Below are 288,358 nucleotides of genomic sequence, written 5' to 3'. Positions count from 1 at the left end.
GTAGGTTTTCTTCCTTTTGTAAACCCTCTCTCCACCATACTTTGCAGCATTTATTTTCTGTTCCCAGGGCTGGGTTTTATTTCCCCAGTGGTTGGGTTTTACTGCCAGAAATGTCAGGAGTTCATTGGAGATTTGAATTCTGCTGAAAACCATGCAACTTTCCACCAAAGTGTGAGTATCTTTGTGCTGCATGTTCTGTTGCTGTCATGTAAATGTGAACGTTATTTGGTGATAAAGCTCCCTCCCCATGATAGAGAGTGCCTATTTTATTAGGTAATAAATGAATTTTGTCCATCCAGTCAACTTGTCAGTCAGCTGACTACTGTATAAAGGTCTGAAATCATAGAAAAATGTTGGACCTGTATATAAACAATAAAAGGACCAAAATGTGGACAGTTTGACCTGCCTAGGGAATGTTGATCTAACAAAATATTGACAGAACCTTTCAGTAAAGTTCATCTGGAAAGTGTTTACTGCACTTCACATTTTATGTTACAGTATTATTCCACATTCTATTAAACTGTCTTTCCTAAAAATTCGACATACATACATACATCCCATTATGACAATACTGAAAAAAAAAAAATTGAAATATTTGCAAATAAATAAAAAATAGGAAACCAAGAAATCACATTTACATAAGTATTCACAGCCTATTCTTAATACTTTGATGACCCTCTTTTGGCAGCAATTTCAGCCTCCAGTCTTTCGAACATGATGCTACCAGCTTAACTCACCTGTGGTTTAGACAGTCTGGCCCATTCTCCTCTCTGCAGTTCTTCTCCTGCTCCACCAGGTTGGATGGAAATGTCTGTCAGCCATTTTCAGATCTCTCCAGAGATCAATCAAATTCCAGTCTTGATCTTTCTGCCACTGTGCTGTGGTGCAACGTCTGCCTGCATTTTACAAAGAATATTTAGTTGCTACAATAAAGAGTCGTCCTGTTGGAGGGTGCTTTACGCTTTTAATGTGTTCCGAATGTCATCAAGTTGGTATCTTGACACTCCTGTTTTATTAAATTCGGGCTGACCTTTTTATTTATTTATTTATTTTACATTTTATAGCGGCTGGACAAGCATACTAGAGACAGCAAAGGTCACAGCAGCAGCACCAGCAGCCAACCCTCCCATTCAGCCTCCTGGAGTGACAGAGACCTTCAGAGGAATTGGAAGGATGAGAAGGAGCACCGGAGCAGCCAACGAGACAGCAGGTCTGAGCAGGCAAACATCTGCTTTAAGGAAGAGATGAAGAAGGAGAGGATGCTCATAACCGTCAGCAGAGGGCTAACGCCTCCACCTCAAAGTGTCGCTGTGAAACAGGAGAACAAGGAGCACGGGAAAGGCAAAGAAAAACCAGACAGCAGTGATAAATCGTCCAAAACCAGCAGAGAGAAACACAAGTCGGAAAATTCTGAGAGCTGTGACAGCAGCGAAGAAGAGAAATCACCTAAAGTCAAACATTCTAAAAAGAAAAAGAAGAAGGAGAAAAAGAAGAAGAAGAAGAGTAAGAATTAATGTTTGTAGAGTACGGGTTTCTAGGAATGCTGGCGCATCGCTGCAGCTCAACGTTAAAACTTTCAGGTCTTAAATTTCGTCAAGAAACCTCTTTATGTATTGTTGTTTCTTTTGTTCTGATCTGAGAAGAGAGTTCACCTTAAAAATCCCAAATTTATTTTGATGCATTGGTAAGTTCTCCTGCACAAAGAAAAAACATATAGAAGTATCTGTGTGTGTTACAGAGAGGGATGTTGGTGGGAGTCACAACCTGGATTGGAGTTTTGAGGCAGATGCATTTAATTCCCTTCTTTTCAGATGTTTGTCTTTTTATCTTTATTCCTCAGTCTGCAGTTTTAACATGGAACTTGGTGTTGGCTGACGGTAGGAAGGTCTCCAAAATGTCGTACTGTCCTTGCTTTCTGACTCCACCGCGTAAACACATTGATCTTTACTGGCTCCGTTTATGTACTTAAACATTACAACTGGCTAATTGTCGTCACATTTATTATGAGTATTTTCCAATTCTTCTTTATTTTCCTATTTTTATCAGAACTCCCAACATGACACGTGTCTGTATCTTGTGAGATTGTAAATAAAGAAACCAAACCTTTTTAATAAAATGTGTTAAAAGTTGGATGTAATTGTTGAAGTGGTGTCATTGTTGTCAGAATAATGGAACTGCCCAAAAGACACTATTGCTATCCTGTCTGAAACCTGGAGAGTCGTGACGTGTTGGTGTAACAGGCACAGTTGCAGATTTGTCATCGTTGGTATTACGGGGCGGTTCTGTGCACCGCTGGCCCAGAAGAGTGCAGAACACACACTGAATCTGAAAGGTGATGATTAAATCTTGTTTTTCATGTTTGTATAATGGACATAAACATTCCTCAGTGTAACTCCCACTGTCATGTACGGAGAATGTTGGGTGTTTTGACATAAAACCAGACAAGATCAGTCATTTGAAAACCTAACTCTAAAGAGAGCATAAAGTATGAATACATCAGCAAGGGCGATAAATACTTCTGTCTTCCTCACAATAAGAAAGGTTTTGTAAGAAGTCGGGGCATAAATGTAAAATGTATAGTGCAGTCGCCTACATTTGTACACCTTTACACTGATAATTTATAGAAACAAAACCCACTTTCTCCCCAATTGTTATGACAGCGTGTGAAGCCTGAGGAATTGTTTCATTTACTGAATTTGGGGATGAATAGAAAGACTATTGAAACCAAGTTAGACTGCACAGTGCCACAGTTGGTTGTGGAACCAACTGCGTTGCAGCAAGAAGGTCCTGCATTTGAATCCCGGCCCAGGAGTTTGTATGTTCTCCCCGTGCATGTGAGGGTTCTCTCCAGGAATGCCTGCTTCCTCCTACAGTCCAAAAACATGACTGTTACATGAATTGGTCTCTCTTGGTAGGTATGTTACCAGAGAAGGATGTGTGCGTGCATGGCTGCTTGTCCTGTTTGTCTCTGTGTTGCCCTATGATGGAATGGGAGTTGTGAAATTTTCTCTTGTATATTCAACTGTGTCAATTATTAGTTTTATTACAGAAATTAAATTAATTTCCCTTTGTCCTACTCCATAGAAATAGTTGGGACACCTGATTCCTTAGAAATGTAGGATTAAAGAAGATAGAAGGGCAAGTGGTGAAACGGGAGTCAGCCTACCTGTTATCTAACAGATTATTATCTGACACATTATTGTAAATGACCAGAATACAGTTGGTTTTCCTAAATGTGTGAAGACAGGCGGCAAATGGAACAAGAATGGAACCAGAGATGGTCATGTTGAGGACCGTTACCCCTGAGCCACATAGTGATCATTTAACCCTTCATTTTTTTGCATTCATATGTTGTATTTTCGTTAATATGCAAATGTATTTTGTTAAGATACATTATTTTTTAGTATCTTAAAAAAAAAATACACTTACATTTGCATTTTTGAGCTGAAAATTACAGCTTACTAATATTTTCTACATTTGTAGGTAGAAGTCGGATACTGACACAGTTTTCAGCATGGTGAGCTGGAGAAAGTAGTTTTCCCTGTCAAGGTGAGTGTTCCTGCAGTGAGTTGATGTTTTGCTCTCATCCTGAAGCTAAGTGTAACGCAGGTTGAAGAGGATGCAGAATAAAGATGTATTTTTTTTCCTACTTTTAATAAATTTTTTTTCTAACCCATTTCTTCATCCAAAAGGACAAACACACACACAAAACATTTGCAACACAAATGTCTTGTTTTGTTTTTTTCATGATTTCTGAGCTGGTCAGTTTTTGGGGAACACAGTTGGTGTTCAAGATTGAATCCCATTCAGTAACGGGGACCAAAACTATAAACATCTCCCATAACACAAGTAGGCGAAACTCCGACATTCACATCAACAACACATTTAACACCCAACTTTGGTAAAGGATGAAGATTCTTTGGTTCCTCTGGTTTACTGTCTCCCTTTGGAGAGTCCATTTTTTTCAGGCCTTCTGTATCCTGAATGTTCTCATGAAAAAGCTGAGTACATTTTCCAAACTACAAGTCAAGAAAATCTAACGTTGTTTGAAAACTTTCAAAATAAACTAAATTTTAAAAAAATGAAAGTTTTGTCTTTTGGTCTGTCCTGTTGCTTTAAGCATTACAATGTATTATGTAAACTAATAACTTCTGACACAACTTAACGGAATGTCTCAGAACTTCTAATCACTAATCAATGACTTTCTGTTTCCCTGGGTTATAAATATGACAGAGAGACAAATTTCATTTAAGCCACCAGGCTGACATGCAGTGAGAGGTGAGCACTGCTGAAGAACTGCAGCAAAACACATCATCTTGGTGTCAGCAAGTCTCCACAACATCCAGCAGACTCCAACTAATAGATGTCATAAAAGCCTATTCCATCCTACCAACATAAACATAAACATGTGGAGTTGTCTGAACTACATAAGGATTTTACCTGAACGTTTGGGCATCTATTGATTGAAAATTAATTGATTCATACAATGCTTCATAATAACCAACTAGGGTGACCAAAGCACTTCACAGTAAACAATACCAAGGGAACAATAGAATCAACACTAGAAATAAGGAAAGTGGCTCTATTCTGCTTAGTATTTAAGGCCTTAAACTTGGACTTAAAGATGCCCGGGTCAGAGGTGGAGGGAAGGTCTAACATGGGTCAGAAAAGTCCAGTCCTCAAGGGCTACCATCCTGCAACTTTTAGATGCATCTCTGCTCAAACACACCTGGATCAAATCAACTGTTCGTTACCAGCCTGTTACAGAGCCGAATGAATGCTGGTGAGGGAATTCAGACATGTTGGAGCAGAGCTGCATGTAAAAGTTTCAGGATGGCCCCCGTGGACTTGGGGACCCCTGGTCTAAAGGGTGTCCGTCTGGGTGCTGCTGTAGAAAAGACCCGGTCACCCCAATGCTTTGGCTTCATCCTTGGGACATCTTAATAAAACTTGATTTGATGACCTCAGAGATCTCCCATGTACAGAAAGACTTAATAGTTTAGATAAATAAGGCGGGGCAAGACCATTAAGAACTTTTAAAAAGCAATGAATAAGCTGGTTTTACTGATTTTGTTGCTACAAATGTCCAGTCACACATGGTGACACAAAGTTAGCCAGTAAGTCAGGTGACTCAGGCTCTGCTATTTTCCTGAAAATGTGTCTCTGCGAGTCCCGACCTGCCTGTGGGTTTATCCTGGTTCTGCTTTGTTGCTTTGAGTTAAATCCAAAGCTAAGTCTCCCGTAGCAACGCTGAGTCCAGTTCTTTGAGCAGGACTCAAAGAACCTACAAGACCAATTCCTAAACTGACTTTTGCACAAAAACCAACAACACTCAGTGTTTGACTAAGATCCTGGAGTAAAGCACATGATGTGTTTATGGTTAGTTTTTGCTGCAAGCAGACGAATTTTTGTCATACTAAGCATGCTCCATCATGATGACTGAGATTGACCGTTTATTCTCTGCAGAGCTAAACGACGCTGATGAGCCATTAGACTCGGGTGCTGGAGAACGGAGAACTTCTGAAAGCTGCAGAATAGTAGATCCTGAGGACTGGACTTGGGCCAACCTGCTTTAAATCAAGGCTAAAATCCCATTTGTTTGTTCTACAATAACTGGAACATGGTCCGTTTTAAACTGTGATCTTTTCTGTACTTTCTTTACAGTGTAACGTTTCTGATTGTTTGATCAAGTAAAACTCTTTAAACTGCCTTGTTGCTGAAAAGTGCGTCGTCGCCCTTCTCCTTTCTGCAGAGTAGAGCTGCTCTGGAACAAGTACCAGGTTCTTCATGGCCTGAAATACTGAAACTGGACACGAGAAAAAAAAACACATTTTAATGAGTCATCATGTGAAAGACAAATGTTATCGCAGTCACACCCAAAGATTTCTACTGGCTTGTAACATTATCTGTGTTATATTCTGTCTTAAGTTGATAAAGTTGTCCAGAATAACATCATTATCCATTTTTTATTCCCTTCAGACATTGGCTCTTTACTACGGAGCCCCCTAGGGGACATGGGGAATTTTTTTTCTTTTGCGTTCCCTCGCAATACTTTTGCGTTACCTCGCAAAACTTTTGCGTTACCTCGCAATACTTTTGCGTTACCTCGCAAAACTTTTGCGTTCCCTCGCAATACTGTACTGGTCAGTTATGCAGCATAATTGAACACTGTAAGCCTTTCTTACGGTGGGCGCCGTACTTTATGCTTTAATATAAGGTTATGTGAGGTTTTTCCATGAATGTTAGTATCTTTTTGTGAAATATCTGAAGTTTTATATCTTTCTTTAGGATAGAAAGGCACCACAAACCTACGATATAAACAGAAACTTTCCGTAAGTAGGAAAGAAATAAAAATACATCCTAATTTGGACTATTTCTGAGTTATTATCGCGGGTAATAAATCATCTGACAGTTTTGATTGTGTCTCTGTTGTGTTCGTAGTCTGAATGGTTTAAAGAGCTGCTTTCAGTGCCGCTCCATCTTAGCCTTAACAGACATAAACATACAGTAAAAAATCGATTTTCAATTTGTTTTTTGCACCAAACAGTTAATAATAATAAACAAGTTTTCACTGAGGCTCTGTAAGAGCCATATGAATGAAATAAGTAATTATTGATATGACAGGAGCAGGCGGCTTTGACACTTAGTGTGTCGACGTGGGAGTGACGTCACCAGGTATGAATGGGAAGGATACTGGCTTTGTGTGTATTAGGAAGCAGGTGAGCGGGGCGGTCAGTCCTTGCAAAGTTTGGAGCATGATCATCAAAATGGAATAAATCGATAATTGTGACAGAACAAAGAAAAGGTTTGGAGTTGATTGATACACGGACAGATGAGATTCCCCGAGTTAACCCAGTGCGGCCCTTTACCATCATTACTTTGTTGTGTTTTTAATAATAAAAACTTGTTAATAATAAAAACTGTTTGGTGCAAAAAACAAATTGAAAATCGATTTTTTCCTGCATGTTTATGTCTGTTAAGGCGAAGATGGAGCGGCACTGAAAGCAGCTCTTTAAACCATTCAGACTACGAACACAACAGAGACACAATCAAAACTGTCAGATGATTTATTACCCGCGATAATAACTCAGAAATAGTCCAAATTAGGATGTATTTTTATTTCTTTCCTACTTACGGAAAGTTTCTGTTTATATCGTAGGTTTGTGGTGCCTTTCTATCCTAAAGAAAGATATAAAACTTCAGATATTTCACAAAAAGATACTAACATTCACAGAAAAACCTCACATAACCTTATATTAAAGCATAAAGTACGGCACCCTCCGTAAGAAAGGCTTACAGTGTTCAATTATGCTGCATAACTGACCAGTACAGTATTGTGAGGGAACGCAAAAGTTTTGCGAGGGAACGCAAAAGTTTTGCGAGGGAACGCAAAAGTTTTGCGTGGTAACGCAAAAGAAAAAAAAATCCCCATGTCCCCTAGAGGGCTCCGTAGCTCTTCATGTTTTTGCAACCATTAATATTCTTGAAATTAAGAGCAGATTTCCTGCACAGCTGTTTATTTTGCAATTTGACTGCATTATGTCAATTTGAATTGTATTTAATTAGATATAAATCTGTCTGTCTGATTAAACTGTATGTGTATGAAATGAACATTTTCATTTTACTGAATATGAATTGGACAACAAGGTTCTTTGAGATTATTTTTCTTAATTAGTTGACTAAACTAACTTGAATTAAAATCCTTATCTACTTTGTGACAATTGTGACTAATCTATTCCTTTTTTCCCCTAAGAGTGAAACTCCCACTAGTCGCCTTCATCCGATCAGATGTTATTTGTATGACTGGATTCTGGTAACTTTGGATTAAACAAAGAGTAAAAACAAAGAAAGCTGGTGGGAAACTATGCCAGAGGCTTTTAGGATAACAGGAAAACTTTATCACATGTAGATTAGGCATAGAAAGAAGGAGTGGCTGAAACAGTTACGAGAAGCAGCTCTTATTTCTCTTCCTCTGTACGATGTTCACCACAAGTTTAATGCAGCCGGCAGCACAAAGCAGCACATTCCACTCGGACTTTGACTGGGCCTGTCTGGTGCAGAAACACGACCCAGCCTGACATCGGCTCACGTCAGACATATCGAGGTTTTAACTGTCTCAGCTTGCAGCTCTTCTTCAGAACGCTGTTCGTCTCTGTGCGCTCATGACCTCAGGTCATGTGACTGTGTTTAGGTGAAACCACTGATAATGCAAACTACTCCACTGCCTTGAATCTTTGATGGAAACTAAAAGCTTGTGAGGAGCCTAATGATGAGCTTTTAACAGGAAGTGCTGTGTTACTGGATGATCAAAATGCTTTTATCCTCCTGTCAGCTGGAGATGTATAGATAAGTCCCTCTATGTGGACGAATGGACTTCCCCACTGAGCTTTTCCTGCAATGTCCCCTCAGTCAAACATCACTAGGCACCAACAGGTTACTTTACCTTCACAGTCACTTCTCACAAAAGTGCAAATATATCACTTCTTTTTACAAAAGTATACATTCAGAATGTTTGGCTTTTTGGTTTTGCTTTTATTTACAAATTCTCCAGTGCTTCTCTGAATTAGTTAAGAAATAAAATACACACTATAGTAATAACAGGATTACTGCAATTATTACAGAGAAAACAACTCTAAGTGAAAATTTACTAAAAGTGAGTATGCTGCCCTCACTATGTGAAAATAAGCATCAATCTAAAACCATCACATCAAGACACATGTCAAAAGGATTCACATATACCCTATGGGTCTCTGTGTTGTCCTGTAAACAGACTGGCCGCCTGTCCAGGGTGCATGACTGCTGGAGAAAGACACCAGCTTCCTCATCACCCTGCAGGAATAAGTAGGTGTAGAAGGCAAATGAACGATGAATCATTTCAACATGTTCACCGCTAATAATGTGACATATATGCAGTAAAATTCATCTGAAATACAGACAAATTTGTAAAAGGCAAAATCTAAACATAAGCAATAAATATAACTGCAACTGTACGACATCATTAACACACCCTAAATACAATTGTAATTGTTTTTTTCAATTAGCATTACTGCTGCTGTACTGATACTTTGGTAATCATAGAAATCAGGGATCGTTTCATCACAGCTACATGAATTGTTTTTTTAAGTTGGAAATAAAAGTAGAAGAAAATGAAGCTTTGTATCTAAGAGCGTTGAACTACGAAGCATAGAATATGCTTAATAGACAATTTCTCAATCTTTCTGCTTTGGCTCCTAGTCAGCCTTTTCTAAATCTTCAGAGCCTAATGTTGTCATATCTTCTTCTCAGGAAGGAGACGGTGTGTGTTCCAGTGTGACGTGGGCTGAAAGTTTAATCAGAGAGGAAGAAAACAATTATTCAAATTCCATTCATCCAAAACATAAAAAGACAGATTATAGTTTGCAAATTCCCTGAGAGATAACTACTTTAATTTTTGGTAATATGTCCATGAAACAAATATGCAACTGTTTGACTTCAACAATAAATGTTACATTTGGAGGAAAAAAAGTGAAATCTGAAAACCTAAAGCAACATCAACTCAACTGTGAAGTTAAGGAGTGGCAGTTTGGTGTGTGTGTGTGTAATACTACAAAATAATCAAGATGTGTAACTATTAAAGATGAAAAGTATTAAACCAAGCTCATACAGTTTAAAATTGAACTAATTCAAAACGCAAGAAAAGGTCATGCAAAAATTAACCTTAGAAATTTAAGAAAGAAACAATTAAACAATTATTCTGACATTTAGTCAAGTGAAATGATTTTTGTATCATATCTGATTTTACCATCTCTCAGCGTACACCAGAACATGGGAATGTTCAAGAAAAGAATAAAAAACATTTTTAAAATTTTGCTATTGAATATTCATCTATTTTGGACAAATCTCTTATCTTTCCATTGATCAGAGTAAATATTATTGATCCCCTTAGAATAGGCCTGCATGGGTTTAGACATAAACATTCAATTTCAACATTTTTTTGGCTATCATGATGAAAATGTTGATCCCATTAAGCCAACATTTTTCTCCCTCTTCTTTATTTTTTTTCCATCATCAGAATGTAATAATTACTCCACTGCAGCTTAGAAATGGATTGTATGTGGAACTTAAGACAGCAGCAGCAGTAAATGCTCACTTTTACAGCGTTGCCAATTATACTTACTAATATTTATTCTGCCACTTACACTTACATTCAAAAGAGTGAGATCCCTTCACATGTAACGATTGTTAATTGAATTGGAATCAAATAGATTTTTTTGACTGCTTATTAATGCTGTTGGTTTTTAGTAATATCCAATCTAAAATCTTATTTTAAAGTTGTTTCAGTTGGCATAAATCTGAAATTGGTGCAAATTGTTAAACAGATACATTTCTTTAGGTTTAGGGATTTTGTTTTAAGAACGGAATATTCATAGGAGGGTAAAAGAAATTGCTGCCTAGACATTTTTGGATGTGTTTTTACATGCTTAGACTAAAAGGAAGTGAATCATTCAACCTTTAAACTCAAGAAGCTCTAAACTGGAATTTGACACTGCTGTCTTCCTCCCACTCTTCCCACTCATTCCTCCTCCTGTCTTGTCCCTTTCCCATCACATCTTCCTTAATCTGTCTAATGACTTTAGATTGATCGTTTGTTTCTTCCCTCTTTTGTTTGCGTGTGGAAAAGAGGAATGACTGGTGAGAGATTGTGTAACTTGACTGCTCTCCAAAAACTCCCCTTTTTTCACTCAAAGGTTTTCAGTATACAACAGGTTAATAATGGCAGCAACATTCCATCAGCGTTTTACAAATGGACTCTCCAAACTGACTATTTTGACGTAGTAAAACTCAGAAATCTTAATTCTAATTGAAAGCTTCTATCACCTCATAATTTTACCCTCCTGAAATGACAAGTTTGAGACCCAACCAGTCAGCCCACATGAGGTGTGCTCCACTAAATGGAAATGTTAAACATTAGCATTTTTTCTCAGTCCATGCATTAAATGTACTTGTAAGTAAAATGATCACTTTTTCATATTTTCTTTTTCTAGATTTTAATAGACAAATATAATGACATTTTGGTGTAAAACAAACTCTCTGGTGTATTTCACTTAGAGCTGAGCTGTTTTGCCAACAAACAACTTTGCCTCTTTATCTGGTGAGTTTTCAGACATGTCAAGTTATTTGTTTTATCTTTCCAAAAAAAAAGAGAGAAGAGAGATTTAACTTACTTTTGTTGGTGTTTCTGGAGACTTTAAAATGAATATGAACTTGTTCTATGGATCATGTTTAATGGAGAAAAAACTGAACTGGACTTTCTGGGGCTCCATTCAGTCGCCTCACTTTCTGATTGGCTACACGTCACATTTGACTTTGATATCAGATCAGGACAATCCAACATGTTGAATATTCCAGATTTTAGATCCCAGTGTCCTTCTGAACATTATTATGAGAAGAACCATCCTGATAATCTGTGTGTCCTTCAGATTGTCAGAAGAGGAAAATCAGGTGAAAAATCTGCATTAAAAATCTTGCAGTGTGAACTAAGCACAAACTTCCTGTAGCAACTCCTTTAACCTGAAGGAGGTAAGATTAACCTGAGAGTCAACACCTAAAAATCTCTGCAAGGACAAGAAACACAACTCAGACCAGGGACAACAACAAAGCAAGTGTGGCAACGGTCACTGAACTGGCAACCCCATCGCAGTAGCCATGCCACACAGACCACCAATAATACTCCACAATAACAACCAACCACTCCTCTCACCTTACAGATGACTGCCACCCCAGAGCAGTCCCAATGGACAACATTGTTCCACAAAAAAATGTTCATCCATTTTTTCTGACTTATGGATGAGTGTTTTCTATGTGAATATACGTTCAGTCAATGTAGAGCCCTGGAAATATGTTGAGAACGTGATAATGTTAAATTAGACTACTTTATTATTTTTTTATTTCATAGATTTCTGTTATGATAATATCCCTTTAAGAAAGACACAATGCATGATGGGAAAAAAAGTTCATGACCTGTGAAGATACGAGAAGACAGAAAACTACACACGCTGTATGCTGAACCGTGGATTTTGTTTTAATAAAGTTGCACAAAAGCGAAGACCTTTGAGTTTTTTTAGTTCTTTTTAAGGGTGCAACATCAACTAAAATGTGGGTGTGTGTGTGAGTGGGAGACAGAGAGAAAGAGAAAGAGGAGGCGGATCTTTGTTGGACAAATTGTCAGTTAAAGGAAATGAGACTAAATGGAGAGCAGCTCACTGAAGTTAGACAGGCTCACTGTCTACAGTGAATCACATGGATGCCACAGACCGTTATCTTCTGTAAATCTGCGAGCTTGTCTGAAGGGAAAAGTGAGCGAAACTTCTGGTCTCTCCTTCCTCAGGTGTGGCGCTTCATGACCATATGAGGAAGTCGGATCGGGACTCACCTGTGAGCTGACGTCACACTGAGCGTACCTGGATCAGCTCGCGGAACTGATCGCATTCAGACGCTGAAACTACTTACAGAGTACAGAAGGGGAGACGCTTCGCACCGGAATACAAAGAAAGTTGGTTTTTTCTTCGAGAAGGATTTTCTAAGAGGCTTCAAACACAAATGGGGACCGCCTGGTTTGCGGTTTTGGGAGTTTTATTCGTCATTTTCCAGGTAGGAGTTTCTTCCCGCTGTTTTGACTTTTATTTAAAATATTGTTTCGACATGTTTTGCTATTGGTTATATCTGTTACTTTGAGATATCTGAAATATTTGTGGACGTAGTTTAGCCATATCTGAACACTTTCCCAGGATATATAACCTACCTGTTGAAAAAACTTTGTGTGAAAATGCAACTCATCCTTTATTCAAGTCATTTTGAACTTTTCGGAATAGTGTGTAAATAGAATAGAGTGTAATGATAAGGTGTTGGATTGCAGGCATGGGTAAGTGTTACTAAAATTACAATGCTAAGTAGTTTTTAAAAGAAAGATGAAAAAAAAGAAAAACAATCTTTCTTGTGAGGCTGCTTGTCACAAGCTCAATGAAACGATAGATTTAAGATCATCTTCCTGAAGTCCTATTTTTCAAACCCTCTTCTGACATTAAGCTGTGCTGAAGTTACTGTGATCTTTCTACTCCAGGTAAACGGACAAGTTGTCCTTCATGAGGGTCACCAAAAGCTTGAGATGGACTCTGCCACTAAACAGGTAGGGAAGGACGTGGTATGATATGGGTCAGAAAAGATTTTTTATTTTTTTTGTTAAGATTGCAGATTGACATCCTTTTTCAGATTGTCATCTAAATGGCTTTTGGATTTTATCTAAGAAAAAACTTGATTATGATTGATTTATAGAGGCAATAAAATTTAAAGCCACATACAGCTCAGTGGCAACCGCAGGAGCTTTGGCACTGCCATCCCGTTATAATCAACGTTTTTGCGCCGTTCTTGCACCGTCCACTAGACGGCACATTTAGCAGCTCTTCCTAATTCCAAATCTTCAGTCTAGTTCAGTGCGAGCCCATCAGCATGTTTTGATAGTTTGGCTGAAAACTGACCTGGTGAATGTGATGAGTGGAGGTCTGTACAGAGATGTAGAAAGTCTGCTGAAGCTGTGACCTTGTAAGTGGAAGCTGTTGCATTCATGAAGTGCATTGATTTTAGTCTTTGGGTTCCACCAGGTCCATTTGCCAGTTTCAGGACCTGACCAGAACCCCTTAGTGTAAATTACTTTGAAATAATGAGATTTGGTTATATATAAAAACAGGCTTTAATGCTGAAAAATGATCAAATGTTACAAGCCGTACATGTCATACAAATGGAACAGATGCAGAGTTACATTCACCGTCCAGCGCTGGGGCCACACTGAGTTCACCTTATGGATGAAACCAAGTGAGGCAAAGACTGTAGCGTGAATTTATCTTTTTATTCTTTTCTGCAATCTGTACCCTCCCTTAAGGGTAGTCTAATCAGTTTCAGTCTTTTTACACATGACTGGTGGCAGTCACACATGAACATGGTTATGTAAGCTGCAGTGTGTGTGTGTAAGCAGATAGAGGATAAAAGAGAGCAAAACACTGAATCCATAACAGCACCTTGATGTTTCATGGTGAATAGTCAGGTCTTGAGGGTTGCCCACATGGTTTGACGTTCAAAAGAGATTTTGATAACTTGTGATCTTCAATGCCTCAAGACTCTGTTGAGTGACTCTGGAGTCTATATTTCAAGAGGAATTAGGAATACATGTCTATAAAAGACAAAATGGTGGCTTTGATCCGAAATGGAAGACTTCCTGTTGGGTTTTGACCACGACTCCAAGAGATGTTTTTTTCACCTTAACTTTTATTTGGCCATTCATTATGAACAAACTGGCCACGTTTAAAACTGATTGATTGAAATTTCTAGGAGGAGTTTGATCAAATGTGGAGTCTGTTAACGGTGAAAATGGGATCAAAGTCACAATCCAAAATGGATTGAAGTGGACCAAATTTTCTACCTCCACAATAAAGGTTAATGAGCAGGGTGTTTTGAAAGTTGCAGAGTGGTGGTGTTGAGCCGTTTGTTATGATTTTTGTGACAATGTTAAAATGCATAAATTTTATGCAGGCCTAATGCATCCACCAAGTTTGGCAAGTTTTTAGATATGTTTAGGCCTCCAAAGAGCCAATTTGTTTAAACCAGGGGTGGGTAATCCTGGTCCTAGAGGACCAGTGTCCTGCAACTCTTGGATGTCTCCCTGGTCCAACACACTTGAATCCAATATCTGAATCACCTCCCAAGTGCAGTGAAGTTCTCCAGAGTCCTGCTAATAACCTCATTATTTGAAAATATTTGTTTCCTTAGGATGCTCCACAGGTTCCCATTCTGTATTTCCCAAAATCTAATCCAGGACTGAAGAGGAGGAAGAGAGGCTGTTTGCTTGTCCCTCCTCTTAGTGTTGCTGAGAATCACAGAGGACCTTATCCTCTGTTTCTTGCTCCGGTAAGAGAAATTAAAATGAATGGATAATTCAGTGTAATTTTATTTGCTCTTTCAATTATACCTTGTATTTTAAGATGTATTCCTCCTCTATTTTTTGTGCTTTGTTTAATTGTATCTGAATATAACCTTGGTCTGTGTTGTCCAGTTTCGCTCTGATATCGATAAAGTGAAGAAGATCCAGTACAAAATCACTGGTCCTGGAGCTGATGAGTTTCCTATTGGTCTTTTCACCATGGATAGAAACAATGGTCATCTGTATGTCACACAGGAACTGGACAGAGAGAAGCAGGACAAGTACATGGTCAGTGTTTTCTCTTGGACCTTTAGCTTGATGCTTTTCTATTCACTGTTAAAGATGAAACATTGAAGAAAGCTGAGATAAAAAAATTCTGAAACAATTATCAAGTTTACAAAAAATACTCGAGTAAAACTGGTCATCTCTGATTAAATATACTGAGTATAATTTATGAAATGAGAAAATAAAAAATACCTTTTCTTGCAACATAAAATCAGAGATCATATTATTCTAATATGTTGAAATTGTCATTTTTACAGCTTTATGCCCATGCTGAGGCAGCTGGAGGTGATACAGATGCAGAGCAACCTATGGAAATTATAATCAATGTAATTGACCAGAATGACAACAAACCTGTTTTCAATCAGTCTACCTATAAGGGAGAAGTTCCAGAGGCTTCGACAAAAGGTAAATTCCCAGGATTCAGACAATGAACATGCAAAAGAAAATGTTTTACTTTTTACAAGTTGTAAGTATGCTTGAAACTTTTGGCAGGACCCTTTGAACAATTTTAACAAAAAATTGGTGCATATAAAGGGGCCTATTAAGCAAAAATTAGTTTTTGTATTTCCATTTGGTACTGTTTCTAAAAACAGTCCAAACCATCACAGAGCTGTTCAGTAAGGAGGAACAATTCTGAATCATGAACAGAACCAGGAACACATTAAGTTTTGAAGTGGAATGGCAAACTAAGCTAATGGCAGCGCGTCACTTTGAAGAACAAACGGCAATAAAGAGGAAACGGTTCAGTTGTGGTCAGCTTTCTGGTGGACCTGCAGTTTTGTGCCGACTGTGTGAAACATCGGAAATACATCATTTTAGCTTGTGATGTAAATTTTACTTTTCCGTTTGGATTTAAAAAATTATAATAAAGTTCAGGCATAGCTTTTTGTTTAAATCTTTTGACTGCATTACCTCAATCCAAAGGTTGCACATAAAAAAAAAACGGATCAGAATGTAACTATATACTTACATACTTCCTCCCACTGATCTCAAGTCGACGTGGTGGCTCTGTGGAAGGTTAACATCAAGGCCAGGTTGAGATTGGAGTTTTGTTTCCACAGAGCCACCGGGGATTTGAAGGGTTTTTTAGAACTGTGGGCTTTTAACAATGTGTTGTGCACCATTTCTAATCAGGGAGAACTAAAATATAACCAGTTGTTATTGTAACTATTTATTGTGTTTTTTTTAGTATCCTTGACCTGATTATGTAATGTATTGTTAAAAATAATAAATAAATAAAAAATCCTCCCACAGTGCAAAAACTGTGGGACCTGAATGATGAGAAAGTACATCCTCCTCTTCTGGCCTGTTGACAGCTAGGGATAGGTACCAGCACCCTCCCAGCCCCAATGGGATAAGGGTGTAAGAAAATGGATGGATGGATGGATGGATATGTATACAACATAAGCTTTTAGATCAAATCAGACAGATGTAAATGCGTAAAACTTAACTCTGCCATGAATCATTTCTGAGTGTAGCTCTAGTTTTCCTGTTCAGACAAATATCAGCATAAACTGTATTATAATCAGAAATTGTACAGGGAACTACTTCACATCTTTTCAGCTTAAATCATTCTTGAACATAAGGATGTAATCTAACCTAAAATATGTTGTGTGGGAACGAGAAGTAGGAATATTCTCTCCAAACATCAACTAATCCTAAATCACCCATAAGGTGTACCATCTCCTTTTCCATTAGAAGAATCCAGTCTAGTGGTTAATAGGACATTGACGTCACTACCACATAGAAAAGTTTCCTGACTCCTTGTTGTTATTTGTATATAAGTTTATACAGGTTTATGCAATTGCTGTCAGGTGAAATACACATATTCAGGAGGGCAGTCATGGTATCATCAATCTTATCATTATATATCAACCTTCCTTTTCTTTGTATTCTGATATGTGTTCATAGTTGAGTTCTAAATAGCTAAATCCTCCCCCTTTTCCCCTCCTTCGCCTCCCAGATCTACGGGAAGCATAAAAAACATGTTGAAAACCCATCCTGTTCAATTTTACATGCTCAATATCAGCTGGTTGTGTTTCCTGCAATAAAGCAATTTGGGCTTTGTCTCTTTTAAATTTAGATAATACTTTTTACTGGACTATGTAAGCCATTTATGTTGTTTGACATCTATTTTTTTTTATCAACCTGCTACTCATATAAATTATATTCCTTAGTTATAACATACAGTTTAATGGGTTTCCTGCTCACCATTGTAAACAGAACATATAAAAAAGTCAACATCAAGAACAAATTGTTTTAAAGTGGTGAGTTTCTTAGTTCAGCTTACCTTCACTGTTAAATCTAAATAGCTGCTGCTCTCACTGTTGTTTGTTGTTTCCTCTTGATTAGGTTTTGAGGTGATTCAGGTTGTGGCCACAGATGCTGATGAGCCAAATACTGACAACTCTGATATCAGGTACCGTATAATGAGTCAGAAGCCAGAGGAGCCCAGTCCCAACATGTTTACCATCAATCCAGCAACTGGAGTCATCAGAGTCAACGAAGCTGGACTGGACCGAGAGGTGAGAATTCTGACAGTTTTGGCTCATCTGACTAAAATCAGAATTAGGATTATGCATTTTTCTTATGAAACACACAGATTTGGGAAGATGATGTAGAGTTTCAAAAGCAGAAGTTATTGTTAAATTTCTTATGTGCCGTTTCAGTCAAGTCTCTTTGACTGATGTTTGAAACTTAAAATTAAGATTAATTTCTCATCGTTCTAATTATACAGTTTTGATTAATTGATTAAAATAAAGCTGCAGTGAGAGCTGCTGTGCTCTCCTCCTACCTCAGAAACATTTGCAGGCTGTTGATCTAACAGCAGTAGAGCAGAGAGGAAACCCGCTCTGTTCCTTTTGCACCTTGCAATGGAATCACTCAAACGCAAAGCTGCCAGTAATCCTGCTCTGAATTACAGTAACAAATAAAAATAAATACATATGCCATTGACCTTTAAACATATGCATGCTTGAGTAATACAGAGAAAAAATAGTAAGTAAATTGGCAAAATGCTTGAGTAAAATAGTGATTTCTATTGGTTTAACTAAATCCTGCTCTATCTGGACCATTTCACAATTCAATCTGGTCTGGCATTTAAGAACAGATCATTCAATAATTCCCAAGAATAAAACCTCCAAGAAACAAAGAGTTTCAGTATTATTCTTAAATATTATAACTTATAATTAACTGAAGTTGACATGAAAAGAACACAAGGCAATTGTACTGTCCATCATTTCCCCTCCTCTCCTGCAGTGTCCTGTATCAGATTCTATGTTCTCTGCTTGAAGCTACAAACACACATACCTAATTATGAATTAGCATGATTTCATTAAATCTTTTTTTTATATGTTTCTCAGAATGAGCTGTTTGTTGGAACCTAAATACTTAGTAAACTAAGTTTTTCTTAGAGGCATCTAAGCTCTGCCTTGATAACTGAGGACTGAAATAGTGTTGAATATTTTAGAAAGATGATTTTCTACAGTTCAGTGACGATGAACTAAAAGTGTCTTTGTTTAATTAAAGTCAACATTTCATTCTATAGAAAGTCCCAAAGTATGAACTGGAAGTAATGGTAGCTGACAACAAAGGAGAAAGTTTGACTGGATTTACCAAAGTGATTATCAGAGTGACGGACAGCAACGATCACGCTCCAGTCTTTACAGAGTCCAGAGTAAGTACAACACATGACTTTTTAAAATTTTTAATCCTGTTGTATAAAACTTGTTTAAACAGGTTTTGTTTGAACGTCTCCATTTATAAATTAGTTGCACTTAAAACTTTATTTTTTTTAAATAAAGAAAACCACCTTACAGATATAATGTTTTCCATATTTTAAAGATATTCTCTATGTTTTGTCTAAAAACGTCTTGTGTTTGACTGAGAAAAACCCCAAATTTTCAATATTGAAAAAAACCCCCAGCAAAATTGAATCTTTTTGATGTGGATATTCCAGCCTTGACCGCGTCAAAAATTAATAACAGTATTGATGTTTACGCATTATTTTTGGAGTAATGAGAGTTAAAACTGACACTCTGTACATTCATGACCTAAAACAGTACATCTTACAAAGGTGCAATAAAAACTCAGTATTTATTTTTTTCCACTTTTCATGCATTAAATCTGTTCAATAACTAAAGATCTATCCAGTGATAGAGATATGAGGATTTTCTCATTTTTAAAATATTTTCTATGGTTTGACTTAGGGCCCTTGTAAAAGAATATTTAATTAATCGAGTTCTCTTTAGAATATTTTTACAATTATCCAAGGAATCAGATCTCTTTCTCTCTGCACCATTCCTACTGTTCGGTTCAAAATCCTGATGCCAGAAAAACTGTCATAGTCCAACCATCACACCACAAAGTTCAACCGTCCTTATTTGTCCCCCAAACCCTGACAAAACGCCACACAATTCGACACCATGCTGCTGTCACTTCACAACGACTGTAAGATAGAAGTAAGATCGCTGCCCACGACCAATAGTCATCTGGGTGGAACAAGGTGCGCTACATAATAAAACATAATTTGACGTAGCTTTGAGACAGATAAGTTTTTCTCGAGGAATCTTAATAATCAATATACTCTAATCATTAGAGGAATAGTTTCAGCCCTAGTTTTATACCTGTTTTGTTATATAAAGCACTTTTATCTGCCTCGTTGCTACTATACAGATAAACTTAACTTTTTGTCCAGAAAAAAATAAAATTATTTTGAAGGGGCAAAAAACAAAATATGCAGTATTTTTAACATGTAGACACCAAACCTGCTCCTTCTCACCCAAATCATTCCATATATTTACTGATGACCTCCCCTGTAGGTCTGAGAAGTGCAGGATTAGCTGCAGGAAGTCTGTAAAGAGAGATGAATGTAGTCAAAGGCCTGCAGATTCTGGCAAGAGAGAAATCCTGGAGTTAAAATATGAGGAGAAAAGTATGACAGAGACTTTTCATATGTGGAAGATCCTGATTTTCCTCTCTTTTTTCTCCATGGAGATTTCCCATCATCCATTGCTTCTTCCTCCTCTCAGCTGCAGAGTCCTCCTTTGCCAGGCTGCAATTCCAGCCCCTCATATGAATTTTGACTTCTGCTTATATTTACATCAGACATCCTCATCATCCTCAGACTTGTAATCTGGTAAAATCATCTCCATGGAGTTCTCTAGTCCTGGTTGTCTCTTAGAGAAATTACCAGCAAACTAACCTAACTGAAGATGCACCTGCATAAACAGGCTGTTCCTCTCATCTAATAGTAAATAATTAACTCAATTAATTAAAAGGGTGGCGCCTGTGGTGATATCAGGGAGGTCATCACACCCAAACAAGTTTTTCTTGTGTTTTGAAGACAGAATCTTGGATTAGTTTGGTTTTCATTGAAAAGTTATTTTAAAATGCTGTGATAACTGTTCACTGAAAATATGTGGTTATAATAGCAGTCAGTGGGACCAAAATGGGACAGAAGGTTTTAAGTGTACACAAAGTGCTTATCTTTTGTTCTGCATACCTTATAATCAAAGGGACAATAAATTTTTAAAAGAAAATTTAAAAAAAGTCTTGGCCAAGTTTCATAGAATTAACTTTTAGTCCAACTGAGATGTTGAGTATCAAACAAAGCAGTAAAGCAGGATTTCCCATTTTGGTCAGCCAAGAATCCCCAAGGGTTAAAGGACAAGTTGTGTAGATAAATGTGTATATATGTATGCAAATGTGTGAAGATAATTTGGAATTTGTTGTGGTGAGCAACCTTAAAAATGTCTTCTGTCTCCTCTCAGTATGAAGCCACAGTTGAAGAGAATAAAGTAGACGCTCTAGTTGTTAAGATGTTGGTGACGGACGGTGATGAGCCTCATACCATGGCCTGGAATGCAAAGTTCAGCATCATTGATGGAGATCCAGGAAATCTGTTTACTGTGGAAACAGGAACAAACAAACAAGAAGGAATCATCACTACTGCTAAGGTAGGAGGAACAGCAGGTTCTGACTGTTGGACCAAATGTAACTATTTCAAAGTATTTTGTTTTTAAGCAAAATTCAGTTACATTTATCAGCTGAAGTTCAGCCTAAACTGTTCATGTTTGAGTTACCATTAAACATTTCTTCCACTAAACCAGGGTCTGGACTTTGAGACAACCAGTAAGCACACTCTACTGGTCACAGTGGAGAATGAGGCTCCTTTTGCTGTCCCCTTGGTCACTTCCACTGCTACAGTGGTGGTGACTGTGGAGGATGTCAATGAACCTCCCATCTTTGATCCTAAAGAGAAGCATGTTTCCAAACGTGAGGATCTTGCTGAGAACAGCACTGTGGTGCGATACATAGCTACTGATCCAGACGTTGGACGCAAACAGAAAGTCATGTAAGGAACCTGAAAATCCTCCATCTTGAAGAGTCACAGCCTGCATATTTTAAATTTATGTTGTAGATAAGTAATCTCTTTTCTTGATCATACTGCTTACAAAGTCCTGCTTTGTGTTATTTATATAAATTTTTGTCCTTGATGTTCAGGTATAAAATACTCGATGACCCAGCTGGCTGGCTTGTCATTGATAAGGGTACTGGTGAGATAAAAGTGAGAAACAAAATGGACAGAGAAGATAATGCTGTCAAAGAGAATAAATACACAGCATTGATTGGTGCATATGATGATGATGGTAGGTGTGAGGATGAACTGTCTTAATGGTTTTGGAGGAAATCTATATGAATCACTGCAAGTTAAAAGGAATTTAATGGTTTGAGCTAAAAGTGTAAAGCTTGCCTTGAAAAGAGTTCTTTAGAATATTATCATCTGGAGCAGTTCTGAATTTCTCAAACTTTTCTTGTAGAGATTTTTGACTCCTTCCTCAGTAGATCATTGAAGGTGTCAACAGGACTATTCATGCTTCTACTTTTTATCTTCCATGTCTCCAGATCAGATCCCAGCTACAGGAACTGGAACTCTGATCATTACACTTGAGGACGTCAACGACAACCCCCCCTCCGTTGACGATCGTTTAGTTAAAGTACGTACCCTCCACCTGAACCAGGACCAGATCATTTACGTTTTGCACCTACCTATTCAGGAGCTTCAGAGTTATAGTTTGACTTAATTTTCAATTGTTAAATAGAAAATTACAAATATACTGTAGCATAATCCCATCAGTGTTTTAAATTCATTTTGTTTCCACAGATGTGTAACAAGAAGCCAGTTTCTCAGCTGCTAAGTGTAACAGATAAAGATGGACCAGGCTTTACTTTTCCATACAGCGTCGTCTTACTGGACTCTGCTAAGACTAACTGGACCGCTAGGATGAACGACAACAGTATGTAAACTAGGAATGACTGATATGAACTAACAATTATATCACCGTATTTTGTTGCTGTTTCTGTAATCATGGTGATGTAAATGATTCCAAAGGCCTGTTGACTTTTCTGTTTATCTGGGAGACAGCTGACCAACCCAAAGTTACTGCTGCAAATAAAACCTGCCTATAATAAAATAGAAATATTGCTTAATATCAACTGAATAAAACAAATCTAAATGTTTGTGGTGGGAATGGAATAAGACTTGATGAAAAGAAACTTGTATTGACAAAACAATTGGCAATGTAGGAATTAGTTTTTTAAGTGTGTTTATTGTATATTTTTCTTTTTCAGAAACTGGTATTGTTCTGACTTTGACACGTGAGCTGGAGAGTGGAACTTACAAAGTGGGCATGAAGGTTTCAGACAACCAGGGCCTGTTTCAGATCAACACAATCGAAGCTGAAGTGTGTGACTGCACTGGAGAAGAAGTGAGGTGCATAGAGAAAGTTATTGCTGGCTCCAGCATGCCAGTCATCCTGGGAATACTCGGTGGCGTCCTCCTGCTACTTAGTGAGTTTAAGAATTTACCACATTTCTAGATCAATATGGGTTCTCTCTAAGAAAGTTGGTCTGAAGAAAAATTGCTAATGGTTTTGATCTGTCCAGTCTTTGCTCTTGAAATGAGAAATCATGTCAACTTTATGCTCTTTCAGTGCTGGTCCTGCTGCTGCTACTGTTGGCAAATAAAAACAAGCCAAAGAAGGGACAACCTTTGCTACAACATCAGAGACGACATCTTTTGTTATGATGAGGAGGGAGGCGGAGAGGAGAACCAGGTAAATGCTGCTTATATAATCAAGATTTATACTCTGGAACATTGTTTACATGTAATATTTTTTACATGGGGCAGATGGCTATAACTGTTCATGAGAACGTATTTAAATCTGTCAGGTTTGACAATCCAGTGACTGTTTTCATGCCTTGTAATCTAAAAGGAAGTTTTATTTTGCATTATTCTCCATTAGGACTACTTTGATCTGGGTGTTCTCCACCGTGGTTTGGACAACCGTCCCCATGTGTTCAGGGATGAAGTGGCTCCAGTTTTTCAGACACGGCCTGTTGTGTATAAACCTCGACCCGCCAACCCAGAAGATATCGGCGGCTTCATTGATGATGCGAGTTCAGAACATCGCTAAAGAACTTACTTCTGTTGGAAAATAAGCCTTTGAGCATTATAACATATTTCACTCTACGACACAGAACCTAAAGGCGGCAGATAACGACCCGACTGCTCCCGCCTACGACTCCCTGCTGGTGTTTGATTTGGAAGGAGGCGGTTCTGAGGCAGAAAAACTCTCGTCTCTGTGCTCCTCGAGCGACGGAGACCAGGACTACGATTCCCTCAGAGAATTTGGCCCTCGCTTCAAGAAACTGGCCGACATGTACGGAGGAGGAGATGATGACATGATGTAAATGTACCAGTACTGAGAAAAATGGCTGCATGCATGCAGTCTGACTGTGACGATGTGTGAAATCGATATCTGTGTGACAATGTGTAATCAGTCCTATTTTTTCCTCTTTCAGCTGTTCTTCATTAGGATCTTCAGGTTAAAGCCTTACATTAGTTTTAGTTCTTCATTTATGATTCTATTCTTTATTAGACATACAAACTTGAAAGCTCAGTTTTACTGGTGTGATTTGTGGAGAATGTAACCAATATAGTAAGCACTTTTCCTCTTGTTTGTTTATTTTTTTTATTAATCTTTCCATCAGTGTTTATTTTTCAGTACATTAGATCCATGCAAAGTTCTACAGCCATTGTGCCATTAGCAAGAGTTGATGAGGTTGTTTTTGTTTTGTTTTTGTACAAAAAAAGATGTCTGCAATATTTGAAGATAACATATGACAAATGCTTTTTAATAAATTCTTAAACTAAATATGTCTTTATTCACTGGTCCTGTGATGGTTTATTTGGTTAGGAGAGTGATTTTGCTCTTTTTAATGCATAATGACTATAATAAATGTAGTACATAATATCTATAGTTGTGCATGCAGTCATTTTCAATAAGTTCTATTTTTGTAAGTCCATTTATTTTAGTAACAAATAAGTGAAACAGATCAATTCCAAAGAGACTGCTTTCAAACCTTTATTTTATTAATGATTTTCTGCTTACAACTGATGCAAAGACGACATTTTAGATTAGAAAATGATACATCAATGAAAAAGTAATGCCAAAATGTTCGCTTAATGAAAACTAATACCTGCTTAAAGTTCCTGATAAAAACTTTATTTATATGGTGCCTTGAAAAATTAACACAAGGTGTTTCAACAAACAGAAAAAAAACTAAACAAGGCAAAATTAAACAGAAAGCAAATAAAACAAATATCTGGTCTATACAGGAAGCCACTGGATCAGCTGATCTCTGAGTCAAAGGAAGGAAATCTTGGATCTGGAGAAGAATGTAAATGGTTTATAGCCTTTTAAATATAGAACTGAAAAATCTTTACTGGCATTAAAGCAATGAACCTTTTGTTATAGAGGCTTAGCATGTTTTTGAATGTTTTGCTGATTCATCATAATGAGCTCCAAGTCTTCATGGTCGAATTGCCTCCTTACCATCACCCTAATCTTTTGCTCACTCCACAGAAACTCTTAAGAGATTCCCTTATAGATTTCCAGATGAGCCTCTCCAAAAATGTTAATATTATGTCCAGGCAGTAGAAACATGATGGTGAATTTTGAAGTTTACCTTAAAACTCCCAAACACCAAAGATGCACATGTTGCACAACATTTTTGTTGTTCAGTGTTTGCTCAGTAGCACCAGCAATGTAGAAAACAAAGTCTATGTATTGGAAAAAATAAAATAAACAAATATAACAAACGTTAAAAGTTTCACCTTTGAAAGGCTTGCAGAAAGCTAACTCCCCAAATAGTGAACAATGGAAAACATCTTCTCTGACCTCTCAAGAGGTCATTACAATGAATGAAATTAAACTAAAACGGTTCATTACAAAATATCCCAACAACCACGAAATGTTCAGCATGTTACTACAGACACATTTAAAACCCATGCAGCAGTTTTCTTTAAATGTACCAAACATGTACAATTTGTTTTCATCCTGTTCTCCATTATTATCAGACAGTTTCTGAAAGTGGTTCCCCTTCAGCCAGATATTCATATTCCGGGTCTTGCGAGTCAGAACCGCCTCCCTTACAGTCAAACACCAGCAGGATGTTTCAGGCCGGAGCAGTCAGGAAGAAAAGAAGGAAAAGTTAGTATAACATGGAACAGCTTATCTATAATAGAATTGATGCACGTTATTTTTGTTTAGGTTTCATAAAGAAAATAATACAGCAATGTGAAAGTAAAATTATATTTTGAAAAACAAAAATATAGATTTCATCTTTAATATATGGCTGTAATAGGTGGCTCACTGCCCAAAAGGCAAAATATATATATAAAAAATAAATAAATAAATTAAAAACAACTTATCTTACCTCTGAGCAACAGCTCATTGCAACTAAGGTAATTAAAGTAAAAAAGATTCATTTTCAAAATCCCAAACATTAAGAGGTGTTTTAATGTGTTACTCCAGACACTTAAAGCCATTTTCTTCAAATGCACAGAGGATGTACAACATGTCTTCATCCTGTTCTCCTTTATTATCAGGCAGTGTCTTAAAGCGGGGCCCCTTTTTTCAGCTATTCGTCAGAACCGCCTCCCTTACAGTCAAACACCAGCAGGATGTTCCAGGCGAAGCAAAAGAAGGAAAAAATTAGTACAAGACAAACTTGGACAAGAGATATTTATCAAAGCATTTAAAGCATTTATGCACTTTATTTAGTTGGCTTTATTAATACAAACAAACAAAAAAACAGCATGGAGAAGGTCTTAAAGTCTAATGCCTTGATGTGGAGTAAATATTATTATATTATAATAATATATTATGTAAATATTAAGTTTTTATAAGGAGGTATATTTGGTGCAAAGTATTTGTGGACTGTAACTGTGAAATTGAATTTATAGAATAAATTCTGCAGGACTTGTACAATTATGCTTTCACAAGTCCAGAACAACTCTTACAGCTCTTCGAATTCCTAAGTACAAGTAGACAAATTATATTCCTTGAGCACAAAATTCCCACTTTGATATTCTTCTGAGAATCCTCGATGGAGCCTCTTCTAATACTCAGAGAAATTTCAGCACGCAAAAGCATTAGGATAATACATTCTTTAAATATATTCAGGATTCAGGCACAACATCAAAAACATTCAGACACACAAACTGTCTGACTGACTCAAGGAAACAAGAGGCATCAAACAGCAACTGTTATTTGAAGCTCTGTCGTTCTCTCTTTCATTTCTGACTGGTTTCCCTATATGCCAGAAGAATCCTTATGCATCTGGTAGTTTAGTGTTTTCAGATGCACATGCTCCTCAGTTTGCTCTCATTATTCTCACGTGAGGTGAGGAAGAGCTGCACACTTCAGACAGGATGCCGATGGGTTTGTTAGGGCATCTGTTGAGCTAAACAAAGCCGAAGGCACAACACTGTCCCAGCTACTGAAATGTCAGATAGTTGAAGACACAAATCCATTATCTGGGATCATGAGAATACCATTATTAACTTTCCCCAAGGCAAGTTTATCCCATTTCAGAAACAAGACAATTCAAAGTGCTATCTGATGAAAACACTAAAGGGCCTATACACTGCAGTGGCATAATAAAGGAAAAGTTGGTTTGTGTTTCAGTTCCGTTTGACTGACAGAACAATCAAAGGCAACGCGAAGCAAGTGGGTTTTTAGCCTTGATTTAAAGGAACTTGGTTTTTCAGCAGTTTTCTGAAAGTTTGCTGCAGATTAGAGGAGCATAAAAACTGAATGCTGCTTCTCCATGTCTGGTTCTGGAGTAAACCTGAGTGGTCTGGTAGGTTGATACAGGACCAGGGGCCTAAATTTTGCGGCGGCTTATTTTACGCACAAGTCAGCATGCATAAAACCCCAAAGCACTTTACATACAGTATTGATGCACAGAGTCGCATGCTGATGTCGAAGCCACAGCTGCAATGCAGTTTTCCGGTCATTTCATTGGGAATCTTCCACAGTTCTCAACTTGCCATCATTAAAGTCATGGGGCTTTGACTTCAGTCAAAGCTGTTAGAGAAAAGTCGTTCTACTGGGATTTTAATGAACATTGTTCAAATAAAACCTGTTCCAACCGTTCAATTGTTGCAATAAATAAAGTAATTACTATTCTGGAAAAGACAAAACGCCAGACAAATCTAAAATGTATAACTTTATATATATATATAAAAAAGTGAAACATTACATTTAACCTTTTACCATACATCAGAAATTATTGCATCAAGATTTAGTAAAGCAGTACAAGAAGCATTTATTATCAACTCAAATGTCGTCCAGAGGTCGACTCTGCTTTCCCTGGCTAAAAGGATTTCATATGATTTCTGAAATGTTTCTAATCTATCCTTGAAACAAAAATATAAAAACAGAATACAAAAAAGATCAAAAGTACCTTATTTTACCAGCTTCACACTAGCTTTTTTTAAAACCAGTGATGATGCAAATCGTTCAGTGTATGAGACCACTATACAAGTAAGCTACAAATAAAACATTTTTGGCCAGCCTAAAAAAACACAAAAACAAAAGGCTCAAAAACTTCTCTAATGGGGAAAATTCATAAAACCAAACTCTGCAGTGGCTCAACTGCCAATGGGCATGAACTAAAATTCACAAACTAACATCTCACGGATGTCGTTACTCCAGCACACTTAAACTCATGCAGCTACTTTTCCTCAGTACTGGTACATTCACATCATGTCATCATCTCCTCCTCCGTACATGTCGGCCAGTTTCTTGAAGCGAGGCCCCCAGTCGCTGAGGCAGTCATAGTCCTGATCTCCATCGCTTGACAAGTTCAGAGACGAAATGCTTCCAGCTTCAGAACCGCCTCCTTCATAATCAAACACCAGCAGGGAGTCGTAGGGGGGAGCAGTCGGGTCGTTATCTGCCGCCTTTAGGTTCTGTGTCGTAGAGTGAAATATGTTATAATGCTCACAGGCTTATTTTCCAACAGAAGTAAGTTCTTTAGTGGTGTTATGAACTCACATCATCAATGAAGCCGCCGATATCTTCTGGGTTGGCGGGTCGAGGTTTATACACAACAGGCCGTGTCTGAAAAACTGGAGCCACTTCATCCCTGAACACATGGGGACGGTTGTCCAAACCACGGTGGAGAACACCCAGATCAAAGTAGTCCTAATGGAGAATAATGCAAAATAAAACTTCCCTTTAGATTACAAGGCATGAAAACAGTCACTGGATTAAACCACCAGAAGAGCTTGTTGAGAGTAAAGTAAGATTTAAATACGTTCTGATGAACAGTTATAGCCATCTGCCCCATGTAAAAAATATTACATGTAAACAATGTTCCAGAGTATAAATCTTGATTATATAAGCAGCATTTACCTGGTCCTCCTCTCCGCCTCCCTCCTCATCATAACAAAAGATGTCGTCTCTGATGTCGTTATCTAGGAGCAAAGGTTGTCCCTTCTTTGGCTTGTTTTTATTTGCCAACAGTAGCAGCAGCAGGACCAGCACTGAAAGAGCATAAAGCTGACATGATTTCTCATTTCAAGAGCAAAATAATCCCATGGAGCTGGAAGGTGACCACTATGGAGAGACTGTGTCTTTAGATAAACACTGGAAAAGGAGATGAATGATACTGCCAGAATATGTCCTGGTTGATCTCATCAAGTCTGCACAGATGACAAAATACAATCTACTCCAGTCAAGACTGAGGGTGGCAGCATTCAGACAGAAACTAATCCAGACAAAAGCAGCTCATGTCACCTTCAGAGTGAAAATATCTGACACGACTCTCTTCAAGTAGCAAATTCAGTAAATTATTCTTTTAGTTAATCCATAGTTGAACTTTGTAGAATTAGCAATTTTTCTTCAGACCAACTTTCTTAGAGAGAACCCATATTGATCTAGAAATGTGGTAAATTCTTAAACTCACTAAGTAGCAGGAGGACGCCACCGAGTATTCCCAGGATGACTGGCATGCTGGAGCCAGCAATAACTTTCTCTATGCACCTCACTTCTTCTCCAGTGCAGTCACACACTTCAGCTTCGATTGTGTTGATCTGAAACAGGCCCTGGTTGTCTGAAACCTTCATGCCCACTTTGTAAGTTCCACTCTCCAGCTCACGTGTCAAAGTCAGAACAATACCAGTTTCTGAAAAAGAAAAATATACAATAAACACACTTAAAAAACTAATTCCTACGTTGCCAGTTGTTTTGTCAATACAAGTTTCTTTTCATCAAGTCTTATTCCATTCCCACCACAAACATTTAGATTTGTTTTATTCAGTTGATATTAAGCAATATTTCTATTTTACTATAGGCAGGTTTTATTTGCAGCGGTAACTTTGGGTCGGTCAGCTGTCTCCCAGATAAACAGAAAAGTCAACAGGCCTTTGGAATCATTTACATCACCATGATTACAGAAACAGCAACAAAATACTGTGATATAATTGTTAGTTCATATCAGTCATTCCTAGTTTACATACTGTTGTCGTTCATCCTAGCGGTCCAGTTAGTCTTAGCAGAGTCCAGTAAGACGACGCTGTATGGAAAAGTAAAGCCTGGTCCATCTTTATCTGTTACACTTAGCAGCTGAGAAACTGGCCTCTTGTTACACATCTGTGGAAACAAAATGAATTTAAAACACTGATGGGATTATGCTACAGTATATTTGTAATTTTCTATTTAACAATTGAAAATTAAGTCAAACTATAACTCTAAAGCTCCTGAATAGGTAGGTGCAAAACGTAAATGATCTGGTCCTGGTTCAGGTGGAGGGTACGTACTTTAACTAAACGATCGTCAACGGAGGGGGGGTTGTCGTTGACGTCCTCAAGTGTAATGATCAGAGTTCCAGTTCCTGTAGCTGGGATCTGATCTGGAGACGTGGAAGATAAAAAGTAGAAGCATGAATAGTCCTGTTGACACCTTCAATGATCTACTGAGGAAGGAGTCAAAAATCTCTACAAGAAAAGTTTGAGAAATTCAGAACTGCTCCAGATGATAATATTCTAAAGAACTCTTTTCAAGGCAAGCTTTACACTTTTAGCTCAAACCATTAAATTTTTTTAACTTGCAGTGATTCATATAGATTTCCTCCAAAACCATTAAGACAGTTAATCCTCACACCTACCATCATCATCATATGCACCAATCAATGCTGTGTATTTATTCTCTTTGACAGCATTATCTTCTCTGTCCATTTTGTTTCTCACTTTTATCTCACCAGTACCCTTATCAATGACAAGCCAGCCAGCTGGGTCATCGAGTATTTTATACCTGAACATCAAGGACAAAGATTTATATAAATAACACAAAGCAGGACTTTGTAAGCAGTATGATCAAGAAAAGAGATTACTTATCTACAACATAAATTTAAAATATGCAGGCTGTGACTCTTCAAGATGGAGGATTTTCAGGTTCCTTACATGACTTTCTGTTTGCGTCCAACGTCTGGATCAGTAGCTATGTATCGCACCACAGTGCTGTTCTCAGCAAGATCCTCACGTTTGGAAACATGCTTCTCTTTAGGATCAAAGATGGGAGGTTCATTGACATCCTCCACAGTCACCACCACTGTAGCAGTGGAAGTGACCAAGGGGACAGCAAAAGGAGCCTCATTCTCCACTGTGACCAGTAGAGTGTGCTTACTGGTTCTCTCAAAGTCCAGACCCTGGTTTAGTGGAAGAAAGGTTTAATGGTAACTCAGACATGAACAGTTCAGGCTGAACTTCAGCTGATAAATGTAACTAAATTTTGCTTAAAAACAAAATACTTTGAAATAGTTACATTTGGTCCAACAGTCAGAACCTGCTGTTCCTCCTACCTTAGCAGTACTGATGATTCCTTCTTGTTTGTTTGTTCCTGTTTCCACAGTAAACAGATTTCCTGGATCTCCATCAATGATGCTGAACTTTGCATTCCAGGCCATGCTATGAGGCTCATCACCGTCCTTCACCAACATCTTAACAACTAGAGCGTCTACTTTATTCTCTTCAACTGTGGCCTCATACTGAGAGGAGACAGAAGACATTTTTAAGGTTGCTCAACACAACAAATTCCAAATTATCTTCACACATTTGCATACATATATACATATTTATCTACACAACTTGTCCTTTAACCCTTGGGGATTCTTGGCTGACCAAAATGGGAAATCCTGCTTTACTGCTTTTTTTGATTCTCAACATCTCAGTTGGACTAAAAGTTAATTCTATGAAACTTGGCCAAGACTTTTTAAAATTTTCGTGTAAAAAATTATTGTCCCTTTGATTATTCACAAGAAAAACTAGTTTGGGTGTGATGACCTCCCTTATATTACCACAGGCGCCACCCTTTAATTAATCGAGTTAATTATTTACTATTAGATGAGAGGAACAGCCTGTTTATGCAGGTGCATCTTCAGTTGGGTTAGTTTGCTGGTAATTTCTCTAAGAGACAACCAGGACTAGAGAACTCCATGGAGATGATTTTACCAGATTACAAGTCTGAGGATGATGAGGATGTCTGATGTAAATATAAGCAGAAGTCAAAATTCATATGAGGGGCAGGAATTGCAGCCTGGCAAAGGAGGACTCTGCAGCTGAGAGGAGGAAGAAGCAATGGATGATGGGAAATCTCCATGGAGAAAAAAGAGAGGAAAATCAGGATCTTCCACATATGAAAAGGCTCTGTCATACTTTTCTCCTCATATTTTAACTCCAGGATTTCTCTCTTGCCAGAATCTGCAGGCCTTTGACTACATTCATCTCTCTTTACAGACTTCCTGCAGCTAATCCTGCACTTCTCAGACCTACAGGGGAGGTCATCAGTGAATATATGGAATGATTTGGGTGAGAAGGAGCAGGTTTGGTGTCTGCATGTTAAAAATACTGCATATTTTGTTTTTTGCCCCTTCAAAATAATATATAATAATTTTTTTCTGGACAAAAAGTTAAGTTTATCTGTATAGTGGCAACGAGGCAGATAAAAGCGCTTTATATAACAAAACAGGTATAAAACTAGGGCTGAAACTATTCCTCTAATGATTAGAGTATATTGATTATTAAAATTCCTCGAGAAAAATTTATCTGATCAAAGCTTCGATAAATTATGTTTTATTATGTAGCGCACCTTGTTCCACCCAGATGACTATTGGTGGTGGGCAGCGATCTTACTTCTATCTTACAGTCGTTGTGAAGTGTCAGCAGCATGGTGTCGAATTGTGTGACGTTTTGTCAGGGTTTGGGGGACAAATAAGGACGGTTGAACTTTGTGGTGTGATGGTTGGACTATGACAGTTTTTCTGGCATCAGGATTTTGGACCGAACAGTAGGAATGATGCAGAGAGAAATAGATCAGATTCCTTGGATAATCGTAAAAATATTCTAAAGAGAACTCGATTAATAAAATATTCTTTTACAAGAGCCCTAAGTCAAACCATAGAAAATATTTTAAAAATGAGAAAATCCTCATATCTCTATCACTGGATAGATCTTTAGTTATTGAACAGATTTAATGCATGGAAAGTGGAAAAAAATACTGAGTTGCACCTTTGTAAGATGTACTGTTTTAGGTCATGAATGTACAGAGTGTCAGTTTTAACTCTCATTGCTCCAAAAATGCGTAAACATCAATACTGTTATTAATTTTTGACGCGGTCAAGGCTGGAACATCCACATCAAAAAGATTCAATTTTGCTGTGTTTTTTTTCAATATTGAATATTTGGGGTTTTTCTCCGTCAAACACAAGACATTTTTAGACAAAACATAGAAAATATTTTTAAAATATGGAAAACATTATATCTGTAAGGTGGTTCTCTTTATTTAAAAAAAATGAAGTTTTAAGTGCAACTAATTTATAAATGGAAACGTTCAAACAAAACCTGTTTAAACCAGTTTTAAACAACAGGTTTAAAAATGTTAAAAAGTCATGTGTTGTACTTACTCTGGACTCTGTAAAGACTGGAGCGTGATCGTTGCTGTCCATCACTTTGATAATCACTTTGGTAAATCCAGTCAAACCTTCTCCTTTGTTGTCAGCTACCATTACTTCCAGTTCATACTTTGGGACTTTCTGTAGGATGAAATGTTGACTTTAATTAAACAAGACACTTTTAGTTCCTCGTCACTGAACTGTAGAAAATCAGTTTTCTAAAATATTCAACACTATTTCAGTCCTCAGTTATCAAGGCAGAGCTTAGATGCCTCTAAGAAAAACTTAGTTTACAAATTATTTAGGTTCCAACAAACAGCACAAAGCTCATTCTGAGAAACAACAAATCATAAAAAAAGATTTAATGAAATCATGCTAATTCATAATTAGGTATGTGTGTTTGTAGCTTCAAGCAGAGAACATAGAATCTGATACAGGACACTGCAGGAGAGGAGGGGAAATGATGGACACCAGGAAGAACAAGAACAGAAAGAAAAACATTATACAGAATCATGTGGAGCAACTCAACCAGCAGAAACAACACAAACCCAAAGGACACCAGGTCTAGGTGCAAAGATAGGCTAGTTTCAATTTTAAACCTTGCTGACTTGCTGGAGGGATTTTGCAAGGCTATAAACTGAAGCAATGACTTGTGTTAATCATATTAGAGGAGTAGTTATCTGTTACTAGTAGCTCTGTTTGCTGAGCTGCATGAAGCTGATCTCAGTGAAGAGCCAAAGACCAAGTCTTTATAAGACAGAAACACCAGTCTTGATAAATAATATTTATCTTCAGACTTTCTGGCAGCTTGATATGCTTCAGCTGTCAAGAGATGCTACATTAAGTTATGGGAACTTCAGCTTAAATACAGAAAAAGAAAGAATTCATTCTGTACATTTAAGAAAATTAGTTAGAGTTTTGTCTGGATGTCTAAGAAAATCAGTGATGGCAGAAAAAAGAAGTATATTAACATACAGAGAACCCTCGCTATATCGGTTCATGGTCTCGCTGCTTCACGGATTTGCATCGTGCATTGTGTTCTGCATTCTGATTGGCTAAACAGTCTCTCCGCTTCTTCTCTACCTGTGTGTCAATAACGTTGCGGTTTAATATGTACACGCACGTAAAACAGCTTGCCAATTTCTAAAATCTGCTACTTTTTCTCTGTATTACTCAAGCATGCATATGTTTAAAGGTCAATGGCATATGTATTTATTTTTATTTGTTACTGTAATTCAGAGCAGGATTACTGGCAGCTTTGCATTTGAGTGATTCCATTGCAAGGTGCAAATGAAACAGAGCAGGTTTCCTCTCTGCTCTACTGCTGTTAGATCAACAGCCTGCAAATGTTTCTGAGGTAGGAGGAGAGCACAGCAGCTCTCACTGCAGCTTTATTTTAATCAATTAATCAAAACTGTATAATTAGAACTATGAGAAATTAATCTTAATTTCAAGTTTCAAACATCAAAGAGGCTTGACTGAAACGGCACATAAGAAATTTAACAATAACTTCTGCTTTTGAGACTCTACATCATCTTCCCAAATCTGTGCGTTTCATAATTGTCAAGAAAATCCGAGCTCATCCCACTTCCCCATGCTGGAGATTTAAGTTTAACAGTAATAATAAATAAAGTTATCTTTAAAATGAATCACTCAAGTGACATTAAGGCCCAACAGTAGACTTAGGTGTCAATAAAATAAATCTGGTTGTGTGTGTTGTTTTTGTGTCCAGCAAACTTTGCTTTAATTCTACTTTTCTCTATCTAATCATAAGAAATCATAGTCAGTCAGAGAGAGTCATGAAACAGGAAAAGCAGGTTTCCTGGAAAAAGAGGAAGTTTCCAGCCTGCAGATTTATAAAAATAGTTGAGACTATTTCTTATTTTAAAGCATGAAAGTTTTAAAGAATGAAATCTAAACATTTTGAGTAATTTGATAAGATTCAAAGTAAAATACTTATATTAATATTGGTTTACTTGTAATAATACTTATACTTACATTTGTGAGAACACTTACAAGAAAAACAAGTAACTGTAACTTTAGTATCAAATAATTAGAATCATGGATTATTCTTGGTTTCTTTTCAGAAAAACATTTGTAATAACTCACATTAGGATTATAATAAGTATAATTAATAAGTTATGGTTATAAAATCATAAATGAATGATAAATCAGAGAAGCTGAAGAAAATAAATGTGATATAAGTTATGGTTATAAAATTATAAATGAATGCTAAATCAGAGAAGCTAAAGAAAATAAATGTGATATAAATGTGATTTTGACATTGAACTTGAAATGGTGTAAAAGGTGTAACTGCAATTAAACATCACTGATATGTTGGAGGTAGAGGAGAGTAGGTGAAAGGTGAAAGGCAAGGAACTAACAGGAGAGCAGAGATGATCAACGCCTTATTTAGGTAAAAGGTTGTGCAGGCAATGGACATAGGAGGTTGAGCAACCCTGAGACATTAGCACAGACATCAGGAAATGTCTGTAAGACAGTGATGGATATGAGATCATCTGTCTGAGCAGTCAGAAACCCTATAAAAGGTGGGTGCAAAAGAGGAACCGTTCGTTGGATCCTCCGGGCAGCTTCGAGCCAAGAGATGGACAAAGAACTCTGCAGCTGAAGAAGAGCCGGGGCCACAGAGCCGGAGACTGTCCTGCTCATGGAGACCAACCGGTCAGGCCCACAACCTGTGGCTTCAAATCGCACTTCTCTCATCGGCTGGGTTCAGACCCCAAAGACAAAGATGAAGACAAAGGCAAAGACAAAGAAGAAGAACTGGTGCCTTTTTTCCTGCCAGCACCAAGTCCTGTGTGACCTCACCATCCATGCGGAGAAGAAGCTCATCAGACCTACAGAGATTCCTGCCTTCGCTGATCAACATCTTCCTCCTGCTGCAACATCTTCTTCATCATCAGGCCAGGTCTGGGGATCGAAACGTCAAACTCCGTCCGTCTCTCTCAAAGGTTCCTTTTTTTAGTTCTCAGTGTCAGCAGTAGGGAAAGATAGACTAGATGATTGATTTTACTTATTTGATTATTTCTGCTACTGAATTAAGCTGTACTGACCCTTGCAAAAATGCTTTACTAATAAAATATTTAGCATAAAGAAAATCTAAAAGATGTTGTGGACATTCAGTTAATGAGTCACCTTAAAGTTCTTTGATGGTTGTAAAATAGCTGTGATGTTTGATTCTGGAGAGGAAGAGGTGGAAAATGTTTTATAGGTTGCTGGTAGCCCAAATTTAAAACGTCATCCTTGGGACTCGCCCGAGTCACTAAAACCTACCTGGTTCAATAACAAATGCAAGTTGTAAAATAGAGAACGAGCGACCGTTAACAGGTGTGCTCTGTGAAACTAGTTGGCTGTAGGCTGCTCAGTCTGGCTAATTCACAGGGGGAAGAAGGGTGGGACACCTGGATGTTGGCCGTCAGAAACCAGGCGAATCGTTTCTCGAAACCAGCTTAAACAGAGTTTACTTCAGTTCTGGACAGGGTAAATCCCGGCAGATTTAGGAAACTCAATTAACCCGTTAGAAGGAGAGCTGGTAGCACATCTCCCCTCTCAGAAGAGGAAGCAGAGAGTGAGACAGTAGAGACAGAAAGGAGGGGGGGGGTGTTGCGCAACAACATAATAAAAATACACATTAGCCTAATTCTGATTTTAGTCAGATGGGCCAAAACTGTCAGAATTCTCACCTCTCGGTCCAGTCCAGCTTCGTTGACTCTGATGACTCCAGTTGCTGGATTGATGGTAAACATGTTGGGACTGGGCTCCTCTGGCTTCTGACTCATTATACGGTACCTGATATCAGAGTTGTCAGTATTTGGCTCATCAGCATCTGTGGCCACAACCTGAATCACCTCAAAACCTAATCAAGAGGAAACAACGAACAACAGTGAGAGCAGCAGCTATTAAGATTTAACAGTGAAGGTAAGCTGAACTAAGAAACTCACCACTTTAAAACAATTTGATCTTGATGTTGACTTTTTTATATGTTCTATTTACAAGGGTGAGCAGGAAACCCATTAAACTGTATGTTATAACTAAGGAATATAATTTATATGAGTAGCAGGTTGATAAAAAAATAGATGTCAAACAATATCAAAATGTCAAAATTATTTCACATCACTTTGTTTGAAAACAGATTTGACAGACAAATAAAGAAAGGCATCAAACCAACGCTGACAAAATAAAACTGTTTGGTTTAAAAATCTATTTTAAAGCAGACATGGAAACCAGAGCTACAAGCAGAAGCTGAGCTACTTTAGCTTAATGCATTTAACCACATAATGTTTTACCTCTTCCTCTTTATGAGGTGCTTTAAAAAGGTGTGTGTGTGGGTGTGCGTGCGTTTGTTTGTAATACCTTGTGGGGACCATTTTCCTGACACATACTACGTTGGGACCCACTGCTCCTTGTGGGGACCAGGCTTCGGTCCCCACAAGGGGAAACAGTTTTTGGTCAGGGGTCAGATTTAGGACTAAGGTGTGAATTGAGTTTTGGTTAGGATTAGGGTTAGGATAGGGGTAAGGCTTAGGCTGTAGAAATTAATGGAAGTCAATGGAAAGTCCCCACAAAGATAGACACGCAAACATGTGCATGTGTGTGCGGGGGTGGGCCGGCGTGTGTGTGTGTGTGTGGTGGTGGGGGCTGTTAGACAGATAGGACACCACAGACTTGAAATAAGTTGCAATAACTCACAGCTGAAGATTATCTTGTCATACAAGAGACACAGAAACTCATAGGACTTGATGAATTGTCTGATAAAGAACACATTTTAGTGTGAAGCACGGCTCTATTCATTTCAAGACTGCGAATGAGAATTGAAGGCTGATGGAAACCTTCAATCTTCAGCAAAGGGAAATAATAACAAAGTCTGATATCTTCAATATCTTCATGTAGTCAGGCTGGACTTTGGGAAGCTAACACTGCTGGACCGGTGACCCACTCAGCAATTCACTCTTCACCCACTTATAGATGTCAAACCTCCTGGTGCAGAGAAGCTGACTGATGCACATACAGCTGAGCCTCTCATGCAAACCTTTGTTTATCAATGTTAACCTGCGTTACGGAGCATGAGATCAGGTCGTGTTAGTGTCAGCTCACTGACGTGACTATGCAAATGTAGCAGTGGTGAATGTCTGCAGAACATATGATGTTTGGTTGTTTATGTGTTATATGAGCTACCATACTGACTACAGGTAACAAGTAACACAAACAAAAGACAATTTAACTTCAAGCAAAGAGCTATAAATATATCCCACTGATAAAAACTCGACTAAACAGCTGACTTATGAATTTGTCACCAGGAATATTATGGGACACATTGAAGGCGATGATTAGAGGGAAAATAATTAGTATTTCCTCCCACTTAAGAAAAAAAACAACAATTGGCAAAAACCTAAACACATTGAAAATAAATTGTTAGAGCAGAAATACCAACACTCCATGACTCTGAATGACATTACATCTATTATAAAATAAAATTAAAAAAAGAACTAGACGACCTATATAAGACTGACAGGAAAAAATTACAACAAGCGGGGAGGACTATACACAAAATAAGGAATCCTTTAAATGGTCAAACAGAAACTGAACAGGAGAAAATTCAACAATGTTTTCAGAATTATTACAGAAGACTTTATTCTCAGTCCCATGTAGACATCAATCAAGATGTCAAAACTTCTTTGGTTTGAACTAGAGTTACAAACAGTGACAGAGGAACAAAATAAGATTTTACTATTTACAACAACCATAGAAGAAATTCACTGAGAAACTAAAAAAAGACTAAAGGGGGAAGAATGGCAGGTGCAGATTAAGGCTGGGCGGTATATCAAGTATACTCGATGTATCGCGATTTTTTCAATTTACGATAGTTAAAATGCCTATATCGCAACTATCGAGTATAATGTGCCGTTCAAATAATAAACTTTCACGGTCAAATTCACTGCAAGTATGGTGTATCTGACACCCTATGAATGTATCACTAGATGTAGGTAGGATTCATTTGTGTTATTCAATGGGAAAAATAACATAATATGTCAGATTTGTTTTTAAACTTTGCCGTCATTCAGATTGATGCTTTGATTTGAAATGTGATGTCAAGGATTGGATTATATTCCAGCTACCAACCATTCAAGTTCTGGTTTGTTTTGGTTTTTCTTTGAAAAAAGTGTAAAAATAAAAGAAAGCAAAAGCTATTTAATTTTATTATTGTAATGTACTTTCTCAGTAAGAGGTTTCATATAAAAAAATAAAAGCAGATACTTTATATTTCCCAAAGAGTGGAATGTGCATATTGAGCGGCCCAACAGACCAACAGCCAGACCTGTCCACTGGCAAGTCGTGCTTTAACCAGTTAATGTGTGGTTGGGATCTACCCCAGGTAGCGAGCTTTTCCACTAAATGGTCTGTTCCTCACTATCATGGGTGGAACGTGAGCGCACAGGAGTTGTGGTCAACTCTCCTCTGATGTTTGCAGCAACACTCAGCAATGAAGAACCTCGAGGTTCTGATGGTCTCTAATAAACCCAGATATTTACTTTAGTCTTATAGGAATTCATTGCTGTTCCTAACATAACAATAAAGACACAGATCAGCTGATTATTACCCTATGCATATAAATATAATTACATTCTGGTACTTTTTTTTTTATGTGCAACCTTTGGATTTAGGTAATGCAGTCAAAAGATTTAAACAAAAAGCTATGCCTGAACTTTATTATAATTTTTTTAATCCAAAAGGAAAAGTAAAATTTACATCACAAGTTAAAATTATGTATTTCGGATGTTTCACACAGTCGGCACAAAACTGCAGGTCCACCAGAAAGCTGACCACAACTGAACCGTTTCCTCTTTATTGCCGTTTGTTCTTCAAAGTGACGCGCTGCCATTAGCTTAGTTTGCCATTCCACTTCAAAACTTAACGTGTTCCTGGTTCTGTTCATGATTCAGAATTGTTCCTCCTTACTGAGCAGCTCTATGATGGTTTGGACTGTTTTTAGAAACAGTACCAAATGGAAATACAAAAACTAATTTTTGCTTAATAGGCCCCTTTATATGCACCAATTTTTTGTTAAAATTGTTCAAAGGGTCCTGCCAAAGGTTTCAAGCATACTTACAACTTGTAAAAAGTAAAACATTTTCTTTTTGCATGTTCACTATCTGAATCCTGGGACTTTACCTTTTGTCGAAGCCTCTGGAACTTCTCCCTTATAGGTAGACTGATTGAAAACAGGTTTGTTGTCATTCTGGTCAATAACATTGATTATAATTTCCATAGGTTGCTCTGCATCTGTACCACCTCCAGCTTCCTTAGCATGGGCATAAAGCTGTAAAAATGACAATTTCAACATATTAGAATAATATGGTCTCTGATTTTATGTTGCAAGAAAAGGTATATTTTATTTTTCTCATTTCATAAATTATACTCAGTATATTTAATCAGAGATGACCAGTTTTATTTGAATATTTTTTGTAAACTTGATAATTGTTTCAGAAATTTTTTATCTCGACTTTCTTCAATGTTTCATCTTTAACAGTGAATAGAAAAGCAACACGCTAAAGGTACAAGAGAAAACACTGACCATGTACTTGTCCTGTTTCTCTCTGTCCAGTTCCTGTGTGACATACAGATGACCACTGTCTCTATCCATGGTGAAAAGACCAACAGGAAACTCATTAGCTCCAGGACCAGTGATTTTGTACTGGATCTTCTTCACTTTATCGAAATCAGAGCGAATCTGGACAACACAGACCAAGGTTATATTCAGATACAATTAAACAAAGCACAAAAAAATAGAGGAGGAATACATCTTACAATACAAGCTATAATTGAAAGAGCAAACTGAATTATCCATTCCTTTTAATTTCTCTTACCTGAGCAAGAAACAGGGGATAAGGTCCTCTCTGATTCTCAGAAACACTAAGAGGAGGGATAATCCAGCCTCTCTTCGTAATCTTCAGTCCTGGATCATCCTAAGGAAACAAATATTTTCTAATCAGTAAACAAACAATCAGAAAGACAAATGCATCAATTTTCACCGTTAACGGACTCCATATTTGATCAAACTCGTCCTAGAAATTTCAATCAATCAGTTTTAAACGTGGCCAGTTTGTTCATAATGCATGGCCAAATAAAAGTTAAGGGGCAAAAAACATCTCTTGGAGCTGTGGTCAAAACAAAACATGAAGTCTTCCATTTCGGATCAAAGCCAACATTTTGTCTTTTATAGACATGTATCTGAGCAAATTCCTCTTGAAATATAGACTCCAGAGTCACTCAGCAGAGTCTTGAGGCATTGAAGATCAGAAGTTATCAAAATCTCTTTTGAACGTCAAACCATGTAGGCAACCCTCAAGACCTGACTATTCACCATGAAACAACAAGGTGCTGTTATGGATTCAGTGTTTTGCTCTCTTTTATCCTCTATCTGCTTACACGCACACACTGCAGCTTACATAACCATGTTCATGAGTGACTGCCACCAGTCATGTGTAAAAAGACTGAAACTGATTAGACTACCCTTAAGGGAGGGTACCGATTGCAGAAAAGAATAAAAAGATAAATTCACGCTACAGTCTTTGCCTCACTTGGTTTCATCCATAAGGTGAGCTCAGTGTGGCCCCATTGCTGGACGGTGAATGTAACTCTGCATCTGTTCCATTTGTATGACATGTATGGCTTGTAACATTTGATCATTTTTCAGCATTAAAGCCTGTTTTTATATATAACCAAATCTCATTATTTCAAAGTAATTTACATTAAGGGGTTCTGGTCGGGTCCTGAAACTGGTAAACGGACCTGGTGGAGCACAAAGACTAAAATCAATGCACTTCATGAATGCAATAGCTTCCACTTACAAGGTCACAGCTTCAGCAGACTTTCTACATCTCTGTACAGACCTCCACTCATCACATTCACCAGGTCAGTTTTCAGCCAAACTATCAAGACATGCTGATGGGCTCGCACTGAACTAGACTGAAGATTTGGAATTAGGAAGAGCTGCTAAATGTGCCGTCTAGTGGACGGTGCAAGAATGGCGCAAAAACGCTGATTATAACGGGATGGCAGTGCCAAAGCTCCTGCGGTTGCCACTGAGCTGTATGTGGCTTTAAATTTTAGTGCCTCTATAAATCAATCATAATCAACAAGTTTTTTCTTAGATAAAATCCAAAAGCCATTTAGATGACAATCTGAAAAAGGATGTCAATCTACATTCTTAACAAAAAAAATAAAAAACTTTTCTGACCCATATCATACCACGTCCTTCCCTACCTGTTTAGTGGCAGAGTCCATCTCAAGCTTTCGGTGACCCTCATGAAGGACAACTTGTCCGTTTACCTGGAGTAGAAAGATCACAGTAACTTCAGCACAGCTTAATGTCAGAAGAGGGTTTGAAAAATAGGACTTCAGGAAGATGATCTTAAATCTATTGTTTCATTGAGCTTGTGACAAGCAGCCTCACAAGAAAGATTGTTTTTCTTTTTTTATCTTTCTTTTAAAAATTTACTTAGCATTGTAATTTTAACAACACTTACCCATGCCTGCAATCCAACAGCTTATTTCCAGGAGTTCAAAATAACTTGAATAAAGGCTGAGTTGCATTTTCACACAAAGTGTTTTCAACAGGTAGGTTATACATCCTGGAAAAGTGTTCAGATATGGCTAAACTAAATCCACAAATATTTCAGATATCTGTCAGCAACTTGTAGTTGTCCAATATTATTATTTATTTTATTTTTTTTTAAAGATTTTTCTGGCTGTAGTGGCATTTTTGGAGAGTGTTCACACAGATGTTTTATTAAGGCCAACTTCTGCACCCTTTAGAGAACTACTGTACATTTTAATAATGATTGTTAGGTGTTGTAACCCCAGGGGGCAGCACTGAGCTTCTAAATTCAGAGGAAATACTGACACAGCAAAGTTGGCAATGGAGAAAATCTTAATGTCTGTCATGATTCATGTTCTGTCTTGTCCATGCTGTGCTTAAACACTCATTCAGCTCACCTGCCACGCCTGATTGCTTACCTGTTCCACCTGGTCCCCGCCCTACTTAAACACCTCTCAGCCTCTGCCTCCTTGCCAGATTATCAACAGCCACGAGCCAGTAGGGATCCAGTGTTTCCTTCCAAGTCTTCAGTATTTTTACGACCCTTTTCTGTCCACGGATCGACCCCCGCCAAGCCCTCCACGGATCCAATCTGTTCTGGATTTCTGGACCTTGACCCAAGCTTTGCCTCCCGACCACAGAGTATTGCCTGCCCCTCAAGCTAAGTTTGCTCTCTCTGTCCTCCTGTGTATGACCTCTGCCTGATTTTCGTCAAAGTCCCTGGGTGTTGCCTCTTGGATCTCCTTGTGGAGAGTTTCATTGCTTCCACAAAAGCCTGTTCTACCTGGTTTCTCAGCTCCACCCGTCCACTGCTCTACAGATCAGTTAAGCTGAACATTTCTAAGATACCCCTCCTTTATCAGTGCATCACCCGTCTTCTCCCCTCTCTTCTCAGTGCTGTTTGACGACTGCATCCTGAGCAGTAACCAGAGTCTGAAAATTTATTGAACTTGTTTTTTCCTTTGCAAACTCCTGTGTGTGGTTGAATTTCCAAGTCCCCACTGAGTGTCCTTACAAATGTCCATAAAGTGCTGAAGATGAAGGTGGTCTGTGCCATCATTGAATGCACTGTGTAAGAGGCAGGGTTATTGTACCGTTAGAGCGTGTGGGCGGTATTGAAAGCACGTCTACAAATGTAATTTTGAAATCCACGAGCAGAATACTTCATTCTTCAGTTTTATTGTATTTTCCGGTCCACAATTTCAACACTCGCTTTGCATTTACATAGAAGTTTGGTGGGTAAATATATTTAGCATAGAAGTTACAGAAAGGTGACAAACTAGCCACAGCAATTAAAAGCTGCCAACCCAGTTCCTGATGATTTCAGCCATTAAAAAATCCAACAGTTCATATTCATGGCACACAGCAGATTAATCAATTTTAACCCTTTACATTTTCACAAGAGACCATTGTTAGGTTTGTCTTTTTTTTCTCTTTTTTCCTTTCAGCTAAACAACTTTATTATGTCACGATGTGGCTTGATGTGACTGAGGCATCATGCAACAAACACTGCATCAGATGTGATCCAAGTCTGTTATACATCCACAAAGAGCAGAAAAAAAATCAACTCAGTCTGCTAGTTGAACAAAAGCATAGATGACACTATACATTACAGGAATGTTCCAGCTACTATACAACTGTATAGTAACAAATATTCGACAGAAGAAACAGCAACAAGCTTAATAGTCTTGCTAGGCTGTAGATGTATGATATCTGCTAATGTCACAGCACATAACAAAGGTTCAAATTATTATTTTATTCTCAGAATGCAAGAGCTTCTGTTTTGTCTTCAGCAATCACTGCCTAGAAAATAAAATACTGATAATTTGGGAATCTATATTACAAGCAAATTACATACATAAAAATCCAGCCTTGCTTTGAACAGCAACCCACTTATTAGGAAAATCTACAGGATTCTAAACTGCTTACAGAGATCTATGAAAGATTCAAAAAAGAAAAAAAGAAATAATAACCTAAAATGTCAATAGATAAAATGACTGAATGACAGTCAGTTTCCTAGGTTGGGCAACATGGACTAATATTTTTAAATTACATTTTTAACCATATTTATTGCAATAATAAGTTTGCTAATAGAATTTTTAATTTACTATTTTTGATTAGATCTCATATCTATCATTGCTTAAGGTGCAGAGCATCAAAAACTGAATACTGCTTCAAAATCAACTCGAACTGGTATCAATAATGTGACGTCATTTCAATTTCCTCCAGTTGTGAGACTAAACAGAAGCAATTCTTACATTCAATCTTATTCCCAAATGTAGATGCTACATTTACAAGTTATATTTTTAACCATACCATTGGTTTGGGATTAGTAAACAGACTCAGGTAAATTTCACTACCAACACCTGGTGACTGACTTATCACAATTATTGTATTTTTCACAACAGTGATAGAAACAACTGCAAACCACCTCTTGTTCTAATGTGTTTTAGGTTTATAAAACGAAACAGTACATTTATATCCAGCCAGCCTCTCAGAATGCCTTGCACTAGTTCTATACAATGATGGTTATTTTAAAAACATTTTTTAAAAATAGTTCAAACAACAAATTTCTACTGTTTGAAAGTTTATAGTGACGTCACCTGCCGTGTGGAAGTAGACCCTGATGGGACCTCAGTTTTAATTTAAAAAAAAATCCAACATGGCGACTCGGCCTGCAGTCAACGTCACCGACGGAAACAGGGCGAGGCACTACTTTACTGTTATACACCGCAACGATAATTATTCATTAAGCAATTAGTTTAGAGCAACCGTGTGCTTGTGAAGTCAGGATAGTTTTCATCTACCTTCACCTTTAACTTCACAGTCACCCCAAGAACCTCCTTATAGCTACACACAACATCGACAAGAAGCCGTAACTAAAACCAAATTAAGCTAAAAGCCTTTTTAAACGCTCTTTGAAAAACTGCATAGCAACACAAGTAAATAAACAATAAACATTCAAAGTAACAGATAAAACCAATAGCAAAACATGTCGAAACAATATTTTAAATAAAAGTCAAAACAGCGGGAAAAAACTCCTACCTGGAAAATGACGAATAAAACTCCCAAAACCGCAAACCAGGCGGTCCCCATTTGTGTTTGAAGCCTCTTAGAAAATCCTTCTCGTAGAAAAAAAACAACTTTCTTTGTATTCCGGTGCGAAGCGTCTCCCCTTCTGTACTCTGTAAGTAGTTTCAGCGTCTGAATGCGATCAGTTCCGCGAGCTGATCCAGGTACGCTCAGTGTGACGTCAGCTCACAGGTGAGTCCAGGTGCGAAATTCTGTTCCCCTGTGTCGGGAGCGCGCGCATTGTTCCATCTGTTCACTTTTATGCTAATTTTGACCTTCTGGTTTTAAACCTGGGTTCTCCTCCTCACAACCACCACCAGATCTTTGGTCTTTGTCACATTGAACTGCAGGTGGTTCAGCCCACACCATGTGACAAAGTTGTTTGCAGCATCTCTGTACTCAGCCTCATTACACTCACTGATACACAATGATACAAAATGAAAATGACCATCATCGCTACATTTGTAGGAAAGAAGGAAAAGTTGTGAAACATCCCAGCCAGGCAGCAGTGTGAGAGCATCATGCTGCGTTTGTGTTTGGCTGTGGGAGGAACTGGAATACTTCCCATAATAGATGACATCGTGAGGTTAGATCAATTGGTAGAAATAATGGCGCAATGTCCCTTGACCTCAAACAGAAATATAAAGATTGGGCTTCAGTGCTCAGAAAAAGCACATTAACACTAATCTGGAGCTTTTACAAAGTCTTTGAAGTTAACAGTTTAACATTTATTAACACCAATTTGTTTGTTTTTAAATATTAACTCTGTTAGGAATGAATTTAATTCCTCTTAATGTCAAGAAGTGTATTAAAATGACCGTCCTGTCAAAACGTGCTCATGCTTCGCTCTGGTCAGTTCTGGTCCAGAGAAGGACATTCACACTTTACTCACATCCCAGAAATGTTTGGTTAAAATGTAATGATGAGATAAAACATCAACCCAGGTCCATCAGCCTGAGTGAGGATCCTGACCCAGAAGACGATTCTCAACAGAAACTGCGTTACCTGGCCTATTTTAAGGACATCAGCTTACTTGGAAAAGGTCAGGAGACATTATGGGAAGCTGTGAAATCTATATTTCAGCAGATCTACACTGTGAAAAACCTGGACACTGGATATAAAGCATGTGGTCTGATCCTGTTATTGTCTTTGTTGTCACTTATGTTGGTACATTCGTTGTACGTTGGTGAAATAAACACTAAATAAATAATCAGCACAGGAGAAAAAGCTAAATCATGTAAAATTTATACATTCTTTACAGTAGCAAACAACTGAAACATCAAAATAAAACATTCATAATTATCCTTTTAATATTACAGTTACTTATATTTGTAATATCATATAAAGTTAGAATATACATGATATAGTCGGTGATCCCAGATTTCATTCTGATTCAGTCTATTTCAATAAAAGTCCAGTCAGGTCAGCTCTAAGATGTCTACAAAAAAGATCCAGAGACATTTTGCTTTTATACTCGCAAATACAAGAATTCTATTTTCAGTTTCCTCCTCAACAGAACTGGATGGTACTTGGGGCTTCATAGGGACGTTTGGTGCCTGTGTCTCTTCGGCCTGACGGCGCCTCTTTGTCTGGGGTATGGCTGCTCTGTGGGGGTCCATGGTGTCTGTCTGCCTGGGGCCACTGTTGCCTCCAGGAGCCAAAGCTAACTGCTCCCTGCTGCTTCCTGGTTTCTACGTTTCGTCTCACAGTTGTAGCAACTTTGCATCTCCAAGTGACAAATGATCCACACATCCAAAACAGTTACATCTGCACATCTGCTCAGCACACAAATACACATTCAGTCACCCAAACTGTTTAAATAGTTAAAACGTCTCAAGGTCGTACAAACACAGAAATGTGGCCAGTCTTCATTTCATGAAGTAAATTAGGCCATTATGATGTCATGATCACTGGTTCAAATTTACTCTGCATCCCCAGAACTAGAACCAAACATGGAAGCAGCATTTAGTTTTTTGTGCCACATTAATTTGGAGGAAACTTCCAGAAAACTGCAAAACATCCGAAACACCTAGTTCCTTTAAATCAGAGGTGCTCAAGTCCAGTTCTTGAGATCTACTACAACATTAAGATGTGTAAAAAGATTTCTACTGGCTTGTAACATTATCTGTGTTATATTCTGTCTTAAGTTGATAAAGTTGTCCAGAATAACATCATTCTCCATTTTTTATTCCTTCAGACATTGGCTCTACATGTTTTTGCAATCATTAATATTCTTGAAATTAAGAGCAGATTTCCTGCACAGCTGTTTATTTTGCAATTTGACTGCATTATGTCAATTTGAATTGTATTTAATTAGATATAAATCTGTCTGTCTGATTAAACTGTATGTGTATGAACTGAACATTTTCATTTTACTGAATATGAATTGGACAACAAGGTTCTTTGAGATCATTTTTCTTAATTAATTGACTCAATTTACTTGAATTAAAATCCTTATCTACTTTGTGACAATTGTGACTAATCTATTCCTTTTTCCCCCTAAGAGTGAAACTCCCACTAGTCGCCTTCATCTGATCAGATGTTATTTGTATGACTGGATTCCGGTAACTTTGGATTAAACAAAGAGTAAAAAAAAGAAAGCTGGTGGGAAACTATGCCAGAGGCTTTTAGGATAACAGGAAAACTTTATCACATGTAGATTAGGCATAGAAAGAAGGAATGGCTGAAACAGTTACTAGAAGCAGCTCTTATTTCTCTTCCTCTGTACGATTTTCACCACAAGTTTAATGCAGCCGGCAGCACAAAGCAGCACATTCCACTCGGACTTTGACTGGGCCTGTCTGGTGCAGAAACATGACCCAGCCTGACATCAGCTCACGTCAGACATATCGAGGTTTTAACTGTCTCAGCTTGCAGCTCTTCTTCAGAACGCTGTTCGTCTCTGTGCGCTCATGACCTCAGGTCATGTGACTGTGTTTAGGTGAAACCACTGATAATGCAAACTGCTTCACTGCCTTGAATCTTTGATGGAAACTAAAAGCTTGTGAGGAGCCTAATGATGAGCTTTTAACAGGAAGTGCTGTGTTACTGGATGATCAAAATGCTTTTATCCTCCTGTCAGCTGGAGATGTATAGATAAGTCCCTCTATGTGGACGAACGGACTTCCCCACTGAGCTTTTCCTGCAACGTCCCCTCATTCAAACATCACTAGGCACCAACAGGTTACTTTACCTTCACAGTCACTTCTCACAAAAGTGCAAATATATCACTTCTTTTTACAAAAGTATACATTCAAAATGTTTGGCTTTTTTGGTTTTGCTTTTATTTACAAGTTCTGCAGTGCTTCTCTGAATTAGTTAAGAAATAAAATACACACTATAGTAATAACAGGATTACTGTAATTATTACAGAGAAAACAACTCTAAGTGAAGATTTACTAAAAGTGAGTATGCTGCCCTCACTATGTGAAAATAAGCATCAATCTAAAATCATCACGTCAAGACACATGTCAAAAGGATTCACATATACCCTATGGGTCTCTGTGTTGTCCTGTAAACAGACTGGCCGCCTGTCCAGGGTGCATGACTGCTGGGGAAAGACACCAGCTTCCTCATCACCCTGCAGGAATAAGTAGGTGTAGAAGGCAAATGAACGATGAATCATTTCAACATGTTCACCGCTAACAATGTGACATATATGCAGTAAAATTCATCTGAAATACAGACAAATTTGTAAAAGGAAAAATCTAAACAAAAGCAATAAATATAACTGCAACTGTACAACATCATTAACAGACCCTAAATACAATTGTAATTGTTTTTTTCAATTAGCATTACTGCTGCTGTACTGATACTGTGGTAATCATAGAAATCAGGAATCGTTTCATCACAGCTACATGAATTGTTTTTTTAAGTTGGAAATAAAAGAAGAAGAAAATTAAACTTTGACTTTAAGAGCGTAGAACTATAAAGCATAGAATATGCTTAATAGACAATTTCTCAATCTTTCTGCTTTGGCTCCTAGTCAGCCTTTTCTAAATCTTCAGAGCCTAATGTTGTCATATCTTCTTCTCAGGAAGGAGACGGTGTGTGTTCCAGTGTGACGTGGGCTGAAAGGTTAATCAGAGAGGAAGAAAACAATTATTCAAAAGCCATTCCTCCAAAACATAAAAAGACAGATTATAGTTTGCAAATTCCCTGAGAGATAACTACTTTAATTTTTGGTAATATGTCCATGAAACAAATATGGAACTGTTTGACTTCAACAATAAATGTTACATTTGGAGGAAAAAGAGTGAAATCTGAAAACCTAAAGCAACATCAACTCAACTGTGAAGTTATGGAGTGGCAGTTTGGTGTGTGTGTGTGTAATACTACAAAATAATCAAGGTGTGTAACTATTAAAGATGAAAAGTATTAAACCAAGACCATCCAGTTTAAAATTGAACTAATTCGAAACGCAAGAAAAGGTCATGCAAAAATTAACCTTAGAAATTTAAGAAAGAAACAATTAAACAATTATTCTGACATTTAGTCAAGTGAAATGATTTTTGTATCATATCTGATTTTACCATCTCTCAGCGTACACCAGAACATGGGAATGTTCAAGAAAAGAATAGAAAACATTTTTAAAATTTTGCTATTGAATATTCATCTATTTTGGACAAATCTCTTATCTTTCTATAGATCAGAGTAAATATTATTGATCCCCTTAGAATAGGCCTGCATGGGTTTAGACATAAACATTCAATTTCAACATTTTTTTGGCTATCATGATGAAAATGTTGATCCCATTAAGCCAACATTTTTCTCCCTCTTCTTTATTTTTTTTCCATCATCAGAATGTAATAATTACTCCACTGCAGCTTAGAAATGGATTGTATGTGGAACTTAAGACAGCAGCAGCAGTAAATGCTCACTTTTACAGCGTTGCCAATTATACTTACTAATATTTATTCTGCCACTTACACTTACATTCAAAAGAGTGAGATCCCTTTACATGTAACGATTGTTAATTGAATTGGAATCAAATAGATTTTTTTGACTGCATATTAATGCTGTTGGTTTTTAGTAATATCCAATCTAAAATCTTATTTTAAAGTTGTTTCAGTTGGCATGAATCTGAAATTGGTGCAAATTGTTAAACAGATACATTTCTTTAGGTTTAGGGATTTTGTTTTAAGAACGGGATATTCATAGGAGGGTAAAAGAAATTGCTGCCTAGACATTTTTGGATGTGTTTTTACATGCTTAGACTAAAAGGAAGTGAATCATTCAACCTTTAAACTCAAGAAGCTCTAAACTGGAATTTGACACTGCTGTCTTCCTCCCACTCTTCCCACTCATTCCTCCTCCTGTCTTGTCCCTTTCCCATCACATCTTCCTTAATCTGTCTAATGACTTTAGATTGATCGTTTGTTTCTTTGCTCCTCTTCCCTCTTTCGTTTGCGTGTGGAAAAGAGGAATGACTGGTGAGAGATTGTGTAACTTGACTGCTCTCCAAAAACTCCCCTTTTTTCACTCAAAGGTTTTCAGTATACAACAGGTTAATAATGGCAGCAACATTCCATCAGCGTTTTACAAATGGACTCTCCAAACTGACTATTTTGACGTAGTAAAACTCAGAAATCTTAATTCTAATTGAAAGTTTCTATCACCTCATAATTTTACCCTCCTGAAATGACAAGTTTGAGACCCAACCAGTCAGCCCACATGAGGTGTGCTCCACTAAATGGAAATGTTAAACATTAGCATTTTTTCTCAGTCCATGCATTAAATGTACTTGTAAGTAAAATGATCACTTTTTTATATTTTCTTTTTCTAGATTTTAATAGACAAATATAATGACATTTTGGTGTAAAACAAACTCTCTGGTGTATTTCACTTAGAGCTGAGCTGTTTTGCCAACAAACAACTTTGCTTCTTTATCTGGTGAGTTTTCAGACATGTCAAGTTATTTGTTTTTTCTTTCAAAAAAAGAGAGAAGAGAGATTTAACTTACTTTTGTTGGTGTTTCTGGAGACTTTAAAATGAATATGAACTTGTTCTATGGATCATGTTTAATGGAGAAAAAACTGAACTGGACTTTCTGGGGCTCCATTCAGTCGCCTCACTTTCTGACTGGCTACACGTCACATTTGACTTTGATATCAGATCAGGACAATCCAACATGTTGAATATTCCAGATTTTAGATCCCAGTGTCCTTCTGAGTGAACCAGATCACTTATATGTGAAATGGCCAGAATATCTCTGAAAATTATTATGAGAAGAACCATCCTGATAATCTGTGTCCTTCAGATTGTCAGAAGAGAAAAATCAGGTGAAAAATCTGCATTAAAAATCTTGCAGTGTGAACTAAGCACAAACTTCCTGTAGCAACTCCTTTAACCTGAAGGAGGTAAGATTAACCTGAGAGTCAACACCTAAAAATCTCTGCAAGGACAAGAAACACAACTCAGACCAGGGACAACAACAAAGCAAGTGTGGCAACGGTCACTGAACTGGCAACCCCATCGCACTAGTCATGCCACACAGACCACCAATAATACTCCACAATAACAACCAACCACTTTTCTTTTGACTTATGGATGAGTGTTTTCTATGTAAATATACGTTCAGTCAACTGAAATGTGGGTGTGTGTGTGAGTGGGAGACAGAGAGAAAGAGAAAGAGGAGGCGGATCTTTGTTGGACAAATTGTCAGTTAAAGGAAATGAGACTAAATGGAGAGCAGCTCACTGAAGTTAGACAGGCTCACTGTCTACAGTGAATCACATGGATGCCACAGACCGTTATCTTCTGTAAATCTGCGAGTTTGTCTGAAGGGAAAAGTGAGCGAAACTTCTGGTCTCTCCTTCCTCAGGTGTGGCGCTTCATGACCATAAGAGGAAGTCGGATCGGGACTCACCTGTGAGCTGACGTCACACTGAGCGTACCTGGATCAGCTCGCGGAACTGATCGCATTCAGACGCTGAAACTACTTACAGAGTACAGAAGGGGAGACGCTTCGCACCGGAATACAAAGAAAGTTGTTTTTTTCTACGAGAAGGATTTTCTAAGAGGCTTCAAACACAAATGGGGACCGCCTGGTTTGCGGTTTTGGGAGTTTTATTCGTCATTTTCCAGGTAGGAGTTTTTTCCCGCTGTTTTGACTTTTATTTTAAATATTGTTTCGACATGTTTTGCTATTGGTTATATCTGTTACTTTGAGATATCTGAAATATTTGTGGACGTAGTTTAGCCATATCTGAACACTTTCCCAGGATATATAACCTACCTGTTGAAAAGACTTTGTGTGAAAATGCAACTCATCCTTTATTCAAGTCATTTTGAACTTTTCGGAATAGTGTGTAAATAGAATAGAGTGTAATGATAAGGTGTTGGTTTGCAGGCATGGGTAAGTGTTACTAAAATTACAATGCTAAGTAAATTTTTAAAAGAAAGATAAAAAAAGAAAAACAATCTTTCCTGTGAGGCTGCTTGTCACAAGCTCAATGAAACAATAGATTTAAGATCATCTTCCTGAAGTCCTATTTTTCAAACCCTCTTCTGACATTAAGCTGTGCTGAAGTTACTGTGATCTTTCTACTCCAGGTAAACGCACAAGTTGTCCTTCATGAGGGTCACCAAAAGCTTGAGATGGACTCTGCCACTAAACAGGTAGGGAAGGACGTGGTATGATATGGGTCAGAAAAGATTTTTTATTTTTTTTGTTAAGAATGCAGATTGACATCCTTTTTCAGATTGTCATCTAAATGGTTTTTGGATTTTATCTAAGAAAAAACTTGTTGATTATGATTGATTTATAGAGGCACTAAAATTTAAAGCCACATACAGCTCAGTGGCAACCGCAGGAGCTTTGGCACTGCCATCCCGTTATAATCAACGTTTTTGCGCCGTTCTTGCACCGTCCACTAGACGGCACATTTAGCAGCTCTTCCTAATTCCAAATCTTCAGTCTAGTTCAGTGCGAGCCCATCAGCATGTCTTGATAGTTTGGCTGAAAACTGACCTGGTGAATGTGATGAGTGGAGGTCTGTACAGAGATGTAGAAAGTCTGCTGAAGCTGTGACCTTGTAAGTGGAAGCTATTGCATTCATGAAGTGCATTGATTTTAGTCTTTGGGTTCCACCAGGTCCGTTTACCAGTTTCAGGACCCGACCAGAACCCCTTACTGTAAATTACCTTGAAATAATGAGATATGGTTATATATAAAAACAGGCTTTAATGCTGAAAAATGATCAAATGTTACAAGCCATACATGTCATACAAATGGAACAGATGCAGAGTTACATTCACCGTCCAGCAATGGGGCCACACTGAGCTCATCTTATGGATGAAACCAAGTGAGGCAAAGACTGTAGCGTGAATTTATCTTTTTATTCTTTTCTGCAATCTGTACCCTCCCTTAAGGGTAGTCTAATCAGTTTCAGTCTTTTTACACGACTGGTGGCAGTCACACATGAACATGGTTATGTAAGCTGCAGTGTGTGTGTGTAAGCAGATAGAGGATAAAAGAGAGCAAAACACTGAATCCATAACAGCACCTTGATGTTTCATGGTGAATAGTCAGGTCTTGAGGGTTGCCCACATGGTTTGACGTTCAAAAAAGATTTTGATAACTTGTGATCTTCAATGCCTCAAGACTCTGTTGAGTGACTCTGGAGTCTATATTTCAAGATTAATTTGCTTAGATACATGTCTATAAAAGACAAAATGGTGGCTTTGATCCGAAATGGAAGACTTCATGTTGGGTTTTGACCACGACTCCAAGAGATGTTTTTTCACCTTAACTTTTATTTGGCCATGCATTATGAACAAACTGGCCACGTTTAAAACTGATTGATTGAAATTTCTAGGAGGAGTTTGATCAAATGTGGAGTCTGTTAACGGTGAAAATGGCATCAAAGTCACAATCCAAAATGGATTGAAGTGGACCAAATTTTCTACCTCCACAATAAAGGTTAATGAGCAGGGTGTTTTGAAAGTTGCAGAGTAGTGGTGTTGAGCCGTTTGTTATGATTTTTGTGACAATGTTAAAATGCATAAGTTTTTTTCAGGCCTAATGCGTCCACCTAGTTTGGCAAGTTTTCAGATATGTTTAGGCCTCCAAAGAGCCAATTTGTTTAAACCAGGGGTGGGCAAACCTGGTCCTAGAGGACCAGTGTCCTGCAACTCTTGAATGTCTCCCTGGTCCAACACACTTGAATCCAATATCTGAATCACCTCCCAAGTGCAGTGAAGTTCTCCAGAGTCCTGCTAATAACCTCATTATTTGACTAAGGTGTGTTGAAGTAGAGATACATCTAAAAGTTGCAGGAGACCGGCCCTCAAGGCCTGGAGTTGCCCACCCCGGTTTAAACTGAACCATAATAAAAACATTACAATAAGCCGACTCAGCGCTTCACTGCTTGGGCTTAAATATAAAACATCCAAGGAAGTGAATGCTCTTTGTGGGCTCTGTACTTATGTAACCCTCACACTACCAAGGAGCTGTGTTGTGTTGAACAAATGCTTTTTAAAGCAGAGATGTTTTTCTGTGAAACACTGCCACTTTGTGGCTGTATTTAACATTTTCTGCTTCTATGCTTTTTTTTGTACTGTCTTCATGTCCCAGATGTCTTTTTATGACTGGTTCATTTGAACTTCTGGCCCAGAGAAAATTTATATTAAGAGCTTCATGTCAGACGGGAACTTTATTGTGTTAAATTTGAAGTCGGGATGCATTTGTCTTTCTGATTGTTTGTTTACTGATTAGAAAATATTTGTTTCCTTAGGACGCTCCACAGGTTCCCATTCTGTATTTCCCAAAATCTAATCCAGGACTGAAGAGGAGGAAGAGAGGCTGTTGGCTTGTCCCTCCTCTTAATGTTGCTGAGAATCACAGAGGACCTTATCCCCTTGTTCTTGTTCGGGTAAGAGAAATTAAAATGAACGGATAATTCAGTGTAATTTTATTTGCTCTTTCAATTATACCTTGTATTTTAAGATGTATTCCTCCTCTATTTTTTGTGCTTTGTTTAATTGTATCTGAATATAACCTTGGTCTGTGTTGTCCAGTTTCGCTCTAATATCGATAAAGTGAAGAAGATCCAGTACAAAATCACTGGTCCTGGAGCTGATGAGTTTCCTGTTGGTCTTTTCACCATGGATAGAAACAATGGTGATCTGTATGTCACACAGGAACTGGACAGAGAGAAACAGGACAAGTACATGGTCAGTGTTTTCTCTCATACCTTTAGCTTGATGCTTTTCTATTCACTGTTAAAGATGAAATATTGAAGAAAGTCGAGATAAAAAAATTCTGAAACAATTGTCAAGTTTACAAAAAATACTCAAATAAAACTGGTCATCTCTGATTAAATATACTGAGTATAATTTATGAAATGAGAAAATAAAATATACCTTTTCTTGCAACATAAAATCAGAGATCATATTATTCTAATATGTTGAAATTGTCATTTTTACAGCTTCATGTCCATTTTGAGGAAGTTGGACGTGGTACAAATGCAGAGCAACCTATGGAAATTATAATCAATGTAATTGACCAGAATGACAACAAACCTGTTTTCAATCAGTCTACCTATAAGGGAGAAGTTCCAGAGGCTTCGACAAAAGGTAAAGTCCCAGGATTCAGATAGTGAACATGCAAAAAGAAAATGTTTTACTTTTTACAAGTTGTAAGTATGCTTGAAACCTTTGGCAGGACCCTTTGAACAATTTTAACAAAAAATTGGTGCATATAAAGGGGCCTGTTAAGCAAAAATTAGTTTTTGTATTTCCATTTGGTGCTGTTTCTAAAAACAGTCCAAACCATCATAGAGCTGTTCAGTAAGGAGAAACAATTCTGAATCATGAACAGAACCAGGAACACGTTAAGTTTTGAAGTGGAATGGCAAACTAAGCTAATGGCAGCGCGTCACCTTGAAGAACAAACGGCAATAAAGAGGAAATGGTTCAGTTGTGGTCAGCTTTCTGGTGGACCTGCAGTTTTGTGTGAAACATCGGAAATACATAATTTTAGCTTGTGATGTAAACTTTTTCTTTTGGATTAAAAATATAATAATAAAGTTCAGGCATAGCTTTTTAAATCTTTTGACTGCATTACCTAAATCCAAAGGTTGCACATAAAAAAAAAGTACTAGAATGTAATTATATTTATATGCATAGGGTAATAATCAGCTGATCTGTGTCTTTATTGTTATGTTAGGAACAGCAATGAATTCCTATAAGACAAAATTAAATATCTGGGTTTATTTGAGACCATCAGAACCTCGAGGTTCTTCATTGCTGAGTGTTGCTGCAAACATCAGAGGAGAGTTGACCACAACTCCTGTGCGCTCATGTTCCACCCATGATAGTGAGGAACAGACCATTTAGTGGAAAAGCTCGCTACCTGGAGTAGATCCCAACCACACATTAACTGGTTAAAGCACGACTTGCCAGTGGACAGGTCTGGCTCTTGGTCTGTTGGGCCGCTCGATATGCACATTCCACTCTTTGGGAAATATAAAGTATCTGCTTTTATTTTTTTATATGAAACCTTTTACTGAGAAAGTACATTACAGTAATAAAATTAAATAGCTTTTGCTTTCTTTTATTTTTACTTTTTTTTTCCCCCAAGAAAAACCAAAACAAACCAAAACTTGAACGGTTGGTAGCTGGAATATAATCCAATCCTTGACATCACATTTCAAATCAAAGCATCAATCTGAATGACGGCAAAGTTTTAAGAATAATCTGACATAACAGGCTTGACAAAATCCATCCACTTTGACCATATCTTGTAGAAAGTGTCCCTCTGCACTTTGACAGAAAAAGACAATCTCTCCAATACATGGATCTCTTTCACTACGTTAACCCAGTCTTCAGCTGTTGGAGGTTCCTGTTTAAGCCATCTTCTTTGAGGGCCTTTTTACTCCCAGCCAGTGAAATGTACAGAAGTTTTTGATCATTAGTGTGAATGCTGTAGGCATTCATTAGTGTGAATGCTGTATGCATTCATACTAAGGACTTTTAGTGACTTTTATACTACTCAGCTTGCTCTCCTAATGCCGGCTATATCTCTTGGTATTCATAACCTTCATACTTTTTCATAATATTCAGCTTTTTGTCAGTGCCCAGAGGCACATCAACATGTGGCAGAAGGAAGCTGGAATTGAACCTATAACTTTCCTTATCACAAGAATCTACCACAGAGCCTCAGTCACATATCCATCACATGGACCCGAGTGATGGGAAAGCACATCCTCTTCTTTTTTTGACCGTCTTAAGACGGGGGGGGGGGCAGCCAACTTAAAGGGACTTTACTGCCAACTACTGGTGAAAGACATTGTGTTCCATTATACATTTCACTTCTCAGAACTACAATGAAAACTATTCATGTGAAATTTAAATACCAGAATTTAAAGAATTTACAACTTTACTTATTTAGACTTTGTTAACTACATTAAATACAATCTAGAATGGATTAGATTATGGAGATACCAATTAATTTAAAGGCATATGTATACAATACAATGGGCTGCACAGTGTCGTAGTTGGTAGCATTACATGGCAGCAAGAACGTTCTGTGTTCGATCCCGTGTGGAGTTTGCATGTTCTCCCTGTGCCTGCGTGGGTTCTCTCTGGGTTCTCTGGCTTCCTCCCACAGTGCAAAAACTGTGGAACCCGAGTGATGGAAAAGTACATCCTCTTCTTCTGGCCTGTTGACAGCTAGAGATAGGCACCAGCACCCCTCCCAGCCCCAATGGGATAAGGGTGTAAGATGATGGATGGATGGATGCATGGATGCTCTATTCTTCCTGTTCAGACAAATATCAGCATAAACTGGGATATGATCAGAAATTGTACAGGGAACTACTTCACATCTTTTCAGCTTAAATCATTCTTGAACATAAGGCTGTAATCTAACCTAAAATATGTTGTGTGGGAATGAGAAGTAGGAATATTCTCTCCAAACATCAACTAATCCTAAATCACCCATAAGGTGTACCATCTCCTTTTCCATTATCAATCAATCAATCAATCAAATTTTATTTGTATAGCACATTTCAGCAGCAAGGCATTTCAAAGTGCTTAGAAGAATTAGAAGAATCCAGTCTAGTGGTTAATAGGACATTGAAGTCACTACCACATAGAAAAGTTTTCCGACTCCTTGTTATTTGTATATAAGTTTATACAGGTTTATACAATTGCTGTCAGGTGAAATACACATATTCAGGAGGGTAGTCATGGTATCATCAATCTTATCATTATATATCAACCTTCCTTTTCTTTGTATTCTGATATGTGTTCATAGTTGAGTTCTAAATAGCTAAATCCTCCCCCTTTTCCCCTCCTTTGCCTCCCAGATCTACGGGAAGCATAAAAAACATGTTGAAAACCCATCCTGTTCAATTTTACATGCTCAATATCAGCTGGTTGTGTTTCCTGCAATAAAGCAATTTGGGCTTTGTCTCTTTTAAATTTAGATAAGACTTTTTACTGGACTATGTAAACCATTTATGTTGTTTGACATCTTTTTTTTATATCAACCTGCTACTCATATAAATTATATTCCTTAGTTATAACATACAGTTTAATGGGTTTCCTGCTCACCCTTGTAAATAGAACATATAAAAAAGTCAACATCAACAACAAATTGTTTTAAAGTGGTGAGTTTCTTAGTTCAGCTTACCTTCACTGTTAAATCTTAATAGCTGCTGCTCTCACTGTTGTTCGTTGTTTCCTCTTGATTAGGTTTTGACGTGATTCAGGTTGTGGCCACAGATGCTGATGAGCCAAATACTGACAACTCTGATATCAGGTACCGTATAATGAGTCAGAAGCCAGAGGAGCCCAGTCCCAACATGTTTACCATCAATCCAGCAACTGGAGTCATCAGAGTCAACGAAGCTGGACTGGACCGAGAGGTGAGAATTCTGACAGTTTTGGCTCATCTGACTAAAATCAGAATTAGGTTAATGTGTATTTTTCTTATGAAACGCACAGATTTGGGAAGATGATGTAGAGTTTCAAAAGCAGAAGTTATTGTCAAATTTCTTATGTGCCGTTTCAGTCAAATCTCTTTGACTGATGTTTGAAACTTAAAATTAAGATTAATTTCTCATAGTTCTAATAATATAGTTTTGATTAATTGATTAAAATAAAGCTGCAATGAGAGCTGCTGTGCTCTCCTCCTACCTCAGAAACATTTGCAGGCTGTTGATCTAACAGCAGTAGAGCAGAGAGGAAACCTGCTCTGTTTCATTTGCACCTTGCAATGGAATCACTCAAATGCAAAGCTGCCAGTAATCCTGCTCTGAAATAAAAAATACATATGCCATTGACCTTTAAACATATGCATGCTTGAGTAATATAGAGAAAAAATAGTAAGTAAATTGGCAAAATGCTTGAGTAAAATAGTGATTTCTATTGGTTTAACTAAATCATGCTCTATCTGGACCATTTCACAATTCAATCTGGTCAGGCATTAAGAACAGATCATTCAATAATTCCCAAGAATAAAACCTCCAAGAAACAAAGAGTTTCAATATTATTCTTAAATATTATGACTTATCATGCTGATATTTATACCTTATAATTAACTGAAGTTGACATGAAAAGACAAGTAATTTTTTTATAGCACGAAAACAGCAATATTTAGTTAATGAGTTAGTTCTTCATTTGAATTATTAGTTTTTCAGGAATTGCACTTTAGCAGAACACAATGCAATTGTACTTATCAAGAAAATATGCTGGATTATATCAAAAGTGTATTTTAGGTCTTTGTTAAAGTTCATCACCTACCTCATTTCCATCAGTGTCAGAGAGCAAAAGCTTTTCAAAGTTGATGGTGATAAATTTTAAGCTACAAATAAAGATTTGTGATTGCTGCAGAGACACGATGCTCTCATCACTCTCAATGTGTGTGCAGGATGCTTGAAAAAAATAGACTGCCACAGATTTTCAGCAAAATTGCAGGAAAAGTGAAGGTGTTGTACATTTTCATAAGGAAAAGTGTGGTTACTAAAACACTTAAATCTGCCACTTTTACAACGTCCAGCAAAATATATAGGGTGCACCGATTGTAGCATCTCTTGACAGCTGAAGCATATCAAGCTGCCAGAAAGTCTGAAGATAAATGTTAATTATCAGGACTGGTCACAACATAAGACTGGTGTTTCTGTCTTATAAAGACTTGGTCTTTGGCTCTTCACTGAGATCAGCTTCATGCAGCTCAGCAAACAGAGCTACTAGTAACAGATAACTACTCCTCTAATATGATTAACACAAGTCATTGCTTCAGTTTATAGCCTTGCAAAATCCCTCCAGCAAGTCAGCAAGGTTTAAAATTGAAACTAGCCTATCTTTGCACCTAGACCTGGTGTCCTTTGGGTTTGTGTTGTTTCTGCTGGTTGAGTTGCTCTACATGATTCTGTATAATGTTTTTCTTTCTGTTCTTGTTCTTCCTGGTGTCCATCATTTCCCCTCCTCTCCTGCAGTGTCCTGTATCAGATTCTATGTTCTCTGCTGGAAGCTACAAACACACATACCTAATTATGAATTAGCATGATTTCATTAAATCTTTTTTTCTATGTTTCTCAGAATGAGCTCTGTGCTGTTTGTTGGAACCTAAATAATTTCTAAACTAAGTTTTTCTTAGAGGCATCTAAGCTCTGCCTTGATAACTGAGGACTGAAATAGTGTTGAATATTTTAGAAAGCTGATTTTCTACAGTTCAGTGACGATGAACTAAAAGTGTCTTTGTTTAATTAAAGTCAACATTTCATCCTACAGAAAGTCCCAAAGTATGAACTGGAAGTACAGGCAGCTGACATGAAGGGAGAACGTTTGATTGGATTTACCAAAGTGATTATCAGAGTGACGGACAGCAACGATCACGCTCCAGTCTTTACAGAGTCCAGAGTAAGTACAACACATGACTTTTTAACATTTTTAAACCTGTTGTTTAAAACTGGTTTAAACAGGTTTTGTTTGAACGTCTCCATTTATAAATTAGTTGCACTTAAAACTTGACATTTTTTTAATAGAGAGAACCACCTTACAGATATAATGTTTTTCATATTTAAAAAATATTTTCTATGTTTTGTCTAAAAATGTCTTGTGTTTGACGGAGAAAAACCCCAAATATTCAATATTTAAAAACAAAAAAACCAGCAAAATTGAATCTTTTTGATGTGGATGTTCCAGCCTTTACCCATCAAAAATTAATAACAGTATTGATGTTTACGCATTAATTTTGGAGCAATGAGAGTAAAAAATGACACTCTGTACATTCATGACCTAAAACTGTGCATCTTACAAAAGTGCAATAAAAACTCAGTATTTATTTTTTTTCCACTTTCCATGCATTAAATCTTTTCAATAACTAAAGATCTATCCAGCAATAAAGATATGAGGGTTTTCTCATTTTTAAAGTATTTTCTATGGTTTGACTTAGGGCTCTTGTAAAAGAATATTTTATTAATCGAGTTCTCTTTAGAATATTTTTACGATTATCCAAGGAATCTGATCTCTTTCTCTCTGCACCATTCCTACTGTTCGGTTCAAAATCCTGATGCCAGAAAAACTGTCATAGTCCAACCATCACACCACAAAGTTCAACCGTCCTTATTTGTCCCCCAAACCCTGACAAAACGTCACACAATTCGACACCATGCTGCTGGCACTTCACAACGACTGTAAGATAGAAGTAAGATCGCTGCCCACGACCAATAGTCATCTGGGTGGAACAAGGTGCACTACATAATAAAACATAATTTATCGAAGCTTTGATCAGATAAATTTTTCTCGAGGAATTTTAATAATCAATATACTCTAATCATTAGAGGAATAGTTTCAGCCCTAGTTTTATACCTGTTTTGTTATATAAAGCACTTTTATCTGCCTCGTTGCCACTATACAGATAAACTTAACTTTTTGTCCAGAAAAAAAATAAATATTTTGAAGGGGCAAAAAACAAAATATGCAGTATTTTTAACATGTAGACACCAAACCTGCTCCTTCTCACCCAAATCATTCCATATATTTACTGATGACCTCCCCTGTAGGTCTGAGAAGTGCAGGATTAGCTGCAGGAAGTCTGTAAAGAGAGATGAATGTAGTCAAAGGCCTGCAGATTCTGGCAAGATAGAAATCCTGGAGTTAAAATATGAGGAGAAAAGTATGACAGAGACTTTTCATATGTGGAAGATCCTGATTTCCCTGTCTTTTTTCTCCATGGAGATTTCCCATCATCCATTGCTTCTTCCTCCTCTCAGCTGCAGAGTCCTCCTTTGCCAGGCTGCAATTCCTGCCCCTCATATGAATTTTGACTTCTGCTTATATTTACATCAGACATCCTCATCATCCTCAGACTTGTAATCTGGTAAAATCATCTCCATGGAGTTCTCTAGTCCTGGTTGTCTCTTAGAGAAATTACCAGCAAACTAACCTAACTGAAGATGCACCTGCATAAACAGACTGTTCCTCTCATCTAATAGTAAATAATTAACTCGATTAATTAAAGGGTGGCGCCTGTGGTAATATCAGGGAGGTCATCACACCCAAACTAGTTTTTCTTGTGAATAATCAAAGGGACAATAATTTTTTAAACGAAAATTTTAAAAAGTCTTGGCCAAGTTTCACAAAATTAACCTATGATATGTTGAGAATGAAAAAAAGCAGTAAAGCAGGATTTCCCATTTTGGTCAGCCAAGAATCCCCAAGGGTTAAAGGACAAGTTGTGTAGATAAATGTGTATATATGTATGCAAATGTGTGAAGATAATTTGGAATTTGTTGTGGTGAGCAACCTTAAAAATGTCTTCTGTCTCCTCTCAGTATGAGGCCACAGTTGAAGAGAATAAAGTAGACGCTCTAGTTGTTAAGATGTTGGTGACGGACGGTGATGAGCCTCATAGCATGGCCTGGAATGCAAAGTTCAACATCATTGATGGAGATCCAGGAAATCTGTTTACTGTGGAAACAGGAACAAACAAACAAGAAGGAATCATCAGTACTGCTAAGGTAGGAGGAACAGCAGGTTCTGACTGTTGGACCAAATGTAACTATTTCAAAGTATTTTGTTTTTAAGCAAAATTCAGTTACATTTATCAGCTGAAGTTCAGCCTGAACTGTTCATGTCTGAGTTACCATTAAACCTTTCTTCCACTAAACCAGGGTCTGGACTTTGAGAGAACCAGTAAGCACACTCTACTGGTCACAGTGGAGAATGAGGCTCCTTTTGCTGTCCCCTTGGTCACTTCCACTGCTACAGTGGTGGTGACTGTGGAGGATGTCAATGAACCTCCCATCTTTGATCCTAAAGAGAAGCATGTTTCCAAACGTGAGGATCTTGCTGAGAACAGCACTGTGGTGCGATACACAGCTACTGATCCAGACGTTGGACGCAAACAGAAAGTCATGTAAGGAACCTGAAAATCCTCCATCTTGAAGAGTCACAGCCTGTATATTTTAAATTTATGTTGTAGATAAGTAATCTCTTTTCTTGATCATACTGCTTACAAAGTCCTGCTTTGTGTTATTTATATAAATTTTTGTCCTTGATGTTCAGGTATAAAATACTCGATGACCCAGCTGGCTGGCTTGTCATTGATAAGGGTACTGGTGAGATAAAAGTGAGAAACAAAATGGACAGAGAAGATAATGCTGTCAAAGAGAATAAATACACAGCATTGATTGGTGCATATGATGATGATGGTAGGTGTGAGGATGAACTGTCTTAATGGTTTTGGAGGAAATCTATATGAATCACTGCAAGTTAAAAGGAATTTAATGGTTTGAGCTAAAAGTGTAAAGCTTGCCTTGAAAAGAGTTCTTTAGAATATTATCATCTGGAGCAGTTCTGAATTTCTCAAACTTTTCTTGTAGAGATTTTTGACTCCTTCCTCAGTAGATCATTGAAGGTGTCAACAGGACTATTCATGCTTCTACTTTTTATCTTCCATGTCTCCAGATCAGATCCCAGCTACAGGAACTGGAACTCTGATCATTACACTTGAGGACGTCAACGACAACCCCCCCTCCATTGACGATCGTTTAGTTAAAGTACGTACCCTCCACCTGAACCAGGACCAGATCATTTACGTTTTGCACTTACCTATTCAGGAGCTTCAGAGTTATAGTTTGACTTAATTTTCAATTGTTAAATAGAAAATTACAAATATACTGTAGCATAATCCCATCAGTGTTTTAAATTCATTTTGTTTCCACAGATGTGTAACAAGAGGCCAGTTTCTCAGCTGCTAAGTGTAACAGATAAAGATGGACCAGGCTTTACTTTTCCATACAGCGTCGTCTTACAGGACTCTGCTAAGACTAACTGGACCGCTAGGATGAACGACAACAGTATGTAAACTAGGAATGACTGATATGAACTAACAATTATATCACAGTATTTTGTTGCTGTTTCTGTAATCATGGTGATGTAAATGATTCCAAAGGCCTGTTGACTTTTCTGTTTATCTGGGAGACAGCTGACCGACCCAAAGTTACCGCTGCAAATAAAACCTGCCTATAGTAAAATAGAAATATTGCTTAAAATCAACTGAATAAAACAAATCTAAATGTTTGTGGTGGGAATGGAATAAGACTTGATGAAAAGAAACTTGTATTGACAAAACAATTGGCAATGTAGGAATTAGTTATTTAAGTGTGTTTATTGTATATTTTTCTTTTTCAGAAACTGGTATTGTTCTGACTTTGACACGTGAGCTGGAGAGTGGAACTTACAAAGTGGGCATGAAGGTTTCAGACAACCAGGGCCTGTTTCAGCTCAACACAATCGAAGCTGAAGTGTGTGACTGCACTGGAGAAGAAGTGAGGTGCATAGAGAAAGTTATTGCTGGCTCCAGCATGCCAGTCATCCTGGGAATACTCAGTGGCGTCCTCCTGCTACTTAGTGAGTTTAAGAATTTACCACATTTCTAGATCAATATGGGTTCTCTCTAAGAAAGTTGGTCTGAAGAAAAATTGCTAATGGTTTTGATCTGTCCAGTCTTTGCTCTTGAAATGAGAAATCATGTCAACTTTATGCTCTTTCAGTGCTGGTCCTGCTGCTGCTACTGTTGGCAAATAAAAACAAGCCAAAGAAGGGACAACCTTTGCTACAACATCAGAGACGACATCTTTTGTTATGATGAGGAGGGAGGCGGAGAGGAGGACCAGGTAAATGCTGCTTATATAATCAAGATTTATACTCTGGAATATTGTTTACATGTAATATTTTTTACATGGGGCAGATGGCTATAACTGTTCATGAGAACGTATTTAAATCTGTCAGGTTTGACAATCCAGTGACTGTTTTCATGCCTTGTAATCTAAAAGGAAGTTTTATTTTGCATTATTCTCCATTAGGACTACTTTGATCTGGGTGTTCTCCACCGTGGTTTGGACAACCGTCCCCATGTGTTCAGGGATGAAGTGGCTCCAGTTTTTCAGACACGGCCTGTTGTGTATAAACCTCGACCCGCCAACCCAGAAGATATCGGCGGCTTCATTGATGATGCGAGTTCAGAACACCACTAAAGAACTTACTTCTGTTGGAAAATAAGCCTTTGAGCATTATAACATATTTCACTCTACGACACAGAACCTAAAGGCGGCAGATAACGACCCGACTGCTCCCCCCTACGACTCCCTGCTGGTGTTTGATTTGGAAGGAGGCGGTTCTGAGGCAGAAAAACTCTCGTCTCTGTGCTCCTCGAGCGACGGAGACCAGGACTACGATTCCCTCAGAGAATTTGGCCCTCGCTTCAAGAAACTGGCCGACATGTACAGAGGAGGAGATGATGACATGATGTAAATGTACCCACACTGAGAAAAATGGCTGCATGCATGCAGTCTGACTGTGACGATGTGTGAAATCGATATCTGTGTGACAATGTGTAATCAGTCCTATTTTTTCCTCTTTCAGCTGTTCTTCATTAGGATCTTCAGGTTAAAGCCTTACATTAGTTTTAGTTCTTCATTTATGATTCTATTCTTTATTAGACATACAAACTTGAAAGCTCAGTTTTACTGGTGTGATTTGTGGAGAATGTAACCAATATAGTAAGCACTTTTCCTCTTGTTTGTTTATTTTTTTTATTAATCTTTCCATCAGTGTTTATTTTTCAGTACATTAGATCCATGCAAAGTTCTACAGCCATTGTGCCATTAGCAAGAGTTGATGAGGTTGTTTTTGTTTTGTTTTTGTACAAAAAAAGAGGTCTGCAATATTTGAAGATAACATATGACAAATGCTTTTTAATAAATTCTTAAACTAAATATGTCTTTATTCACTGGTCCTGTGATGGTTTATTGCTTAGGAGAGCGATTTTGCTCTTTTTAATGCATAATGACTATAATAAATGTAGTACATAATATCTATAGTTGTGCATGCAGTCATTTTCAATAAGTTCTATTTTTGTAAGTCCATTTATTTTAGTAACAAATAAGTGAAACAGATCAATTCCAAAGAGACTGCTTTCAAACCTTTATTTTATTAATGATTTTCTGCTTACAACTGATGCAAAGACGACATTTTAGATTAGAAAATGATACATCAGCGAAAAAGTAATGCCAAAATGTTCGCTTAATGAAAACTAATACCTGCTTAAAGTTCCTGATAAAAACTTTATTTATATGGTGCCTTGAAAAATTAACACAAGGTGTTTCAACAAACAGAAAAAAAACTAAACAAGGCAAAATTAAACAGAAAGCAAATAAAACAAATATCTGGTCTATACAGGAAGCCACTGGATCAGCTGATCTGAGTCAAAGGAAGGAAATCTTGGATCTGGAGAAGAATGTAAATGGTTTATAGCCTTTTAAATATAGAACTGAAAAATCTTTACTGGCATTAAAGCGATGAACCTTTTGTTATAGAGGCTTAGCATGTTTTTGAATGTTTTGCTGATTCATCATAATGAGCTCCAAGTCTTCATGGTCGAATTGCCTCCTTACCATCACCCTAATCTTTTGCTCACTCCACAGAAACTCTTAAGAGATTCCCTTATAGATTTCCAGATGAGCCTCTCCAAAAATGTTAATATTATGTCCAGGCAGTAGAAACATGATGGTGAATTTTGAAGTTTATCTTAAAACTCCCAAACACCAAAGATGCACATGTTGCACAACATTTTTGTTGTTCAGTGTTTGCTCAGTAGCACCAGCAATGTAGAAAACAAAGTCTATGTATTGGAAAAAAATAAAATAAACAAATATAACAAAGGTTAAAAGTCCCACCTTTGAAAGGCTCGCAGAAAGCTAACTCCCCAAATAGTGAACAATGGAAAACATCTTCTCTGACCTCTCAACAAGAGGTCATTACAATGAATGAAATTAAACTAAAACGGTTCATTACAAAATATCCCAACAACCACGAAATGTTCAGCATGTTACTACAGACACATTTAAAACCCACGCAGCAGTTTTCTTTAAATGTACCAAACATGTACAATTCGTTTTCATCCTGTTCTCCATTATTATCAGACAGTTTCTGAAAGTGGTTCCCCTTCAGCCAGATATTCATATTCCGGGTCTTGCGAGTCAGAACCGCCTCCCTTACAGTCAAACACCAGCAGGATGTTTCAGGCCGGAGGAGTCAGGAAGAAAAGAAGGAAAAAGTTAGTATAACGTGGAACAGCTTATCTATAATAGAATTGATGCACGTTATTTTTGTTTAGGTTTCATAAAGAAAATAATACAGCAATGTGAAAGTAAAATTATATTTTGAAAAACAAAAATATAGATTTCATCTTTATTATATGGCTGTAATATATGGCTCACTGCCCAAAAGGCAAAAAATATATATAAAAAATAAATCAATTAAAAACAACTTATCTTACCTCTGAGCAACTAAGGTAATTAAAGTAAAAAAGATTCATTTTCAAAATCCCAAACATTAAGAGGTGTTCTAATGTGTTACTCCAGACACTTAAAGCCATTTTCTTCAAATGCACAGAGGATGTACAACATGTCTTCATCCTGTTCTCCTTTATTATCAGGCAGTTTCTTAAAGCGGGGCCCCTTTTTTCAGCTATTCGTCAGAACCGCCTCCCTTACAGTCAAACACCAGCAGGATGTTCCAGGCGAAGCAAAAGAAGGAAAAAATTAGTACAAGACAAACTTGGACAAGAGATATTTATCAAAGCTTTTAAAGCATTTATGCACTTTATTTAGTTGGCTTTATTAATACAAACAAAAAAACTGCATGGAGAAGGTCTTAAAGTCTAATGCCTTGATGTGGAGTAAATATTATTATAATATATTATGTAAATATTAAGTTTTTATAAGGAGGTATATTTGGTGCAAAGTATTTGTGGACTGTAACTATGAAATTGAATTTATAGAATAAATTCTGCAGGACTTGTATAATTATGCTTTCACAAGTCCAGAACAACTCTTACAGCTCTTCGAATTCCTAAGTACAAGTAGACAAATTATATTCCTTGAGCACAAAATTCCCACTTTGATATTCTTCTGAGAATCCTCGATGGAGCCTCTTCTAATACTCAGAGAAATTTCAGCACGCAAAAGCATTAGGATAATAGATTCTTTAAATATATTCAGGATTCAGGCACAACATCAAAAACATTCAGAGACACAAACTGTCTGACTGACTCAAGGAAACAAGAGGCATCGAACAGCAACTGTTATTTGAAGCTCTGTCGTTCTCTTTCATTTCTGACTAGTTTCCCTATATGCCAGAAGAATCCTTATGCATCTGGTAGTTTAGTGTTTTCAGATGCACATGCTCCTCAGTTTGCTCTCATTATTCTCATGTGAGGTGAGGAAGAGCTGCACACTTCAGACAGGATGCCGATGGGTTTGTTAGGGCATCTGTTGAGCTAAAAGCCAAAGGCACAACACTGTCCCAGCTACTGAAATGTCAGATAGTTGAAGACACAAATCCATTATCTGGGATCATGAGAATACCATTATTAACTTTCCCCAAGGCAAGTTCATCCCATTTCAGAAACAAGGCAATTCAAAGTGCTATCTGATGAAAACACTAAAGGGAGTATACACTGCAGTGGTATAATAAAGGAAAAGTTGGTTTGTGTTTCAGTTCCATTTGACTGACAGAACAATCAAAGCAAGTGTGTAAGCAAGTGGGTTTTTAGCCTTGATTTAAAGGAACTTGGTTTTTCAGCAGTTTTGCTGTTTTCTGCAAGTTTGCTGCAGATTAGAGGAGCATAAAAACTGAATGCTGCTTCTCCACGTCTGGTTCTGGTTCTGGAGTAAACCTGAGTGGTCTGGTAGGTTGATACAGGACCAGGGGCCTAAATTTTGCGGCGGCTTATTTTACGCACAAGTCGGCATGTATAAAAACCCCAAAGCACTTTACATACAGTATTGATGCACAGAATCACATGCTGATGTCGAAGCCACAGCTGCAATGCAGTTCTCCGGTCATTTCTTTGGGAATCTTCCACAGTTCTCAACTTGTCATCAATAAAGTCATGGGGCTTTGACTTCAGTTAAAGCTGTTCAAAAAAAGTCGTTCTACTGGGATTTTAATGAACATTGTGAAAATAAAACCTGTTCCAACCGTTCAATTGTTGCAATAAATAAAGTAATTACTATTCTGGAAAAGACAAAACGCCAGACAAATCTAAAATGTATAACTTTATATATATATATAAAAAAAGTGAAACATTACATTTAACCTTTTACCATACATCAGAAATTATTGCATCAAGATTTAGTAAAGCAGTACAAGAAGCATTTATTATCAACTCAAATGTCGTCCAGAGGTCGACTCTGCTTTCCCTGGCTAAAAGGATTTCATATGATTTCTGAAATGTTTCTAATCTATCCTTGAAACAAAAATATAAAAACAGAATACAAAAAAGATCAAAAGTACCTTATTTTACCAGCTTCACACTAGCTTTTTTTAAAACCAGTGATGATGCAAATCGTTCAGTGTATGAGACCACTATACCAGTAAGCTACAAATAAAACATTTCTGGCCAGCCTAAAAAAACAAAAAACAAAAACAAAAGGCTCAAAAACTTCTCTAATGGGGAAAATTCATAAAACCAAACTCTCCAGTGGCTCAACTGCCAATGGGCATGAACTAAAATTCACAAACTAACATCTCACGGATGTCGTTACTCCAGCACACTTAAACTCATGCAGCTACTTTTCCTCAGTACTGGTACATTCACATCATGTCATCATCTCCTCCTCCGTACATGTCGGCCAGTTTCTTGAAGCGAGGCCCCCAGTCGCTGAGGCAGTCATAGTCCTGATCTCCATCGCTTGACGAGTTCAGAGACGAAATGCTTCCAGCTTCAGAACCGCCTCCTTCATAATCAAACACCAGCAGGGAGTCGTAGGGGGGAGCAGTCGGGTCGTTATCTGCCGCCTTTAGGTTCTGTGTCGTAGAGTGAAATATGTTATAATGCTCACAGGCTTATTTTCCAACAGAAGTAAGTTCTTTAGTGGTGTTATGAACTCACATCATCAATGAAGCCGCCGATATCTTCTGGGTTGGCGGGTCGAGGTTTATACACAACAGGCCGTGTCTGAAAAACTGGAGCCACTTCATCCCTGAACACATGGGGACGGTTGTCCAAACCACGGTGGAGAACACCCAGATCAAAGTAGTCCTAATGGAGAATAATGCAAAATAAAACTTCCTTTTAGATTACAAGGCATGAAAACAGTCACTGGATTAAACCACCAGAAGAGCTTGTTGAGAGTAAAGTAAGATTTAAATACGTTCTGATGAACAGTTATAGCCATCTGCCCCATGTAAAAAATATTACATGTAAACAATGTTCCAGAGTATAAATCTTGATTATATAAGCAGCATTTACCTGGTCCTCCTCTCCGCCTCCCTCCTCATCATAACAAAAGATGTCGTCTCTGATGTCGTTATCTAGGAGCAAAGGTTGTCCCTTCTTTGGCTTGTTTTTATTTGCCAACAGTAGCAGCAGCAGGACCAGCACTGAAAGAGCATAAAGTTGACATGATTTCTCATTTCAAGAGCAAAATAATCCCATGGAGCTGGAAGGTGATCACTATGGAGAGACTGTGTCTTTAGATAAACACTGGAAAAGGAGATGAATGATACTGCCAGAATATGTCCTGGTTGATCTCATCAAGTCTGCACAGATGACAAAATACAATCTACTCCAGTCAAGACTGAGGGTGGCAGCATTCAGACAGAAACTAATCCAGACAAAAGCAGCTCATGTCACCTTCAGAGTGAAAATATCTGACACGACTCTCTTCAAGTAGCAAATTCAGTAAATTATTCTTTTAGTTAATCCATAGTTGAACTTTGTCATTTAGAGACTGGACAGATCAAAACCATTAGCAATTTTTCTTCAGACCAACTTTCTTAGAGAGAACCCATATTGATCTAGAAATGTGGTAAATTCTTAAACTCACTAAGTAGCAGGAGGACACCACCGAGTATTCCCAGGATGACTGGCATGCTGGAGCCAGCAATAACTTTCTCTATGCACCTCACTTCTTCTCCAGTGCAGTCACACACTTCAGCTTCGATTGTGTTGAGCTGAAACAGGCCCTGGTTGTCTGAAACCTTCATGCCCACTTTGTAAGTTCCACTCTCCAGCTCACGTGTCAAAGTCAGAACAATACCAGTTTCTGAAAAAGAAAAATATACAATAAACACACATAAAAAACTAATTCCTACGTTGCCAATTGTTTTGTCAATACAAGTTTCTTTTCATCAAGTCTTATTCCATTCCCACCACAAACATTTAGATTTGTTTTATTCAGTTGATATTAAGCAATATTTCTATTTTACTATAGGCAGGTTTTATTTGCAGCGGTAACTTTGGGTCGGTCAGCTGTCTCCCAGATAAACAGAAAAGTCAACAGGCCTTTGGAATCATTTACATCACCATGATTACAGAAACAGCAACAAAATACTGTGATATAATTGTTAGTTCATATCAGTCATTCCTAGTTTACATACTGTTGTCGTTCATCCTAGCGGTCCAGTTAGTCTTAGCAGAGTCCTGTAAGACGACGCTGTATGGAAAAGTAAAGCCTGGTCCATCTTTATCTGTTACACTTAGCAGCTGAGTAACTGGCTTCTTGTTACACATCTGTGGAAACAAAATGAATTTAAAACACTGATGGGATTATGCTACAGTATATTTGTAATTTTCTATTTAACAATTGAAAATTAAGTCAAACTATAACTCTGAAGCTCCTGAATAGGTAAGTGCAAAAAGTAAATGATCTGGTCCTGGTTCAGGTGGAGGGTACGTACTTTAACTAAACGATCGTCAACGGAGGGGGGGTTGTCGTTGACGTCCTCAAGTGTAATGATCAGAGTTCCAGTTCCTGTAGCTGGGATCTGATCTGGAGACATGGAAGATAAAAAGTAGAAGCATGAATAGTCCTGTTGACACCTTCAATGATCTACTGAGGAAGGAGTCAAAAATCTCTACAAGAAAAGTTTGAGAAATTCAGAACTGCTACAGATGATAATATTCTAAAGAACTCTTTTCAAGGCAAGCTTTACACTTTTAGCTCAAACCATTAAATTAAATTCCTTTTAACTTGCAGTGATTCATATAGATTTCCTCCAAAACCATTAAGACAGTTAATCCTCACACTTACCATCATCATCATATGCACCAATCAATGCTGTGTATTTATTCTCTTTGACAGCATTATCTTCTCTGTCCATTTTGTTTCTCACTTTTATCTCACCAGTACCCTTATCAATGACAAGCCAGCCAGCTGGGTCATCGAGTATTTTATACCTGAACATCAAGGACAAAAATTTATATAAATAACACAAAGCAGGACTTTGTAAGCAGTATGATCAAGAAAAGAGATTACTTATCTACAACATGAATTTAAAATATGCAGGCTGTGACTCTTCAAGATGGAGGATTTTCAGGTTCCTTACATGACTTTCTGTTTGCGTCCAACGTCTGGATCAGTAGCTATGTATCGCACCACAGTGCTGTTCTCAGCAAGATCCTCACGTTTAGAAACATGCTTCTCTTTAGGATCAAAGATGGGAGGTTCATTGACATCCTCCACAGTCACCACCACTGTAGCAGTGGAAGTGACCAAGGGGACAGCAAAAGGAGCCTCATTCTCCACTGTGACCAGTAGAGTGTGCTTACTGGTTCTCTCAAAGTCCAGACCCTGGTTTAGTGGAAGAAATGTTTAATGGTAACTCAGACATGAACAGTTCAGGCTGAACTTCAGCTGATAAATGTAACTGAATTTTGCTTAAAAACAAAATACTTTGAAATAGTTACATTTGGTCCAACAGTCAGAACCTGCTGTTCCTCCTACCTTAGCAGTAGTGATGATTCCTTCTTGTTTGTTTGTTCCTGTTTCCACAGTAAACAGATTTCCTGGATCTCCATCAATGATGCTGAACTTTGCATTCCAGGCCATGCTATGAGGCTCATCACCGTCCGTCACCAACATCTTAACAACTAGAGCGTCTACTTTATTCTCTTCAACTGTGGCCTCATACTGAGAGGAGACAGAAGACATTTTTAAGGTTGCTCACCACAACAAATTCCAAATTATCTTCACACATTTGCATACATATATACACATTTATCTACACAACTTGTCCTTTAACCCTTGGGGATTCTTGGCTGACCAAAATGGGAAATCCTGCTTTACTGCTTTTTTGATTCTCAACATCTCAGTTGGACTAAAGGTTAATTCTATGAAACTTGGCCAAGACTTTTTAAAATTTTCTTTTAAAAAATTATTGTCCCTTTGATTATAAGGTATGCAGAACAAAAGATAAGCACTTTGTGTACACTTAAAACCTTCTGTCCCATTTTGGTCCCACTGACTGCTATTATAACCACATATTTTCAGTGAACAGTTATCACAGCATTTTAAAATAACTTTTCAATGAAAACCAAACTAATTCAAGATTCTGCCTTCAAAACACAAGAAAAACTTGTTTGGGTGTGATGACCTCCCTGATATCACCACAGGCTCCACCCTTTTAATTAATTGAGTTAATTATTTACTATTAGATGAGAGGAACAGTCTGTTTATGCAGGTGCATCTTCAGTTAGGTTAGTTTGCTGGTAATTTCTCTAAGAGACAACCAGGACTAGAGAACTCCATGGAGATGATTTTACCAGATTACAAGTCTGAGGATGATGAGGATGTCTGATGTAAATATAAGCAGAAGTCAAAATTCATATGAGGGGCATATGAATTTTGCCAGACTCCTTTGCAGCCTGGCAAAGGAGGACTCTGCAGCTGAGAGGAGGAAGAAGCAATGGATGATGGGAAATCTCCATGGAGAAAAAAGACAGGGAAATCGGGATCTTCCACATACGAAGAAGAAGAAGAATTACTTTATTCATCCCAGCAGGGAAATTATTTCTCAGTTACAGCAAGAATTTTTTTATACACAGATTAACACACACACTGCGGGCAGCCAGCTGAGCCGGCGCCATTTTTGAAGGAGGACATGCGGCAAAGGTCGTCGGGACCGGGAGTCGAACCCGTGACGTCCGCGGGTCTAAGGCCTCCAAATGTGGGGCGTGCTAACCCCCTGCGCCACCACAGCACGCCCCGAAAAGGGGCTCTGTCATACTTTTCTCCTCATATTTTAACTCCAGGATTTCTCTCTTGCCAGAATCTGCAGGCCTTTGACTACATTCATCTCTCTTTACAGACTTCCTGCAGCTAATCCTGCACTTCTCAGACCTACAGGGGAGGTCATCAGTAAATATATGGAATGATTTGGGTGAGAAGGAGCAGGTTTGGTGTCTACATGTTAGGACAAAAAGTTACGTTCATCACTCTTTCAGTTGTTGTGAAGTGCCAGCAGCATGGTGTCGAATTGTGTGACGTTTTGTCAGGGTTTGGGGGACAAATAAGGATGGTTGAACTTTGTGGTGTGATGGTTGGACTATGACAGTTTTTCTGGCATGAGGGTTTTGGACCGAACAGTAGGAATGGTGCAGAGAGAAAGAGATCCAATTCCTCAGATAATCGTAAAAATATTCTAAAGAGTACTCAATTAATAAAATATTCTTTTACATATCAAACCATAGAAAATACTTTAAAAATGAGAAAACCCTCATATCTCTATCACTGGATAGATCTTAAGTTATTGAAAAGATTTAATGCATGGAAAGTGGAAAAAAATACTGAGTTTTTATTGCACCTTTGTAAGATGTACTGTTTTAGGTCATGAATGTACAGAGTGTCAGTTTTAACTCTCATTACTCCAAAAATAATGCGTAAACATCAATACTGTTATTAATTTTTGACACGGTCAAGGCTGGAACATCCACATCAAAAAGATTCAATTTTGCTGTTTGTTTTTTTTTTAAAATATTGAATATTTTGAGTTTTTCTCCGTCAGACACAAGACATTTTTAGACAAAACATAGAAAATATTTTAAAAATTGGAAAAACATTATATCTGTAACGTGGTTTTATTTCTTTAAAAAATGTCAAGTTTTAAGTGCAACTAATTTATAAATGGAGACGTTCAAACAAAACCTGTTTAAACCAGTTTTAAACAACAGGTTTAAAAATGTTAAAAAGTCATGTGTTGTACTTACTCTGGACTCTGTAAAGACTGGAGCGTGATCGTTGCTGTCCGTCACTCTGATAATCACTTTGGTAAATCCAGTCAAACCTTCTCCTTTGTTGTCAGCTACCATTACTTCCAGTTCATACTTTGGGACTTTCTGTAGAATGAAATGTTGACTTTAATTAAACAAAGACACTTTTAGTTCCTCGTCACTGAACTGTAGAAAATCAGCTTTCTAAAATATTCAACACTATTTCAGTCCTCAGTTATCAAGGCAGAGCTTAGATGCCTCTAAGAAAAACTTAGTTTAGAAATTATTTAGGTTCCAACAAACAGCACAAAGCTCATTCTGAGAAACAACAAATCATAAAAAAAGATTTAATGAAATCATGCTAATTCATAATTAGGTATGTGTGTTTGTAGCTTCCAGCAGAGAACATAGAATCTGATACAGGACACTGCAGGAGAGGAGGGGAAATGATGGACACCAGGAAGAACAAGAACAGAAAGAAAAACATTATACAGAATCATGTGGAGCAACTCAACCAGCAGAAACAACACAAACCCAAAGGACACCAGGTCTAGGTGCAAAGATAGGCTAGTTTCAATTTTAAACCTTGCTGACTTGCTGGAGGGATTTTGCAAGGCTATAAACTGAAGCAATGACTTGTGTTAATCATATTAGAGGAGTAGTTATCTGTTACTAGTAGCTCTGTTTGCTGAGCTGCATGAAGCTGATCTCAGTGAAGAGCCAAAGACCAAGTCTTTATAAGACAGAAACACCAGTCTTATGTTGTGACCAGTCCTGATAACTAACATTTATCTTCAGACTTTCTGGAAGCATGATATGCTTCAGCTGTCAAGAGATGCTACATTAAGTTATGGGAACTTTAGCTTACATACAGAAAAAGAAAGAATTCATTCTGTACATTTAAGAAAATTAGTTAGAGTTTTGTCTGGATGTCAAAGAAAGTCAGTGATGGCAGAAAAAAGTAGTATTTTAACATATTTGAAAAACTTGACAATGAAGACAATTTAAATCCTTTAAAAATATATACATTTCTAAGAGAGCACCAATTTATCAGCTAGCCGATTTATTGGCTAGCTGATCAACTTTTTTGCTATATTTAGCTACATTTTAGACCAAAAAAAAAAGGTATTTGCCAAAATCGAAATTGGCAGGTGAGGATTTTTAAAGATTGGTAAGTGAAGATCGGCCAAAAAACTGCAATCGGTGCACCCTATATATTTTGCTGGACGTTGCAAAAGTGGCAGATTTAAGCGTTTTAGTAACCACACTTTTCCTTATGAAAATGTACAACACCTTCACTTTTCCTGCAATTTTGCTGAAAAACTGTGGCAGTCTATTTTTTCCCAAGCATCCTGCGCACACATTGAGAGTGATGAGAGCATCGCGTCTCTGCAGCAATCACAAATCTTTATTTGTAGTTTAAAATTTCTCACCATCAACTTTGAAAAGCTTTTGCTCTCTGACACTGATGGAAATGAGGTAGGTGATGAACTTTAACAAAGACCTAAAATATACTTTTGATATAATTCAGCATATTTTCTTGATAAGTACAATTGCCTTGTGTTCTGCTGAAGTGCAATTCCTGAAAAACTAATAATTCAAATGAAGAACTAACTCATTAACTAAATATTGCTGTTTTCGTGCTTTAAAGAAATTACTTGTCTTAGCATGTCAACTTCAGTTAATTATAAGGTATAAATATCAGCATGATAAGTCATAATATTTAAGAATAATATTGAAACTCTTTGTTTCTTGGAGTTTTTATTCTTGGGAATTATTGAATGATCTGTTTTTAAATGCCTGACCAGATTGAATTGTGAAATGATCCATAGAGCATGATTTAGTTAAACCAATAGAAATCACTATTTTACTCAAGCATTTTGCCAATTTACTTACTATTTTTTTCTCTATATTACTCAAGCATGCATATGTTTAAAGGTCAATGGCATATGTATTTTTTATTTCAGAGCAGGATTACTGGCAGCTTTGCGTTTGAGTGATTCCATTGGAAGGTGCAAATGGAACAGAGCAGGTTTCCTCTCTAACTTCTGCTTTTGAAACTCTACATCATCTTCCCAAATCTGTGCGTTTCATAAGAAAAATACACATTAGCCTAATTCTGATTTTAGTCAGATGGGCCAAAACTGTCAGAATTCTCACCTCTCGGTCCAGTCCAGCTTCGTTGACTCTGATGACTCCAGTTGTTGGATTGATGGTAAACATGTTGGGACTGGGATCCTCTGGCTTCTGACTCATTATACGGTACCTGATATCAGAGTTGTCAGTATTTGGCTCATCAGCATCTGTGGCCACAACCTGAATCACGTCAAAAGCTAATCAAGAGGAAACAACGAACAACAGTGAGAGCAGCAGCTATTTAGATTTAATAGTGAAGGTAAGCTGAACTAAGAAACTCACCAACAATTTGGCATGAATATAACAAAGTGTTTATTTTAGATCAGGAAAGGATTGATTTTAAATCAATTAGCATTGTAATTATTATTTTTAAAAGGTTTTATTGGCTCTACTGGCCTTTATTTGATAGTGAATTGACAGGAAAGTGGGTAATGAGAGAATGGGGAAGACATGCGGCACAGGTCGCCAGGCCGGGAATTGAACCTGCGACAACTGAGTTGAGAACTAAGGTCTCCATAGGTGGGATGTGCTTAACCCCTGTGCCAAAACCCATTGTAATTACTTTTAAAAGCAGAAACTTTGATTTCTGATTTGAGTGTCATTGTGATGACCACGCTGCGAACAGGCTTCCAAGAAAACCAAAGAATTTGAAAACTTAACCCATTAAAACGACAAAAGCAGCAGATGAAACCACCAATACTGCAGTGGAGAAGATGCTAATCATGTACTTGACACTTCAACAGAAAGAAGAGTCTGAAACTGTGTTCATTGGCAATTATGCAATTTCGTCGGGCACTGCTGAATGCGTCACAGAAAAAAATCAAACGTATGCTGTCGAGTCGTGAGGAGACCATGGCTCATGTTGTTGGACTTGGAAGTGACGGAGCAAACGCGATGATGGGTTGTCAGGCCAGAGCTGCACGGCTTTCACGTCAAAATGACCGTCCCTTTCTTATAAACATTCACTGCTGTGTGCACAGGGCTGTACACACAGCAGGATTGCTGCTCGTGATGCCTCCACAGCTGTGCATCAAGTTAGTGCATATGTCACCACTGTTAACACACACACGCCCGCACCCCCCCCCTCACACACACATATATATATATATATATATAAAATAAACAGACAGCTAGTCGGACAGCTAGACTTTTTCCGCTGTCCATCAAAACAACTAACAGCGAAAAAGTGCAAAAAGTCATTTTTGCATAATAGGTCCCTTTGCATGCACCAATTATAGGTAGTCTTAAAATTGTTCAAAGGATCTTGCCAACAGTTCAAAGCATACTAACAATTTTGTTTGCATAAAGTAGAACATTTTCTTTTTGCATGTTCATTATCTGAATCCTGGGACTTTACCTTTTTCTGAGGCCTCTGGAACTTCTCCCTTATAGGTAGACTGATTGAAAACAGGTTTGTTGTCATTCTGGTCAATTACATTGATCAAAATATCCGTAGGCTCCTCTGCATTTGCACCACCCTCTGTCTTGGCAAAAGCTTGAAGCTGTAAAAAATTACAATTTCAACATATTAAAACAATATGGTCACTTTAGTTTTATGTTGCATTTAGGGTATATTTTAATTTTCCATTTTACAAACTTTTTTCAATATATTTAATCACAGATGGCAAACAATTTGAGCATTTTTTGTAAACTTGAGAATTGTTTCAGAAAATTAATTTTAATCAGTCTTAACAATAATCCAGAGAACCCTCTACTGGTTTATAAATGATGAATTACTTATTCTTATTAGTTTATATATTTCACTCAACCCAGAACAGAAATCAAACCTATTAAAACAAAAGGATACTTCACTCAACCCAGAGCAAACTGGGAATTAGAACAAACTTAGAATCCAGAGAAACTCCTAACTCATTACCTTAGATCAGTGGTTCCCAACGTGTGGGGCGCGCCCCCTATAGAGGGTGCCGTGCCATTACAGGGGGGCACGGGAAGCGGTATGGATGAATGAAAAAACCCCAAAAAACAGTTACACAAAAGTGTTTCACTGTAAAGATGGTTGGTAGTTTTGTTGCAACCTGAAGTGTGAAATAAACTTCAGTGGAGTTTGAAAATAAAATATGTGTATAGGTTTATGTCAGTTGATTTTTTTTTTCCTTTTTGGGGATTTCATTGTAATCCATAGGGGGGCCCAGAAAATCTTTGGGAACCACTGCCATAGATCAACATTTAGCACCATCAACTTTATAGAATAAAACACAGAGAACCAACATTTAGTTTTATGCCTCACTAATCTTACCAAACATGGAAAACCAACATCTAATTTATACTTTTCTGTTTTTCTTTGTGGTCTTTCCTTTATTCTTTTGTTTTTATTTCGGTCTAATTCATGTAAAGCTCTTTGAACTGTCTTACTGCTGAAAATGAGCTGTATAAATAAAATTACTTTACCTTAACTAGAATCTTTAACAAACAGCGAATAGAAAAGTGTCAGGCTTAAAGCTATAACACAAAACACTGACCATGTACTTGTCCCGTTTCTCTCTGTCCAGTTCCTGTGTCACATACAGATGACCAGTGACTCTATCCATGGTGAAAAGACCCTTAGGAGGCTGATCTGCTCCAGGTCCAGTGATGCTGTAATGGATCTTCTTCACTTTATCTTCATCAGAGCGAATCTGGACAACAAAGACCAAGGTTATATCGAGACACATTTAAACAAAGCACAAAACATAGTGGAGGAATAAATCTTAAAATACAAGGTATAATTGAAAGAGCAAATAAAATTACACTGAATGTCATTTTTCCAATTTCATTCATTCATACACAAATACATACAAGCACAACCATATACATTTTAATTTCTCTAACCTGAGCAAGAGAATGGGGATAAGGTCCTCTGAAATTCTCAGGAAAACCAATGGGAGGGATAGACCAGGCTCTCTTCCTCCTCTTTAGTCCTGGATTAGATTTTGGGAAATACAGAATGGGAACCTGTGGAAACAAATATATTTTAATCAGTAAACTACTGAAACTAAATGGCCTCCAGATAGACAAATGCATCCCGACTTCAAATTTAACACAATAAAGTTGCCGTCTGACATGAAGCTCTTAATATAAATTTTCTGTGGGCCAGAAGTTCAAATGAACCAGTCATAAAAAGACATGTGGGTAGGCCTGTCGCGATAAACGATAAATCAATTAATCGTACGATAAATTAAAGCTATCGACGTCATTTTAATTATCGGCATTATCGTCTCTTCCGACCTTTTTCTCTTTCAGCTATGAGACTGAATGAAAAAGGGCTCAACTCCGGTGCTCTCCACTGACTCCTCCCTTCCTCATTTCCTTAGTGTAAAGCCCAGCGCACACTGCACAATCTTAGAGCTGCCAGCCGATTGTCGGCCCATTTTCAAAACCTGACAGACCACACATTACCCGACAGAAATCCTAGCTATAACTGTTCGATTGGGTTCGGTCCTGCCGTGTGGTGTCCAACAATGGGCACAAAATAATGGCTACAAGTCCAGTTAACTCATTTTAAAACCAGGCATTAATCAATGCTTTACTCCAGTCTACCTGGAATGCATGTGGCTAGTGTCAGCGTAAAGTCCTGACTGAATGAAAATCATTATAACCTATTTACGTCAACGAAGAACAGCTTAAAAGTTACCGGGTTTATCAACTGCGGTAGCAGTTTCGCTCCAACTCCTCCTCTTGTCATTTCTATATTCTTTGCATGTTAAATAAACATTAATGTTGTTTCCACATATCATCTCCAATGTGGACTTCAGGTTGCACCGTGTCAGCTGTTTGGGATTCCCCTCCGTAATTTCCCCTCAGAAAGCGCAGAGGAGAATCCTCCCTTTCTGATTGGCTACCTGTCACATTCAACAGGCTGCGTTAAGATCCCAGTCAGGGAAAGCCCCTGATTTAGATCGGAGTGGCAATGATGATCTACGTAACACACCACACAATCTTAGAAAGACCAACGTTTTAAGATTGTCATAAGGGGAAAAGTAGCAGCAAAAAATCATGTAGTGTGAATTATTGCATCAGGTAGTCGATGTGCCCATCTTCTCTATTTAAATCTAATTATTACTGAAGGGCAACATAATATACAGACTTCATAATCTGCCCTCTTTTGGTTGAATGCAGCATTTATTTCCACTTTTACTTTATGTTGTTTAGTTTTTTTTCCAGTACATTTTTTGTTAATGGAGACTGAGAATCCATTTTATTTTTGTTTTTGGTTGTTTTGTTTATTTTGTTTATCAGTTCCAGTGTTTAGTGTTCTTTTGAAAATAAAGTGTATCTATCTTTGGCAAGAAATCGCATGCATTATTACGTCATTTCCATTAAATCAGGGTAAAAAGATCTTCAAACAATATTATCGTTCATCGCAATAATTTTTGAGACAATTAATCGCTCAGCAAAATTTGCTATCGTGACAGGCCTACATGTGGGACATGAAGACAGTACAAAAAAAAAAGAATGGAAGCAGAAAATGTTAAATACAGCCACAAAGTGGCAGTGTTTCACAGAAAAACATCTCTGCTTTAAAAAACATTTGTTCAACACAACACAGCTCCTTGGTAGTGTGAGGGTTACATAAGTACAGAGCTCACAAAGAGCATTCACTTCCTTGGATGTTTCATATTTAAGCCCAAGCAGCGAAGCGCAGAGTCGGCTTATTGTAATGTTTTTATTATGGTTCAGTTTAAACAAATTGGCTCTTTGAAGGCCTAAACATATCTGAAAACTTGCCAAACTTGGTGTACGCATTAGGCCTGCATAAAATTTATGCATTTTAACATTGTCACAAAAAACTCACAACAAACGGCTCAACAACACCACTCTGCAACTTTCAAAACACCCTGCTCATTAACCTTTATTGTGGAGGTAGAAAATTTGGTCCACTTCAATCCATTTTGGATTGTGACTTTGATCCCATTTTCACCGTTAACAGACTCCACATTTGATCAAACTCCTCCTAGGAATTTCAATCAATCAGTTTTAAACGTGGCCAGTTTGTTCATAATGCATGGCCAAATAAAAGTTAAGGGGCAAAAAACATCTCTTGGAGCCGCGGTCAAAACCCAACAGGAAGTCTTCCATTTCGGATCAAAGCCACCATTTTGTCTTTTATAGACATGTATCTAAGCAAACTCCTCTTGAAATATAGACTCCAGAGTCACTCAACAGAGTCTTGAGGCATTGAAGATCAGAAGTTATCAAAATCTCTTTTGAACGTCAAAGCATGTGGGAAACCCTCAAGACCTGACTATTCACCATGAAACATCAAGGTGCTGTTATGGATTCAGTGTTTTGCTCTCTTTTATCCTCTATCTGCTTACACGCACACACTGCAGCTTACATAACCATGTTCATGTGTGACTGCCACCAGTCGTGTAAAAAGACTGAAACTGATTAGACTACCCTTAAGGGAGGGTACAGATTGCAGAAAAGAATAAAAAGATAAATTCAAGCTACAGTCTTTGCCTCACTTGGTTTCATCCATAAGGTGAGCTCAGTGTGGCCCCAGCGCTGGACGGTGAATGTAACTCTGCATCTGTTCCATTTGTATGACATGTATGGCTTGTAACATTTCATCATTTTTCGGCATTGAAGCCTGTTTTCATATATAACCAAATCTCATTATTTCAAGGTAATTTACACTAAGGGGTTCTGGTCGGGTCCTGAAACTGGTAAACGGACCTGGTGGAGCACAAAGACTAAAATCAATGCACTTCATGAATGCAATAGCTTCCACTTACAAGGTCACAGCTTCAGCAGACTTTCTACATCTCTGTACAGACCTCCACTCATCACATTCACCAGGTCAGTTTTCAGCCAAACTATCAAGACATGCTGATGGGCTCGCACTGAACTAGACTGAAGATTTGGAATTAGGAAGAGCTGCTAAATGTGCTGTCTAGTGGACGGTGCAAGAACGGCGCAAAAACGCTGATAATAATGGGATGGCAGTGCCAAAGCTCCTGCGGTTGCCACTGAGCTGTATGTGGCTTTAAATTTTATTGCCTCTATAAATCAATCATAATCAAGTTTTTTCTTAGATAAAATCCAAAAACCATTTATATGACAATCTGAAAAAGGATGTCAATCTGCATTCTTAACAAAAAAAATAAAAAACAACCACTTTTCTGACCCATATCATACCACGTCTATGCCTTCCCTACCTGTTTAGTGGCAGAGTCCATCTCAATCTGATCATGAAGCTGGATGTTTTGGTGATGCTCAGTATTTGGATGGTTATTCCCATGATGATGTCTATCATACAGCACCATGGCGGGTACAGTCAACTTCTGACCCTGTGAGTCCCAGGAGTGGATGAAGAAGTCCCGGTAACCCTCATGAAGGACAACTTGTCTCTTTACCTGGAGTAGAAAGATCACAGTAACTTCAGCACAGCTTAATGTCAGAAGAGGGTTTGAAAAATAGGACTTCAGGAAGATGATCTTAAATCTATCGTTTCATTGAGCTTGTGACAAGCAGCCTCACATATCTTATCTTTCTTTTAAAAATTTACTTAGGATTATAAATTTAGCAACACTTACCTTTGCCTGCAATCCATCACCTTATTTTCAGAAAAGTTAAAAATGACTTGAGTAAAGGCTGAGTTGCATTTTCACACAAAGTGTTTTCAACAGGTAGGTTATATATCCTGGAAAAGTGTTCAGGTAACTGTCAGCATCTTGTAGCTGTCCAATATTATTAGTATTATTATTATTATTTTAAAGATTTTTCTGGCTGTAGTGGCCTTTTTGGAGAGTGTTCACACAGATGTCTTATTGTTAAGGGCAACTTCTGCACCCTTTAGAGAACTACATTTTAATAATGATTATTAGGTGTTGTACCACCAGGGGGCAGCACTGAGCTTCAAAATTCAGAGGAAATACTGACACAGCAAAGTTGGCAATGGAGAAAATCTTAATGTCCATAAAATTTCTGAAGATGAAGGTGGTCTGTGCCATCATTGAATGCACTGTGTAAGAGGCAGGGTTATTGTACCGTTGGAGCGTGTGGGAGGTATTGAAAGCACGTCTACAAATGTAATTTTGATCAATTTTGAAATCCACGAGCAGAATACTTCATTCTTCAGATTTATTGTATTTTTCGGTCCACACATTCAACACTCACTGTGCATTTACAAAGAAGTAAGAATGAAACATCTGGGTGAAGCAAAAAATTTCAATATTTTTTGTGTTACAAACTTAATAGCTATGTACCATTTACACTTAAAGCATTTTTGACTGCAAAAATATATTTAAAAAAAATTAGCTGAAGAAAGTTGATTAGATTTGGTTTTATTTAGGGGTATTAATACAAGAGCATACCACAGAGTTCAGAACTGAAAACCATGCAGTATTTCTATTAATTATGCTCTACTTTGCTCCCTAAAATACTTTGTTTTGAGGTTCCAAGCAAACAAAATGAGAAAATGTTCAAGGGGTATGCATGCTTCAGCAAGCAAATGAAACAAAATGGCTTAAGAAAGGTTTGATGGGAAAAAATGCAATATTAGTGTTTTGGGTTTTTTTTTTCCAAACTACCCTGAAACTGTACATCAGCCCATACTTTTGCATCAGTACTGAAACTCAAATATGTAACATTTTGTAACTTGTGCACCTGTAAGGATCTTTATGTGAACATGGATTTGAATGTCTCTGTCACTCACCGTTACTACCCCATCTGTTTGGACCACAAAGCGGCTGTCATCTGTGGTGAAAAGAAATCTGGTGCGGTCCGTGCAGTCACTGAAGCCAACTGGAAATCAACAAAAATCACAAATGTTCAGATACAGAAATAACTGAGTTATGCTACAAATACCCAGGTGCTACTTCACAAGCAAATATGAAATACTTGAGTAAAATGCAAGAAGGTCTTGGTGGTAAGTAATACTTTAAATGCTTAAGGTGCTATCAAAACAGAGTTTTTAGCTCTCATTGAGCAGATAAACAAGTTTCTTCAGAAACCCGACATTACATTTACTGTAAACTCAGACTTTGTCCAGTCTCAGTCAATTCAATTCCCTTTATTTCTAATACACCAATTCACTACAATGTCTCAAAGCACTTCACCTACATTCATTTTAATTCAACCACACATACATAGATAGTTATCAAACAGCACATGAAGCTCAGTTCATTATTCAAACTAGTTCATAGGTTTTCTATTCAAGTAAACCCAGCAGACTGCATCAAGTCATTGACTTGCAGCAGGGATTGCAAGTCAACATATGTATAGTTCTACAAGCATCACTATATAACTCATTTAAAATTTATGCTAGCCACTTTCTATCAGTCTGTTTGGGAATGAAAAAGTCATGGAAAAGTCTGCAAAACAAGTTCCCATTGTTAAGTGGAGCTGAAATGTAGAAGCAGTGCATGGATTATCACAATCAGGGCCCAACATAAAATGATTCTGCTGTAACAGCAGATGAAACGAATCAAACAAAGTGATAGCTAAAATAAATGTTGCAACCAATAAACAACAGAATGTACACAAGACAAACATAGAACCTAATTCTACTTTGTGCCAGCTTTTGTTCAGTGTGTGCAACACCATTTGAAAAGCCAGCAGAACAAGTTCAGGGACAAGTAGAAACCTGACTGAAGATTACCTGAGCTGCAGGAATGAGTACAACACGAGAACTGAACAACTACTCGATAGCTTCACAAAATGAATCCTTCAAAGCTAAAACACAAGTAGTATTAGAAACCAACAACAGCAATAAAAACGAGACATTGACATATTCTGTTCATGGAAGGCTCACCGTACCTTTGCCCAATCGTGTGCCTTGCTTCAGGTGTTTTCTGGTCACTTTAAATATTAACAGCTCTGACTCAAATCCAGGCGTACATGATGACTCCTCTGCAACCACGGCCTGGAAGATAACAATGAGCATTTCATTCAGGCCTGCAATCATAGGTGTGTAACAGGAGAACGCACACACACAACTACTACTGGCTCTACAGTAGTGGGAAATTGTCATGATGGTGGATTAAACAGATTTTATTTTAGAACAGCTTGAGACAGCAGAGAAATAGCCAATATGTTGCTCAAACAGAAAGTACTTAGCAGTGACAATGTTGTGTCAACATCTTCATTTTAATAATGTAAGAGAAATAACTTTAGGGCAAGAGAGTAAAAATATATTTAAAGATATTAATAGTAACAAGCCAATAAGTTCTCACAATCAGCAGATGATAAAGTTGTGTTTCTTAAGGCCATGTTTCAGGGGTTGTCAGAATGAACTCTAAGGTCTCAGGAATATCAAAAGGAATGGTCATGACTTTTAAAAGTCAGAGATGGAAGTTGTCTATAGCTCTTTCACCTTTTGGTAGGTAAATATATTTAGCATATAAGTTACAGAAAGGTGACAAACTAGCCACAGTTGTTAAAAGCTGCCAACCCAGTTCCTGATGATTCCAGCCATTTAAAAAAATCCAACAGTTCATATTCATGGCACACAACAGATTAATCAATTTTAATCCTTTACATTTTCACAAGAGACCATTGTTAGGTTTGTCGTCTTTTTTTTCTTCTTTTTTCCTTTCAGCTATACAACTTTATTATGTTACTATGTGGCTTGATGTGACTGAGGCATCATGCATCAAACACTGCATCAGATGTGATCCAAGTCTGTTATACATCCACAAAGAGCAGAAAAAAATCAACTCAGTCTGCTAGTTGAACAAAAGCATAGATGACACTATACATTACAGGAATGTTCCAGCTACTATACAACTGTATAGTAACAAATATTCGACAGAAGAAACAGCAACAAGCTTAATAGTCTTGCTAGGCTGTAGATGTATGATATCTGCTAATGTCACAGCACATAACAAAGGTTCAAATTATTATTTTATTCTCAGCATGCAAGAGCTTCTGTTTTGTCTTCAGCAATCACTGCCTAGAAAAATAAAATACTGATACTTAATTTGGGAATCTATATTACAAGCAAATTACATACATAAAAATCCAGCCTTGCTTTGAACAGCAACCCACTTATTAGGAAAATATGCAGGATTCTAAACTGCTTACAGAGGTCTATGAAAGATATTTAAAAAAAGATATAATAACCTACAATATCAATAGATAAAATGACAGATTTTTGTTCCAGTCAGTTTCCTAGGTTGGACAACATGAACTAAAATTTTTAAATTACATTTTTAATCATATTTATTGCAGTAATAAGTTTGCTGATAGAATTTTTAATTTACTATTTTTGATTAGATCTCATATCTATCATTGCTTAAGGTGCAGAGCATCAAAAACTGAATACTGCTTCAAAATCAAACCGAACTGGTATCAATAATGTGACGTCATTTCAATTTCCTCCAGTTGTGAGACTAAACAGAAGCAATTCTTACATTCAATCTTATTCCCAAATGTAGATGCTACATTTACAAGTTATACACTGCTCAAAAAAATAAAGGGAACACTTAAACAGGTGTTTAACACTTAAAGTGTTCCCTTTATTTTTTTGAGCAGTATATTTCTAACCATACCATTGGTTTTGGATTAGTAAACAGACTCAGGTAAATTTCACTCCCAACACCTGGTGACTGACTTATCACAATTATTTTATCTTTCACAACAGTGATAGAAACAACTGCAAACCACCTCTTGTTCTAATGTGTTTTAGGTTTATAAAACGAAACAGTACATTTATATCCAGACAGCCTCTCAGGATGCCTTGCACTATAAAGCTGTTTACAATAAAATATTCATATCTCGTTTATAAAAGAACTTCAACTTTAATCAAATTATTTTCTTCACACAAAGCAACTTAAACGTTATTTTTTAAACCAATGTTAATTAAATTAACCACTGTTTGCATTTAATATTAGCTTTGTTTTCCAGTCTCGTGTTTGAAATGTTTTAACGAAATTGTGTTTTTACTGTTTACGAAGGTCTCGAGTGTTTGTGTAATTAGTTCTGTACAATGATGGTTATTTAAAAAAAAAAATTAAAATAGTTCAAACAACAAATTTCTACTGTTTTAAAGTCTATAGTGACGTCACCTGCCGTGAGGAAGAAGACCCTGATGGGACCTCAGTTTTAATTTTAAAAAAAATCCAACATGGCGACTCAGCCTGCAGTCAACGTCACCGACGGAAACAGGGCGAGGCACTACTTTACCGTTGTACACCGCAACGATAATTATTCATTAAGCAATTAGTTTAGAGCAACCGTGTGCTTGTGAAGTCAGGATAGTTTTCATCCACCTTCACCTTTAACTTCACAGTCACCACAAGAACCTGCTTATAGCTACCCACAACATCGACAAGAAGCCGTAACTAAAACCAAATTAAGCCAAAAGCCTAAAAGCCTTTTTAAACGCTCTTTGAAAAACTGCATAGCAACACAAGTAAATAAACAGTAAACATTCAAAGTAAAAGATAAGACCAATAGCAAAACATGTCGAAACAATATTTAAAATAAAAGTCAAAACAGCGGGAAAAAACTCCTACCTGGAAAATGACGAATAAAACTCCCAAAACCGCAAACCAGGCGGTCCCCATTTGTGTTTGAAGCCTCTTATAAAATCCTTCTCGTAGAAAAACCAACTTTCTTTGTATTCCGGTGCGAAGCGTCTCCCCTTCTGTACTCTGTAAGTAGTTTCAGCGTCTGAATGCGATCAGTTCCGCGAGCTGATTCAGGTACGCTCAGTGTGACGTCAGCTCACAGGTGCGTCCCGATCCGACTTCCTCATATGGTCATGAAGCGCCACACCTGAGGAAGGAGAGACCAGAAGTTTCGCTCACTTTTCTCTTCAGACAAGCTCGCAGATTTACAGAAGATAACGGTCTGTGGCATCCATGTGATTCACTGTAGACAGTGAGCCTGTCTAACTTCAGTGAGCTGCTCTCCATTTAGTCTCATTTCCTTTAACTGACAATTTGTCCAACAAAGATCCGCCTCCCCCTCTTTCTCTTTCTCTCTGTCTCCCACTCATACACACACCCACATACACAATCACAATCCTGTTTCTGACTAACCACATGTCAAATCATATTAGCATATGAATATAATGTAAATATAAACAGAACAATAACTGGGTCATTAGACTCAAACTTAAAACTATAAACATATTGACGTTTTAAAGCTGTCAAAGTAGCTGCAGTTTCAAGTTCCCCATTTTCACTAAACATAAAAAGGAGCATACTTTTTGGCATCCAGGAAACGTCCGGAAAACAAACACAGAGTTTTCATTAAGTTTCAGTTGACTGAACGTGTATTTACATAGAAAACACTCATCCATAAGTCAAAAGAAAAGTGGTTGGTTGTTATTGTGGAGTATTATTGGTGGTCTGTGTGGCATGACTAGTGCGATGGGGTTGCCAGTTCAGTGACCGTTGCCACACTTGCTTTGTCGTTGTCCCTGGTCTGAGTTGTGTTTCTTGTCCTTGCAGAGATTTTTAGGTGTTGACTCTCAGGTTAATCTTACCTCCTTCAGGTTAAAGGAGTTGCTACAGGAAGTTTGTGCTTAGTTCACACTGCAAGATTTTTAATGCAGATTTTTCACCTGATTTTCCTCTTCTGACAATCTGAAGGACACACAGATTATCAGGATGGTTCTTCTTATAATAATTTTCAGAGATATTCTGGCCATGTCACATATAAGTGATCTGGTTCACTCAGAAGGACACTGGGATCTAAAACCTGGAATATTCAACATGTTGGATTGTCCTGATCTGATATCAAAGTCAAATGTGACGAGTAGCCAATCAGAAAGTGAGGCGACTGAATGGAGCCCCAGAAAGTCCAGTTCAGTTTTTTCTCCATTAAACATGATCCATAAAACAAGTTCATATTCATTTTAAAGTCTCCAGAAACACCAACAAAAGTAAGTTAAATCTCTCTTCTCTCTTTTTTTGGAAAGAAAAAACAAATAACTTGACATGTCTGAAAACTCACCAGATAAAGAAGCAAAGTTGTTTGTTGGCAAAACTGCTCAGCTCTAAGTGAAATACACCAGAGAGTTTGTTTTACACCAAAATGTCATTATATTTGTCTATTAAAATCTAGAAAAAGAAAATATGAAAAAGTGATCATTTTACTTACAAGTACATTTAATGCATGGACTGAGAAAAAATGCTAATGTTTAACATTTCCATTTAGTGGAGCACACCTCATGTGGGCTGACTGGTTGGGTCTCAAACGTGTCATTTCAGGGAGGTAAAATTATGAGGTTATAGAAGCTTTCAATTAGAATTAAGATTTCTGAGTTTTACTACGTCAAAATAGTCAGTTTGGAGAGTCCATTTGTAAACGCTGATGGAATGTTGCTGCCATTATTAACCTGTTGTATACTGAAAACCTTTGAGTGAAAAAGGGGGAGTTTTTGGAGAGCAGTCAAGTTACACAATCTCTCACCAGTCATTCCTCTTTTCCACACGCAAACAAAAGAGGGAAGAGGAGCAAAGAAACAAACGATCAATCTAAAGTCATTAGACAGATTAAGGAAGATGTGATGGGAAAGGGACAAGACAGGAGGAGGAATGAGTGGGAAGAGTGGGAGGAAGACAGCAGTGTCAAATTCCAGTTTAGAGCTTCTTGAGTTTAAAGGTTGAATGATTCACTTCCTTTTAGTCTAAGCATGTAAAAACACATCCAAAAATGTCTGTGCAGCAATTTCTTTTACCCTCCTATGAATATCCCGTTCTTAAAACAAAATCCCTAAACCTAAAGAAATGTATCTGTTTAACAATTTGCACCAATTTCAGATTCATGCTAACTGAAACAACTTTAAAATAAGATTTTAGATTGGATATTACTAAAAACCAATAGCATTAATAAGCAGTCAAAAAAATTAATTTGATTCCAATTCAATTAACAATCGTTACATGTGAAGGGATCTCACTCTTTTGAATGTAAGTGTAAGTGGCAGAATAAGTATTAGTAAGTATAATTGGCAACGCTGTAAAAGTGAGCATTTACTGCTGCTGCTGTCTTAAGTTCCACATACAATCCATTTCTAAGCTGCAGTGGAGTAATTATTACATTCTGATGATGGAAAAAAAAATAAAGAAGAGGGAGAAAAATGTTGGCTTAATGGGATCAACATTTACATCATGATAGCCAAAGAAATGTTGGCTATCGTGACAAACTGACTCCAAACAAAAAGATTTAAGGTGTTGCAATGGCGTAGTTAAAGTCCAGACCTCAACCTGATGTGAATGCTGCATGACCTGTGCAAAACATCACTGAACTCTCTGTGAAGTGAAGCACTGAAGCAGAAAGAGCAAAACTGCCTCCGATGTGAAGATTCATAAAGTAGCAGGGAAAACAGCCAGTTCAAGGTCTTGCCAGATTGTCTTTTTTTTTCCACGATGAATTCTGTAATATCTTTTTTTCTCTTTGTAACATTAAACAAATGTCAATGAAATTGCTATGTTTTAAGAAACTAAGCAGAAAAATGCAACATTTTTATCATTCGAAGATTTTACTCCTTTGCTACTGTAGCACATTTGGTACGTGAAATCATTTAATGACGCTCCAGTATTATTAAATAAAGGCCGTTAAATTAACAAACAAATGTCCGAAAATAGTGAAGTTTTACAGGCTAGTGTAAAGCTGCACTATGCAACTTTTGTAAAGAAGATGTTTTATTTACATATTTGTTAAAACTGTCACTATGTCATGACAGCATAGTACGAGGCTGATAATGTTCAGGCCATTTATCATTTCTTCAGTCGGCGACAGCGGAGGAGGTGGAGGAATAATTATCAACATTTTGTGTGCCACTGTCCTTATTGTTTATTTTGTGTTAATAAATGTGGTTATTTTATTTGAAAGCTTACATAAATGTTTCTTTGTGTATTTATATTAAAGTAAAAGCTTGCCTACTCTGCTGCCCATCCCCCCCTCTTCCTCCAGCATTAGATTTGTTATCCTGCATACATTAAAGAAGCATGGTGTCATCAAAACATATTTTATTTTTCGAAACTGAAATAATCACTTGTGCAAGCGTTCAAAACCCTCTGCTGGTTTTGCTTGAGCAGAAATGGAGCACCAGCTGGGCGTGTCCTGGAGCCTCAGAGTTAAACCTGCTGAGGTTTTGCCAAACAGGTTTTTCTGATTACGGTTGCATGAATTTATTGAGAGTGAGGTTTCGCTAATTGTTGATCAAGTGTTTTACTTTTGTCTGTCGGCTGAAGCTTTGATAGTCCAACTTATCAAAGTTTCAGCTTTGGCTGAATCTTGGAGAACCACAACTTCCTCACTCCACAAAAAAAGAATCTCCCTATCTGTCAGTAGATCACACACACAACGCTGACCTTGCACCTGCCTGAGATTGTCGGCCCGAGTTCTGATAATGACACAAACCCTCTATCATCATTATATTCTTCTCCCTTTACTCCTCTTTCCTTTTTTCCCTTCAATAAGCCACCTTGTCCTTTCACTATCCTGCTGGAATGTGCAACAACATAAAGACTCCACTTGGATTTCTTTACGGTTTATTAACACACAAGGCAGCTGGGCAGAGAGTGTGAAACATGTTCTTCATGCTTTAAGACATAAATCCTTTATTAGAGGAAGATAAAGTTATGTTTACTGTGGAAGGAAAAGAAGTGAACAAAAACAAAGAGAAAGGACACAAACCTTTGTGTTGTCACATTGTACAAATAAAACATGGATCCGTGTGCATTGAACACTGAACGCTCGTCTTCCCCCCTCCCACCACGTCTCGTCTTGATTTGTGTTTCATGTTTATTCCGCACAATTCTTCAAACAGTGTGTTTAGTTCACAGGCACCATTTCCTGGAACGTGTCTCACTGTGCAGTTGGAGATTATTTTTGCTACAAGCTTTCACCAAAATTCCCCGTCAATGAGTAACTGCACAAAGGTCGCCTCAGGGAGAAACAGGAAGGGACTGTTTTCACTTTTTGTTCTGGGCAGCAGAACACAAGTACATTTAAAAAATTAGGAATAATGTACACATTTCTGGTAGACTAATGATGCACGGTGTAATTCCACAGCTCTCCCTGAGCCTCTCAGCCTCAGCTCATCTATTTTCTGTTAGAGATTTTATTTGTTACTTTTAATTTGGTTTCCATTTGTGTCATGTGAAACATTATGACTGATCATTTTCAGCCTCTGCTCTGCAACAACTTCCTGAATACTCATGTATAACCGGAGTGTTGGATCAGGATCTGAAACCCTACAGTTTTACTCTCATGCCTTCCACAGCATGTGGGATTCTTTCTCTCTGTCAAGGCCATTAGGGAGGGCTACCACTCAGATATCATGTCAATTATTAACCAGTTGGTCAATGATTAGAAGCCTGCAGTTTCTGCTTGAAACAGAGAACAATCTCATAAACTCAGAAGCAGGAAACACCACTAAGCACTTCTCTTCTTACATACAGAACATATTTTAAAAGATATGCTGCTCTGTGAATGTGCTAGTTTGCAAAACAGAGTCTTTACTAAACCCGGTGAATGTTAATTCCCTTTTAAACACCAAAGTTCAACTCGGATAAAGTCAGAATTATGTTTATCCGTTCCCTGTTTTCGACTTTTTTAATCTTATGCACCTGATTGCACACCTGCGCATGTAGAAATATATTCATATATCTGGTACACATTCCCGTTCATGAAGATTAGTTTCTCTTCCTGTTATTTTGGTTTCCACAAATAAGATATTTCACAACATGAGGCGAGACAAGTGAGGTGGCGCAGGAGGCCAAGTCAAGCTGAGCTGCTGCTTCATGTGCAGATTGAAGTTAGTTTTTCACTTTGTCGGCTCGTCCTACAGTCGTAGTGATGTTTGTTCTTGGAATATTCTTCTTTTTTTTTTGCTTGTGAAAAGTATTTCTAAGAGTATATTCTGTGCCTCACTAACGTGGATTTGAAAATGTCTTTTCATGTGTAAGGATGTACAAAAATATTTTACATCATTTTTTTTTGTTTGTTTTACCAATGTTTGCATCGCCTAAACTAATACTTTATTGCAACACCATTTAATAAAACTGTAGCATTCAGTGTTATGGGGATCAGATGTGCCATTAGTTATTGATCATGTGATCAACCGTAAGGTTCAGCTGTCCTGGTTGGGTTTTCCTGTTTGCTCCTTGCATCCTTTAGCTGAAGCCATCATTTACAGAGATGTTACAAATTCTCCAAGAAATGCGTCATACAAAGGCATCAGACAGAGGAGGGTCTTAAATTAAGTAAAGATCAACTAAAATGTGGCTTAACCATAACACTGCTAAAACTTTCTATAACTGACAAAAGATAAAGTAGAGACAGAATCCTGTTATTTGACAGAGACTGTTCAGTTATAGTACATTCTCATTTAGCTTTAATCACACTCTTCACAGGATTAAAATGGAAATTTAATCCTGATTAAATCTTAATTTAATCAGATTTCATCCCCTGTGAACAAAAGTTTTAATCTTGTTTATATTTGTTGGTTGAAATGTCTTACTTATCATCAATCTACGCCACTTATTCTGGCTTTACTAATTTATTCTGCATATTTCTCATAGCTTTAGCTGACAAAATAGTCATGCAGGACAAGAAAAATCCAGGTCTCAGTAAAACCCCCTAGAAACCATGCAGAAAAACATGTTATGGTCTGATGAAACTAAACTGGTATTTCTGGCTACACTTCCAAACGATGTGTTGTCTTTGTTCCAGAGGACAAAAAAAAAAAAAGAAAGAAAGAAAGACAGAAAACAGTACCCAGGGTGAAACATGGTGTTGGTAGCATCATGGGGTTACTTTAGTAAAGAATGACTACACCTTTGGGAAGTGGAGGAAACAATAAATAACTCTTAACTGGTCACTTTTGGTCCAGAACCTTCAGGCTTCTGCTAGAAAGCTGAGACTGAAGATTTGAGTCCAAGCATATGATGTCAAAACCAAAAGGAAAATGGCTTCTTTAGAAGAAAATGAGAGCAATGGAATGGGCCTAGATAGCAACTAAATCTGACAGGAAATCTGTGGTCACATGAAAAAGAAACTGGAGAAGAGGAGTCATCACAGTCTGAGAGGCAAAGTGGACAAATGTAACCAAATCAAGACGGAGCATTCTGACAGTATGTACAACAAACTGAAAGCTGAAATTAAATCAGATTTTGGTTTAACAAAGTATTGGCTTAGGGTGTGTTAATGATGTTGTACAGTTGCAGTTATATTTATTGCTTTTGTTTAGATTTTGCCTTTTACAAATTTGTATTTCAGATGAATTTTACTGCATATATCTCACATTATTAGTGGTGAACATGTTGAAATGATTCATCGTTTATTTGCCTTCTACACCTACTTATTCCTGCAGGGTGATGAGGAAGCTGGTGTCTTTCTCCAGCAGTCATGCACCCTGGACAGGCGGCCAGGCTGTTTACAGGACAACACAGAGACCCATAGGGTATATGTGAATCCTTTTGACATGTGTCTTGACGTGATGATTTTAGATTGATGCTTATTTTCTGTCTCAACCTTGTTGAATATTGAGCCTTTTCATGGTAAAATGGATCATTATGTTGTTACTATTGCCACATTTGTCTCTCAGGTCTTGGTTGACTCACTTTTAGTAAATCTTCACTTAGAGTTGTTTTCTCTGTAATAATTGCAGTAATCCTGTTATTACTATAGTGTGTATTTTATTTCTTAACTAATTCAGAGAAGCACTGGAGAACTTGTAAATAAAAGCAAAACCAATAAGCCAAACATTTTGAATATATACTTTTGTAAAAAGAAGTGATATATTTGCACTTTTGTGAGAAGTGACTGCAGGTAAAGTACCCTGTTGGTGCCTAGTGATGTTTGAATGAGGGGACATTGCAGGAAAAGCTCAGTGGGGAAGTCCATTCGTCCACATAGAGGGACTTATCTATACATCACCAGCTGACAGGAGGATAAAAGCATTTTGATCATCCAGTAACACAGCACTTCCTGTTAAAAGCTCATCATTAGGCTCCTCACAAGCTTTTAGTTTCCATCAAAGATTCAAGGCAGTGAAGCAGTTTGCATTATCAGTGGTTTCACCTAAACACAGTCACATGACCTGAGGTCATGAGCGCACAGAGACGAACAGCGTTCTGAAGAAGAGCTGCAAGCTGAGACAGTTAAAACCACGATATGTCTGACGTGAGCCGATGTCAGGCTGGGTCGTGTTTCTGCGCCAGACAGGCCCAGTCAAAGTCCGAATGGAACGTGTGTGTGCTGCTTTGTGCTGCCGGCTGCATTAAACTTGTGGTGAACATCGTACAGAGGAAGAGAAATAAGAGCTGCTTCTAGTAACTGTTTCAGCCATTCCTTCTTTCTATGCCTAATCTACATGTGATAAAGTTTTCCTGTTATCCTAAAAGCCTCTGGCATAGTTTCCCACCAGCTTTCTTTTTTTACTCTTTGTTTAATCCAAAGTTACCAGAATCCAGTCATACAAATAACATCTGATCAGATGAAGGCGACTAGTGGGAGTTTCACTCTTAGGGGAAAAAAGGAATAGATTAGTCACGATTGTCACAAAGTAGATAAGGATTTTAATTCAAGTTAGTTTAGTCAATTAATTAAGAAAAATAATCTCAAAGAACCTTGTTGTCCAATTCATATTCAGTAAAATGAGAATGTTCAGTTCATACACATACAGTTTAATCAGACAGACAGATTTATATCTAATTAAATACAATTCAAATTGACATAATGCAGTCAAATTGCAAAATAAACAGCTGTGCAGGAAATCTGCTCTTAATTTCAAGAATATTAATGATTGCAAAAACATGAAGAGCCAATGTCTGAAGGAATAAAAAATGGATAATGATGTTATTCTGGACAACTTTATCAACTTAAGACAGAATATAACACAGATAATGTTACAAGCCAGTAGAAATCTTTGGGTCTGACTGTGATCAAATTTTGTCTTTCACATGATGACTCATTAAAATGTGTTTTTTTTTCTCGTGTCCAGTTTCAGTATTTCAGGCCATGAAGAACCTGGTACTTGTTCCAGAGCAGCTCTACTCTGCAGAAAGGAGAAGGGCGACGACGCACTTTTCAGCAACAAGGCAGTTTAAAGAGTTTTACTTGATGAAAACATCAAACAATCAGAAATGTTACACTGTAAAGAAAGTACAGAAAAGATCACAGTTTAAAACGGACCATGTTCCAGTTATTGTTGACCAAACAAATGGGATTTTAGCCTTGATTTAAAGCAGGTTGGCCCAAGTCCAGTCCTCAGGATCTACTATCCTGCAGCTTTCAGAAGTTCTCCGTTCTCCAGCACCCCTGAATCTAATGGCTCATCAGCGTCGTTTAGCTCTGCAGAGGCCTGGTGACGATCCGTTCATTTGATTCAAGGGTATCGGAGGAGGGACGCATCTTAATGTTGTAGTAGATCTCAAGAACTGGACTTGAGCACCTCTGATTTAAAGGAACTAGGTGTTTCAGATGTTTTGCAGTTTTCTGGAAGTTTCCTCCAAATTAATGTGGCACAAAAAACTGAATGCTGCTTCCATGTTTGGTTCTAGTTCTGGGGATGCAGAGTAAATTTGAACCAGTGATCATGACATCATAACGGCCTAATTTACTTCATGAAATGAAGACTGGCCACATTTCTGTGTTTGAACGACTATTTAAACTATTTAAACAGTTTGGGTGACTGAATGTGTATTTGTGTGCTGAGCAGATGTGCAGATGTAACTGTTTTGGATGTGTGGATCATTTGTCACTTGGAGATGCAAAGTTGCTACAACTGTGAGACGAAACGTAGAAACCAGGAAGCAGCAGGGAGCAGTTAGCTTTGGCTCCTGGAGGCAACAGTGGCCCCAGGCAGACAGACACCATGGACCCCCACAGAGCAGCCATACCCCAGACAAAGAGGCGCCGTCAGGCCGAAGAGACACAGGCACCAAACGTCCCTATGAAGCCCCAAGTACCATCCAGTTCTGTTGAGGAGGAAACTGAAAATAGAATTCTTGTATTTGCGAGTATAAAAGCAAAATGTCTCTGGATCTTTTTTGTAGACATCTTAGAGCTGACCTGACTGGACTTTTATTGAAATAGACTGAATCAGAATGAAATCTGGGATCACCGACTATATCATGTATATTATAACTTTATATGATATTACAAATATAAGTAACTAATATTAATAGGGTAATTATGAATATTTTATTTTGATCTTTCAGTTGTTTGCTACTGTAAAGAATGCATAAATTTTACATGATTTAGCTTTTTCTCCTGTACTGATTATTTATTTAGTATTTATTTAACTAGCGTACTTCATAATGACCTTTTGTTATGATCATCGTCGCTCTATGTTATGAATAGAAAAGCCTACGCAGGGACAAGGATTTCAAGTTGGTATAAATTCTGTGTGCAGTTCCAATTCTATTCCCTCTGACAAATACAGGTACATCCAAAAAAATATACATTCATTTTACGCAAATCTTGAAACTAGCTGGTATTATTTTTGTCTTACTATGTGAGGCATGCTGGTCAAACGAGATTCTTTGAAACGTGTTTTCACAACAAACTCGATCCCTAATTCTGTTGAGTCTGTGAACAGTAAGGCCGTCAGAACAAGAGAAGCAGCTGATTGTTGCTGAGCTCCAACAACAAGTTGCTCCTGTTATTTTTAATTAATAAATAGATTTAAAAACCTCATCAGGACATGTGTAGAAATTCAGTGGTAAAAATTCCCAGAAGACTTGTAAGGTCACGAATGAGTGACCATATGATTCGATGACAGTCTTCCATTATGCAACTTCCTGTCTGTCGCCTTGAAGGGGCTTGTGATTCTGAGTCTGTCAGTCATGCTGTGTGAACCGAAAGTTCCTGCTTAGTTTCTGGCCAGTGACTTCTCTTATTTCAACCAAATACGTTTGTGCTGTATATGTTTCCTGTCAGAGACGTTACATTGTATTTCTCAGCAGGGAGTATGAGATACATGTTGTCTCTGCTGAGCATTTAGCTGAAAACAAGCAACATGTTTTAATGATGAGTCAGAAAAAAAAAGAAATAGCTAGAATGAAAAATCTCTGGGTCCAGAACCAAAATCATCAGCTGTAAACTAACTCGGGTTTACCAACCAGAACCATTTCATTTAAACTGGTTTTATGTTGGAAAAGTTTTGCTGTTGTATTTGTGTAACATGAAACCCAGTGTGGAGTGATTTCAGAAACAAGTTGGATGTTATCTGAGGACTGACTCAGGTCTTCCTTTAAATGATCGTTCAGATAGTCAGCAGTCAATGGATCAGCTTACAGCAAAGAAAGAGGAAGTAGAATTACCGGGCCCCATTTTGTAAAAGCATAAACAGACCGTGGCAGTCTGTCGCTGGGATCAATAACATTAAGAGAGAAGCTTCACCTTAACAAGCAGGTCCAGCCCAGTCAGTCAGATTAATGTTCCTGAAGCTGAGCAGAGGGTGGAAAAACTTAACAATATGTTGCAGAACAAATAATATATTTATTAAGTTTATGTGGGTGAAAAATAGAAAAAAAGGAATGTTTGGTTTGTGTTTTATTTTCAAAATGTACCTCCTCACGTGGAGGCTTGATTTCTATGAAAACAACAAATAATATGTGTATAAATGTTACACACTGAACCTGTAATGTTCAATACAGAAAGTAGATTTTTTTTCTCACTTCTTGACATTAAACTTTCCTTTTTAGGTTAGCCAGATTTAGATCAAATGATTTATCTTTGCTAGATGCCAGAACAAAGAGAGCAATCACTGTTCTAGTGTTTGTTTGTTTTTCTTTGCATTTTTTAATTTTTTTTTTTTTTTTACTTTTTTCACATTCAGTAATTTCCATCCATTTCCTCAATATTTGGTTTAAACTGGATGGACTTGGGGCAAACAATGTGGGTTTCTTTCCACCAATAGTTTGCCAACGTTCTGGCCAATGTATGACACCTGTAGGGGTTATAGGTCAGGTTAGAGGTTGGGTTAATACATCAGCATTTTCAGCATCATTTATGCAAAATGACAACAAAGACAATAACAGGATCAGACCACATGCTTTATATCCAGTGTCCAGGTTTTTCACAGTGTAGATCTGCTGAAATATAGATTTACATCCAGAGGCCACAGCTTCCCATAATGTCTCCTGACCTTTTCCAAGTAAGCTGATGTCCTTAAAATAGGCCAGGTAACCCAGTTTCTGTTGAGAATTGTCTTCTGGGTCAGGATCCTTACTCAGGCTGATGGACCTGGGTTGATGTTTTATCTCATCATTACATTTTAACCAAACATTTCTGGGATGTGAGTAAAGTGTGAATGTCCTTCTCTGGACCAGAACTGACCAGAGCGAAGCATGAGCACGTTTTGACAGGACGGTCATTTTAATACACTTCTTGACATTAAGAGGAATTAAATTCATTCCTAACAGAGTTAATATTTAAAAAGAAACAAATTGGTGTTAATAAATGTTAAACTGTTAACTTCGAAGACTCTGTAAAAGCTCCAGATCAGTGTTAATGTGCTTTTTCTGAGCACTGAAGCCCAATCTTTATATTTCTGTTTGAGGTCAAGGGACATTGCGCCATTATTTCTACCAAGTCATTTCACCTCATGATGTCATCTATTATGTGAAGTATTCCAGTTCCTCCCACAGCCAAACACCCACGCAGCATGACGCTCTCACACTGCTGCCTGGTTGGGATGTTTCGCAACTTTTCCTTCTTTCCTACAAATGTAGCGATGACGATCATTTTCATTTTGTGTCACTGTGTATCAGTGAGTGTAATGAGGCTGAGTACAGGGCTGCTGCAAACAACTTTGTCACATGGTGTGGGCTGAACCACCTGAAGCTCAATGTGACAAAGACCAAAGATCTGGTGGTGGTTGTGAAGAGGAGAACCAGGATGTCAGTGATTCCTGTTTCCATCCATTCTGTCCGTTCTGTGTGGACCGTGTCCACATTGACAATAAACTGGACTGGATTAAGAACACCAACACTCTCTTCAGGAAGGGCCAGAGTCACCTCTACTTGCTCAGGTCCTTCAACATCTGCCGGACCTTGCTCAGGATGTTTTATGAGTCTGTGGTTGCCAGCGGTAACCTGTAAGCTGGGGTAGCAGGCTGAAAGTGGAGGACACCAACAGACTGAACAAACTGACCCGCAAGGCCAGTGAGGTTGTTGGAGTGAAGCTGGACTCTAAACAATGGTGTCAGAGAGAAGGATCCTGACCAAGGTGCAGGTCGTCATGGACAACGAGTCTCATCCACTTCTTGACCTGCTGCAGGAGCAACTTTAACCAGAGCCTGACAGCAACAACACGCACCACAGAGCGACACGGGGAAACATTTCTGCCCCGTCTGTAGGCATCAGACTTTACAATGTCCAACTCTGAGTGTCTTTAAATCTAAGTTGTTGATTGGTATATCTCCATGTACATGCTAGATACTTTTTTCAATTCTATCTATTTATTTTAGATTGAGGCCACATTTAAATTACTTACAATTTCACACGTATGCATATATTTCTTTTAGAAAAGCTGTATCACTTATTGTTATATTTGTACTTACTAATATTTAACACTTTGGATGGAGTAGCTCGTCAACAAACAAACAATTTCCCTCTGGGGATCAATAAAAGTATATTTTACTCTATTATTCTATTCTACTCTACGACCAAGAGCTTGAACTTTATTTTCATTAGATCACAGGAATATCTTTATAGATCGAGTGTCCATTGTTTGTTCAAGCTGGATCTACTAACAACATGTTCTGATTCGATGCGATCAACTGTTCATCGTCGCCACATGCTTGCACACATATGAATATAGAGAATGCGGTTTAATTGTCGCATAAAAGTACCTTGAGATGATGAGTGAGTTTGTGCATGACGTGTGAGTTTTAAAGTTTTTATGTCTGCTTGCACTCTGAAATTAAAGTAAGTCCACAGTTAGAGAAACCAGATGCTCACCGGCCCAGGTTTAAAAACCAGAAGATCAAAATTTGCATAAAAGTGAACAGAATTATTTACTGTAGACACAGAAGTGGCTTTAGGATCACAACTCACCTAGAGAACAAACGAGAATTCAGACAAATCTCAGCAGGTTTCAGAATGAACATTGGTTAATATGGCTGCCTTCAGGTCAGAAACTGTTTATTGCACGTCATGTGTGTCTGCAGATGGAAGGCTGGCTGACTCTCTGTGCAAAGAGAGAAAAACTTCTGCAGTTAAGCAGCAGCTGTTTATTTTTGTCCCTATGACGGCATTTAGAGTAATCAGTAATCAATGCCAAGGTGCTGACAGGGTTTTATGTTTTCTGTGCTTAAATGAAAAGAGTTTGACAAATAAAAAGAAAATATGGATATATAATGACGAGGAAATCTAGTTTTCTTTAAATTACTGGTGACTTTTTAAATCATTCTTTCATTTCGCAATAGATCTGAAATGTATCTATGTTTGTAGAAATGTCCGTCAAATACTTTGCTTCTTTTATTTGCGGTTTAATAAAATTACATTAAAGAATAAAACATTAAAATGAAGTCTGCAAATGAAAATGAGATAAACATTTGACAGAACATTTTAATGCAAATATATGAAAATTATTTCACATCACTTTGTTTGAAAACAGATTTGACAGACAAATAAAGAAAAGGCATCAAACAAACGCTGACAAAATAAAACTGTTTGGTTCAAAAATCTATTTTAAAGCAGACATGGAAACCAGAGCTACAAGCAGAAGCTGAGCTACTTTAGCTTAATGCATTTAACCACATAATGTTTTACTTCTTCCTCTTTATGAGGTGCTTTAAAAAGGTGTGTGTGTGTGGGGGGGCCGGCGTGTGTGCGTGTGTGTGTGTGTGTGTGGTGGTGGGGGCTGTTAGACAGATAGGACACCACAGACTTGAAATAAGTTACAATAACTCACAACTCAAGATTATCTTGTCATACAAGAGACACAGAAACTCATAGGACTTGATGAATTGTCTGATAAAGAACACATTTTAGTGTGAAGCACGACTCTATTCATTTCAAGACTGCGAATGAGAATTGAAGGCTGATGGAAACCTTCAATCTTCAGCAAAGGGAAATAATAACAAAGTCTGATATCTTCAATATCTTCATGTAGTCAGGCTGGACTTTGGGACGCTAACACTGCTGGACCGGTGACCCACTCAGCAATTCACTCTTCACCCACTTATAGATGTCAAACCTCCTGGTGCAGAGAAGCTGACTGATGCACATACAGCTGAGCCTCTCATGCAAACCTTTGTTTATCAATGTTAACCTGCGTTACGTAGCATGAGATCAGGTCGTGTTAGTGTCAGCTCACTGACGTGACTATGCAAATGTAGCAGTGGTGAATGTCTGCAGAACATATGATATTATCTCTAAGATGTTGCCATGCTAATGACTGGAATTTTCCGACGTGTCCTTGAAATTCATGGAAGTCTGGCTCTGGCTCGGCCGGAGAAAACATTCATGCTACTCAGTAGGAGATGCACAGCATGAAACGTTGGAGCATTAATCACATCAATGCCTTAGAAAGATGGGTGATAATTACATACTGACTGACAGAAAAGTAAATATTGTGGCAGCACGCAGCAGTCATTTGAAATTTTAGAACAGGGTTGGTGAGTAAACTTCAAGTATTTCCTGTCCAATTTCTAAATTTGGGAGATTTTCTTGCTGATGGCTTTGACTTGGAACTAGAACATGTCATGTTACGTGTAAAACTGAAATCAATTTTTCTTTCAGTAACAAGTCAGGAAGCTCATGGAACATGCAGATGTTCCATGAAATAACATTTACTCTACATCCTCCTCAAATTACGTCCTTTGAACCCAGTACCTTAAAGTCAGCTGTTTAGTCGACCCTCACAACAGGAATAATAGTTTTTATCAGTGGGATATATTTATAGCTCTTTGCTTGAAGTTAAGTTGTCTTTTGGTTTGTGTTACTTGTTACCTGTAGTCAGGATGGTAGCTCATATAACACATAAACAACCAAACTGGAACCATTTCGTCCTAAAGTTGCCAGGAACGACTTCAGGATTCTCTTATCCAATACAAATCTTTATTTGCTGGAAAGCTGCTGAACGTACAAAGAAGCATTCATTATTCTCCAAAGACTTTCTGCATTTAAGTAGTAAAAATCCTTTAAATATGAATGCCAGTACTCCGTTTGGTGACAGAATGAGCTGTAAAACATTGGGCTGACCGGACAGACGACAACATTCCACATCCCCTCTAATCTGTGGTGGGGTGAGTCTGCCTGAGGACAGGAGCTGTGTGTATCTGAACCAAATCTCCAGGTCACACCCTGCATCTTTAAGTCTGTATGCCGTCTATTGTCATGCGTCCACAGCTCTGGGTGGGGCAGCTCTTTACAATTACAGTCATCGACCTCGGTAAACACGAGGATCAAATCCAGCATTAAAGCAGAGAGGGGAGCAGGGCAGGTAACGCAAACATTCCTCTTTGGTTTCAGTTCATCTCCCTGCATGAAAAGACATCAGTGAGTTTCTTCTCAGCCCGTATCAGTTCAGCTCTGCTGCTCTTCAGATACAAGTTAACAGATTCAGAAGCAGATTGAAGTCTGGCCATAAAACAGCGAGCCTCACTCAGGCTGCAGGAGACAGCGCCAAACCACGAACATCTACCCTCAACTTAACGAAACTCCTAATCTGTTCTTTACAATCCAGTTCCTCATTGTTTAAAATATACAGTAACGTAAATTTCCTTCAGAAATATTGAGATTGATTTCAGAAATTTGCAAGAAAATCTTGGAAATCTCTGACTTTGAAAAGTTGAAAAATTCAGAGGTTTTTTTTTGGGAAAATTTACTCCCTTTTTTTCCTGACTTACAATGGCCCTGGTACGCTGTTGTAAAAATAAGCTAATGTAAATATTCAGATGTTTGTATTTGTTTTTTTTAACAGTGTAGATTTATTTCTCAGTGCTCGTCATTGGGAAGGTTATTTTCAGCTCTGGAAACGCCAGAGTCCAAAACAGCGGCTCTGATCCTGCAGCTCTTTGTTATGAACACAGAACATTGCCAACAACCTGCAAGCAGACACACACAGACATGTCTGAGGTTGACTTCAGTTCCGAGAACGCCACGTCAGATAAGGTGTGTCGGTAATACCCACAGGTCTGATTGTTATCACTGCAGGCTGTGCTTTCAGTTTCAAGACTGACTGTTGTTTTTTTGAGGCACTTCTGACTCTAACTTAAGGAAAACCAACAGGAAAAAAATGAGAAGATAAAGAACTACAAATAGTCTGAAGAACTCTGATCCACCTGGAACCCTTTTAGCATCAGAGATTGTTTTGATTCTGATTTTTACACAAAGTAGGCCAAAAGACATACTGTTTAGTTCAAAATTATTCATACGTCTGGTAGGTTGAAGAAGAAAGCAATTTATATATCCTTTTACCAACATGTTTCCTCTGACTGGGAGTAACACCAGTGTTTTGGAGCTGCCCAATCAGAGTGACGAAAATGAAAGAAAAGATTATATGTGAATTACTGGTCTCAGATGGAGGCAGTATCAAATTCAACCTGCAGTCAACTTAAGGAAGCAATGAGTGAAAAACTCCATCTACTCCAGACTCAAACCAGCTTTAGCAACAGAAACTTTCAGAAATCCTCGTCTCCATCAGTCTCTTTAATCGGTGGGGATTATCTGGACGTGCTCCTCAGGTCTGATGTGCTTGGAATTATTGTTCTGTTTCTGTCAACCATAACTTTTTAAAAATCTTTAACCTGCAACAATCCCTAATCCTCAGTGCTGTGCAGTAAGGACAGACATCTCATCTTCTTGTAAGCGTCCTAAACTCACATGTCCTCAGTGGAAAAGGCAACTGTTGCAACTTGTACTTGTTTTTCTAACCAAGACATTAACCTGCCCAGGCCTGTAGAAGCTGAGACAGACTTCTCCAATGTTTTTCAACATGTTTTCTTTAATTTTAGCATTTTATGATTGATTTATTCATCAGACTCATGGCCCACATAGACATAAAAAGATTAAAGATAATGATACACAACAAGAACAACACATGAAAACTTTTATGGTGTGGCCTTATGGGAAACTTGTTGAAATGCCCAACATTTAGACTGAAGTGCTTTGTGATATTAAATTTCTCTGTTTTTATTAATGGATCACTTCAGGACTTGACAATTGAATGTCTTGGTATTTAGAGTCATTGGACTTAAAGAAAAATGGTCTATCTTAGTCATCATGACAGAGTGTGCATAATATAAGGAAAATTCATCTGCTTTCAGCAAAAAACTAACCATAAACACATCATGTGCTTCACTCCGGGACCTTAGTCAAACAGTGCGTGTCGTTGGTCCTGTAGGTTCTTTGAGTCTTACTGCAGCGTTGCTACGGGAGACTTAGCTTTGGATTTAACTCAAAGCAACAAAGCAGAACCAGGATAAACCCACAGGCAGGTCGGGACTCGCAGAGACACATTTTTGGGAAAACAGCAGAGCCTGAGTCACCTGACTTACTAGGTGACTTTGTGTCACCATGTGTGACTGGACATTTGTAACAACAAAACCAGTAAAACCAGCTTCAACAAAAAGTCTGTTGAAGATGTGCTGAAAACAGACTTTAGCTCTGTAAATCAAAAACAGCAGGCTTCATCTCCATCTGCTGGACAAGCGCAGATGTAACAGGCAGGATAATGTCAGGTTCTACGGTGAACGAGGTGTTCTTCCTCATGTGTATCCTTGTTTGCCAACGTTTGGTAGACAAAAACGAAATTTTAAATTAATCTAATTAACCCTTGCGTGATCCTAACATTCTGTTTACTCCCTTTGTCCTACAGGTCAAAAATGACCCGCCCTAACAAAAGCCCCAAAATAAAGCAAATTAATTGAATTTTAAATCCAAAATCTATTTTGCATGATGAAACAATCTGTTATTTATCAATTCAACGCAATTTAATAAATTTTTTATCATGTATTTTTGTTACATAATACAAAAAGAAGATCAACAGTATTATACTGTTTACATACAGTATATATATATATATATATATATATACCACAAACCAAGTGTTGTACCAGTTTTCTTTTCCACAGTAAAGGTTTATTATTGTAATTATATAAATATGAAGTTATTACTTCTGAATTAATTATACTGTAAGGGAACAAAAGGTCAACAATTTGGAATTTTTTTGTCATCAGTTCATTCCTTTATATTTTTTAGGAAGTGAATTATAAAAATACCTCTTGTAACACAACAAAAAAAATGAGCTTGATTTTGTGAACAATTTAACATCAGCTCTTATGTTGTGTCTCATAATTATACGAGATGTTCAACACAAGATGAAGAACATCTTCTGTTCAACATAAGGTGTTGAACTCATAAGATGTTCTTATGTTGAACATCTTCAACATAAGCCGAAGATCCTCCTATCCTTCCCACCCCACGTTGAAGATAAGATGAAGAACATCCCACGTTGAACACAAAATGTTCAACTCAAGATGTTCAAGTAAATCTTCATAGTATGAAGATGCCTTGATAAAATGAAATGCATCAAATTTTCAATAATATTCCAGTTTATTGAACATGTCTATGCTTACATTGACCCCTCATGCTGCTTAACGCTAATCACCAACAAATAAATCTTAAAGATGGGAGAAAGGCAAATATTAGACGTCTTATAACAACAAGGCAACATTATGCAATCTAAATGTACATTTATTGAATGCTCCTTTAAAAGTTCTTAAAGAACATTCAAAAGTTTACTAGAGACATAAATGGATCAGATTACATATCACACTGTATTATTTCATGACAAATTAATGGAGGACCCTATAAATCATACAGGTACGTCACCATGTAGTTCCTGTTATTGTAGTTATTCCTTATAGACAATGTAGAGGAACAAATAGAAGCAACTCTAAGCTATAAACCTTCACCCGATACTAACAGCTGCAGAAGACCTGCGAAGAGAACTGAAAGATAGTTCAACAAAGAATAAATGGAGAGAACCAAAGATTCCTTTTAACACACTTTTGGCACAAACACAAATTTTGACGTCAGGTCTCTTCCACAGCAGAAAAGCTCAAGACCTCAGTCCTATTCAGAATCTCTGAAGTGACTGAACACAGAGCCGTCTGGCAGCTGGAGCTTCGTCTAGAGAGACAAAAGAGACAAATTCACACATGTGAACCTCAGTGAAGTGAACGGAGCGCACACGTTACATCTCATGTCCTCCCACCCGCCGTCATCATAATGTGATGTAATGTAATCATCAGTGACGGCTGTGTGTTCACTGACAGGAACTCTTTTTTTTTTTTGCAGGGAACTTTTCAACATGTCCATGCCTTCATCCTCTGCAATGGTCAACCATTTCACAGGGTCAGTGAGGATGTTGTAGCTGAGGATTACCAGTACAGAGATGGATCCAGAACAAAGCCAACACAACCATCAGGCAGTCAATGCAAGTCCAACATATTCATGGAAATGCCTGTATTTCTTCATTTCTGACTCTTTTCTGTAGGTTGTTTTGACTCAACACATATTCGTTGTAGGTGTTGTATAGCTATGATTTTATATTTCAATCAGATTTTGTGGTACAACTACAAAATCAAACTCTGGTGTAAGGATATCAAATAGATCTTCTGAAAAATTTCTGTTGAAGCAACCAACTCAATACAAGATGCTACAAAACAAGGGCATGCCATCATCCCTCCATCACCATGCTTGACTTTCAACTGGAGGTGTTAATGGGTTAGTATTAGGGGCGTTTCCCCTCATCTCTATTTGGTCTCACTTGTCCAAAGAATATTGTTCCAGAAGTTCTGTGCTTGAATCAGACTCAGTTTTATTTTTAGGAGAAGGGACTTTCTCAATCCAACACTGCATTTCAGCATCAAACTCTCAGACATGAAATACTGGACTTCCTTTTACCCGAATGAGCTTTAATGGGTAAGGTCCTTTTCACTTCTCCATGACAGATAATGGAGCTGTGGAAAAACGCTTCCTCCTCCTCTTTGCTTCACCAGCCTGAGACATGGACGCCTGTGGATTAGAAAGAGTCAGAGACATCTGAATTATGTTGGATTGGCTGATCCATTTGTGAATATCATGTTTCCTGCTATCTGAGTCATTCTTTCACAAACCCAGCTGATGAATCCTGGCATCCTGGAATATTCCCGTGTCATCAGGGAAGATATTCTTAGAATCCCAGGTTGTTGTGTTGCTTTGGTAGTTTGATTTCATTCTAGTTTCGTTATTATTTCGTGTTACTTTCACATTTTGGTTAGATCTGTCTTGTTCTTGTTTCCCTTTAGTTCAGTCCTTCTTAGTGTTTCTAGTTATGTTTATTCCTTATAGTTTTTCTTTTCACTCTCATTTCATTATGTCTCTTTAGTCAAGTTATCCTGTAGTGTTAGATTAATTTCCTGTTTCCCTGTCACATGCTCTCTCATTCTCTCTCTCTCTCTCTCCTCAGTCTGCCTCCTTCTCCCTTCACTCACACCTGCAATCAGCTGGTTCATTAGCCCAAGTCTTTGCTTCTACCTTCAACCTCCCCAGTATTTAAGTTGCTCACTCTCATTCACTTCTCGCCGGTTCATCTCGTCACTACCCTGTGCCTCTCCTCAGCCACCTCGTGGCTTCTGCCTGAAATTTGCATCTGAACCTCACGACTCCTGCCTGCTACATTTGGGTGTTACTATAAACTTCATGAGAGAAGTAATTCATGGAACAGCATGATCATTCAGTAGATTTGGGCAGTAAGCTAAACTCATAATGCTGCTGAACTTGAACCTGACCAACTACAGGAGACATGCACAGCAAGCACCTGCAAAAGGTTCAAATCTGCACTCAGACCACACAACCTTCGTCTGTTGCTCCAGAGTTCAATACTTCTGCTCCTTTGCAAACTTTCTGATTTGTGGTTTTCTTTTTGGATGTACAGCTGTTCAGTCTTGATCCTTTGAGTTCCCTTCACATCGTGAATGTGAAAATGCTTTAATTTTCACAATTACATTGTCCTGAGTTCTGCTGTTTTCTGTGCTTTGATTACACCAAACAGTTTACAGATCTCCAATCATGATCATTCAGTGTTTTATTCTCTCTACTTTCCTTCCTCAAAAACAATGGTTCCCGTTTCCTTCCAGTTTTTAGTATGTTGGACAGTTCTCAACCCAATTTTAGTAGTTTCTGAATCTCTGATGTTTTTCTCTGTTTGATGAAAATGATCTGGCCTGTCTTTAGACATGGCTGTTTAAGAAATGAGAAGCTACCCATTGCTTCAGTTGGAGTTAAATAACTTGTTGAATGATCATCACCCATACAGTAAATGTTTCACAACTGGTGAAACATTTTGTATCAATATAGAAAATCCTGACCTTATCTACATGTAAGCCAGTGTTTCTCAGTTCCAGTCCTCATGCCCCCCAGTCTTGCATGTTTTAGGCGTCTCCCTTCTGCCACACACACACCTGGATTAAATCTGTGTGTGATTAACAGCCATCTGCAGTACTTGATGTCTGCAGAAGAGGTCATGCAATCATTTGAATCAGCTGTTCTGGATTAGAGACGTATCTAAAACATGCAGAGTAAGGGGGGCCAGAGGACTGAAATTGAGAAGCAGTGATGTAACCAGAATAAAAAAAGTCAGTCGTGCAGTAAATAACTGGGTTGTACTCACAGAGTTTGCTGTCACAGTCAGAATTACTTTAACTTGCTCAAATAAAGTAGTGCTGCCTTTGCCAGCAGAGTCTTCCGCTCTGACCAGCAGAGTGTACTGAGGGTGTTTCTGTTGGATGAGACAGGAGTGAGGCCATCAGAGCAGCTGTAACACTGAGCATAGGCTGATCATTTCAGCTGGGAAGCAAGGTTTTTAAGAAGTACCTCTCTATTCAGTCCATCAGTACTAAGAGTGATGGCTCCAGAAACTGGGTCGATGGTAAACATGGAGGGTTCCGCTGGTTCCTGGCTTATAATGCTATAGCGAATCTCTGAGTGGTCAGTATTTGGCTCATCAGCATCTGTGGCCTCCACTTTAATCACCTCAAAACCTGCAGAAAGACAATGAAGGGAAGGCATTGTATTGCAATGCTCAAAGTTAGCAAACCAGAAATATATCTGTTCACAGTGCAGTGTCCATCAGTCAATCAGATAAAATGTTCTTTTTTTGTGAGAATCATGACAAAGATGTTATGATGCATTGTGGAAGCAGAAATGCTTGGATTTACTTTTAAGATAATAAATCCCAAAGAGGACTTATTCTTGCAATATTAGCATTGGTAGCTATGACCAATGTAGCTATAAATAAAAAAATTCTTCAAAGTCACTGGCTATGATGTTGCTATCCCGACAGATCACTACAGAAGATATTTCACTCTGCAAACAGATTAATGCAAGATCTGCAACAAGACCCCCTAGAGGCCCAAGACTATCATTGCTACTCAGCTGAACAACGCATGGCACCTTGAATACCTTCTGACACAAAAACATTGCACCAATTCACAGCCAAAAGCATTCAGGGCCCGGTATCCAAAGTCCAGTAAACCCGCAAAGAACAATTCAGATCCACCACCATTCAAATCACAAACCCAAGAAAATAGGGCTGCTGTCTGTGGATGCCTGCTGGAGCACTGCCTTATAGAACCAGAGTTCTTTTATTATCACTGTGCAAGAAAGCACAACAAAATTTTGAAAATAGTAGAGCAGCTGTAACATCATGGGGAAAGGAAAACATTTGTGTCCTTAAATAATACAAGCTACCACTAAGATGAGGCACCACACCAACCCCACCCACCCACAGCTCCCAGTCATCACCAGCAGAGTGACGACTGGCATTACAGCAGAAGACCCGCAAAACACGCCATGCAAGGTTTTCAGAAAGTCCTAAAATCCCAAAATGTAAATTAGAATCGTACAAAAATAAATATGCAGTGAACTAGATGATAGTTTAAATAAAAAAACTAATTATCTAACCGTCCAGCAGCAGAATGCAAGGAGGCCACAGCTTAGGCAGAACTGACATTGGTCAGAGGTCACTCATAAACCATGTGTTATATATTTTTAAAAAACTAATATGGATACTTTGAACATGGTCATTTTTTCTTTTGATTTCCTCATTTTCTACATGATTTTTTTTCTTGTGTTTCCTTTCCTACTGTCTCTTTTTTTCGGTCATAGGTTTGATTGAAACCTGCTGACAGTATACCTATGGGCGAGGCTTCAGGCACTTCTCCCTCGTAGGTGTCTTTATTAAAAACAGGTTTGTTGTCGTTCTGGTCGGTAACTTTGACCACAGCCTGTGTCTGTCCTACTGTCGTCCCTCCATCCTCTGCCACAGCATTTACCTGCAACTGTACAAACACTGATTAGAATGTAGCGTCTCATTTTCAACATCAAAGTAAACATGATAAGAAACACTTCATGGCTGCACAATCCTGCCAACCAATCAAATTTTATTTATAGAGCATTTTTCATACAGTCAGGTGTATTGCAGAGGTTGGAAAAACAAAAGGAAAGGCATGAAAACACTAGAGACGCCATTTTTAATCACCTCATATTAAGGATTTTCATTTCACTCACATAGACTTGTGATGCAACACATCTATTATCGCAATCACAGTGGCTGGAATACAAACGGCCGATTGTTAAGGACACTGTAACTTTAAATGACTCTGAATCTTTTGGATGCTTAAGATCATATGGGGAGGTCAAAGTCAAGACAGAGATGTTGTTTAAAAAAGAGAAGAAAAACATGCAGGGTAAGATCAGTCTGCATCATTCTGTTTTGAGACTTGGATGACCTTTGCTGACTGATTATATTTTGTGTGTCAATTTAGTATTTTTGTTTATAATTTTATAATTGTTCCTCCATATTAATTTGTCCTCAGCTGTTTTATTGAAGAATTGACAGGGTTGAACACTGACCATCAAACATACATTGACCTACTGGTAAACAGCAGGGAGTAGAAAAATGTTACATGACAGCAGTATAAAGGTACAGAATATCTTACTGTGTACTTGTCCTGGTTCTCTCTGTCCAGTCCCTGTGTTACATACAGATGACCAGTGTCTCTATCCATGGTAAAAAGACCAACAGGAGGCTGATCTGCTCCTGGTCCACTGATGCTGTAAAGGATCTTCTTTGTTTCATCCTCATTAAAGCGGATCTGGTGCAAATCATACGGGGACCCAGATAAACTGACAACAACGCTAGTTAGGAGGCCATAATTATAAATATCTTACAGAAGATTAGTTTAAAATCTCTGAGGCAGAGAACTGTGTGTTCACCCGACAAGCTCAGCTCTGCTCTTTATTGCAGGACACTTTCAGCTCATCACAATGGCATGGACACATTAAAAAAATATTTTCGATGAAACAAATGTACAGGTGTAAAGGAGGTGTAGAGAAGTTACCTGAGCCAGCTGTAAAGGAAAGGGTCCAATTCCGTTCTCAGGAACTGTAATGTCAGGAATAACCCAGCCAGTCTGTGGAGCACAAAGCCTTCAGTGATAGCCACAGTGTTCTATGTCCGTTCTTCAATGCTTGCTGTGTCGTACTCACAGGGGAAGAACTATCAGTTATAGTCAGGATGACTTTGGCTATCCCCATCAGCCCCTCGCCTTTCATGTCAGCAGCTACCACTGTCAGTGTGTACTGCGGGTGTTTCTGTGACAAAAGATGCAGGTACTTATTTACAATCTCCACTGGCACAAAAAGCTAACAGACTGCACAGAAATGCAGGATCGTCCAATTCTTACAACGAGCTTACAAATAACTTTTTTCTAAACTGCATCAGAATGTAAAAAAACTTACGGTTCTAAGGGCTGTAATGGAAAAGGAAGTGCAACTAATCAATAGAAGAAGTCACCCAGTGGGAAGAGTGATGTGGGGGTCTATTTCTTCAGTACCTATAGGTCAGATAGATGGAGCTAAACAGGAGAATCCTGTAAGAAAACCTGTTGGATGCTGTAAAAGGCTTGAGCCTGTGCCAACAGATTCCAGCCTAGTGTGATACAGTCTACTAAGTATTGACTCAGCTGAATATATGACACGGTTGTCAGAGTTTTGATGAAAACATTTCAAATGCTATGACCGTATGCTATGACTTCCACAATTATGCACTACGTTGTGTCAGTCCTGCCCCACAAAACCCAAGTCTGAGGTTGTGATGTGACAAAATGTGAAAACATATGCGTATGAACAATAGAGGCACCTTTTACATCATCAGAAACATATTATGGATCTGATTGATTGATTGATAGATGAATGAATTAATATCAATCATTTAAGTTTTTTTTTTTTTACAAATTCTTAGATTTATAAGCAGCAGAAATAAAGACAATAGCAGATGTATATGACATTGTACATCTCCCTGTTGTACATTACCACTGACGTTTTGGATTCCTTAGAGCAGACTGCACAACAGAGGGCAACTTCGTTGAACATGCTGCATGTTTTTATCAAGGAAAGTGGCAGCTTACTAGAGTTGGACATTACAAAAGTGGTTGTGTTGTTTTGTTAGACCTCACCTCTCTGTCCAGCCCCGTAGCGTCGACTGTGATAAGCCCAGTAGTCGTGTGGATTGCAAACATGGAAGGATTTGGTTCTTCGGGTTCTTGTCTTATAATGCGATAGCAGATATCGGAGTTGTCAGAATTTTCCTCATCAGGATCTGTGGCCTGAACCGTCATCACCTCAAAACCTGAAGGTACGAGTCACAAAAAAGGAAATGAAACACAAAACCCTCTCAAGGAGAAGAAAAATAGAAAATCTGAAATGAAGTGCAGAGGCTTAAATATGTTCTGCCACTGATTGTTGCAAACACCTTTCACAGATTCAGTACAATCTTCTGTGTCTGTTGCGCCCGCTTTCCTGGTTATGAATGTGATAACAAATTGCCAGGAACACGGTAAGCTTGACTGTGACTGCAAGCTGACTTTTCATGGCTTGCAGTCTATCAGGGGGAAGATGCAGTCCATTTACCAGCTTCATCTGTAGCTGCAGTTATGACCAAATTGCCACTTGAGCCTGGCCATGCCTAGTCACCAGCAGGTTTGGTAATTGTGCCAACCTTGGACTGGCGATCACCTCTCGCCTGAAACATTCGTTGGAGAGGCACCAGCACCCCTCCCAACCCCACTAGGGAAGAGGGTGTTAGAAAATGGATGGATGGATGGAAATACTTTGGTATATTTGCACGGGTGTATTTCTGAAATGAAATTATTTGTGTATTCCAGCATCCAGGATGAGCTGAGACATTGCTATGTTAGAGCCTGAGGTCACTGCAAACAACCTCTTGATTTACCTGCATAGAGACTAGGTCTGTTACAGCAAATTTTGTCCCTGGTGAAATTTTGTTTCCAAGTTATTGCAATAAAACAACAATATTGTTGTTTTGAGACCAGTTTTAAGTAATATAATGGTAATGGAAGAACGCATTCTCAAAGATGAATAAACTTTCAATTATAATGAACATTTAACCCTGGAACGCAAAGACATTTTAATATACAATATAAATAAAATAACAGAAACAACAAATAAAATCAATTATGAAGGCCTTTATATTTCCCTTAAAAAAGGGCTAGTTGAGACCAGCGAGCCAGACAGAAGATTTTTGTCATCCAGTTTTTGGTAGAAAGAGAGAGAGAAAAGAGAAAAACAGCAAATTATGCAAAAGGAAACTATTGATCTTGTTTTAATTTATTATATGATTAATTGATTATTGATTATTGTGACAGGCTTAACAGAAAAGTGTTCAATAAACATGTTCTTCAAGCTCATATCAGATCGACAGTATGTACCTTTGGCTGAGGACTGAGGCACTTCTCCCTTGAAGGTGTCTCTGCTGAAAACTGGTTTGTTGTCATTCTGATCGATTACATTCACAGTTATTTCAATGGTCTCAGATGCTTCAGCTTGTCCTTCTTCCACTGCAAGTGCTTCTAACTGCAGAGATACAATTATGCTTAGAATATCTTACCCCATGTCACCAGGAGAGTGTCAGTAACATTCGTGCTGGGTGGTTTGAAATGATCACATAAAAACTGTTCTGCAAAGAAATGTACGGTCAGTATTTTTCATTAACTTTTGTCAAAATAGCTAGAAAGCTCCTGATGGCTGGCAACAACATTCCAGCAATTTATGTTGTGAAACTTTGATACAATACTCAGAAATTTCACTTGGAAGTGGGGTTGGAGTGTGATGCTTCTTCAGCAGACAATGCAACTTGAGACTCTAGAGCTGTTACTGATAGCTACATGTTTTTACCGTTGCTCAGACAGAGGTGTTGGTGAGCGACTGTACACTGTTTTCTCAAATAGTGTAACTCTTTAATTCACTTCCTCCTTCTGGAGGCCTTTGTGGAGGAGAAACTGGCTCACCTCACGAGGGCCGTTGCTCAACATGGGAGTTTATGGAAAGCTCCATTTAGGTTTTCCTGCCTCATTTAACGCTTTCTATCCAACTTTCTATCCAAAGTATTTTATCAGTGTTCTTGCAAGACAATTGTCTCCATGGGTGAAGGAACAGCCACCAGGTGTTTGCCAGCAAGCCCCAACTCCAGAGTGGGGCCCCGGCGAGCCACGTCAGGGTGAAGGAACACTAATTCCACTGATAGTTTTCAACATAAGGAATCTTATGAGGGACCAGTATGTTAATTTAATATATTTTAAAAAATAATTTTATAATTGTTCCTCCATATTAACACGTCCTTTGTTGTTTTATTGAAGAACTGACAGGGCTGAACACTGACCATCAAACATACACTGACCTACTGGTAAACAGCAGGGAATTGAAAAATGTTACATGACAGTAGAATCAGAATATCTTACTCTGTACTTGTCCTGGTTCTCTCTGTCCAGTTCTTGTGTGACTTCCAACCAACCAGAGTCGCTGTCTATAATGAAAAGGCCTACAGGTGGCTGATCGGCTCCTGGACCACGAAGCCTGTAAATGATTTTCGTCACTTGACTTCTGTCAGAGCGGACCTACAAAGCACCATCAGAACTATTAAACCACTGTGTGTTTATTCACACAGCTCTTTTAGTTCAGAAGCCTTTACTGTGCAGCTACCTCTCACCTGAGCAAGTTTTAGAGGAAACGGTCCTCTGCTATTCTCGGGAACACTGAGGGGAGGAATAACCCAGCTTCTCTTCCTTCTCCTCATCCCTTCTTCAGACTTTGAGGAAAACAGAATGGCATTTAAAGAAAGCAGACTTAAAGATCTGCCGCATCTTTAGTCCAGTCTGCTCTGTTCCTTCATGTGGACGCTTCACTGTTGCGTCTCTGTGTTAGTGTGTTGTAAAGGTAAACACTGAGGTTATCTATACTACTCAACCACCTCCATTTCTTCTCCACTCCAACGGTGCAAATAGTGTTTGCATCACTGGAGTGTCTTTTAGGTCAAACGTTCCTTTGAAATCTACAACCATCTCCTCTGTCAATCCATTTCATTTCAATCTTGACTTTCAAATACTGTATTGATGGGACACAGAAGAAAACCCACAAGTTGATGATATAATCAATTTTGTTTGCTCAATTACAGACTGGGTTTCTTTGTATGTGTTTTCTGAAATCATTCAAAGAGCAGAATTGCCAGAAAAGCACCACATAGACCTGAGTGCCACAGGCCTGTTGTATGGGAGTGTTAATGTGTTAAGAAAATTACATTGTTGCAAAGTGTAAAAATTTAGAAAGATGAACACATCTACATGAGAACAAGACAAATGGTCAGTTAAACACCTTGTCCAACAACAAAATGTTTTGATGAGCCGCAGAAAAACAAGTTCAAGTAAGTTCTTCTAATTGAACTTACTGGAAGAGGTAACAGATTTGGGAACATTTTCTCTGAAGAAGAATGATGAATCTTTGGATCTGCATTCCTCCTGCTCCTTCCTCCTCCTTGGGCAGCCTAATAAAATACAAATTGGGAACATAGATGCTAATTACTGCTTTGTCACATTTTGGTTATTTATTTTTATCCTGTATGCATTTTGGAGAAGGGTGGTGGGTTGTACTTACAGGGAGCTCGGTGCCAGGAGTTACAGAGATGATTACTTTTGTTAATGCAGAATGTCCCTCCCCGTTCATATCTGCTGCTTTTACCTCCAGGGTATACTCAGGGTATTTCTGTCGGGATATTCAGGTTGATATGTTAATTTATTTCAAATGAAATTACAGGAAAGAGCTCTTTTAAAGAATCCTAAAGATTTTTAGCATCATTTGATAAGTTTAATACAAACTCGATTTTGTCAAATTTGAATCAGAAAGCTCTCAGTGATTACATGTAGTTACATGTAGGAGCTTAATAATAATGTCCTGCTGTCATTTCTATCAAATGTTTTCTTTAGAAACCAATAAATTGGTCCATTACAAAGGGTGAAAACAGTTCATGTTTGTTCAATAGGTTTGCAGTTATTTACCTCTCTTACTAAGCTCCACAACTTATTTAACACTTATAACATTATCAACGTGTTTAAAAGCCCACCTGTCTGTCCAGTCCAGCAGCATTGACACTGATGGCTCCAGTAGTTGGGTTTATGACAAACATGGATGGATTTGGTTGCTGAGGTTCCTGGCTCACAATGCGATAACTGATTTGTGAGTTGTCATTGTTTGGCTCATCAGCATCTGTAGCCGTAACCTTCATCACCTCAGAACCTGAAGATTAGAATCACATAAAAGGAAATGACATGCATTTCTCAGAAACTGGTTGCAATTTTTAACTTCTAGTAGGCCTGAAAGAACTCCTCCCTCTATTTAATGGCGTCACAAACCTTCCATTCATTTATTCAAGGTTGGAGCGGTAACTCATTCAGGAGGAAAATGTTTCTTTACCCAACGTCTCTCTCCAGCTCATGCTGGAGGAGCTGAGCTTTTTCTCAGATTAGACAGAAGCTACAGTCTGTCAGATGACACTTGACTGCTTCAGAGCAGATAAATCCTGAGTCTGTCTAGTCTTCTCTATCGTGCCACGCCTCATGAACAAGACAGCAAGAATCTCTACCTGCTTCAGCAGAGACTTATGCCTAGCCTGGGGAGAGAGAACCAATGACAGTCTTGCACGTGAAGTTAAAGATCTAATTGTTGGTTGGCAAATAACTGAAATCAAATTAAAATGGACAACTTTTAATAGGAGATGTAATAGAAGGTGATTTATTTGATGTGAATGTTGGTTTATTTGCATCACTCAGGTCAGATGTTTTATGAGACTGAAGTTACATGGAACAACAATACCTATTGATGAAGACTCGGCCACATTTCCCAAGAAGGCGAAAACAGGTTTGTTGTCATTCTGGTCAATAACATTGACAATAATCTCCATAGGCTCCTCAGCAGGGGCTGAACCGTCCACCACAGCATGTACCTGGAACTGTAAACACACCAATATTAGTCAGTTGGTTCATTTTAATAAAAACACAAATTATTCCAATGTGCAAAAAAGAGAAAAAAGTGTTAAGTCCAACATCCCAATATTGCATCCTAAGATTCAGTACAACATGAACTTACAATTGTTAAGAGCATGAATTTTATCAAGTTTGGATTGTTCATTTATATTATATTTTTTCTTTTTTCCGAATGGGATCATCAGACATCTATGAAAAAAACTCTTAATTGTTAAAATTTTGGTAAATGCTAAGTGTGAAACCGACAGTAAAAAGATCCATGTGAGGACAAAGTTTCAAACACTTTTTATCTTCTCTGGTCGCCAAATGTTCTTTATTCAACTGTTTATTTTGTTCATCCAGCAGTCTTATATTTACAACAATAAAGTCTGTGAAAGTACAGCAAAAAGACCTTTCTTCATACAACATGCTTACCTCATATCTGTCTTTTTTCTCTCTGTCCAGTTCCTGTGTGACATACAGATGACCAGTGTCTCTGTCCATGGTGAAAAGACCAACAGGAGGCTGATCTGCTCCTGGACCAGTGATTTTGTAATGGATCTTTTTAATTTTATCAGCTTCAGAACGAATCTGCACAATGCAAACCCAGACCGTTAAAATCACAGACAGAACATGTTTACAATATTTAAAGACAGCCTCCATAAATGTCCAAACCATTACAGCCTGTCTCGTCTTTAGCCTGAGCTGATGGAGATTTCTCGTCCTCTACATTTAGTTCTCTGGAAATAAAAATCTCATACTCAGCTCTTCCACCTTCAGCTCCACTTTTCTTTTTGTTAACGCCACCATCTCCAAATTATGTCCCAGTTTTCATCTCCATTTTGTACATACACTGTTTTGTTCTTACACAAATCGCACCAACACTGTAACTCTGCCCTTTTCTTCCCTACCTGCCCTGTCTTCTCCTCTCTTCTGCAGTACCTTCTGCTTTGGATAACTGACTCCAGGTAGGATACTCAAACTCATTCATCTTCAATACATCTACTCCTCACAGCCTTACTGTTCCATCTGTTTCCTTTTGTTTTATTCTCATACTTCCTGCCTCTATGCCTCTGGTGTTTATTCCTCTCTTATAAGCTGTCTGGTCTCGCAGCAGAATCTAACAAGACGGCCATGAACATTTACTTTCTCTCACCTGAGCAATATATAAAGGGAAAGGTCCTCTGGAATTCTCTGCAATATTAATAGGAGGAATAATCCATCTCTTTTTCCTCCTCAGTCCTTCACTGGATGATGGGAAATGCAGGACAGGAACCTGTAGGTGAGTTGCGTTCAGAAAGAATCACACAAATATTTGATCTGTTGCAGACTAAACTGTACAGTATTGTTACAATTCTTGAACTGTATGTTTGGGAAGCAGCCAATTACTGCCTTGTCACATTTTGGTTATTTAAACAGATTCCACTCTTTGTTTTCAAACTGTTCAACTTTCTTTTACAGCTTGCTGTAACTTTATCTCTCCACTAGTAATGCCAACAATAAGACATTGATATGTTTTACCCTGTATGCATTTTGGAGAAGGGTGGTGGTTTGTACTTACAGGGAGCTCGGTGCCAGGAGTTACAGAGATGATTACTTTTGTTAATGCAGAATGTCCCTCCCCGTTCATATCTGCTGCTTTCACCTCCAGGGTATACTCAGGGTATTTCTGTCGGGATATTCAGGTTGATATGTTAATTTATTTCAAATGAAATTACAGGAAAGAGCTCTTTTAAAAAATCCTAAAGATTTTTAGCATCATTTGATAAGTTTAATACAAACTCGATTTTGTCAAATTTGAATCAGAAAGCTCTCAGTGATTACATGTAGTTACATGTAGGAGCTTAATAATAATGTCCTGCTGTCATTTCTATCAAATGTTTTCTTTAGAAACCAATAAATTGGTCCATTACAAAGGGCGAAAACTGTTCATGTTTGTTCAATAGGTTTGCAGTTATTTACCTCTCTTACTAAGCTCCACAACTTATTTAACACTTATAACATTATCAACGTGTTTAAAAGCCCACCTGTCTGTCCAGTCCAGCAGCATTGACACTGATGGCTCCAGTAGTTGGGTTTATGACAAACATGGATGGATTTGGTTGCTGAGGTTCCTGGCTCACAATGCGATAACTGATTTGTGAGTTGTCATTGTTTGGCTCATCAGCATCTGTAGCCGTAACCTTCATCACCTCAGAACCTGAAGATTAGAATCACATAAAAGGAAATGACATGCATTTCTCAGAAGCTGGTTGCAACTTTTAACTTCTAATAGGCCTGAAAGAACTCCTCCCTCTATTTAATGGCGTCACAAACCTTCCATTCATTTATTCAAGGTTGGAGCGGTAACTCATTCAGGAGGAAAATGTTTCTTTACCCAACGTCTCTCTCCAGCTCATGCTGGAGGAGCTGAGCTTTTTCTCAGATTAGACAGAAGCTACAATCTGTCAGATGACACTTGACTGCTTCAGAGCAGATAAATCCTGAGTCTGTCTAGTCTTCTCTATCGTGCCACGCCTCATGAACAAGACAGCAAGAATCTCTACCTGCTTCAGCAGAGACTTATGCCTAGCCTGGGGAGAGAGAACCAATGACAGTCTTGCACGTGAAGTTAAAGATCTAATTGGTGGTTGAGCAAATAACTGAAATCAAATTAAAATGGACAAGTTTAAATAGGAGATGTAATAGAAGGTGATTTATTTGATGTGAATGTTGGTTTATTTGCATCACTCAGGTCAGATGTTTTATGAGACTGAAGTTACATGGAACAACAATACCTATTGATGAAGACTCGGCCACATTTCCCAAGAAGGTGAAAACAGGTTTGTTGTCATTCTGGTCAATAACATTGACAATAATCTCCATAGGCTCCTCAGCAGGGGCTGAACCGTCCACCGCAGCATATACCTGGAACTGTAAACACACCAATATTAGTCAGTTGGTTCATTTTAATAAAAACAAAAATTATTCCAATGTGCAAAAAAGAGAAAAAAGTGTTAAGTCCAACATCCCAATATTGCATCCTAAGATTCAGTACAACATGAACTTACAATTGTTAAGAGCATGAATTTGATCAAGTTTGGATTGTTCATTTATATTTATATCTTTCTTTTTTTCCGAATGGGATCATCAGACATCTATGAAAAAAACTCTTAATCAGAGATGACCAGTTTTATTTGAATATTTTTTGTAAACTTGATAATTGTTTCAGAAATTTTTTATCTCGACTTTCTTCAATATTTCATCTTTAACAGGGAATAGAAAAGCATCAAGCTAAAGGTACAAGAGAAAACACTGACCATGTACTTGTCCTGTTTCTCTCTGTCCAATTCCTGTGTGACATACAGATGACCAGTGTTTCTATCCATGGTGAAAAGACCAACAGGAAACTCATCAGCTCCAGGACCAGTGATTTTGTAAAGGATCTTCTTCACTTTATCGATATCAGAGCGAATCTGGACAACACAGACCAAGGTTATATTCAGATACAATTAAACAAAGCACAAAAAATAGAGGAGGAATACATCTTACAATACAAGGTATAATTGAAAGAGCAAATAAAATTACACTGAATTATCCATTCATTTTAATTTCTCTTACCCGAGCAAGAACAAGGGGATAAGGTCCTCTGTGATTCTCAGAAACACTAAGAGGAGGGACAACCCAGCCTCTCTTCCTCCTCTTCAGTCCTGGATTAGATTTTGGGAAATACAGAATGGGAACCTGTGGAGCATCCTAAGGAAACAAATATTTTCTAATCAGTAAACAAACAATCAGAAAGACAAATGCATCCCAACTTGAAATTTAACACAATAAAGTTGCCGTCTGACATGAAGCTCTTAATATAAATTTTCTCTGGGCCAGAAGTTCAAATGAACCAGTCATAAAAAGACATGTGGGACATAAAGACAGTACAAAAAAAGCATAGAAGAAGAAAATGTTAAATACAGCCACAAAGTGGCAGTGTTTCACAGAAAAACATCTCTGCTGTAAAAAGCATTTGTTCAACACAACACAGCTCCTTGGTAGTGTGAGGGTTACATAAGTACAGAGCCCACAAAGAGCATTCACTTCCTTGGATGTTTTATATTTAAGCCCAAGCAGCAAAGCGCAGAGTCGGCTTATTGTAATCTGTTTTTATTATGGTTCATTTTAAACAAATTGGCTCTTTGGAGGCCTAAACATATCTGAAAACTTGCCAAACTTGGTGGAAGCTTTAGGCCTGCATAAAATTTATATATTTTAACATTGTCACAAAAATCATAACAAACGGCTCAACACCACCACTCTGCAACTTTCATACCATACCATACCATACCAACTTTATTTATAAAGCACTTTAAAACAACCACAGCTGATACAAAGTGCTGTACATCAAAACACAACATAACAATAAAAAAACATAAAATAAAAACTTACAGTTTAAAAACAAAAACATACAATTTAAAAACTAGATCCCGCTAGAGTTGAAAGCCAAATAAAATAGATGGGTTTTAAGACGAGCTTTAAAAGTGGACAGTGAAGGGGCCTCCTTGACCTGCAAAGGCAAGTTGTTCCATAATTTGGGGCCCATGACAGAGAAAGCCCTGTCCCCTCTGAGCTTCCTTCTTGATCTCGGTACCTCCAAAAGCAGCTGATCTGCGGACCTAAGAGACCGATAAGGTATGTATGGGTGAAGAAGCTCAGAGATGTAAGCCGGGGCAAGATTATGTAGTGATTTAAAAACAAACATAAGAATTTTAAAATGAATCCTAAAATATACCGGCAGCCAGTGAAGTGAGGCCAGGACAGGGGTCACGTGTTCCCTCTTTCGAGTTCCTGTCAGCAGTCGTGCAGCAGCATTCTGTACTAGCTGCAGACGTGAGAGCAGCGACTGACTAACTCCCAGATAAAGTGAGTTACAGTAATCCAATCGAGTTGAAATAAAAGCATGGATCACTGTTTCAAAATGCTGCCTGGAAAGAAAAGATTTCACTGACGCCAATCGCCTTAAATGATAAAAGCTGGACTTAACCACGGCTCTGATTTGGCTATCCAATTTAAAATCACTGTCCACCTTAAAACCAAGATCTGTAATAACAGGTTTAAAATAGACCTCCAAGGGTCCCAGGTCAACAGAGGAGGACTCACAGGAGCCACTGGGTCCAAACACCATCACCTCTGTTTTGTTTTCATTAAAATTTAAAAAGTTCAAGGCCAACCAAGCTTTAATATCACCTAGACATGCCAGGAGATGTTTGATAGAATGTACATCCTTTTGCTTCAGGGGCAAATAAATCTGACAATCATCAGCGTAACAATGAAACGAAATCCCATGTTTCCCGAGGACAGAACCCAGAGGCAGTAAATAAAGAGAGAAAAGCAGTGGGCCCAGAATTGAGCCCTGTGGGACGCCATAAGGCATTGAAGCAGCAGATGATTCAGAGTCACCAATCTTGACCGAGATTGTTCTCTCCTCCAGGTAAGACCTGAACCATTTAAGAACAGTGCCACCAATACGATATTAAAATGTCGTGGTCTACTGTATCAAAGGCAGCAGTTAGGTCAAGTAAAATCAGAACAACATGGTTACCAGAATCACATGCAAGAAGAATGTCATTAAAAACTCTTATTAAAGCAGATTCTGTGCTATGAAGAGTTTTAAAACACCCTGCTCATTATATATCCAAAATGACGCCGGTTTGGCTGGCTGCCTGCAGTTGCAGCTCCCGTCGTATGTGTGTTAATCTGTGTATATTTGCTGTAACCGATTAAGGATCCGTGCTTAAAGAACCCATAGATCATCAGTTAAGCTCCCACAAGGGCTGGATGTGGTTCTGTCGGTGTTCTTTACGGAGTAGAGGCATGATTGCTACGGAGAACCTCGCCGAACGGAGCAGGGGCATTGTTTACAAGCGTGAACAGCTGATTGCGCTGTGTAAGCCTCTGCTGCGGCCCAGAGACAGGCCGGTGGTCCCAAAGGAGCTATGGAGGAGACGACCGGGCTGCAGGGCTGGAGCTAAACGGAGGGGTAAGAGGAGACGGCACAAACCGGCGATTATTGTGGGGAACGTGAGGTCTTTGGGGAATAAGACAGATGAAATCACGGCGCTGGTTAGGACCCAGAAGGAGTACAGGGAGTGCAGTATATTCTGCTTCACGGGAACCTTGCTACACTCACTTATTCCGCACTGCAGCGTGGAGGTTCCTGGATTTTCCTTGGTGCGGGGGACAGGGACTTTTCCAAGAGTCGGAAGAAGAAGGGCGGCGGGATTGCACTTTATGTGAGTGAGAGGTGGTGTAATCCCGGTCATGTTAACGTGAAGGAACAGATTTGTAGCCCGGACATTGAACTTCTGGCTATGGGAATGCGGCCGTATTATTTACCGAGGGAGTTTACGTCTGCCATTTTGATCGCTGTTTACATTCCCCCATCAGCTGATGCAGCGGTGGCCTGTGACGCCATCAGCGCTACTACAGCCAAAGTACAGACTAAAAACCCGGACGCCTTCATGGTCATCACAGGTGACTTTAACCATGCCTCATTGGACAAAACTCTAAACAACTTCCAGCAGTATGTTGACTGTCCCACCAGGGAAAACAAAATGCTGGATCTCCTGTATGCTAATGCCAAAGATGCATACAGCGCCACAGCCCTGCCCCCCCCCCCCCCCCCCCCCCCCCCCCCCCACACACACACACACACATATATCATAACCTCGCAGTCACACATACATATCCCCCACCCTCACACAGCCATATTGTTCTGCACTTTGCACTGTCACATCATCTGCACTCTGTCATAATTGGACCTGCTGCTACTTCTTTGGTGTGGTTGAGTGCCCTTAGTTAATTTTAGTTGTATATATTGTTATTTGTGTTTGTTTATTTTATTATTGTATATATTTGACTTTTTGCATGGGAGTTGCAATAGAAATTTCGTTGAATCCTGTTCAATGACAATAAATGCTATCTATCTATCTATTAACAAATTACTACTCCTCAACTAATATCTGGTCTCTGCATTCTGACTGTTACACCAAGGAATGACATCTTTAGTAAATAATTTACAATCATTTAGATGTTTCTTGACAAAACAGAATTTTGATTTTTTACAATTTTGTAAAGAATAACAGAATAAAAAAATGCTGGTACTTTGTGAATCAAAATCAGAATCAATCAGACCAAACTTTAGAAACATGGAACATTATTCTAAGGAGTATAATAATAATAATAATAATAATAATAATAATAATAATAATAATAATAATAATAATAATAGGAAGAAGAAGTATATTATTTATATCAATAGGTGCTAGTGCATGTTCAATTTTAGCATTTTTTATTTAACCTTCATTTTACCAGGATAAAAATGCATTGAGTTTAATAGCCTATTTTTCAAGGGAGTGCTGGCCAATAAACAGCAACAAATACAACACAAGAGCTTACACAGTGAAAAGAAAATGTCAAGCTATTATTAACAGCTCAAGAAACTCCTGAGTCATATACCTGCTGCACCTGGAGAGGAAACAGGTGGCTGTAGGAATGTAAACTGACAGTTTAGTTCCTTTATACTTGCCTCTAAGTTATTTGTGATGTCCTTAAGGGGAAAATCACTCTGGATGCTGTGGGCTGCGTCATGATCCCCTTGGTACTGAACCACAACAGAGACAGTCCGTTTCTTGCCTTTTGAATCCCAGGAGTGGATGTAGAAACGTCGTTGTCCCTCCTGAAGAACCAACCATCTCGAAACCTGAAGACCAAACGAAATCGTTGCCATGAATTAGCAACTAGACTCTTGTTATATTCTGTGTATAGCAGCCAAACTAAAAAGTCATTACAGTAGCTGCATTGTATGAAATCTGTGAAAGATTAATTTTCAGTTGTTTTAACAAATAATTAGTAACACTCCTGTTGGTGATTAAAACAGAGAAATGATTTCATATGCAACTGCAAATCTACAACAGAAGGACTGAAAAAAAGTCGAGGTTTTGACTCAAATTTCATCTTAAAGTGCCTTACAGTACGTTTTCTGACTGTACCTCAGGAGAGCGCTGTAGATAAATATAGATAGAACAACATTTAAAGAGGGATTAAACTAAACTTGAGCTAAATTTGCAGCGAGCTTCGAGTACTAATGATTGTTGAAGCAAAACATCACATGCTGCTTGAGGAGGAAATCATTAATACCATGAAGGAAAATTAACCCCCTCCTCTAATATTTCTGATTGTTGAAACTCTGCTTACCGTTACTGTCCCATCAGTCTCGACATAGAAATGGGAATCGTAAGTGGTGAAAATAAGCCTCGTGACATCTGTGCAGTCGGTGAAGTTCACTGAGGCAGAAGGAAAAATATTAGCTCTCCACTTCAAAGGTTTGGAATTTCAGGATAAAATGAAGTTGTGTTAGTAAATGGACTGAAACCATGTTTGCTTGTCATCTTATTTTAACCACTCAAAACACTGTGCATTAGAGATAGATTCACCTAGCCATGTTTTGAATGCCTTCGCTCTCATACACTAACACGTAGATGAGTAGACAGCGTGTTAGTGTTTAGTGTCAGGTTAAGCATTTGAGATGGACCCAAAAGCCCAAGAACCTCAGGGGAAGAATCTAAGCAGGTGACTGAAGGCAGTGGATTTGAAAACACAGAAAGTCAAAACTGGGACCCATCTGTGAGCTCAGCACCTCCTGATGCTGGTTTAGCTGCTGCATACTGCATAGAGAAGGGGTACTCAGATCCAGTGCTCGACATCTGCCATCCTGCAACTTTTAGATCCACTTGCAACTGCAAAATTGTGTTGTTGTTTTTTTTACATCTGATAATGTTTTGAGCACATTTGTGATGGAAATGCAGCAAGTATGTCTGCAGTGACCATAATGTGGCTATATTCTATTGTCATGTGGTGTAGTTGAGGTGGATCCAAATGAAAAGAGGACATTGGGAGGATTAACGTTGAGGAAAAAATCATAATCAAATTAAAGGAAGGTATAGGCTCTGGGACAACATTAATCGTAAGGTTTACTGCTTGCTTCATAATTGGGCACTATATTGTTTTTTTGTCATGTAAAGCACCTTAAACTGCCTTGTTTCTGAAGTATGCTATACAAATAAACTTGACTTGACAAGATAAGGAAAAACCAGAACATGGAACTTGGGTAACAGAAACAAACGAATCCATAAATGAACAATGAAGCCTGGCTGAGTCAAATTTTGATGTAGGCTAAAAAACAGGTTAGTCCCAAAATTCTTAGGACTATCCTTGGAACAGCTGGGGGAGATTAAGGAAGGAACTGAGAAGGGGACTAGTAGTACCAAAATATGCACAGAGGGAACTCAGTAGGACACACAACATCTTACAAAACAAAAACTAAAGAATAACACTAACGAAACTGTTTAAAAAAAAAACCCCAGAAAGAATTAAGAAATTAAGAAACAAAATGGCATCTACAAAGTATCCAATAATCAAAACAAAATACCTACAGATCATGACATAACAGCATCTGTCCAAAAGGGGGCATTAACAAATAATGCAGGATCTAAAATTAATCTCAAATCTTTCCAGTCAGAACATAACTGCTATTCTCCCCGAATCAAAGCTGGCCCACAGTGAGAGCACACAGTCCACAGTTCATCTCACCTTTTCCCACGATTGTGGTTGGCCTCAGATGCTTTTCAGTCACCTTAAAAATAACTGATTCTGAGTCAAATCCTGGTTCACATATTTGGTCTTCTGTGCGCCCTGCTGGTGAAGCCTGGGAAAGAAAAAAGTGCATCTCTAGCAAATGGGAGACAGTCACTGAAAACTGTTAATCTTCAAAGATAGTTAATGTTTAGACTGTCAAGACTTTGCAGTCTTTCTGTTTTTCTTTTTTTCTTCTTCAAAAGGTTAAGTTAATGTCCTGTATTAATAGTTCATATGTATAGGCATGTGCTGTTTTAGAGTTTCCGTAGTTTCTGCAACCATTTCACTACAAAAAGTCAGTTTTGTCTCAGGCTCAAACCAGATAACTACAATTTGTTCAGAAGAGCAAATGTTACCTGACTTTTTGAAAAAGGACCATTTGACAACGTTGATAAATATCTTCTATAGGACATTTATTTAACTTTTAAAAAACAATTTTATTAATTTTCTGTGGGTTTAAATAAAAGAAAAAAAAACTTTTGCCAGAAGAAGATGGATATATTTTTTTTCTATGGGAATTTGATATATGTGGAAAAACTTGTTTAAAAATGTCCACAGTTTCTGCCTAATGACAAGAAAAATAGATTTAAATACAAAGTGTCGTTATTTTATGGCAATTTAGTGCAATTATTCCAAATTGAAAAACTAAAACTGCAATTTTTCTTATCTATATTTGAAAACATTACTATTTTTGCTAACATTTGTAAGAGCCATTGTGCAAGATCCAAAGAAATGAAGATAGCAGACTGCTGATTTAGACAAACATGTCTCAATGGACTCAGTAGATGAGCCAAAACTAAGTGAGAGGAACCTCAGACTAACACATGAGCTAACTTTATTTACTTATGAGTTGTGTGGTTCCAGAAATATTTGTGAGCCAAAACCAAAAAACAAACAAAAAACACAATTCAAAGTTTTCGGTATTTCTTTTGAGGAAACAGATCCTCGATCTGTTATAGATGATCCAGATCATGTTTATAATAAAAAACACAAAAGCAGATTGCAGAAGAAAATCTTACCTGAACATTCAAGAATAAAGCACACCAAACTGGGAACCAAATGGTCCCCATCTCTCCTCTGTGTAGAATGCTTTGTTATTCCTTTTAAACTGGTTGCAGTTTAACAGGAATAATAGTTGGTCCCTTCCTTCTTATCTCTGAGTGAAACCAATCTGGGGAAGCTGCTGCAGGAATATTAAGTGTGTGACATCAGCATGTATGTGTGCAGGATCTAGGTTCCTGATTTGGTCATGCTGACTGCAGAGAGGCGGAGACAGAAACTCAGAGCTTCTGTTACTTGCTGTTAAATAAAGTGCAAATCATCTCAGACTGGTTTCTTGAACACGACAATAAGTTCCCTGAACTCGAATGGCCTCCACAGTCACCAGTTCTCAGTCCAATGGAAAGCCTTTGTGATGTGGTGGAACGGGAGATTCGCATCATGGATGTGCAGCCGACAAATCTGCAGCAACTGCGTGATGCTATCATGTCAACATGGACCAGGTACTGGAAACATGTCAATATGTTTCCAGTACCTTGTTGAATCTCTGCCACGAAGGATTAAGGCAGTTCTGAAAGCAAAAGGGGTCCAACCTGGTACTCACAAGGTGTACCTAATAAAGTGGCCAGTGAGTGTATATTTCATATCAGAAGTTGTTAAACTGAACATGTTAAGTAGCACACACAGCACAATGCTATTGATTTTGACTTGTTTTTTTGTTTGTTTGCCCGTGCATGTCTAGAATAAGCTAGACATGCACGCCTTGTACATGCACTTTCACACCTGCAGACTTCTTCACACCTCGAGGGGCCTGAGGAGTGTTCCCGAAAAGTTTCACTATGAGACCTGGTTTCAAAGAGTGCCGCATCAGAGACCCCAATTACTGGAGACATGTAAAGAGAGACAAGAAGCTGGATCACAACCAAAATGTCACAGTTTCACTGAAGTCCAGCTCTGTGTCAGCAAGGCCTAAATGATAAACATCTTCAAGTTGTTTATCACTTAGTTAAATTATCTATGGTTTGAGATAAGTGTTTTTGTGTTAAACGAGTCTTGTCATGACTGACATGTCATGGAATGTGTTTTTCTCTGTGGTTTTATTTAAAGAACAGAACAGATGTTAGGATAACAACAAAAACACCATTCATACCTACATTAATAAAGGCTAAAGTTTAGGTTGACTGGTGGATCACAATCTTCTATGTCAAAACTCCAAAACTGCAAAATATGAAAAAAAAGAAGAAAAAAAAAGCTTAATAAAAAAATAAACTATAAGTTTCCATTTGCTTTGCGTTCTTAATGTATGCATATTTTTTCTGGCTGAAATGTTTGGCTGTGAGTTAAATAGAAATCAATTGTTCTGTAACAGTGAAGTGTTTACATCAAGCCATCACAGGCATGAATATTCTATTTACAGAAGAAGTATATGGATACAAGGCTGAGTCCTTTCTGCATGGACAAGCTTACAGAGGTGCATTCCACATACACATGTGTGTGCGTGTCTGTATTTCACACACATGCACACACAGATCCAGAGTCTGGATCTTTTTTCATGGACCAAAAGTTCTTGGTACATTAAAAATCCAAGAACTTTTCATGGACTTCCATTCATTTCTATAGCCTAAGCTTGACACTTACCATCACTAGTGTATTCCTTTACTTAAACCTTAACCAAAATTTAATCCACACTTCTAAATGTAGGTGATGGAGCACAGTATAACTGCAAATGATGAGGATCAGAAATATGTCCCCACTTTTCACAAATGACATTTTTTGAAAAAAAGAGTGAAAGTGGTCCTCTTTGTGTAATATAGACAATTAAACACACATGCACCCATGCGCACACACACTAGTGATCTGTCTTGGGTGTTGCCAGGCTCTTTTCCAGTGAAGAGTGGAGACACGTATCAGTCCCCACAGCCCTGCAAGGTTAAGCATGTTTTGACAACTGATAAATTTTCTCTTATCTATGCAAACGAATTTCTTTATACAAGCTCAAACATGCATGCACTCCTCATGATTTGATCATTATGACAAGGTTTTATATTTTCATTGTATATGTTTTACTTCGGTGTGTATTCTTTATATCATCTTCCAATGTTTTCTCTTGATGGAAAGCATGGTAGAACAGGCATTACCTACCTCGTCTTCGCTGGAGCTGGTAGTAGAGCTACTACTGGAGCTGGTAGCACAGTCCACAGACTGCGGAGGTGAACTACACCTCCACCCTTCTCCGTGGTCTTCAGAAACCATGTCAGTTTCATTTGACCACACCTTACCGTGTTCCTTACCATTGTCTGGAAGTCCCTCCAACATTGGGGATCCCTCTGCTGGAAGCGCCAGTCTGAGCTGTAAAGGAAAAAACAAAGCAAAAAAAGCTATAATTCAGGATCTAGACCTTCACAAAAGTCCAAAGCAATGTTTTGAGGGAACTGAAATACCAACAATACAATAATCCAGGTTTGTGAATGTGTTTGTTTTTCTTGAATATATTTAATTAACAATATTATTGCTATGCCATTGTATATGATTATACAATAAGGACGGGATTTAAGAGATAAAACAAATAGAGCTTATCTTTAGTCACAAAAAAACCCAGCAAAAAATACAATTTTACATAAAAACCAGAACATACTCTAAAACTCAATGATCAAACATGTATAGACCATCACCACTCAGACAAACGAACTTGCAGCTTCATCTCGGTACCAATCAATCATTAAAGACAACAAATCAAAAGTAGACTTATTGGTAATTCATCCCTAACCATAAACTCTTAAACATTTGGAAACATAAATTAAAGAGCTATACACTGTGTTTAGGATGTCTTAATAGCTAATGAAACACCTGTAATCTTAGACTGTGCCATTAGTGTGAATAAAATAAGACTGCAACAAGTTACTCAGTTTACCTTTATATAACAACCCATCCTCACAAATCTTTGACGCTCAGGTACATTTCATCATTCTTAACAATAGCCAGGGATAAGATATGTGATCCATTCATAGTTATTACACTTAAATCACTGCTTACACAACTTTAATACTTTAAAAGTATCAAAGTTTAGAAATATATGTTTCCAATAGCATTTGTAAATTACCAATATGTTAATTGTAGTTAATCAAACTAAATTCCTTTGAGCTCCACAATTTTTCACAATCACAAAGACAGCTAGTCTGACACCCCATCAGTACTACCTTCATACTCCCACATATAGCCAACAGCAGAAATGTACACCTGTAAAATAAATTAAGTTTAAAGATTGGGGATCTAAATAAACAGGCCGACGTAAGTGGCCTTTCCTCAGTTTCCAGGGGCTCCCTCTTACAAAAATAAAACTGTTTATTTGGTTTAGAAATTCATATCCAGTGTTAAAATGGCCATTATATTTTGTCTGGAGATAAGCCAGACAAAATAATTAAAATAATAATCTGCATCCCTTATGTGTGCATGATGCCTCGAAGTCTTATTACCGCATGTTAATATTACTCCAAATATTAGTTATGGCTGAAGGTAGTGTTATGAAATTCATTACATCAGTCTGAAGATCATGGCTGCACACAACCCAGCAAGAAACTCAGATGAATGTTCACACAATTATGTTTCTCCAAATGCTTCTTTCAATATTACCATCTCCATGGAGACAAAAAAACATCAACAATGGATTCTCTAAAAGTAATTCTCTCAAACTAAAATAAAATATTTTCCAATCACCACACCACTATTAATATTGCTGACTCTTTCTGAAAACGTAGTCAGCGTGAAAATATATTTCAGCTGCCAAATATGCAAAGGACCAACACAGCATTTCGTAAACGACTATTTGTTCAAAACTTCTCTTTCTTAGAAAAATAAAACTAAACAATAATAAGTTTAAATCTAAACTACTTAGAAATAATTTAGGAGAAATACATATCTAAAAACTTTTCTAATATTCAAGTATTAAGGTTTTATTTCAAGCAACACATCCAAGGAGACCAAATGTGTTTTTGAGGCATTTTCTGAAACCTGGTCCAGGCACTGACTCTAGCAACACATCCAGATTCAGAGGGCACACATCCAGCAACACATCCTTGGAAGATTCAGATCTGAGTAAAACAAAAGCGATCTTCTAAAACCAGAAGTAACTTTTTAAGCCGGATAAGCAGTGTTAAACCCCCACATTCTCAGATTCAAATTTTACTGAACAAAGCTCCCCATGAGAACAGTATTTTTTTCAAAAATAAAAAACTCAACCTGCACAATTCTTGCTTCCATTGAACTTGTGAGTTTGTGGAAAGTTTCTGCCTGAATTTCTTTGCAGGATGTCAGAATATCTTCCCAGAGCTGCTGGTTTGATATGAACTGCATTCCACCCTCAGATCTTCTGCTTGAGGAAACTCCATAGGTTCTCAATAGGGTTGAGGTCAGAGGTCAGAGGAGGATGGTGACCACACCATGAGTTTCTCCCCTTTTATGCCCATAGCAGCCAATGACACAGAGGTATTCCTTGCAGCATGAGATGGTGCATTGTCATGCATGAAGATGATTTTGCTACAGAAGCTCTTCTTTTTGAACCATGAAAGAAAGTGATCAGTCAGAAAGTCCATATACTTTGCTGAGGTCATTTTCACACCTTCATGGACTCTGAAGGGGCTGACCAATGATTCTCTCCTCATGATTCCGGCCCACAGCATGACTCCACCACCTCCTTGCTGATGTCACAGCCGTGTTAGGACGTGGTGGACATCCACCACCAATCCACTACTGCGTCCATCTGGACCATCCAGGGTTGCACAGCAGTCATCAGTGAATAAGTCTGTTTGAAAATTAATCTTCATGTACAGCTGGGCCCACTGAGACCGTTTCTGCTTGTGAGCTCTGGTTAGGGGCCCAATAGTAGGTTCATGCACCGCAAGCCTCTGGAGGATCCTCCACCTTGAGGTTCCAGAGGCACCAGCAGCTTCAAATACCTGTTTGCCGCTTTGTAAGGGCAATTTAACAGCTGCTTTCTTAATCCGATGAATTTGTCTAACAGAAACCTTCCTCATTCTGCCTTTATCTGTACAAACCCATCTTTGTTCTAAATCAGCCACAAATCTCTTCACAGCTTCAGTTTTCATTAAATATCTAATGTTTTCATATCTTGTCATACGGCACTACACTACCTGATGATTTTCGTCAGCAGAGATTCTTTCTCTTTCCCATATAGCTTGAAACCTGTGGCCTGTTTAATAATGTGGAACATCCTTCTTAAGCAGATTTCCTTTAATTGAGCTCACCAGACAAACTAATCAACCAGCTCTCTGAAATGAATTATAGTGATTCAAAGAGCCCTGACACACAATACCATCTATAAATTTAATAGCACAACAAAATTTTTTATCTTTATGACACTTAAATCCAGTTTGCATAATAATATGGAACACGGTGTATTGCTAAGGAAAGGGAGTTGTTCTTTAATGCTAAAGAAGGCAGATAATTTCTGGGTTGGGAAAGTAACAGTCTCCAGGATCAAGGATCTCTCCCTTGACACTGCAGAGGTCAGTGTGAGAGCAGCATAGTCTTATCAATCGTATGATGAGACTATGCAGATAATCTAAAACTGAAGAGGGGTGAGGAGCACATTATATGTCCTGTGAGAAAATTGTCATTATTATATAACATGAAATATAACAGGAAACTCACTTTCTTTTTCTATCAAACAAGTTCAAACGAGATCCACACAAAAAAAAGTTTCCACTCATTTTCATTAATTTTCCTCACCACCCCTCTGTTTATCTGACAGATACCGTTGGCTGTGGGGCGTATTGCAGAACACCAACTTGTTCAATCTTGTTGTTGAAAACATTCAGGTTTATCTTCGGTTTTCAATCCTAATCAGAAGAACATTTTCAGTGAGGGGCAACATAAACTCAGCAGGTGGAAGAGGACAACTTTAAAGCTGTAGAGTTGTTTTTTGCCTCTTGGAGAAATCTACACCTTGTAACAACAAAAGCGGATTGGTTTCGTATTTGTGTTTGTGATAGTTTGTTGTCCACACTGAGAAGTTTATGTCCAAGTTGCTCTGCGATTTCCAAGGGTTCTTCAAATTTTAAACAAATCATGCGGCCAATATATTTTAATCACAGAGCAATAAGTAAACCTTTTTTTCATTTTAGTAATTTACTGAAATTACTTAAATTACATTTCACTATATATTATATTTACAGGGCTCTGTAAATATAATATTTACAATGAAAAATAATTTCATCTTTGTCTTGCTGGTGTTTTTGGAGTTCGTTTACTGTTCTAACAAAGACCAGCATTTACATATTTATTTAGTAACACTTTATTTGAAGGGTTGTGCATAATACTGACATAACATTGTCATAAACATGACATAGCACCTGTCATAAACATGAAAAAGTCTTTATGAATATTTATGACTGTTGTCATTAAGTGTCTTTTGGTAAATAATGTCACTTTCAATGCCAATTTGACATTAATCAAAATGCCTTTGTTGTGACACCTTGTCATTAAATAGACCAAAATGTCTTTGTTATGACAACTTGACTTTAACCAAGAATTCGTCATAAATATGTCATAACAGTTATTATCAAAATTTATTTTATGTATTAATACATTACCATGTTATATTGTTAGTCTTAACAGGGCCAGTCAATAGACAATTGTAATTGTGTCATTACTATATTCCCTTACACTTTGGACTAGTTACAGATGTCATTACATGTTATTACACTGTAAAATGCTATAATAACAGTCATTAAAATTAACGCTTACCACAAGTAAAGTGAAGCAAGTAGGACCAGTTATGAAGATCTTTGTCTAGGTCAATGTCAACTGGATGTCAAGTGGTTGTAACAAAGAGATTTTTAAATAATGTCAACTTTGCATTGAAAATGTCATTATTATCCGAATGACACTTAATGACATCAGTCATAAATATTCATGAAGATTTCTTCATGTTGATGACAGTTTATGACAGTGTTATGCACACCCCTTCAAATAAAGTGTTACTAAATAAATATTTAAATGCTAGTTTTTGTTAGAACAGTAAACAAACTCCAAAAACACCAGGAAATCAATGACTAAATTACTTTTCATTTAAAAAATTATATTTACAGTGAAATATTGTGATATTTCACTGTAAATATAATATTTATATTGAAATCTAATGTAAGTAATTTCAGTAAATTACTAAAATGAAAGAAAGGTTTACTTATTGCTCTGTGATTAAAAAATATTGGCCGAATTATTTGTTTAAAATTTGAAGAAGCCTTGGAAATCACAGAGCAACTTGGACATAAACTTCTCAGCGTGAACAAACAACAACCTTGACCAACAATTATCACAAACACAAATATATAAAACAAATCTGTCTTTGTTGTTAAAAGGTGTCGATTTCTCCAAGAGGCAAAAAACAACTCTACAGCTTTAAAGTTGTCCTCTTCCACCTGCTGAGTTTATGTTGCCCCTCACTGAAAATGTTCTTCTGATTAGGATTGAAAACCGAAGATAAACCTGAATGTTTTCAACAACAAGATTGAACAAGTTGGTGTTCTGCAATACGCCCCACAGCCAACGGTATCTGTCAGATAAACAGAGGGGTGGTGAGGAAAATTAGCGAAAGTGAGTGGAAACTTTTTTTTGTGTGGATCTCGTTTGAACTTGTTTGATAGAAAAAGAAAGTGAGTTTCCTGTTATATTTCATGTTATATAATAATGACAATTTTCTCACAGGACATATAATGTGCTCCTCACCCCTCTTCAGTTTTAGATTATTTGCATAGTCTTATCATACGATGGTCAAGCTGCTCTCACACAGACCTCTGCAGTGTCAAGGGAGAGATCCTTGATCCTGGAGACTGTTACTTTCCCAACCCAGAAATTATCTGCCTTCTTTAGCATTAAAGAACAACTCCCTTTCCTTAGCAAGAGACAAATGGCAAGACCCTCTATGTTGGGCTCCACAGAATCCTTGGTACATAAGAGTCAAGGATTCACACTTATATTCCTATCAAGTCTCTCTTCTCTGACCAGAACATATAAAAGGAAGCTAGACAAAGCAGACTTGGCTGACTCCTTTGACTGTATTCCTGTTCTCACCTTGCAAGTTTGTAATACATTTTTTATTTCTTCTCATCCAGACTCTTGTTAAAGTTATTTTTTTCACAATAATTTTGGCGTTGCTGAGAGGAATCCACGTTTGGCCGCCGGGAACTGAATGACCAGTGTGTGAGCTAGCCTGGAATTATCCAGTCTCACATAGCCTACAGAGATGGGCTCTACATCTCTTATGATATATAAGACAGGGCACTCCATTAGTTATCGGGAGTAAAGACCTTATTTGAGATAACAGGGCCCTCCTGGAAGTTACTAGGAGTAGAGTGGCCGGATAAACTGCAGGGTTTCCCCCAGAAAACTTGCTAAGTCGAGGCGGTCCACCGTGTTTTTATATTAAAAGATATTAAGTAGACAGGAAAAAGAAAAATATTACTGGGTAATTATATGCTACGGGTAAACATCGCCAGTGAAATGCTATCTAAATCCACAACTAGTCTTAAAAACAACAAATCAAAAAATACAGTTAAAATGAATATCAATTATTTGCACTTCAGTTTAATCCAAATGAAGTCAGTGGCTCCAGAAGGTGCTTCAGGGGCCTCAGAAATGCTAATATTTTAACACAAACCACAGACATACAAATGTAACATTTATTTATTTATTATAAGATAATCAATGCTGCTAAATTTGATTCAATTATTTTAGCATACATAAATGTAAATGTTTAAATTGTTTAACATTTAAATGTAAGATTTTAAGGAGCTGGCAAGTTTACTTTGTAAAAGTTCAATGAACAATATTCATAGTTAGATTGTTTTGTTACCATAGCAACAATCTGATGCTCTCAGTTTAATCTTTGAGTTTGGGCTCTATTTGTTCACAATTCCTCAAAGAAAATGTATCTGCCTCGAAGCTTCGTTAAGTTATATTTTATTATTTAATGCATCGTGTTCCGGTTGGGTTATTACTTGCGTTGCGTACTGCTCTCACTTCCTCCTGAGTTGTTGACGAAAGCTAAGTGTTAGCAGCATAACATCCAGTTTTCAAGTTTGGCCTGGGAGGATTGTATTGATCGGTGATAATGTCTGGGTCTTTGTCATTTTTCAGAGGACCAATAAGCATCCTTAAAATGACTGGCACAATGCCTGGATACGGCAGCCTTTCTCCTCCTGGAGGTGCAGCAGGTCAGAGCAAATAGTGGGAAAGAGCGCTGCAGGTGTATTTATACAGGTGAGCAGAGCATTAGATGATTAACGTTAAGTGTAGCTTTATGGACTAAGCGGAAAATTAATTTCATATCATCCTGGTCTCAACAAATGGGTGGCTGAGTACATCGCTGGTAGATGTGTTTCTGTGTGACGAACGAAGGTGTCAAATCCCGTCGCTAACATGAACAGAAAAGCTATAAATGTTTGGGCAAGGTGAGAGTTCATTTATTAAATTGACTGAAGATGAATACATAAACGAAAAGCTGGAGAATAGACATTGTTTTATTTGTGAGCCTTCCTCTTTATTATTAAATTAATATAATTTCAGATTTGTGTATAACTTTTCTTCAGGTTAACTTGGAAAGTGAGCTATTATTGTTACAGGTTAATTTTCTAAACTACAGAAAAGTTATTGTTAGGGAAGCTCAAATGTGAAAAATTGGACTTATGTTGCTATGCGATAGTAACACTGCTGTTATGTTAGATTTACCAATGTTTTATTTTATCTTTTTTTATCCGATTACTCATAAGAATAATCGATAGATTATTCAATTACTAAAATATTCGTTTACAACAGCCCTACATATTAGTAAACTGCAATTATAATTTCTTGCTTTTTAGGTTGGCCAATTAAACTACTTTCCCTCTCCCAGATTAGGAACAGAAGCTGTTAAAGGTGCTGAGGTTTTTAGCAACAAAAGGTGCCACAAAGTCAAATTTTGCTCAAGGCCTCATGCGGCCTTGGACCGGTCCTGCATAATGAGTTAAATCCGCTGCACTGCGCACAGATGCGCAACAAACGGGAGATATAATTCATTGCTGCTAATGTGGCCCTAGTAGCTCTTCCATTTCGTATCTGTTGAGTATTTAATAAGCTTCACAAGTTTAATAAGCGTCACAAGTTCGTGGGGCGAGTTTTTCAGATCTTCACGCTGTCGCGCGCGCGCACTAACTCTGGCTGACTAAGTGGACAAAGCATGTGATATGGTTTGGTGCGTCGTGTAACCGGACAAATAATACTAAAAATAAATAAATAAATAAATAAATAAAATAAAATAAAACCAGCGTGAAGCATGACTACGAGGCGAGCGCGAAAGCTCTTCACCGGGATGAACCTGCATGATGAGGTTAGCGCTGGTTCGTTTGTCACTAGGCTAACCGGGACCATATAAACTTTATCAGCGCAGACAGAGCCAGGCGCTGGGCAGCGTGTTGAGACGTAAACGCCCCACATTTTTTTTTTTTTTTTTTTGTTCGTAGATATAAATCATTCTCACAGCTCCCTCAACGCGCTCACAACCAAAGCTAACACAGTGGGTTTAAGCTCTTACCTTGACGTGGAGCTCGCCAAAGAAAAATAATTCCACACAAAAATCCGTACAGGTCAGCCTGTGTCCAGTTTGAGTGAAAGGAGGCGCGCGCGATCCGCGCTGAGGAGGTAACCTTTAGAGGTAAAGCAGCGGCAGCGCAAAGCGCAGAGGCGCCAGCTGTGTGATTGGTCCGCTCTCACGGCTTTAAATACATGAAGCATAAACTTATCTTTTAGGAATCAATTTGGTCCGCCAGTGAAACGCCCAGAGCAACAGAGACGCTTGCAATCCGGATTAATTAAGAAATAAATAAAGAAATCCAGATTAGATAAAATGGAGTGGGGTTTTTTTTGGATAGCGCTCTTTCAGTTCCTTTTAGTGTTAAATAAGGTCGATGAAATACTAAAAGGAACAGAAACGTAAATTAAGAAGGGAAAGAGAGTTGGTGTAAAAGATTTAGAAGCTACATAAAGAAATGGAAAATGTTGGAAGTATTGGGTAAATGAATGAAACAAAAAACATGGAAAAAGTATATTGGTGTGAAGGATTTAGAGGCTGTAGAAGGACATAGAAGGTGTTTTACAAGTTGGATGGATGAATTTGAAAACAACAATGTTGGGTGTATGAATGAAAAAAAGGGAACAGAATGTAAACAAATAGTGGACAAAAAGGACAAGACTGGTGGCAGAACAGAAAATGTTTTTTGGCTTTCTGCAGCTGCTCCTCTGTCCTGGCTCCTGCCACTATCACCGGTTAAAGACCCTACTAACCATTTTCTGTCCCCTGTACCATTTATTATAAATTAATCAAAAGATTTCAAGCTCTTTGATGCAGATCATAGAGCTAGCCATCAGATCTTAAAGCCAGTTTGTCATCTTTTTCATATTTACATCTAAGCATGAACCTGCAACACTTAGACCAAAGTAGGATTCAAAAATGACGATCTAATATACAAGCAAGAAAATGAAAGTAAATAAAATTTTTAGCTCTTCAGCTAATAAAAACGGTGCATGAATCCCTAAATTAGCTTGGACTCATCTTTCTTTATGTAAGTGTGAGTGTTGATATTGCTCTCTGATCACATTCCCATTTTTGCCAGTAAATGAAATGTGATATAATTCAGTATTTGGTGCTGAAATAGTTCAGCACCAAAGTGAGAATCTGGGACAAGGAAAAAGGTTTCAAACTTGATTTGGTTTGGTCTGACACACATGACAAGTCCTGACAGTAGAGAAATTTCTCTCTTCAAAAGATTGAAGATTGAAAAATTGAAACATTATGGTCAAAATATGTTCAATCTTTTCTAGTAGTGCCATCAATTTGATCCAGGCCTGTTTCATTAGTTTGTTTTTTTAATTATGTTGGACCACATTTTAAAATCCACAGTCTAATTTGTATTGGTTCATTTTCAGTAGATTTTTTAAAGATTACTAGATTATTATTATTACATTTGTCAATTTCAAGTTATTACAAAGGAGATTTCTACTACTTTGTAGAGAGGTACCAGCAGTTTTGTTGAAGTGTGTGTAAATAATAATTCAAGTTCACAGGAGAAAACAAAAACATTCTGATTGATACAATAAGTGTTGAAGTTTGTAAAGTTTACATTCAATTCAAAATTCAAATTCAAAAATATTGTATTAATCCCAAAGAGAAGTTATAGATAAAACAAAAATGCTTTGTATTTGTTCTAGTATCTTTAAATATAAACATCCAAGTTGTAGGTACAGCGGTACAGTTGCTGTGCATGAAAATGTGTCTCCACCTAGTGGAAAACCTTTGACACTTAATGGAAACATATTTATTTATGGTGTTTACATATTCGACAAAAACCCCCTCTATGCAGAAATGGAAAGCATGATATAAATATTAAAAATGTACGTGTCTAGTTGTTTCCAACATAAACAGAAATTAATAATTATATTGCTGTTGCTAAACTAACATGATTTTATTAATCAAAATCGAAACATTAGGATAATGTTCACATTTACTCATTGTTTTCTTATACATCAAGTCACACATGGACAATGAGAGAGCACAGGTTGGAGCTGACATTCACTAAATCAGTCAGCAGATTAATATTCTCATGCCAATGTCTTATCAACCAGGTTCTTTCAGCTCAAAATACAAAAACGATCGAGATAAATTCTGCTTTAGTGGCAAGTCAGGCAGGTCTTTTGTTAAATATAGCACTTTTGGTCAGTAGTTTTTAAAGGCTAACCTTGAACTTTCCTGTCTCATGAAGCTCTTTGTCCAAGCTTACATATGTGTTCTACTGCTGTACGCTTTACCTGCTGAAAGACAGAATAGACTGAGCACCTTTTAACATTTAAGGTTGACTGATATTAATGTTCACCACTGCTGTCACTGCCTTTGCGCTTTTGCTTCCTCCTTGTCGACACCATCAGCGTTCGTCTGGGTCTTCTTCCTGTCATCTCAGATTCCAGCCAACTGAGACATGTAGTTCATTCCACTGTAATTGTTGTTTTTTGTTTGAATTGGTGCAATTTATTGTTCTGTGTGTCACACTTTGGCTGATGGACGTTGTCCTTAAATCCATCCATTAACACCCCTGCAGGGTCACAAGAGGTGCTGTTGTCTATCTCCTCAAAGTGTGTTATGCTCTGTAACTTCTAGCAGGTCAACCAAGCAATGTAAAGTCAGTCAACATGTTACCTGAAACAGAATGTAGGGTTGGTAAAATAATATTTTAAAATTCATTCTGCTGCTATTTAACTTTTCAGTGTTTTTTATATTAATTCTGCATTGCCGTGGAATGCGTAAATGTAATTTATTTCTCTCTCCATTTTGACATGTAGAAAAAATACATTCTGGAGTCAAAACCACTAAACACTGCAATGTGCAAACACATTGCAGTGTTTGTCCAACAATCCAGTTTAGGTTTGTCCAACCTAAACTGTGCTCTTCTTTGACTGGAGCCATGTTGTGATTCAAAACCGGGTGTAAATGTTGTTTTTTTTTTTAGAAAGTTTGGGAAGTAAACTGTTGAAATAAATTTTCACAATTCAATGTTCTCAAAATGGTTAAATTACATAAAGTTTGACTAATTTGTAAACAAATGTCTCATTTTTTACTTTTTTTTTAGTGCTTAAACGGCTACAACCTCATTTAACAGCATCAGTTCCAGTGATTATTTTTTACAACAAAAAAATGCAATGTCAAACATGACATTGCATTTTTTAGTTAATTAACATCTGGTGAATTGGAAATTTCACCACCAACATGTTTTAACAGAGTCTTTGGTGGGATTAGCAAATGTTTTCGGCTGCTAAGAGCTTCATAGACCCGGCTCTGAAATGTCCAAACTATCTCTTTACAGTTTATGTCACATCATCTTAAAGTCAAAATGTTTCCACAGCTTCGCACGAGGATTTTTAACTCATTCAGTCAGTTGAAAGAGGATGTGAAAGAAGGAAGGTCTGAAGCTCTGTCAGATTCTGTGTTTATGCATGCTGATCCTTACATTTTGAATGATACACATACTTCAGTTTTACTCGGCCTTTCACATGAAGTTTACCAGAACTCACTTGCTGCAGCTGGGAAAGTTTGAAAATGGACATAAAATAAACCAAATGAAACCTAATTAAAATGATGATTCTGACAAAAGGGGAAAAAAAAGGAACTTTTGATTTTTGTGCTTTTACTTCTCATTTGTTTTTTGTGGGTTTTTGTGTCTGCTCATCTGGTGGTTTGTGTGCAGACTGCAGACATGTAAAGAAATCTTCAGGGAAATTGATCATCTGAACAAATTCAGACGCTGACTTTTTGATTTTTCCAAACATTTTTGATCATAAAAGTAAATCACCAGAACTTCCACAAATGGAGACCACTTGGTTTGTAGTTTGGAGTGTTTGGATCTTGTGTCAGGTAAGAAATCTTCCCCTCTTTATGATCTTAACAAGCTCATTAAATTTCAGTAATTCTCAATTTCTAATATTTGTTAAGCTTTTTAAAATCATGTGTGTTTATCTACATTTTGTTGTAATAGCAGCTGAGAAAAAAAGTGTTGAATATTAGGTTTAAAAGTTTAAGGCCAAAATTATACATGGCTCTAACTAATGTAGCTCAAACAGTATATGGTCTGTTTTACTATACAAACAGTTTTATTTCATTTTTTGGGGTTAACCTCATCAAGTTTCCAGTAATGCTAATGAGGGGAGGTTGTTTTTATTTTCTTGTTCAGTAGTCCTGTAATCAATGAAAAATGTGATGAAATACAAGTTTTCCCCCAGAAGCCTGGCTAAGCCCCGTGGCTGGTTATTCATTCACCAATGTCGTGTTTTTGAGTAAAAAAATGTTTAAAGTTGACAATAAATTTGAAAATATCATTTAATAATTATGTGTTATTGAAAGATTAATACCTGAACACCAACTATAAAGTCTTAAAAATGCAAACATTTTGAAAAGACTTGAATAAATATTAATCCTTAGACTGGTGGAGGCACAAGTAAAGCCTGGTGGCCCGCCAGGCTTATAAAACACTGGGAGAAACCCTGAAATATTTGACATCTAATTTGATTATTGTACTAATATTCTGCCATTAGCAATGAAGATTTTTACAGGTGAGTACATTTACAAAACTTCAATCCATCACCCACGAAAAGGAAAATGAAACGATTCCAATCTCTGACAATGTATGAAACCAAACTGTTTATGACACCACAGATTAGAATTGATCTAATAAATAAATTCACCGTGTCTCCTCTTCTAGACCTCAGCTGCTGCAGATGGGTCATCGTGTGAACCTGGATTTGAGTCGGAGCTGTTTATATTAAAAGTGAGCAGAAAGAACCTGAAGCCAGGCACAAGACTGAGCAAAGGTATCAGTATTCCCTCCATCTCTATAAACCAGGGTGCCTACTGGGGTCAGCGGGGGAGCTTACTGCCTGGGAGAGAGTTTAACCCAGAGATGGTTAGTCTTTCCCTCCCTCCATCTCCTCCATCACTCCACCATTCATGTCTCTGCTTCAGCACTGGCTCCAGTATTGGCTGTTAGCAGAGCTCTGCAGAGCTTGACTGCATGCTAGTGAGGCAGTTTCATCATTTAATCCTAGCATGTAGGACAAGGGACGCATGTAAAAGTTGCAGGACTCTAAGATTAAATGCTTAAAAACTATCTGCCTGAAAATCTGAAGTGTAAAAAAAATTCACTTTCCAATGTATGTTTTAAAATGTCTTGGTTTAAAAATAAAAAAATTAAATGGTGCTTACATTTTCACAATTCCTTTGTAGTTTCTGTTTTCTAAATATGTCTTATTTCTATTACTTCTAGTTAGTATTACCTTACTTTGTGCTTGTGGACAAAACTGAGAGTTCTTTGTTTTTATTGGAATCATTGTATTTTTTAAATATATCAATTTATTTAAATGTATTTATTTCCAGTTGGCTTCACTGACTGCACGACCCGCACAAGATTTCTCTTCAGCACAGATGACAGCCGTTTAGTTGTAGAGACTGAGGGAATAATAACTGTGAGTAACAGACTTGCTGGAAACCCGTATTGTTATTGGACGACATGTCACATGACTCTCACATGCTTGACTCATGACTCTCACATAATGCTTTAAAGTGTCATGGGGTCTTTTGAAAGGCACTGTCAAATAAAATGCATTATTATTATTATTATTATTATTATTATTATTATTATTATTATTATTATTATTATTATTATGTCAAATGTGTCTTACCTCAGACCTGCTATTATTTGACAATCAAATAACATTGATACCATCTGACCAAATTATGATCTGAGCAGGTCAGTCATTTCTAGTTGTTGCTTTAAGCTGCTTGTTTTAAGCCACTTATTACTGAAAAGCTGTTGAATGTTTTCAGACCATAAAAACTGCATGGAGGGAGTCTGGTTGACAAAAATGTTACTTATCATCTGCTGCTGGGCAGAATATAGAAATCAAATAATAATATCTGTGATGGTCCTATATTAAATGGAGAACTCTACAGGAGCTGTTAATTACTGAATTGTCTCTAGGCAGAAAATATTTAGTGTATTTTTATGAATGTGAAAGGAGGAAGTGATAGTGGCCAATAAAAATACTTAAGTATCATAAAAAGTTCTCCTTTTCTTTTCTTTTCTTTTCTTTTCTTTTCTGAAAAGAAAAACATGAATTTTTATCAAAATATCAATAATATATCATCAGCATTATTAAAATTTAAAATAAAAACTGATAAAGGTGGTTCTGTTTAGCATTTTTGGAACGCTTGTCATTGTTCCTGAAGAGAAGTTTTATAAACCCAGGCTGGCTTTAAACAGAATCACATGATCTCATCACTTCTGAGAGTTAAAGAGACACCAGGCCAATGACCTTTGCTCTTGTCTCCGTCCAGGTAAAGAGACAGGTTGTCCTTCATGAGGGGAACCAGAACTTCTCGGTCCATGCCTGGGATTCACAAGGTCAGAAAATGACTCTTCCTGTCAGGTTGCTGTATCAAGATCATCACTATATGAACAACCGTCTGGATGCTGAATATCATCATGAGGCTCACAAACTCAGCAACCAGCTTCATGATCACCTGGACTCTGATAGTAATCAGCAGGTGAGATCTGGTAAAGTGGACCAGAAAGGAAAGTTGTTCTTCTAGAAAGTAGAAAAAATGCATCTTACCTGTTATAAACTCATCTAATCTCCACTGAGCAGCTTTTCTTCTTTAAGAAGGTTTGATATGTAGAGATGTTTCTCTGTGAGATGCTGATCCTCCCTGGATGTATTTAATATTTCCTGCTCTCAGATTCCCATCCTGGATTTCCCCAAATCTAATCCAGGGCTGAAGAGGAGAAAGAGAGGCTGGGTTATCCCTCCTATTAATGTTCCTGAACATAGCAGAGGACCTTTTCCTCTGTTTCTTGTCGTGGTAGGAGGAACTAAAATGTCCTACAGTTTTTTTGTTTTGTTTTGTTTTTTGTTTTAAAAGAATTAGGGAAAATGTAACCCAATCTGTTCTGTGTTATATTTTATAGGATAATTTAGATTGGCCTCAAACTTTCTATATTTTATGTTGTGTTTAATTCCTGCTCCAACCCAGACTTGAAGAAAAAAGATATTTGTTTTCTGACCTATTGTTTGATTTTGCCAGAACTACAATATAATTAATGCTTTAACTAAAAAATCTCTCTTAGGTCTAAATTAATGCAGAATCAGACATTTGCAACTAATAACTGTTGTTAAAGTTATGTAAGCTGAAAGTTGGTCTGTTTTGTCCAGATTCGCTCTGATGAAGATAAAGTGAAGACGATCTATTACAGCATCACTGGTCCAGGAGCAGATCAGCCTCCTGTTGGTCTTTTCACCATGAACAGAGACACTGGTCATCTGCATGTCACACAGGAACTGGACAGAGAGAAAGTGGACAAGTACACGGTCAGTGTTTTCTCTGTCAGTTTAAACTTGATGCTGTTCTGCCTAATTTAATCTGTTAGAACATTTTAATGTGCTTTTATGGCAGCATGATTCTTGCCAACAGGTGAATCTTTCTACAATATCTCAAACATCTGAAATCAAAGATTTTCTAAATCAAATTGCAACGTTTTCGTGTGACTCCGGAGAGAATTGAATCATCTGTTTTAGAGCTGTGGATTATAGTCATTCAAAGATATTGAATATAAATAAAAAGATACGATCAAAAATAAACATGAACTGAAAGCAGCAACACACAATATCATTTTCTTGGTGATGGAAAACTGTATCATATTTATAGCTTCAAGCCCATTCTGTGGCAGAGGGAGGCGATGGAAAAGCAGAGGAGCCGATGGAAATTATAATCAATGTAATTGACCAGAATGACAACAAACCTGTTTTCAGTCAGTCTGTCTATGTGGGAGAAGTTCCAGAGGCCTCACAAGAAGGTAAAGTTCCTGGCTTCAGGTGCTGAACACACATAAATAATATCTTACATACAAAACTGTTTTTTATACACATATTTTATGTTTGGTGAAATGTTATTTCTTATCACAAACATTTAGTCCAAGGTTGACTTGGGACAATTAATGGATAAATCTTTGGCCCAACATTAACATCACACTAGATTATTGAACTGCTTGGAAACAAAACTTTCAGATAAACTCGGTACTTAAACAAAACTAGAACATTGATGAGTTTTTCATCAAAGTTCTAATGGTCACTGTAAAGAAAAGGGCATTAATACCCTTTCTAGTGGTATTAATGCCATTGAAATTGTATTTAAGTTTAATTAAGAAATTTAAATATGGTATTACATTGGTATTATATTTATTGACATATAGAACATGTGTAAATCAGAAATCCATAAAATTGTTTATGTCCTCTTAGAGAATAAGGACTAAGACTAAAGAGACAAAGACCAAAGAACAAGAACAAAATGCTTAATCCAACATTCAACAGATCTACCTCAGACCATCAAGACACATTTACTGATATAAATACACATATTGTCTGAAAAGCTCAGCGTGAAAACATATTTCTATGGTGAAAAGATCACATTTTATTCTAAGTCCCATTCTGCCTCAACAACACAATCTTGTTAATTTTGTATCCCTATTATTTGCCCTAAATGGGATAAAAATAAATACATTTTATTCTGGTGGCAAATAATTATCAGAATTTAACAAAACCCAGTGACACCACTGAACTGATTTATGTTCATAGGTTTTGAACCAAATCTGAACTAAGTTCACAGATCCAAAGCGAACTAGTTCTCAGTCATGCATGAACAGAACCGAGTCAAACAAGGAGAAGCAGCATTCGGTTTTTACGCTCAGTTCAGCTCAGCCTCACTGTTAAACCTCTGTTGATAAACTGGTGAATCTGCTCTCACTGATCTGCTTTGTGTTTCCTCTCGATTAGGTTTTCAGGTGATTCAGGTTGTGGCCACAGATGCTGATGAGCCAAATACTGACAACTCTGATATCAGGTACCATGTAATGAGTCAGAAGCCAGAGGAGCCCAGTCCCAACATGTTTACCATCAATCCAGCAACTGGAGTCATCAGAGTCAACGAAGCTGGACTGGACCGAGAGGTGAGAATTCTGACAGTTGTTAGGGATCTGAGCCTGTGGGATGGCTAATGCCATGACAGCCAATGAATGACAAAATATAATTCTTACTATCATGTTTCTCCACTGAAACTCATACTGCAGTCTACCCCACATAACTTATTACAACTTTTATTTATTACTCGGCTTCAGGACCCACAACGCTACTGAGCTGCACATATTCAGGCATGTGCACCTGTAGGTGGCGCTATAGCAGAAAATATGCTTTTATGCTTATAACTCGAAAACTAAACACATCAACCTCAGTCACTCTTCAAAGTTTGGTAAGAATCGAAGCGTCTTTGTTTGGATCACAGCAAATCAAACTTTCACACTAAGAGCCCATAATGCTTAATGTTGTTTTTTTTCCCATGTATGCTTCAACAGAACAGCATAAAAAAACATTGTAAAGGAGAAGCAAGTTTTGTTATTTGGTGTAATTTTCAAATTTTTTAGCTCAAACTGGAACATTTTAGGGTAATTTTCAATATTTCTATATGTGAAAACCAATTACAAGCAGGGGAGCCACATAGGACTGTGATCTGACCACATAGTGTAGTCATCCTATTTGGCCACATGATGATGCCAAACCCACCTTATCTGTGTCAAAAACAGTATAGAAACCCAGTCAGGGTGCTTCATTTGTATATTTATACCAACTTCTATCAACTTTAAATGACTTAATCCACATCCACTTTATTGTGGCTGACCAGCACACACTCACAACCATTCACTTCATTTCATGTCCTTGTGGGATCAATAAAGTAATTTTGAATTCGGTTTCACTGACAACCAAATTGTTGGTTGTCAGCTATTTCACTGTGAAATAGCTCACAGTGAAATAATGAGCTATTTCACTAATGGACAGAAGGCTGCAGGTTTGAATCTGGGTATGAAATTCATATTAAACCCATGTCAAGTGATGTCTACATCTGGGTCGGGCGAGGAACCCATTAAAACTGCTTGCAGTTCTGGTTATATTTTGGATTTTTCTCAGACTTGCTACATTTTAGACAAAGCCAGAAAAAAGAAAAAACTTATTGTGTTGTTCAAATTTTACGCTGAAGTTAACAATGTGAGCCAGGCTGAAGCTGAGTGATGCTGAAGCTGTTGATTCTGTCATGATTTGAGTTTCTCTGTGTGTTTATTTTGAGTTCCTGTGTCTCTGAGTCTCCGTGTTGTCCTGTCTTACCCTTTGATTGCTCCCTGGTGTGTCTCATTTCCTTGGTTACTCCCTGTGTATTTGACCCCACCTGTGTTCCTTGTTCCTTGTCGGGTCCTCGTCTCATTTGGCTTCTAGTCTCTGTCGTCTGATGTTCCTCAGTCTGTCGTCTCATCATTTGTGTAACCGGTTGCTACCGGCGTCGAGCCCTGCCTTCTGCTTGGCCATGCTGCCCAGTATTCTGGACATTATTGGACTGTGTAATTCTGGATATTCATTATTAAAACCATCTTACTCGTCTGCTGCGTTTCGCTCACCATCTTCCACCCCCACTTTATGACAGATTCATATGATTAAAGTTCATGTTTGTTAAAACAGAAAATCCCTCAGTACACACTGGAAGTACAGGCAGCTGACAACAAGGGAGAAGGTTTGACTGGATTTACCAAAGTGATTATCAAAGTGACCGACCTCAACGATCACACTCCAATCTTTATACAGCCCTTTGTAAGTATAAGACACAACTGCTTTTATTAATTTTTTGTTCATTTTGTTGCCTAGTAATTACTTGTGAATATTTTATTCAAATCAGTTTATCACAATTGATTTGTGCAGCAGATGGTCAGTAAAGCAGTAGATCAGTCTGACTGCTATTAGTGAGTCTTTAAAGTACAAAACATATGATGTAAAATGATGGATGATCGTAAAATGTCCATGTGTATTTTTTCTGCAAACTGTCTGACAGCTTCTCTTCCACATCTTCTGTCTCAGTATAACGCTACAGTTGAAGAGAATAAAGTAGACGCTCTAGTTGTTAAGATGTTGGTGAAGGACGGTGATGAGCCTCATACCATGGCCTGGAATGCAAAGTTCAGCATCATTGATGGAGATCCAGGAAATCTGTTTACTGTGGAAACAGGAACAAACAAACAAGAAGGAATCATCAGTACTGCTAAGGTAGGAGGAACAGCAGGTTCTGAATGTTGGACCAAATGTAACTATTTCAAAGTATTTTGTTTTTAAGCAAAATTCAATTACATTTATCAGCTGAAGTTCAGCCTGAACTGTTCATGTCTGAGTTACCATTAAGCCTTTCTTCCACTAAACCAGGGTCTGGACTTTGAGACAACCAGTAAGCACACTCTACTGGTCACAGTGGAGAATGAGGCTCCTTTTGCTGTCCCCTTGGTCACTTCCACTGCTACAGTGGTGGTGACTGTGGAGGATGTCAATGAACCTCTGATGTTTGATCCAAAAGAGAAGCATGTTTCTAAAAGTGAGGATCTTGCTGAGAACAGCACTGTGGTGCGATACACAGCTACTGATCCAGACGTTGGACGCAAACAGAAAGTCATGTAAGGAACTTAAAGAAATGAAATTTCACATTTTTACACAGCTATTTTAACCAAGTTATATTCCAGATCTGTCTGTTTAATGAGTACTCAGAAACTGGGTGGACAGATTTCTTACTTCATGAAATGAACTGCAAATCAGAACTTTGTAAATCTAAAATATGAGGATATTTGTCTCCTGTCCCAACATGCATCACTCTGTCCCACATTATAAAGCTGGAACTGATGTTTGAACATGTTTTTATAGTTTGTCTTTATTGTTCCAGGTATGAAATAATTAGTGACCCAGCTGGCTGGTTTGACATTGATAAGGAGACTGGTGAGATAAAAGTGAGAAACCAAATGGACAGAGAATCTCCACTTGTCAAGGAGGATAAATACTCAGCCCTGATTGGTGCATATGATGATGGTAGGTGTGAGTCTTATTCTGGAGCTGTAGGAGAGAAACTTAGACAAAGAATATGTTCAAATCCTTTGGATTTGAAAATGAAAACAACTTGGGAAAAAACTGAAGTTATGATTCTTTGTTCTGAAGAAACCTCGTTTATCCAGCTTTGGAAGAGCATTTAACTGGAATGCTAGCTGTAGCATTTGAGGTTTTCTTAGCCTGGAAGTAGTCTTTCATTAGTTTATTACTTCCTGTAAAACATTATGAATGACTTTTTGTATTAAAGGGATTGGAGGGGATACAATGCATTTTCCAGGCACATAGTGCCATTATATAACATATAACTATGATATGTACAGAGTTTTGATAACAGCTGAAGGTAACAAATATAACTAGAAACAAATTTGACACCTTGAAATTGGGCCTCTGTCTCTTTAAAAAAGCTCCTGTTCTTTCCAACACTTCAGCATGTCATCACAACAGTGCTACTCAATTATGTCATTTACAACTGTTCTTAGGAGCATTGGACCAGGAAGTAGTTTTGTGATGAGCTCAGTAGACGTACAGCAGCACCAGGTGTTTAATTGCTGCTGCTGCTAGTCTGGGGGAGCTCAGTAGGAGAAGTAAAGAGTCTGTGTTTTGCATGAGCCAGTGTTTAGGCACCCATAAGTAATTGCCATGGGAGATTATATGATTCCTCAAACATACATGAAAGTATCAAAGCAACCCTAAATGTATGCTCGGATGAGGGAATCACCTTATAACATGAGCTGAAGCTCAAAAAAGTTTATTTATACATTGTACCTCCCTTTTAATTGTACTTTATAGAGCTCTTTAATCTTACTCTTATGATTTCTTCAGCTCTTGAAAAGTTTAGACGTTTTCCTCAGCAGATTGCTAAAGGCGTCCCCAGAACGGCTCCTGCTGCTACTGCTGTATGTCTGTCGTCTTACCAGATCAAATCCCAGCTACAGCAACTGGAACTCTGGTTCTTCATCTTCAGGATGTCAACGACAGCCCCCCTACCATTGAGGAACGCAAATTCACAGTATGTCTTTTTTTTGGTACAATTAAAATAGTCTTACATATAAACATTAAAATAGAATTTTATATACTTGATACAGAATTGTTAACTTTTGAAATAAAAAATAAATCGGTATTAAAGTGGACGTTTCAAATCTAGCTTGTTTCCACAGGTGTGTAGCAAGATACCAGTTCCTCAGCTGCTGACTGTGACAGACAGAGATGGACCAGGCTTTACTTCTCCATACAACGTCAGCCTAGTTGGCTCTGCGAAGGCTAACTGGACTGCTAGGATGATCAGCACCAGTATGTGTATCAGCTATACCCAACCTTTGATCATAATGTGCTCAAAGAATCTACTCATTCTTTGAGCACTAACCCTAACCCTAGCATTAAGGTTAGGGTTAGCACATTCTCTGATGAGCTTGAATGAGAACATCAGAGAATGTGCTCATTCTGTGAGCACATCAAGTTCCCAATGAATGAAACTGTTGCCAATGAGTCAAACGCAGACAAAGCGAAACTTAGAGGAAGGAATTGGCAAATAGAAACTTACCACTAACATAATCTAAACTGCAAAGAATGATCTAAGCATTTTCCTGGTGTGAATAAACCCAAAACACTTAAATCTGGTGGAATTCCTGACAAAATTAATGTTTGTTGTTGTCTTATTTTGCAGGAACAGGAATTATCCTGACTTTAAACCGTGAGCTGGAGATTGGAGATTACACTGTGGCCATGAGCATTGCAGACAGCCAGGGTCTGTCTCAGGTCAGCACAGTCACAGCCAGAGTGTGTGACTGCACTGGAGAAGACGTGAGCTGTCGGGAGAAAGATGTTGGTGGCTCCAACTCTCCAGTCATCCTGGGAATACTGAAGGCCATCGTGGTGCTGCTGATCAGTGAGTTTGAAATTTGATTGTGTTGCTATACAAATATAAAGCCTTCTTCAAATTAAAGACACAGCTTTTAATTTAAGAGATGGAGAATGAGTTTAAACTCAAAGTTTCTGCAAACTTTGTAGCATTGCACTAATATAAACGTGCTGGGCAAACACTGAGGCCTATGAAGTTGGACATTTAATAATTTACACAACAATGTTATAAATACTTCACTAAAACTAATGCATTTTATTGCTATACACACTAAATTTTACCTTCAATGATTCCGGAAGCATCAAAATTGTCCAACCCTTAGAATAGATTTCTTCATTAAAGCATACATTAGTCTGGTGTGAAGTCAGAGTGAAAACCAGTCACAGCCAGCTCCCTGCCTCACCAACTCATTTGTTTCTCGTTTCCTGCTGGCCTGACATCTGCTTGACTCATTTCCAAAGGTACAAATACCAATTGTATCCACATCTGACAAGTAGGACTATCTGCCTTTTCAAATAGTTTAAAAAGTTTCTAACTACGGAAACCCAGGAGGTCACATTGAGTCAGTGACAGTCTTTGTTCAGAACGTCTCCTTGTGTTGTCAGTCAATCCTGTCCTGAGTCTGGTTGATAAAAACAGATTTTCTGTGCACTGGTCTGTGTGCTGACTCCGTCATAATGTTTAGTTTTCCTTATACTAAATCATAAGTGGTATAATAGAGCCTTACTGACACCGAGTGGACATTTTTCACCGTATTTAATTTGGCCAGTTGAGCAGAACCGCCCTGGTTGTAAACGTCAGTGACTGTACTTCAGACACGTTTGTTCCTTTTATATTTTTCGTTTGTAAGTTCATTTTATTAATTATTATTTCAGTATTGTGTGACATTTTATCTGGAATGGTTCTTTCTATGTTTTCCAACTAAAATCCTAAGCTAATCTAAATCATTAGCTAATTAGTACTAATTGGGAGCCGTTTGTTTTGCTGGGCTCTGGTTGCTTTCTGTATTTTGTCTGTGGTTGCTGTATATGAACATTGAGATGCCCGATCCACCTCAACTGGCTCCTCTCGATTTGAAGGAGCAGCGGCTCTACTCTGAGTCCCTCTCGGATGACTGAGCTTCTCTCCTCTAAGGAAAAGGCCAGACACCCTGAGGAGAAAACCCATTTCGGCCCCTGGTATCCGTGACTTTGTTCTTTCGGTCATGACCCAAAGCTCATGACCATAGACGAGGATAGGAACATAGATCGACCGGTAAATCGAGAGCTTCAATTTTGACAGAGCTCTCTCTTCACCACGATGGACCGGTACAGCGCCCGCTTCGCCACAGATGCTGCGCCAATCCGCCTGTCGACCTCCCGCTCTCTTCTTCCCTCATACGTGAACAAGAGCCCTAGATGCTTCCAACTTCATGGAATTGTGTTGGGGTTGAACAATTTGGTGATTAAAGTCGTCTGCTCTTCATTTAGTGCTGGGGCTGCCATTGTTCCTGTTTGTGAGACGAAGGAGAGCAGAGGAGAAACCTGTTGAACTCAAAGATCTCAGCACGGCAGACAACATGTTGGAGGAGGAGGAGAGGAACGACAGAGAGGACATTCAGGTGAACATTTGATGGAGGTTGATTCTGCTCACCCCGTCGTGTTTCAGCAAAAACATCTTCTAGACAATATGAATCGTAAACAAAGTGTTATGTCTTACTGAAGCTGAACTGTTAATGGGGAAAAGTTCATGTGCCCAGGAGACTCTTCCAAACGACATAAGCCAATGGATGGAAAAAATATAAAACAATAATATAAATATTTTTTCTTGATCTCGTTTAGTTCTTCAGCTGTGATCATCCTGTATGTGAAGACAAAACCCAGCAATGCTATTGTTTTCCTTTCACAAACTTTTTTTTAAAGACAATCCGCATTATTCTTTGTGAAACCTAAACAAAAATAACGTGCATCAATTCTATTATAGATAACCTGTTCCATGATATTACACTAACTTTTTCCTTCTTTTCTTCCTGACTCCTCCGGCCTGAAACATCCTGCTGGTGTTTGACTGTAAGGGAGGCGGTTCTGACTCGCAAGACCCGGAATATGAATATCTGGCTGAAGGGGAACCACTTTCAGAAACTGTCTGATAATAATGGAGAACAGGATGAAAACGAATTGTACATGTTTGGTACATTTAAAGAAAACTGCTGCGTGGGTTTTAAATGTGTCTGTAGTAACATGCTGAACATTTCGTGGTTGTTGGGATATTTTGTAATGAACCGTTTTAGTTTAATTTCAGTCATTGTAATGACCTCTTGTTGAGAGGTCAGAGAAGATGTTTTCCATTGTTCACTATTTGGGGAGTTAGCTTTCTGCAAGCCTTTCAAAGGTGGAACTTTTAACCTTTGTTATATTTGTTTATTTTATTTTTTTTCAATACATAGACTTTGTTTTCTCCATTGCTGGTGCTACTGAGCAAACACTGAACAACAAAAATGTTGTGCAACATGTGCATCTTTGGTGTTTGGGAGTTTTAAGATAAACTTCAAAATTCACCATCATGTTTCTACTGCCTGGACATAATATTAACATTTTTGGAGAGGCTCATCTGGAAATCTATAAGGGAATCTCTTAAGAGTTTCTGTGGAGTCTGTGGAGTGAGCAAAAGATTAGGGTGATGGTAAGGAGGCAATTCGACCATGAAGACTTGGAGCTCATTATGATGAATCAGCAAAACATTCAAAAACATGCTAAGCCTCTGTAACAAAAGGTTCACTGCTTTAATGCCAGTAAAGATTTTTCAGTTCTATATTTAAAAGGCTATAAGCCATTTACATTCTTCTCCAGATCCAAGATTTCCTTCCTTTGACTCAGATCAGCTGATCCAGTGGCTTCCTGTATAGACCAGATATTTGTTTTATTTGCTTTCTGTTTAATTTTGCCTTGTTTGTTTTTTTCTGTTTGTTGAAACACCTTGTGTTAATTTTTCAAGGCACCATATAAATAAAGTTTTTAGCAGGAACTTTAAGCAGGTATTAGTTTTCATTAAGCAAACATTTTGGCATTACTTTTTCATTGATGTATCATTTTCTAATCTAAAATGTCGTCTTTGCATCAGTTGTAAGCAGAAAATCATTAATAAAATAAAGGTTTGAAAGCAGTCTCTTTGGAATTGATCTGTTTCACTTATTTGTTACTAAAATAAATGGACTTACAAAAATAGAACTTATTGAAAATGACTGCATGCACAACTATAGATATTATGTTCTACATTTATTATAGTCATCATGCATTAAAAAGAGCAAAATCGCTCTCCTAAGCAATAAACCATCACAGGACCAGTGAATAAAGACATATTTAGTTAAAGAATTTATTAAAAAGCATTTGTCATATGTTGTCTTCAAATATTGCAGACCTCTTTTTTTGTACAAAAAAACCAAAAACAACCTCATCAACTCTTGCTAATGGCACAATGGCTGTAGAACTTTGCATGGATCTAATGTACTGAAAAATAAACACTGATGGAAAGATTAATAAAAAAAAATAAAAAAAACAAGAGGAAAAGTGCTTACTATATTGGTTACATTCTCCACAAATCACACCAGTAAAACTGAGCTTTCAAGTTTGTATGTCTAATAAAGAATAGAATCATAAATGAAGAACTAAAACTAATGTAAGGCTTTAACCTGAAGATCCTAACGAAGAACAGCTGAAAGGAAAAAATAGGACTGATTACACATTGTCACACAGATATCGATTTCACACATCGTCACAGTCAGACTGCATGCATGCAGCCATTTTTCTCAGTACTGGTACATTCACATCATGTCATCATCTCCTCCTCCGTACATGTCGGCCAGTTTCTTGAAGCGAGGGCCAAATTCTCTGAGGGAATCGTAGTCCTGGTCTCCGTCGCTCGAGGAGCACAGAGACGAGAGTTTTTCTGCCTCAGAACCGCCTCCTTCCAAATCAAACACCAGCAGGGAGTCGTAGGGGGGAGCAGTGAGGTCGTTATCTGCCACCTTCAGGTTCTGAATTATGGCAGACAAAAGTTAACAAATCTGGTGTTTAAAACTAGACGTAACACAATGGGAAACATTTGCTCTCATTTCTCAAGGGTTTCGCTCACATGGTCAATAAAATCCCCGAGCTCATCTGGGTTGGTGGGCCGAGTTCTGTACCGGGGACCGCTTTCAAGTGGAGGAGCCATGATGGTCCTGGACATGTCAGGCTTGTTGGTCAGAGCAAAGTGGAGAACACTCTCACTATAACTCTGACAGAGAGAGGGAGAATTACCGTTAGGAACATATTGGGCTATTTTCCAATCCGCAATCATCCATTTGAATTGTTAGGAAGAAATATGCCAAGTCGAATGTTTTTCAATTATTACTATGTTGGAATCACAATTTATTGTGGATTTTAAACAAATGTAGCAACATTTTATGTGTCAGCTGTAGACATGTCACTGTTTACCTGCTGAATGCTCTCTCCACCGCCCTCTTCATTAGAGATAATAAGCTCATCCCTGTCATCATCTTTACTTTTTTCATTTCTTTTCACTCCAGCTTCATTTTTTCCTTTCGACTTTAAATACATAGTCAAGGCAATCACTAAAAACAGGAGCACAAATTGTATATTATGTTGTTGGTTTCTTGTAATATGTTCATTTTAAATGTTGTGATGATGTGCTAAAACATCAGTCTTTGTCAAATGTGTCTCACTTGGTGATGGAGTTACTGAAATGAACTGACTTTTCAATAATACTGTATTGGAATGTATCGAATGGGTCAGTATCTTAACAACAAATATAAATAATATCAGCTTTATCCAGTACTTGTGATTATAATTTTCAGAACCAAAGCATATTTTCCCGTTTGTTTGCTGTTTGGTCAGCATCACTGAATTTGGTTGGTTATTTTCTGGTCCCAATGTGGGTTGTTATTTTGAGTTTCATGATTAAAGAGAATATTTCTCTATCCATCCATGAATGAACATTTAAAACTCACCAGCTCCCACCAGCACCAATAAAAGAACTCCCGCAATGACCCAAGAACTGGAGCCAGCAGCTCTTGGTTCTGATTTCTTGCAGATTGGTGTTCCAGTGCAGTCGCACACGTTAGCTGTGACCGTGCTGACCTGTGACAGACCTTGGTTGTCTGAAACACTCAAGGCCACCTTGTAGGTTCCTTCTTCAATATCAGGCTTTAATCTCACGATAATGCCTGTGCCTGTAAGCAACAAACAAACAAAAAACAGAAATAATTTTCACACCATTTGATTTTTCTCAAGTTCACATCTTTATTTTAATCGATTCCCAAAAAAACGCCAGTGGCAGCCTGGGTGAGGTTTAGAGGGGCACTAGAAAACAAATCGGCAGTTTTAACTTAAATTACATTGTACATTAGCTCCTTTCCCGGTGAGACAAAGATTTTATATTGGAGGTTTGTAGGAAACTAAAGAGCAGCGGAAAGCAGAAACAGTGAGTCAGGAGGGACCCATCTGTTTTAGTTGGGTCCAAAAAAAAAAAACTCCAATTAAAAACAAGTATCTAACAAAACATGAAGTGAAGTGGATTGATATGGATCTTCCTGGTCAGCTGTGACTCATTAGGCTGCTCCAAGTCGACCATATTTTTCATCTGGCTGTCATTTATTTTGACACTTTGTGTGATTTATTAATGGTCCATCAAAACCTCTGCGTCCCCTATCAGCGTTTCCCAACCTTGGCCCTCAAGGCCCTGTATGTTGTAGCTGATTCGTTGCTTTACTACGTCTGATTCAGCTGATTGCAGTTCAGCAAAAACCTGTGAATTGAGATCACCCAGGCTGAAGCAAGGAAACACCTAAAACCTGCAGGGCGGTGAGCCTGGAGGACCAGGGTTGGAGACACCGAACCTGACAAACCTTCAGTGGTTCACAGAACAGATCAGTTGGTCTCTATGGGACATCTTTGCAGGTGAAAGACGATTTGTGAAAGAGGTGCGCTCTTCAATTTGTTGGGATCGTTTCCTGTTCTTAGGAACAGATTTGTAATCATTTTAGTATAAAAGGTAAACGTACCACTCTCGTTCATCTTAACGGTCCACTTAGCCTTTGAATCGTGCCGCAGGTTGACACTGTATGGAAAAGTAAAACCTGTTCCATCTTTATCCATCACATTCAGCACATGAGGAATTGGTTTCTTGTTACACATCTGTAGGGGGAAAGAAAATGGATTTGAATCACTGGTGAATATGCTACAGCACACTTGTAAGTAGGCGTGTCCCGATGGCAGTTTTTTCCAGGCTGAGTACAAAGTACTACTGCTTCAGTTTAGGTACTTGTAGATTCCCAGAACCACTACCGAGTAGTTAATAAGTTTTTACTTATACATCGCAAAATAATAATAATTAAAAAAAAACGCAAACAAATCAAAACTACTGCATGACATACAAAATAATAAGTAATAAAAATGAGAAAATAAATAACAAAATAAAATGTATTTTAGTATCTACCATGTTTATCTTCAAATATCTTTTAGTACAGACATTTTGACCCCCTCCTGCCGCCTAATTTCTCTTTTCTTCTTCTTATTTTTTTTCTTCAGCAAATAACTTGTTGGTGTGTTACCACCACCACCTGGTACGGAGTTTGTTCTAACCCAGCTCAGGAGGAAACACCCAGAACAAAAGTGGTACTGGCTCTGAGTAACTACATGTTTTTAATCGTACGAGTACATCACGCTGGTGTTGAGACACTGTTGCTTGTAAATATTTGATGATTTTTAAATTTAAAAATTCAATAGAGATTAGAAAAAAATCAATTAAATAAGAATAAACAAAGATTTCCATTTGATTTTATCTGGCTGAAAAATATGCAGCAACAAAATGCTCTGCTGACGTACCTCAAAATCACGCTCAACAACGGTGGGAGCGTTGTCATTGACATCTTCCAGCTTAATAATCAAAGTACCGGTTCCTGTAGCTGGGATCTGATCTGGTGAGATGACAGACATGGGTCAGGAAATCGCGAGCAATGACACGGATGGCTTCAACAATCTACTGAGACTCTTGTGACAAGGTGAGGAAATCTAAAACTGCAATACTTGTGAGTCTTCTAGAGAGAAGTCCCACAAAGCAAGCTAAAGCAGAAGGCTTCCTAAGGCTACAGAAGTGGAGGACCCTTAACGTCTGAGGTCTTACATTTGAGTTCAGCTCACAGCCGACCATATAAACGAAGCTGTTCAATTAGGTTTGACTTCACATTTGATTCCAAAATGCCCTCTTATGCTGCTGTACAAATCAATTAACCCTCACACCTACCATCATCATATGCACCAATCAGGGCTGTGTATTTCTCCTCCGTGACAAGTGGAGATTCTCTGTTCATTTGGGTTTTCACTGTGATTATTCCAGTTTCCTTGTCGACATTGAGCCAGTCACCTTGGTCCTTGATCACCTTATACCTGCACATGTAGGACGGTAAAAAATAGCATGAGCCCAACGTCATAATGTGGAGCAAAGTAGCACATGTTGAAATGAGAGACAACGTGAGGAGTTAGATAAGACTCTGCTGGTTTCAGCAGACAGAGCACTTACTTACTAATATGTAGTTCTGCATTATGATTAATGTTGCATTGAATTGCACAGAATGTGACTGAATTTGTTAATTTGGAGTTGATGTTTGGTCATATAATCAACATTTGCTCAACATAAAGAAACATTGTAATAAGGTTTTCAAGATTAATGTTTGCTCAGTTGTTGCTGGGGAAAAGAGATCTGATAAACCCTAAAATAAAAAGTGTAGCAAATTTCCCTTCAAACAGATGGAATGTAGAGTTTAAAGGTTCCTTACATGACTTTCTGTTTGCGTCCAACGTCTGGATCAGTAGCTGTGTATCGCACCACAGTGCTGTTCACAGCAAGATCCTCACTTTTGGAAACATGCTTCTCTATGAGTTCAAAGATGGGAGGTTCATTGACATCCTCCACAGTCACCACCACTGTAGCAGTGGAAGTGACCAAGGGGACAGCAAAAGGAGCCTCATTCTCCACTGTGACCAGTAGAGTGTGCTTACTGGTTTTCTCAAAGTCCAGACCCTGGTTTAGTGGAAGAAAGATCATCATTGATCAACTGATCAGACATTAGTGCTAAAGCTTTGACACAGACATAGTACAGTACAATCCATAGCAGAACTACAACACACTGTATTAAATGTAGCAATGAGTTACCCCACATAAAACACAATAAAAGGTCCTACATATTTCATCCAAAGTGGTAAAATCAGCTCTCATTGTCATTGACGTTGACGTGTGACAAAAATGTCCTTTTGTTTTCAGAGAGTCATCCGCGTGCCGAACACCAGGCCGTGGCTGAATTATTTCGACAGAGCTCTGTGCAAAGTGTTGTCTGATTGGTCAGAAGTCTGTTGCTGTATTTTATGCCAAAATATACTCAGGCAGCAGTATTGATATTTTTATCTCCAACTATTGGCTTCCACTATACGGTGTTTGTTTCTGCAGGAAACAGGGTAATGAGAGAGGGGGAAGACATGTGGAAAATGTCACCATGCCTGGAATCGAACCTGTGACCACTGCCATGAGGACTAAGGCCTCAATACGTGAGTCGTGCTTTGCCCCTACGCCACCACAGCCCCCCAGATATAAACACTTTTGAGAAATGTTTACCCGACACAATGAGCAATTATGTACAATTATAGGATTCTTCACTAAATATCTACTATAACAAAAAGACTGTCTAATGTCCTAAACCTCCTGGATGGAAATTTTAATGTTGTTGTTCACGGAGCAGGGTGTCTGCAGAAACATGTGCCGCCCTCTCTGAGACTGTTTCATAAAAGCAAAAAAGAGAATTCAGGGAGGGAGCGGGACTCCCAGTGGGTAGAGGCGTGAAGTAAACTGAAGCATGAGGACGTCCCCCAAAAGGTCTGCGCCGCTGTGTGAAAGGTGTGTGCTGAAACCATGTGACTGAGCGTCGACTGTTCGGCTTTGGCTCCTACCTTAGCAGTAGTGATGATTCCTTCTTGTTTGTTTGTTCCTGTTTCCACAGTAAACAGATTTCCTGGATCTCCATCAATGATGCTGAACTTTGCATTCCAGGCCATGGTATGAGGCTCATCACCGTCCTTCACTAACATCTTAACAACTAGAGCGTCTACTTTATTCTCTTCAACTGTGGCCTCATACTGAGAGGAGACAGAAGACATTTTTAAGGTTGCTCACCACAACAAATTCCAAATTATCTTCACACATTTGCATACATATATACATATTTATCTACACAACTTGTCCTTTAACCCTTGGGGATTCTTGGCTGACCAAAATGGGAAATCCTGCTTTACTGCTTTTTTTGATTCAACATCTCAGTTGGACTAAAAGTTAATTCTATGAAACTTGGCCAAGACTTTTTAAAATTTTCTTTTAAAAATTATTGTCCCTTTGATTATAAGGTATGCAGAACAAAAGATAAGCACTTTGTGTACACTTAAAACCTTCTGTCCCATTTTGGTCCCACTGACTGCTATTATAACCACATATTTTCAGTGAACAGTTATCACAGCATTTTAAAATAACTTTTCAATGAAAACCAAACTAATCCAAGATTCTGTCTTCAAAACACAAGAAAAACTTGTTTGGGTGTGATGACCTCCCTGATATTACCACAGGCCTCGCTCATTTATTTGATCAACTTTCAAATGGGAAAATGGTTCTATAACCTTCCAAAATGCATAGCGATAAAGATATTGAACAAACAAATAGTCCTGGTGAGACGACAATGATGTAAAGGAGATGATTTTACCAGATTACAAGTCTGAGGATGATGAGGATGTCTGATGTAAATATAAGCAGAAGTCAAAATTCATATGAGGGGCAGGAATTGCAGCCTGGCAAAGGAGGACTCTGCAGCTGAGAGGAGGAAGAAGCAATGGATGATGGGAAATCTCCATGGAGATAAAAAAAAAACGGGGTGAGGGCAGGAGTGAAAGTAGATTTAAAATGTATTAAAACTACTTTAAGGTAAGTGTATTACCTTACCTTTAAAAGTGTGTACTTTGTGTTCCTGGGAGTTTCTGTGCTGATGAATTATTTTGCGAAGCAATAAAAGCTGGGTAGCTCTTGAATTACTACAAAATGAAGCTGTATTTCCTTCAGCCTACTGGCTGCAATACTGACACCTTGGAGATGCCATGAGACCTAAATTCTGAACATCATGGCATGGAGTGTATCCCAGTTTCCCATGTCTGGCATATAACCATTCATTTTAGCTTTAAAAATTGTGATATTGATCCTGTGTCCAGACAGAGAGATAATCTGTAGGCTTATTGCCTACAGATAAACCTACAGATTATCTGTGGCACCCATCATGCCATCATGACATTGATGGGTGCCATTATGACATTGATGGCACCCATCAATGTCATAATGGGTGCAACATGGCTGCACAGTGCACCCACTGTTTCTTTACAGCAGACAGCCACGCCCCTCTCTTGCCTGTACTGTGTACCGGCGCTAAATCTTTTAGTGGTACTCAGGGCTTACTTTCACCCCTGGGTGGGGGTGAAAGCCTGGGGTCGTCCACACATGAAAAGGCTCCATCATAATTTTCTCCTCATATCTTGACTACAGGATTTCTCCCTTGCCAGAATCTGCAGGCCTTTGACTATATTCATCTCTCTTTACAGACTTATTGCAGCTAATCCTGCAAGATTAGCTACAGGGGAGGTCATCAGTAAATATATGGAATGATTTGGTGATGTTAAAAATACTGCATATTTTGGGTGTTTTTACCTTCAAAAAATTCTTCTTTTTTTTTGACAAATATGTTTTAAGTGTCAGTTTTAACTCTTACTACTCCAAAAATGATAATGCATATACTGTACATCAATCCTGTTATTTTTTTTACCTGATCAAGACTGGAACATTCACATCAAAAATATTCAACTTTGCTGTTTATTTTTGAAAAATATTGAATATTTTGGGTTTTTCTCCTTCAAAAATGAGAATTTCTTTGGGACAAAACAGACAATATTTTAAAAATATGAAAAAAATTGATATCTGTAAGGTGGTTCTCTATTTAAAAAAGTTCAAGTTTGAAGTGCAACTAATTTATATGTAGAGACTTTCATACAAAGCCATCCATTAACAAATGAACAGGTGTTAGAATTATTATGTTTTGTTATCTTTCTTACATTAGTAGTTTTATATTACTAGTTGTTTTCATATTTTAAGGTTTAGTGTTCTCACCTCAGAGAGGAAGAACTTGTTAAACTGTGTGTAAGACTAACTAACCTTTCCTTGAACTCAAGCATGTTTTTGCAGTTGCTTCTTTAGGAGGACTTCCTGAGATACTCCTTAGTTGCCTCTAATTGTCTGTGTGTAGAATTTAATTTCTGTTTTCCCTTCCTTGTTATCAGGGTAGCCCCCCTTTTTGTTAAGATCACTCTCTCACTTTCCATTCACTCAAATTCCCTGCTAATAAAAAGAAAAGTTCTGCAGCAGAATGGCAGAAGGCAAGAAGATCGGTCTGTAGGAGCCGATCCTCTGTGCCTTCTCAATTATTGCAAGAATTTGGTTGAAAACTAAGTAACGTTGTCTGTGGTTCTTTTTATATAGGTTCAGAAAATACCTATCAACAGGTTTAAATTTTTTTAAAAAGCAGTCATGTGTTGTACTTACTCTGGACTCTGTAAAGACTGGAGCGTGATCGTTGCGGTCCGTAACTTTGATAATCACTTTGGTAAATCCAGTCAAACCTTCTCCTTTGTCGTCAGCTGCCTGTACTTCCAGTTCATACTTTGGGACTATCTGTTGAATGAAATGTTGACTTTAATTAAACAAGATACTTTTAGTTCATCGTCACTGAACTTTCAGTCCTCAGTTATCAAGGCAGAGCTTAGATGCCTTTAAGAAAAACTTAGTTTAGAAATTATTTAGGTTCCAACAAACAGCACAGAGCTCATTCTGAGAAACATAGAAAAAAAGATTTAATGAAATCATGCTAATTTATAAATTAAATCTGCAACAGGTATGTGTGTTTGTAGCTTCCAGCAGAGAACATAGAATCTGATACAGGACACTGCAGGAGAGGTGGGGAAATGATGGACAGTACAATTGCCTTGTGTTCTTTTCATGTCAACTTCAGTTAATTATAAGTTATAATATTTAAGAATAATATTGAAACTCTTTGTTTCTTGGAGTTTTTATTCTTGGGAATTATTGAATGATCTGTTCTTAAATGCCTGACCAGATTGAATTGTGAAATGGTCCAAATAGAGCAGGATTTAGTTAAACCAATAGAAATCACTATTTTACTCAAGCATTTTGCCAATTTACTTACTATTTTTTCTCTGTATTACTCAAGCAAGGTCAATGGCATATGTATTTATTTTTATTTGTTACTGTAATTCACAGCAGCTTTGCGTTTGAGTGATTCCATTGCAAGGTGCAAAAGGAACAAAGCAGGTTTCCTCTCTAACTTCTGCTTTTGAAATTCTACATCATCTTCCCAAATCTGTGCGTTTCATAATAAAAATACACATTAGCCTAATTCTGATTTTAGTCAGATGAGCCAAAACTGTCAGAATTCTCACCTCTCGGTCCAGTTCAGCTTCGTTGACTCTGATGACTCCAGTTGTTGGATTGATGGTAAACATGTTGGCACTGGGCTCCTCTGGCTTCTGACTCATTATACGGTACCTGATATCAGAGTTGTCATTATTTGGCTCATCAGCATCTGTGGCCACAACCTGAATCACGTCAAAAGCTAATCAAGAGGAAACAACAAACAACAGTGAGAGCAGCAGCTATTTAGATTTAAGAGTTGGTGAGTTTCTGAACTAAGAAACTCAACAACAATTTGGCATGAATATAACAAAGTGTTTATTTTAGATCAGGAAAGGATTGATTTTAAATCAATTAGCATTGTAATTATTATTTTTAAAAGGTTTTATTGGCTCTACTGGCCTTTATTTGATAGTGAATTGACAGGAAAGTGGGTAATGAGAGAATGGGGAAGACATGCGGCACAGGTCGCCAGGCCGGGAATTGAACCTGCGACAACTGAGTTGAGAACTAAGGTCTCCATAGGTGGGATGTGCTTAACCCCTGCGCCAAAACCCATTGTAATTACTTTTAAAAGCAGAAACTTTGATTTCTGATTTGAGTGTCATTGTGATGACCACGCTGCGAACAGGCTTCCGAGAAAACCAAAGAATTTGAAAACTTAACCCATTAAAACGACAAAAGCAGCAGATGAAACCACCAATATTGCAGTGGAGAAGATGCTAATCATGTACTTGACACTTCAACAGAAAGAAGAGTCTGAAACTGTGTTCATTGGCAATTATGCAATTTAGTCGGGCACTGCTGAATGCGTCACAGAAAAAAATCAAACGTATGCTGTCAAGTCGTGAGGAGACCATGGCTCATGTTGTTGGACTTGGAAGTGACGGAGCAAACGCGATGATGGGTTGTCTGGCCAGAGCTGCACGGCTTTCACGTCAAAATGACCGTCCCTTTCTTATAAACATTCACTGCTGTGTGCACAGGGCTGTCCACACAGCAGGATTGCTGCTCGTGATGCCTCCACAGCTGTGCATCAAGTTAGTGCATATGTCACCACTGTTAACACACACACGCCCGCACCCCCCCCTCACACACACACATATATACAGTATATATATATACTGTATATATATACAGTATATATATACTGTATATATATACAGTATATATATATATATATATAATATAAACAGACAGCTAGACGGACAGCTAGACTTTTTCCGCTGTCCATCAAAACAACTAACAGCGAAAAAGTGCAAAAAGTCATTTTTGCATAATAGGTCCCTTTGCATGCACCAATTATAGGTAGTCTTAAAATTGTTCAAAGGATCTTGCCAACAGTTCAAAGCATACTAACAATTTTGTTTGCATAAAGTAGAACATTTTCTTTTTGCATGTTCATTATCTGAATCCTGGGACTTTACCTTTTTCTGAAGCCTCTGGAACTTCTCCCTTATAGGTAGACTGATTGAAAACAGGTTTGTTGTCATTCAGGTCAATTACATTGATCATAATATCCGTAGGCTCCTCTGCATTTGCACCACCCTCTGTCTTGGCAAGAGCTTGAAGCTGTAAAAAATTAAAATTTCAACATATTAAAACAATATGGTCACTTTAGTTTTATGTTGCATTTAGGGTATATTTTATTTTTCCATTTTACAAACTTTTTTCAATATATTTAATCACAGATGGCAAACAATTTGAGCATTTTTGTAAACTTGAGAATTGTTTCAGAAAATTAATTGTAATCAGTCTTAACAATAATCCAGAGAACCCTCTACTGGTTTATAAATGATGAATTACTTATTCTTATTAGTTTATATATTTCACTCAACCCAGAACAGAAATCAAACCTATTAAAACAAAAGGATACTTCACTCAACCCAGAGCAAACTGGGAATTAGAACAAACTTAGAATCCAGAGAAACTCCTAACTCATTACCTTAGATCAGTGGTTCCCAACGTGTGGGGCGCGCCCCCTATAGACGGCGCCGTGCCATTGCAGGGGGGCACGGGAAGCGGTATGGATGAATTAAAAAAAACCCAAAAAACAGTTACACAAAAGTGTTTTACTGTAAAGATGGTTTGTAGTTTTGTTGCAACCTGAAGTGTGAAATAAACTTCAGTGGAGTTTGAAAATAAAATATGTGTATAGGTTTATGTCAGTTGATTTTTTTTCTTTTTGGGGGATTTTATTGTAGTCCATAGGGGGGCCCAGAAAATCTTTGGGAACCACTGCCTTAGATCAACATTTAGCACCATCAACTTTATAGAATAAAACACAGAGAACCAACATTTAGTTTCATGCCTCACTAATCTTACCAAACATGGAAAACCAATATCTAATTTATACTTTTCTGTTTTTCTTTGTGGTCTTTCCTTTATTCTTTTGTTTGTATTTCGGTCTAATTCATGCGAAGCACTTTGAACTGTCTTACTGCTGAAAATGAGCTATATAAATAAAATTACTTTACCTTAACTAGAATCTTTAACAAATAGCGAATAGAAAAGTGTCAGGCTTAAAGCTACAACACAAAACACTGACCATGTACTTGTCCTGTTTCTCTCTGTCCAGTTCCTGTGTGACATACAGATGACCAGTGACTCTATCCATGGTGAAAAGACCAACAGGAGGCTGATCTGCTCCAGGTCCAGTGATTCTGTAATAGATCTTCTTCACTTTATCTTCATCAGAGCGAATCTGGACAACAAAGACCAAGGTTATATCGAGACACATTTAAACAAAGCACAAAACATAGTGGAGGAATAAATCTTAAAATACAAGGTATAATTGAAAGAGCAAATAAAATTACACTGAATGTCATTTTTCCAATTTCATTCATTCATACACAAATACATACAAGCACAACCATATACATTTTAATTTCTCCAACCTGAGCAAGAGAATGGGGATAAGGTCCTCTGAAATTCTCAGGAAAACCAATGGGAGGGATAGACCAGGCTCTCTTCCTCCTCTTTAGTCCTGGATTAGATTTTGGGAAATACAGAATGGGAACCTGTGGAAACAAATATATTTTAATCAGTAAACTACTGAAACTAAATGGCCTCCAGATAGACAAATGCATCCCGACTTCAAATTTAACACAATAAAGTTGCCGTCTGACATGAAGCTCTTAATATAAATTTTCTGTGGGCCAGAAGTTCAAATGAACCAGTCATAAAAAGACATGTGGGACATGAAGACAGTACACAAAAAAAAAGAATGGAAGCAGAAAATGTTAAATACAGCCACAAAGTGGCAGTGTTTCACAGAAAAACATCTCTGCTTTAAAAAGCATTTGTTCAACACAACACAGCTCCTTGGTAGTGTGAGGGTTACATAAGTACAGAGCTCACAAAGAGCATTCACTTCCTTGGATGTTTCATATTTAAGCCCAAGCAGCGAAGCGCTGAGTCGGCTTATTGTAATGTTTTTATTATGGTTCAGTTTAAACAAATTGGCTTTTTGGAGGCCTAAACATATCTGAAAACTCACCAGACTTGGTGAACTTAGCATCCCTGCATGAAATCTCCGCATTTTAACATTATCGCAAAATTTGGAATAGAAACGGCTCAACTGCACCACTCGGCAATTTTCAAAACACCCTGCGCATTAATATTTATTGTGCAGGCATACAATCTGGTCCACTACTAGAACTCCCCAAGACCTACAGAAAAGTCTCTTGCAGCCATGCACAACACCAAACAGAAAGTTGACCATTTTGGATTGAAGTTCCAATTTTGACCTCATTTCACCTCGTTTACAGCCCCTGCATTTGATCAAACTTCTCCTAGGGATTTCAATCGATCGGTTTCAGAGTCTTGAGGCATTGACGATCAAACGTTTGTGACGTCCCAATAAAATAAAGCGTCCTGTTCACTTAGTCGAGCGGCCGCACAAAGGTCTGAGAAACTCGTCCCATAAACTCGACCAACCAAAACAATTTCTGTGACTCTGATTAAAAACTCAACAGACACGGGCGTGCCGTGGTGGCGTAGGGCGTAGCGCGACCCACATTTGGAGGCCTCAAGTCCTCGACGCGGCTGTCGTGGGTTCGACTCCCAGACCCGACGACATTTACCGCATGTCTTCCCCCCTTTCCTGTCAGCCTACTTTGTAAAAAGGGACTCTAGAGCCCACAAAAGAGCCCCTGGAGGGGTAAAAAAACAACAAAAAACTCAACAGACACGAAATGGAAGAGCTACTAACATCACATTAGCAGCATTTAATTAAATCTCCCGTTTGTTGCGCATTTCTCCGCAGTGCAGCGGATTTAACTCATGCAGGGCCTGTCCAAGGCTGCATGAGGCCTTGAGCAGAATTTGACTTGGGGGCCCCTCTTGCCGCTAAAAACACCGAGCACCTCTAATAACCTTTGTGTTAGATTTAGTGAAATCTGGGAGGAGGGGAGTAGCAATAACCTAAAACCTAAAAAGCAATAAGTTACAGTATAACTGCAGTTTACTAATTTGTATTTGTGAACAAACACAGATTAAACTCAATCAGATTGTTGCTATGGTAACAAAACAGTTTAACTATGAATGTTGTTCTTTGAGCCTTTACAAAGCAAACTTGCCAGCGCCTTAAAATCTTACATTTAATTATGAAACAATTTAAAATATTTTAAATTATGTATGCTGAAACCATTCAATCAAACTTAGCAACATTGATATCTTATTAAACAAATGTTACAATTTATACATCTGTGATTGGAGTTAAAATATTAGCATTTATGGGGCCCCTGAAGCCCTGGGGGCCTTATGAAACTGCTGACTTAGCCTGAGTCTGTGTGGATCACACTCTGTCAGACGTTAACATCTGGAGGCTGCAAATTTACTCCATTCTTCCTTTGAAACTGTTCAAGCTCTGTCAGGTTGGTGGGGATCAGCTGTGAACAGCCCTTTTGAAGTACAACCAAAACTTCCCTATTTGACTGAGGTCGGGTCTTTGACTGGGCCACTCAAGAACATCCGCCTTGTTGTCTTCAAACCATTTCTGTGTAGCTTTAACCAAATGCTTAGGGCCATAGTTTTGCTTTAAGGATAAATGCTCTCCAAAGCCGCAGTTCTCTAGCAGATGGAATCAAATTGTCCTCCAGGATTTCTCTGTATTTTATTAAAGGGGAGTTTTTCCTCTCCACTGTCACTACATGCATACTCGTTATGAGGAGTTGCTGTAAAGTCAACGACAGAATGCAGCCGATTGTCTGCTGTCACTACGTGTTTGTCCACGTAGTGACAGCAGACAATCAAACATTTGTAACATTTACCCGGAGATGGATGATAGCACAATCTCAAACACACAGAGGAATATTGAACACAAGCATTTATTACATCAAAATACGCACTCATAAACAGCGGCTCATGGCCATAACAAATCATTTCATAAATGTGTTCTGTTCAATAAACAGAGAAACAAGCAAATCTGTTGGAAGGCACAGAATAAAAAACTGCAATAACCTGGCTGCCTATGTGGGTACAAATTAAAACTAATATTTTAAAGTGCATATTCATCCATTTTTCTGCCATGATTCTCAGGCATAAGCAAACTCAGACTAAGTGGAAGTGATTTTTTTTTTTGTAATGACTTCTATGTGATTATATTAACAAAAACACACAATTTTATTATAAAGTAGGGATTTTTTTTTTTACAATAATATATATTTGATAATGTATGCAGAAATTATTTTTATATGGACAAGAAAAATTAAAAAAATTAATTGTTTTGCAATGTATTGTGGTGACCTACTAGGTCACGATGTACCAGTAACATGAGCTGCCGTGCAACGTGCACATAAAACTCCAAAGCTCCAGTGGAAGATGAGTTAGCAAAACAATCTCAAAAAAGGATTTCTCCTTAGAGAGAGAGAAAAAGAAAGAGGAAGAATAGAAAAAAAAGCCAAGATAAAGGTATGTTTTCATGAGTTTTAGTAATGTAATGTTTATCAGAAAGATTTGTGGAGCTGCTAATAGAAACGGCTTGACAGCAACATGAATGGTCCAGTTCAACAGCCAAGCATTTAGCTAGCATCTTTGTATTTGTGTGAAACTGAGCTTTAACTTTAAATGAGCTGATTCTAATGGTTGGCCCTAAACATTTCAGAGCTTTTTGGCTGCAAAACGATGTGTTTGATAACGTTTGATTACAGTAATCAAAACGTACAAATATTTGACATTGTCTAGCGAAATCTTTTTACATCAGGCTACATGGCTACTGCATTAATTTATCAATGAGATACTCTAAGGTGTAGCTGGCGATATATTAATTTACTGCTGAGCAAGATAATTTATGTGGATAAAACAAACATTAGTTTTACACCAACTTCTAAGTTATGTGAAACTTCTCCTATTAAAGTAATTTTCACCTAAATTATTTTTTTAGGTGAAAATGCTGCATGACGACAACTGATATGTTCAGACTTAGCTGAGATAAAACGATGGATGAAGAATCACTACTTTATGTTCGAGCTTTGAACTATGAACATGAATTGTTTCATTTTAACCTGAGGGAACTGAACTACACTAAGAATCTCTAAACCTACCTTTGTGTCATTAGTGGAACTCATTTCAGTGTGATCGAGCGGCTCGTTGTTCCTGTGGTGAATCCGTCGGTACAAAACCATGACAGGAAGAGTCAGCTTCTGACCTCGTGCAGTCAGGGAGTGGATGGAGAAGCGCTGGTTCCCCTCATGAAGAATGACCTGTCTCTTTACCTGCATTAGGCCAAGAACCACTGTCATTAGCTCAGTGTCCATGAACTCATCTCTGCTGGGATGAGTTCATGGGACTCTTGATTAGTACAATTTTTCTACCAGTCTGGGTTCCCAAACTAATTCTATGGAAACAATTCAAAATATTACAAAATGTAACACTGTTTGTACACCTTACATTAGCCCCTCAGTGTTACTATAGGAACCAGGGCACGCCATCCTTCAACTTAGGGCAGAGGTATGGGGCTGATTAGACCAACTAAAGTCTCTTGGGACTCTTGAGATGGAGTGATGGAGGTAGGATCAAAATTCTTCATACTTAAGGCAGCGATAGATTTGAGTATATGATATTGATAAAGGCTGCAGTATGTAACTTTTATAAAAAATATCCATCCATCCATCCATCCATCCACCCATCATCTTTACACACTTATCCCTACTGGGGTCACCAGTCCATCTTATAAAAAGTATATTTTTTTCATTTGTTAAAACGGTCACCATGGCGTGACAGTTTACTATGAGACAGATAATCTGTGAAAAAACAATCGATCTCCTCCACCTCCTCCCCAGAGCTATAATTGAAGAACTGCACTGATCCCGACCAAAAACAACCAACCAATCAAAGCGAGAGGCAGGTCTTAGGCAGAGAAGCCTTCTCCCAGTGTTCTGTCTCATACCGAATTGTCACGACATACATACTTACATACTGCAGCTTTAACATGCATTTTCTAAAATGTTTGATTGTTGCAATACCAAAAACATATTTGGAACATATTTTCCTGTGTCATTTGAGAAACTATGTTATGAAATCAAAGTTATGCTTAGAGTTTGAATATTTTTGAGCACGGACAAACTAATGACATGGTTTCCACAACTAATGAGTAGAAGTTGCATTTTATAACAAAATGTTGAATATATTCAAATACTAGAAAGCTAAGAATAACATAGTGATAACAATTAACGTTGCCTGGACACAAAATTATCCTGGCATTTAAACACATTGTAAGTTTTATATTGTGCAAGTTGTTTTTTTTAAATCTAAATACACCAGTAGTGGCCAATTAACACAGATTATAATCCAGTTATTTTAAGGCTTCTAGATGATTATATATTGTCTGGGTTCGGCCTGTTTGTACTCACCATTAACAGCCCATCTGTCCGGACCAGAAAACGGTTGTCATCAGAGCTGAAAAGGGATCTTGTGTGGCCTGAGCAGTCAGCGAAGCCAACTGGAAATCAACAAAATAACAAAATGTTAAACATGTACATTAGAAACTGCTACTGGGAATTATGTCTATTAGGAAATTATGTCAGAATTAAAATAAAAATAATAAAAAAAAACATCATAGGTATTAATTGATAAAGGCTGAAACGATTCCTTGAATGACTCCAGTACCTCGATTATTAAAATTCCTCGATACTACTGCCAGATCGATAGCCTTCAACTTACAAGCTGCATCATATGAACTTCTTTGTGTTGTTTCCATGATGAGGGGATATGAGTTTGAAGAAATTTCTCCGTCGTGCCTGCTGCTTAGCATGTGCTTGCTCTACATGAAAATTAGCGCTTTATTCTTTGATTTCCAATTTTGACTTCCAATGATTCACTTCCTGCTAAAGAGTTCAGGTTGAAGAAAAATCCACAGAAAAGCCGCACCGGGCGAAAAGCCTCATGGTTCAAAGTGTGGGGGGAAAAGTAGCGGCTTATAGTCCGGAATATATGATATAAATCTGATCTATGTATACACACTCTGAGACAAGCTAAGGAGATAAAGTACAAAGAGATTCCAGAAGAAATAAACTAAGGGATGAACTAAGACCAAAGTAAATAACAACGAAATGTACGAAACCAGAAACACAGATGAAATGTAAAAGTTCTAATGGAGCATAAAATTTTACTTGATCTTGTTTAAAAAGGAACACATTTTAAATTGGAAAAAATACAATTAATTTTTTTAACTGATTCTCTCTTTTTAAAATTTGTTGAGCTAGTATGACTGAAGTGCAGTACAGACCACAGAAACTCAACATCTGAAATCATGACGATGCACGTAAAAACGTAGTGAAGCGTCTGAGACAACAATGTGCCGGAACAGGAATGATCAAATCATTTCCAACTAAAGTAACTCTGGAAGAATGTGAAACGCTCACGCTACTTCTATACCAACCAGAAAGACGACAACAACCTTTATCATTTGACCGCATAACGATTTCATTAAAAAGATTGCGAAATGCTATCTATCATAAACGCACTCTACTATACCAAGTTTAGTAGCGTGCACGTCTTTTTATTTTGGAGAAAAAGTGTAAGCAAACAAATCAATGGCTAAGTGGTAATTCAAGAAACAGCTGTCTAGTATTTGTTAGTACACATGTACAGTTTATATGTACATTCTCAGATGCCTGTTGCTTGGGGCTATGGCAGCTAACATCCTGAACCCTTAAAAGCAAAACCTGAAAAGCAGGTTTGGGAGCATGTTTTACCCTGATGGGGGAAGCGTTGAAGCATGAGTACAAAATAAAACCTGAGACCGTGAGATCTACGGCTTTCCTAATGACTGCCTGCTCATAATTCAGGCAATCAATGACCATTGACCTCTTATTCAGATAAAAGGTCATATTAAATAATAAGATTTTATCCCATTTTGAGAATGTGAGTATGAAGAGTGAGTGAGCAGATGACTTGATGAAATGTTCTCACCTTTGCCCAGTATTGTGCCACGTCTCAGGTGCTTGTGGGTCACATTCAATATCAACAGCTTGGACTGAAACCCAGGCACACATGATGACTCCTCTGCAGCCGCAACTGTGGAGGCCTGAATGAGAAGAACGAAACCCAGCAGAACATCAAGCTGTTTGTTGCTGCGGAACCTTAGTAATTGAAACCTGAACATATTTGGCAGTGAATGAAATAATGTTAAATCAAAGAGTGTTTTGAAATTGTCTTTAGAAAATATTTAAACAGTAAAAGAAGAAGAAGAAAAAAAAACCCACAAAGACGAAACTATAGAAACGGCTGTTTTGGCAGGAAGAAATGTTTTGTTCCTGGGTATCAAAAGTCAGAACTGTAGCATTCATTAAAACGCTAAAGACAAGCAGTAATGGGAGACCAGTACCTTTAAATGAGTTAAAAGGAAATGCCTCCCTTTTCTTTATGTGAGTAAATTATCTCCTAACTAAGTTAATTTAAAATAAACCAGTTCCTTTCATTTGAGAAACATTGTATAACCCTTACAGTTGAAAAGATTTTATTAACGGATATTTTAGCCAACAACTGCAATGAGTTTACTGTGGATCTACCATGAACTTCAACAGAAGCAGCTGGTTCACAGCAAACCATGTGTGATAAATTTGTAATATGTTATTTTAAATTAAATTACAACAAATAGATGATTTCGCAACATAAATTACTATTTGATGCAAGAAGGACATAGAGAAAAAATATTGAAACATACTTTTAAAAAAACAACCATTCTGACAAAAGAGGGAAGAAAATGTCTTTAAAAGATGTACATTTTATTAAACAAATATTTGACACAACGGATATTATTTGGGATGAGAAGAGGAAGTCTTACCTGAAATAAAGTGATCGCAACGCTCCAAATAATGAGCCAATTGGTTCCCATTTGTGTGGAAAACCTTCTGTCAAAACTCTTCACCAAAGAAAAGGAAGGAAGAAAACAAAACTAAATGTGTAGATCTTATCTGTAAACTTGATATGCAGAGCCTCTCTGGGATGTTTTCTGAAGAGGTGTCAGCGTGTGGATGAGCTGCTGTGGGTGGTTTCAGTGTTTATCATGTTACAGGTGAACTTGTTCCGGATTCTTTGTATGGTCACGGAAACAGAGCAAAACTGAAGTGGCAGGTACCACAAGGTTTGTAGGTATTTAATGCATTAGTAAGGAAACAACTATTGCACACCTACCCACAGGTAAGTACACACAGCCCCGAAAGTTCACCGCATACCTAGACAAGCACACACCCGCACACACACACACACGCACACGCCCACAAGTACCAAAAGAGAGCTGTGTAGAACACTTATTTGAATATTTTCCGGCCACAGTTTTATTTTCACTTTGCAATCTACCGTCAGAATGATGATTCATATCACCATATATTGCTGATCTAATACAACAAATGATCTTAAAGCTCTCACATGCGGCAACCTGGCAAAACAGGAAGAGCGAGGACACTGGGTGGCTCGGTTAGTGAAGAGCCTGCACCATGTGTGGAGTGCAACCCTCAGCGTGGTTCTACTGGGATCGATTCCCACTCATTTACAAATGAGCAAAAGCTCATAAAAATACGGCATATTAATTCGCGACGCTCACAGCCTCCCTGCAGTTTAACATGAAGTCGGCTGATAGAATTTGCATCTGAAAATGGATTGAGTAAAGACAGCTTCCGTGTTTTTGTTAAAGAACTGAGAAAAAAAGGTCATATTCAGAGAGATTTAACACTGAGCAGACCTTCTAGATTTAGTGTTCAGGACAAATAATGTTTTTGATGCAGAACCAGAACCGTCACTAAACTGTCAACATTTCATGTTTTGAGGCATGAAAAGAATATTTATTACTTTGTTAAACAAAGTTACAGTAAGTTCCGCTAAAAGGATAGGTTAATTATTTATTTTTTTGTCTTTTTAACAAAATAGTAAAAGATTATTAAGGCACCTATGGCATACTTAGTAAGCATAAAATATCATGTATGTAAACACTGAAAGTGTTTGATTGAAATGTTATATAATGGAGTCTAATTAATAGACACTATTTACAAAGTACTTACAAATATTATTGAGATGTATATATAAAAATATACACATAACCTATTTGAAAATACAACTTCAGAAAAGTATTGTGTTTTTGTAATATACTATATATATAGTATATATATATATGTGTGTGTGTGTACCAAAAATACATTTTTAAAAAGATTACTAGAAGCATGTTTTTAAAAATGTATTTATTTTACATTTTTAGTATAATCTTAATAAGCATACCCACTTGATAACATACTAAAAATGTAATTCAGAAAAATACGGTATATTTAAAATATACTTGAGTATACTAAAGTATGCTACTTTTTCACCAGGGAAGTTTGTGTCAGTTGTTTACGATGCAGGAAGGCTTCATAACATCGTACTGTTGCATCGCGTACGTCAGGGACAAATATTAGTGATTGGGAAAATTTGAAAACTTCAATCCAGTCCACACCTCCAGGAAACAATCGTTTTCAGCAGCTGAGAGCCCAGACCCACTGAAAGAAGCTGATTTTTACCAGGATAGGATAAAAATACAAGGTGTTGATTTCCTTTGAACCCTTTACAACTAGTCGCATTTTTATTGATCCAGAGGAAATGTTGGATTGTTGCCTAACTGAACTGTTTGCAACCTTAACTCTGAATCTGAGTGAACTGAGTTGTTCTGGAATCAACATGGAGTGAACAGAATGAACCAAGCTTCAAACCCATCTGCAGAACAACGTTGCTATTAATAAGAATAACAATTTCCCTTTATTTGCAGCACGTTATAAACACACTATGTACATACAGTATGTGCCCAGAGATATCAGCCTCTTCAAGAGGAAACTTTGACCTTTCATTTAGAGTGTTTTCTCTCCAAACCTTTGAGTTTTAATTAAAGACTGATCCACTGAGCTGTGTCCGAAGAACACCTCTTTAGCTTCCATTTCACTTGTAAATCCTCATGTGTCGTCTTTTCAGGAGCCTTTAAAGCTTTAAAGCTTTCTGTGGTCTCAGGATTTGATTCACATCAGGTGTTCACAATCCACTGAGCTTCTCCTTGGTAGCAGCCATATGCCTACCCGGGGGTCTAGAAAGGATGAAATCACTTCAAGTCACTGAATGGGGACTTGAAGCATCCCAAGGTCTTCCCCAGTGAGAAGAACCTCCTGCTCCCTGTGGTCCTAGTGGTCCTGGAGGTCCTGTGCTCCCGGCCTTCATTGCTGTGGCCAAGTCAGCTGTCCTTAAGGAAACCAAAGGTGAAGGAAACGTTATTTCTCTTACTGCCATCCATATTTTCCATCATACAATTCATCTGCACCCTTATACATGCAGGTCTGCCAGCTGTACTCTGAGTCTGAGGTCTGAGCTGCCTTTAAGTGCGATAACACCGAGGGCCACAAGACAGCTCATCGGTTCAGTGACATATTTTGCCATGCTTTTAGGATGATCTAACTATTAATAAGGACATTTGACACTTCAAAATATAAGAAAATATTAAGTGTAGCTCAATATTTGAATATTTGAATTATTTCAGTAATTCAATTCAAAACGTGTAATTCAGATATTGCCACATTATATTAGGTTACATCTAAAATGTCTATTTCTGTACATTTTGAGTTTGAAAAGTCAAAATGCATTTTCCTGGAAGCAACCTAAAAGCTGCCATCACCAAAAATAAATAAATAAATAATAGCACAGATCTCAACCTCCAGTGGAACTCATGTTATAGTGCATTAATATTCATATATACATAGATGTAGATTACTTTGTGATTATGTCTATTTTATGTTTTCTTGCAACACTTCCCTTAGGGGGCGCTGTAAAACAAGAAATGAGGCAGAAGTCTTGTGTGGCCTGTAGGCTCATTTTATTTGCTGCTAATTCAAATATCTGAACCGTGTAGTCTCATCACCTCCATCCTGTTCATTTCTCCGTTCCGTCCCTCGCAGACGCCGGGCTTGTTCTGACAATTCAAATAGTTCTGAGTGGAAACTCCGTGCTGCTGTCTGTTACTGTGGTTTTCCCAGCTGCCAACACCTGGACTCTTAGACGCCTTTCTGGGAGTCCTGTACTTCATTTTAGGAAACGTGTGTGAGCCGCTGTCTGCGGACCCCCAGCCCAGATCAGACCACAGGGGCTCGGTCTGCGTGGCTTGGCTGGTGGTGGCCCTCTGCAGGCGCACAGATATCCTCTGAGCCGAGCCGGTCATCAGGGTGATGGACTGAGGATCCGGAGCTGGGCCTGCCGGGGCAACAGCTGGGAACTCGAACACATCGTCCTCGTCTGGAGAAGGGAACACAACGGGGAATATATGAATTTGTTCTCGTCAAATAAAAGCAAGCAATGAGGATGAGTGGATGGTCAAAAGGAGCATATAAAACGCAATAAATAAAACGTTCTGTTCAAAAACAATGTACAGCAACAGCGTGCCACACAGCTTTAAAATGGATCATGAACGGTGAAGCTGTCCAGACCTGCACAGCTTAAGATGTGAGTCCACTTCATTTAAATGAATGGAACTGTGGTCTGTCCTATACTGCATAGAATAGACCAGTTTAATTTTAAAACTAGGACTGTCAAAGTCAATGCAAATGCAGATTCCTTTAAATGAGGTCTTTTTTTTTTAACACACAGGCTTCAGTAGCTTTGGTCCCGGCCTGCGCTGTAGTTTGAGCATTTCTTCCTTCTCTGTTTGAGCTGATTTCTAGTTCTTTAAAAAGTCACATTTGAAAACTCTCCTCCTGCCCACCTCTCTTCTTACTCAGCACTGTTTGCACTTAGAGCAGCTGAGAGCGCCACTCAGTACCAATATTCACTATCGAAGTCACTTTTAACTTATGTGAGCAAATGAAAAATTATAAATACAAAAACAACAAAGGCACGAGGAGTTATCTCAGCCTGTTACATCTGTCACTGTGTCGTTTACTTTGAAAGGCGCTGTTAAGGTTTGCTAATGTGCAATAATCTGTAAATTAATGAAACTTTTTTGGTTGTAATGATCTCCAAATGAAACTTCCTCAGGAAAACTAATCATGATTATTAGACTTTTCGTTGGAGAGTCAGATCTTCTTTTTGTTTTTCAGGGCTGCGTCAAATAAACCCAACATGTGAAAACGGCACAAACATACCTCTCCAGAAACATACACTTTTTTTTGTAAATTGTAATTTCAATTGTAATTGAAATTGTATTAATTATCTAATACAATTTCAAGAAATGGCAAATTAGCTATGAATCCTGTGGACAATATTTTAATTGATTGACAGCCCTATTTAAAATGAATGAACTGTTGATGGGTTTTTGAAAAGCCATAATAAACAGCTATTTGAGATGCTTTACATCTAAAAAAAAAAATAAAAAATCTATTTTTATCATGCAAATGATAACAAGTAGATAATATTTCAGCTTTACAAAGAGAAATAGATTTCCCAGTTGCACATTTAATAACTCTGAGTAACAGGGAGATGGTTTTACCACAGTGTTAATACTTCTACTGACCTAAAGTCCAGTACCTCAGTACTCAGTAACTTAATACTGAATACAATAAGATGTTACTAAGGACTAGGAGCGCACTGATTGCAGTTTTCAAGCTGATTACAGATTACAGATTACCGATTATGATCTTTAAAAATTCTGACCTGCCAATTCCAATAACGATTTTTTTTTTTTTTGTCTGAAATGTTAATGAAAATAGCAAGAAGGTCGTTGAGTTGGCAACGGAGTGGAGTGTGGGGGTGATTATTGGTAACCGCAAACATGCAGACATGACCTGGTGGGGGGGGCTGACAGTCAAACCTCTCTCGTGGCAGAGCAAAAGAGGACAGTGGCTGGTTTTTAGACGTTCATAGATAAGATAAGATCGGTAAATAATATTGGCTTCACATGTGAGTATCGGCCGATCACGCAAAATTGAGAACAATGGGGTTGATTCATCAGTGTACCACTACTACAGACTTACATTTATTTACTCTTATGAAAAGGCTAACTTATGACAACATTCAGCCAAATCTTGATAACACCAGAATATTGCTTATGAGTAACAGTATCTGAAAACAACCTTTACAGGTGGGCAGCGTTGGACTGTTGGGCAGAGAGCTGTGGGTCAGTCTGGCTGGAGAGCCGCTGCTTACAGAGCCTGAGCGAATCAGCTTCCTGCAGGCCAGAACCAGCAGTTCCCGACATTGTTTATGACAGTTAACACCACAGTCTGCAAGGCAAACACATGTATTGGCTCAAATCATCCCTGCGGTATTCAAGCAGCGTCAGTAAAAAAAAAAAAAATTTTAAATTATTATATCTACTGCTAATAAATTTGGTGTCAAAACAAGAAAAAAGAGAGGAGATGCTAACAAGTGAATTCATATCCATGAAAGTCACTCTTACAATAAAGCAGCAGACGCACCTTTGCACTTGTATCCCTGTTTGATGATTCCCCATAGCTGCCCACGTGGAAGGAGAAAAAGAGGAAAATGTTACATAATGGATGGAGAAAACAGACACAGTCACAGCAGCCCACTGGGTTTCATGCCAACCGTTGGGAGCCCAGAACAGGTGTTAGAAAACACAAGCGGACCGGCAAGCTGCTTAGGACAAACAGTCCAACAGGGGACCCAGAAGAACACCTCATTTCTTGCACAAAGTGTAGTGCTCACAAATTCCAATCTGTGAGTTTGTCGCCTTATTCAGAAGAATGAGGTGACAAGAGGTGATCCTCTAGTTTAGGATCCAAAGAACTACCAAATATGCAAAACTGTTTTCATAATGTGATAGATTCCATCCATCCATCCTCAAACCCGGGTTAATACGATGATCAGCTTTCATCTCCACAGTTTTTGCCCTTATTACAGAAGCATTGATGAGCAGCGCTCCAGTGATTATCCTGTGCATGTAATCCCTCCGCCACCTACTGGACGCCAGAGGTCCTGCTTGTGCCTTCTGGTGGTTTGCGCTTCCCTTCACGCAACGTCTGTGAACAAACACCGCTGGACTCTGGACTTATAAGAAAACCTACCTGTCACTTCAGCCGGCTTCTCACCTGCTTCCCCTTTCTTTTGCATTTTTATAAGCTGTTAATTTTTTATTTTTTTAACCTGGTTTTCTGTAATTTAATAATTCCATAGTAAAAGATGACATTATGTACTAATACATTCAGCATGTTTGGCATCAATCGACATAATTCACTTCTGACACATCCAGCGACTGTTGAAATACGTACAAAACCAGCACAATGTTCGCAGAAGGTTGGCTTCAGATAGGTCATCTCCTGAAAGTTGTGAATGAATCCAGGTCCCATCTTACACTGGAGCAGAGGGTTGGCCCGGAGGAAATACGCAACCATCTCATCCTTGCTGATCAATCCGTCTCTGACGAAGACATGCAGAGGAAGACAAGGGGAGGAAACAGGAACATCAGCTCCGCTGAAGATCTTTTAGTCATGGACAAAGTTTATGGCAGTGATGTAAATGCGTGCAGCTTATTATTTGATAAATATTCATTGTTTTGGTGGCAGGGAGTCTTTTTTTCCCAGTTTGCTTCTTTTTGCTGCTTTAAATCAATGCAGAGTTATCTGATTTTTGTTTTATACGGAAAGAAAATGCAGGAATCAATACAATCTAAGCAGCATAAAAATGGAGGCAAAACATCCCACAATCTAGGGGCCAAGCAATTGTGTAAAATAAATTTGTAAATATATTTCTGGTGATTGTGTTGACATTAAATCCATACCAACAACCCAAGTAATCCAATATATATATACATATATACAGAATATATACATTACATATATAAGTAGTTACTTATATATGTATTTGACGTAAGTTTAACATCAACATGGACTATCAGGATGGTTGGAAGAGTCAATGTCAGGCTTTCAAACCTTGTAACACAGAACTGACTGTCATAATTAGGTAGGATAGCATCATGCTGAGGGTCTGAACAAAGATGGATGACTTGAATCACCAGAACAATGACTCCAATGATGACTGCGGTGCGATTGGTGTTTTCACTGCCAAGTGAAGAGTGTGTACTGTACACCATGGAGGAGCTGTGCAAGCTCTTGTGATAGGGTTGTGCCTTTGTGATTTCTGGGCTGTTCCCATTCTGTCTAGTTTCTATCTGAAGTGTCAGTTTGTGACTTCAATCCAGCTGAGTGTACCAGCTAGTAAGTGATCGTAAACACACATCAAATTTCCCATTTTCTGAAAGAAGAATGTCTCAGACAAATTGGTTAATCCTCCAAAATTTACATTGCTTTGAGTTTGGTGATGAGGGGATGCAAACTAATTTCCAGCACTGAATGAAATCCCAATCATGAATTCCTTTTTAAAAAGCAAACCTTCGATCTTCCTTGAGCATTACTGCAGACTGTAAGTAAAGCATAGACCAATAGCCACAAGTTTTCCACAATCCACCAAATCATTCCTAAATTAGGGAAATTGATTTGCTATGACAGAAGACAGATGTGTCAAAGTTATTTTTCACACTCACTGATCTTTATCCAAAACGCAGAATGAGTCCAGAAATGGGAAATTAGCTGCAATACTCTCAAAGTCTTCTTGTGATATATAGCCATCATGGTCATGGTCATAATTCCTGAAAACAGACTATTAGAAGAAAAACAGGTAATTAATATCATATGACATTATGTAGCATCATGCAATGTCAATTATCTTCGTTTTTGTTTGAAGGCATTATTAAAAATTGGAAGGTTTACTCACTTCTACTAGTTTGCGAATGTGCTTGCTGACCACAGAAGGATCTGGTTTGGTGGTAACCCCAGAGGCCCAGTCCAGTGGGGCCAAAGGTTTGTTGGGAGTAGTTGGAGATGTAGGCTGAGAATACGGAGTCAGTATAATTTCATTCAACTCATAATATTTATTTATAAGTTTATTTTCCACTTATATTTTGGACAATTTATCTTTGGTTATAATTCCAAGGCTTTGAGAATGGAAAACCTTCTTGCCAGGGGTGTTAATCTCCAGCCCTCAAGCGCCAGCGTTGGACAACTTTTATATACTTTTTAAAAATTATTTAACACACCGAAATAAAATACTTGGATTTGTAGCAGGAAGGACAACAGCATGCTGAGGACAAAATGAGCCATTGGACTCTGGTATGTTGGACCACGGACACATGTAAAAGTTTCAGGCGACTAGCCCTTGAGGACTTGGAGTTTGACAACCACTAATCTATAACTCCTTTCTGAAATGTTCTATAAGATTCAAGTTCTCTGGAGCTCCAAAATGCTAATATCACTTAGTCATAAAACATATTGGTAAAATTTAAAGGTTGCCAATAACCTAAATATGAGAAAACTCACAGACTGAACAGGGGAGTTACACGTCAATGCATGCTGACAATAGACCATAGATAATCAGGAAGAAGAGTTTGAATATGACAGATATCATATGGATATAAAACCTTCTTTGGCAGCTGCTCACTGTGACTTGAGCACCACTAAACTGGCCTCATCCCACCATAACAGCCAGACTTTTACCAGCATATAGTGTGTTTAATTCAGAATCATAGCTTGGAATAGAACTTTACCTGCGATTTTGGGTTACGTGGTTCCCTTAGCAACGACAGCTCATAAATCTCATCTTCTGTGTAATAAAGGTCAAGAGAAAGCTGAAAAATATGAGCGTTCAGGTAAAAGTCATAAAACAAACATAATGATGGCCAAACCCTAACACAGAGGCTTAATGAAGTATAGACAGAGATGATGGATATTTGACACATTGTGATGCTTTTTGAGACAACTTTTACCTAAGACCAACTCTAATTTCTGGTGTTAGATTCCATTTCTAAAGTCAATAATCTCAGATGAAGCTTACTGTGAAACATATATTCTCTATGTTCTATATAAAATTAGAGGCCTGAAGCAAATAGCTGCCCTCACCGTCAGAAGGTAAATGAGGTCCATGTTGGGCTCCACTTGGGATACCACACTCTGCAGTGATACCAGCTCATTGAACGTCATGTACAGCTGATGCATCTTCACCAGGTTCACCATGGTGCCGTCACCGACCCAGTCAGGAAAGACGACGTGCACCGCGATCAGATCCTTCAGGTGAACGCCCAGGATGGGGATTTTAAACCCTCTGCATTCGTTGAAGGCCTTTCTGTAGTTGGAGTAGTTGTTGTTGGAAGAGACCAGCTCTGTCATCTCGCTCCAAATCTGGGACAGCAATAGGAAAACAGCATCATGTAATGAATAAGTCACAGTCGTTTTTGAGGCAGCTCATGTGACATAGATGGGTAAACAGATAGACCAGTTGCAGAGGCTAATGGGGGCTCGCATTTTCTTACATTAACGTAAGTGAAGAAATCAGTGTGTGGAATAGCATAGCGTGGCCCATGTTCAGTACCTTCAGAACTTCTGGCGCCAGGTAAGCTTGAGTTTCTTTTAGTCGAGAGATCGAGCTGTGGCTGAGGCCTCCCACCACCGCCATCAGAGTGTTGAAGTTCTGAAGATGCAGCAGTTTCTGAGAAAACAGAGGGGAGTGATAAGATGTTTGGCTTTAACAATGTTCACCAGAGATCAGTCAGTGCCATGGTCTGTAATAAAACTCTGAAAAAGATATGCTGCTCATCTGTTGCCTTTTAGCCCAAAGTCTCATGTTGACTTGAGTTGACTTGGTGTGTCAGAGATTCTGTTGGCTGTTTTGCTCTGAAATATTTATCACCATCAACCAAGTTGTCTGGACATGTTTGTCAGTGACAACTGGTTTATTTTAGTGACAGAAGACTCTTATTAGATGCACAGGCTTCCCGGTGCATTCAGGTACAGTTTGTAAATAATTTCCCCTTCATTAAACATGATTTAATACCCATTGGGCTCTTTTCAAGAAAGTTCAATGAATGAAATTATGAAAAATGTCAAGAATATCTTTTTTTTTTTGCTTACATAAAATGTGCTAAATAATATAATCATGTTATCAGTTAGCCTATTTTAGGAGTTACCTGAGCCACGTGGATGTATTTGGCGATGACCTCTGCTCGGGTCTGTGGTGTGAGTTTGCTGAGCACCATCAGTTGGACCCACTGTGAGATGCCGTTGAAGAGAGCGATGGAGCGCTCCAGAGTTGGATTTTCCACAAGACAACCATGGATCACGTAGCTCTGATAGTCAGTGAACTGCAGACGAATGAGAATTATTACCAAGGTTCATTTATACGAATCATTTTCATGGAGGCTATGCAATGTAACTTAGCTCTGTTACAGACTGAGTTACTGTTACGTTTCAATGTTACAGTCAGTTAAATGAAAGGCACAACTGACTGCTTACTGTAAAATTTTCTGCAGGAAGATTACAAAAAAAACCCAAATAAAAAAAAACAGGATTCTGCTGAAAATGTAGGAACCAAAAAAATGTATGGGTCAAAAAAAGGTCATTTATTTCCTTGAAATCTAGACAACAACATTTATTTGATGTCGCAACAATTATTAATTAGACATGAATAATAAAGCGAGAGGATTTGATTGTAATTTTTTTAATTACAATTCTATATTTGGAAAAAGTTTTATATGTGATCTGGAATGTCCCGACTTCCTGTTCAGGTGTGTAAGTACCGTACTGTACACTTAAAAGTGAATTACTCTCGCAAGCAGCAGGCTTCTCTCATCACTATTACATTTCAGCTGAAAACACTCCAACGTTATTCTAGATTGTCTCCGTTTTCTCACTTTGAAAACACTAAATCCAGATATTTCCATTATTGTGGGTATAATTTGTAATCAGTCAGGCCTGGGGAAAATGACTAGTTTTCCATGAGACCAGCCAGTCTTTGTAGCAGGTGAGCAACTTCCCATCATGTTGCTCATATTGACTAAAGTCCTCTTCATACAAGGTTTATATCTGCACTACAGTTTTCTTCTACTGTCACCGCTGATAACGTTTCGCCAAATACGGAAACGTCCTATGAATGATGAGTTCTGATGAGGGTCATCTGTCAGACTAAAATTACTTTATTGAAAATAACGTTAAATACATTTAGCATTAAGCCCACATTAAAAATTTATTAAAATGTTGTTGTTTTTTATTGGTCTTATTTGACATCCTAATCACAAATGTCATGTTTTCATTAGCTGTTATCTGAAAATCAGTCACCAGAAAATAAAGGCTTGAAAACTTCAGTCTGTGCGGAATGTGTTTCACCGAGTGAACCGAGTCGCTGAAATAACTTTTCAATGATTTATTCAATATGACAGCATAAAGAGATTTCTGTGCATCCACCATCAGTTTCAGAGGTTGACAGGTTTAACCAACCGATATCCTCCGGATAGACTTGAACTCCAGGAAGGTGAGATGCTCTGCCAGCTCCACAGGCTCCAAGTGGTCAAACAGCAGCGATGCTTTCCCTTTCTTGGCTTGTTTCTTCCTCTGGGTCAACTTCCGCATCCAATCGTATGATGGGCTGTAAGGAGATCAGGTCAGAAGCAGTAAGCTGGCAGACTGAACCCAGTCAAATCAGCAGGACGGTTCTGGTTTAGGGGTTTAAATGTTTACAGCCAAAAGCAATAAGGAACAATCAACAAAACAAATCATTTCTTTTCTTTTCTTTACAGAAATCTTCACTGTTATAATGCGTTGTAGTCTTTCTACTGTACATTTGCATTTACTGTTACTGGTGTTGAGCAACACCAGCTAGAATCTTGAATATTGAAGCAGTTCAAAATGTGTTATTTGGACAAAAATCAAGGCTCATGAACGAACATGTGATTAGATTGTTGACTGTTGTTACAGTCAACACAATTTTAGCCAATCTTGATGTAAACTAAAAATATAAAAGTTGAATAAATAGTTGTCCAGCTACTTTCTAATAATGTGAGTAAAACTCAGTATTCTTTTCTGCCGGACATATATATTTTTTAAGAATTATTAATTTATCTTCATAATAGAGTCAGTTCTGGTTGCAAAATCTATTTGCTAATAATCTAATATTTGCTAATAATGTATTTGTCCTGATTCTCTGCACTTAACATACATAGAAAGTACATAAATTCATGAATAGAGATTCTAAGACACATCGTGTGCTAATGGCTTAACGGGACAGAAAACATAAAACTGTAACCGTTTCTTTCTTTCAGTCTGTTTTCTGTGCAGAACTGAACTTAAGGATGTGCACAGCTTTAAGCTTTAGACATCAGATTCAAATTTCAGTGGGCTTTCTATGTGTTGTTTTCTACTTTGTATTTGGAAATTCCAATCTACTCAGTAGGAATTTCATTCTAGTAAAATAGTAATATCGCAAATATAAATGTAACAGAGAAGGAAATGGGATTGTTTTAACTCTTATTCTTGGCAAGACATCTTAGATCGTTGAAAAGTCTGTCCATTACCCCATAAATAACGGCACATTTCTAAACACAACTCATAAGAGGTTTAGTTAACCTTTTTTACCAGGCAAAAAAAAAACAATTTCTTATTCACAATCTTAGCCTTAAAGCACTAAAATAAATTAGTTTTAGCACCAGATGTTGGGAATGTGGCTCCCATCTGTGAAAACTGAGTCCTTCCATGCAGTGCATGGGTTAGAGTTAGGGTTAGGGTTAGGCGGTGTAAAGGCGGTGTGATGGTGTGGGATGGAGTTTTCCTTTCTATGAAAACAAGGCTTTCTGTCAACATGTCGCTAGTTTCAGACTAGCAACTATTGTCTGAACTCTATCCCACAAAATGCAGATGTTTGCCCCGACAGAGCGGAGTTTGACTGAAAGTTGGAATGAGGGAAGAGGATTAGAGGTCCTTCGAACAGTCCAGACTTTAGCCCCACTGAACACTGGTGGGATCAGCTGGGGTGTGCTGTTCATGCAAGAATGACGAACATAACTGCTTTGGGTAACTCGCAATAAATCCTGGCTGAAGAATCGGATGCCTTTTCACGGCAGTGTGTGATCAATCTGGCAAGAATCATAATCATAACAATTCTCCTACTGAGACCCCCAGTCCAACAAAAGAGACTAGAGAGAGGCGTTAGTAACAGAGTGAGCTGCTGTTCATATACTCATACTTTCTCATGCAAAATATGCATTGGAAATTAAAAAAAAAAAAATCAACTGTAACGAGATCAATTTTCAAGAAGCAACAATCAATTGTTTTAGTTTCTACAGTGGTGTGTGTGCAGGGGTATGGGGGTAGGGTGTGTAGGCATGTGGGCGTGCGCGGGTGGGGGTGTGTGTGTTTGGTGGCTTACATGGCTGAGATGTCGATGAGTTTAAAATGCTCCTCACAGCCAAGCTGAGCGGCCGCCTCCCTGAACTCCACTGTGATCTGGATCAGTCCCAAGTCCAGGTTGAACTCTGCAGGAAAGGTCACTATCCAGAACCTACATGTGCACATTCACATTAGCAGGTGTTAAGGTGCAGAAAGGCCCCGATGTGCTGGAACTGCCCTCATCCAACGAGTTGTTCTTCTAAAACCCAGGAGGTCTCTGACTTTATTTAAAGTTACAACATTAATCATTAAGAAATGTAACAAAAACATTGAGAGAGACTTTAAGTCTTAAAAATACAAAGTGTGAAATCATAATTAGGTGGAGTTAAACTTAAGTAATTAAAGACAATTCTGTATTGGACAGCACTGTTTGCTGGGAGTCTGAAATAGGTTTATTTCTTTACCTCATGAAATAGCAAATCTTCAGCCTGGTCATCCTGCAGCCGTCTTCTTTGCCATCACGGTACGTAGACTTTGGTTAAGGACTTTATGATAAAAATAGATAAACTAAAAGGAAACTGGTTGCAGGTTCACAGATTGGTCATTGGTACAAAAATGTAATCTTGTTAAAGTCAACTACATATAACATGTCGATGTGCATTGAGGCCCATCAGTGTGTTGGTCCTAAAAGCAAACTCTTCCTGGGCAGTTGTATGGAAAAGGATCCATTATAAAAAATAACTTATGCTAATATTTGAAGAAAAATAAAATGCATACGGACTTTTGTTCTGCCAGATGGGATATATCATTAGTAGTTTTCCTGCCAGCTCAGAGGATGTAACATACCAGCGATGCATTAGCAGCATGGTACGAGGGAGCAGGTTGGCATGGAGATCACCGTTATCATCTGTGAAGAGAAGGAAGTCCCAGAATAGCATAAAATGTAAACTACCATGAAATAATGCCAACGCTAACAGCCCATCACAAAACGTCAGTTCTTCACATCAACTAAGATGTTGTGCGTCTCTCACCGAACGCGTGAATGCATTCAACTAGCAGCGCATCGAGAGAAGCCGCCTTGCCCAGAGTGGAGGATCCCATAGTGCCACAGTGGTGGGAAGGCAGAGTTCGGCTCGCTCTGCTTTTCAGGGCTGTCCTGGCAACAGCAGACAGACAGCAAACCCTAGAAGTTGAGGAGAAAACAAGGATCACTGTGTCAACAGAAAACCTCTTTGGAAACACAAGTGAAAATGTCTACAACACTTAGTGGTAAATGACTGAATAATCTACCAGTAATATGTTCAGCTGCTACTTCTAAACCAGAGGTGCCCAGAGTCGGTCCACAAGGGCCGGCATCCTGCATGTTTTAGTTCCTCCCTGGTGGTAATAACAACCTCCTTAGCAGGTCGATGTTCTTCTTAGGCCTCTAATGAGCCACCATTGGATCCAGGTGCGTTAAACCAGAGAGAACTGAAACACACAGGATGGCGGCCCTTGAGGACCCACTTTGGGCGCCACTCTTCTAGACAACATGCTGACCCCTTTCATCACCCTGCTGTCTTTACACCCTGTTATTTATCTGCATGTGCTCTGTCTGTTTTTCCTGTGTTGTGGAAAGTACACACCTGACCCGGCCCCTGTGTTTGCTACTGTCTCTCTATCCCGACCCAGTCGAGGCCCTGCTGCTAATGCCTAGCCAGGCTCTGCTGAATGTTTCCTCCTTTTAAAAAGGAAGTTTATCTCAGAACAGGCTTTTATTTTACAATCTACTGTCTCTGACCTAATGTTATAATGACTTATAATGGATGGAATTGGCTGCATGATTTTAACTCTGAATGTAGTTCATTTCTCGACTGAACTTGTGTGGCCCCCCACAGCATGTTAAGAGCAGTACGTACCGTTTCTTTGATTTATTTATCTCAAAAAGCAGAAAAGTGCACATATGAAATTGGACAATCTAGCCTTTAAATATATTTCTGCCCATACCACAGTGTATGTCTGGTCACCTAGCAACCATAAGCCTATTTAGGTCTGATTGGTCAGTCTATTTGTGCGAAAGTGTGATTGGATAACTAGAATACTTTTGTTTTAAAAACATTTTTTAATCACAACGGTTTGATGTTTTGTGAAAACCCCCATTAAGACCACAAGCTAAAGCCTGATTCCCTCCTGGTTTGTCAGTAGTTCAGTTGTTGCTGGTGTCTTTGGATTTTCAGATTTCTGTGGTTTGTTTTGAGAATTTTCCACAAAATGTGCATATTTTTTATCTTTAACACCTTGAAGGTGTTGAATCACCTTTCCCTATGTTTCCGTCCAATTCTCATAAGAATTTTACGCTAAGTTTTGAAAAGCCACTAAACGAGAAAAACCACTGCCATCTCATGCTGTAGTGCCGCTCGCCGGCCTTCCCTCCTTGCTGGATGTTTGGACTTTGACGTTTTTCTGAGTGTCATGCCTCTGGTCGGCACAGACCCACCGGTGGATGGAAAAGTTTGTCAAGTTAGGTCTTACTAGGCAAATGTGTTTCCATCTCACCTTTAGGAAACGTGAAAAACCACCTGAAGTGAATACAAAAACGTTTTCGCAAAATTCACAAAGATTTATTTTTTTAAATTTTGCTATTTACATCAATTTTTTCCAATGCAATGTTTCAAAACTATGCATTAAAAGCATTGATTGCAGCTACTAGACAAACACACAATCTAGTTTAAAATTAAGATAACAGATATCCAAACACTTGGAGGCACTATAAGTATTGAACTTGAATCCCCAAACGGTCCGGTGATCTTTGATATATTAAACAACACGGTGATGTGACTGAACAGTGACATGACTAAACAAAAGTAGTTACACACACACACACTTTCTAAATAACACAGCACACATCCTTCCCTCATGTTCAAACCCCGATACGACGAAACACATGGCAAGAGGGATTCACTGTTCAAACTCGGACTAAAATCCTGTTGTTGTTTTAAACCATGTTCCCAGCAGATGGTGCTTTACATGCAGCGGTTAATAAACAAAGTGCACTGGGAAACCAGAGAGCTTTGTCACTCATTCTGTGAAAATAACCAGATTTTTGGCAGGAAAAGCTCAGAAGGTCCTTCATGTAATAACTGCACAATCTGAAAAGCTTAGCCACCATTTTTATCTTCAAATGAATGTAGTGAATGAATTAATCAATCCAATTTCAAATCTCAAAGCTGTGCACTTAAAGACATCCACATGTTGTATTGTTTAAGGATGGAGCAGCCTTGATAAAAACACCTGTAGTGATTTCTGTTATTTTTGTCTATAAAATTTATAGAGACAAATATATATATATATGTATAGATATATACATATATATATATATATATATATATATATATATATGAGTGATGTAAGTAATTTCAGTATGACTGAATAGACCCAAATAAATAGAATAACAAGCATACACATGCAAATATGTTAATTAGAAACACCTGAAACAGGATCTGAGATGGATCAACTACAATCCATTAATCGATTATCCACTGTTTGCATCTTGAAGATTAAACAATATTTTCTTTCTGCCAAACTGTTATCTTCCATATTTCATTGGGTATTTTGTTGACACAGCCATTGAGTCAAGTCATTTCTAATATTGATTTATAGTCTATATGTCATTGAAACCCATTGTGTCTATATGTTATGAAGTCTTCTAGCTTTTAAGCTAGACTAAGTAAGTGTTTTATTAGACACTTACTTATTTTTTATGTCTCTTCAGACATACTGGACATGTTACTTTTTTTATTCATCTCCGGAAAATAGAGTTGCCCCAAAACCACTAACATCACCCTTCTTAACTAGTCCTTGGTGGATTTACCGGTCTCTACTTGACCGAATACGTACATCGAATTAAAAGGCACTTCCTTTTTATTTCACTGTCTGAAGTTAAAGCAGACCAAACTTCTCCTGTTAAATGTCAGCTAGTATAATGAAGAGTATACCGGAGATTTATTTGTTAATGTCTTTGTGAATGGACCAGAACTCCAGCTCACTATGGTGACAATCTTGTGAAAGGAAACCCAAAAGGTTTAACCCAAATCATACAGTTTAAAAACAATACTACCAGTTACTGATAAAGTTTACTGTATGTACATTTTTTGACTTTGAAGATATGAACAAATAACTTTCTCTCACTCAACCTGGACTTTAGCAAATAGAAATCACTTTGGCAATTAGACCAAAAACAAGAGACGTTTGGTCTAATTTAACTTCAGGTAGTGAGGAAAAAAGATGCATGTGTTTCATTTTCTATTTTATGTGAACTTTTGGTTTCAATGTGGCAATAAATTGGACCTATTTGCCTCCTGCAGTGCCTTGAGATGACATAGGTTGTGTATTGGAGCTACATGTTGGCCATGATTCATCTTTGTATTCTTTGGGATCTATTTGGATTTGCAAAAACATGTTTACTGAGTGTTCCTTTTTATAGATGATCATTAAAGTAGGGCTCTTCAATCTGTGCTTGAACTGGATGAGAGGAAAGCAATCCAGACACACAAACCGTCCATTCAGACTAACGCCGGCCTCGTACCGGATATGGATTTTCAAAAGCATTGGAAGTGACTTTCTTCAGTAAAATGTTAACTTGAGTTAAAAATGAATCCAGCCTCAAATATATATATATATATACTGTATATACTGTATATATTGTCTAATGCAGCGATTAGAATAAGGGAGCAGCTCTGTGTGGAGGAACACAGTGTGACAGACACACAGTCAACAGAGAGACTGTTTTAACAGCATTCTCTTTAATTTCCTCTTTTGCGAACATCACACACTCAGCGCAACTTTTCCAACATTCATGAGTTTCATATTGTGTGCTGTTGCTGGCTCCTGCCTCTGATTTCACAGTGCAGCAGCACAATGTGGCGACACAACTTGGTCTGTTTCTGCCCTGACAGACAGAGGGGTCACCGTGTGTCTCCCTCTGGCTCGGCAGCATCACTTAATGCCCAGTGGCAAGTGCGAAATAAACATCTCTTATTACTGGTTCTCAGGTTCACACAAATAAACTTGCATCCATTCTCCTGTTTTATAAACGCGATGTTCTGATGCTGGCACACACCCCACAGTGAAGCTACAAGCAGCAGCTTAAAGTCAAATCATCTTAAAACTTCCACTAAACTCTGTTGAGGCATTAAAGGGCAGATCAACGATCATCATTTAAGGCTTCAGAGTCGAGTCTTACCTGCTAAGCCGTCACGTTTACGCAAACGTCCAGGCTAAGGAGCAGTCCTGTTTAGTGATACATCCAGCTCTGCTGCATGCTGCAGGCTGCTGCTGGCTGACGAGCACAAAGAGCCTCCCATGGTGGAGCTACTCCACTGTATGACCTCCTCCACCTCCTCCACCTCCTCCTCCTCTTGTTGGTAAACACAGCAGCCTGGGGCAGCAGCAGTTTTCCATGTGATCTTGTGCACGCAAACACGCACACACACACCCCCACACACACACACAGACACAAAGAGAACCACGGAAAGAGAGCGAATTTGGGTTTCTTATAATATCAGACACTTTAACTCATTGTGCTGGACCTAGTTTGCGATTTAATCCGAAATGTAGGATTTAAGAAGACAGGATGGATCTAAACGTGTACTGTTGTTTCCTCTGTGCCTTCAGAGTTGAATCGTTTTTACTTCGAGACGCGACCTTTAGTACCAGATCATAAGTTGTGTCACAGGATGATCTCAAGGAGACATTTTGCTATTGCTGACAGTCGCCTCACTGGCCTAACGTTTCCATTACATGACTCTGCCAGAGGAGCTCCTAGCCTTTTGGGTGCCCTGGGCGAACCACCTTTCTAACATAAAAAACTGTTTATAGATCACGTTATGACTCTTTATGAAACATCCACACAGTTTAATTACATTTTCAGGGAACATTTCTGAGTGTTTGGTTGACCACTAACCTGTACAAATGCAGGAAAAGCGCAGCAGCAATGAATACAATCTGTGTCATTTGTCATCCAGTTTGTGTCTGACGTGAGGGGAGCGTTTATCAATCCTTTCCTCCAAGCATTTAAAATAAGGTGTAAAATCTATCAGAAATAATAGAAAATTACAGCAATTTTGCTACACACAAAAAAGTGGTCACACAATTATTTGGGGTATGCTACAATTAGGTACTGTTGACATCCATATCCTCTGGGTGGGGGGATTTGACAACAGAGGGGTAGGGGGAGAGACACTAATGCCACCCCCAACAAGATGGCACCCTGGGCGGTTGCATATGTCGCTCAGATCAGAAACCCCAATGGACCCTCCCACAGGTTTTTATAAAAATCATCATCAGTACAATCAGTCGGGGGGTTTGGGGGATTCCACAAGGCTTTATTCTTGGGCCACTCCTTTTCTCTTTGTACCTTCTGCCACTGGAAGTTTTATTAAGGAAATATGGGGTTCCAGTCTTACGCTGTCAAATCTATTTCTCCCTCCAGCAGCTAGATGCTCTTTCTCTTTAAACTCTTCTTTAACTGTCTTGAGGACAGTGATTTATGGATGCCCCAAAACTTTTGGTATTTTAACAAACGCAAAACTGAAGTAATTTTATTAACCACACAAATGGTGTGGCATTAGTTTTTAATCTCAGACATCTCTCCGAAATTAAATATCTTCTTCCAGGCATGACATAGAAGCAGTAATCCACACTTTTTATAACCACTGTCGTGCCTTCAAAGTAGCAAGAGCTCATCACCACGGTGTTGGCCTCTTTGTAAAGGATACGTCTATATTTTATGATTTATTTATTTGTTTTGTTTCTTAGCAACTTTCTTTTTTTTACTACCAAACAAGATGAAAAATAACATGATGTTTCCAGATAAGATCAATTCCCATACATTTTACTACATTTAATGACCCATTTCCAGTGGTAGCCCATCATTTCTAAAACTACCAAACTAAATTTGGTCACAATCGTATATTGTGTTCGTTTTGGTTTCTTCTTTTTTGGTGAGATTGCCTTCTAAAAGTGTTTAAATTGCAGTTAGATTAGTGGTGGGTGTAGCACAGAAACGTAATATCATTAAGGTGTTCATTGACTAAATTCTATCGTCACTCATGTAAATGAGTGTCAGTCTTACAAAATCATTTTCTAGTTGGATAAATTGTCTGGTAGTACCTTTGTTTGAATATATTTACAAATATGCTCATGGTTGATTTCGTTGCAGGCGATGCAAGGAGCGAGAAAAATCTACGAAAGACGAGGCGTCAACAAAAAATGTTCCCAGATGGAACCCAGCAAGATTGTTTGGCCAGTGGCTTTCGACAGTGTGAAAGATCATCTTCAGTAATAAAAAGTACATGTAAGCTGCTTTATTGTTGTTCAAATATAAGCTGGAAGACAAGAAAATGGAAATGATTAAATGCAGAGGCACAAGATATCATTTTGGCCTGTGGCCTAAACATGTGAACCAGAGTGAGGAGTCAGAACGCATGAATAATTCAGAGAGTTTTTAACCATTTGGATGTCATAGATTGTTATTTAAGAGGTCAATGAAGACCAATATCCTCACCAGGCTGTTGTTTCATAAAAAGTGTTTTCGTCTAATGAAAGGCTTATTTCTCAGAGAGTAGAACCACACCTGTTAATATCGATGCGCTAACGGCCTGAAGGCACAGTATCTGAGATTGTTGTTGACCAAGATCTTCTGAAAAAAATTTTTTTAACCCAGATTCACAAACAAGTAAATGATAATGCTAATTGTGTTTTGGTGGCTTAGCATGCTTAGCTTCATCCTAATGTTAGGGGCCTGTGGCCTGGTGCCACTGGGTCTGCGCAGTAAGATCAGGCATAGCAAAATTCAATCGTTTTCACACATCTACAGTAGAGTAAAACAAAAAGTATTTCAATACTTTAATTTTGAAAATATACAGTACAGACCAGTACTCAATACAGACCAAAAGTTTGGACACACTTTCTAATTGACTTCAATGAGAAAGTGTGTCCAAACTTTTGGTCTGTATTGTATATATATATCTTTCATGACCAACACAGCTTGCACAGTGAAAATTGCCAAATTTCCGTCTTTTAATGCAAAACATCGCATGAAGCAATTAACTGTGGCTAATTCACTTTGCTGATGTCAGCGTGGATGCGGGTTGAACTGAAGTGTGTATCGGGGAGTAAAGGGGGGCGAGGCGAAAAGCCATTCCAGAGAATTAGGACGCACTTCTCACTCAAACCCTTTGGTGTGAGCGCGCATGTGAAGGACAAGGGTGGCAGTGCGAGTATTGGTTCAGGGCCAGAATGTAAACTTTGCACCAACCTGCATTAAATTGTATTGATGCTGAAGGTAAACAGTTGTGCTGCCCCCCTCTTAATCCTGACTATGTGCACACTGAGCAAGCTCAATGAAAAATCAAACTGACTTTGAAAAAGTTAGGTTCAAGAATACAGATGGAACCGGGGTAAAAAGATGTTATCTGTTTCCATCATGAAGCACTTTCTTTACGTACCTGTTTAATTTGTCTCAGTTAGTTTATAGTTAGATTGAGCCTCTACAGGTTGGGAAATCAGGAAATGGAGACATAAGTGCAGGAGGGGTTGAGTTGATTAGATGCAGAAAAGGGTTGAGGTACAGCTGAGGTACAGTGTGTCTCACATTTACAGGTAAAAACAAGCTGCAGTTGAACTCTGATGACCCATTCTCTGGGATCAAACTAAATAAAACAGACGCAGGACAAAAAGTGACCAGCAGGCCTGATTTTGACAGACAGACTCATATCATTAATTCATGCAAACCGTGCGGCAGTGTGACGCATATTCATAATAACAACATGTACAGTGTGTACTCTTCCTCCATCAGGCCTTTCATGCAACCACTTGACATTCGGCAGAGTGAGGACACATTGTTGTACATCGGCCAAATGGACCTGGAACACACTGATAGACTTCATTAATTGGGCTGAAGCACCGGCTCTTCACTCCCACAAATACGAGGACGCACATCAAGAACACGCTGTGCTGCAGCTTCCTTCCTCGCCCGGTGGAACCGCAGACTGATGCAGCCATGTTTTCATGGAACACTCGACATCTAGATCTTAATGTTCTGAATGAAAACCAATGGGACCATCTACTGTACATGTAGATGGGCATAATTCCCAACACAAAAAGGATTGGTTTTGTGAAAAATAAATACAATGTGACCAATTATATCAAAGTTTTGTTTCTTGATAGAAAATGTATATTATATATCCAATCTGCTGCGACAGACTGGCAACCTGTCCAGGGTGAACCCGAGCCTCTCACCTGTTGACCACTGGAGATAGACACCATTCTGGGCAGGATCAGTCAGACATGTCTGATAACTTACAGGGATGAAGGGAAGATCTGTTTTCCTATGACTGAACTGAAACCTGATTATCTGACACAAACATTCACCAGCAGCAAAAAAAACATTCTGCATATTTCCAACAACTCAAATCAAATCAGTTAATCAATTTTGGTAGCTAACAGCTACCATGCAAACAGAGAAGGGGATCCACTCACCCTGTGTCTCTTCACAACCAACCATTTTGTTGGATTTTTTCAGGGGTGACGTTTTGCTTTCACAGGGGGCTCAGCTAATAAACCCAGTGGCCCGATTAGTTAACGGATACAAAGACCCAATGCTCTAAAAGTTGGTTTTGTAAAATTCATCCACTGACACAATCACTTTTTTTTTATTCACCTTCACCTGCTCAGCATTTAGAAATAATGATGTCATTGATCAATAGAGAAACTGCAACTGTAGGAGCCATCCTCCATCCATTTTCTTACACCCTTGTCCCTTAGTGGGGTCACCAGGGGTGCTGGTGCCAGTCTGTCACAGTGGGAGCCATCCTTCTATTTGAGAAAAAAAACTGCATGTCTTTTTAGGAATCAATGGTCAAAAATAGTTTTAGGTGTTTAAAAAAACAAAAACGACTGCTAACCTGAGAGAAGTCTCCGACAGACTCTCTCACATGTCATATTGTGTAACAAATGTCAAAAGACTCCAGTAAGAAACTTGGTTCAGGTCGTAGTTGGAACATGTGGGAAAGTGGAGTCCTGCTGCAGCCAGGGTGAGTTAATTATTAAAGGTGATAACACCAACAACTGTTGATGACTAAATGGAGAGCTTTTAGGCATAAACAGAGAGCGGAGTCGGATTACCGTCGGTTTGCTCCATGCATGTGCACAACTAACAGGTCAATGAAGAAATTATTCTGATTAGTTGATGCAATGGAGTTAGTGCTGTTCTTCCTAAATGTCTGCAACTAGAGCACACTGCTCACAACAGTGGCAGGTTTTTGCTCTGATTTCTTAAAGCTATACCAGTGTGTTACATGTAAGGCCACCGGTCACAGTGTCCAGTCACTGTCCTGTTGGCTGCAAGTTGTAATCACTGCTGCCTTGCCCTGGGCTAGAAACCCAGCCAGGAGCATTTCTGCGTGCATGTCGCTTCAGTTTCCATTCCACTGTCTAAAAATATGGATACTCTCTCAACTGATCACTTAAAATTCTCTTGTGTGAAGAGAATGTGGTTGTTAGTCCTGTGATAGAGCAGCAGCCAGTCCAGCATGTACCTGCCTCTCCCTCAACGGCTGACAGAGATATTCACTTTTAAATCACACTTTCATCTTCTTTACGTTCCACGTCACCAGGGTGGTGGTATAAATGTCTACTAGGCAGAAGAAGACGTCCTGCAATGGACACACACACACACACACCCCTGATGTCACTGTGAGATTAAGCTTGGACTTACACAACGACCAAGAATAAAAAGATATAAAGTACAATTCAATCTCAGTTGAACTGTATCTGGGTAAAATGCCTAATAACACAGTAAACATGTAGATTTTAACACACCCAACATAAAAGACTAGCTGTAAAACTGTGGCGTTTTCTCAGTTGGTAACTCACAGCCAGACAGACTTAACTAATTGCAACTCATAATCATTGCTGAAGTTTTCCACATGCAGCTTACCTCGCTTTATACCCGGGAACTATCCACACAAGTCATAGATGCAGCCTTTCAAGATGTCCATGGGTCGACCAATTTCCTTTTTCTCCTCAGGCCTACAATTTAAAAAGCAGAATCCAGTTGAATCTAGGAGACTTCTCCAGCCAGCATAGCTCCTCTCTTCAGATGGTCTCTCAGATTCTCTCATCTGAAGTCCTTTGTTTTGTTCAGCTACACGTACTGATGTTGTGTATTCAGCCAGCGCAGAGCCCTGTGTGTGAGCTTTGTTTGTCTAAATGACCACTAGACTTCCTTCAATTCTTTCCCAACTTAGTTTTCCTGCCTGAGTTAAGCCGGGCTAAATATAGAGCTCACACAAGGCGACGTGAAAAAAAAAAAAAAAAAAGCTGTGCAGGAAATGTATCACAACACGCTCGTGAGCATGTTCATCTTTGGGTTGTGTGTGTGTGTGTGTGTGTGTGTGTGCGTGGGTGTGTGTGTGTGTGTCTTCCTGCAGCAGATTCCAAAAACAGTTCAGGAGAACGTTGTTCGGTGAATGCGACACAGTGTTGCAAGCTTTTCACTTGTTTTTGGATTTCTCTCAGAGTGATAACCGACAGGCAGGGTGGAGCCAGGCCATGTGAGCACGGCTGCATTGTTGTTGAGGGTCAACCCATCCTATATTCCACTCCGATGACGTTGTACACATTGTTTTGTCTCTGGGCTTCTAAAAAGGTCTGCCTAAACAAAAGCACTGACAGCACATCCTGCTGTCTGGCTGCACAAAAAGAATTCAGCTCCAGTTTTGATTGTTTAACACACGGTCAGTTGGCACCACAGCCACCGGGCGGGAATCTGGTGTCTCATTTATGGAAATGTCTCACGGGGTTGGAAATGGGGTTCAGGTTCGATTAGATGTTTACTGGAACTGTGGTGAGACCGTGTTCCACCAAGGAGACTGGCTGGTGTTTTACTGCGATCTCCTGAAATTTACTCATAATCGATATTTGAATTAAAACGAAAGAACAACCATGGTGAAATTAAACTGTTCGTTATCAAGCCACTGACGGGAACCTAGATGGAGTGGTTGAAATCTGTGGGTGGACGTTTGTGTGACGGTATCAGAATAATTGCAGCCTTGTAAAAGCCAGTCCCTTGTTCTACTCTTTGCTATGTCCAGAATGTCTGAAAGGATCTCGGACGATTGATTTCTGAAGGCATGAACTCCGTTGAGGTTTTAAATGATCGGATCGGATTTTATCCAGTCGTTAATGTTTGGCTCTGGTGCATGTCATGCATCCATTCGACTGCTATGAAGCCTGCGCTGCAACCAACTATCCCCCACTGCAAAGAGAGAAGTACTGAGTCAAACTATATCTTTTGCCAGCAATAAAATGCTTTAAACATTCCTCTTGATCCGACTTTAATTGCTCAATAGTTGGAAGTGTGACCAACAAGGAAAGAATGGCTTTACTCATTTCCTCCGCTGCCATTAATAAAACTATAACCCCAGGCAGGCTACATTTCTAAAACAGCTCAGAAAATCAATGCTGTCGTTCACAACTCCACCTGTTCTCTGGTTGAAATTCTACCTCGAGGAGGAGTTGAGCTCAATGGAAGAAATCCCAGATGAAGAACTGAAGGGAGATGAGAATTGAGTGGAACTGCGCATGAAGGCAGTGGCCAGGCTAGAATAATTAGATCAAATGTATAATGGCGTTGGCAGTACTGAGCACAGCAGTGATTCCAGGTGGGCCAACTCTCTGGCTTTGATGATGTGACGGTTCTGTGAGAAATAAGCTAAATGCTGAACGCAGAAAGCTCCCCTGGACGGCACGCATGAAAGTAGTTCTTCAGTTTTTCAGTTGTTTCATTTTTAATCTAGTCTGCAGTGGAAACATTGTGCACCTTTTCTTTAGAGGCAACATTAAGTGAAATGTAACATTTGTATCGGTAGTTTTGTGTTTTTCTCATTATGCCGCATCAGCAATACTGGGAACGTAAAGCGAGAGTCCAGTCGGGTTTGTTATTTTGGATTTTGCTGTTCAGTCCACACCAAACCTGGACCTAACATGTGTTTAGTCACACTGTGACCTTTGACTCCGTTCAGCAAAAGCTGACTACAGCTTGATGCTGTGATGCTCCAAAACCATCACTCACTGCTGTTCATGAAAAACAGAAATAGAACAGAGAGCATGAGCAGCTACTTTCTCAGAAGTATGACACTGAAAGAGAACAGAGTTACTTTCTAGATACATAATAGGAGAAAACACATCACACAAAGTATTAACATTTAAAGGAAAAGCACAGAAAACAAGTTGTGTGTGAACGACGTACCTCGTAGAAATCCAGGCAAACAGAATGACTGTCAGCCGTGCAGACTGAGATCCTGGCCTAGCAGAGGATACATGGGCTCACTCAGATAATGGCTAATAATAATAATAATAATAATAATAATAGTAGTAGTAGCTCAGATGCACAGTGAGTGAGCGAGTGAAACAGAGAGACAGAGAGAGACTCAGTCTATGAATAGACTTTGCGTTTACTGGAAACATGGTCGGGGTTCAGGAGAGCCCAGCCAACATCTCTCAGTGACTGTTACTGAAACACACCGTCTGACTAAATCTGGTTCTCAGCACAGAAACACATTCAGCACTTTATTCCTGCAAAACTAAAACACACAGTAGATCCAAGCTATGTTTGAAAGGCTCCTGCTAGTTCACCATGGTCAACACTGGGACCGTCACACACACCCACACACACCCACTTACCCCCACACACCCCCACACACACGCACACACACACCATGCACACGCACGTTTGCGTAGCTATCTTTGTGGGGACTTTCCATTCATTTCTACAGCCTAAACCTTACCCTTATCCTTACCCTAACCCTATCATTACATACCTAACCCTACCCCTAACCAAAATTCAAGTCACACCTTAGTCCTAAATCTGACCCCTGACCCAAAAACAACTTTTCCTCTTGTGGGGACCAGGCTTCAGTCCCCACAAGGAGCAGTGGGTCCCCACAACGTAGTATGTGTCAGGAAAATGGTCCCCACTAGATATTACAAACAAACACACACACACACACAGCTCTCAGAGAAACTGAGGCTGAGAGATGAATGTGATTTACACAGTAATGGACTGTTAATATAATGTGTAAAAAAATAATGTTTTTCTTTTAGTTAACATGTAAGTAAGTAGGTAGCAGTAATTTTTATGTATACAGCACTTTTCACTGATAGAAGTCTCACAGTGTGTTCATTGCTCTCCTCAATGCTCACATCATCTGGACACTAGCATGGAGCAGTGAGGTAAAAGTGGCCGTCCTACTTATTGTACACTATAGGGATGGACATCTTTATCTGGTCATGGGTCATTGGCATGTCTTGGTCTGCCTACAGGTCCAGAGACATGCTGTGAGCTGCCCTCTTGGTTCTAAAGACTTCTTCCTGACTGTTCCTGATGTCCATCCTAAGCTAAAGTTGTTATTGTCTCTTGTCTCTATGCTGTAACTGCGAAGTAATTTCCCTGCTGGGATGAATAAAGTACTTCTATTCTATTCTTTTCTATTCTATTCTATTCTATTCTATTCTATAAATAAAAGTTGGGGTTTTAGTATTCTGCTCCTTCTGCATGTCCTAAACAACAAAACACTTCAAATCTACAGGAGCTTGTTACTTCAGACATGTTTAAATCGCTTCTTAAAAACTTGGAAGTATTCACATCTTTCAGTCTTGCCACATTATCTGTCCTGTTTTAATGGTTGGAGTGATTTTGTTGTCAAATCATTTACTACGGAAACTGTGTTTTTGTGCTGAGGTCTATCTTGACCAGAGCAACTGTTGAGCCAAAAGACACAGAATTGTCAGGGAAGAGTTTTCGTGTCAGGGACAGACACTGGATTTGTCCCGATAAAAACCGTGGTAACATAAACTTCACTAGAAGAACGACTTGCAACAGAAGTGGCAGAGACAAAACCACAGAGGCCAAGATGATGGGAGTCAGCAAGTCCTTTTCTTGGTTGATATAAAGATACATGAAATTGAACTGTAATGTTTTTAGCTGCTTTTTAGAGGAGTTTCGTTAAAGGGATGTTTCTTTTGGGGAATCTATAATTCAATCATTCTTTCTGCAGAATTTTAAATAAGTCAGGGTCAAGTTTATTCCTCAGAGCGACTGCAGCCACTGATTATCGGACCACAAACTGAATATTTAGTTTGGATCCAGGGTTACTTCAAAGATGTAATACCATGAGCCGCCCCATGGGGAATGGGGAATATTTTTTCTCCGTACATTTTTGTGATTTGTGAAACCTTTATCTGATTTTTGACATGAAAGACATGAGGTCCTTTTTATGCATTTGGATCACGCTACAACTGCTCTACCTCCAAAAGTACAACACCTAGAACACTTCAAAGATGGACAAGATTATAGTATTGCACTGTTTAAATAATTTGAGCAAAATGAAAAGAAAAGTCAAAATAGGCAAATTTGTGTTTATATGAGAAGTCCTAGTTAAAACAATAAACATTTCAAACTTGTAAACTTTTTTATTTTACAGCTGGGGGCGGGTATGATGGGCAGAGTTACTCAGTATAACTCAGCCTATAATCACATTCAGTAAATGTTTAAAGATGGGGAATAAAGGACCAAGCAGTACCATTAAATAAAACAATTTGTGGTTTATTACCAATGGGTTTAATGTACATTATGTTATGAATTCACAGAAAAAGCCATTTGTTCATATACAAATTACAAATACACAAGCTATTCTCACCACTCTTTAGTGGAAATGTACACTGGGTTCTCTTCTCCCATTACTGTCCCACAACAGCACCGCAACCTGGCAAGACTTTTGAGTGAAACAGAGTCAGGAAAAGACGGTTAGAGTCTCTTGAAGACGTAGGAGGAGGAAGCAGCAGCTCGTGTAGAAAACATGAAGCAGAGTTTAGTTCTGTGTTTTGCAGGCGTCTGATTGCATCTGACAGCTGTTGCACATCGAAAAGAAAAGCCAGAGGAACGCTTCTTTCCAAAGCCGAGTGACTTTCGTCAACTCAGAGAAAGACTTCCAGGCTAAACGGCCTGATGGTGCTGTGGTGCGATGACGACAGCTAGTCCCCAGAGGTCAGAGGTCGGAGGAAGGAGTGGAACGGACAGCCGGAATCCTTGCGGTATGAAATACTCAACGATGTTTTCGAAGTGCTGTGAAATACGACAGAATCCCCCAGCATAAATCCATATGTTGGGTTTGTCGGGAAGCTAAAAGAGCAGATCCACCTCTGCTGCCTCATAAAGCACCACTTAGAGACAAATTCAAGAAAAAAAAAAGATATAAACAAACATACTTTCTTTTACATGTCTCACTCCCAGAAATAAGCTTCATCAAGTAACTTTATAATTCATCTTTGCCTAATGTGTTTTCTTTATACAGTGTTGAATATAGTGGATTCAATTTGGTGTGTGTGCGTGTGTGTGTGTGTAGTGTCATGGACTTGCTGATGTCGTTCACTCTTCTCAGATCTAAAAAGCACCTCAACTCTTTACTTCCAGGAAACCCACACATGGGCTTACAATCAACCCGACCGGGTCTCTGATAATCGTCCAGGCATTTATGTAACTTTGGCAGCAAAACACGTATTTATATAGAGGTTTCCTAAGGATTCTTCAAAGCAGGTAACTGGAAACAGGAAGACCAGTTCGCTGCTCACATTAATCCCATCGACTGGTTGGACTAAAACAAAACAAGTAAATCAGAACCATCGGTCGGCCATATGCGCCATTAGAGTGGAACTAGAAAGTAATTTCTTTTATCCAGCTGACCAATAATTTACCTCTCAGGCATAATAATTTAATTGTATAAAGACAAAAAAAGGCAGCTGGTGTATATGATGCTGTTGACAACATGATCTAACAGTCCATTATAAAAATGATACAGAAATATTTGAGATCTGATAAGTAAAACGAAACGTGGTTCGGTTATGCTAAAGGAAAGGAAGACCGTTGCTCCCGGTGCTCCTCCTGCTCCGCCGACGGTCAGCTGCGCTGCGGGATGTTCACGACTCGATTGCTGCCGACAATTTCTCATTGGCCCGACTGTAGTCAGTGGATGTCCTCACAAGTGTAGCATTATGAGCTTGTGCGTGTGGTTTTTGTGGCCCTGCTGGTCTCTGCCTCCTCCCGCTGAGTGTGTGTGGATGTTTGCTGCTTGTCCATCTTCACGCAGTAGTTGGGTTTGTCGGAGACCCTGTAGCCCGGCAGGCACTCGCAGCGGTAGGAGCCCACCGTGTTGATGCACTTTCCGTTCCTGCACAGCGACATCCGGCTGTTCAGCTCCGAGCACTCATTCACATCTGCACACAGAGAGAGGTGCCGGCGTAAAACAGAGAACAAGTACGGCCGGGGTTTGGTTAGTTTTTTTTTTTTGTTTTTTTTAGCGGCTGCCTACCGACGCAGGCCATGAGGGACAGGTCCAGGGTGAATCCCGCAAAGCAGTCGCAGGTGTAGCCCTCCTGAACCCGGACGCAGCGGCCGTTCTCGCAGCCGTTCAGGATCCCGCACTCCTCGGCTCGCAAGCCCTCGAAGGCGCTTGTGGCGATCTGCAGCACAGGCATGCAGCACACACACACGCACACACACACACAACGCCTGACCGGTTAAACCAGGTGAGTGCAGATCGCAGTGGTTAATAAAACTCACCTGCCTCACATCATCTGATCGGCGTTGGAAAACAGCAGCGGAAGTAAAGATGGAAACTTAACAGGTGAATATTACAACAGAATCGTAACATCTCAGACCTAATGTCAGAGTAAACTGCCTGGCCACAAAAAAGGTTCCCACCAAAAAAACAAAACAACCAAAATAAAAGATCACACACTCTAATGTTTCATTTTACTGCCTTTAAATTTGACGATTGCACACATTTGTGGGGGGGAAGTTACAGTTAAATCTAACGTTAAAATGTGGTTTAAAACGTTTTTAATGTGATCAAGCAGCAAGACCAAAAACGACTAATAAGTGGCAATAAATATCAAGCGTATTTTTCCTCAATAAACAAACTGAGACCCATAAAAAGTTGGACTAAAATTTAAATGTTGTTTAGATATGAGTTTGGTTCAGTGACACTGAACACAACGCCTGACCGGCGTCATTTAAATTTTAGTCTGACTTTCTATGGGTCTCAGTTTGTTTATTGAGGAAAAATACGCTTTTTGTACAGTCAGCTGCTCTGCTCTCGACTCTCACACCGAGTTGTCGGCCACTCGCAACACTCAGCTCCAGTTTCAAACTCTTTTTATTAAGGTAAGAGTTAAAGAGATAAATATATTAATATTATACAGTATCTGCTACCTTCAAGAAAAAAAAGTTTAAGTCTATCAATGTCAATGTATCCAGTTTTGCTAGTTTTGATTTACAAGGCAAGTGGCAGTTTATCATGATTCAGCCAAAGTAAGGAAATGGATGAACAGTGGTCTGATTTTTATTGTTAATGTGTTTCTTTCTATTTATCAGTGGAAAATAAGTAGAATGTGTTGCATGTCTTTTGCTTTACGTATTACTGGAGGTCTTTTTGTTCGTGCTGGAGAGTCACAGCTAGCTCCTCACTTCAGAGACTGTGAAGGAGCCTGGATGTTTGGACTGAACCATCGTTCTAACGGTGGGCTCAGACAATTCATGCTTATCTTTTTCTTAGATGAATGGCGGATTTATTTAACAAACGCATTCTCTTGTGATTTTAATTATATTTCTTATTTAATGGAAACGCTGCACTTATGAAATTGTGTTGTTTTTTTTCAGCATTATTATTATTATTATTAATGAGAAGGTTTTGTGCACATTTATAATGGGAATGTAGCTGGACAGTGGCTGAATATATAACTAAATGATAAAGACCCCGTTATGTAACATCTGGAGTTATTGAACTGTAGCAGTAGAGAAATATGTATTTCTATATGGTGATAAAGTGTTTCCAGTTTTCATTAAAGGAGCTGCGGAGCTCCTCCTCTTCCTCCTTCTTCATCTTTAACAGCAACAACATTCCACAGGAATGCATGCAGGAACAAAAAACAAACGTTTTGTAGGATGCGCTGTTCATATATAACTTAATCACAACATTTAAGAGTCAAGGGAGTAACTAATGAATAAATAAATCCAGTCTATGGTATGCTTACACACATTATGAGTAAGGTTTCCAAAAGACGGAAGCGCCGCTTTCATCTTGCTGTGACACAAGATGGCAGCAAAGTGCTTCCAAACCAGACTGGGCTGAAGTCTGTGAGCTGCAATGTTAAAAGCACTGTGCAGGTGAATTAGTCTAATCTGCTCATCTCAACAACAGCTCAGCCAGGACAGCGGCTCTGCGTGGTGGGATGCAGCTGAGGGGAACTAACAGCCAGACATGAACATCCTCACATCTTCCTGGAGCTTCTTGGTTTTTTTCCATCTCCTCTGGTCTGGAGAAAAAGGCGCTTAAAGCATTCCTGTGGTAACTAAATGAATCCTGCAGTGTGCAAAACCTCTTTTTATATCATATTATAAAGACAGAAAAAATGTTGCACTCCTCTTCCATAACATCAACTTGTTATCAATAAAATCGATTATAGGCAGGCACCTTTCTACCTCATCATATCCTTTAGAAAAATGAAGTGTTACTAATCTGAGATACTAGTAAATTAAATCTACATCGGTGGAAAATAAGACTTCCACATGAAAAAGTACGAGACCTGATTTTTAAAGTATAGGCCAAACTTGAGCAAGAAAGCTACATTTTTCAGTTTTTCAGATAATTACACATAAGCCTCTTCTTGATGGATTTTCTACATTAATCAACATGGAGACATACATTACCTGATACAAACCGCAGCTTTTCTGAAAATGTTATGTTCATTTGAAGTACTTTAGAGTATTACACATGTGAAACTCAACCTGACATTTCTGGAACTATGCCTCTAATTTTCAGGTATCGAACTAGTGAAGATGAAATATCAAGTAGATATTTCATATCACATAGAACTGGTTTTAAATCAGATGCCATTATTAGCCATGTATGGTTTCGGTTCCCTGTTTTGTTGTTGTTTTTTTCCATTTTGTTCAAACTTGCCATCCTGTCTGTCAGTAGTTGCTGCTCCCCGAAGTCAAACCCGCTAATAAAGGTTCTCAGTCATCTGATCAAACAGATGTACGTCTGAAGTTGTGGCTTGAAGAAAAGGGTAAATACTTACGCTCTTCGTTTTCGTAAAACTTGCGGACATGCTGCTCATCGGGTGATGTGTAGTACTCTGGGCTCTCTTCATATTCATAAACCGGACCGGCAACCAGGGCGTCGTGGCCGTAAGGCTGTCGCCTCTCACCCAGACGAATGTTGCACATGGATGCATAGTCGTCTGAGGAGAGAAAACAGTTTGTGGAGAAGAGAAACTAAAGAATAAGTAATCTCTAAGAAATAAGTGAGGTTCCAACCTCCTGTATGACTAAGATGGTTTGTACTTGAATAGCACTTTATCAACTGGATAGTAGCCTCTGCTGCTCTGACAGGCAGCCTGACAGAGGCGAGGCTGCCATGCGCTGGCGCCACCTGTTCAGCCCTCTTACTGCCACCAGCAGGTAAGACGGGGCTGAAGTGTCTTGCCCAAGGTCACAATGTCTGAAACCGAAAATCAAACCGGCAACCCACCAATTGCATGACGAACGTCTACCTCCATCTCTACCATCGTCAACTAATGACAGCTATCAAGATTGCTCAGCAGAATTAGGACTTTAAAATATATTAAAACCTTTATCTTAATGAATTAAAACTTTATATTAACAGCAAAAAATGACAGGCAAGTAAACTTCAGCATTATTCTTCCCACTTTTCAGAATAAAAAAAAGAAAAACACCTTAAGTGTCAAAATATTTTGTAAGGAGGAGATGCTCTTGGTACGTCACAGAGCTGTGACGGTGTGTTGCAGTGTGTGTCTGAGTCGCGTACCTGAGTGTCGGGGGGGACACAAGGCGCAGTCCATCCCCCAGGCCTCTCCGAAGCGACAGCAGCACTCGGTGTAGGTCATCTTCCTGTTGGGCCCCAGGGGCCGCGTGCACGTCTCGGTTTCTGTGACTGTCTGCCAGCAGATCTGATAGTCCAACTGCTCCATCTCTTGTTGCTCTACAAATACAGACAGTTTTACTATCTAAAAGGAACCATAGCCTATGGGCGCTGTTTGCACTTAACTGTAAAATTATGTTATCAACTGGAACATCATATGCAAATAATACCAAAACTGTCAATTATTAGTACCATCTGTCCATGTTGCTAGTGACTAGAATCATTCAGTTTCCTTTGATCTGCTGGGGAAGAGGTTTCACTTTTCATCCAAGGATTTTACTTTTTCTATCTTCATACATCATTCTGCTATGGAGCATCTGTGCCTTTACAAGAGAGTATCGTCTGGTGTTGAGATAAGATCATAAGACAAAGGAAGCTAAAAAAAAAAAAAAGAAAGCACAGCCTTTTGTGATGCACTGACTGCAGCTTCTGTAGAGAAGTCTGATTGGATGCAAAGTCGGACCAAAAGTGGTGGCATTATCATAATTTTCATAATCATATTTTTGTTTATGTGTGAATTAACTGCATCCGGCTTCTCCTGGTGCAGAATTACGATGTATGTCTCACATCGGTGGAGTACGAGTCGGATTGAAGGTGACGTGACCGTTCAATGCTTCGTAAACATTCGGATACGGATACGATTTAGTTCCACGTATGGAAGTGGCACCGATCAGAAGTGGGTCATTATGACTGCTGTGAAAAAGTTGGATTTGCGTCACATTTGGGCTAAAAAGCAAACAGAAAATATTAGATTTGGACTGCATTCGCCTGTGATGACCTAGCGACCTCTACAGGCTGCACCCTGCCTCTTACCCAACGACCTCTGCACAAGGGCACCAACCCTTCGTTGCGACCTTGTAAGGATAAGCAGATGTAGACAATGGGTATTGTGGGGCATTGAGTTAGTACATTTTCAGTTGTGTAAAAAAAGAGAAAAGCTAATGCTTTTCGGTTACAGCGATAATGTAAAAATTACATAAGCTGTTCATAGTGTAACTGAAATTTTTACTTATAAATCCATCTCCTGTATTTGTAGGTTTGTTTTTGATGCAGAGATCACACAACTACTGATTTATTGTACTGTCAATATTTCATTGTCGAGAAAGTTTGATTTCAAGTTCATTTATGTAGAACAAGTATTTTTTCAGCCATCTACTGTCTATAGGCACTTATCTATGCAGGGCTGGAGGGGCGTGCAAGCACACACACACACACCCCTACATGCAAATGCACACACACACTCATAAGGACAGTTTATAGAGATCAATAATCCTAACATGGACCAAGGTGAGGATTTGAACCCAGGACCTTCAGTCTGTGTGGTGACGATGCTAAAAGCTGCATCACTGTCCAGCCTGCTGCATGCAGACATGAGAAGTGTCTACAACCTGCATACGCAGATCAGAGCTTTATAAAATCTGGGATCAGAAATCAATCCTAAGGCTCTGATTGGTTTTTCTGAACTGATGTGTTTTGTAAAAGATGGCAAAATGTGCTTCTTTTTTTTTGTCCACATTTCTTTTGTACTAAAACAGTTTTGAAATACAGAGACTTTAATGAAAAAACTGAACTCTCACCAGCCAGCTGGGGAAGCACAACACAGCGGTTACTTTTGGGGCTCAGCACCATGGGGGGTCTACAGAAGCAGTTGAAGGAGCCGTCTGTGTTCAGACACTCTCCTCCGTCACAAACGGACTCATCCAAACACTCATTGACATCTATAGAATCGCGAGACAGACAGACCAGATTCATTAGTTAGACGACAAATCAGAGCCGTTTGACTCTCAAGCACACATCTCTGTCTTACTGACCTGTGCACTCCAGCTTGACTGGGTCGTAGTAGTGTCCGCTGGTGCAGTAACACTCATAGCTTCCCTCTGTGTTCCCACAGTAGCCGCCTTTACACACCTCCTTATCAAACAGTTTGCATTCATCTGCGTCTGCAAACAGTACAGAACATGGTCTGTTTGATCACCTCTGAAAAACTCATCTTTGTGCATCTAGACTTCTCAGCAAAACACGCTTTCAAACCTCAACAAGGTTTGCGGGGGTGCTGGGGAGCGGTTGTTTAATGTATACTGCCTTGGGGAAGAACCATCAATGAACCCTGCCCCCACCTGGCTGCGCTGTTCCCTTCCATGAAGCAAACATCCACCCTTTTCCAGTTTGCAAAGATGGAACTTTGACAAAATTCCCATCTACTTGTTGCTTAAAGCTGCAGTATGTAACCTTTACAAAAATATGTTTTTTCCATATTTATTAAAACTGTCATTGTGTCATGAGACAGACAACCTGTGAAAACAATTGGATCTCCTCCACCTCTTCCTTGAGCTACTATTGCCATCTAAAGAAATGTACCACTCCCGGTCAAAAACAGCCAATCAGAGTCAGGAGGAGTGTCGTAGTGCTGTCAATCAATCCTGTCTACTCGCTGCTCAATGTGCTAATGGTGGAGAAACAACTTACTGTTAAAGGAAAACTCTTTGTCTGCTGTCATGGCCATGCTAACTAGCCCTAGCATTTATGACAAGCTGTGTCACGGGCAAACTTGAGCTCCACCCCACTGGGGTTCAGCGTAGTTGACACGACCAAACAGCTTTGTGTGCTTGGTGATCTAGCCTTCTCCGTGTCAGCGGTCTGTTCAACACAAGCGGGCACTGCCTCCTCACTGACTGCACATGCAAAAAAAAAAAAAAAGCATCACAAAACCCAAAACTGAAACCCATCACTCACACTTGACCAAGGTCCAATCAGATCGTTACACTCGCAGAGGATTTCAAGCTAGTGGAACTTATTCAGTTTTCAGGGGAGAAAAACAAAAAACCGCTACAGAAACGATAAGATGGTGCTTGGTGCGTACAAAATGAAGAAGAGCTGTTGATAAAAATCATCGTTACCAGATAAGATCTTAAAATACTGTATATCATGCCTTTAAATTGGATCAGGGTAAACTATTTCCACTTGTCTTACCTTTGTAACTGTTTGAGAACGTTACTCCATACAGCAGGTCTTCGTTGGGAACGAAACCTCTTCCAGATGGACACATCTGGGTGAACTGGTCTAGAAGAGAGCAGACATGGAGGATCCAAGGTTGAGCTGTTCTGTTGAGCTTGTTTCCATAAACACAGTTACATACTGCTGCTGCTTCCTGCAGGGACCGGACTCTCTGCACATACAGTCTTTTGGAGGAAAACAGTGAAAACTTTTGTCATAGATCTCCATGGATGGGTTTCCATGGAGACAAAATGGGGACTTGTGGATGGATATTATAGGAAACCAAGGACTCACACTGACTTCTAACCAAGTTCACCAACCGTTTTCTAATTGGGAGTTTATCTTTGTTTGATTTTAAAGCCAATCAACCTTAACACACTGTATGGAGGCGCAGGTGTGGAGAAATTCTGATCCACCAGCTCACCTGTGCCATTAACAGGACAAGGGTACACCTCACAGTTGTCCCCCCAGCCGGCGCCAAGAGTGCAGCAGCACTCCTGCAGCGTGATGTGGCTGCTCAGCACACTCTCACAGAGGTTCTCGTCACTGAGGTGATAGTAGCAATCCTTTCTTTCCACTGAAGGCGCTGAAAGGAAACAGACAGAAAAACATGAACTGAAATTGCAACTGATCTCCTAACAGGTTTTTAAATCCTAAACAAGCTTGTTGAGGGATTTTTCCAGCCTTCTAACTCGGCCTGTCAGGATGACAAATTTCGCTGGACAATAAATTGTCCCAAAGGTTATTGCAATAAATGATAATGTTGTTGTTTGGAGACCATTTTTAAGTCACACCATATTGATAAACTTTAATTTTGTAAAATAATAATGAACTCCGGAACTGGAAGATATTTTAAATAACCAAAATAAAACATCACAACCAAAAACAATAAATAAAATGGAAAAAAAATAACCAAAACCATGACTAAAGTGGATTATAATACCGATAATGGAAATTATTGAGCTAATTTTAATTAATCACTAATTGATTCATTGCTTATTGTGAGAGGCTCAATTCCAACCAGGCTGGACTTTGACTGGACTTCTGGAAAACTTTTTTTGACACGTACACTCACATATATGATATTTTAGGATAATATCTTGTAGCTCTCAGAGTGACGACCTCACAGTTAACTTTAGATCAATTAAGTGAATTAAATGATTACTTTTATCCACATGATGGAACAGGAGTCCAGATTTTAATCTTATGGAGTCACACTGAAGGTGGTTCAGGAACCACATCATAATTGCGTTGTACGATATGCAGATTTTTATAAACCTGCCTGGATGAGTAGAACCTTAAAGCTAGAAGGGGATTACATTTATGAACTATATGTCAGTTCAGAGTCTGTTGTGAAGTACAGGACACAGTATAGAACAAAATGAACAAGATGGAGAAATCAAGAAAATGCATTCTTAGCCAACTTTCAAATGGCAGTGTAAGCTGACAGCAAAACTAAAAGAATCTATAATAAAAAGTAAAAAAATTCATTATTTGTCTTTAGTCACTGAATCAGGACTTATTTTCATAGATCAAGTGTCCTTAATGAGATGCTGCTTGAAATTCCAAGCTAATGAAATTCGACTCGTCTTTGGAATGAAGGCGCTGTGCTGTGGGCTCGTCGTCAGCTGTGGGTGTCAGTGTGGGTTACCTGTTTGAGTGGGCTCACACTTGGCAATCATGACGTTGTAGTCCAGGCCGTTGGGACACACACAGAGGAAGGAGCCATCCACGTTCACACACTCGGCCTCTCCACACACACTGCTCAGCAGCTCACACTCATTCACATCTGTGGGAGAACACACATGGAGAACGTTTTGATGAAGAATCTGAACTGAAAGATTTGTCAGTTTAATAAAACACAGTATGTGAAATAATGACGTTTAGCGGCCAGAGCCAGTTGCAGGTTAAGGATTGTACAAATGGGCAATCTAGATTTATTTTTTTAACCAGGATACTCCAGCATTTAGTTCCATCCACCTTCCAATAAATCAGACTCGCTTCCCTGTCCATGATGCTGCCTCTACCATGTTTCACCATCAGTGTTCCAGGTGACGCATAGTTTTAGCTTGATAATACATGTATTATGTGCACATACACATTTTGGATTGAACCCAAAAAGTTACTTTGGTCTATATGTTGTTTAAAAAGAAGTACAAATGCACACTCTAAATTAAGTGTTTGCTTTGTGAGGCGAATGAGGAAAGTGACAACCCTCAAGCCTCACATTTATGGTTAAGGTTAATTTATTATTTATTTGACCCATTTTTGGAATCATCTGGTATTTTAATTACATTTTGTGTCTTCATGGGGACCAAAGACTTGTGGGATAGGCTTAGCACTAAAGTCTGATTTAAATTTAGGACAAACTTAAAGCTAGGAATGTACTAGTAATGTTTAATTTTGGTGCGATTTCTTTTGTCTATGAGTTCCAATTTATTATTTATTTTTTTCAACTACAAGCTGTAAAACAACAGCATTTGTAAAGTTTTATTTTTTTTATTAATCCTGCATCTATCAGGGCAACAAAGTTCAAATAAATGTTTGACTTAGCAAGTTCACTGGAAAATCCTAAACAGTCGTGTGTAAATTCCTTTCAGTGTAATCACTATGTCAATAGTTAGGCTAAAAAGCACAGAAAAGCAAAGTAAAAACAGAACAAGGATGATGATAAACTGGAGACATTATTAAATAGTCCTGTTAAAAAGACGTAAAGTTCACTTTGGTTGGAGGGAAATGACACGATTAAAGGGGAGGACAGATTGAAAACGGAGAGGAAACAGACGGCGCTGGCTGATCAGACAGCAGACCAGGCTGGAAAAGAGGAAGAAAGTGAAATAACACTCATTCTAACTGGTTAGTGGTACACCACCGCTGTTGGCTTCCAGTCGGGGTGTTTCTGTGTAAGTGATTCCATGTGTAAGGGCCACAGTGCAGTGACGGTTTGGCAGCAGGCTGGGCTGAACTCGGGTGGGACCAGGAAACTGCCAAGGAACAGATGGCAATTGTGTTTAAATGGGCACGCAGCAAATACTGTATTCTAAGTCTGGAAACAAAATGTGTGTTTTGGTGGCATTGCCCACTAAGTGTGCAGGGGGGTGCGCGTGCGTGTGTGAACCATGTTTTTATATTCTTTTGGGGACCTATTTCTGTCTGCAATGTGGGGATACTGCTGTTTGGTCCCCATGCGGGGAAATGTTTTTGGGTTAGGGGTTAGGTTTAGGACTAAGGTGTGAATTGACTTTTGATGAGGGTTAGAGTTAGAGGTATGTGATGGTTAGGGGTATGGGTAGGGATATTGTGGGCGAGCATGCGTGTGTGTGTGCATATTTGTGTGTAGTGGCTGGGAATAGGTGGTGACAAGCCATCCTGCTGGAGGAAATCAAACTGGATGGGAACAGCATGAAGCCTTTCAGCTTCTCCAAATCAAATCTGAACAAAACCAATGGTTTTCAGCCTGATCTCCAGGTCCTTCCATTCCACTAGGATGCATTATTATGCTCATTATTCTTGTTTTCAAATCTTATCTGAAGTCACTGCCATAGCCAAAGATAACAGAGGCAAACTGTAACTGCTTCAGAGATGGTTGGGCTGCTCTCCTATCCTTCCTGAATACAGAGTCCAGGTTTCACACAGGAGAGCAGTAACGCTGCAGCTTTAAGTACAGCCATTTTGTCACTTTAGAACCGTAACCTTGAATTTATTTTATTGGGATTTAACGTGACAGACCAAACATAAAGCAATGTGTCACTGTAAAGTGGAAAGTAAATTCACAGGTTTTACAATTGAATCCTAATAATATGGCAAGGATTTGTATTTACCTCACTTTACTTTCATATCCCTCAGTAAAATTCACTGCAACCAGTTACCAGCTGCAGACTTACCAAAGCATGGATCCACCTAATCTGTCAGGGATGGCCAGGGAAGCAGTAATAAGAGAAGCAGCCAAGAGGCACATATTTCACATACACAAATATTACCAGTATGCACAAAGCATTAATTTGGCTCTTGGTTAAAAAAATATTCACGGAACTCCGATCCAGAACCGCATAGCATTCTGAGAGACATAGGCAGAGGAAAGGCTTTAGCTGTTCAACCTCTCACAGTGAGCTGAGCAAGGTTGGTGGCATCAACTAACTCACTCTTCGGTTCCCTAGCAGCAACTTGTTGAGTAACTTGCGCAGCAGCAGTTTCAGGTCTTGCCTGACAACAATGGCGTGAGGTGAAAACTGGATATAACAGGAAAAGGTTGGGCCACCACTTTGGCGGTATTTCAGATATTTAAAGCAAAAAACTAATCAATCATTATTGATATCGACAATTATCAATATCGACTCATTTGGAATGCTTATATCATGATGAGTTTTTCAATCCAGCCCTATTTTGAGGAGTATGAACACTGCAAAGCACTGCTTCCCGGTGCCATTCTGGATGTGTCAGCTCCTAATCAAACTGCATGTGGGCCATATTTCATCTGGAGCTGTAACTGTTTTCATCGGTGAGTCTAACCCGACACGCACTCGATATGAGCCAAACACTCACCCTCGCAGGCGTGGCCGTCCTGGGACTCCTGGTAGCCTTGGTCACAGAGGCACTGGAAGGAGCCCAGCCGGTTCTCACAGTAGCCGTGGGGCCCGCAGCGCGTCTCGTTGAGACCGCACTCATCAATGTCTGAAAACAGTAGAAACCAGAAAAAAGCTCAACAACTTCACCACTCACATGCCTCAACGTTGGCCTTTCAGTTTTATGCTTTGTATTTTATGAGGTGTAAGAATGAAATATCTGAAGAAACATCTGCCTTTCCTCACTTTCCCCTGAAGACACATTAAAACCTGCAGCATTAAGAGTAAACGAGGACGAGTGCAATGTAATGAATTCTGGTATGCTCTATAACTGAAGGACCCGCCATAAAAAATATACACTCAGACTGCTACACACACACATGCATTCTCACTGGAGTCTGAGTTTGCATAAATCACAAGAGAGAGGTCAACAAATATTCCTGCAAGTCTAGACAGCAAGCTTAAAGTCTTCCGTCTGCTTCTCTTCCTGTTCCTCTCGGGTTTTCGGAGGTAACAGAGGGAGCATGAAGCAGCTCTGACACATGACGCCCTGGACTCCCTCCACGGTGCTGAAAGCTGGGGCAACACATCTCAAGGAAATTGTTGATATTCTTCTCATCTGCCGTGTCATCCCCGAGTGTCTCAGAGTGATGGAGATATAGAATAGGATGATGAAAACCAGGGCAGACATGGTGACACAGAGCTGTTGTTTGCCTGGAGAACTGATCTGGAGAGCTGTCGGCACCCGAGGCATTCCCAATGGCTGAATCGGAATAAATCAATGGTGCCTGGAAGTCAACTGAAATATTGCGAGAAGCGCCTGAAGTTAACAACACGTGTATGGAAACCAACCAGGATTCCAGAAATTATTATTTTGAATAATAGAATGGAGATAAAATTTTATTGTAGGTGAACACAATAGAAAATACGTAGTTATTTCTCCACATTGTAACTGGACCCACTAAATGTGATTCTGCATCAGGATAAACCAAAGTGTTCCACAATAACACCGTTCCTATGGCTTAGACTTGTTTTACTTAATGAGAGGAAATACTGATGCTTACTGCCAGTTAGGTGGTTACTACATGCTAATTACACTTGACTAGTTTAGCTGTTTGGAAGTACAGTGGACCCCCAGCATTTGTGGGGGTACTGAAGGCCTTTCAACCCATCTCATTGCCATGGTTTCAACAGTGGATCAGGAATATACTGAGTATAAAAAGTATACTTTTTTATAGATAAAAGTATACTTTTACACTTTTATCTATACAAGTCTTATCTTGTATAGATAAAACTTCTTTACAAAGTTTTTGTCCAGAACTTTCTTCTGGACAAAAGAAGTGCTGATTTAGCTTTATGACATATAAAACATATACTGGATAATGCATGTCATGTTCCCTTCCAATCAACCAGTACTTTTCTAGGACTGTCTCAACAGGTGGTCCATAATAAATACTAACCCCGCTGCTTGGGGTTACTTCCTTACTTTCACTAGAGGTGTGTCATACCATACCAGTACCAAAGTACAGCTGAAAATAGGGTCAATATTGCTGATACCGAAACAAGGCCAGTATCGCCAATACCTGTACCAATACCTATATCATTACTAATGCTTGTTATTAAGTGTGTCATCAAAATTCTGATCGTTCTGATTTGTGGTTGTCCTTTGAATTATTTTGTTAAGACTTGTTAAGGCAGAATTTAGATGAAGTTTATAGGCGTCTACCAAAAATTGTAAGACGAACATGACGAACAGAAACGAACAAAAAAACAAAACAAGCCGACATGCATTTTTTTCTAAATAAAGTGCAAAAAAGGATCATTTGAGATCAAAGCAAAATCTTTTCATAGAGTTGAGAAATTACAATACCAAAACGAAATACAATTTTAAGAGGGAAACTGAAACTAAAGCATCGAGTTTGTCATGCTAGTGTTGGTCCAATACTGACTCACACTTGGTATAGATATTTTGGATCGATCCATCTACTTCTAACTTACACTGCTAGAGGATATTCAGTCTTTGCAATAGATGAGTGAAAGCTATTATTGATATCAGGTTGAATTTTTTTCACTTTTATGCATCTTCTGTATTCTAAACACAACAAGGTTCAACAGGACAGGATAACACCACCCTTATTTTTAAAGGTAAATAAGCTGGACTAGTAGCAAAGTATCACATTTATTCTGTGGAACTTCTGATCCGATGTGATTTTCCAGGTATTACAACAGAGGGGAAACGGCATTATTAGGTATATTTATTAAGCATATTTATCTTTCCAAAACAATCGGTGTGCTTGTGCATGTATAGTTGTCTTACCATCACAAGAGGGCGCATGGAGGCTGGCGGTGAACCCACTGTCACACACACACAGATAGGAGCCTTCGGTGTTGAGACACGTACCATGAGGGGAGCAGAGCTCAGCCTCCTCCACACACTCATCCACATCTGGGAAGTGACAGGCCAAAGCAGCAGAGAACGGAGTTTAAACAAGTTTATGTAGTATTACTGAGGCGTCTGGCAGCTTTACAGCAGCTAGGATGTTGGAGCCCCATCAGTTCAAAGAGGAACTTCAACCTCAAAACACACAAACAATAGCAACCACATAAAGCAGTGTGACTCGTCACCTATACAGCTGGTGTCATTGATCTGCCTGAAGCCCTCGGGGCAGGTGCAGGTGTAGGAGCCCATGTTGTTGACACACTTTCCCACAGACACACACGGAGAAACCTCCTCCTGACACTCATCCGCATCTGGATTGTAAACACAGGAGGAGGAAGAGCCAGTTTGTTTGGTCTATTTTTATCGATTAGGATGGTAAAACTGGAGGGCATATTTGCCGCATTAAGTATCAATATGCCAGGTTTGGATTCAGATAAGCAGTTATTTAAAATAAGAAAAAGGAAGACAGACAGACAAGGAAGACAAAAGAAATAAAAGCAACTGGTCATGCATCTACCGTAAACTATAACAATCACCATAAATAGTTTGCAGAGTATGTTTTGGTAAAAAGAAGAAGAAGTTAGTAGATTATCTAATTCAGTGAAAGATACAGAAAAAGAGAGTTTCTGTCCACATTTAGAGATTCTATTAAAAAGAAACTAATTAGTTATATAAACATTTTTAAATTTTGATTCTTGACCAATTTATCCAAAACACAGGTGCATTTCACAATATCACTAAAAAAAATTTTCCGCACTTCAATTCGAAAAGTGAAATGCAAATAATAAATAAATTATTGGGAAATTTCGCTCAGTTTCATCAATCTATTTGTCTCAGTTTAGGGTTGTACTCCTCTCAAAGCTGGGTTGTTTCTGTTTCTTATATACAAGTTTTACCACACATTTTCCTTCCACTCGATTTTTCATTAACATGCTTCGCTACAGCATTCTGTGACCAATTGTATCCCAGCTTTTGGAGGATTTCTGCCGTCTTCCCCATAATTGTGTAGATAAAATACATCATCCTGTAAGGAATAAATCTATATAATGAGTTTTACTCTGAATATTAAAAAAAAAGCATTTCAGTGCTGCTCTACCATACGGAGAGACACACCTGCACGTCAACCACTGATTCAGTAAGTGAAAGCGAGAGCCTGACTCAAGCTGAATGATTAACAGTTAAGTCTAAGTGATAAATACAAACCATCGCACTGGTCCCCAGCTGATGACACTCTGAACCCGGGCCCACATTGACACAGGAACGAGCCTTCAGTGTTCAGGCAGTGGCCTCTGACACACACTCGCTCGTCATGGCACTCGTCTATATCTGGAAAGATACAAAGGTTTGCACTTTACATTGTCAACGAAGAGTTCATCTTTGTTGTGTGTTATTGCATAAACAGTGTGCTTTTTCAGTGTTGTCTTTTCAGCAGCTAATTCTCACACAGTCAATTCAGACAAATCTGAGAACTGATCCAGTTCAGTGTTGAGGTTGTTCACATAAAGGAACTATTGTTCACATTTTAGTAAGAATCAAGCAGTCCTAGAGCATGTTAGTTACAATAAGAGAGTATCAGTGAACATAAGGAGTCAGACCTACCAATGCAGTGACCTCCTTGCCCTACAAAGCCGAGAGGACAGGTACCACAGCTGTAACCTCCAGGATTGTTGTAGCAAATACCTGAAGGACACATTGTCCTGTTTTCACACTCATCAATGTCTGTGAAGGAGAGACAAAAGAAAAGCAGACAGCTGTGATTTTGTGTCCAGTTCCAGCTCTTGTATGAATGGCGCTCTTGAAGAGCTCCTCCTTCTGCCGCCCAGCAGCCAATTAAACTGCAAGGAATTATCTGAGATACAATGTATGGCAGCTGTAAGCTAGCATTTGGACAATGGTAATTATATCATTGCCAGAAGAGGAGACGCCTCTCACCAAACACTCTGAGGTCCCCCTTGAGGGCACTTGCATATGTAAAAACAAAAGAAAACTTGTTCAGGGCATGAGGGACATAAAGCTGTTTATGGATAACTGACCAAAATATCATTAGGCTTCCAAACAAAATTGTGTTTATCTCTGTTCTCATTGCCAGATGAGAAACAAACTGAGCCTGAATTATTTTTTATTGGCTCTGGGCCGACAGGAAAGAGGGTAATAAGAGAAGGGGGAAGACATGCGGCAAAGGTCACCAGGTCACGAACCTGCAACAGCCGCGTCGAGGACTAAGGCCTCCATATGTGGGTTGTGCTTGATCCCTGTGCCACCACAGCACCTCGAGCCGGAAAATTTTAACTAAGGGTTGGAGTCATTTGGTGTTTTTCTAATTTGAAAAATGTAAACACTTTAATTCCTCAGTTTATTTCAGATACAGGGTTATTTTTATTGATAAATTGCCTTTTTCTAAGGTCACTTTTGCTTTCCTTATTGTTTTTCTTTTGACCATTTCTTGAAAATGATCTGTGAGATGCTTTTGTGAAAACAATACATGAAGCCACAGCTATGTCAGATGCAAATAAAATTAGCTCCTCTAAAATTCAGGAATTCAGGAAATGACTTCAAATTGTTCCTCACCCACAGACACATTTTCCAACAATTAAGGGATGTTGTGTAACAATTCTGAGAAAATCCTTCTGACACTGTTGGTGACAATAACAGAGTTTTCTTGTGAGATCTGCATATATTGTTGTTGCTTATATATCAAATCTTCAAACAGGATATTTCCAGGGATCTGTGACTCAGAGGAAGGTATTAGTCCTCAATAGAGTCATCGGTTGTTCACCTCCTGAGCTGCTTGTCTTCTCCCTTCTCTTTCTTTCAGGTTGCTGTCTCTAAAGGTCATTAAGTATGACACCTGGGCAAGATGTGGCTTAAGGCTGGTTTCTAACTGTGCAGTTATTGGCTTTCATAGAAATGATCTTTAGTCAAGAGAAAACTGCAACAAAATTTATATATATTTATGTTCATCGTGATAGCGCCCAGATATTTGTGAAATAAATCTGCTGTGAAAAACAAACTTCTTCAGCCCTTAGCAATCAATTTGTTCTTAGGAAAATTGATTGCTAAAATTAGACCAGCTCACAAATTTGCTGAAGTCCTCTGGGAGGAAGTGTGTCATTTCTGCGAGAAGGTTTTGTTACCTTTTCCCCTGCAATAAAGATAGAGATACAATAAATTTTGCGAGACTAAGAACATGTTTTTTTGGCAGTTTCATGGTAGAGAATGGTTTCAAATGACAGAGTAGCGCTGATGTTTGATGAAGCCGGGCCTTAAAAGTGCAGGAAAAATTAAGCTACTAATTGGAGACTTGCTACGGACTTGGACAAGAAAAAGCAGACGCTAGTAGTCTCATCAAAGTACAAATCCATTTGACAAATATGGGGCATTTGTCCATTAGGCCGAAGACTGCCTGCATCAGAGAAGCGAAGTAAAGTTGACAGAAGATGAAAATATGGATAAATGGAACATTATATTATTTACTAAGGTAAAGAGAGACTTTGAGATCTTCCAAACTGAATCACTGGGATCAGCTATCATTGACACTGCATGCATGTGTAAGTGGTAGCAAGTAGCTGGATAGTTGCATAAATGACCTAAGCTAAAGCCAAATTGACCAAATGCTGCAGACCTTTCAAATCTGGAGATGGTCTATCTGGTACATTACAACAGAAAAAATGAACCTTCGAGCCACGATCGGGCAAACAAAGTGCCACATTGAAACTCAAGTGATTGATATTCCTTTATTGTTGAACAAAATGTCTGTAAAACGAGCAGGAACTGTTTTAGACATGGAGAATGACAGAATTGTCATGTCCAAGCAACACGTTCCTCTTGAGCTCACTAGTTCGGAACATGGTAGTTAGAATCAACTAACATGTAAAGGTAAAGGTAATTTTATTTATATAGCACATTTTCAGCAACAAGGCAATGCAAAGTGCTTAGTGCAGTATGGTATGGCTCTAACTGGCAAAAAATAAACTTTGCATAATGGTGAGAAACAATTATTCACCTTTTAGTGCACAGATCTCAAACTGTATTTCATTTAGTAAATGTAGGGGCACACACTGGTTAAACCAGTGTAAGCTGAAGTTTTAGTTGGCACGTGCATATATGACGGCTGAATAAACGTTGCACCACATGTTTCGCCACAGTGTGTTGTTTCTCTTTCTAGGATCCCACCTATGTCTCAAACCATCTTCTTCTCAGTATGTTTTCTCTATTATTCCTGTTAATACATATTTTGGTTGCATATAAATAAGCTCTGTACATTTTTTTGGTTTTTTTACAGAAATCTAAATGTGATCCCTCTTCCTCCGCAAAGACGGAGAAGAGATTCTACCGCAGCTACGAGGAAATAATCATGAGGCCCGCTTGCCCAGGCAGCACTGGTCCAGTGTCGTTTTGGTGGGCAGGGAGTGCTGGGCTGAAATGGCAGGAAACCACATAATGATAGAGTGAATTGTATTTATGTCCTCACAAGAGTGGTGAGGCCAGTGGGTGCACAGACTAGTAACAGCCTGATTGCTGGTCTCTCCTAAAATTCCACTGATTTATAAGTCCTGTTAATACCAAGATATTTAGTTAGACTGAACATTTGTTCTTTTTGGAAGCCGTGGTTGTTTACATGGTTGCGTCTATCAGGAGGCAATTTGTTCATAACTCTGTCGTCACAATTTGACCATTAGGTCAGTAAATTCCTCAACCACAAACCCTGAAATCACCAGAGACCTAAAAGAACTCGCTCACCAAAAAGAGTCTTCAAGGAGGAATACAGCAAATTCCTGATAAATGAATGAAGACTGGAAACAACAATGAGACATACAGGAAGAAGGTAGACAGCAAACTCCAGCAAAGCAATGCTAGATGTGGATTGCCAGGGAAGAAAAGGACGTCAGGCCTCAAGCAGAAGAAGGAACAGGTTGATGACAGATTGGACAAAACCAATAAACCGAACACATTTTTCAGTTGGTCCAGGTAAAGATTGTCAAGATTCTCTCATTACTTTGATATTCAAAAATAAGACACCTTCAGTCAGATGTGTTGTTACACATTCAGGAAAGAAGAGTTGTGTGTTTTAGGGTGCATTCACATCAGCTCTGTTTAATCTGCTTTAATCAAGCTCTGGATAATTTGCCTAGAAAGTGCAGTTGCTTTGTGAGTTGTGAATGCGTAAACTGAATTCTGATGCAGACCAAAACAGCAAACTCTGGTCCATCTCTACAAACCTAAGTCTCAGTTCAATTGAAGTGAACTCTGGTGCCATTTCGAATGCATATGTGTATGCCAAGCTGTTCAGAGCTGTTCAACATTCTGCTATGTTGAAGCAGAACTACAACAGATGGCATTCTGGGTAAATACAAAAAAAAATGTGTCTAGCGATAGAGAAATGGCTCCTGATCTTTTGCCAAAGACAAAAAAGAAATCCTTCAACCGCAGACAACCTTCAGTATCAATCTTAGCGATTACAATCGTGATTAAAGCTCTGCATTTGTTGAACTGAATTTGTTTCTTTTGTATTTTCAAACTGCAATTTGCAAGAAGCTGGATGCTCCAAATATGTTTCACTTTTTCATAAACCTGCTGGAGGTTTTTTTGAACAGGAGGACTGATCTTACATTGATTAGAAACAAAACTTTAGCTGCATGTGTCTGCTGAGCTCTGTATGCGCTCCCTTCTGAGCTCTCTAGTGAAACATGCATCCCTAGACGTGTTTCAGCCGACCTCCCTCGTTCCATCCTTACCTACGCAGGTGCTTTGGCTGTCATCCAGGTGGAATCCCTCATCACAGTGGCAGATGTAGCTCTCAGCTGTGTTGTAACAAACCCCCTGCCCGCATATGTAAGGGATCTCGCACTCGTCCACCTCTGACAAAAACAGGCAAATATAAATTGCTTCCACAGGAATGAGAGACTAGATACTGTCATAAAGAAATACCAGCGGCACATGGCATCTATTGAAAAGTAGCATAACATTTGGCAATATTTGTCTTTTAAATGTTGCACAGTGAAACCATCAGAAAACATGAAACCCAGTCAGGCAGGAAACTGACCAGCTAACTGAGTGGGTGCGATGTCCTGACCCGCATTGGATGGGAGAATCTCCACCGGAGCAGGAGGAGACGTCTTCTCAACAACTTCTATCAAATAAAACAAAGGACACACCACTATAGACATTTTTCAACCATACAACATATGTAGAGACAGGCATTATTGGAAAATATCTTAAGTTGAACGCGAGTATATTGATAGAGATGTTCATGACTTTAATTGAAAACTTTATCAAATTTCTTTAAAAAAAAAAAATCTAAATTTTAACATTGTGCAAACAATTCTGCATTTCTTATTTGAAAATTAGTCAGAATATGTTTGAATGTGTGCTAGTTCAGTGTGCAGGGCTTCCTTTACTGCGCACAAGAACAGGTAGATAAGCATGATCAGAATGCCACATCTTAGCATGAAAGCAAAGGTACAGAGGGTAACACAGCTTCAGCTGCAGAAACCAAGGCCAAATAAGACAGAAATAGCTTTCCAACCCCATTACCCACGACAACAACCACAGTGTTTTACAGAGATTGCATTTAAATATTTTTTAGATAAATTGAGCCATCCTTAATGGAAATACTTAAATAAAGGATTATAGCATCTCCTTGAAGACCAAGATCAAGTAACCATATAAAACACATTTTAGCCAGTGAAGTTACAATTTATCTGCTGAATAAACAGAATAAAGCAATCCCAGCTGCCCAGGATTGTTGATCATTCACCGATTTCAGTTTTAAATGCAACAGAAGTGCTGCTGCAGCAGGGGTGATGTTAAAAAAAATTTAACTTAAAAGGATGACAAAAACCCTGCATGTCATCTGAAAACTAAGACTTTGTAAGAGACCGCTGTCTGGTCTCTGTCTGGTAACTGTCAGTATATTCACATGTTGATCGGGGAAAAGTTCCACGTTTAGACAAGATCGCCAAACCACCTTGACTCTGCTGTAGTTGCCATGCCAGGGCTCTAGATGGCACTGTGAGCTTGGCATGTGACTGTCACTCTTCACCTCACCGGTGTGTGAAGTATCTGGATCAATCCCAAAGTACATTTCCTTTTACGATGGCTAACTTCTCATGTAACACATACATACAGTATTTCACATCAGAATATGTGTCAAACTGAACAGGTTGCGCAGCACAGCACAGTACAATGCTATCCGCCTTTTTTTTTTACTATCTGCCAGAGCATGGGTAGAGCAAACCCTGCAGTCATGAAGTCGACGTATGTGCATTCACACCTCCACATGGAGTGTTTCAGAGAAGTTCTGTGTCAGAGACTCTGATCACTGGCGACGTGTAAACAACAAACAGCAAAAATGTTACGGTTTCACACAAAAAAAAAAACAGTTCAGTGTAAACAGGGCCTAAAAGCCCCCTGACAAGGATAAACTACCCACTACCACATGGTTGAGCTGCAACCAACCACCAGAGAAAAAAAAAAAACACTGTGGCACTGTAAAGGTTTACAGCATCGATAAAAGCCTATCAGCTATGATTTTCATACTAATAACTTTCATAATACTAACTGTTCAGTGGATGAGATCCTCATCTTTCCTTTTCTGACTGCGACTTACAACAGAACATTCAAAGTTTGCAGGATTTTTGGTTCAATTAGGGATAAGATGTTGCACGGTGTTCTCTTTTCATGGAGGTTGGCAAACGTGGTTCATAACCAGGAACAGCTGAAGCTGATCTCCTTCTCTTAGCCAGGTTTCACCCCCCACCAGCCCTCACCTGCAGGCCGCTGGGCTGAGCCGTGTTTGAACTGAGCCCACACCGAGCTAAAGCAGCTTAAACTTTCCCCTAATGAAACAACATGAGGGATGTTTCTGTTAGGATTCATCATCCTACTCTCATGCCAGAAGACTCCCAAATTAGACTTTCTAATGCTAAATTGGAGTTGTAATTTTCCAAAGTGAGTATTGAACCTACAGTACCATATTTTTAAGAGTAATAAATAGAAAGCACTAAACAAGACAGAATAGGTCTTGTAGCATCTTTATCTTTACTAAAAGTGCAGAAATCATCTTTTTCCATTTTGCATGAGGGTGAGCTGCCAAATAAATTCGACTTGCCTGGTAATCTTAAAGCAGTCCATCTGGAAAACAGATGAGGCAGATCTCTGTATGACATTAGGTCTAACACCAGGTCTAGTATTAGACCTAGAAATCAAAATTTCTGGGTCAGAGAACCAAAACTGAAAGAAAGCTTGTCTTGGTTCTGTGAGGATTTATTTAGCTTCTTAGAGACACTGCAGTAACATCAATGTGAATTAAAGGACTTGAGAGCTACAATATGAGATAATGGAGTAAATATGATGACATATTTACATATTTGTTATTATATGTAAATGGTGGATGGAGATAATACATTTTTAATCTAAAATAGTTCCAGTAACATGACCAGTCAACCTGTACAGCGTGTGCATGACCAGAAGATTCTTTCTTGAGCAGCTCCTGCTATAAAAAGAGAATGATACTCTGATTTAAGTTTAAACAATGCAAGTAATACTAAACCATGCATGACCAAAGCAAAGTCAGGACTGACAAACAGGACAAGACCTTCTGCAACAACAGACACAGAATGTTAAGAGCTCTGCCAGAGAGGAAAACATATGAAGCTGTTGAATTTACACTCCTGTGGCAAATATGAATCCTAAATGAATAAACCCTGACCTGGAAGAATCTCTTCTTGTGTCCCAAAGGCCTCCACTGGTTTCTCTGGCGTTGGCAGGGGTTGCGGAGGTAATAGGTCAACTGGTTCCTGGAAAACGGTGACTGGCTTGTTTACAGGAGGGTTTGGTAAAACGGTGTAGCCCATTCCACCGGGACAGATTTCTTTAAACAAGGCTACAGACGACACAAGCACAGGCAACAAAGCAACCCATCATTATTTTCAGTAAGTAAAAGCATAATGTTAACTGTGATTCACAAATTCAAAACTATGACACCAATGCTGAAAGTTTAACTGCTGTTAATGTACTAGGATAAACATTAAAAGACATATTTAGCAATAATTCCTAGAGAAAAAAAAGACATAAGCAGCATACCTCCCACGAATAGAATAGAATAGAATAGAACCATTCTTTTTTATTCCCCAATGAGAGAATTCAGGTGTATCAGTAGCAAAGTGGCAGCAGATCATATAGACTTACATTAAAGTAAAAATATAAAACCAGAAAACAATAGGAGACAGTAAGGGAAAACTTCCAGCATAGAGAAAAGAAACCCAGTGGATTTATTAAAAAGTAAACTCAGAGCAAAGAAACATGTAACTGACTGAGGTACTTTTTTTAAACTGTACAAAATGTGAACGTATATTTGACTATACAAGAGAAGAGCATATTCCTCAAAGACATGGAAAAACAGTCCAGCTAACAGCAGAGCATTAGGGATGCAAACGATTAATCAACGTACAATGAACTGATATACAATACAATTGACATACAATTAATGGTTTCATAGATTAGAATTAGTTCCAATCAATTAACTTGTATTGTCTGCTTAAACCTTCTGTTGTAGTGTGGTCACCATCCAAAAGAGGGCGCTGCTGGTCATCCGTAAGCAGAGCAAGTTGTAAGAGAAATAATAATGGCGGAAGCTTTCCAAAATGGGAGGGTGAAACAGTCTGGTGTGGGATTCAAGACGCACCTACTGCGGTTCTGTTCTGAAATATAAACACTCAACAAACTCCTTTATTTTCTCCCTAACGGCGCTCATTCAGCAACTTCAACTTCTTAATCAAAAAATACTGACATGCTGCGAAGAGGGGGAGAATATGAGAGCAAAGAAGAGGGGATAACACAGAATAACTAACCTGACGGAAGAAAAAGACCTGATCCCAATGAGCACGGTTAATTTTGTGTGCTGTGGTGATTGAAGCTTTAACGTTCCTCTGAGAGTAACCATAACAACCCGCTTAGTGGTGCTACAACAAGAAGGAAGCTGAATTGAAAGCACGACTAACAGCACAGGGCATCGCTCTCACCACTGACTGTAGACCGTCCTGCCAGCAGAGAGCTACATCAGTTTCCCTCCACTTCACTGACACAAACATCCCTGTGTTCATGGGAAATTAAGTGGTCCACATATTCTACTCTTTTCATCTTTGTTTTTTCTATTCAGCAACCTGAGAGGTTCCGGGTTTTTTAGATTTTATAAATATGGCAAAGTTTAATAATGTGAGAAAACCACAATTTTCTGTTTACTCGGTCAGTATAATACAGCTGACAAAATTTGTTTTAAATATAACTGCATGCTTCTTTTTTTAAAATTCAGCATAATATAAAGCCCTTCATCTTATGGAAAGACGGTCGACCCTCTGGACACAAGAGAAAACTCAGGTTTTTAAGAAAATGGCCGCTTGTCAATTATTCATTAGTCGACCGATAAGATCAATCGACTTTAGATTAATTTATTAATTAATGATGGTCATAAAGTTAAACAGCTGCTGGGAGGAAGGACCAGTGGTAACGCTCCTTAGTGATAAATACTCTGGGAGCCTTACCTGTTCCAGGAGGGGGGCATTTGTCACAACGAGGGCCCCAGGCTTTGCCCACACTGCAGCAGCAAAGCTGCTTGCTCAGCTGGGCAGACACTGGGTGTAAGCACTGCCTCGCTGAGCTGACCAAGCGGAAGCAAGCGCCCTTTTCTTCCTGGACGGCAGGTGTGTTGGCTGAAGAGCAGCACCAGGAGGAGGACGGAGAACGTGGAGGTGTAGGAAATGGCAGACGAAAGCGTAGGAGACACATATTGAAGAGAGAGGACAAAACGTGAAGAAATAAAGCAGTTCCCTTCACCAGAGTAAACCTTCCCTCGCCCACAAATCCAAAAACAGGACCCCGGCACATAAACAAGCATTCTACTGCTGGGTTCTCCACAACGACTTCTTGTGGTTTCACAGAAACCCATCATTGGTCTCTAAACAATCAAAGCTAAGAAAAAAAACAACACAGAAACATATGTCCACCAAACAAAGAAAAGATTGCAAGTTGGAAGAAAACAAGAAAAATGCCCACACGTCATGCACTAACACACATGCTGACTGAGTTCAAGGCATGCAGGAGGTCACTATTAAGAGGACAACAGCAAAGAGTGGCTTTTTGAGGTCACCAGATGGTATCTACACAGCAAGCAGTTATTTAGGCTTGCCAGGAAATACATTCCTGTTGTTTCGCCAAGAAATGTAAACACTGAGTTTGTTAAACTCTACCGGGGCCTTAACTGGAACTGTGTGTTTTGCTTAGTGAACACACACTCAAGGTGGATCTAAAAGATGAACCTTTGGAAAACCACAATGCACACAGGTAGGTAAGGTAGAGGGTCTACGATGCGTCGGAACCTTGTTGAAGTCTTCGAAGTCTTCGAGGATTTTAAATCATTACAAAATGGCTTTAGAAAGAAAGCTCACTAAAGGTTGTGATGTAGAACATAACGTCCGACTAAATCAGCCCAGAAATGTTTCACTGGTCATAAAATCATCTTTAGTCATCTCAGTTCTCAGATCTGAATCTTATGCAGCAGGGGTCGCCATCTCAAGTCCTCAAGAGCTGCTGTTCAGGTGTGTTCTTTTGACATCTGAATCAAAAGAATGGTTCATTACCAGGCCTCCGAGAAACTTAATGACGCGCTGAAGAGGTAATTCAGCCTCCAACTTTGTGGAACGTTCTACAAGACTAAGAGCTGTGCTGCTGGAAAAGGGGAACTGCGTTAAATTTTAAATCCAGTGACGATTCCCAAGTTTTAAGAATGAATACAGAAATAGATTACTCAGCAAATCAGTAACTGTGTCAATAAATGCAACAAATATATATGACAATAATAATATGAGTCAGAAATTCAAAGACATACTAAAGAGAACAGTAATGAAAACTCAGGTTCTATTTTGTCTTAATCTTTAAATGCCACACACACACACACTCTGTTCTGGTGCCCCGATGCTTGGCACACACACTCACTGTCAAAATGATTTAGTTTTATCTTTTTTTTACTGTAACTTCGTAAACAAACCTATGTTGTCTCCATAAGTCTCTGGCAGTGAGTTAGTCTTAGGAAGCATTTTGTTGTCAAAGTGTGGTAGGAAATATCAACTTCAAAGAGTATGGAAACAAGCCAAACTTCATCACCAGTTGCATTTCCATTTACCATAAAATTGCTCAAAATGAACGTGCGAAAATAAATGTGCATAATGGAAACCTAGCAATTTAAAAATAAAAAAAAAGTTTTCAATGAAAAGTTTTTGTTCCAGGATGAGGTGTAGGTATTAATTTAAATGTATTACACCAAATTGCAATAGAGACACTTGCTTTTGCATCGTACAAGTCACGTGACTAGCAACGGGATGTAACTACTGGCAGAAACCTAAAAGAAAATGACAGGAAGTGGTAGTAGGATGATGGTTTGTTTTTGTCTTTGTTTTGTTTTTTCGGACAATGTGCATCCGGCCAAACCAGAGCTCTCACAGCATCACACAGTTCATAAAAAGTTGTGTGTCATCCTAAGGTGTTAAAGCCATAGTTCTTCTGTTAAATCACAGACTGCAATTTCCCCAAAACGCTGCATACAGAGCCACTCCCAAGCATAACAGGCTTGTCGCTCCGATGACTGAATAGATGGCTGATGGCGGATAAGATGATGAGGGCTAGCGCCATGGCTGAGTTATGAATATATCTCATTTAACTGTTCACATCCATCGCTGCCATGATTTTTAACGGCTTATCATGTGAACAAGCTTATTCACATGTGATTTTAGTTTCATTTCTTATTTAATGGGAACACCGCAACTGCGAAATTGTGTTTTTCGACATTAGCGGAATACAGACCCAGATTTGCACACACTTATTATAAAAATGCAGCCACTGGTTGCTATGGATGTGTCAAACAGAGGAAACCACTGGAGTTGCAGACTGGAGGACTTACGGATGCAGCTGGTGAGAGTGGCGTCGGGGGCATAGCCAGGTTTACATGTACACATGTAACTGCCCACAGTGTTCAGACAGCCTCCGTTAGGACAAACGACCTGCAGCTGGCATTCATCCACATCTGTCAGTTGGTAAAAATGGAAAACATGTTGAGTCGAGGGGAGTTCTTTTGAAGAGTCAATCACTTCCGAGAACAATGAAGTGATCTTTAAGAAGCAGAGTCGGCTGATTCTACTGGTGTTCATCAAAATGTTGAACAACTTTTGGTCTTGTCTCCCGTTAGGCGCTAACATGTTTAGGAAAATCTTTATGCTAAAACGTGCATAAACAAACAACTCTAAAACATCGATATCCGCACACACTGCCACATTTTTAAATGTCGGGTAAAAATGTATTTGCTTTATTTTATGTTACGTTCATCTTCCTGAATGAAGATGTTTCTTATGCTTTTCTCCTATGAAACCACAGCAACGTGAGTTCAGAGTTCTGGAAATAGGCATTTAAAATGAATCACTTCAGCACTGCAGCTTATATTACGATAGATTGTTCAAATTCACAGTCAGAGAGCAAGTTTCACTCATCCCTTCATCGTGTTTTCTTATTGCTGCAGGGTTTTCGGCGGTCACGTACCAAGAGATGAGGCAGAACCATGACAAGGTGTCAAATATGCACCTTTCAGTACCTTTTAAATTTCACACAGACTTATGCTGCAGCAACAAACAATGATGAAATAAAATGTCTTATTTTGTTCTATATGAAGTCATCCAAGTTTGTCATGTTAAAGCCATAAATGTACACACATGTAAAGTGTGGCTTCTGCAGCTAGTTTGGTACTAAATGTCATTGAGTTAATTCAAACAGTCCAAATTTTTCCAAAACTTTCACTGTTGAAAATAGAAGGTCAACAACTAGAACCACTAAAAAATAATTAAAAGGTGAAGCTCTTACCTTGGCAGTGAGAAGTGTTGATCCTCTTATATCCCTGGAGGACAGTCTATCAGAGGGATAGCTGAGGAAGCCAGAAGTGAGCAACTGGAATGTTAGCTTCATAAATCTACACACACTAGCATATTTTATGAGCGTCTAAATGAGTTTCTAGAACTGCACACACTTTCTACAATGAACATAAAGCATCTTTAAAGTCTAGTTAAGGCACAGAGATTGTCATTCGTCGTCATTCGTAGCAATTTTCAGATAATTTCACGTGCCTTACTGGCTTATACTAAATTTGACCACTTTGGTTTACTGTCTTATGTCAAGAGCTCATTTAGATCTTTAATGTCTTTAAGCCGAGCAGGAGAGGTGGGGACACTATAAGGATGGTTTAAAAGAGTAAACTGGTATCATCATTGCAATATTTAACAATCATTTTCCAACATTAAAAGTTCCTAATATTGTGCAAATCTAGGAAGACGGGGTGAGAAATGGGCATATGAATGGCATAAAAGCTGCTTTTTTAGGCATTCTCTTCACATCGGTCAGACGATGCTGGATGTTTGGTAAATCATAGTCCAAAGCATGATTGAGTCTTTGTAAAAATGACAGAAGACCTCAACCTCTCATCCAATGATAACCGGGACGGCCTGCAACCTAGGTCCTAACCTAGAACAGGGTCAGGCAGGTATGAATGACACGCGTAAATATTGATCAGAAAGCAATACAACTTCCAGTGAGTCAAATACTGCTCTGAGAAGCTCATTGCAGTCGAAACTGAAACCAAGCTTAGCCCCACTGCTGGATAAGGCCACCAGCGGGGAACTGGTACATACTGTAAATACCTGCAAGCGGAGGCTTTGTTCTGTGGGAGACAACAAAGCAACATTTGTTTGACCAAGAAAGCCAAATTAACTACCAGCTACCAATGTCTCTAAGGCACAATGGACTGTTTCACATTCAACTGTAAAACGAAGTGGGGAAAAAAATGTCTGAACTTAAACCTTTGCCTTTCCTGCAGAGAAAAAAACAGCAGACAAATCCTCTGATTTGTAATACCTCCCACTGTATGTACATGAAATAAGTATTTATCTCAAAGTGTTTAACTACTTACCACTAAAGACAAACTCTTTCAAATATCCATCAGAAGAAAATGTGCGAAATCTTAATTATTCACCTGGAGTAACATTTTCTCAGGAGCTAATGATTCCAACCTGGGAAAATAGATCCTTGGTTCAAGTTGTCGTAATGAACCACAAAAGAATTATGAACCAAACCTTTAGTTTTTATCAGCATCTCTACCTTTTATGTTAAAATGGAGCGGCCAGATTAAAATGCAGGTGCAATCAAGCTGTTTCAATTAAAACCCTGAAACAAGATTTTGATTAAAGGAGTTTTAATCAAAATCCTTTACTGGAGTTTCAATGGAGCCTTTCTGGGTTTACATGGTGAACCTTGGCTTTAAAGCTCCCATCCATCTATAAAAGGAGTAGTGTTGAATAGCTAGCTGCTACATAAAAAGACTGACAGGACCTTTCATAGCTCCCCCTCACAACTCTGTATAACTCTATAAAAAGAGCTGAGAGGCCAGGGCTGACACCACATGCCACCATGGCATTCAGTCCCTTTCCTCTCTGGAAATAACTCCTGTGGTCAGAGCAACCTGTGTGTTAATATATAAAGCATGTTTCAGTGCTTTAGTTTTTATTATTGGAACCAGAATCAAGATCAACTTCATTGGTCAAGATTGTGTTCACAAAAATAGGGGTGTGACTACGGTTTGACACGCACAGAGCGTACAAACATTAAAGCCTCATTTCCTCTGAGTGGAACAGCAAAGGTCGGTGAAGTACGGTATGCTATTTACTCTGTTTCCATAGACAAAGCAGTCAATAAAACCGACCTTTACGTACCACACCATTCCTGTTCCTCCTTCAGTTGTAGGTTCACAGGACAATGGTACGGTAGAGTTACAGCTGCTGCCATCTCACAACACTCTCCATTAATTGAAGGACAGAAAAATGTCACTACTTGCAACAACAACAACACATGTAAATGTTTTTTTCTAGAGTGTGGCGGTAGAAATGCTCTCCTGAAAACGCATAAAATATCGAACCGAGCTGCACTGACCCATGCCGTACCACAAAGTGGAAACTAAGCATGAGGTGGCCAACTGGTTGATAATTAGTTCTGTCCCATTGTGAAGGCGACACAGTCTAAAGTTGCATTTGAAGTAAAGCTTTTCCTGAAAATGCAGTTGTTGCCATATACTTAGGTTTGCCAAAATAACTGGAATAACTAAATAATTTAGAGATAAAGAGTCATTGATAAAAGAAAAAATGAATCCGATTTTAAAATTATATGGAAATATACTACAAATATAGTAACTCGATCTGCGCAGAGGTACAAAAATTCAGAGGCGCACTACCAGGCGCTGTAAGAGCGTACGATTACGGCACCATTGGCGAGTCTTAGACCTTGCAAGGTGCAAGCAAAGCCTGGTGGTCCACTTATAATACACTGGGGGAAAGCCTGCATAACTGCTTAATGATCCAACTCCTACAAACCAGACCTTCTTCTCATCTCTTATTGTGTCTGTAAACTTAGAGTCTGTGCATCCAGGACACATAGGGTAAACAGGTCTTTACTCTGGGTTGAACATTTGTACTTACAGGGTTTATTTGGACACTTCTGGCATTTGTGGAAGCCCCAGGAGGTCCCAATTGTTGCACAGCATTGCTCCAGCTTGGTCAGACCTGGTAAAGCTTTTCCACACTGCAGATGGAAGGAAGATGGATTATTATTTTATCTCATAAAGAAAAGCACAAAGTGTATCTGTGCTCAACTTTCTCTCCATCCCTGATTATTTACAGTCGAACACATTTAAACCTCCACCTCTCCAAATCATTTTGATGCTTCTCCTCTGCCAGCATCCAACTCTTTATCTTTATGGCAAAAACAACCTCACAAAATGTGACCCGCTCATGACTATTTAAGACTTGAAAACCCGGCGGAGTGATATTTCTTTCCACATCAGCCAGCGAATCTGTTCTTTATTTGTCTAGGACCTGATATCAGTACCATCCACTGGACTCAGGTTGTATTGTCCTGGGCAGTGACACAATAAAGATGTCCTTTTTAACAACCTGCTGTGGTCTGTTTGTGCTAACCTTGGCTTGACAGATGTGGAACACATTTCAGTGGAAGAATTTTACTACGTCTGGTGTGTGAAGGTTAAAGCAGGCTGTAGTCTGGAAGGAGCAAACCCCATGCAGACATTTGCTTTTAGGTTCTAACTTGATGTTTTGCTTCTTACAGCTGCTCCTTTTAGGGGGGCCGCTGCAGATCACCTGCTTCCAGCCTCAGCCTAATTACAGAACCTTCCTCTAACTCACCAACCTCCTTCACTGCCACATCCTCTTCTTCCTCTCCGGCAGCTCTACATTCAACGTCGTCTGTCCAAAATGTTCACTAACCTCCTCTGCTCATGCCTAAGCCATTTCAGATTTGCCTTTCTAAATTTGTCTCCAGCCTAGTCAACCTGAACTGAACATTTTGAAGACAAGTCCTTCTTTTCAGGTCTGTTTGAAAATGACACGACCTCTGATCACACTGTCATGACAACTCTCACAACCGTCCTATCATAAGTGGTCATCTAGCAGATGGCAGATTGTGACTGCTTCCAGCTTCCCCCACAACCTGCTGATTTGTCCTTGGAAAAGGAACTCTTTTAAACATCAGTAGCCAAAGTTTCGCATTAGAAAAGGTTGATGGAAACGTCAAAATTCGAAAAATGTCCTAACTTTCCAAAAAATGTTTTTATGCTCTCTTGAGATGGTTTTTGCAAAACAAAAAGAGTTAATGCGCAAAAAGGGAGATGGAAACACATATAAGTTCTTGCTAACCAGGAGCTGACAGCGCGTTGAAAAGTTATAGAGGTTTTGGAGAGCGCTTGATACAGAATGAGCGCATCCTCCCTCGCTCACAGAATCTTGCCAATTTCTGATCACTTCAATTTGAGAGATGTTCCCTGATTTCAAAACTTTAGCTGCCACTTGCAATTCCAGGCTCCAGTGGGGCTGAAGAGTGTGAACTCAGCCTCAAGATTAATATCAAAACTCTGAGACAAATTGGTAATCCATGTTTATGTTTATGATTTGTGAGTTACATGTATCTGCTTGATGTGTGGCTTTATGGTGTGGATTCTCCGTTCAGCTTGCTTGAATATTAATTAAACTGTTTGAAAATGAAATGCAGTTGAGTGAAGTATTGTCATTTAAAAAAAATGATGAGTAAAAATAGATTATGGTGGACTGTTGAGTGCGCACCTTACTAGAGGGATGAAACTGAACATTTCATTCTCTTTTTTGGCGAGGTCGTATTTTTCTTCACAATTGGATGGAAACATAGCAAGACAGAGACTGACAGGACGCAAAGACCCTATCAGAACGGGCATGTATTTAAATCAAACTACCCTAAACTAAATAAATATGCAAATCTTGTTTTTTCACATAATGTGAGGAAATTAGGAAATCAGGGTAATCTGGAAACAGTCAAAACATAGTAACACTCTAACAGGCGACAACTTTTCTCTGTTAGGATACATACACAGACACAGAGTGAAAAGCTGCCTGTTGTGTGACATGACGGTAACTCGTAGTACTGATCTCTGACGGTCTACCTGACCGGCTGCTGTTTCCTGGAAGCAGCGACCCAGGGTGTTCTTGGAGGCGACGGGCTGGTAATGGGGAACCTTGTAGCCATGTTGGTTGGGATGAACCATGTTGTAGCCGTGATGCTGAACCTTCTGGCTGCTTTCAGAGTGGTGGTAGCTGTAGCTGCTGGATGAAGAGGAGCCTGAGTGGGACCCTTGTTGTTGGTGCCCATTGTTGGAGTAATTGTCCAACTGGGACACTTGGTGAACCTGAACTGAGGCTTCTGGGGGATGTTTGATGTGGATGTTAACAATGCCTGGGTTGAACACTGGTGAGATACAAGACATGGATATTACAGTTACAGCTTTAAGGGAATTTAGGAAAAATGGAGTCTAATAAGCAACAGATATCAGGAGAATATTATGTTAGCCTTTGAATATGTCTAAGTAAATCTAAAAGTCTTATACTATCATTATGAATCTTCTTCAAATTGTATATTTGACCTAATCAAATCAGTATCCAGCTACATTAAGATAAATTCAACACAATTTATTCTAATTCTGTTTGGTTCCATATGTTCAACTATGGCTCAGTCATATTCCCATCCATTCACCCGCTCCCTAAAGGTGGGACAGATGGCTCCGGCCAGCATGGAAGCATCTTTTCTTTTTTTTTTTTTACAAGGAAGCAAAGTGAGACAAAGTGAGGAAATGGGGCTGCATCAACTAAATTACCCATAATCCCTTTTGTCTATACCAGACAACTATAGTGAACAGAGAAACATACAGACGTTCTAAAGCTGTACTAGAAATTTAACCAGGTAACAGAAAAGAGAATCCCTTAAAGTTAATAGTGTTTTTAAAAAAAACTAATGTTCTGATAATGGCTAAAGTTTGAGAAAAATATATATTTTTAAAATGATAATACTTTTTTTATTCCAGCTCTGGAAGCAGAAGGCTTTGGTCACTACAAGCTGCACTTCACATAGTTGATCTGGACCACTAACCAAAGGATTTTAATGAATCATTAAAATCCTTCGTTCACAATCACAGAGGAATGGTCTGCAAATCAAGAGTTGAAACAAACAACCAAACACTCCGTTTTAAAAAGTAGAACTGATATAACAGTAGTGTCTACTCACCAGGCGTCTGTCCATGGCTGTATGTCAGAGGCAGGGTATGTGTAGAGACAATCTGAGCCTGGCCATAGGTCACAGACGACTGCTGGTGCTGCTGGTGTCCATTTTGAACGGGCATTTGGCAAAACTTGCCAGCAAAGTTCGGGGGACACTGGCACTTGTCCCTGGCGCTACATTTACCACCATTAATGCACGGCAGATGACACACCACTGAGGACACAACAGAAAAAAGAAGAAGATGTTAGAGCAGGAACTGTTGGTAGAACAATCCTCTCAGAGTAACAAAACTAAAGAGTTGATAGAGTAAATGTCTCTTAATATTGACAACCATTCAAATTAAATACAGTTTGCTGATAATTAAGGATGTACATTTAGCTACCACAAGACAAGTTTATTTCTGTCCAAAGACCACAAGGCTGCTATAACAGCAAGACTTCTTTAAGAAGACAGATAAAATTGATGTTTGGATTGGACCACTTTGGAGCAATGTGGTGGTGGACGGTTGGTTGTATGAGCTTCCTTAGTCAGCACCTTATAGCCACCTTGACAGCCACAACCTCATACCAAAGTATTATCCAGTCAAATATGGGATCATCTGCTCAACTACAAAGCAAGACAATGATATCAGTCACAGGATCAAATCTACAACTGAAGGACAAAAGGTGCTGCAATGGTCCAGTTAAAGTCCAGACGATAACCTTAGTAAAATGTAGTGGTGTGTTTTTAAAACAAACTAAAATAACTAAAGAGAAGAGTGGGCCAAAAATCCTCAACAAGCAAGGCTGACCCAAAAAAATGACTCTTGGAAGTTATTGGTAGTTCAAGAGTTGCTGAAACATGGGGTGTACTAAGTTTCAATCAACTGTACTTTCTTTTCCCAAACACTGCATGTACAAACAGAAAATGCTACATTGAAAACAGGCAGACCAGTCATTAATTGCAGAAATATAATTGTTACATACCCAACAAGAGGCCAGATATAAAAATATAAAGTTTGCACTTCTGACTTATCTAACAGAGTCTGATGAGGCTCCAGACAAAACAGCCAAACCAGACGTGGTCCAACACTGATTCCAGCTTCATCCCAAATTCATTTCTCACACTTACCAGTCAGAGCGGCACTACTTATGATTCACACACAGAAGCACAGCCATTGTGACTCATGTCAGACTAAAGTCATCAAAGGTATTACTGGTTTAGCTTCCTGTCCAAACCATGACCCTCATCACCACTTACTCATCAGATTTAATTAGAAACATTCAGGATACCAGGAGAAAAATAGATACTTTTCAGATCTTTCGCAAAGCTGAGTTTTTTCTGATGATTGAAGACTGTTTAGGAGGACAGAGAAGGAGAAAACTAGACAGAATATTATTATACATTAAAAACACAATTCCTGCTTAAGGACCACTTCATTTCATTAGAAATGTCTCCATATAGAAACAGATCAAAAATGGAGAAATTTAAGGCATATAAAATAGATGATTTTCATTTTACACAAAATGTCAGAACTCATCCTTTTCCTTCATTGTCGTTATGTGGCTGTGCCTGAAAACATAAATAACAATAAAAGCCACAGCCAACATTATTGTGAATACTATTTTAGCAACAGCAATATAACAATTGCTGCCTCTTGTTTGAGAGGTTTTACATTTCCGTTTTCCAATTGTGCGTTGATACTGGGATACTGTTGAGTTTTACTTTAGGGAATTTTTTTATTATTATTATTTTATCGAATGCACGCTGCTCAGCACAAACTTCCTGTTTGGGCCTGTTTGTGCAGAGAAGCCCAGCCATCACGAACACAAAGTTTCCTTGAAGCAGGATCACATTAACTCTCTGAACAGCTGTAAACATTAGCTTCCTTCTGAAAACGGGTGGACTGGAAATCCATTAAAACGTCAAAAGAAATGTTTAAAAGCACCCCTGAAAGCCAGAAGAACCATTTCTCAAGATGACTTTTAAAGATTATAACAGGTTCTGGCTCAGCGCAAGCACAATCCTGTGGAAGATAAATTGAAGCAAAGATCAGGTTTCCACTGTCTTCCCAGTTCCCTCTAAATTCTCTACAGAGGAAACACATTCGGCCTCCATCAATAGACTTGAATGTTTAACAGGAAAGTTGTTGAATGCAGCAGACTTCAAGTTTTAAAGCATTTTAAACACTTGACAGATGAATGAAGAACTGGGCTGCCATTGTTATCCTTCTTCAGCTGATTATCAGGTTAAATGCCTCAGTATCAAACCAATCTACAGGCTCACAAGATCTGGTGTAAAACGAAGGTTTACTGTACAGTGATCGCTTTGGATGAATATTAGAAGACCATGTTCAATATTAGGTCATGTTTAAACTTTTATCACTTTCAATCTTTAGAATGTCTTGAGACCTGACAGAAATTCAGAGCATGTGGTCACGACAACTCTGATGGGAGATGTAAAGAACATTACAGACTGGAAGGGAGTACAACCAGATCCACCTTTTTGCTTTCAGTGCATCATGACTCATTTCAGATTCCTCTTTTCTCTCATAACAAAAGTATGATAACATAGCAAGTGTGATTTATTTTGTTGCACTCCCTTTAGCTCAGTTTGGATTTCAGATAAACCATTGTCTTGGTTCAGTTCTGCTCATTTTTAAACAGATGAGAGAGGCGGCAGAAAGAGGGACAGGGGCTTTAAGGGAGGGGCAGGAACAAGAGCAAGCCTGGGCAGGAGCACAAGTCATCAGCTTTGCTTCTGAACATATGCAAAGTGCAGTGAGGATCTAAACATTAAGATCAGGATATGCAGAGTGGCTAGGTAGCATAGGGGGGGTTTAACCTGGAGGGAAAACAGAGCTGAGGATGTCCTTGAAATGTCCATGTTGCTGAAAAAAAAGAACTGTTCTCTCCAACATGGTGGCTTGACATACATCTTTAAAATGTATTTTGAAAAATAAAGCCCATATTTGGAGTATCTCTAATGTTGGCTGGAAAATGACTCCAGAACTTAGTAACTAGAGGAAGCGACAAAGACATTATCACCACTACTTTTATGTTTGAATCTTCTATTATTTAAGAGCAACAGGCTGATTGACTTCAATATTTTTACAATACTATAATCTACAAAGTCCCTTAAAAGGACCCATGATTAGTTGTAAAAATAAACTTTATTTGAGAACTACTTATTTTAGATGTAAAAACAATACATTAATAATACTGCAGGCATCTCTGTGTTGCCCTGCGACAGACTGGCGACCTGTCCAGGGTGAACCCCGCCTCTCGCCCAGAACGTTAGCTGGAGATAGAAACCAGCTCCTCCTGACCCCACCAGGGACAAGGGTGTAAGAAAAGGGTTGGATGGATACTGCAGGCAGTTTAGTTTTTATAAATTTTTAAATATTGTCACACAAAGAACATTGCCATGTTGGTCATGCTGCAATGCATTCTGGGTAAATGACATATAATGGTCCAACTGCGCTAGATCCGTCCAGCCAAAACAGTGATGAGTAACGTCATTAAGCTTTTTTAATATGAACCGGAGCACAATGAAATCAATCAAAATTGTAGGAATCACAAGCGGTAATGAAGATGAGGAGGACCAAACTGATTAAGAGAACAGAGTTGGCCGTAGGAGCTGGTGTTTTGCTTCTGCTGCCACCTTTAGCTTCCTAAATGAAACAATAAATGACACATACCTCTGGTCAGACTGCATGATCTGGTAAGTACTTCTGTGACCGGTTTCCCTGTGTGGACGCAAACATGGCGGCAGTAGTGCTGCCTATTCCACTGCCGCATAGTTCTGTTAACATTTAAAAGAGCTTCCAGCGCTGTCTGATGTTTCTACCTGAGTTTCTTTTTTCTCTCTACCCGGCGGCAGTGGGGTTTAGGAGCTTTGTTATCTTAACAAGCTAAAACAAGAGCCTTTGTCAGTTTTGCTCGTACAAATGACAAAGTCTTCTGGAGAGAAATGTTGAGAGCACAAATGTACGTCCTTCGGAAATTGTCCAGTGTTCTATCAGATCAGCTCAGGCTGTCAGGCTGTGCTCTTCTTCTGTTAGAGGGGAGATTTATGTCTACACAGTCACTGGATAAACAGTTGCACCACGCCATGTCTAAGGACAGCTGCGTGAATTATCAAGATGATTTATCATTAAAGGAATATATGATCCAACAGAATACTAAACTTTCAGTTTAATAATCCTCAATAAGAAGCAGATATTTCAGATTTTTAAAAAACAGCTCAGTGAACAGCATGTATCAAAATGACACAAAAACACCTTAATGGTTTTCACAAACTCTATTTGTCGATTAGAGTTTGTGAACTCTATTCCACAAACTTTAACAGTCTTGGCATATCTTAAATGATAATAATTGTTATTATATTCACTTAATGTTGTCTTAGTTTTTTTTAATGGCTCTCATTTTCTATTCTTGAATATGAAGTTATGACAACTTAAAACGCAAAATGTGTACACCCAGAAGTGATGTACTAGAGCTGTTGCTAATGACATTAGTTATGCAATACATTTGCTACAGTAATATTGAACTGAACATGAAAGGGATTAACTCCCTGGTTCATGCAGGGTTAACAGCGTTTTTAAACCTTGCATTAGTCCAGTCCCAATCATTTGTTCAGCTGAGTCAGAGCAGAATTCAGCTTGTTCTGCTCCGACACTCAGCTATCCTTTGTTCAAACAGAGGCAGGTTGAGACAGAGTTTGCTGAATCCATGCAACAGTACTCCCATGTAATGGCATCCACAGCACTGAAGCTGCTTCATGGGATCTCCGGTTTAAACTTTCAGGATAGAGTCAGCTTCAGGATGGTCGCAGCGCACAGCTGACTGTCTAGAAACCAGATCATTTCAACCGAAAACGACAACAAAAATTTCATAAGGTATAGAAGTGGAGGAGCAACTTAGTCAGCCTCCAGAGTCAACCCTCATCCCATCCCAAGCCCCCCAACTCTGACCCCAAAAGAGATCCTCTGTGGCTGTCAAGCTTCTTGTGGCGGCAGGTGAGTAAATAATTCTCTGAATATCTAGCCCAGTCTGCTTTGTTATGTGATCAAAGGAAAAATTCTTCAGAAATTAATAATTCTTTCACATGCCTGCAAATACATCTGGAAACGGATCTTTTAGAATGCCATTCTATCCAATTCTGTACTGTATATTGTGAATAACATCTAAGCCAACATGTCACAGTACAGCCACAAAGGCACAATGAGAGGAGAAAAGTGCAGTCACCACTCACACCCAGAATCAAAAACACATGTCCTCCTTTTATTATCAATGTCACAAAATAACGAATGAATAAAGTTAGTGTCTAAAGTACTCTGCTCCAAAGCAATGCAGGGAAGGCAAGGGATATAGAATCAGATATATAGAACCACCAAACAGAAGCTAAGATATGTACTGAGCTGCTACCAACATGCCCCTTCTATAAATACTCTTTCAGTACTCTACTGTCACTTTGTGCAGAAATCTGACATTGTGTACTTGTATATTGGCTTCTTTAGCTTAGAAAAACAGGTGAGCCGCAGCTGATCTTTCACCGGTTCTTTGCACCCAGAACACTTTGCTGCTTATGTTGTTTAGTCATGAATAGTCATGACTAATATAGAAACTTGTAAGACTGATTCTTTTGAGATGCGCCAAGACATAGCTGGAAACCTGAACCAGCATTGGGAAATGTTGATAAAGTATTTACAACCCTGAAAATGAGGGTCTACTAACTACACAGTCAGGACGGGTAACTAGGCAACTTGCATTACTAATATCTGACATAAAACACTTAAGACTGTTTAATGTTGTCATGGTTTAAACTAATAATGAAATTCTTTGTAAACTGCACACCAGTGAAACAGTGACTGCTCTAGCTCTCACACAGTGTGACTTCGCCTCTGGTCATGATAAATAGGCTGTTTAAAGCTCCCGCATTTGCAGAAAGTAAAACAATGATTTTTCTAGCACAGCTTGACTATGTTTTTGTTTATTTTATTTGAAATTAATCCAATACAAGAAATATATATTTTAACATAATTCACTTTTATATTTTGAGGTGTGCAAATAAAAAAACAACTCCTTATCTTGGGGGTTATGAATGGTCTAGCATGAAAGGTTTGCTTTAGCTTAGTCTGAAAACACTGCTGTATTTGTAGTCTTAGTAATTCCTTGAGAGGCAGCTGTGTAAACTCTTGTCTGTCACTGTCTCACAGACACTTTAGCATAAAGGCAACTCAATTTTTGTCCTATACAAAAAGTAGAAATAGATTATATTTGCATATTTGAAAGTCGTTGCATTTAGTTCTTAAAGAGAGAAATAAAAGCAGTTAAAATTGATTTTGGCAGTTCGCAGCTTTACAACATCAGAGACCGGCAATCATTCACAAATTCTCTGAGCAATGTCAACACAACTCAAATAATTTTCTTCCGTTGAGCTAAATCTTTGTTTTATGATTAGAGATGAGACAATGATCACTGATAATGGTGGAAACCAGAAGCAGCCAGAGTCAGGATCACCTACCTACTCTGAAGTTTGGCGCTGTCAGCGTGTCTGTGGCGTGGCCGTTCTCACTGATGATGGTGGTGGTGTTTCCCCTCTCACAGCTGTTGTGACATCTGCTTCCTACACAGGTCACTTTGCAGATGGTGGGTGTGAAGACCACCTTGATCCTTCCTGTTTGGTTCCCCAGCGCTGCTGACAAAATGGAACAAACCAGAAGGAGGGAGAGCGGGAGTCTTGTTAGAGCCATAAGAAGCCGAATTACTCTCCAGTTGAATCTGGTCACTCAGAACTGCCGAGACAAAACAGTGAACTAAACTATGCTGTCATTAACATTTCTGGAAAACTTCAGAATGTGGATCCTCCTTCAAAGAGCTCGTGTTACTCCTCCCTCTCCACTTAATCCAAAAGCGTCTCCGAAATGTGAATGAGACGCAAGGAAAAAAGAAAATATGTGGGTGAGGTTAGCAAACAAAACTCTGAGCTGTTGTAAAACCCTTCATCAGAAGACTTGGACAAAATGACAAGCAACTTCTGCCCCTGTGTGCACACTTCTCCTTCTGGTGCCTGTTCCCCCTGTCTGGTTTTATTTCAGGTTCACTTAACTATCCTCAGAACTTCTTCCCCTCACATGAAGACTGAACGGCTCATGCTGAAAGCCAGAAATAAGACCGGGAAGAGCTTATCAACTCGTTTCCCCATCTGCAGCGACTTTTCCCCACCCTCAGGAATGCCAGCCCACAGAACAAAAGGCCGGAAGAAAAGATACCTGAAGGCACATCATATCTACCTCACAGTTAGTTCACAGCTCATCTTTCTGCCCATTTTAGCATCAAAGGGTTCTTTGTTCTATTAAGTTTTGTTTTAATTCTCTCTGTTATCTTCACGTCTCTCTGCATTATTACAAATCTGTTCCCTGTGCGCTGATTCCTGGGTTCTGTGTGCCGGGTCCAAACCCCTGTCTCCACAGAGCTCTGCTGTGTCTGCGCCTGTCAGCTGGTTCACAGCACAATTATGAAATCAAGTTGAGCAGCCAGGGGAACATTTTACCGAATATTATGCAGTATTTAGAGAAGGATGCCTGATTTAAACATGATGTGTACAGGTGAGATCTTTACTAGAACAACACACAGGCCAAACATACCAACCGATTTTCATAACACACACTGGACTCACAAATTTTTCTTAAGCCCATAGTTTGTTGTTTTTTATTCCAGTGGGGTTTTTTTTAGAGGTCTCAAGCCTCTAAAAAACTTTTCCTCATCACATGCATGCCATTTAGTCTGGTTTGCTGTTGCCTGGGATTTCAAACCTGTACTTAAGCCTATTTTAACACTTCATCATCATGGAAAAAAGCAAACTGGATCCTGTGTGTTATTTTGAAAGTTTGTCAAATCTAATATTTATCTAACAGGAACAAAGTATTAATGTTTAAAGAACAATCAAAGAAACCTGTTAAAGTGAAATTTCAGAATAAATCAAACAAAGTGCTTTTTTAACAACTCTTCATCTCTACATACTAGAGTTTAAGGACTTTCTCCTCATTCAGTCATTCTGGAATTTCTATCACTAAAATATGTTATTAAATTAGTTACCTAATTTATTTTTTGTTACATTCAATTATCTTCAGTGGAAAAAATGACTGTATGCTCATTAACATTTTATTTATTTTCTTTTACATTTACACTTCTTTTGCATCTAGACCAGCGATTATTGGCTAAATATGAGCTTTGTATGTGGAGTTGCTCTTTATTTCTTGTTTCTCTTTAAAAAAAAAAAATCGTAGGACAAAAATATTTCAAAAACAGTTTAAGTTTAATGACAAAAGATGAATAAAAAGTTAAAAGTGAAAACAATACGTTTAAAAAGATTTGTTTTCTTTTATACAAAAGAAATACTAGTTTCATATACTTTCAAGATTATTGCCACTATCTCAAGGATATGTAATTGTTTTTAAACGTAGGCATTACTTCTCTCTTCTTACGCATTTATTTTATTTATTTCATTTTATTCATTTATTTTTAGTTTAAGCGGGTTTCAACTAAAGCAATCTCTCTGTCTCCCAGCTGTCAGCCCAAAATATAGACTTTTCTGCACAACTTTGATTTCTTTACCAAACTACTGTGCCTACTATGTTGTTTCTGTATGTCATCTGTCTGTAAATATTTTAATTGAGGAATATTTTAATGAATTTATTCATGACGGTGTCAACTTTTTCTGTTTTTACAGTGAATGTCCTGTGACCTCTGCATGGCCAGCCTTGGCCAGGATTGTCTTGCAAAAGAAATGTTTATTCTCAGTGAGATTTTCTTGGTGAAATAAAAGGTTAAATAAAATATAAAACATGGGCCAGAAACAACCAGACGGACAAGGTTTCATTTTTGTGAAATGAGACAAAATAAGAAAAAATGCAGGAAATCCCAATAAATACAGAACGGATCACAATGAGATCAATTTATTTATTTTATCTTTCTCTTGTCTTAGCGAGGTGTGTGTCCGAACGACAGTGTGTTCTGCTCTGTCTGTGGCTCTCAGCTGTTTCACAGCACAATCATGGAGTGAAGCTGATGGCCGTAGGAGCTTTGGACCCGGCACAGTGAGGCCAACACCTTCTCAGGGGGCAAATACTTTCCCAATAGGACTGTAGCCATTTTGAAATAAAACTGTGAGAATGAGTGAACATTTAGCAGCATCTTTGTTGGCTAAGTCAACAGGGCCATGTGTAGGAGACAGGGCTGACTGGTTGGGACACAATCAGAACAGTCATGTTTATCTCTCATACTAAATTCTGTCTTTGAAATGTGCTAAACGTCTCTAGATGAAAAATATGGAGCTATAATTAGGTTTGTCAGCAGTTCTCCAGGCAGATTCGTGTTCGCCCATTGACAACATGTCAGAAATTCTTCTCACCACAGCAATGAGAAAACTTCCCTATCTACTGATTTCACATCTGTAACTGTGTAGGTTTTGCACACGCCTCCTGCAGACTCTTAGCCTTGTCAAGCATATGGAAAGGAAGTCAGCAGAGTATCTCAGACAAAAACACAGACATCAGCCAAGTTGAGAGCAGAAAGGATCACAATGAGATCCATCCAGTCTGCGGAGAGCAGAGAAAGCAGAGAGAAATCCCCTTACAGAAGTCTGGAAGAAATGTGTCTGGTGTTCTCTGGTACATTTATCGCTTTAGAGGTTAAAGGTTAACAGATCCAAGTCAATGCATTTCAGTAACTGATAATCAACAAGTGTGACCAGTTTGATCACCTGTAAGGTGTGTACTAACACACCTTACAGGTACAAGTGCGTGCTAACACAATGCCAAGACATCATCAAAGACCTGGGAAGCAAATGATGCTTGCCATCAGCAAAAATGAACTCCACCATTCAACAGAGAAAACATAAGGTACAAGTGAAAATACGGTGAACCTCTGCCAATATTGTCAATAGTGGACATCCCTGGGGCGTGCCGTGGTGGCGGAGGGGTTAGTGCGACCCACATTCAGAGGCAACGTAGCCTCGACGCGGCCGTCGCGGGTTCGACTCCCGGACCCGACGACGTTTACCGCATGTCTTCCCCCCTCTCCTTCCCCCTTTCCGGTCAGCCTACTTTGAAAAAGGGACACTAGAGCCCACAAAAAGACCCCTTGCGGGGCGATAAAAAAAAATAAAAAAAATAAAAAATAGTGGACATCCCAGAAATAGACTGCAAGGTCAGACAATAAAATGTTCAAAGAAACAGTAAAAAAGCTAAAGGATACAGCCCAGACTTTGCAGGCTTCAGTTACAGTCCTGATCTTAAAGCTGATAACAAAACAGGTGGGAAATATTGAAAGATCCTCCCAAAGCATAACTGATGTAAAGACAAAAGAAAGACTGACGTAAAGACAAAAGCATGCCTGACGTAAAGACACTTCCATTATGTCTTCTGTTTTTTCCAACAGAATTCAGCTCGATTCTCATTTCCCTTCACAGCTCCATCTGAGATTCCTCACATTGAGCTGTATTCCTCTGGTAGAACTTCTATCGGGCCAATCAGCGAACAGAAGGAGAAGTTGTGAACAATGACGTTTTTGTATAAAGCTTAGTTTATCCAGATCTATCTCTGTAGCTGTGCTGCTAGCTTAGGATGCTGGAGGACAAGCTGATGATGGAATTGGACAAAATGTAATGTTTATTGCTTGTTTCATAAATGGTTACTGTATTATGTTTTATTTATAGCAACCAGACAGTCCTGAACTGTCTGGTTGCTTAAATGTGATTTAGCTGACCGCTTCTCCTCACTCTGCTACTTTCTCCTGCTACTTTCCAACTTCTCACCAATTTCCGTTATTTTAACTTTCAACTGAGAAACTTGCTGCCCACAACTTAAAATGCTATAAGAAGTATTCACCTCCTCTGATATTTTATCTCCTTGCTTTTAAAAATCAGTCATTATCAAAAAAATTGTTTTGTTTTTGCCAAAAGCCATTACCAACAAACCTGAAATGCCAAAGTGAAAAATGATTTCTACAAAATAATAAAATATGGAAGTGAAAATGTGTCAAGTAGACTCAAATTATGTTGAGTCTACTTATGTTACATACTTTATATCTAAAGTATAAAGTAAAATGATTACCTCTCTGACAAAGTTATGTTTTACAAAAACCAAACAATGCTTCAGCTTCATTCAGACTCCAATAAGACTAGTCTGAACTGCAATGAGTTCAGAAAACTAGTGAAATAACGCAAGAGACAGTCATGTACAACAGAACAGAAGTATGTATATTCTTTTTCAGGTCTTTACTCGTCTCAAATTCATTTTTAGATGAATAGATTATTAAATAGTTTAATTGAAGCAGCCCAGGTCAATATTTTTTTTTTTTTCCGATTTCAATATAAAATCTAATTGCTGGTGTTCATAAATCCTGCCTACAACTCCTGTTTGCATTGGCATTTATAAATACCAATCATTGATCAGAAATGCTTGTCAAGATTTCTGAAAAGTTAAAAACAACAGACATCACACTGTGTGGTGCATATATGAAGAGTAGCAGCTTAGGAAGTGCAAAGCAAACTGTCTGAAATTCCTGCAGAAAGTTGGTTTCCATGTATAAAACAAACCAAAACACTAAAAGCAGAAAGAAGAGGACCTGCTCACCATGGATGGAGTTGTGTCCCACTGTCAGAGGGATGGGGCGCTCAGGTTGGGGCTGAACATGCATCTGTGTGTGTGTGGTGTGTGTGTGGTAGTACTTGGGCTTGATGACGTATTGCTGGTTCTGTCCAGAGTGGATCGGCACAGGCCGGATTCTGGAGGGAAAAAACATAAGAACACAAATAAACAGAAACAGACAATCCATTTAACCAGTGCATAGAGAGAGAATTAAAAAAATTCTACAAAGAGTAACATAAATAAAATTAAGTTACACGCAGATTTTCCTCAACAACGTAAACAGTGAATCTGAATAAAGCAGGTGTTTTAGTTGTGACGGTGGACAGAAAGCAGCTGCACTCACAGCCGTGATCAGTGACCAATCCACAGCAACACTTCCATTTACTGAAACTTCTCCATATTTAAAGAATGCAGTTCTTTACCATGAGTTAGATGTTGTCAATTATTTTATAATCACTTTGCCAAGAGTTGCTAAATTCCTCTGGTTCTTCTAACAGCAGTGTCACCAACCTTACTTTTTCAGTCTTAGGACTTAGAATGTTATCTGAACCAACGACAGAACAGAAGCTAAGAACTCAGTCCTCAAACATAGTGAAGCATCTAAGGACAGATACCAAACCCCATAACCATGCCAGGGTGCTGTGTGTGTGGGTGCGTGCATGTGGACGTGCGTGCGTGTGTGCATGATAGACCAAGAGACTAAAAATAAGAGGTAAAAACCGACCCCACTAGGGACAAGGGTGTTAGAAAATGGATGAAATACTTCCATCCATCGGAAATACTTCCCACGGATGACTCCTCAGCTTCTTAAGCTGAGGAGTCATGTAAGTAACAAAGGTCCTGTTGGGTATCACTCAAATACCTAACAGGACACAACATCCAGTGTTGTTCCCATCTGAATGCTCTGTGTTACCAGTTCAATTAACAGAGCAATTTTAGTTGCTTGTCCAACATCTTTAACTTTCTACATATTTCTATATGTCCCTTATTTATCATGATTCGAGTGGAAATTAAGATTGTGGCTACAATAATCTGTTGGAAATTCAAACAACCAACTCACATTTAAAGATGATACTATATAGTAATAATGTTCCATATATGTTCATTTTTTTCTCACAGAATGTTTTTAGCATATTAGTAGCTTTGTCTCTGCAGTGAATTCACAAAGCAAACAGCTTTAATGATATGCTAGCGGAAAAGGGTTGCAGATTGGATCTTATTATCTACATTTAGGTATGCTCAACTAAAATATGGTTTGCATACAGCACCTTTTGACATAATTGTATGAATCTGTGCCCATTATCATTAGGCCAGTTGTTGGTGGTCACAGATAATGACTGAGTTCATCCTCCTCCACTACTATTAAGCGTTAAGCTACAAGGTGTTTCCCACTCTTTCTCCTCTCAGTCAGGTCACACAGGCCTTACCCACACTGTCTGTTAGCTGCACACTGGATGCCAGGGCTTTGCTCAGCCAAACGGAGCATGTGCTCTGAATTGTGATCATGCACTCATGACATTAATGGAGATAAGCAGCTTATCTCAACTTAGTTACAGAGATCAGTCTCAGCATGAATGGTGGGAAAGAGTGATAGCCCATGTTCAGGGGAACCTGCGCCGTTGCCAGTGGATGAGGATGTGAACAGTGACTGGCCGTGTGCAACATCCCTTCATCAAACAAAGAGGAAGTACATTATTGTGGAAAACATACAGAGATTCTCTGACAACTCTAATCTCAACACTCTTCCATAAATCCACTCACCTCACAAATGTTATGAGACCATATGTTTATTTTTATTACTTATTTCATATTTTATATCTGAATATTTGACCTAACAACACAAGAAGGTTTAACTCCTTAAACATATTTTACATGCTATTATTATGACCGTCCAATTCCACAGAAAGTGACAGCTTCCATGCATGTAAAATGTTTTCACCTCACTCGGGTGTTTCAGACTTTAATTTCATTTATATATGAAATCCTGGTCTATATAAATTGGGGTTTTGCAGCCATCTGACTGATTTGTACTTTTCACTGCTCTTAACTGTTGCAGATATAACACAATCCATCTATATCATGAATTGTCTTAATGCTTATGACAATATTATGAATTGTATGTTAATATCATTCATATGGCTACATAGTGTCAGTGTATTTAAAGGGACTTTTATTCGTCTTAGACCATGTGTAAAGTGTGATGGTGTCCATTAGTGTACATGTTGAGTTTTCTAAGGATGCAACTTCTGGTAAAGGAGTTGAAATAGTAGGCAAGGAGTATTAATCAAGTTGAATCCATCTCACCCATCACTCTGGCTATGTTTCCATCCCGCTGTCGTGTGAATTTTGAGCAAACTTTTAAAAGGTTGTGAAAAAGAATATGCAAATTAAGCATTTAACTAATCAAGCAGGCTATGCAAAGTGTAATTGCATCAAATGTTGACACTACACATGGCGGCAACAAACAGGAAGTAGAGGTTGGAAACTAAGCCTGGTTCACACATCTCAGGAATGGAGAGAGGTTCTCAGAAATGTGTTGCTATTGGGCAAGTTGTCATTGCTCTGTCGGGTCAACTAGAATTGGTGATGTTTCATGCTGATAAAAAATTTACACGACTGATGGAAACAGCTGGTCATGGTCATGTGAGGTAAATATTATATTATTCAGCAAATGTATCTCCATCTCCCCTTTAGTGCATTAACCAACTAAAGGAAGCATAAAGACATTTTTGTGGTGCTGAGGAAGTTACTTCAAATTTAGCAGTTTCCATCAACCATAATGCTATACTTCAAAAAACACTGATGGAAACATGGCTACTGTGGGTGATCTAATGCAAGAACAAAAGCATTATGGGCATGCAATGACTAGGATCCTACGGTATGAGGGTGGAAGATTCTATATTCAGACACAAAGCACAGATGGTTGCTTTTATTACCTCAGTTTACAAGCTAACCATTCCCTTCCCAACATGATCTCAACACTTCAAAGCTAGCGACAGAGGAAGTGAGTAACATCGTTTCACTGAAAGCCTGGTTGAGTTCTTCAGAGTTCTTCCATTTTTGAAGGTCTTTGACATGATCCAACTTCCTAATATAACCAAAAACCCTTGATGGAGAGTTTAAGAGAGATTAATTCAGCAGTCCTACTATATGTGTGTCGATGCAAGACACTAAGGATAACCCTGGGAGGATTTTTTTCCCACATGCAGCAGGTTTTAATGCTAGCACTGCAATTGGATTTCACAACTAAGAAAAGCTACACATTTGGTTTTGCGAGACCACTTGTTAAGGATAAATCAAATGCTTATCATTTTATAACCACATGAAGCATTGACTGCCATGTTGATAAGTGTAAATGGCATCTTTATAGGTGACTCAAGCTGGACATGTAGTCTTTGCCAACAAATTATTTCAGACTGAATATTTTATACAGTTTCTAAACAATGCAGCTCATTTATGGCCACATTTTATTTATGAATCCCATCAAGGACATGAAATCACAAGATGCAGAAATGCACCAAAGCTGGATATACTGACCACTGTTAAACAAGAGGAAGAAGAGGAGGAATAAGTCATTATAGCAAACATACATACACTTGTGAAGTTTTCAAAATCCAGATTTCTTAAAAGGACAAAAAACTTTACAACTATATCAGATTTTCTGTTTTAAAATTGAATTGATCTTTGCAGCACTACTGAGCAGCTTTCTTGAAAGGCCAACTCTGCAGCTTCAGACTTCTGTACAAATAATTGTCCTAAAGCTGCAGGCCATATCAAGCAACAAGTCAATGCTTTTATTCTGGTGGGAAATAGAAGCAGGTTATTCTCACCTTTAAGGAATGAATGAATGAGCACACGTACTCTGAGCTGCAGGATTTGACTTGTGCAGCTGAACCAAAGTGACAGCCATTATAAAAGCATTAGCCTGTCGCCCATGATTTATGGACTGGACGGAGATCTTTGAGAAGCATTCTTCACCACATTCACCCTCATAAGCACCCAAAACCAAATGGGAGTTGGATTAGAGTGGCACCAATAGCTCAGTGTAATTGTTGATCCTTGTGCTGACACAAAACACTTCCCTTGGACATTTTGTCTCCACCCTTTAGTTCACAACCTTTCTTCTTTTTTCTAACTGCTGGCCAAACATGTTTTTATTCCCTTGACCAGTGAGTTAAAAAAAATATATTGTTTGAAAAATGGCTCTAAATGTTAGTAATGTACATGCTTAAGTTACTCTTGGACCACAGACAGGAAAATCTCAATGAATGAGACATATGCATTAGGTAGTTATGGTAAAAGGAATGTACACCTCTGTTCAATTTCAGGACACCGGTACAAAATAAAAAGCATTTGTTCTTTACCAGGTAATGAAATTATTTAAATCTAACTTCAAATGTTTCTTACTGTTGTATATTAAACAGATAAAGCCAAAATAACAAAAGCTCTATTTGAAGAACTAAGAGCAACTGTTCTTTACATTTCTTTAGTTTCTGCACAGGTCTCTTAAGGCTATTGATATAGTTCAGAAAGACCCAAGACGTCTTTGTTTCAAGATATGGATTACTTTCTTAAATATGCTTATTTTTGTCTTCTACCTCTGCCTCCATCCTGCTTTGAGGCCTACATGTGAGACAAATTGTGAGTTTTTGTGCCTTCACAGAAAAATCCAGCTAGGAATAGAACTACTGGGTACTGAGCTCTACCTGTGGTACCTCAGGGTGCTTCATTTAGTTTTAGTTATTTTAGTTGGCAATTTTTATTATAAAGATTTGTATTTTGTGTTTTGCTAATAATGTACCAAAGCAACTGTAAAACTAAGTGTGCATTCACACCAGCCCTGTTCAAACTTTAGCTCCTTTGCCTAAGAAAGTCCAGTTGTTTGCTGAGGTGTGAAAGTGCAATCAAAGTTGACAAACTCTGGCTCGCTTACAAAACTAGGTCTCAGTTCGGTTGAAGTGAACTCTGATGCGGTTTGAGGGCATGTGTGAATGCCAAACAGACTGGAGACCACTCCAAAAGCACAAAGCCAACTACAGGGCATTCTGGGTAAACGCAGCCAAAACAAACACATGTGTCTAGCGCTAGCGGGAGAAAAAGCTTGTTGTCTTTTTTCCAAAGAAAAAACAACCACTAAAATCTGATGCTACTCCATTTATGTTTATATTTTCTGAAGAAGAAGGTTGCGCTCGGTGTCTTCTCCAGAGGCCTTTGTGTTGTTTCCTTCAGTGGTTTTTGGCGCAGCACCACCACAAGGAACAAATGTTGCAACTTCGATTGCCAATCGAACCAAGTCTACCGGACTACCAGGTGTGAGAGCACCCTAACTGAACCCTACAAACACTTCAGTACTCTACAGCTACTGTAGTGTCTAACCTTGTCCCAGACCTTGTTAAACAGCTGTTCACTCACTTGTTGTACAACTTTTCTTGCAAAAGACGGATTTTAAAAGGTTAGCAACTGTAACAGAGGACACTCTATGCTGGCCAGGAATTTACTACCTGGCTGAAACATTATCCTGAGGAAAGGTTTTCTACCAGCTATTGTCTGGAGCTTTTACAATAAAACACAGGGAACATGTGCTCTCTGTGCAAAATAAATCTTTTCTGCAAACAAGGAGCAGCTTTCAACCAGATCTGGTAGCGATTACTTGTGCCTTGTACGAAACCCAGACATCTCAGAACACAGAAATCACATTCATCCACATGCTTCACATCATCATGTGATGTGTGCCAGCATTAATGAGACACCGCGCCGGGTCCCTGACAATGTTTCCATTAACAAACCGGCTCGGAGCAGAAAAGTGGGGAATTGCTTTTGCACCCATTACGTCCACAAACTGGACCTGACAAGATGTTGGAGCATTTTCACCGTGCACACTCTCCAGTCATCTGCATTACTTACAGTCAAAACAAACCAACAGCGAACCGCAGCAGGAGCTAATAGCACTTCAGCTCCATGTGTGAAGGAGCGGGGAGCCAGTTTTAGCCCTGATGGATGATGAAATGAGTTGGCAGGCCAACCTTAGTAAGACAGCCCAGGTTATAAAAAACCGAACTAAATATTCTCTGTGCTTCTATTAGCAACAGCTAGTTTGCATTTGCAGTATTCACCATTCTACTGGACACCATGCTGAAATCCAGGGATGAAGCCTGATGTCAGCAAGAGGTGACGTCTGTGACAGAAAGGTTTTGAGCTGTAAATTATTTTCTACATACCAGCTCATAAGTTCCCTGACAATATTTAATCTTCTTCTGTCAGCTGTGTCTTTTAGGGGTCACAGCAGCAGATCTTCTGCTGTCATCTCATCCTACCCCCTCTGCCATACTAACCCTCTGGATGTCCTGAGGTTCAATCTCTTCCGATTAAATCTGAACATCTTCAGCTTTGCTGGCCTTTTTGTGCCGCTATCTCCAAATCATACATTACAGCAGGTCGTATTAACATCTAGTAAATCCTTCCGCTCTTACAGTTATTATTCTGTCAAAAATCCGCCAATTATCATGCAAATTTCAAACAAACTTTTGAAATGTTGCAAAATAAAAATAGAAAATGCAAATTAGGAGTGCTTCCATTTACTGGTTTGAAGCAGAACAACCAGTCTACGCAAAGCGAAGGCTCTCACCACCGAACTGGAGGGTTAAACTTAGAAATTTCTCTACGTTTCAAGCCTCTGATAAGGCACAGACCTACCAGTGGATGGGAAAGTTAAGTACATCAGAACTTATTCGCCATCAACTTTCTTAGTGGAAAAGCCAAAAACCTCCTCAAGTCATAAATTGAGGAAGTTATTTAAAAATTTCTAATGCGTAACTTCAGAAGGAGCACAAAAAAATTGTTAATGGAAACACAGCCTGCACAATCATCTTCATCCCTTATGCTGCTTTTTGCTTTAGAAGACTGAACCTCAGGGAAAAAAACTCGCCCACCGTCAGCACCTCGGCCTAACTGAGGCGCCTCCCTCTCATTCACATACACTTTTTGTCCTGCAGCATCCTACTCTTACTGCAGATCACAGTGTCATCTGTAAACATCATAGTCTCTTTGGACTCCTGCCTGACCTCATGCTTGAATCTGTTCATCACCACCGCAAACAACAGGAGGCTCAGAGCTGAACCCTGATGTAATCCTAAACCCTCCTACTCCATTGTCTCACTGGGGAAAAACTTCTTATGTTTTTATGTAAAACATATTTAAGGTCATTTTCATTTAAAAAAAGTTTTAAAGTATTTATTTTTTTAAATTATCATTATGTTGTGACAGTATAGAACAGGTAATTGGTGGGGGAAAAAAATAAAATAAGTCAAGCTCATCTGCCTTCTCCCAGTGCTCCCAGTACTAGCTGCAAAAATACACCACTCAGTCAGAAGCAACCAATCAGAGCAGTCACTTTCTTGCTCTCTGCTTTGCTACAGCTAGTTCACCACAACATAGCCTGGTATAAATGCTTAGGCTAGTTAGCATACCTACCGATGATGGCAGATAAATGACTTTTCTGTTGTGGTGAGTCGTTTCTCCACCATTACCACATTGAGGCTCCTACAGGAAGTTGATCGACGGCGATAAGACCTCCTTCCTGGCTCTGATTGGTTGTTTTGGAACTCGAGCGGTGCATTTTTGCAGACTTCGATAGTACCACTGGAAGAGCTGGATTTCTCACTGAATGAGATTGTTTGTCTCATATCATACTGTCACGCCATGGTGACAGTTTTAATGACTTTTGTAAAAGTTACATACTGCAAGTGTGAATTACCTAAATGTAACTGTGAGCACTTACTTCAGCAGTAAGTTTAGTAGTGGAAGACTACAGTGAATTTCTCCATGAGTCAGTAAGTGAAAGTGTTGAAGTTGGTAAAGTACAAGGAACACACAGCATAATAAAGCTTAAATCAAAGAGCAATACTTACTGCTGCTGGATATGTTGCTGGATGTATTGGGGTCTGACAAACTGGGGGGCCGCCTTGACAGTTAACTTCATCTGGGCCAAGTTATTAGTGGAGGTGTAGCTGTTAGGTGGCACTTGCTGAGGTATGGGCCTCTGTGGCACCACACTGTTTCCATTCGTGTGACCGTTAGTGTGACCGTTAGTGGGTTCGCTCCCAGGCACCACTGGGCTGGAGTGAGCCGGCACCGGGGTCTGCTCACAGGCTTTCCCCTTGGAGCCCAGTTTGCAGACGCAGAGCTGGGGCCTGAGGCACATTCCTCCGTTCTGGCACGGAGGGAAGCAGTTGGCTGCATTACAGAAGGAAACAGAGCAGAAGCAGAGAGAAAGAGAACGAACGAGATTGAGTCAGGATGGTAGGAGATTATCCACCGAAAATTACAAGATACAAAACACTTTCACAATGACTTTATACAATCTATACAAATGTACAGCTTTACTTTCTGCTGATAAAACCAGTTTGATTTTACACGAAACAAAATGTCTTCATCAAACCTTCTGAAAATGAAGGTAAATACAAACAAACTAAATCTATTTATGCATCCACTGTTCCTAAATCATCTTGTCCATTTGATCTTCTGTAGATGTCATAATTTGTAATAATAGTGAGATTCTGGGAGCTTTCCTTCCTATCCATCATGTACTTTCACTGTGTTCTCACCGTTTAATCAATGTGATATACACTGTTGTCTGACTTCTTTATACTCTACTCATACATTGGAAAATATACATTAGTCATTTTTAGAACTGCACAATATGATGAATTACTATATTGCAAGTGTCATGCATTCAGGCCCGGCAGATTTATGATATATCTGGCTACTTAGGGCCTTAACTGATTTTTATACACTCTGTTCTGCTTGTTCCTAAATCTGTGCTTTTCTGAGATCTATGATTTTTTTTTTTCCAGGTGTCTGTTTGAACCACTTCTCCTGCCTGGGGGTCACCTGGCTTTCTCCAGCTCTTAGATCAGCCCTCTGTGTTTGGACGCTTTATCATGTTCCCTTTCTATGATGTTTCCTACATTTGGGATGGCCGCATCGACCATAAACTCATAATCTCTGATGCTGATCAACGACCACAATGCCTGCTAGGTTTGTGTCTGAAAGGATCTCAGAAACTGAAATAAAGCAACTTTTTGATAATATTCTTATTTATTTAATACAAACCAGATTATATGCATCTCTGAAATTGTCCTCATCTACTGGTTAATGAAAAGCATAGATCCCACAACTTCAAACCCACTACAGGAAATTATAACCACTACTACTAACTGATTGTAGCTATGCAGTACCTGTTATGAAATTTTGGGCTTATGTGTGCATCTGTGTGTGTGTCACGGGAGAGTCTGTAATTACTAGCATTACTCTCCCCAGGCAGATTATAGGGGTATCCATTTTTCAACTACAAAGCCAATCTCACCAGACGACATGGCAGACGTTCACACACTGGTCAAATTACACAAAGAGAGTGAGATAACACTCTTACTATTCATTGCAAATGTCTAAAATTCAGTCATTTCCGAACTAAAGCCATCACCCCTGAACTAACCCGGCAGGGATTCAGGAAACCTCCTCACCACACAAAGCACTCAATGAAATGATTTTAATGAACACTAAAACTGGAAAACACCCTTTCAAGCCAGCAACCTCAAAAAGATATGACTGTGCTTGAAGTCAGCAGGAGGAATGACTCAGAAAGAGCTCGGTCTTCCTCTCTCTCCCACAGGGGTGTGTCACCCCACACTGGGCTTGTTAGCCTAATTGGTGACGTTGAGATTTGTGAAAATGATTAATGAGGGGAAAACTAAATAGCTGCAGAGAGGCATCTGGCGAATGAACAAAGTTACTCCCTCTGCAGTTGGGCTCCTCCTTTTCTGAAGCCTCAGTCTGATCTAAGCTGATAAATGTGTTCCAGTTTTCCCCACAGTTACCCGCCACAGGAAGCAGTCCAACCGATGAGACGCTCTGGATTTTTGGCGTACAATATCTGTGTGCAAAGTGATAGCTTTATTTTTTTTAAAATGAATATGAACTAAAATATGGGCTACAAGCCGGGTGGGAAGTTCCAGCGTAATTAAGCAATGAAACTCCACCCGGGGTTTGTAGCCTGTATGAGGCAATTTCCCACCAAGGAGCAGCAGTGTGTCTCAGTGTGTCTAAGAATACAGCGGTGACACACCAGAATACTCTGAGGAGGTCTGGAAGCACAGTTCCTCCTTGGTTTGGGTTGGTTTGCACCAGTCAGTCTTTTTGGACCCGACTGGTTTTCAATATTCTTTGAAAGTTCACCTGCTGGGTCCTGATTTGGTCACTTTCAGTTTGCTTTTTAAGGACTATAACACATACACACTCATCAGCGTAGCTCAACTATAACTACAGTAATTGCAACAAAAAACAAACAAACTGAGACAAGAACAAGAACGTTGTTGCTAAAATAAAATATTTATCATAGACTCTAAATCAGGGGTCTCAAACTCCAGTCCTCGAGGGCCGCAGTCCTGCAACTTTTAGATGTGCCTCTGCTGCACCACACCTAAATAGAATAATTAGGTCATTAGCAAGGCTCTGGAGAACTGATCTACACAAGGAGGAGGTAATTAAGCCATTTCATTCCAGTGTTTTGTACCTGTGGCACATCTAAAAACTGCAGGACAGCGGCCCTCAAGGACTGGAGTTTGAGACCCCTGCTCTAAATCTTTATTTGTGCAACTGAGTCCAAACAAATGTTTGTCTGTTAAGACAATAATCCATTATTGTTCGTGAACCTCCAAAAATCTGAAGGTGCACAAACAGGCATCCAAATTTGGAAATAACTGTGTGTGAAGCCAACTGCCAGGTGCAGGAATGGTACAACGCGTGCGCACCCCCTATGTTCCCATTTTAACGCATCGACTGTGAACCTAGCTTAATCGTCTTTACTGTTACTGGTGTATAAAAAAATCCCTGTCTAAAATAAACAGCTCTTTAGCCTGGTGGGAGGGCATGTAAAGCTTGGTGTCCCGTCAGGCTTATAATACACTAGGGGAAACCCTGTTTGCATCATCTGTAATAGTAGTGAGAAATTAAAATTGCCCTCTGTCACTTTAAGAATCTCTACCCTCTCCAACTCTCCCCCGTCACATCATCACAACAACACTTCTCCATGCCGTCCATTAATGTTGTTTACGACCGTTCTTTGGAGCCTGGTAGTTTGGATGACGAGCTCAGCAGATGTGTTGTCGGCAAAGCAAGGGAAATAAATATTATGCTTTCTAAACATAGAACCCAGTGACAGAATGTATAGAGAAAATAAACTGAGACCAACAATGGATCATTGAGGTACTCCACAACAAATGGGTCCTGAGGAAGAGGAATATTCTCCCATAGACACACAAAAAAAGACTGGATAAGATCTGATCCACACTAAACCTAAGCTGTTGAGACCAACAGTGTTCTCCAGGCTTGATAAATGAATACTGTGATTGGCCAAACCAAAGGCAGCGCTTGGGCCTAAAGGAGCTAAAACAACTGAGCGACCTGAGTCAATAGTTAAGAGGAGACCATTAAGAGCTCTCAGCAGTCCTGGCTCTGTGCTATGGTGGAATTTAAAACCAGATTGAAATTCTTTGCCAACACTATGAGCATTTAAAAAGGTCTGCAGTTGATTAAAAACAGTCTTTTCTACAATCCTGGACAAAAAAGGTAATTTGGAAATTGGCCTGCAGTTACAAGGAACATTAGGATCAAAATTCAAACATGCTGCATGTTTGAGTGCAGCTGTTACACAGCTGGATAGCAAAACGTGTTTTAAAATGTGAAAAATTCTCAGACTGGTGATGTGAAGAATCCCTGACAGGACAGGCAGATGTTAGGTGGCTCTATCTTCTAATTTGTACTTGAAGGTTTTTAATATTCTTATGTTTGAGAGTTTGCAGTATAATGTTTTCTATGTTCTGTTTGTGAGTTTTATAATGATTACCAATGTTAGATTTTTTTTATACGTTATTTGGGGCTGCAACTAACGATCATTTTTCAATTGATTATTCTGATGATTAATCAGATTTTAAAAAATGAAACATTGAAAGATTATAATAAGAAAACATTTTTTGCATAAAATACAGCAACAGCTAATCCTTTAGTGTACTTTTCCTCATTTGTAGCATAGTATACATAAACAAACCCTTCTAACATTAACATGTGAAAAGCTCATCCTTTCTTTCCTGCTTGACTTAACATCAATCCAGGGCTGACCTGTTGACTTTTTTATTCTTTCTTTGAATTTTTTTTGATTAACAGATTATCAATTAGGTAGCAAAAAGTGCTTAATAGGAGCTTTTTTAATTTTAGTTTAGTTTTTACAAAATTTGAACATGGTGAAATAAAACCTGCCACTTGAGGAGTTCTGGGTGAAACATTTTCATAAAGTTTTTGGGTTTTTTATCTTAAATGGAAAACCTATATATTTTTGGTACCGTTTTGGTGTAATTAGTGTCCTGATTGTTTTCTTTCAGCAAAATGGCCTCTTTTTGAGTCTGTATACTCCAGTTAAGGATAAGTAGATGTGGATGATTATATGTGCCTAACCGGATTTATCTGTGGGAATAAATGTGGGCTTTAAAAAATTTGTTCATTACCGAAAATCTCCAAGTCTTCTTAATTCTTCAGTATCGGTAAATATTGTTTTAAAAAATGCGTATGTCCAGTCATGTTAGAAAAAAACTGCAGGCCATGTAGGATAATCTGTAAAGTTCCACCGAAACAACAGGAGGCTGTTTGAGCCTCTGCTCTCTGACTTCTATTCAAAGAAGAGATAATCATTCAAACCTCAGAGAGATTTTTTTCTTTCTTTGTTTGGTCTCTTGAAATAATCCACACATATTGTCTGGATATTCTAACAAGGTCAGAACTATGAAGAGATGGACAAACACTGAAAGGTGTAACATTGAAAGTTCATTTTAGAAGCAGCTGCAGCTCAACCAGAATGTCTGCCTGTGTTTTCAGGATAGTTGGGTTACACCCATCTTTCACAACAGGATTACCTCAAAAATTAAAAATGACCTCACTGCTGTGGATCTCCCCAGCCCCCAATACACCCTCTGATTTACATTAATATTTTTGAAATAGCAGTGCTGCAAATGCTCCACCTTGGTTGAAGCCTTTCTTCTCCGGCTAATGTAAATATTTTTCCCCACCCACTCCCAGGCTGCTGGGTCCAGTCTCTCAGGTCAGCTACTTAAAGGCTCAGCTTGGTAGTGATGGGGAAGCAGTATGGACTGGTAATTAGCTTGGGACAGGAAATGCATCAAGCCACTTTTGATGGTTGTTTTAAATGTCATTGGTACAACAGCTTGATGTTACTAAGAACAGGAAGGAAAATTGCTCAGACTTTGGAGCAAATACAACAGCCCGCTTCACCTTGCGTGTGGCGAGGACAGATGTTTGCTGAATTCAAAAGTAGGTAGAAGGGGGAAAGGTATGACATCAATATATGAGGTATTGAATTCCATATTATCTGAGTCACTGCCAGCCCCCAGGAGCTCAGATAGACCCAAAAATAAGAGCCTGTTGAGAATTTCTGTGCCTCATTAAAGCTCCGGATGGAGGAAATGCTTATCTTCCCACCAGACAGGAGTGACCTTATAAAAAAGAAATCTAAAAATAAATAAAGCTCTTCTTTTGTTAAAGATATGTACTCTGATGATGTCACATAATAACCAAGTGCTTATGAGACAATGAAAACCAGGATTCAGCTAGCTGAGTAGTGTTGTAAGACACACACAGAAACACAACAGACAATAAAAAGTAGTCTACAGTCTACTTGAAATATAATTACAAAAAGAAGAAGAAAGAGAAGAAAAAACCTGGAAGTGAGGAGAGGATCAGCTTAGACTAAAAGAAAAGCTCAAAAACGTTTGTGGTTCCTCGGCAAACCTTGAGTCCCACTGACGTCTATTTGATGCTGTTCCTACTGGGAGCCTAAACTGGTTTAGAACCGTTTTTGTCAGTGAGTATACTTTATGGTCTGGTTTAGATTGATGGTTTTCAAGATGTTTGTGTTGAAGGATTGGGAGTAACAGTTCTGTTGAATAATTTTTAAAAAAGAGACTAAAACCCAACCTATCCTAGTTAGTTTGACTCAAAAACTTCTACAAAGACTCTGAAATAAAGAATACTTTTTCATTTTCAGCATAGAAATTAAAAGTATCAAAAAGACGTTCCAGGAAAATGACGTATGACTGGAATCCATACATTATTTAACTTTAAAACAACTGTTTCAGTTCCACCACATACAGCTTTTTTGTCGATAACATGTTCATGACATGACTAAATTAGGCCAGTTTGACAAAGTGCTATTCTTTCGTCCAATTCAACTATTTGATGCCGCTTGACTCCCACCAGTATGGAGGAGTCATTGGAACGTTTCCAGATAAGCTTCTGAATCTGATCTAAAGCACATTGTTCACTACTGCCACACAACAGTGAAGAGCAGGAAAACTAAATCTCTGCGTAGAGGAGCTTTCCAAGATACATTTGTGGTGATTTTCTAACTCATTTGTTTGGTCATGGAGGACCACCTGGAAGATTCCTTCCTGATTTCCTTTAAATGTCTGGCCGCGGCGAAGGTGACAACGTATGTTGCAAGCGGCTTCATAATACTCGCTGGCTTTATCGGCGATTTTCTTTTCTTTTTGTCGCACAGTTTGGAAAAAAATGTTGAGCTACCTGGACTTCCACTTTCTTCCAGTTGAAGAAAAACCAAGTGTAGGTGGAGGGAAGATGTAGGTGTTGAACTAAAAATGAAACCAAATCCTATAACATCACGACTGAGAGAGATAAAGACATTAACCGCAGTAATGTTCGCTATGGGGCGGGTATACCTGCTTTGCTTATCACATTAGGTGCTTCTTACCTCAGTATGTCATCGTAGTATAAACCAAAGATCAGCAGCTTTCTTCAGATACGTTCCACAGAGGTAGTCAAAATTAGATTTAGACACGTAAAATAAAATTGTAACACAATAAGTTGATTATAAAAGGTGCTTGTGAGGACGACAAACATCAACCACTGCGGTTACACACAGAGGTAATGGCTGTGCAGTCGAAAAGATCTGCAGGAAAACCCAATAAAACAATTCTGTAACTGCAAACCGCTGACTGATGCATTTTTGTTTCCCACATGCACAGTCATGCAGCATCACTTTGCACAAAAGACAGTCTCTGTGCTTTCTTGTGCAAATAGGATTAAATAACAGAAGGAATATTTAATTATTTATTTAATTCATTTAATTGAATTAATATTTAAAGAACGACACAACTTCTGTTGCAGATGTGAACGGTCTCGCAGCATGGTGTGGCCTTCACATGATGGTTATCTGTCTTAGAGCTGCACAGTCTCCCAATTACATTACCATTATCAGTCTGTTCAAGGTTAATATCCCAAAGACTGGAATATAAATAAAATGTTGACTAAATGATTCCAGCTCTCATGAGAGGAGTTTTCAACATACAGTGGTTCCTGATTTTCGGTATTGTTGTCTAACTTAAATGTTTCAGTACCTGAAACCAATTTAAATATCAGTCACAGATTAAACAAGTAAACACAAATAGCAGTTTATAAATGAAGGAGTTAATTATTAAGGGAGGAAAAAAACAACCTGCATGGCTGTGTGAAAAATGGATTACTCCCCCTGTTAAACATTACTGTGGTTTATCACATCTGAGTTTTGCTGCTTCAGGACCTTGGAAGACTTGATGTGATAAATGGAACCATGAAATGAAGCCTAGGCGCAAATTCAAACTGGAAGACTCTTTTAGCCCCACCTGCATCATCCAACCGGAGCTTCCGGCTCATCACCGTTGATTGATCGACGCCGGTCCAAGACTCGTCACGGCCAATCACCGTCCAAGCCCCAGCTGATAAGGACCACCATCCATGGCGTCTTGCGCTTTCCAGCAGAGCTCAACCCACCTCCACCCCTTCATCCCCACTCGCTCGGCTATCCGGCAGCATCCTTCACCGCCTCCACCACCAGTGCCGGGTCCCGGGGGATGACATTCCTAACAGCATATGGAATGCTCATCCGAGCCCATCACAAAGTTTGCGATAATCAATGTCCTCAGCCGGGGCCCGAGCGCCAAAGATTTAATTCATGCTGTTAATAAACTTTTCTAATTGTTTCCCTTTTCTCCGTCTGAGTCTCTTCAGATTGAATTGTGCTGTCAACCAAAACATCCTGAAGGAGAACGTCCGGCTATCTGCTGGTGAACTCAAGCGGAAAGCAACTTGGCTTCTGCAGCAGCACAACGATGCAGAACACACCAGGAAGTCCACCTCTTAATGGCTGAAGAAAAATAAGTCCTTGGAGTGGCCTAGTCAAAGTCCTGACCTGAATCCGAGAGAGACGCTGTGGTGGCAGAGAAAATGGAGAGATAGCCATGTGGTAAAGGAACCAAGGACAGAGTGGAACTCAGGACGGCCACGTTGAGGTCTGCAGCCTCTGTCTACGCCAGACCTGACCACAGCACCACGCAACACCCCAAAAATTATTTCTATTTTAAATCCTCATTTGCATTAAAATGACTCAAATTGAGACCTTTTCATATTCCTGGGTTGGCACATAATCCCACACAGCAATGCTGCAGACACCCTGGTGGTCCCTCCACTCCCTGCTGCAGTTCTCCTGAACAATGCTGCCTGGGATTAAAAAACAGCTAGCCTGTTGCTGAGTTTAAAACCTCAGCATCACAGCAGGTACATCTATGGCCTCTATGGAAAATGTAAGCAAAACTGTTGCTTGAAGGGATTTTCCCAATGAGGCAAACAAAACAGCAAAAGCCCAAAGCCAGAAGTTCCTATGCAGGCTGAACTACGCAGCAGTGGCTGAAAAGCCAAGAAGCACCGGAAACTTGGCGAGCCTTGATGTAGACCAACAGTCTGATGTTTATGAGGAATTTAGAAAGGTCAATAAATCTCCTGTATCTGCAGCAGAGTAGGATTAAACATGCCGGACAGCAGGGAGTAGGGGGCGATTCTGTTTCGAAGGGGTCACGTGAGGGCACAACACAACTGGTCATCCACACGTGGATGATCGTGCAACTATCCTGGATGATGGTAGCTTTTATACTTTCTTCAGTGTAAAAATTATCCTCACTGGCTTTTGTGCCTCCCTTTACTATCTAGAGTCTCTGCAAGAACAAGAGCATCTCCGACAATTACAATATGGTTCCAATAAAGCTTGTTTGTAAGTTTAAAAGTACCTTTTATAAGATACCAACCTTTAAACAGGAATAAATGTTTTTTATGAAGCCCCCATTTCTGCATTAAAAATATATTTTATTAGTCTGATGTAATATTCTAGTCCTGAATGTCATGTTTTCATTAGCTGTAAGCTGAGAGTCAGAACAGGTCAGTCTGTGTGGAATTAATCTAATATGTTTCACTTGGGGAACTAAGTTACTGATATGAACTTTTCAATCATTTTCAAATGTATGTAATATGACTGTATATGCCATTTATGTGTGACTGAACAGTAAATAATGAAGTGAACTACATGTTATTTTGTATAGTCACATACAATATTATTACATACTTACTTCATTTTTATTAACAGTGTGTGAGGCGGCTGGGAGCAAGACTGACTCAGGCGATAGAAAAAAGCAGCAAAGATTCTTACTTTATAACATTTTTCTTGGCTTATTACAAAGTCTGGCTCTTACATGTGCGAATTTAATTCCACCTGAGCAACAGCAGATGGTGCTGGCCCGTGAAACCCCGGCCGTTCACATGAACGAACACCGTCTCTTTAGTCGGTATGTTGTGCCAGGAAAGGAGCTCCAGCTGACTATTATGACAGAACAATTTATATGATTTACACATAAAAAAAATCAACTAAGGAGGGGGCTGTAGTGCTAAACTAGCAGTAGATGGGAGCAGCTGAATATACGTCAACCAAAAAGGAGCTTAGAGAATGAAATTGCAGCACCTCCAGTAGAGAAGCTGCAGTACGACTAGTTACTGCCACAGTGTTTTAGGATGGGAATGGTGAGCTCAGGACGATATGAGGTGTTTGTTTTCCACCAGTCAGTCTTTTGCATGTAAGCCAACAAAGCTGTTCTTGACCAACCAGAGCATGTTCTTCGGGTTGGATCTTTTAAATGGTTTCTGGTAACAGAACCTCTCATGGCTTCATTTCAATAACATCCTTCTTCTTGCTACTCTTACAAAAAGTCCAGATTCTCCAACCTGAGCTACGGATTTTTGCAGCTCCTTCAGAGGTCTTTTGTAGGGCCCCGTGAACTTCCTTTTATTTTCTCCTTTTTTCAATTTTTATTATTCTGAATGTCACTTTTTTTTTAATAAACCATATTTTGGGGTTAATAAACATACTTTTTATTAACCCCAAAAGTATGCAGTTAAGGTGTGAACGAAAAACAGTTTAACAGATCAGTTACTGTTATTCCATTTCACAAAGCAGAAAGCTTTGGTTCAGCAGAACATTAGATGGTTTTACAAAGGTGTTAAAAAGTGTTTCCATTAATTTTGTTTTAAAGACCTCCAACATTACGCGCAAAACAGAGAATCTAGTTCTAACTAGATTCGAACTAAATTTTAACTAAATGTTTTAGAGTTTAGCTCAACCCCAAACTATTTGTCACATAAAAAAACAACAAAAAGCGAAAGCTTTGCTCGTTTCCATAACGATCGGGATCTTTGATCATTTTTTATTTCTTCCGTCTGTCAAAGACACCTCCATTGAAGTAATGACCATCTGTCAGTGTTATAAATTATTTTAGAGATGCTGTAAAGAATATGTTATGTACATTAAAAAAAGCATTTACATACTAATAGGTGATTTAGTGTAGACTTACGTTTGGTGCACCGCTGCGATCCCTGAGTTTTACTCCAGCCGTGGCAGCACTGCCCTCCACAGACATTCACCCTGCACACCAAAACAAGCAGAGAAAGTCACAGCGCTGCAAACACCTAGCAACACCAGCACAGAGGAACATCGGCTGGTTCATGCAGAATTATGGTCATTTGTTCAGCTCTTTTTCAACAGCAGCATTGTGTTTTAAATCCGCCGAGAATCTTCACCTCACTCTGCTGGTGTAATCTTTGAGATTCAGAAAGACGTCATTTCAGTTCCCCAGCACTGACCCGACTTACACATGTCGTTTATCCATGGGTCCGTTTATCCAGTATGAATGTTAATGTATTGCACGTTCAAGTCTCACGGGACGGCCCTCGGTTCACAAGGCAAGTCGTGAAACATTTTTAAGACTTTACGTCAGAAAAAGATGCTTACTGGATTCAGTAAGCAGGAACTCTGATGTAACTTTCCATTCAGTAGGTAATTAAAGACACAATGTTAGCGGACGGAAGACGGGGTGGTTTTTTAAAGTATATTAAAATAAGGACGGAATTGAAAAAAAAACAAAAAAACATAAAATACATAAAACCATTTTAGCATAAAACAAAAAACACTGTCATCGTGTTGAAAACTAAGCCCCATCAGGATTCAGAACCTTTTAGAAGCATTAGTAAAACCTTTACTAACCTCAAGCTCCACTGAACACTTGTGGAATCAGCTTGGCCAGTGTGACCAACAAAAACACAGTAACTGACTTGCAGCAAAATGCTTCTTAAAGAACTGAATGGCATCCCACAGCAGTGTGTGACCGTAAGGAGGAACTGGGGAAGTAGCAGGCTGCAGTAACTGCATATGGTTCTCCTGCACACAACTGTTGATTGTTCTAGTTTAAAGAGAACAAAAATAAAAAATACATCAACCAAACAATGGCCTCAATTTTTATTTTTTTTTTAACTAATTTTTCTTGTTTTATGGTCTGATAAGTTGTAAGCAATAAAATTGTAAATGCAAAATACAGCACATATCTTAAACATGTTTTGATAGTCTGATGAAATGTCAATAAGCAGTAGGGAAGTGGCACCAAAAAAGACGACCCAATTGGCAGAGGTACAGTACAGACCAAAAGTTTGGACACACCTTTCTAATTCAATGGGTTTTCTTTATTTTCATGACTATTTATAAGGTAAGAAATCCCACTTATTAACCTGACAGGGCACACCTATGAAGTGAAAACCATTTCAGGTGACTACCTCTTGAAGCTCATCAAGAAAATGCCGAGTGTGTGCAAAGCAGTAATCACAGCAAAAGGTTGCTACTTTGAAGAAACTAGAATATAAGGGGTATTTTCAGTTGTTTTACACTTTTTTGTTTAGTGCATATTTCCACATGTGTTATTCATAGTTTTGATGCCTTCAGTGTGAATCTACAATGTCAATAGTCATGAAAATAAAGGAAACTCTTTGAATTAAAAGGTGTGTCCAAACTTTTGGTCTGTACTGTATACTCCTCCAAATTTCCTTTGATTTTGTCTTTCTTTTAAATAAACATCATTGTTCATATCCATAGCCAAATGATAGCTTTTCATTTCTCTGTCTTGCCACGCACACTAGAATATTAGCTCATGTCAGGTGTATTAAATGGGTCTAAATGCAAGGAGATACCTTGATGAGGCTGATGAGAACACAGGTGGCCTAGAGCTCTCCACCAAAGATCCTCTCTGAAAGGATGTCTCACCCAAACAAAAACACAGACACACCAGAATCCTGACTGTAATCTAATTATATAAAGATTAAATTAGCAGTACCCACCGTCCCAGATTCTGACTTTTGAGTCTTTTGAACATTCGACGTGGTTTAAATAGAAGCTGAGAAGATGGACTGAAGAAAATTAAGAGTTGTGGCAAGAAAATCTGTGACGAAAAGGCAATGAGACACACCGCCTGCTTAACCCACTTTAATTGAACTTTAGTTTGTTTGTTTAGAAGGTCAGGTTCGTTTGTGAAGATGTGAATGCGTAATTGGGCTCTAATGTGGACCAAAAAAAGCAAACTCTGTTTCCACCTCAAAACCCAGGTCTTGGTTTGATTAAAGTGAACGCTGGTGATTATGTGAACACCAAATGGGCGTGAGACCGGTCCAAAAGCAGTAAGTGGACTATAGCGCAGGGCATTCTGCGTCAATTCAAACAAAACAAACGTGAGACTCTCACGTTTAACTGGAGAAATGGCTCGTCGTCTTTCCCAGAGACAAAAGAGAAATCCTACAACCGCTAAAATCTGACGTCACTCCATTTCTGTTTACATTTTGTGAATAAAGTTGAGTTCGGTGTCTTCTTCAGGGGTCTTCGTGTCATAATTAATTAGTTTTTGGTGCAGCGCCCCCATGGGTGAGGTTTTTCCATTAGTTTGGATCATCTGATATAGTGCAGTGTGAAAGAAAGCCGCACCGGCTGAAGATGTAACAAATGTTGCAATTTTGGTCCTAATCAAACCGAGTCTACCGGACAACCAGGTGTGAAAAAAACCTAAAGTAGCTCAGTACATTCTGCATTCCATTTAAAATGCACAGTTCAAAATATTAAGCAATTATTACACTTTTGCCCAATTTACCTATAAACTGAATCGCTTTACCAGGTAGTACCAGTTGCATTTTTTCATGTGAAGTCTTCAGCGAGAGCAAGATGAAGGGAAAAAGCAGCAGCAGGCTGTGTGTGGTCCAGCAGTCTGGTCCCAGCTGCTCAGTCTGCAGTCTGGTAGAATGTTTTAGTGTGTGATAAGTGAGTAAGGTACAGCTGGGAGTTTCTGTCGCCCCCATCGACAGCAAATGACTCTTGTTGGGTCATTACCAGCTTCCACAGTGCTGCAGAGATCTGGAGGGGTGTGTTCATGTTGTACTTGTTCAACAGTCTGCTTCCTGTTATGTTAATGTGACACTGCAGATCCAGGGCTCATGCTGCCTGTTGTTTCCTTGTTGAAGGGCTGTTTCTTTCCCTTTTTCCAACTATTTCTGTTGCTTGTGTCACATCTGAATGGACATTCATAAGTTTGGTATGTGATTTTCACAACAACCCTGTTGCAGGCTAGGTATGCTTGGCTGCAGATAAGAATCTAGCAGTCTTGAGTACATCAGGGCTGACTTTGACTGAGGACACTGAAAGATGTTGGACCAAATTATTGTTTTTTAGTGATGGGCATCTCCAATAAGGAAAGATTATGCTTCAGCTTAAGCATAATTTAACCAACTGATTGACAATTAGACAAGTAAATTTAAGGATAAAGACTGAACAATCAAAATGAAACCTACTTGCTTTGAATAAGACATTGTGTGACACTTTTAAAGTGGTCATGCTACTGCATTATATGTCACAGTCCTTTGCTTCAGCTTCCTCGGACCAAACTTCGGGTCAGATTGATTTGTATGAAGGGAATAATAAAGACATCTGTGTAGTGAGGTTTGTTTTTGATCACATTAATATTACTTGAAAGAACTTTTATAGTTGTACTGAATCTTCCTCTAAAGCAGTGTTTCTCAATTCCGGTCCTCAGGCCCCCCTGCCCTGCATGTTTTAGGTGTTTCCCTTCTGCCACACACCTGGATTGAATCTTTGAGTGATTAACAGGATTCTGCAGAACTTGGTGGCTGCAGAAGACGTCATGCAATCATTTGAATCAGCTGTTCTGGTATAGAGGCACATCTAAAACATGCAGAGCAGGGGGGCCTGAGGACTGGAATTGAGAAGCACTGCTAAAGCTGTAGCTCAAGCATAAACTGACCAACAGAAACTTCAACCAGCTTCAGTTCTGAGCCTGAACTGTCAACTCTTTTTCTATTAGAAGCCGAGACTTGTTTTAACTGAGCTGAATCCTTGGTCTATTTTTGTGCCGCATGTTGTGAAAACCTGCACTGTGCCAAAGCACTCGCTTTGACATTTGTGTCTTTAATGGGACCTCAGTCTGTCTAAATGTGATGGGCTCTACCAGTCAGTGTTAAAATAAATATGGTGCTACAATTTTCAATAACAGGTAAACTCATTTCTCGTCACAATGCCGCTACTGTTACTCATAATGAAATGCCAGGCGAAGGTGCCTTCATCCGAGTTGGATATAAGAGGCAAAACAATTTCATGAATTCTGCTGATTGGTTGAGAAAATGTCAACTAACCAACCAGAGGCACTCGGGTGGGTATTCATAATCCACACAATAGCACAAAGCACCTCTCAACATCCCATGATTCAACAAAACTAGTCACATGCTAGGCGTGTTGATGCTAACCAGGTAGGGCGACATATCCAACCATTTCAAGTCAGAATATTTCAGATCAAGATCAAATGGGGTGTATAGCACTAAGATACAAAACGCAATCCAGGAGAGAGACGGTTCATGCTTGCTGTCACTCCAAAGAGTAAAATGATCTTTGATAAAAACATTTCAGAAGCTCCTTTTTCTGACATATAACCACCGGGTTGGTAGCTGTTTATATGTACCAAAAGTTTATAAACATCTATCGTGTTTTATTGTTTTGTCTCGTTTCATATTGTCACACAGCAATATCTGAATGGCTTAGATTAGTGTTCAGTGTCTCCTGTTTGTAGTTCCTTCTGCCAAGTGTCCATCTATTTGAATCATATAAACAATTACACACATTTTTAAGTTCCATTGAAAGGGAATCCAAATTCTTTTACATTTAATGTTATGAGCTACTTCTATAAGACTGTAACTTGGTTACGTTTTTGAAGTGGTAACTGCTAAGTAGGGATGGACAATATGGCTGAAAAATGTATCACGATGTCAACGTTTTATATCGGTCAATATCGATAATCATCGGGTTAATTTTGTTTTAAGCATCTGGAATATTGTCAAACTGGGGACATTACCCCAATTTGATCTCAAGCTTTAACTCCATACCATTGGGTTTTTTAAGCCATTATGAGGAACAAAGGCAAAACATGAACCAAGCCACTCAAAAGGTTCTTGCTAGGTTACTAAAGAGGAGTGAGTCAGCTGATGCCACCCACTTAGCTTGTCAGGCCATGAGAGGTTGACCAGCTAAAGCATTTCCTCTGCCTACATCTCCCAGAATGCTGTGCGGTTCTGGATTGGAGTTCAATAAAACTATTGAACAGTGTATCAGACATATATATTGACATTGATCATGTATTTATTGTAGTAGAGACAGTTATTGATGTGTTAACCAGCCCTATTGGTAAGTGTAACTAATTACTTTTTTCAGGTAATCTGTTCAACAGTGTTAAGTACTGGCAGCAAAATGCAAAAAAATGTGTTTTCTTGAGTAAACGATGAAATTCAAAAGAATGGAAAGTTATGTTTCAAAGGTTCCTTCATTTCTGGCTCTACATCAATTTTGTTACAAATTTTAAAAAACTTACTTAACCAAGCAACACATGAAAACTAATTCTAAAGACTGAAATACAAAGGGGAGAAAGAGCGATGCTTTCTTAGACTTTTGGATAATAGTATGTTTTCCACCAGAAAAATGACTCTCTAGATGCATGGTCGCCACAGAGACCGGAGGTGTTCAAAGAAACCATTGTGCCAGCTTCAGGGTTCCAGTCCAAAGACTGGTTCCATTATACACTGGAAACAGAAACGTTGAATTCTTTAAGCAAATATTTTCCTCTACAAATTTTCACATCCATTCTCCTTTCATAAATCCAACGGCAGCATCCAGGTGGCGCTTAGCATTTCACCTTTCTGGATTACTTTGAAGAAAACATATAACAGAACTGATCTTTTTGAAATAGGCTTTGTGTGTATAAATCCATAGAAATCAAAATGGCAGCACATCTGTTAGAGGCGATCTGTTAGCAGAGCGGTACATACCCGCAGCACCACAGCCTGAACCGCAGCCGCAGCCAGACGACCGAATCCAGCAGCTGCGGCGCAGGAGCACCACCAGCATCTGGACACGGCCTCAGATAGTTTATGTCAGCGTCTCATCGGCTCTCATTTCCATTAGCCTAGTGTACAGTACAGACCAAAAGTTTGGACACACCTTCTAATTCAATGGGTTTTCTTTATTTTCATGACTAGGTAAGAAATCCCACTTATTAACCTGACAGGGCACACCTATGAAGTGAAAACCATTTCAGGTGACTACCTCTTGAAGCTCATCAAGAAAATGCCGAGTGTGTGCAAAGCAGTAATCACAGCAAAAGTTTGCTACTTTGAAGAAACTAGAATATAAGGGGTATTTTCAGTTGTTTTACACTTTTTTGTTTAGTGCATATTTCCACATGTGTTATTCATAGTTTTGATGCCTTCAGTGTGAATCTACAATGTCAATAGTCATGAAAATAAAGGAAACTCATTGAATTAAAAGGTGTGTCCAAACTTTTGGTCTGTACTGTGGCTGTGGATTGGCAAGACTGAAAATACAGACCATAACCGACATGACAAACCAAACGCTACTTAAAAATCACTTTTCAGAGCAGAACTGAGCTGGCCTTGGTTACAGGTGGGTAGAGTGTCAAAAGTTACACTTCCAAACAACAAAAATGTACTACCACAACACCCCTACGGTTCTATTAAACCACATATGTGTCACAGAATATGAGAGAAAGTCTGGACGAATATGCAGTACTGCCCTTCCCCCACGTTGCTGTGAAGTAAGCTGTCTGAAAGATCAAGCATCTCACAATTTATCCCTCTCTCGCAAGAGACAATGTGGATGTTTTGAAATCTCTATGGCCACAAAAAACACAACAACCTTCAACAGTATTCAAACACTACCAATAACTTGGCCTGTCAGAATAACACATTTTGCTGGAATTGTCCCAAAATTTACTGCGATAAACGAAAATGTTGTTTTGAGAAGATTTTCAAGTGATAAAATTATAACGGCATAATAATGCAGGGGCACATTCTCAAAGACGAATAAACTTTAAATTCTAATTAACATCTAACACTGAAACTGGAAGACATTTTAAATATCCAAAATAAGTAAACAAAACAGAAACAACAAATAAATCTCTATAGACAAAACAATTCCTCAAAAAAAAAACAAAAAAGGGGGCAGTTGAGACCAGAGTACCGGACTGAAGAGTTTTGTCATCCAATTTTTTGGTAGAAAGAGAAACAGATTCATAGATTTATTGCTTATTGCAGCAGGCCCACCAAAAACATTAGTGGCTGTTCCTTATTATGTTATTTTAGCAGTGCAGATGTTATAATCTCTGCTTTCCAGCTTAAACAAAGTAATTAAATGCATGTTTGGAATCTTTTTCTCAACTGGATCATACAATCCTACTAAGACCATCCAGCCCACACAGTAAAAAGGTTCCCACCCTGAGGGAAGCTGGTTTTGTATTTAAACGCCACTAAGTAGATTTGGATAGCAGCTTGCTCGCAGCAGAATCTCATTTACTGTGAGGATTGAGTTTCTCTGTGTCTTTATTTGGGTTTATGTGCTCTGCCGAGTCTCCGTGTTGTCCCGTCTACCCCTCGATTGAGGACACCTGTTCCTTGTTTCCCCTCATTGTCTCCCTGTGTACTTTAACCCACCTGTGTTCCTCGTTGGGTCCTGGTCAGCTCGTCTTGTTGTCTTGCCTGCTGTCAGTTGATTACCAGTTGCTACCAGAGATTAGCTCCCAGCTTTTGCTCACTCTGTGCTGCCTGGATTTCTGCATTTTTCATAATTAAACCTCCATTTACTCCCCATAACCCGGGTCTGCTGCATCTGCCTCACCACTCAACTACCACAAATTATGACATTTGCATTGAATGTAAAAATACTAATAAAAAAAAAGAAAAAGCACATAAACTTGTCAGAGCAAATGTGGAAAAAAGTGAAATATTTGTCCTGCCAGGTGTAGAAAGCCCAAGCAAAGTCACACAGGCTGAGCCACAGGAGAGCTCCATGCAGACCACAGACGCACCGATTGGGATTTTACCAGAAGATACTGATTTAACGTTTTTCTTTAAGGTCTGACCTGCTGATGTTAAAAGAGAATAATGCATATTAGCACTATGACACTCAAGTCAGGAATTAAATATCATAAAAATCTTTTAAAGAAAAAAACAACACTGCACGCTCCTTGATTGAGCTCGAAGTTTTGAATCCCACAGGATGTGTGTGGATGGCAACATTTATCCCCATTTCATCATTATTCCCTTATGCACTACTGAAGCCATTTAAATTCACACCTCTATAGTTAAGAATGCAGCCAATGGGATGTTTAATACTACAAATGTTGGTTGTTTCATCTTCCTGGCATATTAAGGTTGCTATTAGGAGAGCTCTGACACCAATATAAGAGTAAAACTGTGAATTACATGTGATTCATGGAGGCGGAAGTGTGCGATCTGCCGAACGCATCAGATTTTGCTCATAAATCCAGAGAATAATCTTAACCCTGAGCTAGATTGTGCAATAAATAAGATATTTAGGTTGACTAATATGTTCTAAAACAGAATTAAAACATGTAAACAAAATGCTAAAAGGTATTTTTAAATTTGGGTATGACACTTTTTAGACACACCAGGCATTTGAGGAATTAAAAGGAGCTACACTAATATTAAATGGTACTGTAAAAAATGTATATATATATATATATATATATATATATATATATATATGTAGTATCATTATCATTATTATTATTATATTCAGGGAATAAAAGCTTCCAGGGCAGTACAGTAAAGGCATAAGTGTGTTAGATAATGGATTGATGATTTAATATATCAAAAGAGAGGCTTGGAGTTATTTGGACAGTACAGCAAAAATTTTGCAGTATTTTAAAAACTGTTCAAAAACATATTTTGTTTCAAGTTCAAATTCTTTTTTCTTTTTAGCAATGTATAACAGCATCAATAAAGTGATCATACTAAAAATGAACAGTCTGTTTCATTCCTTAACTGTCTGGTGGCGCTAATAAGCATCATATCTAAAAAAAAAAAAAAAAAAAAAAAAAAAAGTACATTAATGGTGAGTGTAATATTTACATAATGTCAAGGTAATGTAACATCTGTTTGACAGGAAAAACAAATGGCCAATTTTTTGTACAATTCAGGCATTAAGGGGTTAATCATCTGTTGATACAATTAAAGGCCAAAGAAGATGGAGATGGAAGTTTTAAGTATTGATTGAACAGAAATCTGATTTATTGGTATTTGACCTGCCGGTAGGTGTGGTGATCATTACTGATGGTCTCCTGTGAGGCGCTGAAAAAACAACTTTTTATTAATATTATGTAGCATGATTATAGTCGGTGTAATCAGAGAAACGCTGTTAACAGTGTTGTGGGTTTTTTGAACCTCCTGCTCTGATCAGAATTAACGGGAACGAACTTTCATCGGTACCGATCCATGAGTCTGCACAGCTGTTCCCCTGGAGTTTTAGATGCTGTTCCTAACTGTGTGGGTTAAAGTTTAAAAAGCTGGAAACAAGTCCCGGAGTTTCCGTCAGTTCCTCTTACCCGGACAGCTTCATCAGCTGGTTCTGCTGGTTCTGGTCCTGTAGCTGCGGGGCTGGAGCCGCTGGATTCCCCATCCTGCGGTTCCGAACCTGGCTGCCAAAGCTTCCTGTGAGACCCACATTATAAACCAGGGGCTGTCCGGACGGGCCGTGGCGTGTAGAGATGGAGCTGAGGCGCACCCCGCCTTCCCCAGGAGCCGAACCGGGGCCAGAGCCCGGCCCCGGCCCCGGCCCGGGCTGCAGCACGTACAGCCTCCTGAAGCCGCTGCGACTCGGCTGCCGCTCCACCGACTCGCAGACAGGGGAGAGGAACAAGCCGACGGAGAGGAGGAGGCCCCATATAACCCAAACCATGTCCACAACTGTCCGAGGAGAGGAGAAGAAGTTAGTCTGAGTCCGGTTCCCACTCCTTTCACTTTAGGCGAGGAGGGGAAACTTGGGTATTCCTCAGTATGTTCAGGTAAGCAGCGATTTCCAGCCAAAGTTACCGTTCCTCCAGGGGGTCAGGGGGGAAAAAGTGTCTGCTTATTAGAAAAAAGTTTGAAGTGAAGCAGGACATGTACGGTCAGAGGAACTCTGGGCCGTAGAAGCGCCGCCTGTCTTCTTTAAACACGGCCTGACTCGGTTTGCAGTCAGAGAAGCTGAGAGGAGAACTCCAGCGAAGTTCCTCGGTTGGAGGTGAACGGTGTCAGCAGGGGCGCGCGCAGCCTGCCTCCAGACATGACGTCAGGAGGGGGGAGCCTACACACTAACCCCGAGAACACTTTTTGGGGGGGGAGTTTCTTAGGGGCCCAGGAGTGTCAGGGGACCCGGACCGAACCGAAAGCCCACACCCACACAGACCGGACCCACCCCATCGAAGCACCTACCCACATGCGTCCATGTCTCTGTAATGTGATACTTACTCCCAGAAAATCAGCGAAAAATAACTGGCGAGTGGGTTTCTTCCCAAAAACAACGTCACAGAAAAATGTTCACTAGGTCAAGACTGAGCAGGTACAGACAGACAGACACTTCCAGGTGGCGTTTGCTGTAGTTTCTTTACCACCCTATCAATTATTTTCTTTCTAAAACGTTTTATGTGGCAAAGAGTCAACAACTCAAGTGTGAGGCAAATTTCCAACGTTGATATTGTAATAGATATCTTCTACAGCCCTCGCTCTAATAAACAGTAATATTCTACATACTAATATAATATTAGAAATTAAAGTGCAAAAATCTTCAATAATGAATATTATTGAAGTCCAAGTATGAAATGCAGGCAGAAACAGGCAAAGCAATGGGAATGACAACAGCTGGGAAAGTCAGATTATGTCATGGAAGGAGACAGTGAAGGCCAATGAATCCAGGGTGCGATGTACACACAGAGGCAAGGTGGATAATGACATGGGCAGCAGGTGAAAGACCTGTGACAGGTAGCCAAATTTAGCAGTATGACGGGAACAGAGGAACGCAGGCTAATGAACATCTTGTTCAGCTCACACTTCTTTCTTTGCAGTGGGGAAAAGCAATTTCTGGTAAGCTTCATAGCGTTGAACTGGTGCATTACATACGTCACAAGCAAACGTTGCGTAAACCTTAGCATTCTCCAGACGCTCTGGACAAAGCAAATAGAGTAGTAGAACAAGGGGCTGGTTTTTACCAGGCTACATTCAGGTACAACTGGTAACCAAATCCCCTGTGGGTTCCATATTGGCTAACTTCTGAAATACTAAAAGAAGCTGATGGATCAAATTTATTGTCAAATTATTTTTGTTTTTCTTTGCTTACTGATTTTAAAAAGCAAGAAATAAAAAAAACATATTTAATTTCTATGTTTCTAATATATCAAAAACGTACAGAACATGCCAAAGTTGCATGTTGATTGTCTAGTGTGTGTAGTCATCACTGACAGGTGTAACAGATCTTTAGCAGCGTGCTCAAGGCAGGATTTACTGAACTGTACTGGAACATTTACCGACTAATACCAAGGTTGAAAAGCTAGTTTAAAACTCCACATAGCCTGTTGACACAGACTTGGTGAACCCCAGAACTCCAGAGCTCTACCACTCTCTATTCCAGACCATTGGAGACAGACGGGCAGGCAGAAAACGGCGAGTAGCAGAGGCTTTAGGGGAGGTGTCGTGGAAAAAAAATATTATTTCCATTATTTAAATATGTTTAGTATTTAGAATTTTGCAACATGTCTGGGAAGTCATGTTAATCTGAAATGTAAGACAAATACATGTGTTCCATCCCTAATTTTGTAAAGCAGTGATTTGGTATTTTTCTAATGGTTGAGAACAGCTTTGCATCAGCATTAGCCCTGGGTGTGAACTGGCTTATCATCTGTCCTCGCATCCTATTTATACACTAGACGACTGGAACATAGCGAAGGAACAGTGAAAGAACAATCTAGTAGTTAAAATACAGGCACGTCTACGATAGAGCAGTCAGGATAGCCACGTCTCCTGGTTGAAAACTGGACTCATTGGTGCTGACCTCTCACAGCTATCACTGTGATGTCATGAGATCTGTCATGCGATCTGGCCGCATGAGAAAGTTTTGAAGGAAACAACTTCCTGTTTGCACATTCCTCCATGTTTGCTTCCTGATAGTTCGAAGCATGCTAGGCGTATGTTGGCGGCGGGCCCGGCTGCTGGACGTGGAGCCCTGGAGGTTGAGTGGAAGCAGAAGCCAGGACCGACCAGGTCACAGCTTTCTAGGGAAATAAGACGGAGGCTGCACAAGCGCTTTGCCAAGCTAGTGTAGAAAGATACAGCATGCCTCAGAGGAAGATTGTAGCCAGATGATGAAATAATTTTCTTTTTATAAAATGGGGTCAGAGAGTTCATTTTAATGGCTCAGAGACTAAATTCGTTCATAATAAACATGTTGGATAAAATCATCCCCCAGAGACACACTCTGGATTTTCGGACAGTTCTACTGTCTGATGAAAGATGAATAATTCCTGCTAACAGCCTGTACTGAAGCTAATTCTGCACAAAGAGTCACATGGTTTTTTTCAGTCTAAATACATAGTTATGTTAAAGGTATGCTGACCTCTTTCCATGGAGATAGTTTCCTTTTTCCCACTAACTCACTCTTCTTTCCTTGTAAGATCCAAATAGAAATCTCCTCCACAGATTCCTCTAAAACTTTGAGCCTCGAATTCTCATACAGTAGATCTATTTATGGTATACTGGGGATCACGGATCATTTGAATGCCACATCTTTATATGAGTGACGCATAAAATACATCATGTCACACCGTCTTGGTTCCAGACCAATAGCGATACCATTATGGAGCCAACTGGTGAGGTGACTTTAACCATTGGGATGCATCCAAAACAATCTGGACTGCAAAAGAGGAATCTTTTTTGAGTTCATCCAGAAAATATTTTTGTAAAGAAAGTGATACCAGCATGTTTTTTTGTGCAGTAGTATTCTTTTTTTTATTTCCTTCTTTAGATTGGAAATATCTTCTTAAGCTGAAATTTCTCCTTCACATTTTCTTAGGAGCAGAATGAAAAAACGTTTTCCTAATGAACTTGAATGTATTGAAAGACAGGATGTTAGAATGATTTCAAGCTTTAACTTTCAAACGCCGCTATTGTTTCGAGCACAGTTCCACTAATACAGCAAACATTTTATCAGCTGAGGGAGGAATGGGACAAAATTCTCTATAAACAGTGGGAGACGTAGTTGCAGATGCAGGGAAGAGAAAGAGATTGTTGCTAACTGTGGCTCTACGCAGGGATGAAGGTAGTTTTAAATTCTTGCCAGAGTTCTGACTATCTGTGCTACCTCGTCAGATTTTCCTACCATAGCACGGATCGACAGCTATGTCTATCTGTTGGTGCTACGCATCTAAAACTGCTACCGAAAACGGCTTACTTTCACCCCTGGCTCTTTGTCTTACTGATAACTGGGACATACTGGATGGACTCCTGATGGACGCAGAAATGTGTTTTTTGCAGCCTCATTTCCCCCCCCCCCCTCATCTACCCTCATTTTATTATTTTTTTTCTCATCTAAAGAAAGGGCAGCACCTCCCATGATAGCCGCAGCTTCAGGCACCTGTCTGCCCGTGCTGTTCATCTGTCCCTTTGTTCTTTGGATGGTGTTTCTGTACAATGAGAATAAAGGCTGATTTGGATTCCTTTAAATCGTGGATGGTCCGGCACTAACTGGCCTTCCTCCGACTCTGACCTACTGTACAGAGAGATCTGAGAGTGAGGATGTCTGAAACACTCTGAGGGAACATCAGGAATGTTTGGAGGTACCGTGAAGCAGAACAGGCAAAGCTTTGTGTCCTGTTATTGGAGCGCTCCTCTGGACGATGACAGCGCCGCAGTAAATCACTCACAGGATGTATCCAAGAATAGCCTTCAGGAAATTAAATTATAATAAGGAGATTAGTTACTCGTGCTTTATGAGAGATATGATGTGGCGATGAATGAAATGGCTTGAATTAAGGATTTAATAAACCTTACCTGGATGTCAGAGTTTGCTCTGCTGAGATCTGCCTTAGTACTGGCTCAAACCATCGACTGGTAGTAACATTCAGGATGTATTTGTTGCACGGTTTTTAATTACCTCATGCTATAATAAGACCTGTTTTGGCTTTGCATAATGGCTTCATAAATAGCTCTTATGTAATCTGATCTGAGACAAAAAGCAGTCATCTTTATCAATCTGCTGCAGTACCGTCTATCTTGGCAGCAGAGGTAGAGGCTCTATGGACTGGGACGTACACGATCCAATATCTAACTGTGCTGGAACTGCAGAGCTCAGAGAGCAGCCTGACTCCTGGAAGATTAGAATGGATTTGGCCCATTCCTCCTGACAGAACTGGTTTTGCACCCAAATTAGTACAAAGGTAAATTTGAGATCAGTGGCTTGTGACTTTTCAAACTAATTTGGTTGTATGCTGAGTGATTCCCTCTTTGGTAGACCCTATTAGGTCCAATCTTTACCTTCCGGGTTGAGATCTTGCTTCCATAGTCCAACATAAGTTGCCTTACTCGGGATGGTAAACATTGCAGCATCAAAAGATAAGGCCGAATTACTTCAAAATTATTTTTAGGCCTGTACACTTCCTGCTTTTTCCTTGAAATTTAACATTGGTCATTATAGGCAAACTAAGACCAACAATTAGGAACTGAAAACTACAATCAGACTTTGTCTTCGTTCTGAAAGTAATGTCTTCTTCCTCACCAAGTGACCTTTCAGCTGATATCAGTCAGAGGAGTTGTTTCAATGTGGATAATGACACTCTTGCCAACCTCAGTCAGCATCTTCACAATGATTTCTGCTCTTGTGTGGCACCAAAACAAACTTCTCTCTGGGACACAGGACCCTGGGTTTCTCCCAGTGTAATATAAGCCTGGCGGGCCACCAGGCTTTACTTGGCCCCCCACCAG

General features: G+C 38.8%; 7 protein-coding genes and 2 pseudogenes across 11 annotated transcripts in view; 4 read left to right on the top strand and 5 right to left on the bottom strand.

The window, feature by feature from the left end:
* Positions 1-2,137, top strand: part of LOC116712577 (uncharacterized) — a 10,919-nt gene extending 8,782 nt beyond the window's left edge. The window contains exons 7-8 of the mRNA XM_032552378.1: positions 68-171; positions 1,065-2,137. Of these exons, the coding sequence (XP_032408269.1) occupies positions 68-171; positions 1,065-1,514 (554 nt within the window). The 3' untranslated portion in view covers positions 1,515-2,137. The remainder of the gene's footprint in view (positions 1-67; positions 172-1,064) is intronic.
* A 10,095-nt stretch (positions 2,138-12,232) lies between these two features.
* LOC116712575 (B-cadherin-like) lies at positions 12,233-24,463 on the top strand (annotated as a pseudogene).
* Positions 24,464-27,801: 3,338 nt separating this feature from the next.
* Positions 27,802-46,386, bottom strand: LOC116712576 (B-cadherin-like). The gene is made up of 16 exons (XM_032552377.1): positions 46,203-46,386; positions 42,824-42,889; positions 41,425-41,523; positions 41,133-41,288; positions 40,730-40,877; positions 37,243-37,415; positions 33,551-33,679; positions 31,451-31,636; positions 31,053-31,297; positions 30,758-30,903; positions 30,411-30,502; positions 30,111-30,243; positions 29,558-29,776; positions 29,005-29,135; positions 28,645-28,794; positions 27,802-28,559 (listed from the first exon to the last, which is right to left on the bottom strand). Exons 1-16 carry the CDS (start codon positions 46,251-46,253, stop codon positions 28,347-28,349), a joined length of 2,337 nt encoding a protein of 778 aa, XP_032408268.1. The 5' UTR covers positions 46,254-46,386; the 3' UTR covers positions 27,802-28,346.
* A 6,582-nt stretch (positions 46,387-52,968) lies between these two features.
* Positions 52,969-67,398, top strand: LOC116712574 (B-cadherin-like; annotated as a pseudogene).
* A 3,484-nt stretch (positions 67,399-70,882) lies between these two features.
* LOC116712572 (B-cadherin-like) lies at positions 70,883-179,323 on the bottom strand. 3 transcript variants are annotated; one of them, XM_032552374.1, is made up of 18 exons: positions 179,056-179,225; positions 178,182-178,296; positions 176,621-176,709; positions 175,313-175,483; positions 171,665-171,787; positions 171,316-171,471; positions 170,195-170,339; positions 168,797-168,969; positions 167,883-168,011; positions 165,206-165,391; positions 164,041-164,285; positions 73,787-73,932; positions 73,434-73,525; positions 73,134-73,266; positions 72,581-72,799; positions 72,004-72,134; positions 71,644-71,793; positions 70,883-71,558 (listed from the first exon to the last, which is right to left on the bottom strand). In XM_032552374.1, exons 1-18 carry the CDS (start codon positions 179,104-179,106, stop codon positions 71,346-71,348), a joined length of 2,667 nt encoding a protein of 888 aa, XP_032408265.1. In that variant the 5' UTR covers positions 179,107-179,225; the 3' UTR covers positions 70,883-71,345. The 3 variants fall into 3 exon arrangements, with proteins under 3 accessions (XP_032408265.1, XP_032408264.1, XP_032408266.1); XM_032552373.1 differs by lacking the exons at positions 164,041-164,285; positions 165,206-165,391; positions 167,883-168,011; ... (6 more) ...; positions 178,182-178,296; positions 179,056-179,225 and adding exons at positions 74,082-74,326; positions 74,480-74,665; positions 76,741-76,869; ... (6 more) ...; positions 87,640-87,745; positions 90,339-90,721; XM_032552375.1 differs by lacking the exons at positions 70,883-71,558; positions 71,644-71,793; positions 72,004-72,134; ... (2 more) ...; positions 73,434-73,525; positions 73,787-73,932 and adding exons at positions 159,555-160,239; positions 160,338-160,481; positions 160,682-160,818; ... (2 more) ...; positions 163,091-163,182; positions 163,509-163,651 and having other exon boundaries at positions 179,056-179,323.
* On the bottom strand, positions 109,334-132,020 carry LOC116712570 (EP-cadherin). The gene is made up of 27 exons (XM_032552371.1): positions 131,842-132,020; positions 130,778-130,892; positions 129,383-129,471; positions 128,715-128,888; positions 124,757-124,891; positions 124,456-124,611; positions 123,934-124,069; positions 123,184-123,356; positions 122,718-122,825; positions 122,313-122,432; positions 121,592-121,747; positions 121,008-121,143; positions 120,259-120,431; positions 119,793-119,900; positions 119,587-119,682; positions 118,852-118,950; positions 118,604-118,759; positions 117,575-117,719; positions 116,303-116,475; positions 115,335-115,439; positions 115,187-115,258; positions 114,785-114,940; positions 113,980-114,124; positions 112,659-112,825; positions 112,456-112,563; positions 110,709-110,819; positions 109,334-109,931 (listed from the first exon to the last, which is right to left on the bottom strand). Exons 1-26 carry the CDS (start codon positions 131,890-131,892, stop codon positions 110,739-110,741), a joined length of 3,333 nt encoding a protein of 1,110 aa, XP_032408262.1. The 5' UTR covers positions 131,893-132,020; the 3' UTR covers positions 109,334-109,931; positions 110,709-110,738.
* Positions 145,914-159,370, top strand: LOC116712573 (cadherin-1-like). Its single transcript, XM_032552376.1, has 17 exons — positions 145,914-146,273; positions 147,118-147,226; positions 147,789-147,877; positions 148,749-148,958; positions 149,151-149,273; positions 149,624-149,779; positions 150,117-150,264; positions 151,241-151,413; positions 152,969-153,097; positions 153,362-153,547; positions 153,701-153,945; positions 154,209-154,351; positions 155,287-155,378; positions 155,527-155,659; positions 156,033-156,254; positions 157,697-157,827; positions 158,281-159,370. Exons 1-17 carry the CDS (start codon positions 146,226-146,228, stop codon positions 158,353-158,355), a joined length of 2,412 nt encoding a protein of 803 aa, XP_032408267.1. The 5' UTR covers positions 145,914-146,225; the 3' UTR covers positions 158,356-159,370.
* Positions 179,324-180,954: 1,631 nt separating the features above from the next.
* On the bottom strand, positions 180,955-203,683 carry rasgrp3 (RAS guanyl releasing protein 3 (calcium and DAG-regulated)). 3 transcript variants are annotated; one of them, XM_032552716.1, is made up of 17 exons: positions 203,355-203,683; positions 193,408-193,559; positions 193,181-193,283; positions 192,841-192,903; positions 192,417-192,548; positions 190,493-190,640; positions 189,187-189,360; positions 188,592-188,708; positions 188,123-188,401; positions 187,771-187,851; positions 186,942-187,055; positions 186,712-186,827; positions 185,441-185,588; positions 184,628-184,664; positions 184,283-184,432; positions 182,140-182,510; positions 180,955-181,462 (listed from the first exon to the last, which is right to left on the bottom strand). In XM_032552716.1, exons 2-17 carry the CDS (start codon positions 193,475-193,477, stop codon positions 181,442-181,444), a joined length of 2,124 nt encoding a protein of 707 aa, XP_032408607.1. In that variant the 5' UTR covers positions 193,478-193,559; positions 203,355-203,683; the 3' UTR covers positions 180,955-181,441. The 3 variants fall into 3 exon arrangements, with proteins under 3 accessions (XP_032408607.1, XP_032408609.1, XP_032408608.1); XM_032552718.1 differs by having other exon boundaries at positions 180,955-181,467; positions 203,355-203,682; XM_032552717.1 differs by lacking the exon at positions 203,355-203,683 and adding an exon at positions 197,598-197,727.
* A 4,318-nt stretch (positions 203,684-208,001) lies between these two features.
* ltbp1 (latent transforming growth factor beta binding protein 1) lies at positions 208,002-283,732 on the bottom strand. Its single transcript, XM_032552719.1, is given in 29 exon segments — positions 208,002-209,689; positions 209,785-209,926; positions 212,550-212,719; positions 213,307-213,480; positions 214,998-215,138; positions 215,232-215,360; positions 216,391-216,480; positions 216,839-217,000; positions 218,066-218,203; positions 220,957-221,085; positions 223,294-223,422; positions 223,602-223,727; positions 224,620-224,742; positions 225,016-225,135; positions 229,152-229,274; positions 229,460-229,546; positions 232,127-232,300; positions 233,958-234,125; positions 236,369-236,491; positions 237,319-237,355; positions 237,357-237,379; positions 239,976-240,078; positions 241,985-242,286; positions 243,100-243,306; positions 249,601-249,771; positions 254,714-254,865; positions 262,636-262,960; positions 273,520-273,590; positions 282,955-283,732. Coding segments are annotated over 29 exon segments (4,416 nt in total). The 5' UTR covers positions 283,308-283,732; the 3' UTR covers positions 208,002-209,465.
* Between the last annotated feature and the right edge of the window lie 4,626 nt (positions 283,733-288,358).

The sequence above is a fragment of the Xiphophorus hellerii genome, chromosome 22, assembly GCF_003331165.1.
Source record: "Xiphophorus hellerii strain 12219 chromosome 22, Xiphophorus_hellerii-4.1, whole genome shotgun sequence".
Classification (NCBI taxonomy): domain Eukaryota; kingdom Metazoa; phylum Chordata; class Actinopteri; order Cyprinodontiformes; family Poeciliidae; genus Xiphophorus; species Xiphophorus hellerii.
This window is presented reverse-complemented; position numbering and strand designations above follow the sequence as displayed.

What these genes read in the sequence shown, in the direction of transcription:
- LOC116712576 (XM_032552377.1), bottom strand. Translation starts at nt 46,253, where the DNA reads ATGGGGACCGCCTGGTTTGCGGTTTTGGGAGTTTTATTCGTCATTTTC. An exon ending in TGGACTCTGCCACTAAACAG is followed by an intron (nt 41,524 to 42,823) that starts GTAGGGAAGGAC and finishes TTGTTTCCTTAG; the next exon opens with GATGATCCAGGACTGAAGAT. An exon ending in AAGCTGGACTGGACCGAGAG is followed by an intron (nt 33,680 to 37,242) that starts GTGAGAATTCTG and finishes TTCATCCTACAG; the next exon opens with AAAGTCCCAAAGTATGAACT.
- LOC116712572 (XM_032552373.1), bottom strand. Translation starts at nt 90,389, where the DNA reads ATGGGGACCGCCTGGTTTGCGGTTTTGGGAGTTTTATTCGTCATTTTC. An exon ending in CTCTGCCACTAAACAGGTAG is followed by an intron (nt 81,840 to 85,033) that starts GGAAGGCATAGA and finishes AAATATATTTGT; the next exon opens with TTCCACAGGTTCCCATTCTG. An exon ending in CGCTAGGATGAACGACAACA is followed by an intron (nt 72,800 to 73,133) that starts GTATGTAAACTA and finishes TTTCTTTTTCAG; the next exon opens with AAACTGGTATTGTTCTGACT.
- LOC116712570 (XM_032552371.1), bottom strand. Translation starts at nt 131,892, where the DNA reads ATGGGGACCATTTGGTTCCCAGTTTGGTGTGCTTTATTCTTGAATGTT. An exon ending in ACATCACAAATAACTTAGAG is followed by an intron (nt 124,892 to 128,714) that starts GCAAGTATAAAG and finishes TTGTTTCCTTAG; the next exon opens with GATGCTCCACAGGTTCCCAT. An exon ending in TCCCTTTATATATTGCTCAG is followed by an intron (nt 121,748 to 122,312) that starts GTGAGAGAAAGT and finishes TGCATTGTGCAG; the next exon opens with ATTCGTTCTGAAGCTGATAA.
- LOC116712573 (XM_032552376.1), top strand. Translation starts at nt 146,226, where the DNA reads ATGGAGACCACTTGGTTTGTAGTTTGGAGTGTTTGGATCTTGTGTCAG. An exon ending in AGGCACAAGACTGAGCAAAG is followed by an intron (nt 147,227 to 147,788) that starts GTATCAGTATTC and finishes ATTTATTTCCAG; the next exon opens with TTGGCTTCACTGACTGCACG. An exon ending in ACGACAGAGAGGACATTCAG is followed by an intron (nt 157,828 to 158,280) that starts GTGAACATTTGA and finishes TTTGACTGTAAG; the next exon opens with GGAGGCGGTTCTGACTCGCA.
- rasgrp3 (XM_032552716.1), bottom strand. Translation starts at nt 193,477, where the DNA reads ATGGGATCCTCCACTCTGGGCAAGGCGGCTTCTCTCGATGCGCTGCTA. An exon ending in TGCGTTTTGGATAAAGATCA is followed by an intron (nt 185,589 to 186,711) that starts GTGAGTGTGAAA and finishes TGTCTTCGTCAG; the next exon opens with AGACGGATTGATCAGCAAGG. An exon ending in GCGAACATTGTGCTGGTTTT is followed by an intron (nt 184,665 to 185,440) that starts GTACGTATTTCA and finishes CCACGTGGGCAG; the next exon opens with CTATGGGGAATCATCAAACA.